Raw genomic sequence first — 288,358 nt, forward strand, 5'->3', positions numbered from 1 at the left:
ACACTGGGTTGTTCCTCCAAAATAATCTTCTGCTTAAAAAAAAATAGTTGAAATCATTTTCAGAATAAATGCTTAAACACAAAAAATAGCGTGACCTAATGGAAAGAGCCCGGGCCTGGGAGTCAGAGGACCTGGGTTCTATTCCCAACTCTGCCACTTGTCTTCTGTGTGACCTGGCACAAGACACTTAACTTTTCTGTGCCTCAGTTCCCTCAGCTGTAAAATGGGGATGATGATGGTGGTGGTATTCGTTAAGTGCTTATTATGTGTCAAGCACTGTTAAGTGCAGGGGTAAATACAAACTAATCATGGACACAGTCCCTGTCCCACATGGGGCTCACAGTCTTAATCCCCGTTAAGACTGAGTTTCCTGAAATCAATAACCTCAGTTCAATTCCCTCAGAGGTGGGACCGAGACTAGACAGCCAAGCCAACAATGGGATTAGATTGCTCATTCACACTGGGAGGCTATGAAGGTAGAGATGCACCCATCAAATCAGCAGGCAAATCCAACCTAGAGGAAGGGAGAGACCTCAGCACCTCAACCTACGGTAAATACCACATGAAGTGGCTCAAAGATCCAGACCCTGAATACACATGAGGTCGGACGGTACCACATTAAGCCAGGGGCGCCATCTCCCTCTTGGTCTGCATTAGTGATGGTTCTGCTTGGTGATTAATGGAGATACCCAGAATGCGAGATAGAGGGGAAAAAAAAGGGGGAAGAAAGAATCTCGGCATGAGGAATGTGGGGGACGAACATTTGCTGCCCTTTTTTCGGAGAGGGACTTAGAAAGAGGGATGGAGGGGAGAGGTCGGACGGTAACACATTAAGCCAGGGGCGCCATCTCCCTCTTGGTCTGCATTAGTGATGGTTCTGCTTGGAGATTAATGGAGATACCCAGAATGCGAGACAGAGCGGGGGAAAAAAAAGGGGGGAAGAAAGAATCTCGGCATGAGGAATGTGGGGGACGAACATTTGCTGCCCTTTTTTGGGAGAGGGACTTAGAAAGAGGGATGGAGGGGAGAGTTTCTACTTCAAAGTCCTAAGTGAAATGAGTGCGATTGACTCAGCTTAGCGATGAGGAGACTGCAAATTGACATCACGCACAGGTTCGACACAAAGCTATTACACGGAATTTGGCACAATTGGCAGCCCCTGCGAGATGAAGGCAGAAGACTGAGTTCACTCCGAATGACTTGCCCCTATGCAAAGGACAATGTCTTCTCTCAGGTGCAGAAATGCCTCCGAGGGGAGGAACAGGAGGAGTCTGAAAGCCTTGCAGTGTGACCTATTTCCCCCACCTCCCACCCAGCAACCAATCAAGGATGAAACGAAGACTCACAGGTCCGACAATGTCCTTCTCTTAATATTCTCCAGCGCCGACTCTACCCGCAATGTAAACAAGACACGTTTTTCTCAAAGTGGTGTGGAGACAGTCCCGCGAGAGCACAGAAAGCCGTGGAGGAAAAGCAATTGCAGACTTGGTGGGGCAAGGGGAAGAGGCCTAGGCTTTAATCGAAGAGGAAAAGGAGAGGCCAAGGGTGAAGGAAGTAAATCGAAGCACCTTTGAAAATAAGATTGCTCACAGTCCTACCAAATGCTCCTGCATGGACTCGGCTCACCAGTTTGGGAGGGTCTCGGCTCTTGAAGATTGCATAGTCAGCAGACTGTGGATGGATCTCCTGGTTTGCTTGCGAACACCTGCAGTTTTTGGTCAGATGGAGTTCTCCAGGAAAGCTTCCCTTGAAGAGGACGGACCGAGGGGAGACTGTCCCTGCTTTCTTGGTTGGAGGATGCTACGCGAGTAGAACCGGCTGTCCAGTGAAACCTTCCGCTCGAACCCGAAAAACAACAGAGAAGGAACTGGAGGTGGCGTGACATCATTTCTTTCCCCAGATGTCACGTGCAGTGATTAATTACAACTTTCTGGCATTTCTTTGCCCCATGTTGCCCCTGTGTGACAGGCTTATCCTCTGCCTGGCAGCCAGAGAGGCCGGAAAGCAGTTGGTCTTTTGTCTCCTGCTCGCGGTACTGTGGATGCCGGTTACCAAAATGGGAGTCCATGGCTGCATGGCTGCCATCATTTCCTTTCTTCCCATGTGCCTGTCGGAGGTCTAACGTGGCCACGGGCTGGGGGTGACGGGGACTAGACCACTGCGTTCGTCACATCCACGGTTTTGCTGTTCTGGGAAGAAGTCATTGCATATTCGGCTCCGCTCGTCCCATTCTCTTCTTTCCTCAGTGGTTTCCTGGGGTGGGCCGTGCATTTAAGTATTGGCAGAGATGGGGTCGGGGTGGGGGGAGGGGGAAAGGGAGGAGGTGGTGGAAGAAAAACAAAATACTGTAATTAGTTATCAACAAAGGCTAAAAATCAGGGCATTTGTAGTGGTGGGAGAGAATTCTCCAGGGTTCAACTTTGTTCTCTTTGTCCTTTTCTGCTCTGGAGTCATTTGCAGAAACCCCTTCCACCTAGGGGGCTTCTTTTAACGACCATAGATTTTCATGGCCCTAAATTCATCGCAGTCACTCCCTTTAAGATCAAGGCAAACCAATGTGGCAATCAAGAGAAAAAGCTCTCTATGGGCCCATTAGATGTAATCCATTTTTTGGTTCCCAAGTTCCCCATCCTACAGGCGCAGTTGTCAGGTTTCAGGCATTACCATCACGCCCAAGGGAGGAAAGAGGAGACAGTACATTGACCCCATAAATCAAACCAACCATAGTGGTGTGTGAATGGCTTAGTGTCTGAAGAGGGAAGCAGCATGGCCTAGTGGATAGAGCATGGGCCTGGGAGTCTGAAGGTACTGGGCTCTAATTCTGACTCTGCCACTTGTTTTCTGGATGACCTTGGGCAAGTTACTTAACTTCTCTGTGCCTCAGTTCCCTTATCTGTAAAATGGGGATTGAGAGTGTGAGCCCTATGTGGGACAGGGACTTTCTCCATCCTGATTATTTGTATCTACCCCAGCACTTAGTTCCTGGCACATAGTAAGTTCTTAACAAATACCGTAATAATTGTTATTATTAATGGCTCTTCATTAGTACCAAGAAGCTTCAGTAAAATGCAGAAACTGGAGGGAAGAAAATTAGTTGTCAGGTTGGTTGGGATGACTGAACTGGAAAGGTTTTCTTCAGCCTTCTGCCCCCCCAGAACCCAGTTTTCCCTTTTCCACTTGGGTTAATTCCTGGCCCTGTTCTCTTGAAGAACGAAGGGCTGGTGTTGGGCACTGGTGGCATTACAGCCCTAGGGGGGCAGGACCAGAACCAGGCTCAGGCAACAGGATTCTGTCCTTGGCTTTGCCACTGTGTCCTTGTAAGACACAGAGCCAGTGATTTCATGACTGTGTCCTCCACTTCCTCCAGCACTTCAGTGGGAAGAGCCATATGTGCACTAGAAAATGGGAGCGGAGATCTTGCCGGACTGGCCTGCCTGACCCTTCAAAGTGAGAGGGGGTGGATGGAAACATTGTGAACTGTAAAATGATAATCATGTGACCTATATCATAGGTTCTACAGGATGATACAAATTCGGCTATGGGGAAAAGGGAAGACTTGGCTCTCTGCCTTGAAAAGCCCTGCAGGTGGCCAGGCTACGGCTCGGTTGGTTCATCTCTGCCTTGGGGCCAGGTGTTAGCAGCTCAGCAAGAATGGAGAGAGCTGGAAATTCAGCTTCTGGTTCTGAACTGCATATTTGGGTCTGGCTACAGGACTGTATGTACCACCAGGAGTATCCTAGGCCCAAGAAAATGACTGAACAGCCAAGCCCAAAGCAGCTGGGAGCTTCCAGATGGCAGCGGAAAGCTCACTTCAACTGGGGTCCTTTCATTTCAAGCCAGTGATCTCTGGTCCCTGGAAATCAAATGAACTTGAGAGCCACAGATCTTTCTCTTCTCTCCTTTTTCATTTCTCCTCATCCTTTCTTTTTCCTTTACCATTTTCCCATCTTTGTTGTGCTTTCTGAATTCTCAGGTCACGCTTCTTATCCATATATCTTTCTGCCTCTTTTCTAGTCATTGACGGTGCCTTGCTTCACCTGGATCCCTCTAACCCTCTTTTCTCCTTGCATTCATCCTGTCCTTTCTCTTCCTTTACACTTTGCTTCTTCTTTGCACTTCTTGTACTTTCTCCTAAATCACATCCTTTTGGTCTCCTCTCCTCTTGCTGCCTTCTATACCATCTATGGGGAATGGCACAAAGGCCCACGTACATTTCTAGTGAGCAAGATTTTCATTAAACTGACGTTGCCTCCTTGACTCCTACCTGACACCATACCTGCATTCCTAACTTCCCCTCAGGGATGTGCATCAGATCTCATTCCTTCACATCTTATAAAAACTCTCATGCCTTTCCTCCTTAAGTACCATCTTCAACCGCTCACTCTCCCATGGCTCTTTCCCCACTGCCTTCAAACATGCCTAAATCTCCCGTTGAAACCACCCTCTCAAAGGTCACAATGACCCACTTGCCAAATCCAACAGCTCCTACTTGATCCTAATCCTCCTCCACCTCTCAGCTGTCTTTGACACAGTGGACCATCCCCTTCTCCTCAATATGTTATCCAACCTGGGCTTCACTGACTCGGCCCTCTCCTGATTCTCCTCATCGCTCTGGCCATTCATTCTCAGTCTCCTTCATGGGTTCCTCCCCCAGTCCCCCCTATCCTCTAACTGTAGGGATCCCTCAAGGTTCAGTTCTTGGTCCCCTTCTATTCTCCATCTACACTCACTCCCTTGGAGATCTCATTCGCTCCCACAGCTTCAACTATCATCTCTATACAGATGACACCCAAATCTACATCTCTTCCCTTGTTCTCTCTCCCTCCCTCCAGACTCTCATCTCCTTCCTGCCTTCAGGACATCTCTACTTGGATGTCCTCCCGCCATGGAAAACTCAACATGTCCAAGACAGAGCTCCTTATCTTCCCTCCCAAGCCCTGTCCTCTCCCTGACTTTACTGTCTGTGGACGGCACAACCATCCTTCCCGTCTCACAAGTCTGCAACCTTGATGTCATCCTTGACTCCACACTCTCATTCACCTCACACATCCAATCTGTCACCAAATCCTGCTGGTCTGACCTTCACAATATCCCCGAAATCTCCCCTTTCCTCTCCAGTCAAACTGCTACCACATTAGAACAATCACTCATCCTATCCTGACTGGATTACTGTATCAGCCTCCTTTCTGCCCTCCCAACCTCTTGTCTCTCCCCACTTCAGTCCATTCTTCACTCTGCTGCCTGGATTATCTTTCTTCAGAAATGTTCTGAGCATGTCACCTCCCTCCTCAAAAATCTCCAGTGGTTGCCTATCAACCTCCATATTAAATAAAATCTCCTCACTACTGGTTTCAAAGCTCTCCTTCACCTTGCCCCTTCTTACCTCATCTCCCTTCTCTCTTTCTACATCCCAGCCCACATACTCTGCTCCTCTGGTGCTAACCTCACAGTGCCTCGTTCTCTCCCGTCCCACCGTCGACCCCTGGCCCATGTCCTACCTCTGGCCTGGAATGCCCTCCCTCCTCAAATCCACCAATCACACTTCCCCCCTTCAAAGACCTACTGAAGTCTCATCTCCTCCAAGAGGCCTTCCCAGACTAAGTCCCCCTGTTCCTCAGCTCCTCCTCCCTTCCTCATTACCTCGACTTGTTCCCATTGCTACTTCCCCTGCCCCACAGCACTTACATATATATGTATGTATCTATAATTCTATTTATTCATATTGATACCTGTTGACTTGTTTTGATGTCTGTCTCCCCGCTTCTAGACTGTAAGCCTGGCGTGGGCGTGGATTGTCTCTCTTTATTGCTGAATTTCTGAACACTTAGTACAGTGCTCTGTGCACAGTAAGCACTCAATAAGATTGAATGAATGAATGAAAAAGCCACAATTATTATTATAATTATTGTTATGGATCTCCCATCCATGAATTTCTCTAATCTTTTTGTATTTAAATATAGTTCATGCAATTTCCTTTGGTTGCATTTATTAAATCAGGATTCTCTCTCAAACTTCCTAATTAATAAACAAATATGACCCTGGGAAGTAGACCCAGCCACTAAACAATGAGCAGACAATTTATCCAGTATAACAAATAGCATTTTACCCCATAGCCTCCAAGGACAGCTAGACTTGTTACTGATGGTAATAAATGAAATATTTTCAAGCTCATTTTGGGGAGCAGTTCTCAAGTGGTCTTCCATGGCAATCTCACTGCTGAGCCCAGAGGCTTTTGGAACACCACCATCTTTTAATTCAATGAGCAAAATTCAGGCACTGCCTTGCCCAGAGTGTGCTCAATTAAATCAAAATGACAGCTTACCAAATGGGATCTTGTAGCATGTGAAGAGCTATTTTCTTTAATGTAGTATTTAAGTGCTTACTATGTGTCAGGCACTGTACAAAGCAATGGGGTAGATACAAGATAATCAGATTGGACATGACCCACATGGAGGTCACAGTCTTAATCCCCAATTTACAGATAAAGGAGCTGAGGCAGAGAGAAGTGAAATGACTTGCCCAAGGTACCACAGCAGACAAGTTACGGAACCAGTATTAGAACCCAGTTCCTTCTGACTCCCAGGCCCGTGCTCCATCCGCTAGGTCATTCTGTGAACACCCTCCCTTTGTCCTCAGATTATGAGAGGAATAGAATTTGCACAGCCTTATCCTTAGTGTTGGATATGTGGAAAAAGCACAGGTCTGGGAATCAGAGGGCATACTTTCTAATGTCAGCTCTGCCATTTGCTCTCTATATGACCTTTGGAGAGTCACTTAACCTCCCTGTGACTCAGTTTCCTCATCTGTAAAATGAGGATTAAATAGCTCTCTCTCCCACATCAACTCTGACTCCCATGTAGGACAGGGACTATATCCAGAATGATTATCTTGTATCTACCCAAGTATTTAACAAATACCCCAATCATTATTATCTACAGAGCAGAACGCAAAAATCTCCGCTATCATCTATTTGTGTTTCTGAGGAGGCAGCAAGGCCCACAGAGTCAGCTTTGTCGGTCACCTGATAAATGACAATCACAAAGGAAAAGGTAGAGCAGATGGAAAATCAAATACACAATGTGTATAAACAGGAACATAAAGCACATTCTGGGCTAATAGCAGTTAATTAGGGCTCTTTGACAGGTTTTTCCCCAAGAACAGCAGTAGATGGTTTACACTAGAAACATGAACAAGAAAATCAAGGCATTCATTTTTTAAGTGTTAAATCCTACCTCTAGTCTTTGGACTGAGGAGACCTTCATTGTTCTGCTGGGGCCAATTTTGGTCACAACACTTTAAAGAGGAAATGGATCCAGGCAAGAGCCACAGACATGACAAAATGGCTAGGCAAAATCCTACAAGAAACTGAAGCAATTGGGTTGGTTCATTCCAACTTTATCAGTCTGCCCATGGCATCGTATGTGTTCCGATGGGCACAGAACACCATGTGATGTTGTCAGGGGGTGTGTCTGTCCCCCCAGGTTAATGCAGAGGCAAAACTGAAATGGAGGGGGTGACCAGTCTGGGAGTGGCAATAGACTTGATACCCAAGTGGCTAAGAGGATAGCAAGGCAGAGGGTAATGATAACAACTATGATACCTGTAAAGTACTTACTATGTGCCAAACACTGTCCTAAGCACTGGGGTAGGTACAAGTTAGGCAGATTGGACACAGTCCCTGTCCCACATGGGGCTCACACTTAATTCCCATTTTCAGACGAGGTCAATGAGGCCCAGAGAAGTTAAGTGACTTGTCCAAAGTCACACAGCAGATACTTGGTGGAGCCAGAATTAGAACCCAGGACCTTCTGATTCCCAGGCCTGTGCTCTATCCATTAAGTCATGCCAACCTGGACCATGCTGCAGAGATGCTCCCAAGGGCCACCCGGTTGTAGTTGTACCAGCTTCACCGCTGGCTCACTACCCATGGCGCTGCTTGCTGCCTGCAAATCCCCCTGGTGCCCCACCAGCAGGGTCTACCAGCCCCTGCCAGCAGCCAAGCTGGTCCCACTGTAGGAGCAGAGACCACCGATTGATTACTTGGCCATTCTTTCCCAGATGGGTGGAGGTCTGTGGGGCCCTGGAGGAGCCAGAACACCTGTTCCAGTGTTCCAGCCAGAAGATTATTCTTCCACCCCTGGCTTATTCCAGAAGAGAACAACCTGCAGAAGGATGATGTCTTCAGTTCTGTGAAGGAACTTTCTTAGGGGGACTGAGGACTGGGTAACTTTGGGCAAGTCACTAAACTTCTCTGTGCCTCAGTAACCTCATCTGTAAAATGGGGATTACAACTGTGAGCCCCATGTGGGACAACCTGATAACCTTGTATCTATCCCAGCACTTAGAACAGTGTTTGGCATATAGTAAGCGCTTAACAAATACCATTATTATTAATATTATTTTCTCTGTGTCTCAGTTCCCTCATCTGTGAAATGGGGATTTAATACCTGTTTTCCCTCCTACTTAGACTCTGAGTCCCAAGAGGACAATGATCGTGTCCGACCTGATTTATCTTATATCTACCCTCATGCTTAATATGGTGCTTCGCACATAGTAAGCACTTAACAAATACCATTATTATTATTATTATTATTATTAAATTACAGGGGAGAGAGTGTGGTAGGACATAAGGAAGAGCTGCTTGGCTATCAGGGTGATGAAGACAAAAACACGGTCCTGAAGGAGGCTGTGGAGATCTCTCCAGAAAGAATGGACAGGCTCTGACCTGGCTGGTCTAATCGGCTCCTTGGAGGAGGGATCATGGGGCCTCCAAGATCCTAAAATATTCTGGGCAGATGGTCTACTTAGAACTTTCCTTTCTCTCCCTTGTGAGAGCAAGAAAGACAGACAAATACCTTCTGAAGGGCCAATAAAAATAAGCTTCCTTTCAATTTATCAAGATTATCAATCAATTTAGACTGGGAGAAAAAAAAAGACACTTAATTGCAAAAGAAACCACTAATCTGATCAAGAGGGTTTGTTAGGGGCAATCAACAAGATCGCTTGCATTCATGGGCAGTGACTGATAATGAAATGAGATTTTGCTTCCACGGTAGACAAATGGCTGAAAAATTGGAATAGAAACACAGAACGTTTCACTGCCTCCATGAGCAAGATTTTTCTTCTCCTCGAGGAGAGCATCTGCTTTTTCCGGGCCTATTAAAGCCTTTCATCGGTTTGTGGAGTGGGTAGCTTGCGGATCACAAGAGGGGCTCCTTGTGATCACCCTTAGAGTAATGATTGGAGCTGAGAGCTTTCCCAGGGCTCAATCCCATTGTGTGCCCTAGTTATGAGGGCTGTAGGGGTCTTTGCAATTAAAAACTGTATCAGACTGGTCTAACCTTGTCTGTCTGTTCTCTGGCATTTGTCGATCTCAGAAGTTCTCTCTTCCCCTGTGGGTTGTCATTACTTGATTTTTCCCTTCTCTATTCCCTTGTCTCTGACCACTGTTAATGCCTTGGATCTCATATGCCAAAAGCAGAAAACTACTGTCATAGGAGGAGTGGAATAGAATGGCAAAGGCACTCCTACTGCTAGGTGGGTAACGTGTCTACCAGATCTGTTGTATTGTACTCTCCCAAGCACTTAGTATGTGCTCCTCACACAGTAAGCACAGTAAATAATATCGATTGACTTACTGATTTCCAGAGCTCAAATGGCCTCTGAACAAAGAATTGTGCTTCAAGGTGATGATGAAATGAAGACTGGATGATCGACAGGGAACAAACTGAGGGCAAACCGAGGCCCCGGGCCCATCCCTTGGTCTTCATTTCAATCAAAAAATGTTTTTTATTGAGTGCTTACTGATTGGAGGGCACTGTACTAAGCTCATTTTTTTTTAAATGGCATTTGTTAAGCACTATGCATCAAACACTGGGGTAAATATAAGGTAATCAGGTTGGACACAGTCCCTGTCCCACCCGAGGCTCACAGACTAAGTAGGAGGGTGAACAGGTATTTAATCCCCATTTCACTGTTGGGAAAACGGTAGCACCGAGAAGTTAAGTGACTTGCCCGAGGTCACACAGCAAGTAATTGGCAGAGCCGGGATGAGAAACCAGGTCCTCTGAATGCCAGACCCGTTCTCTTTCCACTAGTCCATACTGCTTGGACAGGTACAATAGTACAGTATAACATAACATAGTGGGTAAACCCATTTCCCACCCACAAAGAGTCTACAGTCTAGGGGGATCAGTATTATGACTTTAGGACCACATTCAACTGGACTTTCTCAACAGTGTACAAAAAACAAAATTTTGCATTTCCTGCTCTTGAATCTGTTACCTTATCTGAAAAGCAAGATGCCTAAACACACAGTAAGCAATCTGAGGTGCCAAGTGGACAAAGCTGTTGGTTGTTTACATTTAAAAAGTGAATAACCTTGGAAAAAGCATGACGGCAGTGTGGTCAAATGTGAAAAGCATGAAAACTAGTCCTGGATTCTAGTTCTAGGGTTGTCACTTATGTGTGGCCTTTAAGCGAGTCACTTATCCTTACTGGGCCTCAGTTTCTTTATCTTTACAATGGGGAAAGCAACACCTGTCTTTCCCTACTTTCCAGGGGTGTTGGGGACATGAAATGAGAAAAAATTGGAAAGGCTATACAAACAGTAGGAGGCATTAGTGTTAGTATGATTAACACTATCTTTAGAGGGTGCTTTTTCCCCATTCAGGTCCCACAACATTTTCCTCTGTGTTTTTCCTGGAGAGTTGCAGCATCAAAAATTCCAAAAAGTTAGGAGCGCTACCTCTTCTCTGAGTTGGGTCCTCCCACATCAGAAAATAAAGCCTAAAATAAGTATCTTGTGCAAAAAAAAACTCTGCTGCTTCGAGACACCCCCACATGCTCCAGTGAGTGGACTACAACGTTGGAGAGAAGATAATATAATGGTATTTGTTAAGTGCTTACTATGTGCCAAGAATAGATGGGGGGGAGGAGGGGAGGGGAGGGATGGGCTAGGTTTTCTCACTGACACTGGATTTTTCCAACCCAGAAGACAAGTCCTACCTTCCAAGAATATTGAGAAATACTGTAAAGCCAGGAGTCTAGGCTGCTCTAATAGTGCGGAAAAGACTAAATAAAGGGGAAAAAAGCCCTCAAATAATTACAGTCACCCATGAAACTAAAGCATGTTTTATGAATCATTAATGGTGCTACACATCATGTATTATTTAGTTGGCTTGTTCAGGGGCCAGAAATCCGTGATTTCTAAATGTGCTGGATGCTCTTTGGGAGAGCTATTTATAGGAAAATTTCACGGGCTAGACTAGCACGAGGATTGTCAGTTTCCAAAACAAATTTTTCTCCTTCGGGGAGAAGGAATCTCTTGTTGCTCCAATTTTAGCCACATTTGCTACTACAGACACCCCATCATTCGAATCTCTCCTTCTAGTCTGTAAACACCTTGTGGACAAGGAACATGTTTACCAACTCTGTTTTATTGTACTCTCCCAAGAGCTTAATACAGTGCTCTGCATGCAGTAAGCGTTTAAGAAATTTCACTGATTTATTGATTTACGAAGATTCAAAGGGCCTCTCTGTGGAACAACGGCTGTTTGTTCTCCTCCGGCCCATCTCAATCAGTTCTATCTATCGAGCATTTATGGTGTGCAGAGCACTGTATTAAGCACTTGGGAAAGTACAAATCAACAGACTCTCCCTGGCCACAATAAACTTAGTCTAGTGATCTTTCCCCAGGCACTTTCCAACTGTTTGACTTGCCCTCTTCTCAGGGAATGGATATGGGAAGTGGATGGCTAAATGGGTGACACTGGGGATTCAGGAATGCTGCAGGTGGAAGCTTGGACTTTCTAGTCGTCCCCTCCCATCCCCAAGGCCAGTCTGATCCTTTAAAAGAAACCACTGGTGGCTGCACCTGGGTGACTAATAATTACGAATGTGGTCTTTGTTAAATGTTTTCTGGGTGTCAAGCATGCCATTAGAGTCCTGATAAGCAGATTAGACAGCCCCTGGCTCATGTAAGGCTCACAGTCTAAGAAGAAGGGAGGCCAGGTGTTTATTTAATTCCCATTTTCCAGATGAGTTAATTGGAGGCACAGAGAAGTGACTTGCCCAAGGTCATGCAGCTGGCAAGGTGGGATTAGAACCCAGGCCTCCTGACAGCCAGTCCTGTACTCTTTAACACTATGGGGAAGAGGCTGGGACATGAAGGGGGTTTACTCTGGGACTTCCAAAATCAGGCCTTTTCTCAGTCTCCTTCACCAACTCCTCCTACACCTCCCATCTCCTCACTGTGAGTCCTTCAAGGCTCAGTTCAGAATCCTCTTCTATTCTCTATCTACACCCACCACTTTGGAGAATTCATTCACTCTCATGACTTCAATTACCACCTGAATGTGTATGATTCCCAAACCTACCTCTCTGGACCTCATCTCCTCCTCTGCATTCTTGCCTCCTTGGAGTCTGTACTTGGATTTTTTTGTTTGGATTTTTTTTGTATCTGTTAAGTGCTTACTATGTGCTAGGTACTGTACTAACTTCTGGGTTAGACACAAGCTAATCAGGTTGGACACAGTCCAGGACCCACATGGGGCTCACAGAATGAATCCCATTTACAGAAGGTATCCGAGGCACAAGGAATTTAAGGGACTTATCCAAGGTCACAAAGCAGACAAGTGGCAGAGCCAAAATTAGAACCCAGGTCATTTTGACTCCCAGGACCATAATCTATCCACTAGGCCTCCCTGTGTAGACACCTGACCACCACCCCTGCCCACCTCCTCCCGCCCCCCCAGCCAACCCGCCACCTCAAATATAGCATATCCAAAACAGAACTCCTCATCTTTCCACCTTCTCTTCTGTCAACTTTCCCATCACCAGAGACACCACACCTTCCTCTCCATCTAATAAACCTCCATCCTCAGCATTATTCTCAACTCATTTCTCGCATTCAACCCACATATTCAGTCTGTAACCAAATTCTGTCAATCCTACCTGCACATCTTCAGAATCCACCCCTTCCTTTCCATCCTCTGCTCTCATGCTATTCCATGCACTTATCTTCCACTTTGACTACAACAACAGCCTCTCCATTGACCACCCCACCTCTTGTCTCTCCCCTCTCTGTCCAATAACAACTGTTTCTCTGATCATTTTGTGAAAAACCATTCAGTCCACATCTTCCCACTCAGAATCCTCCAAAGCCCATCCATGTCCAAATCAACAAATTCCTTACCATTAGCTTTAAAGCACTCAATCTGTTCTCCCCTTCCTATCTCACTTTGTTCATCTCCCACTGCAATGCAACCTGCACACTTCACTGTTGTCTAACTTGCTGCTCACCCACATCCTGCCTCTGGCCTGGAACTTCTTCCCCCTTCATATCTGGCAGACTACCATTCTCTCCATTTTTAAAACCTAGCAAACCAGGAAGTAGAGCTAGGACTAAACCCAAAATGTTCTGACTCACAGCCTGGCTCGGCCACATTGTCTCACAGACAATATAAAGACAATCTGAAACCTCAAAATAACAAGTGTTTCTGAAATTACCAAAATAAAAAAAAAAGTGGAAAAAAATGCCCGGTCATTTTCTAGCTGAGGCTGATCCCTGCAGCCACATAATGGCCCGACAGAGACTTTGCTTCCTAACGCAGTAATGAATCTTTCAGTGTACTGGAGGGAGTCCTTGATTTATGTCTCAAATGGCTCTACTGATGTTTCTAAATTCACAGCCTGTTTTAGCTTTACAACACTTGCCCCTTTCTGGCACTAGCCTCAAACACTAAGAGGGTTGGGAGAGAAGGAGGACAATGGTAGCAATGAGAAAAGGGAGAAGCAATTTTGAAAGCATCCATGGGCGAAGAATCGGGAATGGAGGGAAGGGGATGGGGGCTACCTGACTGCTATGCAGGGTCGCATGTCCAATTTATCTGTGATGCAATAAAAGTCAGTTACCCTACTGTGTCACCTCTCTGACTCAATGTCAATATACAAATGCAGCCGTAAACTGTAAGCTCTCTATGGGCAGGGAATGGGTCTACCAACTCTTGTGTTTTATTTTCCCAAACACTTAGTACAATGTCAGAGTAAATGCTCCTTAAATCCCACTGATTCACTGATTGATTATTACAGGTGATGGAGATCACAGTTCTGGTCACAATGATACAAATAAGGCACCTGATCTTGGTTCGGGAACTAATGTCCCATTTTCAGCATGATTCCTGGAATAAAATTGGTTCTGACCCAAGTTTCAACTCAAGATGCTATTAAAGTAACAAACTTCCTAAAACTGGAAGCTGTTGTGGGCAGGGAACATGTCTACCAACTCTGCTGTATTGTACTCTCCCAAGCACTTAGTACTGTGCTCTGCATGCAGTAAGCACTCAGTAAATATGATTGAAGTTCGTAATGTAAGTCCAAGGATGTCCTGTAGACCAACTTTCCTTTGTCGAGGTTTTGCTTGTAGTACCTTACTAGACAGATTAGGTAACTCTGGTGTCTAGTGGCCAGTTCAAGATGATTTGACTTCAGTTTCCTTGTCAAAATTCTACAATTGATTTCCTTCAGAGGAGCCAGTTAAATCACTTTTCCTTTCTAGGGTTTACTGGCCTCATATTTCTCACTCAGTGTCATAATGCTATTTATTCCTCCTACCTCTCCCAAACTGAACTTGTGAAGAGAACATGAACTCAACTCAGGCCATTCTTGGGCGGGACAGAGAGGTGGGAGAAGGGGAGGAGGGGAAATTACCTCAGCCAGGCCCTTCCTTAAGCCCCTCAAGCACCCTCTTGCCCTTACAGTCTTTTAAAAGGGGACCCTATGGAGTCTGCCCAAAGGGATTGATGGTGTTTCAATCAATCAATCAGTGCTATTTATTGAGCGCTTACTGGGTGCAGAGTACTGTATTGAGCACTTGGGAGAGTAAACTAGAGTTGGGAGACAAGCTCCCTACCCGGAAATATCTTACAGTCTATAGAGTAAGAGGACAAGGATGTGAAGGGACAAAGTTGTGAGAACTCACAGAACACGGAGTTGTTTGTTCTTGACATCTTGTACCCAATTTGGCAGGACGTTGAATTTAGGAGGAATCACTACTCACTGAGCCTCCAAAAGTCCACAAAGACTTGTCCAGGCTTTACGATTCCAGCATGGGAGGTGAGAGAGTCATGAAAAGCTCTTTGTTTTTTTCATCTTTAGTAAAAGTATTTATTTAGTGCTTATTGTGTGCAGAGCACTGTACTGAGTGCTGGAAAAGAATACACATTTGAGAACTAGATATGGTCCCTGACCCTCAGGGGTTCACAATCTATGATTCTGGAATTGAAAAAATTACCGAGTCTGTGGGTCAGGAAAAGTTGAAATGCAGAAAATAGGGAAAAACATTTTTGTGACAGAAGAGAAACTGATGCAGAGAGGGGGAGAAAGAACAAGTCAATCAGATTTCCCATGAGTCTGCTCAGAGTACTCTCTTTAATCTACTTAGCTATTAGTGAATTACTTTACTGAATTACAGAGCTAGCTTCTGCTCCAAGCTCAACGGTGGCTCAGGGTACTGAAGCTGGCACAGTGGAACGCCGCTCCAATCCTGGTCTGTGATTAACAATGCCAGGCTGAAATTTCATTACTTTAATAAAATACTTTAAAATGGTAACAAATAGGCCTACAGTTGAACTCCAAAAGATAGATAGCCTTGATCAATGCAGCTGGATCCTTGGTGCTGGGTGCATCTTCTTCCCCATCCCCCCAAATTTATTGAGTGCTTACTATATGCAGAGCACTGTACTAAGTGCATGTGAAAGTACAATGCAATAGAGTTGGTAGACATGATCTCTGTCCACAAGGAGCTTACTATTTCTAGGGGAAGACAGACAATGAAATAAATTATCGATAGGGGAAATGCCAGAGTGATGTTACAATAATGTTGGTATTTGTTAAGCGCTTACTATGTGCAGAGCACTGTTCTAAGCGCTGGGGGAGATACAGAGTAATCAGGTCGTCCCAGGTGAGGCTCACAGTTAAGCCCCATTTTACAGATGAGGTAACTGAGGCACAGGGAAGTTAAGTGACTTGCCCACAGTCACACAGCTGACAAGTGGCAGAGCCGGGAGTCGAACTCATGACCTCTGACTCCGAAGCCCAGACTTTTTCCACTGAGCCACACTGCACACAGGTGCTGTCTGAGGACTGGATGGATATCAAATGCTTAAAGGGTTCAGATCTGAGTGGATAGGCAATGCAGAGGGGAGAGAAGGGAGGAGAAATGGGGACTTGATCAAGGAAGGTCTCTTGGAAGAGATGTGATTTCAATAAGCTTTCAAGGTGGAGAGAGTGGTGGTCTGTCAAATAGAGGGGGAGGGAGTTCCAGGACAGAGGGAGGTCATGAGCAAGGGGTAGGGTGCAGGATAGACAAGAACAAAGTACAATGAGTATGCTGGCATTAGAGGAGCAAAGTGTGGGGGCTGGATTGTAGGAAATCAGCAAGGTAACCTGCTTCTAAAGGTTTCAGGGCAACGGGGCATTAAACTAGTGATTCTAGGGGCAAAATGGGCCAGCATGTTTATTTCCCAGTTGGTAGAATGTCACAGAATCTGATTTTTTTGAAAAAAGCACCTGCAGTCTCTGTTGTGGAAGTCTGAATTGCTGGTTCCTGGGTCTGCAATAACCTTCCAGCTCCAAGCGGGAACAAAATTGATGGCAATACTCACCCCTCCTTCATTCAATAGCCTTTATCAGGCAGATCACTGTACTAAGTGCTTAGGAGAGTGCACTTAGCATTCTTGATGTCATCTATCTCACCACCAACCTCTCACCCACATCCTACCTCTGGCCTGGAACGCCCTCCTGCCCCATATCAGACAAGTAATTGCTCTTCCCCATTTCAAAGCCTTATTGAAGACACATCTCCAAGAAGCCTTCCCTGATTAGCTCCTCTTCTCCTCTTCTCCCACTCCTTTCTGTGTTGCTCCCTTCATTCATCCTCCCTCCCATCCCCACAGCACATATGTACAAATCTGTAATTTATTTATTTATTAATGTCTGTCAGCCCCTTCTAGATTGTGAGCTTGTCTGTTGTTTTATTGCACTCTGACAAACACTTAGTACAGTGCTTTGCACAAGGTAAGTGCTCAGTATATACTATTTGATTAATCAATGAAAGGAGAGTACAAAAGAATTAGTAGGCATAATTCCTGTCCTCAAAGAACTTTCAAACATGCAGGGGAGATAGATACTAAAATAAATGTCAGGAAAGGGGAAGCAACCAAGTGTAAAGAGATATACACATAAGTCTGGGGATGGGGAAACCCATCCCCAGAGACCCCCTCCCCAGTAGCTCAAATTTTGCATGAATTCCCCCACATACATGAGAGACTATTTGGAGGAGGATGAACTATGAACAGTAGAAAGTACAGATTATCCATCCAGACTCCAGGCCAACTTCTTCCATTACAAATGTACTCTGTCTTGCTGCTATAATTATCCTCTTTTTTTCTGCTCAGAAACTTTAGTATTTCTCCTTCACTGACCCCAAGGCCCAGCGCCCACCGACTTCTCCACATCTCCAACTTGTTCCTGACCCTCCCAGTCCTCCCACAGCTTCCCTCCTTAAACTCCCCATGGCTTTGCCAACTGCTTTAATGGGAAAATTGAAGCCATCGGTCACGAACGTCTCGAAGTCTAGCCTTTTATGTCCTCTCCACTCTACGGCCTCTTCCTCGTTTTTCTCCTGCTATTCAGTTATTTCTCAAGAGAGTCTCCTGTGCCTGCTCTCTACATTCACCCCGACTACCTGTGCATCCCATCACCACTTTCCTTCCTGCGCTCACGGCTATTTCCAACCTTTTACGCTCTGAAACCTCCTTCCCCTCTGCCTTCAAGCACACTCAAGTCCCCTCTCAGGTTCACAGCTCCTTCCAGCTATGGCCCCATCTTTCAGTGTTATCCAGACTCTTGGAATGGGCTCCTTACCACCCAGGGGAGCTTATGTGCATTTAGAAGGTTAACTGTTTAACCATGGCTAGGCAAAGTACTGAAATCACATCTCCTCCAGGAAGCCTTCCTTGACTAATTTCTCTACAGAGCTTATCCTTCCATTTACCATCTTAGTATTTTTGCCCTATTTGCCTATGCACAACACACAATCACCAGTAGCAGCTCTACACACATCTTCATATGCCCTATTTCTTAAGCATGAATTCACCTAGATATCACCTTTATCTTCTTCCTCCTATCCATAGTTTATTTTATTGTCTCTTTCTCCTGAATAGATTGTAAACTCCTTAATGACAGGGGTGTGCCTGCTAACTCCATTGCCTCTGCCCAAGCACTCAATACAGTGTTCTATACCTAGTAGGCAGTAAATAAATATTACTGGTCGATTGCTTGGTCACGAGTAGAAAAGAATTCGAAAAAAATGAGGATGCTTATTTCATTTTACTGACTTTTAGACTGCTTTAGAGGAAGGAATAAAACCAAGTCAATCCCTCTGACTCTTAAAGAGGAATGTTTGGTGGAAAAACAATCGATCAATGGTATTTATTGAGTGCTTACTAACTGCAGAGTACTGTACTAAGTTCTTGGGTGAATAAAACAGAATTAGTGGATGCATTCCCTGCCCATAATGAGCTTAAAATACTGGCAAAGGTGGATTTAAGATATTTTAATCAAAGCTCCTTGAGGGCAGGGATCATGTCTACCAACTCTTGTATTGCACTCTCCCATGGGCTTAGTATAGTGTACTAGGCGCAGTAGCACTCAACAAATACCATCGATGATGACACTTTCCTAAGCGCTTAGTAAGGTGCTCTGCAAACAGTAAGTGTTCAATAAATACTACCGATTGATTGATTGCTTATGTAATGAACCCTGGACTCTGAAACAGACAATCTAATGCCTGTAGGACCCCTTTTAGTCTGGAATCGATGGTTTGGGTGCCTGCTGATTTCATTCATTCATTCAATCATATTTATTGAGCACTTACTGTGTGCAGAGCACTGTACTAGGCACTTGGATTGTACAATTTGGCAACAGATAGAGAAAATCCCTTCCCAACAACTGGCTCAATCTAAAAGGAGGAGACAGACAGCACAACAATAATTTCAATGGGATGTTTCTAGGCTGACCAAAGGGAAAGAATGCTTTTCCACAGAGATTCATTTTGGACTTCTTTGCCTGAAGTTCCAAGGGCTAAAGTATTTGTTGTAAGAAAACTGATAAAAAATTGGGGCTCTGTTTTTAATAACTGGCTAGATGAACTCTTTCAACAACATTCATCCCTGGCAGCAGTTTTTGAAATCAGATCTTCAAACCCATCTTTTACTCCGCAAGGCATTTTTATCCTCTGTACAATCCCTTGTGGACTGTAAGGTCTTTGTGGACAGAGATCAAGCATCATGGCTTAGTGCATAGAGCACGGGCCTGGGAGTCAGAAGGTTGTGGGTTCTAATCCTGACACCATGACTTGTCTGCTGTGTGACCTTGGGCAAATCACTTTACTTCTGTGGACCTCAGTTACCTCATCTTTAAAATGGGGATTAAGAATGTGAGCCCCATGTGGAACAGGGACGGTGTCCAACCCGATTAACTGGTATCTACCCCAATTCTTAGAACAGTGCTTGGGACAAAGTCAGTACTTAACAAGTGCTGTTATTTTTATTATTCCACCTCGTTGTATTGCATTCTTTCCTAAGCACTTAGTACAGTGCTCTGCAAACAGCAGACACTCAAATAACAATGACTGACTGATTGATTTCTTAGGCCTAAATTTTTTTTTTCCAATAAGCTAGCCTCTTCCTGGGAGCAAGTTAAACACTTTAAGAAGTTGCACTGAGGCCTCACACTTTGGAAGAATCTAATTCAACATGGTACTGGGGTTAGGTGCATTTTTACACAAGCCACTTCATGTAAAAGTCACCCCTACTGAGCCTATAATGTAGATTTACTTACAAGGGGATTCAAGAGCGTTTTTTATTGTGGGTTTATGTTCCACCTAAACATTGTCCACTTTACCTGAAAAACTGAAAGCTAAATTTGCTTGATATGCTCTCTTAGATTATATAACCGTGTCCCTTATGATTATCTCATATTTATCCCCTTGCTGAGGATACAGTGAAAGGCTAATAAATGCCATAATACACACAATGATAATGTACCATAAATTATTTGTAGAACTGGCCAAAATGTTTTGGAGATGTGGACTGGTTTTACAGCCAATATGCTGTAAATTCAAAGTAAGTGGATGGTTGGCAGTTTAATGGAAAAATCAATGCCATAATATGAGGTACTCCTATCACAAAGTTCAAACAACAGGAAGGCTTTGATGACACCCTGGGACCCCTGAGATGGAGAAAGACAGAGACAAAAGGAATGAGAGTAGGGAAGGGGAAGGAAAGCTATCTAATCTTTTCTTGAAAAGGCATCAATTAATCCACAATGATCCTCGGGCTGAGTGTAATCATTTTCCTCAATCAGAAGAGCAGATTGAGCCAATATGTTGTTTCAGCAGGAAAATCTGATGTAGAATTCAGAATTCTGCTCAACTTCAATGCCCAAGAATAGGCGTTCATTAACAAATATAATTTGAAAACAGGATGAATCATTTGTCAACAGACCAGCTAAAGTTTCCAAGTTGGGCTGAGTGTTTTTGTTTACAACACTCCCAGTTTAGATTAGTGATATCTCTCCCTGCAAAATCATCAGTGCTGTCACAGCACTGGACCACTGTCATCCTTCCAGAGAGCCAGGGGGGCAACCCACTAGTGAGGAACAACCCTCCATTCAGGATCGCTAAATGATACCATCAACACCCAGGAAAATGGAACAGTTTCTGTCTCGAAGCATGTCACCAAGTTGAACAATGGCAGACACCACAGGGTCCAACTTACAATAAGGAAATAAAGACCCAGGGGTGGGGAAAGAGAAAGAATATGGCCCAGGTCATCCAGACTGCAAGAGACTAATAATAATAATAATGATAATTATGGTATATGATAAGTGCTTACTATGTGCCTGACACTGTACTAAGCTCTGGGGTGGATACAAGCAAATTAGAATGGGTACAATCCCTGTCCCACTTGGGGCTCACTGTTTCGATCCCCATTTTATAGATGAGATAACTGAGACACAGAGAAGTGAAGTGACTTGCCAAAGGTCAAGCAGTCAAGTTGCAGAGCTGGGATTAAAACCCATGACCTCCCGACTGCCAGGCCCTAGCTCTATCCACTATGCCATGCTGCCTCTTCTCCTCCTCTCCCCTACCCCACAACCTCCTGATATGCTATTTCACCAATCCCTCTGCCTTCCTGGGCTGAGAAGAATTCCTTGAGTGACACTGGAGGATTTGGCCAAAAAGAATGGGTTCTCATGGACTTCATAAAACATGCTCATCTACAGGGTTGTAGCATGTTCTTTTCCCATGGTTCACTGTGGAACCATGGTAAAAGAGCTGGATGATATTATTATACCCTACTGAAGTATGGATGGTAGGGACCTGAAACAGTATTTCCATATGTGGTGCATGTATGAACATTGCATAGACACACACAGATCCAGGTAAATTTAAAGAGAGAAAATTCTCATATTAAGTCACTAAATATTTGGGACCCAATTTATTTCAGATATTTGAAAACTTTGGATAACTGAGAAGGGTGTCAGGGGAATGTCTCTGTCCTCTGTCTTTCCTATAAGTAGAGCCCCGAGAGAGGAACACTGAATAGCGATTACCCAAATATTCAGTTAGAAAATGCATTTGAAAAGCTGAAAATTCAGGTGATTGCACTTTGGGAACTATCTCTGGGTAGCTCCGGGCCACATTTCACTTAGGCTTCTATTGACTTAATGTTGGTATTTGTTAAGCGCTTACTATGTGCAGAGCACTGTTCTAAGCGCTGGGGTAGACACAGGGGAATGAGGTCGTCCCACGTGGGGCTCACAGTCTCATCCCCATTTTACAGATGAGGGAACTGAGGCACCGAGAAGTCAAGTGACTTGCCCACAGTCACACAGCTGACCAGTGGCAGAGCTGGGATACGAACCCATGACCTCTGACTCCAAAGCCCGTGCTCTTTTCCACTGAGCCACGCTGCTTCTCAATAGTAGTAATAGTATTTATTAAATATCTACTGTGTGTGGTTACCCAAGGCTCAAAATCTCAGAATAAGAGGGAGGAGGAGTTGGCAAAAGACACATACAGGAAGGTGAAGGCACGAAAACAATGTAAGAGAGACCATAAGATAGATACAAGAGTGAGAGGGTGCACGTGTGCACATATATGAATCATATACCACAGTTCCTGAAGGGAAGCTATAATCAAAATGATTTAGGAATTTAGACTTGGTGGAGGTTCCTCTATGTGCATTCAACGTCTGTAAAGTGGTAAGTTGTAGAAATGTCATAGAAAACCAGCATGGCGTAATGGAGAGAGCATTTGTCTAGGAGTCAGAGGACCTGGGTTCTAATCCCAGCTCCTCCATTAGTCTGCTGTGGGAACTTGGGCAAGTCACTTGACTTCTCTCTGCCTCAGTTATCTCATCTGTAAATTGGGGATTAAATCCTATCTCAGACTGTGAGCCCCATTTGGGACAGCGAGTGTCCAACCTGATAAACTTTCATTCATTCATTCTGGCATATTTTTTGAGCACTTAGGGTGTGGGGAGCACTGTGTTAAGTTCTTGAGAGAGTACAATATAACAGTAAACAGATACATTCCCTGCTTGTATCTATCTCAGTCTTAGAACAGTGCTTGACACATAGTAAGAGCTTAACAAATACCATAAAAAAACTGTGGCTCTAGGGCCCCAAGAAACAGTCAGACTCTCAGTTACCCTTGCCCTCTCCGACCCATGAACGCATCTCTAGGAAGGGAGGAAAGGAGGTGTGCGAGCAGTCGCTCCTCCTCCTCGTTGATGCCTCAGAGCTCACTGTCCTACCACTACCATTTTCTGTACTACAGCTCCCACCCCTGCCACTCATCCATGGCGTAGTGGATAGAGCATGGGCCTGGGAATCAGAAGGTCATGGGTTCTAATCCCAGCTCCACCACTTCTATGCTGTGTGGCCTTGGTCAAGTCACTTCACTTCTCTGTGCCTCAGTTACTTCATCTGTAAAATGGGGATTAAGACTGGAAGCCCCACACAGGACAGGGACTGGGTTCAACCCAATTTGCTTGTATCGACCCCAGTGCTTAGTACAATGCCTGGAACATAGGAAGCACTTAACAAATACCACAATTATTATTATTATTATTGCTACTGCTCCAGTGGGCCCACTGGCCCTAAAACAGGTCAGTGTGACATCTCCCACCTAAAGCGGCCCACTAGCAGCCCCGGGGCCTCTAGAATCACAGCTGAGGGAAGAGCAGAATGTTCACAGTATGAAATCACGAGCAAGCACCAATCTGCTGTCCACTGCCGACCCAGCCAGGAAGGTCTTTGTCAGCAAACCTTCTGGCAATCAGCTCAGAGTTCTTCATTCTGCACCAGGCTGAGCCAAGATTTCTCTGAGCACAAAACATTACCTCTGTCAATGGGTCATCTGAGAATGTGTACTGGTTGATGTAAACACTCTGCCCACACCTGGGCCCCCAATTCCTTCTAGCTAATGAGTCTTGGAGCTGGAAGAGACCCATTTGTTCTACAGGGGGGCAGATAAATTTTGACCAAGCCCATGGTAAGGACCATTGCCAGTCAGGGAATGTCAGTTCTTCTCCTGGTACTCTGGCCACTGGCTCAATACTTTAGGTATGACCTCAAATACAGTGATGCTGATGCTTTCCCTTGCATAAAAATGCACAGCTTAATTGTGGTATTTATTTAACACTTACTAGGTGCCAGGCACTCTACTAAGTGCTGGGTTAGATACAAGGTGCTTGGGCTGGACCTAGTCCCTGTCCCACATGGGTCTCACAGTCGTAATCCCCATTTTGCAGATGAGGTAACTGAGGCCTGGAGAAGTGAAGTGACTCACCCAAGGTCACCCAGCAGACAAGTGGCAGTGCTAGGATTAGAACTCAGGTCCTTCTGACTCCCAGGCCTGTGTTCTATCCACTGTTCTAAGACTAGGCCACGCTGCTTGAAAACAATGGCGGAGTCAGTTGAAAGGGGCAGAAACAGATGACAGGACCCAGGATGCCTTTCCTCTCACGATTCATCTAGACTTTTACTTAACAACCTCAGTTACTGCATCTTCTTCCTGCCCTTAATTTTATGGGTTTTCTGATGTCCTTAAGTGCCTACCCTAGAGCAGTGCTGCAGTGAGGATTAGAGATGAGAGCTGGCTGATTATATAACAATCTTACATTCCAGTCCCCAGGGTAGAATCAGCAATCCTGAAGAGGACTGGGAGAATTAATAACACATTTCCTGAGTTTTCAGAGTTCATCTGCTTTGGGCTAGTAAGAAAGTGGAAGGAAAGATGATTAGGCTCCTATGAGAAGAAATATTTGGGAAATATTTGAGAATATCTGTGAAGCAGCATGGTCTAGTGGAAAGAGCACAGGGCTGGGAGTAAAAGGACCTGGGTTCTAATCCCTACTATACCAGTTTCCTGCTTAGGAACTTGGGCAAGTCACTTAACTCCTCTGTGTCTCAGTTTCCTCATTGGCAAAATGGGGATTTAACACTACTCCCTCCCTCCTACTTAGACTGTGTGCCCCTTATAGGAAAGGGACCAACCTTATCCACCAACCTGATTATCTTGTATCTACTCCAGTGCTTAGTTCAGTATTTGGCACAAAAAAGTGTTTAATAATAATAATGGTATCTGTTAAGTGCATATTATATACTAAGTACCGTTCTAAGCGCTGGATTTGTTAAGCGCTTACTATGTGCCAAGCATTGTTCTAAGTGTGGGGGTAGATACCAGGTAATCAGATTGTCCCACGTGGGGCTCACTGTCTTAATCCACATTTTACAGATGAGGGAATTGAGGCACAGACAATTTAAGTGACTTACCCAAAGTCACACAGCTGATAAGTGCTGGAGCCAGGATGAGAACCCTTGACCTCTGACTCCCAAACCTGGGCCCTGTCCATTAGGCCATGCTGCTTAACAAGCATTATAAAAAAAAAGTGAAGGGCAGAAAGCTCAAAACAAATCTCCAAATCCCAGCTGGATCCTCCATGGACCAGCTGGTGATAAAGACTGAAGAATTTCTGGGCTGGGTGGGAGGTTGGGAAATTTTTCTCTCAGGGAGAACAGTTGTAGCTCCAGGATCTCCCTTATGGCAGATGGCTATTTGACAGATGATCACTCTCCCCTCCCTTCACAGCCATATTCAAGGCCCATCTCCTCCAAGAGGCCTTCCCTGATTTGGCCCTCATTTCCTCTTCTCCCACTTCCTTCTATGTCACCCTTACACTTGCAGTTGCACCCTTTCTTCACCCCTCCCTCAGCCCCACAGCCCTTATGCACATAGATGTAATTAATTCATTTATATTAATGTCTGTCTCCCCTCTAGAATGTAAACTCCATTTAGGGAGGGAATGTTCCTCCCCAACTCTGTTATATTGTACTCTCCCAAGTGCTTGGTACAGTGCTCTGCATACAATAAGAGCTCAATAAATATGACTGATCCTGATGGTGCTCTCAAATGTGCAAAATGTAGAGAAATCCCACCAGATGATCCCTGCTTAATGAGCAGTTCTTCCAGAAGCAACCGCACCGGGGAGGTACTGGAAAAGGGTCGGGAGGAGGGCTGAGGGCAATAGCCAACCACCATTCCTTCAGCACGCCACTCTGCACAAGTAAACACGGGGAAAGGGTTTTCCACCTTGAGATTCAGCCACAGACCCACCAGAGATTTTAGCAATAAAACTCACTGGCTTCCTCTTCTTAAATAATAACAACAACAACAACAATAATAACATTAAGTGCTTTACTATATATGCAAGCCCTGGGGTCAATACAAGGTAATCATATAGGACACCATCCCTGTCCCACATGAGGATCATTATTTAAGAGGAAGAGAGAGCAGGTATTTTACCCTCATTTTAAAGATGGGGAAACTGAGGTCCAGAGAGGTTCAGGATATATAACCCTCATCAGGTGGGTCCCTCTGAAGGGAAATGCCCACTTTTGCATTCTATCCAGATGGGAAAAGGTCAAGAAGCAGAGAGGAAGCATACTAGGTCATTGTGGATTAGGCCACTTCGATCAGAGGAAAAGTAATCAAATGACCTACACAGACTGTAGATTACTCAGGCTGAGGCTTTCTAGAGCTTAGTGCCCTCCACACCCTAAGCACTCCAAAAATGAGAAAACCTCATCTTCCTTTCACAAAGACAACTGTTAAAAAACAATAATGATATTTAGTGAGCCCCACTTTAGTGTGGAGAAATGTTCTGGGGGGTGAGGGGAAGGACGAAGCTTTGTGCTGACATGAGCTCCCAATTGATGTGGAAAGTCTCCGTGGGGAAATTTGAGGGTCTCATTATCAATCAAGCAAGGGTATTTATTGAGTGCTTAACGTGTGCAGAGCAATGTACTAAGCTCTTGAAAGAGTACAATACAGGCTAGACAAGCAAAGCCACTGCCGATTCCCGAACGCCAGATAAATGGTGATCTAGTATGGTCTTTGGAAAGCAACAAGTAAGACTGAAGCCCACTAAATCCCGCTTTCTCTTTCCTATGTCTGTATTTGCTGTGGATTATCAATCAATGGTATTTATTGAGTGTTCACTGTGTACAGAGCACTGTACTAAGCGTTTGGGAGAATATAATATAATAGTTTTATTTGTTAAGCACTTACTATGACAGGCACTTTACTAAGCTCTGGGAAGGATACACGCAAATCGGGTTGGACACAGTCTCTGTCCCAGGTGGGGCTCACAGTCTCAATCCCCACTTTACAGATGAGGTAACTGAGGCACAGAGAAGTCACTTACCCAAGGTCACACAACAGACAAGTGGCAGAGCCGGGATTAGACCCCAAGTCCTCTGAGTTCCAGGCCGGGGCTCTATCCATTACACCATACTGCTTCTCTATATAGAGTACAATATAACAGAATTGGGAGACAGGTTCCCTACCCACAAGAAGCTTACAGTCTTGAATCCTTTTACAAGTGAAAGATGCACATCCAGCCAACAGGTAGCCATCCAAACCTCCTTCCTGTTGAAGTGTCACCTCACCTGAGCCTGGGGTAGCTATGACACCCAGCTGAACTACTCCCCAGTTTCCCCCGTACGACACCCAGCTGAACTACTCCCCAGTTCCCCCCGTACCCAGCACCCACGAGGGAAGTAGCAACTGGCCTGAACATCAGTCAGCAGTTGCTCTGCCCTAGTGTTATGAATAACACTTGTCTGCTGTGTGATCCCAGGAAAGTCACTTAACTTCTCTGTGGCTCAGTTACCTCACCTGGACAATGGGGATTAGGATTGTGAGCCCCATGTGGGACACGGACTGTGTCCAATCTGATTATCTTGTATCTCCCCCAGTGCTTAGTACAGTGCCTGGCACAAACGGTAAGTGCTTCATAACTACCATTAAAAAACCAATAAACATGTAGGGACAAGCCTTGGAAAAATACTTTCCATGTGAGAGGGTGATGGAGGGGGAGAGAATGGGGACCAAACCCATGGTCTCCCCCAAACCATGTACGGGCCAAGTTGGGCAGGGTCTTTTGGATCCCACCTTACTGAAGGAGGACCACACCATCTTGACTCCATACACTGGGAATCCCACTAGGACATTCTGTCTCCCAGCCAAACTCAGAGCCGGAGGCTCAGAAGTAACCCAGGCATCCTGATACGACTCTCAATTTGGATTCATTTTGTTCGGGCTCTCAGGAGCCACCTCTAGTACCTTTCTGGTGCCGGGTCATTTAAATCCAAAGTGGAGTGATGCAGGGATTCTCTGGCCACAGACTACACTAATGCCCTCTAGACTGGAAGCTCATTGTGGGCAGGGAATGTGTCTACCAACTCTGTTATTTGTATTCTCTTGTACTCTCTCAAGTGCTTAGTACCGTGCTCTGTACAAGTAAGCACTCAATAAATTTGTTTGAATGAAAGTCGAATTCAATTAGCTCAGTGTCAGAATCTATCACATTGAATTAGTGTTTACAATTGGCTGATCACTATGCACTATTTTGGAATGAGCTCGGGCCTGGGACTCAGAGGACCTGAGTTCTAATTCCTTCTCTGTCACTTGCCTGCTGTGTGACCTTGGGCAAGTCACTTAACTTCTTTGAGCCTCAGTTTCCTCATCCATAAAATGGGAATTAAAATCCCACTCCCTCCTACTTAGAAGTGAGCTCCAAGTGGAACAGGGACTGTGCCTGACCTGATTATCTTGTATCTAACTAAGCACTTAGTACAGTGCTTGGCACATAGTATGTGCTTAACAAATACCCCCAAGCATATCCCTGGGAAACATACCCTCCTTGTTCTCCCCCCTCAAAAAAATGTGAAAGACGCAATCCTGCCCTCAAGTAACTTGCAGTACAGAGTTGTTTCACTAGGAGGCTTGTCTGCTTTGATTTATTTCATGTTGGTGACACAGGGAGGGGAAGGAAATAGGGATGGTAGTATTTCTTCAAGAATGCTGAATGAACAGGGTATTGCCTAAATACACCTGCAAAGCAAGATCCTGAAGGCAAACCAGAGTGAATTTTGGAAAGTCTCAGTTTAGCTCTGCATTATTTATTTTCAGGTCTACTCTTTAGAACCCATTTTCCCCAAGACTGTCAATGAAATGGTTCTCAGAAACAGGATGGAGGATAGAAAGGAAAGACTTTTATTAATAATAATAATAATAATGATAAAATGGTATTTGTTAAGCACTTACTATGTGCCAAGCACTGTTTTAAGCACTGGGGTAGATACAAGGTAATCAGGTTGTCCCACGTGGGGCTCACAGTCCTAATCCCCATTTTTACAGATGAGGTAACTGAGGCACAGAGAAGTTAAGTGGCTTATCCAAGGTCACACAGTAAACAAGTGGCAGAGCCGGCATTAGAACCCTTGTCCTCTGACTCCCAAGCCCATGCTCTTTCCACTAAACCACACTGCTTCTCTTTTAGCCACTATAAGATATCTTTTCATCTTTTTTTGGTAGGGGTTAGCAGGTAGATTTGTTAATACCATGAAAACCTCCCAGTACTCTTCAGAAAAAACAAAGTAGATTGCTCCTAATCTTTTATGAACTCTCATCCTTAACTAAGCACTTGTAGCTAAGTATCTGCCAGGAACAAGATCACTCCTGATATGTAATAATAATAATAGTCATAATAATGGTATTTTTAAGCACTTACCATGAGCCAAGCACTCTATTAAGAGCTGGTGCAGAAATACATGAAAGTCACAATTTCCCCTTTGTTTCCTATAACTGTCTTCTCTCTGCCTGCTCCCATCCTCTCCTTCTGAGGCCTAAGAAGGTCAGAGATGGGCATGTCGCATGCTTGGTGACAGAGGGGAAGATGATGGTTTTTCTGGAGCCATGTCATTCATTCATTCATTCATTCATTCAATAGTATTTATTGAGCGCTTACTATGTGCAGAGCACTGTACTAAGCGCTTGGGATGAACAAGTCGGCAACAGATAGAGACAGTCCCTGCCGTTTGACGGGCTTACAGTCTAATCGGGGGAGACGGACAGACAAGAACAATGGCACTAAACAGCGTCAAGGGGAAGAACATCTCGTAAAAACCGATGGCAACTAAATAGAATCGAGGCGATGTACAATTCATTAACAAAATAAATAGGGTAACGAAAATATATACAGTTGAGCGGACGGGTACAGTGCTGTGGGGATGGGGAGGGAGAGGTGGAGGAGCAGAGGGAAAAGGGGAAAATGAGGCTTTAGCTGCGGAGAGGTAAAGGGGGGATGGCAGAGGGAGTAGAGGGGGAAGAGGAGCTCAGTCTGGGAAGGCCTCTTGGAGGAGGTGATTTTTAAGTAAGGTTTTGAAGAGGGAAAGAGAATCAGTTTGGCGGAGGTGAGGAGGGAGGGCGTTCCAGGACCGCGGGAGGACGTGACCCAGGGGTCGACGGCGGGATAGGCGAGACCGAGGGACGGCGAGGAGGTGGGCGGCAGAGGAGCGGAGCATGCGGGGTGGGCGGTAGAAAGAGAGAAGGGAGGAGAGGTAGGAAGGGGCAAGGTGATGGAGAGCCTTGAAGCCTAGAGTGAGGAGTTTTTGTTTGGAGCGGAGGTCGATAGGCAACCACTGGAGTTATTTAAGAAGGGGAGTGACATGCCCAGATCGTTTCTGCAGGAAGATGAGCCGGGCAGCGGAGTGAAGAATAGACTGGAGTGGGGCGAGAGAGGAGGAAGGGAGGTCAGAGAGAAGGCTGACACAGTAGTCTAGCCGGGATATAACGAGAGCCCGTAATAGTAAGGTAGCCGTTTGGGTGGAGAGGAAAGGGCGGATCTTGGCGATATTGTAGAGGTGAAACCGGCAGGTCTTGGTAACGGATAGGATGTGTGGGGTGAACGAGAGGGACGAGTCAACGAGTCAATGTGGCAATGTCACATTGCCAAGACTATTAGTGGTCACTGCCATTTTGAGGGAGAACATCAGTTTCTCTCCCCCAGGGCCTATCGTCATGTGGTCCTCACCCACAGCTTGCCTTTTTTTAAAAATGTGGTTGAGGTGTCTAAAGGTTGGGGAAGGTGGTTTTGGTATATGGGCCATTTCCATAACTCAAACATATCCCTAGGGGCATCCAGTGCTCCCCAAGTAGGCAGGCAGCCCATGGTAGTGGGGTCATGGGTAGGAGAGTTGATCATCATCAGTGGTATTTACTGAGCACTTACTGTCTGCAGAGCCCTGTACTAAGCACTTGAGAGATTAGGTAGGCAGGTTTCCTGCACCTTCAACTTGTAGAGATGCTTAGTTCTCCAAACCCATGGCATGGTAGGGATGAGGAGGGAAATGGTAAAACTGACACAGTGGGTATAGGACATTGGGTGCCCTGGCTCCCCAAACCTTCTAAGGGTTGCAACTGGGATGGAGTAGGAAGGGTGAGGGTTTCTTGCTTAGATTAGTGGCCTCCCCTACAGGTCTTGTGTATGGGATGCCCACGTGTCAGCTCACCATCTGCTCGGACCCTGAGCCTCAAAATGAAAAAGATCCTGATCTGTGACTAGGCATCGAAGAACAACCTCGATCTCACCTATCTTGCCTTTGACCCCTAGCCCGCATCCTGCCTCTGGCCTGTAATGCCCTCCCCCCTCCAATCCGACAGACAATTACTCTCCCCCATTCAAAGCGTTATTGAAGTCACATACCTCCTCCAAGAGGCCTTCCCAGCCTAAGCCCCTCTTTTTCTTTTCTCTCGCTCCCTTCTGCAGCATCCTGATTTGCTCCCTTGGTTCTTCCCCCTTCCCAGCCCCACAGCACTAATGTACATATCTGTAATTTGTTTATTTGCACTGATGTCTGTCTCACTGTCTCTAGGCTGTAAACTAGTTCTGAGCAGGGAATGTGTTTGTTTATTGTTGTACTGTACTCTCCCAAGTGCTAGTACAGTGCTCGGCACACAGTAAGTGTTCAATAAATGTGATTGATTGAATGAATGAATGAACACCTCGGAGTGTGTCTGCACATGTGCACTGCAGTAAAATACCGCCATGCCCATCAAGGACGGACCTTTGCCTTTCCACCCTGGGAAAAAGAATGGAAGTTCCTATCTACAGGGAATGGCTGCACTGCTATAATGGTACTTGTTAAGTGCTTACTATGCACCAAGCACTGGGGTAGATTCAAGTTAATCAAGGTTGGATCCAGTCCCTGTCCCACATTGGGCTCACAATCTTAATCCCAATTTTCCAGATGAGGTAACTGAGGCACAGAGACTCTAAGTGACTTCCCAAGGTCACATAGCAGACATGTGGTGGAGGTGGGATTAGAACCCAGGTCCTTTTGACTCCCAGACTCGTGGTCTATTCACTAAGCAGTGCTGCTTCCCGGTAGCCAAGCTGCTTTCCAATAAAGTCAGTCAATTGTGTTTATTGAACACTTACTGTGTGCAGAGCATTGTATTAAGCACTTGGGAGAGCATAACACAACAGTGTAATCATGTTCCCTGCCCAAAGTGAGCTTTCATTCTAGAGGCCAGACAATGCCTAGTAAGTAAGAAGAAATAGATCAAGGTCCAGGGGAAAAAATATAAGATTAAAGAATAGGTACTCTTACCTTTTTATTGCTTTGTAGCAAATGATGACAATGACAATGAGGAATACTAGTGTGACACAGCATACTGCAATGATTACAACTAGGCCCGGCCACCAGGTTTCTTCAGTAGGGCAAAAGGTAGTTTGGGGAGCTGTAGGGAAAAAGAAAGAGATATGGACAATTTTTTCTCTCAAATATTCAAGGCCTGGAACTTGCCATTCATAGGCTATCCTATGAATGAGAGACAATTACTCTCCCCCTCTTCAAAGCCTTATTGAGGGCACATCTCCTCCAAGAGGCCTTCCCTAAACTCCCCTTTCCTTATCTTCCACTCCCTTCCATGTTACCCTGACTTGCTTCCTCTATTCATTCCCCCTCCCAGTCCCACAGCACTTATGTACAAATCTGTAATTTATTTATTTATATTAATGTCTGTAGTCCTTCCTTTAGACTGTAAGCTCGTTATGGGCAGGGAATATGTCTGTTTATCGTTGTACTGTACACTCCCAATTTCTCTGTACAGTGCTCTGCACCCAGTAAGCGCTCAATAAATACAACTGAATTGAATGAATGAATATCTACTCGCAGTGCTGACTGAGGGCTTTCTGGAGTGTCAAAGAGATTTCCAGGGGCTCTCTTGCCTAGGTGATAAGCCAACCAAAGCTTAGAGTATTAATTATTTGTTTGCATTGCCCATTCTCCTTTCCGCAACCTTCATCGTCTCTCCGGGACCCTATCGGAGCTTAACCCTCAGAATACAATCTCTGTTCTCCCGGTGAGAGCTTCTCCATTCCCAGACCAGATTTTAGTGTGTTGACAACTGGCCTAAATTTGAAGACTCTCCATTCAGATTCAGCGTGGCTTAGTGGAAAGAGCATGGGCCTGGGAGTCAGAGGATGTAGGTTCTAATCCCAGCTCTGCCATATGTCTGCTCTGTGACTTTGGGTAAGTCACTTCACTTCTCTGGGCCTCAGTTACCTCATCTGTAAAGTGGGGATTAGGCTGTGAGCCCCTTGTTGGGCAGGGACTGTGTCCAATCTGATTACCTTTTCCACCCTGGCACTTAGAACAGTTTTTGGCACATAGTGCTTAACAAATACCACAATTGCTATTGTTGTTGTTAACCTCAGTTCATTTAGAGAAGCATCATGGCTTAGCTGCAAGAGCATGGACTTAGAGGACATGGATTCTGATCCCGGCTCTGCCACTTGTCTGCTGTGTGACCTTGGGCAAGTCATTTCACTTCTCTGTACCTGTTATCTCAACTGTAAAAAGGGGTTCAAGGCTGTGAACCCCATGTGCGACAGGGACTGTGCCCAATCTGATTACCTTGTATCAACCCCAGTGCTTAAGCCAGTGCTTAGAACAAGCACATAGTAAGCATGTAACAAATACCATAATTATTACTATTAACAAGAATAAACTGCTTGCCCCACTGAATCTTGAAAGAACAAAAAAAGGAAGCAAGATGGCAGGAGTCAATTAAAGAGCTTGAATGGAAACCTTAATAGGCTTGCACATGTTCTGGGATCTGTTGCACAACAAGTTGTACACTGATCTTGATTTGTATTGGTGATAAAGGGTGGATTCAATCATATTTGTGCCTGACCTCTGGTAGACTTAGTCTTAAAACCAGACAATCACTTTTTATGAGGCTCCTAGCTGTTACATTTTCCCTCAGAAACAATCCATCTTACTGTCTGTCACTGGTTCCTGTTGCTGTGAAATCTGGACATTGCCCTACCTTGGTTACCCTAGTGTGGGTTTTTACTATTACATTTTGCCTAGACTTGCTAGGGAATCGGGGAACATTTGTCTGACTGAGGGAACTGCAACTGCTTGGATATAAGGTGCTGTGGTTTTGGAAAAAATGGTTGTGCGCATATGTGTGGGGAGTCAGGATGGGTGAGTACTACAGGGCTAGATTTCCTATGGGAGGTATTTACATGAATTCCCACATGATAATGAGGATAATAATAATAATAGATAATAATAATAATGCGTGCATTTGTTAAGCACTTACCATAACCCTAATCACTGGAGTACATACAATGCAATCAGATCAGACATAGTCTGAAAGTACAATACAGCAGAGTTAGCAGACCCAGTTTCTGTCTTACAGTCTAGTGGAGGAGCTTACAGGGAATGTGAACTATGCAACTGTCTCTCTAGTTGTTAGGATCCATTTAGTGGGAGGAACGACTGAATTGCTTATTCATTTTTTAAAACACTTTTAGCCCCATGCTTCTTCCCTCCCTAAAAAAAAATTGGTGCTATATACATTGAAGGAATTTCATCTGTGAACCCAGATAGACAGAAGGAAACTTCCACTTGGAGAAACTCAGCTACAGAGTGAGACACACTTTCCTCTAAATTCTGTTGCTGCTTGCTCTTGAGATTCTGAATATTGGAACAAAAATTGATCCTGTATACAATTCTATTCAAGTGGGTCATCTAAGGGATCCTGCAAATATTACTATGCCAGGAAAAAGTAATCCTTATTTGATGCAACTATTTTTACCATGAAGACTGCTGAACTATCAAGGATGCTTTCCAAATGCCTCCACAAGTGATCATTGCACCATGTGCCTAGAGTCTGGCATCTTGGACTGGTCTCTTGCTAAAAACTAGCAGCCACAACACAAATACCCTGAATGTGCTTAAGAATAGGAGGTCACAAACTCCACTGCTACCTAATTCATCCAGGCGTTATTTGGAATGTTACAATGTAAGCCTTGACAGTGAGCTCAGAGGAAACACTGAAGTCAGGAAATCCCAGGTTTCGGTGAAATTTCAAACATCACGCACTCCTCGGGGGGGCGAGCAGATGGAGAAGGAAGGGATTCTTGGCCCAGGACTAAGAGCACCATCTGATGATGGTAAGTACTCAATAAATATGTTTGATTGATTGAGTTTAGCCCAGCATATTCCTTGGAGCCACATGGCGACAGGAATCATACCGGCCTAATGAATCAATTGATCAATCCAAAATGATTAGCTTGTATCTACCCCAGTGTTTAGTAAAGTGCCTGGAACATAGTAAGCACTTGTTATATTGTCCCAAGCACTTAGTACAGTGTTCTGCACAGAGTATAAATAAATAAATCAATAAATATAGTTGACTGACACTTATATACCATAAAAAACATCAAATTGAGTGCTTATTATGTTTAGAGCACTGTATTAAGCCCTTGGGAAGGTACAACATAGGAGAGTTGGTAGATCCATTCTCCACCTGCAGTGAGTTTACAGTCCAGATGAAGAGACAGATATTAAATATCTGTTATAAGCCACATAAATTTTATGTTGCTAATAACAATAAATAATGACATAAATAATATGTCATAAACATAAATAACATAAATAAGTTACAGATATGTACATATGAGCTGTAGGGGACTTCCTCAAGGGGATTCCCTTTTATTCCCAAGCTGAGACACCTCAGCTGATTTTCCAAAGTGTTAACTCTCTAGTTTGGCTTCTCCATATCTGTCTGCAAGAGGTAAGTTGGCACATGACTGATTTCTTTCAACCTGTCAATTTGTCCCAAGATGCCAGACTTGCAAAAGAATAAATACCAATATCTGGTTGTTGCACTGGTCTGAAGGCAAGCCTTGATGCAGATACACTCCAAAGTCGGGGCAGAGTGGGGAGGAAGGTCGATCTATAGGTAGATTTGGTTTGCATCTAAGAATGCACTGAATTTTACATTTTCTTATTTTTTAAATGGTGTGGTCTTTAGAAGACCAAATGACTCGATTTAGATTAGCAAATTTTGGACACATCATTTGGAGGGCTAATTCTCTGGAGAAGTCACTAAACGCTAGGAAAAGTCCAAGGAAAATGTGGAAGAGGCAGACTAGCAACTAGATGGTTAGAAACCATAATGACAAAAACAGAAGATTTGTTAGCAAGGTTATGGACTATGACAGAAGATAGGTCATTCCGGAGAAAATATGCCCGTAAAGTTGCTATGAATTGGAAACTATTCGATGGCAGTGGATGCACATTGTTAAATGCTTACTATGTGCTGTGCACTGTACTAAGCACCAGAGGTAATAGAGGTAAATCATCAGGTTGGACACAGTACATGTGCCATGTGAGGTTCACAGTCTTAATTCCCATTTTGCAATTAAAGTAATTGAGGCACAGAGAAATTAAGTGACTTGCCTAAGGTCACACAGCAGACATATGATGGAGCAGAGATTAGGACCCAGGTAGTCTGACCACCAGACCCATGGTCTTTCCATAGACCATGCTGCTTCTCAACTTGTAACTCTTTTCCAAGATCCCCTTGCAAACCAGCTGCTCCATAAATGGCCTCACAACGGATTGAAATATTATACTCCTAAAGGACAGAGTCAGTAACTGAATATTAGCAGAAGTCTGATCGATGTTGACAATGATGAGGCTCCACGGAAATGTCCTTTTAGCTTCAGTCTTGAAAAACCAAGGGAGACTTGGAAGGTATTCTCTAGGGGAAAACGTTGAGTGACCAGATAACTTAAACATATCATTTTAATGATCCTCCCTCTCCTCTGCCTGCTTGGTTCAGGATCACTGAATCAGATGGGGCACTGGCAATAGTTTCAATGATCTGGTGATGCTTAAATCTCCCTGAGTAAAGGTGGGGTTTTGTTCACCCTCACACATCCTGCTCAGCCCAGCGTTCAGGAGTTCTTCTAACCTCAATTTTAGAATAACTATTTCCAGATGCTCCCAATATTCAACTAGCTACCAGAATGCTAATCCATCAGACTCAGAAAACTTTCTGTCCTATCAGACCACAGCTGACTCTTGAGCAGAATAACTAATTCCCAGGGAATGTGGTTATATTTTCGGCACTGGAGGCCAAGCTTAATTATTTTATTTTGATAACATGACAGAAAACTGTAGGGTGGCCTGCAGTGGCACTTAACCACAACAAAAGAAAAAAAACCAGAGTCCGGCAACTCAAGTCCTCTGGCTCCAGGTCCATGTTCTTTCCACTAGGCTACACTGCTTCTAAATGTTGCTTCTAAGTCTACATACCTGCTGTGGGGCAGAGGGTGGACTATAAACTCATTGTGGGCAGGGAATGTGTCTGTTTATTGTTATATTGTGCTCTCCCAAGAGCTTAGTTCAGTGCTCTGTACACAGTAAGTGCTTAATACGATTGAATGAATGAAAATGTTGTAAAAGAGTATAGATCCAATACAAATACAAAGTATTTTGTCACAGAAACAAAATAGGCTCTACAGATAAATAATTGAACTCTGCTTTTCCCCTTCCTCCTCCTTCTACCATATCTACAAGGAGTTCTTTTGTCTTCTGTGTGGGAGACTATAATATCCATTGATTCCAGGGGCAGGGGTTGCATTCAGGGGACACATGGACAAAAAGGGAGAAGATAGTTCCAGTAACCCTGCAAATTCTATTTCACGCTAGCTTATCCAAACCTTGCATGGGCTAGTGTGTGCTTCCTTCCGTCAAGCAAAAATGTTCTCTGGTCTTACTTTGAGGTCCAATAGGTACTGAATGCTTAAAAATAAAAATGAACCCACAAGAAAAAAAATCAATTTTCATCAAGCAAGTAGAATGGCATCCTCAATATTTAATGACCTTGCTTTCCCAAAATTCATCCTTTCACTCCAGTTCACTCTGTGGTCCTGTCTTAGCATTTTGAAAGTGTGCACACTAAAAAGTAGGGTTGAACTAGGAGAGCAATTCCCTGTGGTTGGACTAACATTCCAATCTGTTTTTAGCAACTTTTCTCTCCCAGAAATAACTCGATAGGCTTAATATGAAGAACTAAATCTGAAGGCAGGAGATTCCAGCTGAAACGGGTTCAGAAGACCCATTAGGAGAAGCAGCATGACCTAGTGGACAGAGCATGGGCCTGGAAGTCAGAAGGACCTGGGTTCTAATCCCTGTTCTTCCCCTTGTTTCTTGTTTGACCTTGGGCAAATCACTTCACTTCTGTGTGCTTCAGTTACCTCATCTGTAACATGGGGATTAAGACTGTAAACCCTATATGGAACAGGAATTTCAATTAATCATATTTACTGAGCACTTACTGTATGTAGAGCACTGTACTAAGCACTTGGGAGTGTACAATACAACAATAAACAGACACATTCCCTGTCCACAATGAGCTTATGGTCTACAAGCAAGGAGAGAAACATAAAAAGAAAAATTACAGATATGTACTTAAGTGTTGTGGGGCTGGGAGTGGGAAGAACAGAGGGAGTGATCTTCCCCAGTGTTTAGTACAATGCCTGAAACATAGTAAGCACTTAAATACCATAAAATACTTATTTTTTGTGGTATTTATTAAGTGCTATGTGTCAAACACTGTTCTAAGCACTGGGGTAGATACAAGTTAATCAGGCCAGAGAAGGCCTATCCCACATGGGGAAATCAAGTAGCGTGGCTCAGTGGAAAGAGCACGGGCTTTGGAGTCAGAGGTCATGGGTTCGAATCCCGACTCGGCCACTGGTCAGCTGTGTGACTTTGGGCAAGTCACTTAACTTCTCGGTGCCTCAGTTACCTCATCTGTAAAATGGGGATTAAGACTGTGAGCCCCACTGGGACAACCTGATTCCCCTGTGTCTACCCCAGCGCTTAGAACAGTGCTCGGCACAGAGTAAGCGCTTAACAAATACCAACATTATTATTATTAAGTAGGAGGGAGAACAGGCAATGAATCCCCATTTTACAGTTGTGGAAACTGAGGAACAGAGAAACTCTTTTCCCAGTGCTTTAAAACACTCAATCACCTTTTCCCCTCCTACTTCACCTCACTACTCTCCTACTACAACCCAACGCATACACTTCACTCCTCTAATGCCAACATAGTTACTGTACCTTGTGCTCATCTATCTCACTGCTGAGCTCTTGCCCACATCCTGCCTCTGGCCTGGAATGCCCTCTTTCTTCATATCCAGCAGACAATAACTTTCCCCACCTTCAAACCTTACTGAAGGCACATCTCTTCCAAGAGGCCTTCCCCGACTAAGCCATTTCCTCTTCTCCCACTCTCTTCTGTGTCGCTCTTACAATTGGATTTGCTCCCTTTATTTGCTCCTCTCTCAGCCCCACAACATTTATGTACATATCCGTAATTAATTTAATGTCTTTCTCCTCCTCTAGACAGTAAGCTTCTTTTGGGCAGGGACTGTGTCTACCAACTTTGTTACAGTGTACTCTCCAAAGTGCTAAATACAGTGTTCTTCCCACAGTAAGCTCTCAATAAATGGCATCGATTGATTGATTGAAAGTGACTTGCCCAAGGTCACACAACAGGCAAGTGGTGGAACCAGGATTAAACCCCAGGTTTTCTGACTCCCAGGCCCATTCTCTTTTCACTAGGATTTTCTCTGTTGCTCATGCTGCTTTCAACAGTCAAAGGAACCTCTGTAGTACGATGCAGTTTTCTGAAAGTAGGTAGAAGGAGGAGGAAGAAGAGGATGTGTTCTGTCCCCTCCCACCTACCCCATGCTGCTTTTGTGGAACAGGAGACACAATGTGGAGTGGAACATCTCCTCCTCATTAGGCTTTTGTTCTCACCTTTTGCCCAAGTCACCTAACCAAAGTTAGGACTTAGAGTAGTGTTTGAGCTCTGGGGGACCATGTAGGGTTCTGGAGCCAGACACGTCTCCCATGCTGCCTCAGGAGACCAAGGAGGGGCCCATTTTGGCACACTACTGGTTATGCTTGGAACCCACAGGCCTCAGATCAAAGCAACTTTTTGGGGTGGGCTGGTGCTCAACACTGCTCTCCTGTGTTTTCCCCACACTTTCCCATTTATCTCAAGTTTTGAATTTAGGATTTTGGTCTGAAATACTATTGTAGGGGTGGGGAGGACTAGCAGGTAAGGAAAACAGTGAGAAGCAAAGATAAGACAAAAGGAGGAAATGATTAGATCATAAGACTTTTAAACATCCACAGTTCTCTGCTCTGTACAGTGGGAGTTATGCAACAGTTTCTTGAATTTTTTTAAATAAATCAAAGCCTAGCTATCTACAGTGACTGCAAGTCCCTAGGTAAACAATGCAATAAAAAGGTACAAATGCCACTTATCAGAAAGCAGGTATTAAGAGCCACCAACTTTATTCTGTCAATGGAGCATTTATTGGTGAGTTCAGAGTTTTTAAATCTCTTCCCATCTGCCTCTTTAGTTCTTTCTATGGCCATCAATAAGTACAGACTTCAGCACAACAGAGAGAAGAGGATCTGACTTCAGAAACATCTTTCGATCACAAACGTTGTAAATATGAAGGGCAGGCACCTATGCAAATTTTACATCACCAGCAAAAAGCCCTGATTGAGTGGTGCACTAACGTAAACACAGTTCCTTCCATGGAATTTACAGTTTCTCACCGTATCCGTTCAGCTCAATTGGTCTTGGCTGGTTAGACCTGAATATTGACCTCAAGCTCATCTCCAGCCTGGCCTTTGGAAATTTCCTTTCAGAAGCTGTCTCCAAGACACAGCACAGGACTCTGCTATAGATTTGGTGTACTTTGAGCCTTTTTGCTTTCCCTTTTTTTCCTGAGCTGTTTTGATTTGATTTATTTTCTCTCAGTTTTCTGGGCAATGAGCCCAGTTTGATTTCCTTGTTTATTTTGCTCAATGCTTCCTGACGAGGCTCTTGAGATGGACATTTTATAAATTCTTAATCATCATTTTAGCATTGCCTTGCTAATTGAAAAAGGAAATTATGAATCTGCATCTCACATATTTACAGTGAATGTCCTCATGATTTTTTCCAGTTTAAAAAGTGAAGGAAGACACTTTGGCTAAAGAAGAGCTTTCTGCCCTCATGGAAGAATGGGGCAAGACCTAGAGAACAAAGGGTCACTGAATGTTACAATTAATTATGCTTCTGACTTGCTAATGCTGGATACATCCAATCTTGTTCTTCATGCTAACATCCTTACAACTCAGGCTCTTTAATGCATTAACCTATTATCCAATGAAATCTACTTCTCAAATATTCTCTTCCCAATCTTTTGCCCTTTCTGTCACCCTAACTCTTGGCTCTGTGATAAAGTGCCTATTTAGGAGCAGAGCCTGCATTACCGTCAGTAGTAAAGGCATCATCTTATTAAATTTCCCCAAATCACTGTAGACCTTCCTCTTTAACTAACCCAAATCAATTGATCAATCACTGATATTCTTGAGCTCTTATTATGTGCAAAGCACTGGTACTAAATTCTCAGAACAGTATAATACAACTGAGTTGGTAGCCCCTTTCTCTTTCTGAAATAAGCTTACAGTTTAGATGACTCCAACGCAGTTGAAGAATGCAATTGATATAACTAAAATAACATTAGGTCTAGAAGTTGGCTTCACTTGTAGCTGATGCAGTATTGCAAGGGTCATGAAAGAGTGATGATATCACATATTGTAGAGGGTTTCAACCAGAGGTTCAGAGACAGAGGCCCGTGGTGAGTCTTGAAAATGTTATAGAGCATATGGCTCTTGGCAGCAAGTGTTGGCATTGCTTGAGGGACTTCTTGCTGAGCTCCGGGGTTTGTTTGTTTTTAATGGGATTTTCTAAGGGCTTCCTATGTGCCAGGCACTATTCTAAGCGCTGGAGTAGCTGCAAGCTGATCAGGTTGGACCTAGCCCCTGTCCCACATGGGGCTCACAATATTAATCCCCATTTTACAAATGAGGTAACTGAGGCACAGAAAAGTGACTTGCCCATGGTCACACAGCAGACAAGTGGCAGAGCTGGGATTAGAACCCAGGTCCTTCGGACTCCGAGACCCGTGCTCTGCCCACTAGGTCTGCTTCTCCTTCCCTGGTAAGGTGAGAACGTCAGAGAAACCAGCAAGAAGTGGAGCAGCCACCATCTTAGCAGGTGAGAAGAGAAACTGCTCTTGCTCGAATCACTAGGGCCCAGAAAGAAGCAGCCCTGCCCAGGAAACATGAAGTGTGGGGAGTTTGGGGCAGCAGCTGGGGCAGGTTTAGACATTCCATCTGCAGGAAATTTTACCCCTCAGCCCTGGGTCCCTTAAGAATTCAAGAGGAGGTGGTGGAGAGGGAAGATGACAAAGAAGGAGGGATGTTGGGGAAAGGAAGCACTTCATGGGAAACCTTAAGACCCTAGGGCTATTCTGTTTCTATAAAAAGGTCGAATACTTTGGGGTTTGTTTTATTCCTCGTTTCTCTGAATGAACTGGGTCAAGAACTCAAGCGTGCTTTCAGAGGAAGGAAATGAGACCCAAGGTGGACATTTTATTGCAGGAGGAGTGGGTACCTTTCTAATGAGAATCTCGAAATGTTCGATAACCAAACATTCCAATGGGTATCAGGGCTGAACTATTGAAGATTCCCTGGAATTTACCCTTTGTGGACAGATAATGAGAACTTCACTTTTGCCTTTTTGTTTCTAATACTTTGGTTTTGAAAATAGGAACTGTCTTTGTAATATAATCATATTTATTAAGCATTTACTATGTGTCAAACACTGTTTTAAGTGCTGGGCATAGATACCAGCTAATCAGGTTGGACTCAGTTCCTGTCCCACATGGGGCTCACAGTCTTAATCCCCATTTTACAGATAAGGTAACTGAGGCTAGGAGAAGTTAAGTAACTTGCTCAAGGTCACACAGCAGACACATGGTAGAGCTAGGATTAGCACCTAGGTCCTCAAGGGGAGTTTCCTTGAGGGGAAACTCAAGAGAGGGACTCAACATAAACATGCACAGAGAAAATTGTGTTTTTATATGTGTCTTAGTAATAGAATCTTCTCTTTTGTGGAAACATTTAATTAGACATCACACATTCCACCTGTAGCCCTCAAATCAATACCCATTGAACTTGGTTACTTTTGGTTTCTAGTTAGGGTCCTGCCACCTAATTCCCTTTTCTGTGTAACCTCCCCCTCCTCCCCATTCCCTTCCCTTCCTCCCATCACCTGGTGTAATCCCTTTAAGGGAGGAGGGAGGCCAGGGGTCTTGACTTCCATTGATAAAGTATAATGTATCACTTGAATGTCTATCACTGTCTAGGGAATCCCCTTGAAGGGGAGGTGACACCTCTCCCTTCATCACCAGGAAAACTCAATTTTCCAATAAAACTACTAACCCCACTTCACACCCTTTGTTTGGGTTTAATTTCCTTAAGTACTTAACTGATTACATCAGCACTTAGATAATCACCTCCCCCACCAACCCCACAGGGCTTAGGTACATGACCATATCCCTAACCTGTAATTTATTTTAATGTCTGTTTCCTGTACCCTTCCCTGCCACTGGCTTTAAAGCATTCAACCAACTTGCCCTCTCTTACCTCACCTCTTTGATCTCCTACTACAACTCAGCCCGCGCACACTGTGCTCTTCTAGCTTGCTCACTGTACCTCAGTCTCGTCTATCTCACTTACATAAACTGCTCTGCTCCTAAAGTGGAAATGTTCTGTTCTAAATGCCCAGAAACAGGACATGGATCCATCAGACCACCTCTCTTGGGTCAACCTTTATCCAGGAGCACTGAGATGACCCCAGGCTCTCAAGGGGGCAGGTGTGAATTTAGAAAGCCAATGGAGATGCTCCTCTCTCTAGCACACATGAATGTTGTAGTTCAAGATCCTGGGGCCACTTTCCAAGCCCCTCCTGCACTTAAGAACCCACAAGATATCATTCAGTCACCTCCCGCACATTCGGGGGCTTGAGTACCTAGTTTGCAGTTGACTAGATCCTGGGATTTTCCTCCTCCTTTGTGTCCACTGTTATAATAATAATAATAATGTTGATATTTGTTAAGCATTTACTTTGTAATAATAATAATAATGTTGGTATTTGTTAAGCGCTTACTATGTGCCGAGCACTGTTCTAAGCGCTGGGGTAGACACAGGGGAATCAGGTTGTCCCACGTGGGGCTCACAGTCTTAATCCCCATTTTACAGATGAGGGAACTGAGGCACAGAGAAGTTAAGTGACTTGCCCACAGTCACACAGCTGACAAGTGGCAGAGCTGGGATTCGAACTCATGAGCCCTGACTCCAAAGCCCGTGCTCTTTCCAATGAGCCACGCTTTGTACCAAGCACTGTTCTAAGCACTGGAGTAGATACAAGGTTATCAGGTTGTCCCATGTGGGGCTCATAGTCTTCATCCTCATTTTACAGATGAAGTCACTGAGGCAAAGAGAAGTTAAGTGACTTGCCCAGGTCACACATCTGACAAGTGGCAGAGCCAGGATTAGAACCCACGAGCTCTGACTCCCAAGCCCGTGCTCTTGCCACTGAACCATGCTGCTTATTTTTACCATTTGTCAGCATTCCCCACCAGAAGGTGGACAAGAGAAAGGAAAAAAGAAGAAATCCCAATCTGCAAATTTAAATTATCAGTCAAGTCCGCGTATGCTGCTGTGCCTGCAGCAGAAGCAGCACGGCCTAGTAGTATAATGTTATACTGTTAGCTTCCAAGAGGTTAGTATAGTGCTCTGCACACAGTAAGCACTCAATTAAAAATGATTGACTAGTAGAAAGAGCACTGGGAGTCAGAGGGTCAGAGTTCTAATTTCAGTTCTACCACTCACCTGCTATGTGACCTTGGACAAGTTACAACTCTGTGTCTCAGCACCCTCATATGCAAAATGGGGATTCAATACCTGTACTCCCTCCTACTTAGACTGTGAGCACCATGTGGGGCTTGATTATCTTGTTTCTACCCAGTGCTTAGTTCAGTGCTTGGCACATAGTAAGCTCTTCAAGAATACCACTATTATTATTAATTATGCATGAATATAACATATATTTTAATATAATATTAGTTAGCTCTGACCCCAGCTAACCCATTCTACTGCAGAACCTCACACGACCAAATCCCCACAATTTCACACTGTAACACCCAGAATGGTATATTCAATGGGGAGCAGAATCATTGAACCTCACCAAGGCCTTCAAATAGCTTATCTAAACCTACTCTCTTCCTCTCCCACAACATAATGGAAGGATTGTTTCCAGGGAAGAAGTCCAAGAAAAGAATGAAGCATGATTTTACCAATCATCTATAATTCTCCTGGCAACAGCTAGAGAGAGTGATAGTTCTTCTCCCTCCACCCCCATTCTCTCTCCAAGCATCTCTGCACACAGACACTAGGAGATTACTCATCCCCAATGAGGGGTATGAAAGGCCAGACATCTCCAGGAAACAGTGACCCCCTAGGTTCCATCTATTGCCCATGGTGTGACATGGATAAAAAATGTTTAGGAGAGAAGGGAATGTACAAAGCTCAAATCATTTGGTGGGGGTGGAGGGAATAAATCAAGGCTGTTTCTTTCTAAGCAGGCTCTTGCCAAAAATCATCATTTCCCCTATTTGGTGGCTTTTATAGATGGCATGCTGAACAGCAGCGAGTTCTTTGGAGGGCCCATTAATCTTCCAGCTACCCCTACTGAACTCTAGAAACAATGATGCAACTCTTTCAAAACAGGGCTGGGATAACGCTGCATTCTCAGGCTTTAGCCCTGCTTCCATTCCCCCCTCCACCCTCGGGCTGCCAGAGGCTTCCCCCGCCAAATGGTACAGAAGTCTCCCAAATGAAAACAAGAACCGAGGTCGGGGTTTTCCTCTAAAGCCCAACGCAAATAATGTTAAACATAACCAGCTCCAGTAGTCTGACGGGGTTTACTCACTCCATGTCGATTCTAGTCTCAAACTGATATTTTCCCCGGAAAAATCCTCTAAGTAAATTCGCTCACTGCATGCTGCAAAATGCCAACTTGTTTGCGATCTACAGAGGGCTGGTCAACCGAATTGATATGCAACATTCGGTCATCGCATGATCCATCTGGTTGAACAAGAATTACATTGGGGATATGGGGTAGCAACGGCTATGGGGCTCTAGACTATAGGGAATCTCCCAATCAGGAAGGGAATTACCACCAACACAGTTATGGGGCCCTTTTCTCGGGCTTCTTCAAGCCCTACGCAAGCAGCAGTGGAGTGACTGATAGTGATAGGTAGAGGCAGGAAGTAGCTGCTGAGAGAAAGTCCATGCAGCGGGGGTAGCAGGTAATGTGAAAACCAGCACCCTGCTTCCCCTTGTCTTTGACCTTCCTCCAATAATAATAATTAATAATAATGATGATTATGGTACTCTTTAATTGCTTACTATGTGCCAAGCACTGTTGCAGATACAGGCTAATCAGGTTGGACACAGTACCTGTCCCACAAGGGGCTCACATTCTTAACCCCATTTTACAGGTGAGGTAACTGAGGCACAGAGAAATGAAATGACTTGCCCAAGGTCCAGCAGAAATGTGGTCAAGCCAGAATTAGAACCCACGTCCCTCTGACTTCCAGGCCCATGCTCAATCCACTAAACCATGCTGTTTCTCAATATCCTGGAGGGTCTGACCGAAAGGGACGAGCCACATAATCAAACTATTCCCCGCGGGGGTCTGGTGCTTGATAGCCATGACCCATTTTGGGAGCCCAAGCCAAACAATTATTTTGGAGGATTGTTGCTGGGCCCATCCACCTCTTAGAGTGCCCAGGATGGTTTTTTGGGTCAAAAGCTTTCACCAGTGATGATAGCATAGCCTCAGAAAGCAGAACTGCCTTCTAAACTGTACGCTCATCCTCTAGACTGTAGGGTAGCTGTGGGCAGGGAACGTGTCTACCAACTCTGTTACACTGTACTCTCCCAAACAGTTAGCACTGTGCTCAGCACACAGTAAGTCCAGGTCTCCTTATTCCCAGAGCAGGGTAGCAGTTTTCTTGCCCCTGGACCAACGGCAGAATTACAAACCAAATGCTGAGTACAGCACCCTGCATACAGTAAGCGCTCAGTAAATACGACTGATTGCTAACCTGGATAGCAGGGGAAACTGAAATCCAGAGATAAAAACCCCAAACCTCAGTTTAGCCAGTAGCTGCAACGTTATCTCTGATCCTGCCCTGCAAATATGTGAATGGAGTTCTAGCAAGGGACCAAATCTATGGAGTTTCTCCTCTCTGTCACTGAATTTCTTCAGGTAAGGGCTTAACAAGAAACCACACAGCCATAAGGCAGGCCATAAGGGGGAACAGCAAGAGTAACAAAAGCCTTAGAGAACACTGTCAAGTTTTGAGTAAACAGAGTTGGCTGAACTTCACTTTTGGAAGGCTAAGGGAAGTTCATTAGTTGTAACAACTCATCCACAGAAACAACCTAACAAGTTTGATCTAGGGAGGATTTTGTTTCAGCCAAATAAAATGCACAGAAGAAAGAAGCAAGTGGATCACATCTTGCTGAAACTTTACAGCTTCATGGAGAGCAGTGAGGCCTAATGGAAAGGGCATGGACCTGGGAGTTGGAAGACCTGGGTTCCAATCCCGGCTCTGCCGCTGACTTGCTGTGTGACTTTGGTCAAATCATGCAACTTCTCTGAGCCTCACTCAGTTCCCTCATCTGCAAAATGGGTATTCAATACCAGGCCTCCCTCCTCAGACTATGAACCCCATGTGGTATCTATCTTCAATCTATCCCAGCATTTAGTCCAGTGCTTGGTACAAAATAAGCACTTTTAACAAATACCACAATTAGTATTATCAGCCTAAATTTAACTTGCTGACATTTTTAGGCCTGTGGGATGGTACTGCTCTGCACTTGTCTGCTAGGTGGTCTTGGGCAAGTCACTTCACTTTTCTGTGCCTCAATTATCTCATCTGTTAAATGAGGTTTAAGATTGGGACCCCTATGTGGCTCACATAGGCCGCATGTGAGCAACCCGATTTGCTTGTATCCGCCCCTGTGCTTAGTACAGTGCCTGGCACACAGTGAGTGCTTAACAAATACCATAATTATTATTAATTATTATTACTGGAGTAGATTGCCAAAAGAAGCCTAGTGAAAGGTGCACGAGCCTGGGAATCAGAAGACTTGGGTTTTAATCCTGTCTCTGTCACTTGCCTTCTGGGTGACCTTGGGCAAGTCATTTTAATGTCTCTGGGGCTCTGCTTCTGCATCTGTAAAATGGGGATTCAATTTCTGTTCTCCCTCCTTCTTAGACTGTGAATTTCATGTGGGCAGGAATTCCATGTGGGACAGGGACTGTGTCTGACCTGATTATCTTCTACCTACTCTAGTGCTTAGTTCAATGCTTGGCACATAGTAAGAACTTAGCTAATACCACAGTTCTCTGCCATTCTATAGTTGATTTAATTATGCGCACAAGAGACCAAAATGGAATACTCGGCGACTAAAATGTGAAAACATCTTTATATACATAGTAGTGTGGACATGGGAAAATCATTTGGTGAATTAATACTGCATCTGAACTGTTAATTTTCTATTCATCCTAGTATTTACAATGCTCGGGACATAGTAAGCATTCAGTGAATTTAACTCACTAATTTGACCAAATGCACTGGGGCCCTCAATCTGTTTTAGTATCGGAATTATCTTTGTTGGCTGTGTGTAATGGATCAGAGTAAGCAAGGAAATGTTAAAATTCCACTCTCGAGTTCCCATTGCCCACATTACGTGTAGAAATTTTATTTGAAGTTTAGCCCTCCAAATCTAAGGTAGCTAAACAGATCACTCCTACTTTGATTCAACTTTAAACTTCTACCACCAATTTTGGCTATCAATGCTTTTCTAAATATATATCACTTCTAAAAGATTTAAAGAATTACCCCCAAGAAAATCTCAATTGCCCAAGAATTTGAAGGCTTGTAGTTGAGATTAAATTTAGTGCTTAGAACAGTGCTTGACATACAGTAAGTGCTTAACTAATGCCATAATTATATTTATCTGGAAAATGATTCATATAGAGTTTTTGCTTTTAATTATTACCACTTCTGAGGCAGAGTTAATGTTTCCAGCATAGCAAATTGACCAGTCAAAGCAAGAATATTGAGAGAAGAAACAAAGGGAAAAAAATGAAACATTGTTCCTTTTCTTCTTCACGAGACCAAATTTTGTTTTACAGTTATTTCAAATAAAAAAGAAAAACAAACTAAAAGGAACTTCAAAAAGATGCTCCAACTTAAAATACTGAGATAACTTGAGGACAAAGTATATCCTTTTTAGTATGAATCCCAGGGACTTTGTGGTGTATCCCTGCCAATAGAGCACTTTGCATTTATTATTACTATTATTAACAATGGCATTATTATAAAGCCTGACCCAGGGGAAAGAGTATGAGCATGATAATCAGAGGACCTGGGTTCTAAATCGTGGCTCTGCCATTTTTCTGCTGAGAGACGTTGTCAGGTGACTTAAGTTCTCAGTGCCTCAGTTTCCTCATCTGTAAAATGGGGATGCAATAGTTGTTCTTCCTCCTACTTAGATTGTGAGCCCCTTGGGGAACAGGGTTTGGGTCACACCCTAATATCTTGTATCCACCTCAGTGCTTAATACAGTGCTTGACACTCAGTAAACACTTAAGAAATACCACAATTATTATCCTCCCGCTGCCAGTGTTAGGGACAAACTACTGGCTTGGATAACTCAATAATGGCATTGCTTATCAACAAATCATATTACGTGAGCACAAACTGTGCTCAGGGCACTGTGCTAAGCACTTGGGAGAATACAGCATGACAGTATAAAAGACACATTTCCATCCCACAATGATCTTATGGTTATTGAAATAACTGAATCACATTATGGGGAAGCCAGAGCAATAGATTTGATGAGCTCCTGATTTCCTAATTCTGCCTAAACCTGAGCCATCTCTAGTGCCATAGAACCAGCCCAAACCACTTTTTGAAAGGGTGGCTTCCAAGACATGATGGAAACATAGTCAACTTTAAAATATCCAAAGTAATAGGAAGTCAACAGGCAAATGAAAATTTTCAATTTTGATTTCCAAAAAAGTCTTAAAGTTGGAGAAAGATAATTTCTCCTTTTGAGATATAATTTAGGCTCACTATCTTCCCATGGGAGAGTCTCAGAAATATTTTTAAATGTCCACTTCTGCTTAAAGTATATTAAAAGGAATGAATATTCATAAATCCAAATGGTCCCTTTTTGTTTTTTGGAGTATCCACAAAGGGATGAAGGCTATGGTTCAATTTGCAGCTTTTTCCTAGAGTTTTGAAAGTTGATTCCTATTAAACTGCATTTGTGCTCATCTACCTTAATATGGTTTAATTGTTATAACCTTTACTAATGCAGTATTATGTAGACCATGCTTGAGAAATTCAAGCAATGTCTCGCCTGATGCAGTTGCCAAAAACTGCTTCATTACTGAACTTCTTTTGGCATATTCACAACATAAATCATTAGTAAATTGGATCCTCTGAGGTTTAAATTCATGCCCTGAAGCTCCAGAGATAAAGAGAATTTCTTCTTGGAAAAACACGTACCCCATCAAAACAGTACAGCGATAGTACAGAGATACAGTTCCCAAAATTATGATGTGATTTACTCTGACTTTTCACTGACTTGTGGGTATTGTAATTTGAACTGAGACCTCCATGTAGACCTTCTCTGAGATCATGCAGCTCTAAAAAGACAACTATATAGGTAGATGTTTATACATGTATATATGTATGTGTATCTATATATATATGCTTCTCTGTTTAGAGAAGCAGCATGGCTCAGTGGAAAGAGCACGGGCTTGGGAGTCAGAGGTCGTGGATTCTAAACCTGGCTCCACCACTTGTCAGTTCTGTGACTTTGGGCAAGTCACTTAATTTCTCTGTGCTTCAGTTACCTCATCTGTAAAATGGGTATTAAGACTTTGAGATCCACATGGGCCAATCTTGATAACCTTGTATCTATCTCAGCTCTTAGAATAGTGATTGGCACATAGTAAGCTTTTAACAAATACCCTCATTATTATTTTTATTATGTAAGGGTCCGATGTCAAATGTGGCCCTATCCTTTTTTCAACTCTCAAGAGGCTGGGTGGTTTACAATGAAATAGGAAGCAGCATGGCCTACTGGAAAGATCATGGACCTGGGAGTCATAGGACTGTCTCCACCACCTGTCTCCTGTGTAACCTTGAGCAAGGCAACTTCTCTATGATTCAGTTACCTCATCTGTAATTTGGGGATTAAGACTATGAGCCCAATATAGAACATGGACTGTGTTCAATCAGATTAGTTTGTAACTACTCCAGTACTTAGCACAGTGCCTGGCACATAGTAGGCCTTTAACAGATGCTCTTCAAAAACATCAAAAATGTAGATGAAGGTGTAGTTACAGGAACTGGAGAAATGGCAAATGGGAGCTCAGCTCATTTGGAGAATTTGGAGGAGCTGCCAATAGGGAAATAATCCACTACAGTTAAAAAAGAGGCTCTTTCTTGTCTCCTGTGGTTTTAAGACAAGGGTTCTCTAGCAACAACTTAGGTTTGGCTAAAGGGCTCAGAGGGGATCATTAGAGTATTTCCATGCACCAAAAAATGCTTTATCCTCAATCTAGGAAAGGAAGAGAGATTCCAGAGAGAGGTTTTTCAGTCAGAGATAGGCAAATCTCCTGTGGACTGGAGAGTCTATTTAAAGAGAGGAAGGATTAAAAAGCAGATGGAAAACTTTCTGAAGTGGATCTAGGAATTTTAGGGGAGTGAACCCTCCTCCTTTCCTCATGGGAGCCGATTAGCCCATCCAAAGCTGGAAAATAATAGGAATGGAGATGAGGTATGGAAAGTGGGCTGGACTTCAAATTCTCCAAATTCATATGTGTAGCAAAGTCTTGGTAGAACTGGGCTCTAATTTAACATAGTTGGGCTATCCAACTTTATCCAAGTACGTGGTCGACTTTCATGCTTAAATAAAGAAAATATCCTCCTGGGTTTTAAATCTGAATGACAGGTAGGGCGTTCTGAAAACAACCTGGAGGGAACTTAGATGGATTCAGTTACCTAAGAGCATTTCCTAGAATGCTAAGATGTTCAAGTGTAAACATTAGTTTGCGAGAATAAGGTATAGATCAAGAATCCATGATGAGGATTTAAAACAGCAGAAGCTGGATTTCAGTCAGGGACAAGTATATCTAGTCAAGATTTCTCCTGAGTCACCTATACATAAAGATTTTCAAGTTTAAGAGTCATATTACCAGTGATTTTATGATGCTTAGAGAAAATAATTCCACTCTCTCCAGGTTACCATTGAGTGACACTTAAAAATCCACCCACCACCATCCTTGTTTGCAAACAAACAGCATCGTGTATCTGTCTTTAATTGTCCGTGCCGGATCCTTTGCTAGCCACAACATAGCTCTGATGGAAAATGGGTGTGTTACCTTGTTTTTAATTTAAGTGACCAAATTCCAGAATCCCAGAGGTGGAAGGGATGTTGAGAGGTCATCAGGTCCAGTCTCCTGCCAACTGACCAGTAAATGACTAAACTATCCAAGACAGGTAGTCCTCTAACTTTTTCTGAATAATAATTGTGGTAGCACTTGTTAAGTGCTTACAAGCTCTGCAGGGTTAGCAATTTCACAATCTCCCTTGGGAGCCTATTTCAGCATTTACTCACTCTATTAGATCTCTATTATGTCCAGCTGACACCTCCCCTTTAAATCAAATCCAATTCGTCATGTATGTTTTTCTGTGGGATGTAGAACAATGGATCAGCATTCTCCTCATACAAAAGTCTTCATATTTCAAATGCCCTTTATTGAATCTTACCCTCATCCTTCTCTTCTTCCAACTAGGTTTGCAATTGGAATTTGCTCTGGGGTTTAACATTTTATGGGAGAGCTAGAATGAAGAAATATTGAGAAGCAGATCAGCCCCCAGTGAGTAACAGGGACTGAGTCTAATTCCCACCCATGTATTCTTTCCCAGTGCTTAGTACAATGTTCTGAACACAGTGCTCTACACTAAATACTATTACTACTACCAGGAACTGGATAGAGTGGTGAAGGGACAATGGTGAATTGGAAAAGCTTGAAGAACAAATAAAGGAACACTGTTTGACTTAGAATTATTTACTGTAACTTCATTTGCATGAATTAATTCTCCTAAAACTGTTGTTTTCACTTTGTCTTTTGCAAGTAACTTGATGGGAGAATTAAGATGCATTCTTCCAAATGTATGCTTCTGTATAACTAGGATCTGAAACCATAGTAGAATAAGCATGTGGTGTCATTCAAGGTTACAGTACAGGACAAATTTTCCTTAATGCAAAGCTACACACTCTTAGCCTAGGTTTGAGGAACTGCCTAGTGTGGAGGTTTTCAGACAGGTATAGACAAACCCTTGAGGGTCTTTCAGAGTATTGTAGTGGCAAGATCATGACAGTGTGGCAGCAGAGGCAGTATCACTATCTTGTGCTGCTGCACTGCTGCTTGCTAAGCATCATGACAACTCCAGGAAGCCAAGCAAGAAGCATACAGTACTAACACTAATCACAGCAAGTGCCGCCACTCCCAGCTGCCCATTTCTCCTCCGGAAGAACCATAAAAGATGGTTCCACAGCCAGGAAGCATGAATTATTGCTCATGCCCTCACTTCTGTCTGTCATTCTCTCCCTTCTTCCATCTGTCAGACCACCAATCTCCCCATCTTCAAAGCCCTTCTGAAGCCACATCTCCTCTAGGAAGTCTTCACCGATTAATCTCTCATCTCTCCACTTTATACATCCCAAACTGTCACTTCAGTATTTCTGCGACCCCTGAGCACTCAGGACATTCATTTGTACTTTATTGTTCCCTCCTCCCTGTCATTTATTTTAGTGTCTGTCTTCCCCCCTAGATTGTAAGCTCCTTTAGGGCAGGAATCATATCTACTAAACATAGAGAAGCAGCGTGGGTCAGTGGAAAGAGCACGGGCTTAGGAGTCAGAGGTCATGGGTTCTAACCCTGGCTCTGCCACCTGTCAGCTGTGTGACTTTGGACAAGTCACTTAACTTCTCGGTGTCTCAGTTACCTCATCTGTAAAATGGAGATTAAGACTGTAAGCCTCATGTGGGACAACGTGATTACCCTGTATCTACCCCAATGCTTAGAACAGTGCTCGGCACATAGTAAGCACTTAAATACCAACATTATCATTATTATTATTATCTTGTACTGTCCTACGTGTTTAGTATAGTTCTCTGCATGCAGGCATTTAATAAATATTACTGATTCATTCTGGGGAGTCAGGAACAGCAGCAGCAAACTTCTCATCTAACCTGCTCCAGCTCTGCTTTGCTTCCTCAGCTCAGGCTCTGCCTGAATTACCTGGCTTCGGTTAGATAGGATTATTAGGAGTGAAGTGGATGGAAGGGGCAGAGAGCATATTTTAGGGGAGGCAGGGAGAGGGTAGCTTGGCAGTGGGAAGGAGTGATATTGCCTACGAAGAGTCATACAAATTCTTCTTGGTAACCTTGGATTTTCCCAAACACAGATATACTTAGAAAAAAATATTAATCCTGGTGATTCTCATGGTGAAGCCACTGAGAAGGCAGATCATAGGTTTTGCATTTGGCAGCTGAATGAGCACATAGAACTAACAATTCACAGCCCCTGTCTTCAAGATAGACCTTATTAGTGATTGTATAAGGGCCCTATGCTCAGTTGTCCTGAATTGGAAAATCAACGTGAATCAGACTCTCGCTACAGTGTTTGGAATTAAACACTGTCATTCTGCCTGTATACAAAGATTCCCCAGATAATCAGGGAGACCAGAAGGAAAATCTCAAGGGAAATAGAAACCTAAATTTTTCTGGCTAAAACTACTTTTCTCCTTTAACAGCAAAATTACAGCATAGAGGATACCAGTAGGTTTTAACTTGCCTTAATAGGCCAAACACAATGATCATGCAGGAAATTCAACCAAATAGAGTTTCCAGTTGCAAACTACACTGAGAAAGAGAAGCCAACTTAAGCAGCAGCATAAATCCAATTTTCCCAAAGAATGATGCAGAGGGAAGGCACCAAACTAGAACAAAATTTTTACTATAATTTCTTTAAAACAAAGAAAGATAGGTCTCCCACTCTCAAAACTCACAGTTTCTTTCTCTTTCACTCTGGCTTCGCTCTACCTCAGCCGCATTCAAGTAGAGAGTCCTACACAATGAAGGCCTCCACAAAAGAGTAGTAGAAGAAAAAAAATCAGAAAAACTAGACCATGTGCCTATAAGAATGTGGAAGGCAAGAAAACGTAGGTGCCTTAAGGGTGATCTGAGGTTAGCAAGAATCAACACCTCTGTTGTTCAATAATGAAGGCATTTATTGAGCACTTACTAAGTGTAGAGCACTGTGCTAAGCACTTGGGAGAGTGCAACAGAGCTGGAAGGTGTGATTTCTGCTTATAGGGAGCTTTACAGTCTACATGGATATAGGCATTAAAATAGATTATGGTAAGAGAAATGGTAGAGTACAAGAACATCTACATAAATACTGTGGGACTGAGGTGAGTATCAAAGTGCTTAAAGGGGTACATAGCAAGTGGAGTTGATGCAGAAGGAAGAGAAGATGGGGGAAATAAAAGGGGTTTAGTCTGGGAAGGCTTTTGGAGGAAATATGATTTTAGGAAGGTTTTGATGGTAGGGAAAATGGTAGATGGTTGGATAAACTCATTGTGGATAGGAAACGTGCCTACCAGCTCTGTTACACTGTACTCTCCCAAGTGCTTAATATGGTGTTGTGCACACAGTAAAAGTTCAATAAATACAACTGATAGATTGATATGAAGTCCCATCCCAAAGCAAAGCAGTAGCACCTATGTTCCACAGCTCCTAGACGATACTCAATTGCAGGGGGAGCTAGACTCTATTCCTCCTCATTGAATCTCAACTTCTCTCAGATCCATAAAACACATTCTAAGGCATCAGGAACTTCACCCAGGACTTGACTGATTGAAGAATCTCAGGTTTCTCTAATGCCAAGTGGGAATGACATTTCATTTCTCCCAACATCTCCCAGCCACTCCTTGAATCTAGCCCAAAGAAGACGCCCAAATTACTACTTTTCACCACCAAATATACCCAGCTTCCTCCAACAACCATCCTTGTATATCATATTTAAGAAACAGGGCAAACCCTGCCAAATTAATTTAAACCTCATTGAAGAGGGTTTGCTATGTTTCATAAAATACTGAAGTATTACAATGACTCAGGATTCAAATAATGGGAAGGTTAAAATCTGACAGATTAATAAGGATTAGGAGCATGAAAGAAGCAGGTATCATCATGGTAATCATAATATTTAATGGCAGCAATAAAGCACTCTAGGCTCAAAGGGCCCTGGACAATAGATGCAATGGATATGATAGATTTTAATCTCTAATGCACCAGATTTTTTTAAAGCATATAAATCACTTTTCCCTCTTTTTAATTAAAGTAATAGTGTGTCACTTAATAAAGCACTTGATCAAAACCTCACTGAAATCAGAGGCTGCTGCTTAATGCTTTTGACTCCGAGATTAAATCAGGTCAAGTCTCAAGCAATCTCTCATTAGGGACATTTTGTTCAGTAGGTTGAGGGAAGGAAAGGCTGGAATGGCACATAGTAAGTGATTAACAAATACCATAATAATAAAATGCTCCCTAGCCAAGAAAGGGAAAGGGGAGTCAACACGCAGAAAGCAACACCCTCTAGGCTGTGATCTTGTTGTGGGCAGGGAATGTGTTTGATGTTATATTGTACTCTCCCAAGCGCTTAGTATACTGCTTTGCACACAGCGCTCATTAAATATGATGATTAATGATAATAGTAACAACAACACTCTCCTCTGCTAAATTCATTTTAGAGAAGCAGTGTGGCCTCGAGGATAGATCATGGGTCTGGGAGTCAGAAGTCTCAGGGTTATAATCCCGGCTCTGCCACTTGTCTGCTGTGTAACCTTGGGCAAGTCACTTCACTTCTCTCTGTCTCATTTACCTCATATGTAAAATGGGGATTAAGATTGTGAGCCCCATGTGAGACAGGGACTGTGTCCAACCTCTAGACTGTAAGCTTGTTGTCAGCAGGGAATTTGTCTGTTTAGTGTTATATTGTACTCTACCAAGCATTTAGTATGGTGCTGTGCACACAATAAGCACTCAGTCAATGCAATTGACTGACAACCCAATTTGCTTGTATCCATCCCAGTGCTTTAATACAATAAATGCAGTGCTTAAATACATAGTAAGTGCTTATCAAATACCAGAATTATTATTACACCTGGTTCTTTAGGTGCTGAGTTCAAGCAGAGTTGCAGTTTAAGATTGGTTCCTATAATCTGGCTGTCATTAAAACAGTTGCAAGGAACTGTCAAAACAGGACTTCTACAAGAAAATGAACTCTCAGTGTCTGACAACTAACCAGAGGTTTCCACCCTCTGAGATGTAATTACAGTACAAGAAATACTAAGCAGAGCCCCACAGTAGCACATTACCTTGGGTTTTAAAAGTGAAATGTCTATGCAGATCCTAATCGCTTCAAATGCCCAAAACCCCTTCTTTGAAACTCACACCATCGTATCTGTTAAAAGATAGTTGAGGTCTGAAACTACAGCTGTAAAATGAATTCAATTTCCAAACCAACAATTTCAACCCCTTGATACTTAGTCTCAGTATGCCACACCAATTACAAAAATCACTAGGGGGTTTCTAAATTTCGAGGAAAGAATATTTACAATCTTGATATTCAGGCCTGACCATCTGTGACCCCTCTGAAGAAGCACTGACCAAAAAGCTTTGAGAATCCAGATGTAAATTCTGCCTCGGGGTATAGACTTCTTGTAAATATAAAGAACTTGTAAATGTCTTTGTTTGGGGCTTCTTGGAAAAGCCACTCTGGCCCTTCAACGTTCATGACTTAAGATGGAAAATGTGTAGTTTGGGCAGCAGAAATTCAGTGACAGAGTGCTCCTCTTTCTGGACGTTTAGACCAAATATACCCAGATCCAATATTTAGCCAGCATAGAAAATATCAGAGGAAGCATGATGCCTGACTTATGTTTAACTCCTGATTCAGATTCCTCAAAACTGTCACAGGGCATAGGAGTAGAACTCTGGGGTTTTAATGCTGACAAACGATAACAATCTCTCTCTAAAATTAAATGAAATTGGACCTTGCCCCCTACTGTGCCTCAATACACACACGCACACTCTCTCTCTCTCTTTCTCTCTCTCCCTCTCTCTCTCCAAACTCTGTAACAACCTCAAATTCATTGGAGAGGGCAAACTCTAAAAACGAAGACATTCAGGATGAGTTTGAAGTCATCCCAGTCAACAGCTTTAGTTCGGGCTTGTTGAAAACCTAAAACTGTAAGGCACATTATTTGTTTTTAATAATGCATTGCACTATGGTTACTAAGCAGCATGGCTTCTTGGAAAGAGCATGGGCCTGGAATCAGAGAATCTGGGTTCTTAACCCAGCTCTACCAATTGCTTGTTCTGTGACCTTGGGCAAGTTACTTCACCCCCTGTGCCTCAGTTCTCTTGTTCTCCCTCCTACCTAGACCATGAGCCCCATATGAGACAGGGACTATGTCCAACCAAATTTATTTGTATCTATGCCAGGGCTTAGAACAGTGTTTGACACATAATAAAAGCTAAACAAATCCCATTAAAAAAAGGTCTTTGAACGTATTGCTTCCCTTAAGTTGGGGCGCCCTAAGAATTACTCTTTAGCCCTTCCATTGAAAACTGATCCTAACAGAACTGAGAAGCAGCTTGACATAGTGGGTAGAGCACAAGCCTGGGAGTCAGAAGGTCATGTGTTCTAATCCTGGCTCTGCCACTTGTCTGCTGTGCGACCTTGGGCAAGCCTCTTGACTTCTCTGAGCCTCAGTTACCTTATCTGTAAAATGGGGATCAAGACTGCGAGCCCCATGTGGAACTGGGACTGTGTTCAACCCGATATGCTTGTATCCATCCCAGCGCTTAGTACAGTGTCTGGCACATTTCTTTTTATTATTATTAACAGGGAAATTCAAGGTGCCCCATCTAAACTGCCCCCTCTAGACAGTAAGCTGGCTGTGGGCAGGGAATGTGTCAGTTCTATTGTGTTGAACTCTCTCAAGCACTTAGGATAGTGCTCTACACACAGTAAGTGCTCAATAAATTAGACCGATTAGACTGTAAGCCCATCAGTGGGCAGGGACTGTCTCTATTTGTTGCCGATTTGTACATTCCAGGCGCTTAGTACAGTGCTCTGCACATAGTAAGCGCTCAGTAAATACTATTGAATGAATAAATATGATTGATGGATTAAACGTTCCCAGTCAGAAGGCTGGACAGCGAGTGCAGTAGTCTTTTTCTTTCACAGATTTGATTCAAACTCTGTCATTCCTCACTCACAGGAGACAGTTATTCCAAGCCCATGGGTTCAGCATTAGCAGTCATAAGGAATTTACTGGTTTAAGAGAATCAGAGCCCGGGGAAAACAGGGATTCATTTTCAGGGTGCTTGTTCTCTCTCTCTCTCTCCCATCCTGCATTGTCTAGACTGTGAGCCCGTTGTGGGCAGGGATTGCCTCTATTTGTTGCTGAATTGTACTTCCCAAGCTCTTAATACAGTGCTCTGCACACAGTAAGCGCTCAGTAAATACAGCTGAATGATTGAATGAAATTCAAAGATGAGAATTCTGACAGGGACCTCCTACCCAGGCATGAGGGTGTGGTTGCATAAGACCTTTAGAGCCAACCCACTCAGGCAATATGCAGGTAAAGGTGGTTACCATTCTACTCTTATCGGCCAGTTGCTATGCCTTTTGCCATTAATTGTTCCCTCTCACTCAGTTGTATTTATTGAGCATGCACTTGTCACAGAACAATATACTTAGGACTTATCACCTTGTCCCCTCCTAAATCGCTGGTCTCCTACTACAACTCAGCCTGCACATTTAGCTCGACTTACGCCAACCTACATACTGAACCTCCATCTCATCTATCTCGCCACTGACCTCTCACCCGCATCCTACCTTTGGCCTGGAACACCCTCCCTCATCATATCTGAAAGATAATTACTTTCCCCACCTTCAAAACCTTATTGAAAGAATATCTCCTCCAAGAAGTCTTCCTCAGCTAAGCCCTCATTTCTTCTTTTTCAGTTCCCTTTTGTGTCTCCTTAATTTGCTCCCTTTATTGACCCCTCCCTCAGTTCTACAGCACTTAACATACATATCCATAATTTATGTTAATATCTGTCTCCCACCTTGACTGTGAGCTTGTAGTGGGCAGGGAGTGTGTTTGCCAAGTCTGTTGTATTATACTCTCCTAAGCAGTTAATACAGTTCTCCGTACACAATAAGCGGTCAATAAATATGATTAATTGAAGAGAGTCCCTATGGCCATAATACCTAGCCAAGGGGCCCAGAGCAAAGGAAATGGGTGGACTGATGGTGCTGTTTTAGCGATGATCAGGCTAGTGGGGCCAACTAGCCAAAGGACTGAGTACACATTCTGTACAGGGATGGATACAGCTTGTCTCCTAAAAGGTAACTATGGGTTTGGAGAATTGTAAGGCTGCATTCCAGATCAGTTTACAAAGTCAAATAGAGGATGGCCTGCTGAGGCTTTGCCACCAGCAGTAAAGGTTTCTCAGCTTGGCCTAGTGGCTAGAGCCTGGGTCTGGGAATCAGAAGGACCTGGGTTCTGATCCCACTTGTCTGCTGTGTGACCTTGGGCAAGTCACTTCACTTCTCTGTATCTCAGTTCCCTCATCTGTAAAATGGGGATTAAGACTGAGAGCCCATATAGGACATGGACTGTGTCCAACCTGATTAGCTTGTACTGACCCTGGTGCTTAGTACCGTGTCTGGCACATAGTAAGTGCTTAGCAAATACCATAAAAAAGAACCTCTTATTGCAACTCGTGCCGTGGGCAGGCCCAGCAGAAACCCCAAAAATAGTTGGCTAATGTTGGCATCGAAGAGCACAGTGGCTACTAAAGGCAACTGGCTGCTGACTTAGGGTGCTATGGCCTGCATTGGTATGACTGGTCACTGGTCATAAATGCATTTTTCTTAGACTGTGAGTTCCATGTGGGCCAGGGACTGATAACCAACTTAATTATCTTGTATCTACCCAAATGTTTACTACAGTGCTTGGCACAGCATAAGCACTTAACAAGTGCCATTATTATTAGTAGTACTAGTATTGGTATTCATTCATTAAAACGTATATATTGAGCACTTACTGTATGCAAAGCACTGTACTGTGCACTTGGTAGAGTACAATATAACAATAAGCAGACACATTCCCTGCCCACAACAGGCTTACAAACTAGAGAGGGTAAACGCTTCCATTCAGAACACTGTTAGATGCATATTCACACATACACTGTGGAGCTTGTCCTCTCACATTTCAAATTTAGCATTTTCCTTTACACCATTTTACAAGATGCTTTTATGATTCACTGACAGGCTTCATGACAGGCTTAATCAATCGGTGTTATTTTTGAGCCCTTACTGTGTGCAAAGCATTGTACTAAATTCTTGGAGAGTACAAAACAATAAGGTTGGAGTACATATTCCCTGTCTACAATGAGCTTACAGTCTGGATGGGGAAGATAGATGTAAATAGAAACAAATTACAGGCATATACATGGGACTAGGAATGGAGTGAATACCAAGTAATAAGAATTATGGTATTTCTTAAGTGCTTACTATGTGCCAGGCACTGTACTAAGCGCTGGGATGGATATAAGCAAAAAGGGTTGGACAAAGTCCTTGTCCTCTGTGGGACTCACAGTCTCAACCCCCATTTTATAGATGAGGCAACTGAGGCACAAAGAAGTGAAGTTGTGAAGAAGTCTGTGTTGCCCAAGGTCACACAGACAAGTGGCGGAGTCAGACTTAGAACCCATGACCTTCTGACTTCCAGGCCTGTTCTCTATCTGCTATGTCCTGGAAAGTCAAATCCTTAACTTATTCTGGAGAGTAAATTGATTCAACTGATCAGTCAACTTGTATGTGGTCAGCAACTATAGCTATTTCCTCCAGCCAGATTTTCTGCTTTGCTGCAACACTTGTGAAATAGGTCATGCAGGAAAGGAGAATTCTTAGCGGTTATATGGTTTGATTTCTCTAATAAACGTGCAAGTTCCAGGTATAGAAAGATGTGTTCTCAGTGATGAAGTTCATAATCCATTACTCAGTGATCAAGTGTAGGTAAGAAAACCAGGCAACATCAGCGAAGCAGCATGGCATAGTGCAGAGCACACGACTGGGAGCCACACGTCACAGGTTCTAGTCCCAACTCTGCCGTTTATCTGTCATGTGGCCTTGGGTAAGTCATTTAGCTTCTCTGTGCCTCAGTAACCTCTTCTGTAAAATAGGGATTGAAACCGTGAGCCCCAAATGGGACAGGGACTGTGTCCACCCCAATTTGTTTGTATCTACCTCCGCACTTAGTGCAGTGCCTGGCATATAGTGAGCACTTAAGAAATACCACAATTATTATTATCATCTCTGCAATTACACATAGATGTCCCTAAATTCTTGCTAGCACTTGGTGTAGATGGCTCCCCTGCCGACCCACTCACTTGTTGCACTCCTCCCCCGACAGAGGGAACATGGCCGAAAGGGGCAAGAGTGGCTAAGTGGTGCTACCCACGTCACTAGCACTAGATTCAATTTCTTCACACAGGTTTTCAGCCGTGAAGCTTCAGAGCCTGGACTGAGGTTTGTCTGTCCTTTATGATGGCACACTCCACCCAACAGCAAAAAAAAATCATGGAGCTGAAGTGAGGGGAACCTGGGGCTGTTGTTCCCCAAATCCCACAACCCAAGTCAGGGGGACACCCACTGAAACATTAAAGTGGCAGATTTTTATTTTAAATGGTATCTGTTAAGTGCTTACTCTGTGCCAGGCACTGTACCAAGTACTGGGGTAACTACAAGATAAAAAGTTCAGACACAGTCCCTGTCCCTAACAGGACTCACAGTTTTAATACCCATTTTACAAATGAGGTAACTGTGTCCCTGAGAATTTAAGTGATTTGCCCAAGGTCACATAGCACACAAGTGGCAGAGCTGGAATTAGAATCCGGGGCCCCTCCCTCCCAGGTCCATGCTCTTTCCACTACACCACACTACTTCTCTGGTTCTAAACCAAAAAAAAAAAAAAAGGAAAAATCTTATTCACACAGCGGACAGGAGGCAGATGGAATTCATGACCCCAGGAATTTTTGCAGGCAGAAACTATAAGTTCCCAAAGGGTTTGGATAAATACATGGATGAGGGGTCCACAGTGGGCTTGATCGAGTTACTTGTCCATGAGATGTTGGAGACTTCCAGGCTGAGAACATACCCTTACTAACAAGAAATTATTCCATCCCTCTAACCAAACACTTATCTGGTTGCTATTTATGTCCAGCTCAGGCCACATCTCTGATGGTAAACTTTTTCCTAATTAGATGCTGGTTTCAGACACTTTTTAGTGGATGACAGGATTAGTTAAAACAGATCTTGACAATGGGGATTGGCAGCAAAATCCTCCCTTGTGGAAACTTCTGGGCTGGTGTAAAGAAACGCTCATTTGAGGGCAAATATCCCTCAGGAATATTCTCCCTTTTTCTTTTTGAATGCTCTTTGGTGCAAACTTTTGCAGAAACACTATTGCTGAAGGAACACATCCTAGGTGTACAAATACACTGTTCCAGTTGAAACCTCACGAGTTTTTGCCATTGTCTGTCAATCCCTCCACAAATATTTGTAGTAGAAAGCCAATCATGAAGCAGTGGGGCCTATTGGAAAGAGCACAGTCCTGTGAGTCAGAGGATCTGGATTCCAAACCATGCTTCGCCTCTTACCTGCAGTGTGATCTTGGGCAATTCATGTAACTTTTCTGCCTCAGTTCCCTCATCTGCAAAATGGGGATTCAATGCCTGTGCTCCCTCCTACTTAGACTGTGAGCCCCATGCGGGATCTGGCTATCTTGTATCTACCCCAGTACTCACAGTGCTTGGCACATAGTAAATGGTTAATACCACAAAGGTATTAAGGAAGGTAGAAGGTCGATGTAGGCTGCTCTTTTTTATCTGTGAGAATAATTCAGAATCCTCTCTACTCTGCTAACCTATAGAAGCTTTATGAGGAAGGAAATGGGGGAGTCAGACCTTAGGTGAATATGCACCCTTGAGCTATTTGTCCCCTCTAGACTGTAAGCTCCTTGTAGTCAAGAGATGTGTCTAGCAGCTCTGTGGTAATGTATTTTCCCAAGCACTTAGCCTAGTGTGCCACACCCAGTAAATCATCAATCAATAACCATTGATTGATTGCCTTGCTTTCCACCTCTGCCATAGGCTAGGGCCACTGATGGAGCCATAAGCCCATTCTTGGTGCTCCCAGGTAATAACACAGATTTATTCGTCAAGGAATTGTGGAAGGACAACATACAAAGACCAACTTTCTCTGAAGGTATTGTAACTCAAAAGCTTGAATGAGATTTTATTTAAGGAGTGGCAGTTGATCAGCGCCGATCAATTCTCATGAGGGACTAATATATGGAAATGATGATGCAAAGTTTCTTCTGAATATTTCTTACCTTTATTAAAGGAGCAAAAAGCCTCTTGCCAGGAAATATGTCCTTCATTTGAGGTTATTTTAGGTATGTGTGGAAGAATTCAACTGAAGAGGCATTTGATTAGGCAGCACCAAATATTAACAAGGACATTTGAAAGGAAGATTGAAGATTTCACTTGGAAAACTTAGCAGGGCCACAGATTTCTCGCTAGCCTTACCAATCACAGACATAAAACAAATGATGGTGCTTATTAAGTGTTTTCTATGAGTCAAGCGCTGGGGTAAATACAAGGAAATCAGATTGCCCATAGTCCCTGCTCACACACTGAGTGAAAACAGGGCTTTCATGTCCATTTTACAGATGAGGAAACTTAGGCATAGGGCAGTTAAGTGATTTTGTATACGGTCTCAGAGTAGGCAAGTGGCAGACTCAGTAAAAGGAAACAGGTCTTCTCACTCTCTATCTCACGCTCTTTCCACTAAAACACATTACTTCTCAATATAACTCAACTCAGGTCTCTCCGGGCAAAGACAAATAGGTTAGGGAATTTTAAGAAATGTGTTTCACATGCATTTTTCCAGTCAGTGGTCTAACTTGGAGGAGTCTTAAATATGAACTAGAAACATGTGTGAACAGGAAATAAATATGAAAAAAAAAGAATTATGAACTAGGTCCAGAGAAGTTACACCCTCTCACTGTCTAGGCTTCTGAAGATTCTTTTCAGAGAGTCATTCATTCAGTAGAATTTAACTTTCCCCCAGTTTGCAGATGAGGAAACATGCTGCTTCATTTTCTAGAAACCTAATGTGGGGTTGAAAAGTGTTTTGCAGAATGTTCCACCATTAAAATTTCACCTTTCTTTCCCTTGTCCTTTTCCACAGGTACACATAAATTTTGACCCCTCTCATTCTTTCATTTTTCATCCACCCATCTGGGAAAACCCCCCCACAAATCTAAAGAGCTAAACAAGTTTTTACTCACGTGGCAACGCGAGCAGCCTGGGAGGTGGAGGTGGAGGGGGAGGCGGAGGTAATGGAGGAGGAGGTCTACACTGGCAGATTTGCTGGCAGCTATCGGTAACTTTTTCCACTACTGCCTTGGAACATGATTTCTGGAGTTCCCCATGAGTGATCTGTAAAGGCACACACAAATGGGCATATATTATCTGCGAATAGAAACACACAAAGCATCAGTTCTCTCCCCAAACTAAAGAGATTCTCACATTATAGACCCCGCTCTTAGTTATGAAACCCCATGCCATTAGTTGCTCCCCATTGTTATAGAGTAGAACTCTGTCCGTTTTTTTCTATCTCTAAAGCAAGAGGAAAAAGTATTAGAAAGCCTTAGAATTCAATCTCTCGTTTCAAGTCAAAAAAAAAAAAAAGATTTGTGTTCAGGGTTTCAGGGATGGTATGAGGGATACTGGATTGATTTACAACTCTTAACCTAATTTCAACTGGGGCCAAAAGCCTTGTACTTTACTGTCTTTCTGTTGTTAAAGTATTGACTGCCTTTCAAATTCTGAAAGACAATCTTATCTTGTGCTGGTAATAGCATGCTCTGAGAAATCCTATGGACATTTTCTTCAATCATTTTGCTAACAAGATCAACTCTGAACTGCTTGACTCTCTTCTCATTTTTTTTTCCCAGATGTTAGATACTGTCACCTTAATTCCCAGGATCCCTTCTGATATGGTTCAGAAAGCTGTTGGGGGTATCCTAAAAATACTTGCTGGGTGGCTAATTGCACCTTCTCTTCTCCTCAATCAAGGCTCTCCACTGAGGGTTTGTAAGTTTAGAGAAATGGGGCATATTTCTGTTCATAGGCTTAATTGTGAGACAGGCCCTGAAGTGGCAAATCTGTCTCCTTTGGCTAGACAGTAACTTGAAGGGAAAAGCCAGGAAGGATATAAATTATTTCTGTGGGAAAACCAAGGGAGAGGTATGACAGAAATTAAAGGAAAATTGAGGCTAAATTTCAAGATAGAATTACATGTAGCAACCAAAGAAAAGCCCTAAAGCTCTCAGCACTTACATATCTGTAATTTATTTATATTAATGTCTGTCTCCTCCTCTAGACCGTAAGCTCATTGTGGGCAGGGAATGTGTCTATTGTTATATTGAACTCTTCCAAACAGTTGGTACAGTGCTCTGTACATAGTAAGCACTCAATGAATATGATTGACTGACTGACCTAAAACTTCTGACCTCATTCATAAAAACCTCTACTGCTACCTTCCCTTGAAATGGTAAATATCAGTTTGACATGAAGACAGCTTAGTAGCACCACCTGGAACTCCTCCTTACCCCATAAGGCATTATCACCTCCTGAATGGCAAGAAGGATCATTATCTGGAGTCCGCTTGTCATTATAATTAATTGTGCATCTGAAGAGAATTCTGCACAGGTCTGCCACATGGATTGGACCTGTGGAATAACTACAAGATGGACATGTTCCATTTCAGGGAGGCTCAACCTGTGCACATCGCTATCCCCAAAGTGCTCTCCCTCCTCATGGGCAAAAGCTGCCCATGTTCCTAAAGTGAGCCTGGACCCTCTTCCCGCTTCATTCATTCAATTGTATTTATTGAATGCTTACTGTGTGAAGAGCACTGCACTAAGCACTTGGAGCAGTACAATACCTCCAGAACTGGTCACTGGACTACCTTTGCCCTCATAAGCATAGCTTACAATTCAGTGGTAATCGGCAGATATCTATTTATAAAGATATGTATATACATACACATATGCACACATGCAAATGCACTGAAAGACTACTGAAAGACTACATGCAAATAACTGTGAATACATAAACAAAAAGAGAAATGCATAGCTCCCTAGGGAGCTGGCAGGTTGGCATAACCAAGAAAATTGGTAGTGGGGGGCAGGGGATGGGATTAGTCAGTAAATACCTCCTGGAGAAGGCAGCTTTCTAGGAGGGCTTTGAAGGAAGGGTGGGACATTGCTGAGAGTGTTTAATAATTCATGATCATGTTCCCTTGAGCTTTTTTTTTTTTCCTGAGTGAAAGATCCCTCTCAGATTGGACTTTCTTTGCCACGCATTTAGCTTCAATTCCACTCCCCATCAGGGGATCCACTTTCGAGCTTTAGATATCCTCATCGAAAATGTTCAGGGAGCTCCTACAACGTGCATAATGCTGTGTATTAGACAACTTCATATTGACAGCAGTGATCCCCCAGCCTATCCTGGAAAGACCTGTTTCTTTAGGCTGCAGAGTGGCTTTAATGGCTTTTCAACATGGAATGGTTGTGAGTCTGGAACCTTCATTTCCTAAGATTGTCTACATTTATCTCTTCCACGTCAAAAGAGCTTGATCTTGGATTCATGCTGACCTTTACTGGAAAGCTAGTAAAAGTAGCCAACGTGATGTCTCATTAGCACCTTAAGAACCTTCCCAAACGCTGCCCAGAACAGATTTTTGCACATTCTCTGCCTTCTGAGTCCAAAACAGCACTTGTGTTGTCGAAGAGAGAGTTGCATTCCCTTTGGTTTGCTGCTGTTTTCAAGGCCCGCTGCTGCTTGCAATGCTGATTTTACTCCAAAGCAGCTCCTTTCCCACAAGGAACTGTCACTGCTGAGTGCTCCATGCCATAGGGTCCCCTCTTTTACCTCTGTTTCCCACCTCTTTAACTCAGGGCCCCATTTGAAATTATTTGGGGCACCTACACACTTTTAATGCCTGTCCTCCTTGCTCAATTGGTGGTGCATATCGAGTGCTTACAATGTGCTGAGCACTTAGCACTTGGAAGAGTACAACAGAGTCAGTAAATATGATCCCAGCCCACAAGGAGCTTACAGTCTAGAGGGGGAGGCAGCTATTAAGATAGGGGAGAGACAGGGAAAACAGCAGAGTAAACGGGTATGTACATAAATGCTATAAGGGGAATATCAAAGTGCTTAAGGGGTATACAACCAAGGGAAGAGGGGAGGGGGAATACGGTGGGGAAATGAGGGGTGAATCAGGGAAGTCCTATAGGATTCAATCAATTGTATGTATTAATGCTTATTACACACAGAGCACTGTACTAAGCATTTGGGAAAGTACGATACAGCAGAATTAGCAGACATGTTCCCTACCCATAACGAGCTTACAGTCTAGAGGGGAGATGAAGACCAGAATGATCCTTCAGCTCTCAGGAGAGAGGGTTATATGCCATCCTTTCCATCAGCACACTTCAACTCACCCTACGTAGAGTATATAGTACCACCATCTGTCCTGTCCCTCAGCCCACCCAAGCCCTTGGGTTTATTTGGGAGATATAGCATGAAGAAGGAACAAGATATATAGGATAGTTCTAATGTTAATTGAGGTGTCTGTCTAGCTCCAAAAGAGATACAATATAATCAGATCAGACATAATCTCTATCCCATCTGTGACTCAAAGTCTAATGAGTATGAGGGGGAGAGAAAATATTCATCCCTCATTTTACAAATGAGGACACAGGCACAGAGAAGATGAGGAACTTGTCCAAGGTCACACAACAGGGAAGTGGCAGTACTATGATTGGAACCCAGGCCGCTGACTCCCATGCCTGTGCTCTTTTTAAAAGACTGGAAAATAATGCTCTTCTAAAGACCTTTAGTTTTAACAGTGATTGGCTGTGGTACTCTGCCAAGTCTGCTCTAGAAGAACATGCTGCCTTCTTTCATTATCAAATTTTCAATTTATTTATCTATCACCCTATAGTTGGACAATAAGGTGCCTGGGTAGCAGAACTCAACTTTTGGTTCAATATGGCTGATTTTTTAAAAAAATATGATAAATCAGCCACATATGGAGTTTCCACGGCAAAGACTGCTCTCTGACCTTGTTCTTTTTTAGGCTTATCCATCCACAGCACTGTATTGACTCTTCCAAAGTAGCCCCGGGAGCTTTGGGGATTGCTAACAGTTTGCCTGAGGTACATCATGCATAATATTACCGCTAACGTTTTATGAGAGGATCCATAAACCAGACTGATTCTTGCACCTTAATTGATGACTAATCTGGAAATATTGTAATTTGATGTGCTGCCCCGTCTTCAATCCTATTAATTTATAAGGTCATCATCCCTTCTTGATTGCAAAGAGTGAGAAATCTCAAAAATTTCTATTAAAATCACTTATATTTCACTTGACTCCTGGGTCTTTGGACCCTAGATAAACCAACAGGCTCTACATCTCCCATCTCCAGGAACCAAAATTCATCTCTGGTCAAGGTGACGGAGACCTCCTTGGATTTATAACACAGAGAGATCCAAACAGTGGGGAAACTGAGATATTCAGCCTTCATTGGCTGGGCAAGTTTGTGTCAGAGCAGGATTAGTACTAGGTGGCTTCATGACATGCTCCTCAGGTGTCGGATTCTCACTTTTGGAGAAAGGATGGGACACTAGACTGACCAAGTAACAGCATAGCTAATATTCATATACATTTATTTGCAATTGCCCCTATTGATTTTAGGTTTGCCCTCTCAATTTCAAGCCCCTAGAGAATTTATTTACTCAGAAATTCATTCATTCAATCTTATTTGAGCGCTTACTGAGTGCTGAGCACTGTACTAAGCACTTGGAAAGTACAGTTCAGCAATAGAGACAATGATCATCAAACAAGATTATAATAAAGGAAAAGAAATAAAGCTTGAAGAAATGTGCCAAGCAAGAATTAACACAATCCCATCACAGGTTCAGCCCTTATTCTGATGAATCCAGATACTGCCCCACAAGAGACAGAGTCTCATAAAGTTATCCATTCCAAAAAGAAGGCATTAAGGACAAGGAGGAGGGTTCATAAAAAGGGGATGTTCATTGTGGCTCTGGTTACCAGTCGCAGCAACCATTATTTCTTATTTTAATTCCAGCTGTTAGTCACTGGTCATTCTGCCTTTCAGGCAGGCCCACGCCACGTTATCATCAGCATTGGAATGGACATTGCTGACTCAGCTTTGGCTCCATTATTACTCGAGGCAGAATTATAGCATGATGTGGATCTTTAATAAAATTAGATTTGTATAGTTACCATATCTACTTCCCCAGTTATTTTGCCCCCAACCCTGTCAATGCCAACACATTAGCAGTCTCCTGAATCTGTTTTGGCAGAGCTGGGTGTATGTGCAAAAACAGTCTCACCTAGGTAGGTCACTTAAATTCTCTGCAGGTGAGTTGAGAGGTAGCTAGGACAAGTTTTCTGTACAAAATTCTCAGACACCATTCTTTTTTTAAAGACAGATGGCTTGAAATCAAGAATGCATATTTATTCAAGCAGGGCAGACCTATGAATACACAGGATTTCTAATCTGCTCACACAGAAAGGTCTCTATAGTTCTCTACAATATAAAGGAAAGGACATCTTGAAACACAATTACCATAAGCCTTGCCAAGAGTCAAATATCCATTGAAAAGAGCATTTTACATTTCTCTAAGTTTTCCTATGCCCACGCTTGATCCCAAAGCTTGGTCATTAGTGCCAAGGTGACTCTAAGACTGAGGCTGCACACCTGGTGCTCAGTCCAGCACTTCAGCCACCCCTGAAAAGTCTGGCTTCCCTTTTTTGAAAAAAAAAGATAAAAGAATAACTACTTCATAGCTCAACATAGGCGCTCAGATTTCTCCCCCCCCCCCCTTACTTTATCCCTCCTGCATCCCGAGGTGGGATGATCATCTCTGGTATTAGCCAGTGGTTTCCATTGAGCATTTAACTGCGTGCGAAGCACTGTACCTAGTGCTTGGGAGAGTATGACAGAGTTAGTAGGGACTTTCCCTGCCCACAGAGAGTTTACCGTCTAGAGAATGATAATGATGGTATTTGTTCAGCGCTTACTATGTGCCAAGCACTATTCTAAGCACCGAGGTAGAGACAAGGTCATCGGGTTGTCCCACGCGGGGCTCCCACTCTTAGTTCATTTTCCAGGTGAGGTCCCTGAGGCCCAGAGAAGTGAAGCGGCTTGCCTAAGGTCACACAGCCGATAAGGGGCGGAGGTGGGATTAGAACCCGGGTCCTTCCGACTTCCAAGCCCGTGTCTTTCATTCCATCTGATTTATAGAGCACTAACTGTGTACAGAGCACTGTGCTAAGCGCTCGGAAAGTACAATTCGTCAAGAGATAGACAAACCCCACCCAACCACGGGCTCACAGTCTTGCCACTAAACCCGGCACGACCTAGTGGAAAGGGCCCGGGCTTGGGAGTCAGAGGTTGTGGGTTCTAATCCCGGCTCCTTAGCGTGGCTCAGTGGAAAGAGCACGGGCTAGGGACTAATACGGTTCTAATACGGGTCCTCCACTTGTCAGCTGTGTGACTTTGGGTAAGTCACTTAACTTCTCTGTGCCTCAGTCACCTCATTTGTAAAATGGGAATTAAAACTGTGAGCCCCACGTGGGACAACCCTGTCACCTTGTATCCCCTCCAGCGCTTAGAACGGTGCTTCGCACGCAGTAAGCCCTTAACGGATGCCATTATAATCATCCCCTCTTAGCAACTGTGTGACTTTGGCCCAATCACTTCTCTGTGCCTCAGTGACCTCCTCTGTAAAATGGGGATGAAGACCGTGAGCCCCGCGTGGGACCCACCTGATGACCCCAGCGCTTAGAAGAGTGCTCGGCACGTAGTAAGTGCTTAAGGAATGTCACCATTACTAAGCCTCGCCGCTTCTGAGAAGGATGGAGAGGGAGAGACGGGGACAAGGCGGGGGAGCGTGGGAATGGGGTGGCGCCCTCCCTCTCCTGGCCAGACAGGATGGTCCCGGGTGGGGGGAGCCGTGTCCTCACCTGGATGGAGCCCCAGAGCGGGTGGAGCGCCCAGTGCAGCAACAGAGAGGGCCAGCAGCGGCGTGGGCGCAGCAGCCAGTCCCGGATCCGCATCCCTGCTCCTCTCCTCTCCTCTCCTCCCGGCCGGGGCCCAGCTGCCCAGCTGCCCAGCTGCCGGGACACGGCGCCCACGTTAGGCTGCTCCCCCCCTTGCCCCCCTCCTAGCCCCTCCACACCTAGGGAGGGCACACAGGCCCGCCCCTCCCGCCCTTCCCCCCCCCCCCCCCAGGGCCAGGGCACCCTGCCAACCCAGGGCGAGCACGCAAAAATCCCCTCCCCAGCCACGCACCTCCCCGCACACTTACACGGGCTCCCCGACCCCCTTGCACACTCCCCGGCACGCACAGACCTGCTCTCTCCCCTCTCCCCCCGCCCCGTTCACACTCACTCTACAGACCCCCACAACCCAGGACTCCCCTACCCCTTCCACACTCAGTGGGCAAACCCACACAACCCAGGAGCCCCCCAAACCCGTTCACACTCAGTGTACAAACCCCACAACCCAGGACTCCCCCCACCCCTTACACACTCCCTGTGCAAACCCACACAGCCCAGGAACCACCACCCCCCCGGTCCACACTCACTGTGCAAAACCCCACAACCCAGGATCCCCTCCCCCAACCCCCTTCTCACTCACTGTGCAGACCCATACAACCCAGGACCCCCTTCCCCCCCGCTCCCCGCCACCCCGTACACACTCTCTGTGCAAACCCATATAACCCAGGACCCCAAACCCATATAACCCAGGACCCCCCTGCCCCGTTCACAGTGTACAAACCCCCACACCCCGGGACCTCCACCCCCCCACCCCATACACACTCACTGTGCAAACCCAGGACACAAATCTCCATCCGACCGGTCCTGACAGCAAGGCGCGCATACACACACACACACACACACACACACACACCCCTATACACACCCACGTACACACACTCACATACCCAGGCTACACCCCCCCCCCATAGCCCCCTAGCCATGCACACCCAGTGACACCCACAGTCGCCTCCCCGTTGCGCCCCTGTCCACGGGCCGTCCCGAGCGCCCGTGGGGATGCCCAGACGAGATGAAGCCCCACGCCCAACTTCTCGACCCCCAACCCCCCTTGCCAACCATCCCTCCTCCCGGGCCGGGGTCTCCCTCCTCACCGTGGGGACGGCCAGGAGGGGGTCCTTCGGAGCCTTCCCCTTTACATTCTGGGGCGGCGGTCAGCTGCAAAAGTTTGGGGGCGGGGGTCGCCCCGGGGCTGGGCTGCCTCTCCCCCGGGGTCTCCCGGCCACCGAGCCGGTAGCCCACCCAGTAGAGACTCTCTCCTCCTAGCCAGAAGAAATCCAAGGGGGAGCAAAGGGGGAAAAAAAAAAACCAAACCCAACCACCCCCAGACAATCAAAGGAAACCCAAGAGCGCTTTGATCCAGGTGGAAAATGCCCCGAGAAGGCCTGGGGGAAGGGGAAAGAGACCCCTCCTTGCAGCCCCCGCGATGGGGCGGGGAGAAAGTGCCTTAAAAGATGCTCCCGAGCTCCACTGGCTTCTGCATCCCCTATCCCGCTTCCCCTCCCTTTAAAGTCGGCTGGGTCGGTGAGTCCCTGCTGGGGGCTGGGGAAGAAGGAGGGGCGAGACGGGGGAGGGGAAGGACGGGTCAGAGCCTCAGCTGTCCAGCCCCCAAAGCCCCACGGAGCGAAGCCACGGAGACGGGGATTGCATTTTACCAACGGCCATGGCCAGCTTTACTGGCCAGACCTACCCCTGGGGCTGCCGCACATGCATTAAACGCACACACCCCTCCCTCGCCCCCACCAAAAAGAACAGAAAAAAAAATCGACGTGAGCAAAGCCAGAGACTTGTCTCCCGCCTGTGACTGATCTTTCCCTTCCCGTAGCAGCGGTTGCTGCTGCAGTGATTTTTCATCTCCATCTAACGAGTCTATTGTGTATCTGGCTTTGGCTCTGACTCCGAGCTTTTTTTTTTTCCTTCTTTTGGATCCTTCCAACTAGAGATGATGATACACACCATCTCCCCCTCAACTTGGGCGGCTCAGGTATTTCCCGCTTCCCTCTGTAAACTTACCAGGGGAGGTTGGGAATCCAACTGTTTCTTTTTCCTTCTTTCTCCTGGCCCCCACAATCTCCTGTCACTGCTCTTCCTCCCCTGCCCTGCTTCACCGTCCCTCCTCCTCAAGTCTCTGGTCCAAAGCAGGGCTGAGTATAACAGATGATTTGTGGTCCAAATCTCAAGGCAAGGGGCTAGGGAATCCAACTGTCAACTCCACACTGTGAGGATGGTCCTGAAAGTTAAGGAGGGTTAAAACTTCCTCCTTGTCATGCTGAAGTCTCTCTTCCAAGGCTCCGGAGTTCATGCTTTAGACCCCGTTCAGCCCTAGGGGGTCACCTTCCAGGCACCAGATTCTTAGAAAAATGAATGGAGATCCCAGTCCAATTTTCAAGGATCTGGCAGCTCTCTAGGATCTCCAGGTGGAAGGGAGCACTACTCCTGTCAGACCCCCATCATCACTTTCTAAGGCAAAGCTGACCGTACTTCAGTGCTCATGTCTTCCCAATAATCTTGTTTACTTCCCAACAGCCTACAAGATGCTCTCCCCATCTGTCCCAAGCATTAGATAACATTCCCTCACCTGCTGCTGTCCATACCTACAGGTAAATACATTTAGTATACATATATCTTCAAATGGAAGGGTAACGCCATAAAACAAGAATTTACGAGATACATATCCAGCTGGCCTAGACTTTAAGCTCATCTGGGGCAGGAAATGTGTCTGCTGAGTCTGTTGTACTTTCCCAAGTGAAAAGTGAAGTGCTCTGCACATAGTTAACACTCGATAGTTAACTGCCACTGATAGTGGTCTCCTTCACATTTTTAGCCCACTTGAGCCAAGTCTTTGGGTATTGTGGTCAAAACCTATGATGTTCTGAATGCTCAGGACTTCAGTGAGCTTATTATAATAGAATTTTTTTGTGCTACTAATAAAAGCGGATGCACTGCATCATGGTAAACTTACTTCCCTCTTTCATTTCTCTTAGTTGGAGGCTTTCTTTTGAACACCAGACTTCAGTCCATTAAATAATAGTATTTATTGAGGTCCTATGGTGTTCAAAACACCAGTCTGGGCTGCTCATTCAAGATTTTATTGTGCTTTCTTTGGCTTCACTGGAGAAAAACTGCAGGTGGGGAAAGTTTCAAGAATCTGGAGGTCATTGACTAGAGAACCTCATTGAAGATAAAATTTTGAAAAGAGTGCTATCATCAGAAGAGGACTTTTTAGTAAAATACAAAGGAAGACAACCCTGGAATGGTTTTCAAAATAAATACCCCAAGTCTTTTTGGCCTGAAGCCTTCGTTTTAGGTAGCGTGTATCCAGATTGAGTGAAATGGAGATTCAAAACAAAGATTAAGATTTAGTACAGTGCTTTGTCCTCAGTAAGCATTCAATAAATATGATTGAATGAATATGGGTATTCCAAGTCTTAAATTCTGTTAATGTAGGGGAAAAATAGGGCCTAGGCAATCCAGAGTGTGCATAGTCCAAATTTCCTTGATATTAGGAATTCTTCATTTCATTTTGGGTGGTATAGACTCAGCCAGAGAATGTTTTCAGTAGCCAGGTTATGGGAGGCAAGCCTGTCTAAACAACCCAACCCCAAGGCCTGCAATGTAAACGCAGGGTTTGCTTAACTGTACTTGCCCTAATGATGAAATGATCTGCTGCTGGGATTGGAACTCGTGGCAAGAATGCCCTGGCAGCAGCGTGGTTTGGAGTCAATGACTTTAAAAGCAAACACTAACACATCAGGAAAGGTGAAGAGAATGGAGTGGAAGGAGGAAGCTGAGATAAAGAGAGACGGGAGGTATGAATCCGCAGTGTTTCTTGTGTATGTAACATTGCATACACAATGTTTGTGGCACCCGCCTCCCCCCCGCCATCCAAGGGAGAACTGAGGAAGGGGAAGGAAGATGGGGAAGGGTAAAAAGAAGAAGAGGAGAGAAAAGAGCTTAGAAAGTGGGAGGGGGCAAGAAGAGAGGGGAGAAGGCCCATTTCCCCTGCACTTATGTAATCCATCCCTTTCTCTCCTGCCTATGCAACCTGCCTTCTCAACTCTCAAGTGAGGAGTCATTGGCAGGGGCAGAGGGTATTGGCAGCATCTCATCCATGTGTCTTTTTTAAAAATGTATTTGTTAAGTGCTTTCTAGGTGCCAAATACTGCACTAAATGCTGAGGTAGGTATAAAATAATGGGTTGGACACAGTCCCTCTCCCACATAGAGCTCATAGTCTTCATCCCCATTTTACAGATGAGGAACTGAGGCAAAGGGAAATTAAATAACTTGCCCAGAGTCACACAGCACTCAGGCAGCAGAGCTGAGATTAGATAAGTCAGATCCTCTGACTCCCAGGCCCATGCTCTATCCACTAAGCTACACTGCTTCCCCTTCTCATGTCCTTCTCATCTTTGAATTCTAGAGCTTTCGTGCCTGCCATTATCTCCCCAGTGTACCCTGCCTTCTTCTTCTCTCCCTTGGAACTAGTCTGAGTATTTATTGAACACCCACTACTGTACACTGTATTAGGCATGTGGGAAGTACAGAAGAAAGACGTGTATCTTACTATTTCAGGGAAAGACAGACTTCAAATGATTTCTCTCCCAGTACCTGTAAAGACTTGGCCATTCTTCTTCTTATTGTAATATTTGTTAAGCACCAGGGTAGATACTACGTAATCAGATCCATTTAAGTCCCTGTCCCACATGGGGCTCAGAGTCAAGAGGAGAAGGAGAACAGGTATTCAATCCCCATTTTACAGATGAGGAACAGAGAAACTGAGGAACAGGTCACACAACAGGCAAGTGACAGATGGAATTAGAACCCAGTCACTGCAACCTCAGACCTGTGCTTTTCCCCTTAGGCCATGGTTAGGATTTGATAATGGATAAATGTCTAGAGCCGTCATCCTCTTCCCCTCTTTAATGATATTTTCATTAGTGGCAGATGTGGCACCGACCTAGAGGGGAAAGGTTTTTGGGGGTGAACCACAAATTGGTGTGTTCCTCCCTGACCGTCCTAGGAACACAGGAATGGAGGTGGACATGGGGAAGTTAAAGTGGGTGAGGCAAAGGTAGGGTGGTAGCAGAAGGAGGGAGTTTACAAGAGGGAGCAATAGTGGGCCAGATCCAAGTCACACCAGCGAGCACTGATGCGGCTGCTTCTTGGATCCAGGATGGACAGTCCAAGAAAAGCAGCATCTCCCCCCCAACTCAGCAGAGGGCAGGCTCGCCCTTCACCTGACTAGCAGGGGGTTAGGTAAATTGGTTGTGATGAATTGGTTACTCCGTGCCAGGCACTGTGCTAAGTGCTAGCCTGAACACAAGATAAGCAGTTCATCCCCCATCCCGATCTTACCATCTTGATGGAGGAAGGCAGATTCATAGAAGGGATAAAGAGGTTATGGACCTCAGGAGCATTTAAAAATACAAGAAACAAAAATGAAGGGCAAAATGGATAAAATGGACATTTCTAGGAAGGAGAGGATAATCGCACCTGAAGCAGCAGAGGCTAATGGAAAGAGTGTGGGATCCAGTAGGCAGAGAACCTGAATTCTGATCTCAGCTCTGCGTCTTGCCTGCTGTATGACTTTGGCTCAGTCGATTAACTTCTCTGTGCCTTGGATTTGCACTCTTTATTCAGTCCACCCTGTGCCAAAGCATTTATGCACTTATGTCTTCCAAGTGCATAATACAACGTTATACACACAGCAGGTGCTTAATAAATGTTATAGATTGATTGATTGACTTAATTTCCTCATCTGTAAAATGGGGATTAAAAACTTCCTACTCGACTATGAGCCTCGTCTGGACAGGGAATGTGTTTGACCTGATTATCTTGTATCTCCCCAGCGTTTAGTATAGTCCTTGGCACATAGTAAGCATATAACAAATACTATGTTTACAAGGAGATGGCAGAGTCCTACAGCTGTGGAGTCTGTGCTGAGGACAAAAGAAGCAGCAGCAGTGCTGGCAGAGGACAACTACGACAAAGTGAGTGGCTCTTCCAAACATTTCAGGGAGAAGGAGGAGTGGAGTTGTGGGGAGGACTAGAGACCAGCCTCTGAGGATCCTGAGAGCAGGTCCTAATCAATCAATCGATCAATAGCATGTATTGAGCACTTACTATGTGCAGAGCACTGTACTAAACGCTTATAAGAGTACAGTACAACAGAATTAGCAGAGATGTTCCCTGCCCATAACGATCCCAAACTGATTCCTAATTTGGACTTTGCTTGCGTGAAGAAAATCAAGCCAGGATTGGGTTCACCTGGAAACCTCTCCAACTACAAATATTTTCCTGTCAGAAGAGCCACACTGTGCTGGTTGTATGGCTTCATATCCCTTCCCCTCCCCAAGCTGGATGACAGTCATTCTGAGGAGCCGATTTTAAAGGGGAAGTTTTGTTACGAGCCTTGGAAGTGAATCGTGTTGGAGTACTTATTTTGTCTGGGGAAGAACTCCTTCAATTTCTTCTTTTCTAGTTCAAAATCCTTTTTTCTTGGGACACAATCAGGAGTTGGAGTCTTAAGGCAATTACCCAATTAATTCAGGCCAGAAAACAGCTTGCACTGGAAAAATCCAGTCCAGTGTGGCTATGAGATGGCTTTAGCAACAGTGACTATGGAATGTCCTCTTCCCTCTCATTCAACACTATGGGAATAGGTGGTCTGTTCTCCCACCAGAGCAAATACGTGGGGTGAAGTTGGCCATGCGAGCCAGTATTCCCTAAACCACTGGGGATCGAAGGGACCCCTGGAGATAGATGGAGAGCCAGGATTCCTGATACTGAGAAGTGGGAAATCACATCAAATTAGCCTGGCCTTCTTAAGGGACCTTCAGCTTCTCTAGGGCAGTATTAAATTTCTCAGTCATTCTCAATAGCCTGGTCACCAGACTGATTCAGGTTAGATCTCCTGAACTTTTTAGGGTTTTTTTTTTTCTTAATATTTGTTAAAGAGTTACTATATGCCAGACACTGTACTAAGCATGGGAGTAGATATAAGCTAATCAGGGTGGACACAGTCCCTGTCCCACTTAGGGCTTAACCCCCATTTTACAGATGCAAAAACTGATGCACAAAGAAGTTAAGGATTATGCCCAAGGTCATACAGCAGACAAGTGGAAGAGTCTGGATTAGAATTCAGGTCTTTCTGATTCCCAGCTCTGTGCTCTATCCACTAGATCACTTTTTTAAAAATAGTATTTATTAAGCACTTATTATGTGCTGGGCATTGTACTAAGCACTGGAGTAAATGCAAGCTAATCAGGTTAGACACAGTCCACGACCCATGTTGGAGGGGTCACAGTCTTAATCCCCATTTTACAGATGAAGTAATTGAAACACAGTAAAGTTAAGTGCTTAGAACAGTGCTTGGCACAAAGTAAGTGCTTAACAAATACTATCATTATTACTAAGCGATTTGCCCAGGGTCACCCAGCAAGTTCATGGCAAAACCAGAATTAGAACTGGCTTCCAGTTCAGTTCCAGTTCTTCTGACTTCCAGGCCCCCCCCCCCCGCTCTTTCCACTAGCCCAAGCTGGGTGGTACTGTTTTTTAGGCAATAGGGTAAGAGGCTCCACCCTCTGGGGTCAGAGTTGAACTTTGGAGAGCGCTGAGCAGAAGCTTGGTCTTTTGGAACTGGCCAAGTGAGAAACAGCAGTCCTAGCTCCCTGTCTGTGGAGACCTAGCCAGGACCGTTGGGTATGGTAAGTTATTTCTCTCTTTCCAAGCAGCTTCTAGAAAAAATAAAGACAGCTAGTTTAGGTTAATTCCACCAGGAGTATAATTAGCCAGTGATTTTAGCTGAAGCCATTTCTTTGGATTCACCACTCAAGCCTGGCTCTAGGAACTGTGAATCATGCTTCAAGCCATTCAGGTGTTATAAAGAGCAGATTTGAAAATTTCTCCTTCACCATTCTGGGTTAGGGCCTCTCAATCTGTATTACTTATTAAATTCTGACTGTAATCTTTTCCTGATATGGAAGTATGCATCAGTCATGGCCATTGGGGTATAAATGGTCTTATCCTTTGGTTGCTGGTGGAAATTCTGAATTCTTTATCTGCCTTGGTTGGTGTTGAATTTAGTCAGGTGACTATACCCAATTTGAAGGTATATAGGATAGCAGCCCCAAAATTCAATTCCAAGAGATGAACCCTACTTCCATGGATTCAACAACACTTTGCTTTGTCTTTCTAAATATGGCATGGCTTTTCTGAGTGTTGAAGTAGTTTCCTGTAAGATTCTTGAGGGGAAGGATCATTTCTAATTCTGTTTAACTCACCCTGGCTCTTAATATGGTGTTCTGCAAACAATAAGTGCTCAAATACTACTAACTGATTGCCCATTTAGATGGTAAAAGCCATGAGATGAGGAACTGTGTCCATTAAAATTTTTCGATGTATTTTTCCTGGGCCTAGTATAGGGTAACCTTTGTGTGTGCTAAATCACAGTCATAGGCTCATTTCTGATATGGGAAATTTATGTTTCATATATGTTTCCTAGGATATAAGGAAAGACTCACCATACTCATATTTCAACTGTGGAGAGCTGCGGACTTGGTTGTAAAACTTTTTTCTTGAAAGATTAGAAGCAGATAAAACCTTAACTTCCCATATTAATCCATATGTTTTCTGTAGCATTCTTTTGTTCCTGATTGAGGGTTTAATTCAAAGCCTACATTTTTCATTCTTGTCTCTAGACTTAATGAAGAGGGGAAATCTTCAGCCTTGCAGTTAGTGTTCTCTCTAGCCATTTCAATGAAGCAATTCAGGACTTTTCACTCTTTCTAGAGCTTAAGATTTCAAACTCAGATCTTAGTTCATATTTACAGGCAGATCTGCATGACCTCTACTTGTTCCTAAATGAGGGATTTTACCTAGGATCACATCTCTAAACTCTGTTGTATTGTACTTTCCCAAACACAATGCTCTGCACTCAGTAAGTGTTCAATAAATGTCATTGGCTGATTGGTGGATGGTCTTTGGAGTATTCTGATGATGATAGTATTCATTAAACACTTACCGTGTGCTGAGTTATGTGCTAAACTCAGGGAAAATCCAGATAAATGGTTCAGATCCAACCCCTGACCCAGAGGCTTCTAATCCAATGGGTGAGGGTGGATGCAGAAAAAGTTCTCAAAAATAGGAGCTGGTAGGACTGGCAGAATTCAGACATTAATTAAGATTATTACATTGGAGAACAATTGTAGGGAGGAGCGGGGCGGCAGATACACAGGAGCAGTTCAGACCTCTGTATTGTCCATGAATGAGAAGTCTGTGATGTGGACCTGGGAGTCAGAAGAGCCTGGGTTCTAATCCTGATCCACCACTTGTTTGCTCTGTGACCTTGGGTAAGTCACTTCACTTCTCTGTGCCTCAGTTACCTCATCTATAAAACGGGGATTAAGACTGTGAGCTCCATATGGGACATGGACTGTGTCTGATCTGATTATCTAATATCTGCCCCAGTGCTTAGTACAGTGGGCCTGGCACATAGTAAGCATTTCACAGATACCATAAAAAACCATTTAACACCATTTAGATTGAAGTTGATAAGATAAGGAAACATTCATTATAAGAGTTTCTCAATCCACTCATTAAGATTGAGAAATAGAACTCACGGATCAGAGAAAAAAATTATTTTTCAACTGTGTGTCGTAATGAACAGAACTCCAGGAGACCATATGTAAGAGGTTCAGCAAACTGCTAAAATTAAGTTTATTGAATGTCAAGAGTCTAATAAATATTATTTAAAGAAATAACAGACCACCATTGTATTTTAGTTTAATGGGTTCTGTTTAAAACTGGAGCCCCAAATATACAACTAATATCAAAGAGTTTTGAAAATAAATTTGTCAATCCTCTTCAATTTCTAGCATTTGTAAACTCTATTCAATTAACAAAAATAATATCAGTACTAATAGGTGTATGTTTAAGTGCTTATTTTGTATTAAGAACAGAGGTACATAGAGACTATTCAGGTCCCAAAAACTGCCTCTGAGCCCAAAACATGAGTGAATATTTTATCCTGGATTTTTGTCTGTTTTTCTCATTAGACTTTTCAATTCAAACCCCATTTTAGAAATACTTAAAGAAGGTGAAAAACTAAAGGGCCCATGAAAAGCACTGTGGCCTAGTGGACAGAGCATGAGCATGGGAGTCAGAGGACCTGAGTTCTAATCCCTAGTGTACCATGATTCTGCTGTGTGATCATGGGAAAGTCAGTGAAGTTCTCTGTACTTTGGTAACCTCATCTGTAAAATAGGGATTAAAACTGTGAGCCCCATGTGGGACATTGACTGTGTCTAACCTAGTTATCTTATATCTATTCCAGTGCTTAAGTACAGTTACTGGCACATATTAAATGCTTGGTAAATATCACAGACAAAAAAGTCACTCTGGTAGGTGCCTAAACTTCCATTGGCTGCTCAATTTCTCCTCTCCTTTTTCACACCTGCCCCGGGCTTGTAGGGGGAAACAATTTCCCTTAGGTAGCCTATGTACGGACAATGAAGGGACAAAAGAGAACCAAACCAGAAAAAACTGGGATAGATTTGGGGGATGTGCTTCTCCCCTCTGAAAAGCCCCACTATCAAAGTCTGCATTTGTGCTCACTGAAAATCAGCCCACAGGAGCATGTTTGGAATGGCAAGCAAATTCCTGGGGAAAGATGGACTTCAATTCAGCTACCTGGAAGTATCCGGGACATGGGGGATAGATAGATGGATGGTGGGAGAGATGTCTCCCTTGGGCATCCTTCCTGCCAGGTTCTAAGGGGAAAATCATACTTAATAAGCCACAGCCTCAAAAGATAAATGCTTTACCATCCCAGTGAAAAGTCTTACCTATGTGAGAAGGAAGTATGATTGCAAGGACAATCTGTAATAATTCCATAATAAACAAGGTTGAAATATTGATGGAGAAACAAGTAGACCTTATCTCCTCTTCCATGAGGCTTTATTTCAACAAACAGTGGATAATGTGGCATGCTTGTTCAGTTATAGTTCTTCAGAACCGGAGTCACGGGAGACTGCAAGGTATTCAAGCTTTCCCTGATAGTATTGTAGCCGCTGGTCTCAGTACAGAAAAAAAACAAATGATACCATCTGTGTACATTTTCCAAGCTTTTGAAAGAATGGCCAAATGTACCCCAGAAATGTACACCCAAATAAGAAATATCTCCAGTTAACTGGGCAAAACTCTCCATTATTTTCTTAGTTATTGTTAATGAAGTTTTTTCTTGAATTATTTAATTAGTAAGGATTAAGTGCTTAGTATGGGTCCAAGTACTGCGTTAAAAGTTATCTTGTCTTGTCTTATGCTGTGGGATCATCTCCAACCCGTAGCAACACAATGGACACATCTCTCCCAGAATGCCCCACCTCCAGCCGCAATCGTTCTGGTAGTGTAGCCATAGAGGTTTCTTGATAAAAATACCAAAGTGTCTTACCATTGCCTCCTTCCGTGCAGTAAACTTGAGTCTCCACCCTTGACTCTCTCCCATGCCGCTGCTGCCCAGGTCAGGTGAGTTTTGACTTGTAGCAGATTGTCTTCCACTCGCTAGCCACTGACCAAGCTAGGAATAGAATGGGTCTGCCTCTGCTTGACTTTCTCTTCTGTAGTCGAGACTGGTAGAGTACTGGAAACTCTCCAGGTGCGACCCTGAGAGGGGAGTTAAATTGATTCAATCGTATTTATTGACCACTTACTATGTACAGAGCACCATACTAAGTGCTTGATGTAATAGATATGAAATAAATGAGATGTGGTCCGTGTTCCACTGGAGACTATCATAAAAGGAGACTATCACACTAAGAGGTAGAGAGAACTGGTATCTAATCCCCATTTCACAAATGAGGAAACAGATATAGAAAAGTTAGGTGACTTGCCCAAGACCATAGCGCAAGCCAAAGGTAGAGCTGGGATGACTGAATCTCAAACTCATGCTCTTTTCATTAGTCCACACTACCTCTCTAATATTTGGTCATATATTTGGCAACATATTTCTCCTTCTGCATTTGTTGTATTTGTTAAGCACTTATTATGTGTCAAGTACTGTTCTAAGCACTTGAGTAGCTACGAGTTCATCAGGTGAGACACAGTTACTGGCCCACATGGGGCTCACAGTTAAGTAGGATGAAGAACAGGTATCGAAATCACCTACTTTACAGTGGAGGAAACTGAGGTACAGAGAATTTAAGTGACTTGCCCTAGGTCACACAGCAGACCTGTGATGGAGCTACATTTAGAACCCAGGGCCTCCTACTCCCAGGCCCATACTCTTTCTACTAGACCAAGCTGCATTCTCTCTTACTTTCTTCTTAGCAAATGGACTTGAAGCCAATTTATAACCAACATTATTTTCTTTTTTATCGATTAGGTGAAAGACAATTTAAGACCCCCAAAATTTAAACACTGTGGGGTAGTGTCACTTGTAAGCTGTTTATATTATTGCTCTTCAAAGTAGACGTCGAAATATCACAGCGAGCTTAAACTATGAGCGGTGTTAAGTATTGGTCTGGCTATTGTTCGTGAGTCAACCAGTGTTAAAATTGTCACCAAACTTTCCAGACAGCTTCACATTATTGTTATGGTTCTAATTAGTAATAATAATAATAATAAAAATAACAATTATGGTGCTAGATAACGCCTATCATAATAAGCACTGTAGTGAGCAGCAGGAGAGATACAAGATAATCAGAGCATACACAGTCCCTATCCCAAATGAGGACTGCAGTGTAAGTGGGAGGAAGAACAGGTATTAAATCCTATTTTATAGTTGAGGGAACTGAGGCACAGAAAAGTTAAGTGACTTGCCCAAATCACACAGCAGGTAAGTGGAGTAACCGGGATTAGAACCAGGTCCTCTGACTCTCAGACCCATATGTGCTCCACAAGGCCATGCTGCTCCTATTGAACTGTTATAGGAAATTTCAGTATTTTTCTAGTTACGTGGGACATGCTAAAAAAATCCAGACCGGCCCTGGAGAATTAAGGAAACTTTGGAAAAACTTTGGGACAGCACAGCTAATTTATCAAAGCAGGGGACCCCCAGCTGCTATTTCACTGAATAGCGATTTCATAATTCATCTAATCAGGAGAGCATTGTTAGCCAACACCATCAGGACTGGTGTAATGCAAGGGGTGGGGGAATCTAAGAATCAAGTGCCTCACCATCAATGGTATTTACTGAGCACTAACTGTGTGCAAAGCACTATGCTAGTGTTTGGGAGGGCATAATACAACAGAGTCAGCAGACATATTCCCTACCTGTAATGAACCAAGGAATCAGTGATTTCTCCTGGTGCTATCAAAAAAGGCTGCCCACTGGAATCTGAATTGTGATGTGCAGATCTTTCTGAGGAAGCCATCAGGCTGTTAGTGGGTTAAAACTTCCAGATCTGAAAGTGTATCTGCCAAGATCTTCAAGTAGGTTTGTGAACAAAAAGGGTAGAGAGACCTCAGAGAAGGTGTTTTGCCCATGTCACTTAGCACAGTTCTTGGCAGATACATTTACACACTCTGTTATTCTTTTTGTTTAATATATTTTTGTTAATGAGATAGTTTTGGAGATAGTCTTCTTCCCCTTGTTGAATGATTGTCAGTTATCCAATTCATTTTTCCGTATATCATCCTGATTTGGGGAAAGCAATTTTCATAATTCAGTGTCTCAATTTCCTTTCCTGGAATTTTTTAATTTAGTGGAAAAAAAATCTTTCACTTCTTTACCAGGTCTGTCTAAAACAACCTTCACTCTAAATTACTGTTTGGTAGTAATAGAAGCAGCGTGGCTCACTGGAAAGAGCACGGGCTTTGGAGTCAGAGGTCATGGGTTCGAACCCCGGCTCTACCACTTGTCAGCTATGTGACTTTGGGCAAGTCACTTAACTTCTCGGTGCCTCAGTTACCTCATCTGTAAAATGGGGATTAAGACTGTGAGCCCCACGTGGGACAACCTGATTCCCCTGTGTCTACCCCAGCGCTTAGAACAGTGCTCGGCACATAGTAAGCGCTTAACAAATACCAACATTATTATTATTATTATTATTATTAGTAGAGTAGTATGGAAAAGATTAACAGTGTTCCAATTTAGTGATTAAATATTGGACTTGTGGTGAATCATCATTATCTGGCTGCTTGTAGATCAGCTTACTTGTAAGAAAGGAAACCTGATGATAAAATTGCCTGACATTATTGATATAGCTAAAAATGAGAACTATTTATCAGCATCAACCTATATAGCTGCATCCTGGTGAACCCTAGGTGAATTTACTTAATTGGTTAAGAACAATATAATAATCTGTCTGAGGAAGAAGCCACACTAACCTGTAAGCTCTCTGCGGACAGGAGTCATGTCTACCAAATCTATCGTGCTTTCCAAGTGCTGATGACAGTGCTGTGCACACAGTAAGCACTCAATAAATACCACTGATTGGTTGATTGACTGTAGACATGCACTGAAGTCCTCCTGAGAAGCATTATAGCCTAATGGAAAGAGCATGGTCCTAGGAGTCAGAGGACCTGGGTTCTATCTAATCCCAGCTCTGCCAAATGCTTGCTGTTTGACCGTGGGCAAGTCACTTAACTTCTCTGTGCCTCAGTTTTCTTGTTCTTCCTGCTACTTATCCTGTGAGTCCCACGTGAAACAGGGACTGGATCCAACCCAATTAACTTGTATCTACCCCAGAGCTTAGAAAATATTTGAGACATAGTAAGTGCTTAACAAATATCATAAAAGAGGATAGACTAAGCTCTTAGCTAGAGTTTAAATCAAAAGAAATTAAGGTAGCCACGTTTCAAGGGCAATCTGCTATCCATTATAGCCCCAAAGCTGTCACTTCAGATTCTATGAATTATTAATGACATTTCTGGATACATTTAGTGAAATTAAAAGTTAAGGCATTGGAGTTTTTCCTCATTTTTTTTTCCAAAATCAAATTATCTAGTCTTCCACTCTCAGGATTGCTTAAAAACAATGAAGCATTTAACTGAAATATGAAGGGGGATATGAATGTGATTAGAAACAGATAGGAATTTGACCCTGATGGATAATGCTTTCACATGGAGGGGGACTATCATCTTTCATCACAACTCTAAAGTTTGTTTGACCTTGGCTATTTTCCTCATTGCATTTCTTAGACCCATATTCCCCACTATTAATGATGTCTGAACATTCATATTTTCAGTGAGATCACTGTGACTGCTGCATCTACTTGAACTGCATTTGTTTGAGGTTTGCACTAGTTCCTTTGATAGCAATTAGCATGGCCAAGTGGATAGAGCACGGGCCTAGGGGTCAGAAGGACCTGGGTTCTAGTTCCAGCTCCTCCACTTGTCTGCTGTGTGACCTTGGCCAAGTCACTTAACTTCTCTATGCCTCAGTTACCTCATCTGTAAAATGGGGATTATTAATACAGTATTAATCCTATGAGCCCCATTTAGGACATGGACTGTGTCCAACCTGATTTCCTTGTATCTACCCCAGAACTTAGAACAGTGCTTGGCACATAGGCACTTGTAAAATACCACTAAAAAATAAAAAATAAGTTATTTTCTACTAACAAAATGGGCTCCATTTTCTCCATCAAGTCCAAGTCCTTCCCTCAGTATCCTTCCCCGCCCCCCACCTTCTAGAGAGGGGAGGATAGTTGAATTGCACCCTGTGCTTTCAGACTGGATGATTGAGATAAGGTCGGTGGGCTTTCTTTTCCCCTGCTTATCCCTTGCCTCACCCCCTTTTGGGATTCTTCAGCCCAAGGCAAAGTCAGGCCACTTAAGTCTCCATGTCAGAGACAAAACCAGAAACAATCCAGTTTTCTGACTTTCTCCCAACCCCATCCACTATCCCTCTGCATCTTCTCTAGATGGGCTGCTACACAACCCTTTCCTTCCTGGGATCAGTAAAAAGATCTGGGGATTAGTTTTTTATTTTCAGACATAATACTCCTTTACTTTTCTGGGTCATCCCCAGGAGAGCACATAATATGCAATGTATTTAAACATGAGTTTTATCTTAAAAGTCTAGTATTTATGAAAGAGAAAATGGAAGTTGGAAAAATGGGCAGATCAAGCACTCATAATTAAAAGGAGCAGCGCCTTCTGGGTGAAGGCACCACAGAAACAATGTTGCTGTGTGGGTGGAAAATAACAAACAGTTTCTATGAGGATCATATTCATTTGTATTTGTCCACTTGAATTTGGAAATGATTTACTTTGTTAAGTGTCCCAGAAAATCAGGATTGTAGCTAATAATAATAATTATGGTATTTGTTAAGCACTTAGTATGTGCCAGGCACTGTACTAAGCACTGGGATGGATACAGGCAAATTGGGTTGGACACAGTCCCGTGTCTCAAGCAAGGCTCACAAGCTTAATCTCCATGTAGGACTCACAATCTCAATCTCCATTTTATAGATAAAGCAATTGAGGCACAGAGAAGTGAAGTGACTTGCCCAAAGTCACACAGCAGCTGCATGGTGGAGTCAGGATTAGAACCCATGACCTTCTGACTTCCAGTCCCGGGCCATATCCACTATGCCATATTGTTAATGCCTTCCTCTCCACAACTATACTTAATAATACTCTCATTTTCTCAATTTCGGGCTTTCGAGCTAAGCAACAGGGTTTTTTTTTGAGATTTAATGATTTTAAAAAGTAATGAATGAGAAAAAATAATAAGTACTTATCACTAGAGACATAAAATGCAAAAGAACAGGACTGCAAAATTTTCAAACTAAAGAATTTGTAAAGAATTCTAATTCTGCCACTTTGCTGTGTGACCTTGGGCAACTCACAACTTCTCTGTGCCTCAGTCACTTCACCTGTAAAATGGGGATTAAAACTGTGAACCCTATTAAGAACATGGACTGTGTCCAACCTGATTATCTTGTATCTATTCCAGCGCTTAGTACAGTGCCGGACACACAGTAAGCACTAAAATTCTATTTAAAAAAATCCCTTTCAGTGTTTACACAATACACACTCACAACTATCTACTCATGCCTAGACAAATTCACACATACCAACCCATATGCAAGATATAGCCGATTACCCCAATGCTTAATAGAGGGCTTGGCACAGAGTTAGCATTTACCAATTATTATTGATGATGATGATGATAATTATTATTATTATTAACACTGACAGTTGTTGTTCAGTCCCAAGATGCCACTGTCTTTCAGGAGTTGGCATCCATGAGTGAGTGTCTTTGAGAGACTCTTTTGCACACATGCAGATTTCATCCAAGAAAATTCAGTAATGTCCATTTTTTGGTCCCTTGCCAAGAGGCGAACAGTGCCTTTATGAGCCAGAAATGTGCTTGGGTTGTATTTGAAGTAGGAGTGATAAATTGATGCAGCCTGTGGTCATAGAACAGGTTATCTTTGGCACCAACTGGAGTCCCCAACCACTTGGTAAACCATCACTTAGTATCAGAGTGCCTTGGGATTTATTTACATAGGATTCAGTAAAACAACGTAGAGAAGAAGTATGGTCTGGTGCATAGAACTTGGGCCTGCAAGTCAGAAGGTTCTGGGTTCTAATCCTAGCTCTGCCACTTGTCTGCCGTGTAACCATGGGCAAGCCACTTCATATCTCTGTGCTTCGATTACCTCGTGTAGATGGGGGATTATGACTGTGAGCCCCATGTGGAACAGGAAGCTCCACAAGTTGAGAAGCAGCGTGGCTCAGTGGAAAGAGCACGGGCTTTGGAGTCAGGGCTCATGAGTTCGAATCCCAGCTCTGCCACTTGTCGGCTGTGTGACTGTGGGCAAGTCACTTAACTTCTCTGCGCCTCAGTTCCCTCATCTGTAAAATGGGGATTAAGACTGTGAGCCCCACGTGGGGCAACCTGATTCCCCTATGTCTACCCCAGCGCTTAGAACAGTGCTCGGCACATAGTAAGCGCTTAACAAATACCAACATTATTATTATTATTATTATTATTAACAGGAACTGGCTCCAAGCTGCTTAGCTTGTATCTATCCCAGCGCTTAGTACGGTTCCTGGTACAAAGTAAGCACTTAGTAAATACCATAGAAAAAAATGTAGTAGAATGACTGATTCTTCTACTTAAGAGTCTTTGATACCTAGGTGGTAGGGAAATATTGAATAATTTATTAAATTCAATAATTAATAAAAGTCAACTGAAAATACTCAAATGCAATACATGCAGCCCTGTAAACATTACCTTAGCTGTGTGTGTGCATGTGGAATAGCTTAAACTGGTGAAAAGACATGGTAAAACCACACATTTTATATCCATTTTTTAAAACATCATTCACAGATTTGGCTCAGGTTTAAATCCAGTAGTGGTTTGGGATATTGCGCATTCCTTTTCAGGAAATTGATGACCTAAAATAACTGTTGTTTCCTATATGGTGATGAGTTTCAAACTGTGAAGCTACCATTTCTTTTTTCCCAATGAAGATTTTTACATGTAGATGGACCTCGAGAATGACAATCATTTGCAACTTAGTATGTGAATTTGGATGTTATCAACATCAAACTGTGAGTGATTTATGCTTGGGGCAATTACATAGTTTTTGTTTTTCATTAGAAAAGCTCATTTAAGTCCATCAACTTGATTTGAGCAGGGATAGTGTCATGCAGGACACATGCAGGTGAGATGGATGAAGCCACCCAGAAACACGGATCTTGTCACATGTCTCAGACTTTTCCTTCCCCAAGATCAACTTCTCCCACCCACCTGATGCCTTGAGTAACTTTAGAACAGGCCCAGAGATGCAGGGTAGAGTGAGGGGTGAATTCCAGTTAGCAGGGTTTCTCAAAACCGCAATCCAGTGCCAAAATTTCATCTGCATGACCTTTAGTTGGAGTTTTCCAGTCCTACTGTAATGAATTGCTACAGAGAAGTAACGTGGCCTAGTGGAAAGAGCACAGCCTGAAAGTCAGAGAACCTGGGTTCTAATCCCAACTCCACCATATATCTGCTGTGTAACCTTGGGCAAATCACTTAACCTCTCTGGGCTTCAGTTTCTCGTCTGCCAAATGGGGATACCATATCTGTTCTCCCTCCTACTCAGGCTGAGAACCCATGAGAGATCTGATTATCTTGTATCTATCCCATAGTTTAGTACAGTGCTTGACACAGAGTAAGTGCTTAATAAATAATGTTGGTATTTGTTAAGTGCTTCTATGTGCTGAGCACTGTTCTAAGCGCTGGGGTAGACATAGGGGAATCAGGTTGTCCCACGTGGGCCTCACAGTCTTAATCCCCCTTTTACAGATGAGGTAACTGAGGCACCAAGAAGTGAAGTGACTTGCCCAAAGTCACACAGCTGACAAGTGGCCGAGCCGGAATTCAAACCCATGACCTCTGACTCCAAAGCCCGTGCTCTTTCCACTGAGCCACGCTGCTTCTCAAATACCACAATTATAATTATTATTAGAAAGTACTCATGTGAAAACCTAAAAAATACATTGGGAAATAGGCAAATACATCATTTATAATGAGGAAATGAAATAAAAATTACTACATGGACTACTTTTGTTGACAACCATATTTTAGCAAATAATATTTTTTCATTTCAATGATTGTGCCTTGGAGAAGAAAAATTATCCCCAAATGAGGGGAAAATAATAAATTTTAAGATTAAATCTATAAGAAAAGGATGAGGGAGATTAAAAAAAAACAAATTTCGTCTCTCCTTAACACCTGGAGTTCTTTCTTTTTTCCTGTAGAGAGCAACTGGATGAATTACTTTAATTATTCCCTTACAGAACCTGAACAGAAAAGACCAAAAGTGTATCATTCCATTTTTCTGATTTTTTTCCCCCAAGTGCTTAACCTAGTGCTCTACCTAAAGTTCGTATTCAGTCAGCAGGACTGGTTCATAGTTTTTTCACTTTGAGCACCTTGGGACCTAGTAGAAAGAGCCTGGGACTGGAATTTTTTTTACTGGTATTTGTTAAGCACTTAATATGTTCCAGGCACTGTACTAAGCACTGGGGTATCTACAAAATAATCAGGTTGTACACAGTCCATGTCCCACATGGGGCTCACAATCTTAATCCCCATTTTACAGATGAAGTAATTGAGGCACAGAGAAATCAAGTGACTTTCCCAAGGTCACACAACAGACAAGTAAGTGGTGGATCTGGGATTAGAATGCTGCTTTTCTGATCTGGGTTCTAATCCCAGCTCTGGCTCATTGAGTGACTTTGGGCCTCAGTTTTTTTAGTTTGAAACGAGGATGTGATTCCTTTTATATTGTGAACCCCAAGGAGGAGAGGCTGTATTTGATCTGATTATTTCGTGCTTAACCCAGCACAGAGAGCTTTGGCACATAGTAAATGCTAAATAAATATTAAAGTTCTCATTGTTATGAACTTCCCTGTGAAGAACAGATAAAGAGCTGTCCAGGGCTAAATATTTGAGGCACACTCCATCTGAAGGAACACAGAGAGACCCACAAATAGGTATTGATAATCCTTTTTCCCTGTGGCTCAAGAGGGGATGCAGAGCCAAGGAATGTGAGATTATAAATGATGAAAGAGGGCCTGCAACATAATGTTTACAAGTGGCAATCTGTATTATGGAATGATACATCTATCGTATACAGTGGGGCATGGGGACAAGTAAATATTTTTCATCTTTAGTGATAACGGACCAAATAAAGTAGCAAAGAGAAGAAAGCGTATTTTCCATATCCATTTTTCACCATGAGTAGGTATTAAGGAAGGTCATCAGTCAGAGTAGAAAAATAGTTGCATAACATTCTGCAGTCTTCTCCTGTCAGGATAAAACCCAAACCTTCCCCTAAAAATCAAGTTCTGCTCTCAATATTAAGTTACCCTGGGGATGCTCTATCCTCACAGGAGGTCAATTCCAGGATATGAAGATGGGGCGTGTCTAAACTCGGTAAGGAGTTTGGGGTAAAAAATAGGTCCATGTGACCACAGTCCTGAAATTTCTGGGATTCTGTGGGGAAGCTATTCCATGACCATGGGAAGAGAAGTCAACCAAGAGTTTTGAAATGATCAGTCAACCAATTAATGGTATTTATTAAGCAAGACCATCGGATTTGGTAAGAAGGAGGTCATTGTTTAGTGCAACCAATAATAATTATAATAATAATAATTATGGTATTTGTTAAGCTCTTACTATGAGCCAAACACTGTTCTCAGCGCTGGAATAGATACAAGGTAATCAGGTTGTCCCATGTGGAGCTCACAGTCTTAATCCCCATTTTACAGATGAGGTAACTGAGGCACAGAGAAGTTAAGTGGCTTGCCCAAGGTCACACAGCAGACAAGTGGCGGATCCGGGAACAGAACCCATGTCCTCTGACTCTCAAGCCTGTGCCTTTTCCATGGAGTGAAGGAAAGGGAGGCCAGATTGCTGGGGGTTGAGGAGAGGATTAGAGGAGAGGAAGTGGGTGTAGATAACTTGCTCAAGGAGTTTGTAAGGAAATGGATAGGAGAGAGATGGGGTGATAAGTGGAAGGTTTCGGGGTTTGAGGAAGGCTTTTTTAGGATAGAGGGTAAATGGGCATGTTTGAAAGCAGTGGAGAAGGAGCTAATGCAGATTGAGCAGGTATAAATTGTGGTTAGGAGGGAAGAAGGAAGAGGTCAAGTGTTTTGATAAGGTGCAAAGGGATGGGGTTGGAGGCGCAGGTGGAGGGGATAGATTTTAGGAGGAGGTGGGAGATCTCTTGAGATTCTACTGGGAAGGATAGGAGAGATGAAAAGGGGGTAGGTGGAGGGTGGGACTGGAGAGGTACAGGGGAGAGTTGGGGAGATCACACCTGATGGTGTAAGTTTTATTAACAAAGCATGTGGGCTGTTCATTAAGGGCAAGAGATGGGATATGAGAGGGGAAGAAGAGGTTAGAGAAGTGATATGAAAGTCTGAATCCGCTAGTATGGGCAATGGGCAAAGGGATCAAGAATGGAGAAGAATTGCTGACGGTGGAGAGGGCAGAGTTAGAGCAGGTGAGAATGAGTTTGGTAATCAATCAGCAGTCTGTATTAGGCACTTACTATGTGCAGAGCACTGAACTAAGCACTTGGAAGAGTACAATAGAGTAAGTAGGCAGGGCACCTGGCCTTAAAGATTTTATAATCTGATTACCAAAGAAGTTGATCTCTAGTATCAATGTTTTTAGTTTATTATGGTATTTGTAAAGTGCTTATTATACATCAGGCATTGTACTGTGGACTGAGGTAGTTACAAGATATGAGAAGCAGCATGACCTAGTTGGATGAAGCACGGACCTAGGAGTCAGAAAGACCTTGGTTCTAATCCTGGCTCTGCCACTCCTCTGCTGTGTGATCTTGGCCAAGTCATTTCACTTCTCTGTGCCTTGGTTCCCTCACCTGTAAAGTGGGGATTAAGACTGTCAGCTCCACGTGGGACATGGATTATGTTCAACCTGCTAAGTACACAGTGCTAAGTACACTGCTAAGTACAGTGCCTGGCACATAATAAGCACTTAACAAATACCACAAAAAAAGGATTTAGCATTGGACACTTCCCTGTCCCACACAGGGATCACAGTCTTAATTCCCATTCTACAGATGACTGAGGCACAGAGAAGCTAAGTGACTTGCCCTAGGTCACACAGCAGATATGAGGCAGAATCGGAATTAGAACTCAGGTCCTCTGACTCCCAGGTCTGTATTCTTTCCACTGGGCCTGCTTCTCTGTTATGCTATGCTTTCGACATAGCTCCAGTTGAAAAGATTTCTGTGGTGCTTTGGTCTCTCTCACCATTGTTTTTACTTAGATTTCTTCAATCTGATCAGGAGTTTGCGGGCAAATTGCTTTGCTTACAGAAATTGCCAGTGCTGTCCAGGCTCAAATGAAGTTTAATACTCCTGTAACACTGATTACAGTACATACATAATTCATTCATAGATCCTTGATGCTATCTGTGGTGAGGGAGGATGAAGCAAATAATCTTTGGGATACTCAAAAATAATTTCAGTTCCATGAGGCTATTAGCTCCTTAGAGAGATACAATCTGGCAAATGCCTTTTTTCTAAAACATTTAATGGCCTGCAGGTAAAGGCACTCCAGGACACTTAGGGCTCCCCAGGACACTTCAATATGAGTTAGTCCTTCCAGAGAATGTGTTCACTGTGTTTCCTTCAAATAGATTTCTTGGGAAAACTAAACTTAATAGAAAATGGAATATCTCATTAAACCAATTTGTACTGAAGAGGCAAAAGAACAGATAAAATCTCTGATTTTATAAAAATGTGTCAACTATAGTTCTAAATATTCTTTGCCTTCAAGAATTTCTAATAAGTTGTTAGTAGAAGAGCAGCATAGCTTAGTGGAAAGAGCTTGGGGCTGGGAGTCAGGGGATCTGGCTTCTACTCCCACCTCTGCCTTGTGGCTGTTGTGTGACCGAGGGCAAATCACTTAATTTCTCTGCGCCTCAGTTACCTCATCTGTAAAATGGAGATTCAGTACCTCTTCCCACTTCTACTTAAATTGTGAGCCCTCTCAAACAGGGACTATATGTGACCTCATTATCTTGTATCTCCCACAATGCTTAGAATAATTTTTGTCCCATAGTAAAGCACCTACAAATATCACAGTTATTATTTTTCAACTTCTACAAAGTATCAAAATTGCAGTTATCTCAGAACAGCAATATCTGCCTCCTCAAATTGAACTTCTCATTGATTCATGTTTGAAAAGCTCTCTTCTCAAATAGTAAATAAGCAAAATGGTTGCAATCTTTCTGTGCCTCAGTTTCCTTATCTATAAACAGGGATTCAGTGCCTGTTTTCCCCCTACCTTAGACTGTGAGCCCCATGTGTGACATGGACTGTGTCCGACCTGATTATCTTATATATATGCCAGTAACTTAGTATAGTGTTTGGCACACAGTAAGCACTTAACGAATACCACAGTTGTCAATCAATCAGTGGTAATTATTGAGCAGTTACTATGTGCAGAGCACTGTACTAAGTGATTGGGAAGTACAAGATACCAGATTTGGTAGACACCGTCCCTGCCCAAAGAATTTGCAGTCTATGAACATCAAAGAGGCTTCTTTTTAACATTCAGTGGGAACAAAACTCGGTATAATATTTAAAAATCATTTCATCTCTTGGAAGATGATTATTTGGGAATCAAAAGCTAGCCTTTTTTTTTTTTTTTGCTTTTAAAAGCCATGGTGGGGGATACCACCAACATGTCAGATCGTGATCACTTAAGATTGTTCTCTGGAGCATGAAGGCCCTCATGGAAACATCCCCCAGATGGTATCATGGCAACTCGTTGCTACGAGAAGCAAACTTCCTGGACTCTACTCAGTCACTGTTTTCCTGGGCAACATTGACTTTAGTGCTGAAATGTACTTAGCTCCTTTGCTGGGAAATGAAGGAATGGTGGCAGAGTTTGAAAGGATTCACATAAAGGAAAAGAATCCTGTTCCCAGTTGGGAAAGAATAAAATAATTAAAATTCACAGGGAATTTAAAGGAATCTGATTATACCTTGTATCCATCCTAACACTTTTCACAGTGCATTGGTATAAAGCAAACATTTGATCAATACCCTTATGATTATTTGGAACCCACAAAAGGAAAATGTGGACTTTTGCAGGAATGAACCAGGGATTGAAACCAATGATTCATATATTATTGCTATTAGGATGGATTAACAAATTTGTGATTTGTGGCCTGAAGAGCCAATGTCTCTATGAATGGGATTCCTACCTGGATGTCCTGGGGCTGGATACGCAGGCCCCACCAGAGCTGTCACCCCACAGCCCACCTTACATATGCTCAGCAGCATGGCCTAGAGGATAGAGTATGGGCCGGGGACTCAGAAGGACCTGAGTTCTAATCCCAGCTCTGCCATTTGTCTGCTGTATAACCTTGGGCAAATTATTTAACTTCTCTGTTCTTCAGTTACCTCATCTGCAAAGTGACTGTGAGCCCTAGGTGGGGAAAGGACTGTTTCCAACCTGCTTATCTTGTACCTACCCCAACACTTAATACAGTACCTGGCACTTGGTATGTGTTTAACAAATACCTCTATTATTATTATTTTTATTACCACAATTATTGTGCTCAGCATCACCTTCTTCATGAGCCTGAACCTCCACAAGAACCGTCTCCCACTGGTCAGTGAGGAGCCAGCACCCAGGCCCCCAAACCTGGACATCTACATCCTCCGAATCCACTTCTATAACCACTTCTTCAAGAACCAAGGAGAGACGTCTCCTGTCCTCCTGTAGGTGTGACTTGGGGGTCCCTCAGAGTTAGGATGACAACACCTGGCAGTGAATCCTTGGGCCACCAGAAATAGACAATTGGATAGAAAACTCCAAAAAGCCAGGATGACTCCAAAGCTGCAGGTCTTGGAAGAGCAGGAGGTGAAAACACACACAACCACCCAAAGAGCTCTTGATGATGATGATGATAATAATAATAGTGATATTCATTAAGCATTTACTTTGTGCCAGGCACTGTACTAAACACTGGGATGGGTATAAGCAAATTGGGTAGGACATAGTCCCTGTCCCAGATGGGGCTCACAGTCTCAATCCCCATTTTACAGATGCGGTAACTGAGACCCAAAGAAATGAAGTGACTTGCCCAACACTACACAGGAGACAAGTGGTGGAGCTGGGACTAGAACCCATGACCTTCTGACTTTCGGACCCATGCTCTATCCACTATGCCACGCTGCTTTTGTACAGGTGGCTATACACACTCTACTATTTAAGTACATATTTATTCATCTGTCAATAATAATAAAAACAATGATACTAATTATTAGTACAATTTTAGTTCCTTGTTGACTGTAAACTCCCTGTGGGCAGGGATATGTCTACCAAGGCTGTTTTACTGTACTTTCTCAAGCATTTAGTCCAGTGCTGTGCATATAGTGAGTGAGCAGTAAATACCATTGATTGATTGTTTAATTGAGAAACCAAAGACCTTGTCAGCACTTCCACAATCTTTAGCAGCTAATAGAGTGATTGGGTAATAATTAAAAGGGAAAAACATTCACAAAAGCAAGCATCTCAAAGAGTTCCAGGTATTGGTTGAAAATAGTGAACTCTCAAAGCAGAGAGCTATTTCCCATTACCATAATGAGGGGGACACAAACATATATTGTTCATGTAAATTAAGATTTACAAATCATCATTCAAACACTCAAAGACATTCATTGAAGCTGCCAGCATTTTATTTGAAAATATAATTCACTTTCAACCCAAGGCCATGGAGACAAAAATATCACCTGCAAACGATGAAGCATAGGCAAAGGAGAAATAATTGCCAGAAAATTCTACATGTGGACTTTGTCCTATTAGTCATGATTGAAGCACAAACCCAGAAGAAAAGAAAAGGTGATATTTCTCAAATTCACAACTTGAAAAATCAATGTGTCATGATCACATATTCAAAAACAAAGAAAGGATTATGCAGAACTAATATAATTATAAATGATAATTTCTGTAGTTGCTAAGTGCTTACCATGAGCTAAGCATGGGGTAGAAACAGGATAGTCAGGGAGACACAATCCCTTCCCTCATGGGGCTCACAGTCCAAATGAGTAAGTGAACAGCCATTTTACCCCTATTTTGCAGTTGAGGAAACTGAGGCAAGCAGCAGTTAAGTGACTTGCTCAAGTGTACACATCAGGCTAGTAGCAGAGCTGGTCTTCTGACTCCCAGGCCTATGGTTTTTCCACTAGATCTAGCCCCATTTCTCTAACCCCTCCCTAAAGTAGAAGCAGCCCATGGTAAATCAATAATTTTCATTGTCTTCAGAAATGTGACCAAGTAAGGAAAGGGAATATTTGCTTCTTCTTCCCATTCACAAGATGTCATCACTTTCTGCTGCACATGTTCTCAGTTTATTCTATAGGACATCACCACTTCACACTTCATGGCCACAGCAGAACAGTGATATCATGTAGAAGTTTGATTGACTCCCAAAATTTAGAGCATTTTTCCAGAGGTGCTTTGACTCAGCCCATTTTTCCAGATCTTTTGTGTTACTCCCACCTGCTTCATATATGACAGACCTTCATGCTGGTCACTTTCAAAGCCCTCCTAAAATCACTTCTCCTCCAAGAGGTCTTCTTCATTCATTCAGTCACATTTAATTCCTCTAAGCCTTCATTTCCCCTACATGCCCTCACCCAGCATCACCTTTGCACTTGGAGCTGTACCCATTAAGCAGTTGATATTCACCTTATCTTCAGCCCATAGCACTTATGTACATACCTTATACTCTGTCATGTCCCCTAGCTGTAATTTATTTTGATATCTGTCTCCCCCTCTAGACTATAACGTCCTTGTGGGCAGAGATTGTGTCCACCAACTACACAATATTATTATTATGGTATTTTGTTAAGTACTTACTATGTACCAGATACTGTACTAAGCATTGGGGTGGATACAAGCAAATTGAGTTCGACACAGTCCCTGTCCCAAGTGGGGCTCACAGTCTCGATCCCCATTTTACAGATGAAGTAACTAAGGTACAGAGAAGTTAGGTAACTTGCCCAAGGTCACACAGCAGTCAAGTGGCGGATCAGGGATTAGAATCCATGACCTTCTGACTCCCACTCCCATGCTCCACTATACCATGCTGCTTCTAATATTCTAACACAATATTGTACTTTCCCAAGCACTTAGTACCTTCTCTGTACAACATAATCAATCAGTGGCATTTATTGAGCACCTATTATTCAACAGTATTTATTGAGCGCTTACTATGTGCAGAGCACTGTACTAAGAGCTTGGAATGAACAAGTCGGCAACAGATAGAGACAGTCCCTGCCGTTTGACGGGCTTACAGTCTAATCGGGGGAGACAGACAAGAACAATGGCGATAAATAGAGTCAAGGGGAAGAACATCTCGTAAAAACAATGGCAACTAAATAGAATCAAGGCGATGTACATTTCATTAACAAAATAAATAGGGTAATGAAAATATATACATTCAAGCAGACGAGTACAGTGCCGAGGGGATGGGAAGGTAGAGGGGGAGGAGCAGAGGGAAATGGGGGGAAAAGAGGGTTAAACTGCAGAGAGGTGAAGGGGGGCGGTGGAGGGAGTAGAGGGAGAAGGGGAGCTCAGTCTGGGAAGGCCTCTTGGAGGAGGTGAGTTTTAAGTAGGGTTTTGAAGAGGGGAAGAGAATTAGTTTGGCAGAGGTGAGGAGGGACGGCATTCCAGGACCGCGGGAGGACGTGGCCCAGGGGTCGACGGCGAGATAGGTGAGACCGAAGGACGGTGAGGAGGTGGGCGGCGGAGGAGCAGAGCGTGCGGGGTGGGTGGTAGAAAGAGAGAAGGGAGGAGAGGTAGGAAGGGGCAAGGTGATGGAGAGCCTTGAAGCCTAGAGTGAGGTGTTTTTGTTTGGAGCGGAGGTTGATGGGCAACCATTGGAGGTGTTTAAGAAGGGGAGTGACATGCCCAGATCGTTTCTGCAGGAAGATGAGCCGGGCAGCAGAGTGAAGAATAGACTGGAGCAGGGCGAGAGAAGAGGAAGGGAGATCAGAGAGAAGGCCGACACAGTAGTCTAGCCAGGATATAACGAGAGCTTGTAGCAGTAAGGTAGCCATTTGGGTGGAGGGGAAAGGTGGATCTTGGCGATATTGTAAAGGTGAAACCAGCAGGTCTTGGTAACGGATAGGATGTGTGGGTATTATATGCAGAGCACTGTATTAAGCACTTAGAAGGATACAACAGAGTTCGTTGACATGTTCCCTGCAGCTTGCAGTCTAGAGGAGAGAAGGTGATATCAAGTGCTTAAAGGGTACAGATTCAAGTGTGTAGGTAACACAGAAGGGAGAGGGAGTAGGGGAGCTGAGGGCTTAGTTGGGAAAGGCCTTTTGGAGGAGATGTGATTTTAGTAAGGCTTTGAAGGAGAGAATAATAATAATGGAATTTAAGCCCTTACTATGTGCCAAACAATGACTGATGATCTGTAGAATAGGTAGGGGGAGGGAGTTCCAAGCAAGAGGGAGACATGGGAAAGAGGTTGGTGGTAAGACAGAAGAGATTGAGGTACAGTGAAAAAGTTGGTGTTTAATTTGAGGGGGCAGATGTTGCTGTTCTGAGATCCTAACTGCAATTTTGTTACTTTGTAAAGGTCAGAAAATAATTATTGTTATATTTGTTAGGTGTTTGCTATGTGCCAAGTGCTCTTAGACTCTGGAGGATACAAGATAATGAGGTTGGACATAGTCCCTGTCTCACAAAGGGCTCACAGGCTGAGTAGGAGACGAAAGAGGTATTGAATCCCCATTTTACAGGTGAGGTAACTGAGACACAGAGAAGTTAAATGGCATGTCCACAGTCACACAACAGGCACAAAGAAGAGGTGGGAGTAGAGCCCAGATAAACAGCATGGCATAGTGGAAAGAGCACAAGCACTAGGAGTCAGAAGGTCAGATGCAATGGTGAGATCGCATCTTTCACTGTGGGTCTTTGAGAGACAATCACTTGCACATTGGCTCCCTGAAAGGACTATAGCGCATCTTTTCTTGCCTCTTGCCTCTTGCCATGTGGGTCAACATTGCTTAGATATCAATGGTTGAAGGGAAAGGCATGTTCCGCTGCCAGCAGGATATGCACTTGCATGGTTTTTGCAATAATGGTGATTGTTTACACTGAGCCTTCCAAACACTCTTGCCCAACACCCTGTGCCCAGTAGCATACATTAACAATATGGGTAACAATAATAATTGTAATGATAATATAAATAATAAATACCTAATAAAATAAATACATAAACATAAAAATAAATATGGTATTCAAGCATTTACTGTGTGCAAAGGACCTAAGTGCTGGGTTGATAGGACATAAACCTATCAGACACAGCCTCTGTCCTACATGAGGCTCACATTCTAAGAAGGAGGGAGAACAGGTGTTGTGAATCTCCACTTTACAAATAAAGAACTTAGGCTTGGAGAAGTTAAGTGGCTCACCCAAGGCTGCACAGAGGGCATGTGGTGGAGATGGGATAAAAACCCAGGTCCTCTGATTCTCAGGTCTGTGCTCTATCTACAAGTTAACACTGCTTCTCAACAGGTGCCATCTGTGGCTACAGAAAAGAGAATCTCCAAGTCTTCTACAGCAGCAGTCATGGGTAGTCCCTCACTGAGTATCATACTTAGAAGAGAAGAGCTTTGTAAGAGCTAGAAGGAGTCTTTGCCACTTTTAGATTAGGTAGAAGGGGTCTATTATTCTGTTGCTTTGACCTACTCCACTGGAAGTCATTAACTCTGCATTCATGATGTTCAGGTTCACTTGATGGTTGGGTTGGGGCCATTTTCAAGCAGATTTGAGGAATAGTAATAATAATGATCCTTGTGATATGTGCTAATCAGTGGAATTTATTAAGCACTTACTGTGTGCAGAACACTGTACTAAGTTTGTGGGAGTACAGTGAGACTGTTAAGCATTTCCTATTTGTCAAGTACTGTTCTAGGCCCTCGAGTAGAGGCAAAATAATCAGGTTAGACACAGTCCTTGTCCCTCATTGGGCTCACAGTCTAGGGGAGTGTAATCTCCTAGGCTTGTGTTTATGGCAGGAGCTCAAGTTTTCAGCAACAGTGGCTTATCAGCTCCCCCGATCCCACTTTACCTCCCTGATTTCCTACTGCAACACAGTTCTCACGCTTGGTTCCTCCAGAACCAACCAACTCTACTTCGATCTCATCCATCTCGATGCCCATCCCTTGCCCACCTCCTCTCAGTGGTCTGGAACTTCCTTCCCCTTCAAATATTACAGTCCACCAAACTCCACACCTTCAAAGCCTTACTAAAATAAGCGTGGCTCAGTGGAAAGAGCCCAGGCTTGGGAGTCAGAGATCATGGGTTCAAATCCCAATCTGCCACTTGTCAGCTGTGTGACTGTGGGCAAGTCACAACTTCTCTGTGCCTCAGTTACCTCATCTGGAAAATGGGGATGAAGACTGTGAGCCTCATGTGGGACAACCTGATTATCCTGTATCTACCCCAGCACTTAGAACAGTGCTTTGCACATAGTAAGTGCTTAATAAATACCAATATTATTATTATTATCTCCTCCAACAGGCCTTCCCTGCCTAAGCCTTCATCTCCCTCACTCCCTCCCTGATTTGCACCACCTATAAACTTGGATCTGTACCCATTAAGCCCTTGATATTAATCCCACTCTCAGCCCCACAGCACTTTATGTCCATATCCATAATTTATTCTACTGTCTGTCTTCCTCTGTAGATCATAACCTCCTGGTGGACAGGGCACATATCTACCAACTCTGTTGTTCTGTGCTCTCCCAAGCAGTTAGGACAGTGCATTGCACACAGTCAGTGCAAAATAAATGCAGTGGATTGATTGATAAATCATCTGCATGATCCAGGTCAAAAGCCTTGGGTCACAGTGAATTTTTGGGTTGAAATATCTGGGTAATTTTCAGGTGTCAGCCCATCAGTATTTTTTAGGGCACTTAAAAGTATCATTTATTTTGATGTTTCCAATGAACAAGACTCTGTGGCATTCAGATCAAAATAATATGTTTTCTGGTCTTTCTCTGTAGTAGTTTGTTCTCCTAATTAATTTTTTAAAACTGAAGGATTTATTGATCATTTTCTTTACCTGCAGGGTATGTTGGAGAACTGTAAGACCTGCAATTTCCTAAATTCATCTCATTTCCCTTCTTGAATATGGATAATAATAATAGTAATGTTGGTATTTGTTAAACGCTTACTATGTGCAGAGCACTGTTCTAAGCGCTGGGGTAGATACAGGGTAATCAGGTTGTCCCATGTGAGGCTCACAGTTAATCCCATTTTTCAGATGAGGTAACTGAGGCACAGAGAAGTTAAGTAACTTGCCCACGGTCACACAGCTGGCAAGTGGCAGAGCCGGGATTCGAACCCATGACCTCTGACTCTGAAGCCCAGGCTCTTTCCACTGAGCCATGCTGCTTCCCATATGGATGACACATTGCTGCGTACCTTTAGCATCTGGTGTAATCACTAATGCTTAACAAATCTCCCAGCATTCCATAAGGGCTTTTCCCCTCCAGGATTCTCAATCAACACCATTGAGTTGAAGGGATGCAAACCATGTGATTGTAGCTCCACCTCAAAATTAATGATTGATGTAATGTTAACATATTAGAATCCTAGCTAAGTGTCAATTTCTATTGGAAAATTCAATCGGATATGACTAGTGCAAACACCACAAAAGTTATCTGAGGAATTTGGTATACGGAATTGGGCTCGAACCTAGCTTAACCCAGCATTTTGTATCCAAAGCCCATGCAACCTAAACAACAACAGTTTCTCTCCCACTGAAATGCACAGCCAAGGACAACAGATTAATGGTAGACTTTTTCTTTCCAAGTGTTTTAAGGAATTTTCCAAATTTTATTAAAGAATAGCAGTCGAAAACATCTCATGGGCAGACAAATTGCTCACTGAGACTATTTCAGTACTTGGATTTTAATTAGACTATTTTTGAGCAGAAGACAATTATGTGATTCTAAAGAAATAAAACTGAGTGGTTATTTGGATTTTGTATTTCTAAAAAAATTTTTCATCACCACCTTTAGACACCATGATTTTAGTCATCAACATAATTTTATCTTATTAACACAGCTGGAAGGTTTTGGGGAGACTCCGTCAGTCACAGCCACTCAGGGCCTTACTGCTGTAGGAACCTCATGAATCTCCCAGAGGACTCAGTAAGACTCCCTAGGTATTTAACCAACTTCAGGGTAACGAAACCGGCACTGGTGAGAAGCATGCACAAACTCCCACTCTCCCTTTTTCCCCTCCTCTCACCTCCTTTCTCTTCTCCCTCTTCTTCCTTCCTCTCCTTCCTCCTCTTCCTCCTCTCCCTTCCATTCCCTCCCCCTTCCTCTCCCTCCCCTCTACTTCTCTCTCTCCACTACTCTCTCTACTTCACCTCCTTTCCCCTCTCCTCCTTGTGTCTAGAACATTATATTGTTATTTAGTTAGGAAGTATACACAAATATGAGACAGGGAATGTGTCTATTAACTCTATTGTATTGTTCTTTCCTAAGCACTTAGCATGTGCTCTGCACATAGTAAGCATTCAATAAATACCATTGGATTGATAGATTGATTCATGAGACATGATTCCTGCCTTCAAAGAATTTAAAATCTGGTGTTGAAAAGCAAACACATGGAAATTGACAAATAGATGGTCATTAAAAATGTGAACAGGTAGAAATGAATAAATCCATGATAAAAATAAAAGCCTCAGGGTGGATGATTCATAGGTGCTGTGGTAGCTGAAACAGTGGTATAGCCAGGGGGGTGAAGCATGAGGAAAATGCCTCATAGAGAAGTCGCAGAGCCTGAGAAGCAGCATGGTCTACTGGATAGATCATGGTCCTGGAAGTCAGAAGGTCATGGGTTCTAATTTTGCCTCCACCACTTGTCTGCTGTGTGACCTTGGACAAGACACTTCATTTCTCTGAGCCACAGTTACCTCAAATGGGGATTGAGACTGTGACCCACATAGGATAGGGACTGTATCCAGGAGAAGCAGCATGGCACAGTGGAAAGAGCCCGGGTTTGGGAGTCAGAGGTCATGGGTTCGAATCCCGGCTCTGCCACTTGTCAGCTGTGTAACTTTGGGCAAATCACTTAACTTCTCTGGGCCTCAGTTACCTCATCTGTAAAATGGGGATTAACTGTGAGCCTCACATGAGACAACCTGATTACCCTGTATCTACCCTAGCGCTTAGAACAGTGCTATGCACATAGTAAGCGCTTAACAAATACCAACATTATTATCCAACCCAATTTGCTTGTATCCACCTCAGCGCTTAGGTACAGTGCCTGGCACATAGTAAGTGCTTAACAAATACCACAATAATAATGAATTCATTCATTCATTCTTATTTATGAGGCACTTACTGTGTGCAGAGCACTGTTCTAAGCACTTGGGAGAGTACATTATAACAGTAAACTGACACATTCCCTTCTCATGACAAGCTTACAGCCTAGAGGGACAGCTTATAGTCTAGACCATATAGTCTGCAAAGACAAATATATTTTTAGAATCTTCTCTTTCCCCTCTTTCTATCTTCCCTCTTCCACCAATTCATCCTGTGGCTATTTTCCTGACGCGTACCCAGGTGGCATCAGAAAGACCCTTGTGTTTATATTATCTGGGCTGATCTTATAGATATTGTCACTGGCTTTAGCCAAAGACCCATAAACAACTAAAATTATTTCCTTAGGCTTCCACTGTAATTTTTCTCTTTCAACTTCATATCCTCAAGATTTTCACCTTGAAAAATACTCTCAGTCCAAGCCAGAAGACTGCACTGTGAGTTCTCGGGAAACAGTGGAAAATACCAAGGAAAACATAATTTTCAAACCGAAGTGAACAGTGAGACAAGTCACTATTTCCCCTTTATGTTTCTCTGAAAATGACAATTACAAGTTGTAGCTCAAAGGGATCAAGAGTGAAATATTTGAGGAAGAGGTTATCCTAGGAATCTAAGCCAAGTGTTTTATCCTTTTCCTTAGACATCCGAAAGGCATTAAGCTCTTTGTTATTCTTTTGCTTCAGTGAATTTGCACTGATGGAAAGCTCTAATTTTTCAGCTGTGGAACCAGAGATTCTGCCAGACACTGTCTGGGAATTTACAGATAGCATGAAGCAGCACCAGGGCAAAGCTTCCTCTCCTTACAGGACCCTTAAAAGTTGACTAAGGAGAAGTGGTCTGAAAGCCAAGAATTTGACCGAAGTAGACCCCATTCCAAAGGACCACGTTCTAAATTTAAAAACCTATTCAAACATGCACGTGTATTCAAATAAGAGTAAGTTTGGAGAAACTGTATTGTTTTACAGGTATTTCTATAGGAGGACTTAACTATATTTACTGAGACTGTGGAATGAGTGTCAGGACCCCTGATTTCTAGTTGTGGTCCAGTTACATATCCTCAGACAGTTACTTTCTCTTTTAAGGCCTCAGATTTTAAATCTTTAAAATGTAATGTCTGCCCCTTCATATCGCACCGAGATGTTCGAAGAATAATAGTTGTGAAAGGACTTAGAGTTCTAGGGGAGATTGTTTCTCTTTGTCAGAAGACCATATCAAAGTTTAATATTTTAAGCCCTAAATTTTATTAGTGTAAGCGCTTGTGGGCAGGGAAAGTTATCTACTCTTATGGTGTATTTATTGTATTCTCCCAAGCACTAGTACAATCATCACAGTAAGCACTCAGTACAGCTAATTGACTGATTGGTGTGTGTGACTGTAGCAGAATGACAATCCCTTCCACAATGTGTACACATAAAGATTGTCCCTGGTTATACTGTTGCATTTACAAACCTGAGTCTGTGGAACAGCAATATCCACAACTATGGCCCGTCACCTGAGATTTTGTTTCATTCTATCTTTAAACCATTTCTTTCACCCTCCCTGGCTTCCTTATTTCACTTCATCATTCCAAAGCTTTTGGGGTATCATGGTGACATCCATGCCTCACACATATCCCTCCCAGAAAAGATTGACAAGCATTGCCTCTATGTTGGTGTGTTGACTGTATTCTAGGGCCTCGTTGTCTATGATACTGTTTGCCACTTAGTGCTAAATATGGCACGTAGGTGGCATTGTTGGAATTTCTCCACAAGCCAGCTGGGGAATCTGTGGTAAATTCAGGCCTCATAGCCATACTGAAGGTTGGGCCTTACAATCTGTGTATAGACTGTTCGTTTGGTCTGATGTTTGAGGACCCAGTGATCTCTCAAAGACCATAGTAGCCTTCTTGACTTGATTTCCTTTGGGGAGCATGTAAATGCACCAATAAAATAGTATAACTGAAATATAAATATCTTGAAACCTTGTAATTTGTCTCTATGTTTAAGTATCACTGATTTGTTGAGGAAAAGTCAGTATTTTAAATGGGGAAACACAGATATATAGAAGTGAAAGACTTTCTTGAAGGTCTCCATTTAGCAAACAAGGAGAACTTGACATAGGACTCATGAATATTAATTCTGGCTCCTAATAGAGATCACAGCCTTTTCTTTGACCAGATCACATGGAAAGGGATCAAAATACCAAAATTGAGTAAAATGGGCATAACCGCAAAGGTACTTGTTGTGCCTGGGAAGCCAAAGCTTCAATTTTAAGAAGTCAGGTCTCAGGATGATCTGTTGGACTGGGATTGAATATTTAGTTCTGGATAGTGCATGTAGAATTCCTGTATCCTTTAATGCTATATGTTTTGTAGTTGTTTGAGATGAATATCTAATTGATGATGCAGATTTCTTGTTCCTCTCAAGTAAGTTATAGGGTCATGTACAGGTTTGATTTCTTTTTAAGATGATCAAAACAGAGTCCCCTTTGCCATAGGAACTAGGGATGAGGATGGCGATAGTGAAGATCAACTAAAATCAAGGGTGAATCCCACTGTGATGTGCAACCTGATTAAGTCCAAACCCATAATTGAATTTACCAGATAAAGCTTTGTTTTAAACTTCCTGAAATGACAGGGACCTTCTGGGAGAAGACTTGTGACTTGCTGAAGCTTTTCAGACCTGCCTGGTAGGGTGCTTACATAAACAGACAAAGCAGAGCTCATTAAAGAAACTTATGTGAACAGACATTAGTGCTGGATCCATAGTTACATTAATTTCAATTTTCAGAGAGTTGATGGATAAGCAAGACCAAAGCTGAATTTTTAAAAGGTTTCCAACTTAATGATTGTGCTATTTGTTAATTGCTTACTATATACCAAACACTGTAGTGAGCTCTGAGGTAGATATAAAACACTCAAGTCAGCCTAAGTCTCTGTCCCCTTTGGGACTCACATGCAAAGTGCAGAGGAAAACAGGTATTTAAGCTCCATTTTAAAGATGAGGAAGTTGGGACACAGAGAAATTAAGTAACTTGCCAAGGTCACACAGCAGGTAAGTGGCAGAACTGAGATTAGATCCCAGGTCATCTGACTCCCAGATCTGTGCTCTTTTCACTTTTGTTCCTGTTATCGGCTGGGTCCTCATGGACAAAATGAAGAGATGGGATGAATGATTTCCTGAATCGAATCAAAATGAAAATCTGGTCCCAAAAAATAGGGCTTTCCCCTCCAAAAAAGCCTTATATTTACACTTTGCTTTTCCAGCTCAATCAAAGCATAGTGAGATTTTATGCTATATTGCTCCCACCCTCCCTTTCCAAAGATGCTGGGTATTTTTTCCCCAAGAGAAAAGCAGCAACATATTATAAATAAGAATTCTTGCTTGACCTAGTCATTGGTGACCTTGGTGAAATATAGCTTCAGGTACTTTGTCATCTCTTTTCCTTTCAGATCATAAAAGACCTTTCAAAATGTCAAAATTAATGGTAAATAATGATTAAACCTCAGGGTAACTTCAATTCCATATTGTCGCCTTGTTTCTCCAACAGTTGCTTGCAGTGATGGCATCCTGTAAATTGATTAATTTTGTTGCCTCAAACCTCCAAAAAGCATTGCTTCTGATGGGACCATGCTCTGAGGAGATGAAAATGGGCCAGTGGATGGGCCTGAATAAACAGTTAAAGAAGAGACCCTGAGGGAGACACAAACAGATGAGAAAGAGAAAGGAAAAGACAGAGATTGATGGGGAATCAGAAGTTTACTGATTCAAATCCTAGACTCTTGAGTTGGGGGTCCAGGTGCAGAGAAGAGAGTTGGGGAAGAGGGAGATAAAGAGGCAGAAGGAGAGAAGGGCAGAGGAAGAGAAGGAACTGCAGATAGTGGGGATCCTCAAACCCCTGAACCTGCATTAGGCCCAGACATCAGGGTGGCTCCCTAGAAATGGAGCCTCCAGTGTCCTGCATTTAAGTGGCCAAGGCCTCCCCTCTCTCCTCTTCCCTGCCCCACCCCATTCCCGTTCAATCCCCTCCTTCTGTGACTCCCATCCCCCTAGTTAAGGTGTGCATGTAACTCACTCCTTTAGATTTTCTGTGGTACAATCCCGGCCCAAGTAATCTAAAGCCAGAGTTGGGACAAACTCCCAGAGTTTGGGGTCATCCTGCCTCAATCACCTTCTTTTATGTCTTCATTTTGGCTGTTAATGTATTTGCAACAGACTTAGAAGGATACGTCTTGGGTAATTTCAGATGGAACTGAAATCACCTGGGCTTTAAATTTCTCGGTGAAGTTGAACTTCTTTAGATTCCAATGTTGTCTTTTCAACAAATTAACAACTTAATTTTTTAGTGTTCATTGTACTGATCCTTATAGCTCCCTAACCTCTTCAAGGTTTTATTTTAGAACAACACCGTAAGAAACAGCATTGTCCTCCTAGGCAATTTGGGCCTTCAGAAAGGCTAAAGAGCTTAGAGGTAGAAAGCTGAAACATTTCTCATCAGTTTGGAGGTTTGTAGGATTCACAAGCAAGGTGGAAGGCTGAGAGAAGTTTTCCACTGTAAGGGTTTGTGAGTCAAAGTTTTCCACTGTAAGGGTTTGTGAGTCAGTAAGTCAAAACAACTGCTGCACTCAAATGTTCTTCTGAGACTTGGAAGGAGGGAATGGAGAGTGATTTTGTTAAATGCTTGAATTTATAATTGGTAGCATTGATTAGAGCCAGGAGGGAATCTGCTTATTGCCGGGGAATCCAGGCAGAAAAATCAACAGCTTAGGAAGGCTTAGAGCTGGAACCTCCTTCATTTAAGTCAAATCAAAATACCCTTTAAAGGTAGAAATGGAGAGTACTGTGAGCTCATTTTGGGCAGGGAATGTGTTTTCCAATTCTGTTATATATATTTATGTAGTCCTCTACCCGTTACTTAGTGCAGTAAACACTCAATAAATACAAATGATTGAGTAGGATCCACTTTCAGATAAGTTCCCTATTCCTCTAGACTTCAAGCTTGCTCTGGGCAGGGAATGTCTGATTATTGCTATATTGGACTCTTCCAGAGCTTATTACAGAGTTTTGCACAAAGTGCTCAATAAATATGATTGACTGACTGACTAGTGTCTCCATATTTCTTACCCAGACTTACCCTTGTCTCTGCTACCTTTCCTCTTCCCCTCCCTGATCCACATCTGCTCCCACATCCTGACCCATTAGCTGGCTTTACAGGTTATATAGGGGTCAGGGTCCTGGATAAGGGAGAAAAATTATGAATGAATGAGGAAATCATGCTCATCTGATGGTGAACAGGCTGTCCGTGCAGAGCACGTGGCTCAGTGCGAAGCAGCGTGGCTCAGTGGAAAGAGCATGGGCTTTGGAGTCAGAGGTCATAAGTTCAAATCCCAGCTCTGCCACTTGTCAGCTGTGTGACTGTGGGCAAGTCACTTCACTTCTCTGTGCCTCAGTTACCTCATCTGTAAAATGGGGATTAAGATTGTGAGCCCCACGTGGGACAACCTGATTCCCCTGTGTCAACCCCAGCGCTTAGAACAGTGCTCTGCACATAGTAAGCGCTTAACAAATACCAACATTATTATTATTATTATTAGCTAGCTGGGGTCTAATTGGGCCTAAAGCAGCCATCTTGTAACTTCTCTGCATGGGGTGCTATGCTAGGCATCATACAAGGCAAGCTAAACCCACATGGTCCCTGTCCACCTGGAATTTATAATCTAGGGTTCACTCTCCGGGACATATCCATACTGCTGGACCCATCTTATCCTTGGTGTGTCTTGAGTCTAAGCCAACTGCTTAGCAGCAGCACCAGGGAAGGAAATAAAAACTGTGACTAATTCTTGTCTTGTATCATATAAATCATGCCTCTTTTTTCACAATAAGATGCCAATAAAAGCATCGGCCTCTGTCGCTTTACAGACAGATTGAGAAGGGGTGGAGGAGTTCTCTCAATAGCTTCAACATAGTTTTTGTGCATTTCAAAAATTGCACATCTTGATAAAGCAGGGGTGCTAAGTGAAGCCAGAGGGGAGCTGGATTTCCCCAGGTCCTTTGAGTTTAAGGCTCCTTCTATTTCCCATCTTCTCCCTCCCTCTCTTCCCTACCCAAATCCTCCCAGGATACCATATCTGCAGGGATGGGGGAGACCAGCACAGGCTTCAGATTCTTCCCCTTCATCTACCCAGTGTCCCTGCTTAGAAAACGGCATTATTTAAATTAAGTAGACTGTAGACCGTAAGCCCCTTATGGGCAGTGATCATGTCTGCCACCTCTGTTGCACTGTGCTGTGCCAAGCTCTTAACTGAGTACTCCACACACAGTAAGTGCTCAATAAATGCCATCAAATGACTAAGTGAAGAGATAATCTATCCTTTTTGGACCTTGTTATCACAACATTCTTGAAAGTGCTGCAATCATGATGTGGGCAAGGCTGCTGCTGAGGTTTGCCCATGGGTAATGATACACAGAATCGGGCAACAGGATAGGCCTTCCTCAGAAACAGTCAGGAATGAACACCTCACTAGGCAAAATGGCTTGGGAAGAGATGCTAGACACTGTGCCTTACGTCTCATTGAAGTCACATCTCTTCCAAGAGGTCTTCCTCGAGTAAACCCTCTTTTCCTTTGCTCCCTTTCCCTTCTGTGTCGTCTATGCACTTGGATCTGCAACCTTTGGGCAGTTGATATTCTCCCTACCCTCAGTGCCACAGCATTTATGTCCATATCTATGAATTACATATTATCAACTATTGATATTAATGTCTGTCTCCCCCTCTAAACTGTAAGCTTGTTGTGGTCAGGGAATATGTCTACCAACACTGCTATATTAGATTGTCCCAGTTGCTTAGTACAGTGTTCTGCAAGTAGTAAGCATTCAATAAATGCCATTGATGATGAAATAATGATGATGATGATGATTACATCAAGCATGGGTTTCTTTGTTTTAGAGGCCCTCTTGGAGCCTGTTCCACTCTCCAGTGACTGGTTAACTTAAGGACTAGTAGATGAGACCTTTGCTCGTGAGGAGCTCTGGGTGGGCCAGAGTGCAGCCTAACAGGAGGAATCTACTGAATGGTGTTCACCAAGGTACTGTGCTTACCTACTACAGTATTGCCAGTTGTGAATTTTATGGGGCAAAATTTTACAGGGAGTTATGCAGACTGGGCCATGGGTCCTGAGTGGGCTTTGGGCCAGCTCCATGTCAGTTAATAGACTAAAATAATTCGGTTAGAATATAAGTTAAATTAAGAACGGGCTCTTTCAATACAGCATGGCCTAACAAAAAGAGAACGGGCCTGGGAGTTAAAAGACCTGGGTTCTAATTCCAGCTCCACCGTTTGCCTGCTGTGTGATCTCGGGGAAGTCACTTAGCTTCTCTGTGCTTCAGTTATTTTATCTGTAAAATGGGGATTCGATGTATGTGTTGGGAAAGTCACTTAACTTTTTGATGCCTGAGTTACTTCATCTTTAGAGAAGCAGCGTGGCTCAGTGGAAAGAGCGTGGGCTTGGGAGTCAGAGGTCACGGGTTCTAATGCCGGCTCTGCCGCTAGTCAGTTGTGTGACCTTGGGCAAGTCTCTTCACTTCTCTGTGCCTCAGTTACCTCATCTGTCAAATGGGAATTAAAAAAACTGTGAGCCCCACGTGGGACAACCTGATCACCTTGTATCCCCCAGCGCTTAGAACAGTGCTTGGAACAGAGTAAGCGCTTAACAAATACCACCATTATTATTTTTATTATTATTGTTCTCCATTTTAAAAAACAAATAAATAAATTGTGGTATTTGTTAAGCGCTTACTCTGTTCCAAGCACTGTTCTAATCGCTGGGGTAGATACAAGGTAATCAGGTTGTCCCACATGGGGCTCACAGTCTTAATCCTCATTTTACAGATGAGGGAATTGAGGCACAGAGGAAGTGAAGTGACTTGCCCAAGGTCACACAGCAGACAAGTGGCGAAGTGGGGTTTAGATCCCATGGTATCTGACTCCCAAGCTGGGGCTCTTTTCACTGAGCCACGCTGAATAAGGCTATGAACCTCATGTGGGACATGGACTGTGTCCAACCTGATTAACTTGCATCTTCTCTAGCGCTTAGAACAGGGTTTGACACATAGTAAGCACTTAAGAAATGCCACTTTAAAAATGCTAGATCTATGACAATTTAATGAAATCTAATTGCTGCCTTTCCTGAAGATTGCTGAGAGTATTCAGACTATGTGACTGTGGAGAGTGCCTTCTGCAGTAACCCAGCACCTTTTGACTGCACCTTATCCTGCCCAGAATTGCACAAAAATTCTGATTTCCAACTTCTTGTTCTTTCAGGTGCAAATATTCTCTGGTCTCCAAAGCCAGACAAGTAATAAATCCCAACATGCAGTTTCTATCACTAGATGGGTAAAGAATTCAGCTAAGAGGAGCACACAGGCTTGTTTAAAGTTAATTCGGTTTTAAAAGAAAAATTTTCATTAATGCAGAAAGCTGTCAAATGCTATACCCCATTTTTTCAAAAGGCAAGGTCATGTCTGTAAATGAACACTAATTTAAGGGAATACGTATTCCCCCCAGGACTTAGAATAGTGACAGGCACGTAGCACCTTAAAATGCCATTATTATTATTAATATCATTATAATTATTATTATTAAGGGCTAGAAGCAGGATCTGTGGAGGAAGTGGGGAAGTCCCCACCAGACTATGCATCTGATTGGTGGGCTGGTATTCCCAGCCAAAATGTGTGGAGAGGGGGTTGGGGGGTGTTTTTGAGAGAGAAAGAGAGATAGAGAGAGGGAAGGTGATTGAGTGATGGCATGCATGTGGACATGGCTCCTTCCTTTCTTACCCCTCTTTCTCCTGCTTCCCTCCAATACTGAGCATATGATGGTCTGCCCATATTTTGATAAGGAGAAATCAGGCTTTCCAAATAAATTTGTGCTTAATTAAGTCCTCTTTTCCCTGGCTCTCTCTCCCTTCTGCGTCAGCTATCTCCTAACTCCTCATATCTCCTCCTGCCATCAGGACATCTCCACCTGGATGTCCGCCCACCACCTAAAACTCAACATGTATAAGACTGAGCTCCTTATCTTCCCTCCCAAACCCTGCCCTCTCCCTGACTTCCCCATCACTGTGGACGGCACTACCATCTTTCCCATCTCACAAGCCTTGGTGTCATCCCTGACTCTGCTCTCTCATTCACTCCACACATACTATCCATTACCAGAACCTGCCAGATTCATCTTTACAACATCGCCAGAGTATGTATGTATCTATTTATACACAGATGTGTATATATCTATGATTCTATTCATCTATTTTGATGGTATTGATGCATGGCTACTTGTTTTGTTTTGCTGTCTCTCTCACCCTTCTAGACTGTGAGCCTGATGTTGGGTAGGGATTGTCTCTATCTGTTGCCGAACTGTACTTTCCAAGTGCTTAGTACAGTGCTCTGCACACAGTAAGTGCTCAATAAATGCGATTGAATGAATGAATGATTGGATGACTCTCTGCATTTGGATCTATGAATTTGGGGCTTTGGATAGTCACCCCACCCTTAATCTCATAGCAGTTAAGTGCATATTTCTAAATTGTATTTTATAAATTATTTATATTAATGTCAGTCTACCCTCCTAGATTGTAAGCTTGATGTGGTTAAGGAATGTATCTGCCAACTTTGTTGCATTGTACTCTCCCAAGTACTTAGAGCAGTGCTTTGCACATAGTAAGCACTTAACAAATGCCATCATTATTATTGTAGTAGTTTAAGTACATCACACAGTAAGTGCTCAGTAAATACTATTGATTGATTTGATAGATATCTCTGATCCAGGATATCATGCCTTCCACTAAATTTGGGCCCCTTAGTATATTTATCTGTTTCCCCTCTTGGGAGCTGATACATTAAAAACACAGGAAGCAGCATGGTCTAGTGGAAAGAGCATGGGCCTGGGAGTCAGAAAACCTGGGTTCTAACCTGCTCTGCTGCTTGTCTGCTGTGTGACCTTGGATAAGTCACTTAACTTCTCTATGGCTCAGTTTCCTCATCTGTAAAATGGGGATTAAGACAGTGATCCCCATGTGGGACGGGGACTGTGTTCGAATCCCAGCTCTGCCACTTGTCGGCTGTGTGACTGTGGTCAAGTCACTTAACTTCTCTTTTCCTCAGTTCCCTCAACTGTAAAATGGGGATTAAGACTGTGAGCCCCACGTGGGACAACCTGATTCCCCTATGTCTACCCCAGCGCTTAGAAGAGTGCTCGGCACATAGTAAGCGCTTAACAAATACCAACATTATTAACCTGGTTTGCTTTTATCCACCCCAGTGCTTAGTACAGTGCCTGGCACCTAATAAATGCCATTATTATTATTATGTAGTAAGTGCCTAACAAATATCACAATTATCATTAAAAGATCTTGCCTTGGAAGGCTCTGGTGAGTTGTGGCATCTGCTCTTCTCCCCAGAAGTGACTTGGGAATCTTATCTTAGAAAACACGCCTGGACCACAGTGGATATTCCATGCTCAGCAATGCTTGGCATCTCAGCCACCACTGAGTCATCTGCGACTTTTTCCACTATGGCTTCTGTTCATTGCATTTGTTCTTAGAAAAGGGTTTTCACTCGAAAGTTCTTTCCGAATTTGGAAAAGCAGCAGGCAACATTATTATTGGACTCCGCACCTGTTCCTTCGGCATGATTGATGGGGTCTTTCCAAGCTCAAGGTGCTTTCTCTCGGGTCATTGCGACCCAAGAATGACAACTGGTGCTGCCAAATCGCTGAGAACCATTCTGTCCCTTCAGGCACCGGTCACTTAATTTGGCAGATTGCAAAACTGTCAGCCAATTTTCTGACTTACTGAAACTTTGGGCTCATCATCTCTCTGGCTTGGTTGCCCTCTTTCAAAATGATAATCATACTGCATTTCCCAGAGTGGGGGATGGGGGTGTCAAAGGTTGTCAACTGCCTTCAGAGCCACCCAAGAAAGAGAATTTACAAAGGAAGATGTCTTCGGCTATATGAATTATAATGCCATGCTTCCAATTACAGACCCAGAGCCAGGGACCCATAACTTCAGACTACATGATGGAGCTGTAGGCCTGTTTTAAAAATATAATTTATGGGTAGAGAATGGAAAACAATAAAAACATTAGGCCAGAGGACTTGTTTTTTTGAACCTTCTAACCCAAGACAATATGTAGTACCAGAATTTTTTTTAGTGTCCCGGGAGCCTTGAATGTCTAGTTTTTGCTCCATTTCAATCAAATGGATGACATTCTTACTATAAATGTGGCTAATCATATCAGTTGCAGGTTCACATCTGTAAACCAGATCAAAATTATCCAGATTTACAGATTGAATGCAACCTGCTTAAAACACCAGAGCTTCCTAACTGACCAGACATGGGTTTCCTTACATTCTTTTCCCTCTACAATTTACAGCCACTCCTGTGGAAGCAGTGTAGTCTAGTGGAAATAGCCCAGTCAGTAAGTCAGTTAGTCAATCCTTTTTATTAATAATAATAATTTTGGTATTTGTTAAGCGCTTACTATGTGCTGAGCAGTGTTCTAAGCACTGGGGTAGATATAAGGTGATCATGTTGTCCCACGTGGGGCTCACAGTCTTAATCCCCATTTTACAGATGAGGTAACTGAAGCACCGAGAAGTTAAGGGCCTTGCCCAGGGTCACACAGCTGACAAGTGGTAGAGCCGGGTTTAGAACCCACGACCTCTGATTCCTAAGATCATGCTCTTTCCACTGAGCCATGCTGCTTAATGTATGCAGAGCACTGTACTAAGCGCTTGGGAGAGTACAATGTAACACTATAACAGACACATTCCCTGCCCACAACCAGTTTACAGTCTAGAGGAGCTAACAGCCTGGGAGTCAGGTGACAGGGGTTCTAATCCTGACTCTACCACTTGACTGCTGTGCAGCTTTGGGGAAGTCATTTAACTTCTCTGAGTCTTAGTTTCCTCAACTGTAAAATGGAGATTAACTACTTGTCCTCTCTCCTACTTCCTACTTAGACTGCGAGCTCTACCTGATAAAGGGTCTGTGTCAGACTTGATTATCTTGATCTACCCCATGGCTTAGTACAGTGTTTGGCACATAATAAGTACTTAAATAATAATAATTATCATCATCATTGTCATCATTATTTTTTGTTATCCCCACATGTGCAAAAGCAAATGAAATGCAGGTCCTACTGAAGGTAATATATCTTTTCTTCTCTCTCTCTCCCTCTCCTCTTTTTTGCTCCCTAGCCCCCATTAATTTCCTCCCCCATTAATTAAAATCTAATGTAACCTAGGAAGACCCTTTCTAGTCACTTGCTGAAGGAGAGACAGCAGTGCCATTTGACAACCTTCTTTGTATCCAACAGCTCTCCTTAGGGGTGCAATGCTGATTCATTTGGACAACAGGAAAGGAAAGGGGCTCTAATATATTTTCATAGGCTCAGTGTACAAGAGATTCTCACCAACACCCACATTCATGGATGCATTGTCACCATCAGCAGTGTAATCATCAGATGCCGATGTGTGGGTCTTTGTGTATGTGTGTGTGTGAACAGATTTGTCAAGTCAGACTTCAGCAACGGTGTTTATTGAAAATCCCCCGAAAGGGTGGCCCTGTACTAGTCAAGGGCTGGAAATAACCTCTGGGTTCTCCTGGCTTTCTCTCTCCACCCCCTCTTCTTTGCTTCTTTCAGCACCAGCTGTTCTTTCATAATAGGGATCCCAACTCCAGGAAGCCCCCCCACCCCCAACCCCTCAAAGGCTTTGCCTGCCCTGAAACTCAAGAGCAGGCCTCTTTAGAGAGACAGAATCTCTGCCTTGGCACAGAGCCTGTTTGGTGATAATGTCCTCTGAATTAAATACCAAATGAAGGACTCAGAAAAGAGCCAGGCTAAAGTTAATTTGCCACCAATTCTTCCATTGTGAAAACGCTCAAGGAGGCTGTAAACTTAGTTTCCTTTTGGCAATTGGTGTTTTTCATCTCATCCTCCTGCAGAGGGATTGCCCAAATGGGCCTTCTGCATTTCCTCCTGGGCTATCTGAAGCATCATCACTAATGTCCATGTTGGCAGGGTGAGTCTGACTCTCTGGCCCTCACAGCTGTGACTGAAGCACGCCCACAGGTTCAAGTGGATCTCTGGGATGTTTAGGGCTTTTAAAAATTACCAGCAACAAGATGTCACTAATTTTTTCTGAATTTAGAACTTAACAAAATTTTCTAAATGGGGAAGAGTAGGTCCTGGCAAAAGAAGGTCAAGATAATCTGAAGGCAGACCTGTTATTCATTCTATGGCATCAGGCTCTCTGCTCAGCTCCATTTGGCAGAAAAGTGAGGAAGGAAAGAGATCCCTCAAGGAAAAGTGGGATTTATCATAGTCCTGCTGCAGGAAAAGAATCAGCAGGAGGAAGTCCATACACTAATTTATTTTAATGCAGCATTAAAGTTGCCTTAAAAAGAAGCAACATGGTGCAGTGGATAGAGCACTGGCTTAGAGAGAAAGAGAGAAGGTCATGGGTTCTAATCCCAGCTCTGCCACTTGTCTGCTGTGTTAGCTTGGGCAAGTCACTTTACTTCTCTGGGCCTCAGTTATCTCATCTGTAAACTGGGGATCGAGACTCAGAGCCCCATATAGAACAGGGACTGCGTCCAACCCAATTTTCTTCTATCCACCCCAGTGCTTAAGTTCAGTGCCCGGCACACAGTAAGCGCTTACCCAATACCAAAATAATAGTTATTATGATCATTATTATTTATAAGCCTTGCCCCTTGACAGTAGCTTAGTGTAACAGCATGAAGGAAAAGGAGAGCTTGGGCCTCTGTAGCTGATTGGTCATACATTGTTAGACTTGCATGATCTTACTATTGTCAAAGCTATTATCAAAGAATACCTGGGAGCTTCCAGAACTCAGCCCAGTGTTGCACTTGAGTGTTAGGTGCTAACCACCCCCCATCACCAAGACAAAAGAAAGTCAAAGCTTACTTCCAAAAGTTCCCTGAGTTATTTTGTTGGGGATTTTTTTGTTATTTACAGTGTTATGATTTGCACTTTGCAGGGGCTCTGGAGTGTTCAGTGAGTTTGGGGCAAAATATAAATTAGTGGTCTTCTTCAATCTTTTGCAAAGTAGAGAACTGTGAGTGGTGAGGAAATAGCAGAGAGCCCTGGGTGCAGCATGAACCCTATTGAACATGGTGGAAAAACTTCAATTGCTGTTTTTGGTTCTGCCTGCCTGAGTGGAGGTGTGTGTTGAGGGGTGTTTGGGGCTGAACTCATATACTAGCAGCCTAGTATGGAGGCTGCAAATCCCAGCACATTCCTCATCTCCCACTCCCTTCTGCGTTGCCCTGACTTCGTCCCTAAATTCTCCCCCCTCCCTGGCTCACAGCACTTACATTCCTATCAGTAATTTTATTTGTTTGTATTGATGTCTTTGTCCCCCACTCTAGACTGTAAGATCATTGTGGGAAGAGAATGTTACTCTTTATTGTATTGTACTCTCCCAAGTGCTTAGTACAGTGCTCTGAACACAGTTAGTGCTCAATAAATACGATTGAATGAATGAATGAAATAAAAATATTACCCCCTCTGCAGCTCCTATGCGCGTTTAAGGCAGCTGGCTCCTTCTCTGTAACAGTACAGCAGATCCGATTCATCCCATGGACTCTTGCATAAGATAAATGGTAGGGAAAATAGGAGTAAATAAAGGGTAGAGTTTTTCATTCATTCATTCGGTCATATTTATTGAGCACTTACTGTGTGCAAAGCACTGTACTAAGTGCTTGGAGAGTACTATGTAGCAATAAACAGACACATTCTCTGCCCACAGTGAGCTTACAGTCTAGAGACGACAGCTGTGCAGACTATAAGTTTGTGTCTAGATTGTAAGCTTGTTGTTGCTCATCTCTAGACTGTAAGCTCTTCTCTAGACTGTTAGTTGGTTGTGGGTAGGGAATGTGTCTGTTTACTGTTAAATTGTACTCTCCCAAGCACTTAGTACAGTGCTTTGCACACAGTAAGCACTCAATAAATACAAATGAATGAATGAAATTTGTAAAGAACGGCGAGAGGCCTGAGCCAGAGGAGGTATGGGAAGAAACTGGGCCTATGGGAACCAGGAGAAGAGACCAGCCTTTAGGGGGGATACCCAGCCTCTGTAGTTCAGTCTTTTCTTATGGTTCCCATAAGCCCCGTTTCTTCCCATACCATATATCCCTGACAATTTATGGTTCTCTTGCCAAAAGGAAGAACGTGTCTTCATGGTGTTGGCCAAACTTATTGGGAATGAAATCTTCAAGGAAAACCTGCAGCATGTTTCTCCCTGGAAAAGCTGGTTGTACTTGTTTAATTTCTGTGGTTAAAATGCATGTGTATATATTGAGCATGACATTTGCGTATACATTGACTACAATAGGAATTGATTGTCTTGATGTAGCAAAACAACTTCTACTAGATCATAGTTCTGCTTTCTCATGAGTGAAAAGTTCCAGATCTGTCCCAGGATGAATACAGCACTTTAGAGATGGTCCCTTAGGGTGAGCCCCTTGACCCCAGCCTGACTCCTCGCTCCTCCCCCCTGCCACCCTGCCTCCTTCTTTTGCATTTGCATTCCACCAGGGGTTCACTTGCCTCCTTGAAATAAAGATGTTTATTGTGCTTCGTGCTCACTCCCACATTGAAATGCTCCCAAGCACTTTATTTTCAACCACTAAGGCTTAAAATTGTGACAGGATTCAGAGTAATCACCCCCCTGCAGGGACCACAAGGGCATCAGAGCTCTTGAATGTGGCCTGGCCCCTGTAGGGTCCTTAACCAGAGAGAGACTCGCTCTGGGGGATTGTCTCAAAGCAACTGCGAAAAGCCTCTTTTATAGGTAAATAAATCATTGGAATAGATTATTCTGATCACTGAGAACAGCCAGAGGCTCCTCAAATCTTTTAAATGAATGCTTTGTTGGGATAAGTTTCTTAAGCATCTTCTATCCAGTTTGGTGCTGTTTGCCTGTCATCTGGCTGTTATTTTTCTTTGTGCTAACTTGGTTTTGTTGAGGAGCAAAAGCAAAACCCCATATCTCTCCAGATTTGGGTTAAAGATCATTCTATCTGCTTTGCTATCATTCCAGTATATCTCTCCTTCCCTCCCTCCTTCTCTCCCTTCCCCTCTCTTCCCCTTTCCTCCTTTTTCCTTTCCCTCCTTCTTCTTTACTCTTCCCAGGTACCAGACAGCTACTTACATATCAAATGAAACAGCTCCATTCAATTAATCTTTCTCACTGGTCACTTAAATTTGCTCCATTGCCATGGTACTTCTTTTACCCCTCTCTCCTCAACAACTCCTTTCTGCTGCTCTCTCCATAGTCACTTCTCCCTTCTCTTTCCTCCCTTCTCTCTCTCCCTCTCTCACCATGTCTCTCCTTCTCTTGCCCTGCTATTATTCTGGCCCTTTTCAAAGCTCAGCACCCAGGGTGACAGAGCTGAAAAAAATGCTTCATACATCTTATACCCGAAGTACCCCTTTTTCTGTAACCCTAACGAAAACAATAATAATAATAATAATGATAATGGTCTTTGTTAAATGCTTACCATGTGCTAAGCACTGTAGATATAGGGTAATCAGATCAGATAGAATCCCTGTACCAGACAGGGTTCACAGAGTAAGGGCAAGGGAAAACAGGTATTTAATCCATATTTTAAAGATGAGGAAATTGGTGTACACAAAAGTTAGGTGAGTTGCCCAAGCTCATGCAGCAGGCAAGGGTAGAGTCTGGGACTACAACCCACATCTCCTGATGCCAGGTCATAGTCTCTTTCAACTAGGTCCCATTGCTTCCAACTCCAGGTGGAGATGGTCTTTCATCAGTATTCTGTGTGGAATTGATCATGATTCTTAGCTCTGTTTCATCCTTACCTCTACTATCTATATTTCTACTTCCCTTGGTGGCATCTAAATTGCTTGTTTGAGTGGAAGATTATGTTTGGTTTCCATTAAAACAAACATTTCAGGTGTCCAGGTTTTTGAGTAACCAGGGGAAAAATGCAGGGGAAAAATCAGAATGCCATATTTTATTTGAGATCATGTAGGAAGACATTTAGATTAATCAAATATTGATAACCTCACCGCTGTGTGAATGTCTGAGGAGCATGGATTTATAGTTTCAGTTTTTCTCTACCCTTTCTAGATCTCATTTCTCACCCCTCTCCATTATGTTGGGAGCCAGAGAAAGCAAAAATGCTTTGGGGATCTCTAGGCTGAGAGCAAAAAAAAATATTTTTCTGAGTGCTAGAGAAGAAATTCAACATCGGCTGAATTGCACGATTCATCATTCTGCTCTCAGCTCTGGGGAGGAGCAGTGGAGTGGTGAGCCTAGATTCATGGGAGGGAGAAATTCACAGCTCAGAGCTCAAAACTCAAATCAGGCCCAAAGGTTTTGCTTTTTCTATTTGGGATGTAGATGGTCGATACTCCGACAGAATTGCATCCCCACTAGACCTGCATTTCAGCATATGAGGCTGGCTCTGATCTGTTTTTCCATCAAATCAGCCACTTTGGCCAGCGTATCTCACTCTGCTTTGGCAAAATCTACATGAGCTGCAGCTAGAAATATTGATTCCAAAGAGGAGTGTTCTGGAATATTTTCTTAATTTTAAAGAGAAAGCTAAGCCAGTCCTTGAAACCCCATCCCTTCCCTGAGAAATCAAGCAATGGTTTTAAAAAAAACTCTATTATATTGTACTCTCCCAAGAGCTTAGTACAGTGCTCTGCATACAGTAAGTACTCAGTAAATATTATTTATTAAGAAAGGCCCTGGCAGATCCTACAGAACTGTCAGATTGACCACCCCCTTGATTGATCAGTGGTATTCACTGTGTGCTTTACTGTGTGCAGATCTCTGTACTTAGCCCTTGGGAAGATGCCAATAGAATAAGTACACACAATCCCTCTCCTTAAGGTTGATAATTCTCCTTAGGAATCCAGCTAAAGTCAAAAGCTGAGGGGATTGTTCCAGTATGAGCAGTGGTCAGATCTTGGTGAGCAGGGATCAAAGGATTTGGGAGAAAAGTAAAAATGAGTTTGTTATCCCTCCTTATTCTTTGTGTGGTTCATCTCCAAGGAAGAGGGTGACATTCCTATCAATCAGTGGCATTTATTGAGTGTTTACTGTGCACAGAGCATGGCACTAAGCATTTGAGAGAGTACAGTGCATCCGAGTTGGTAGCCATGTTCCCTGCCCACGGTGAGTTTACAATCTAGAGGACAAGTCAATCAGTCAATCATATTTATCGTGTGCTTATTGTTTTGCACTGTACTAAGCACTTGGGAGAGTAGAACATAACAATAGAACAGACACATTCCATGCCCACAAAGAGCTTACAGTCTAGTTTACAGTCTTAGGATCTTATAATAATAATGTTGGTATTTGTTAAGTGCTTACTATGTGCAGAGCACTGTTCTAAGTGCTGGGGTAGATACCGGGTAATCAGGTTGTCCCACATGAGCCTCACAGTTAATCCCCATTTTACAGATGAGGTGACTGAGGCCCAGAGAAGTGAAGTGACTTGCCCACAGTCACACAGCTGACAAGTGGCAGAGCCAGGAGTCGAACTCATGACCTCTGACTCCAAAGCCCAGGCTCTTTTCACTGAGTCACGCTGCTTCCCACGCTGCTTATGATCTCCTAAAGAGCAATGTGACACCCAGCTGCAATATTTTAGCACTGTTCCTGCTCCGAGTGTCAGATTTGATTCGATAGGTCATTTTAGTTCTAGCTTGCCAGGCTGGTGCTTTGGGACCAAAAACAGAGAAGGTTGGATAGATTCAGATCCAACTAGACTTCGTTTTGGCCAGGACTGAACAACCATATTCAAGGATGGGATGTTCTTAATAATATGTTCCCCTTAACACATGGTCCCTGCCTTTGTTCCACTCTAGACCCAGTAGGAAACTGAAAGATGGGACTAGAGAAAAGATGGGGAATTTGGTGGAAAAAGTGTCTATCAGTTCTCGAGGTAGCCTGGTGACTAGGTTTCTCCCAGGTTGTTTCAGTGGCAATTCAGCCCTGATTCTAGATGAAACCAAGGATCCTTTTGAGAAAGAGATTTCCAATCTGGTGTACAGAGTCTCATTTAGACACTCTCAGTGACTGCTGATGGCCCTGGTAGTTGGACTTCATTTGAGCATGGGCCTCACAGGACTTTCTGGAGAATTGATTTTAGCTGGTGAGAATGTTTTATGCATTGATGAGCGGAGAGGGATAGTCTCCTGGCAGTGACTCTGACTCACTGAGTGGCCTCAGGTTGGTTCTTGGACCGATCCTATGAGCAGGCTTGGGTTCAGCTTCAGCCACACATGACTAAGGTAAAGCGGGGCTTCTATGCCCTTCAAGGAGCCTCACAGACACCTTGTTTTGAGCCACGTAGTTTGAGAGGCTCAGTAGATGCGGTTCTTCATGTGTTGTGTGACTGTTCTCCCAAATGTGAGCTCTCCACTCCTTTCTGGGCACCTTGGAACAAGGCTAAACTTGGTTTCCACCATCACTTTGTCCAGGCCTAGAAGAGGAGGCCATGTGGGTAGCCCTCTGTCGGGTACATTGTCTAATCTCACTGGGCCTCAGTTTAACCTCTGAAAAACCACGGTAAAGTTTTCTGCTGCCCTCCTGGGGTTCTGGCTGAAATGACAGTCTGTAGAACACTTTGAGGCGACATTAATCTATTTCTGGATTCACAGATGGGTGTCCCCTGGTGAAAGATTAGGAAAGTATGTTTGGCCTCATGAAGCTAGATTGGGCATGTGATATTTGAGTGCCACGTTGGCTAGTCTGTTAGAAAAGTCAACTTAATTTTTGACAAGCTTAAGAAAGTTTAAGGAATGATGCTTCATTTTAGCTTCACTTGAAGAGCTCCTCCATAACTATTGAATAATTAATAATGTTGGTATTTGTTAAGCGCTTGCTACGTGTAGAGCACTGTTCTAAGCGCTGGGGTAGATACAGGGTAATCGGGTTGTCCCACGTGAGGCTCACAGTTAATCCCCATTTTACAGATGAGGTAGCTGAGACTCAGAGAAGTTAAGTGACTTGCCCACAGTCACACAGCTAAGTGGCAGAAGAGGGATTCAAACCCATGACCTCTGACTCCCAAGCCCAGGCTCTTTCCACTGAGCCATGCTGCTTCTCCGTAATTGAGAGATGGAGGATAAGAAAAAAGGATTGATTCCCACTTTTTAAAATCCACTACAGATTCACGAATTTATGTTGTGTCTTCCTTTTCAACAGTAAGTTCCCGGAGGGCAGGGATCACATTTTATATTTTTATTTGTTTCCCTGGTGCCTAGTACTTGTTCTACCTACAACAGAGGCTTAATCAATACTACTGATACCAATTCTCTGCTGTTAGCAGGGCAGATTGCAGAAGAAGGATATTTTCACAGGTGAATGAAATGTCATTTCCTGGTGTGTCCTTAACTTGAAATATAACCTGACATAGATTTATCTTTTAAAGAAGCCAACACATGCAGCCTAGTTGAAATTCAGTTGGTGAAAGAGACTTCTTTCCCTTTCCAAATCAACATCATGAAAAATGAAAGGGAGATGGACTGTGGGTCTATTTGTGACAAAGATGAACTTTTTTTTCAGAATTGTAAAATCAATTTTACAAGCTTTCCATGTAAATAGAAGACACGATCCCTGCCCTCTGAGGTCATGGCTTCTAATCCCGGTACTCCCACTTGTCTGCTGTGTGACCTTTCATTCAATAGTATTTATTGAGCGATTACTATGTGCAGAGCACTGTCACCTTGGGGAATCACTTCACTTCTCTTTGCCTCAGTTTCCTCATCTGAAAATTGGGGATTAAATTGTGAGCCCCAAGTGTGACAGGGATCGTGTTCAACCCGATTTGCTTGTATCCACCTCAGTGCTTAGTACAGGGCCTGACACACTGTGACCATTTAATAAATACCAGAATTATTATTATTATTATTATATTATTATAGTGCCTATCGATGATGAGAGAGAGTGTGTGTCCAAGTTAGTGAGCATGTGAGGTGGGGTGGAGCGGGAGGTCACTGGAGTTGAGGAGTGAGAGGAAGTGGACGGTGGAAGGATCATCAGGGACAAACACATGGATATTTAAGTCCCCAAAGATCAAGGTAGGGATGATGGGAAAAGAGAGAAGGAATGTGAGAAAGGGATCAAAATGTTTCAGAAAGTTGCAGGAGAAGCTTGGATGGGTGAGGAGCACATCTCTAAGAGGATTTCCCGACTAAGCCCTCTTTTCCTTTTCTTCAACTCCCTTCTGAGTGGACCTGAATGTCTCCCTTTATTCATCCCCCTCCCCGTCCCACAGCACTTATTTGCATATCTGTAATTTGCTTATATTAATGTCTGTCTCCCTGCCTAGACTGTAAGCTCATTGTGGGCAGGGAATGTATCTGTTATATTGTTATATTGTACTCTTCCAAGCGCTGAGTACAGTAAGTGCTCAATAAATGTGATTGACTGGCTGACTGACTAGATGACTGTGAAAAATAACTGAAGAGGCAGAAGATATGAGCTTCAAAGGAAGGAAGGAGAGATGGGGGAGGTGGGATGATGTGAAAGCGGCACTGGGGAGAAAAAAGGAAGCCGACCGCTCCCCCTTTCCAGTGAGTCTTGGGGAGCGGAACAAAGTGAGGCCCCCTATGGCAAGAGTGGCAGTGGAGACAATGACATCTGAGGAGAGTTGGGTTTTAGTAATGGCGAGGAAGAGCAGTGACTAAGTGAGGAGCAGGTCGAGGATGAAGAAAAGCTTTCCCGTGATGGAGCGGATGTTCCACAGGCCGCACTTGGCTAAGGCTTTCATTGGAGGGTCTGGGTCTGGATAGAGGGGATTGGGTGAGAGTGAGCTGATGGGGGCCAGAAGATGGGGGAGGGAGATGAGGGGCATGTGATGGGAATGGATGACAAGGATGGGGCTCAGGAGGAGAGTGGGTGCAGTGTGACGGGTGTTGGGGGAGGTTGGATAGAAGTGAGCTGAGGGGGCTGGCATGTGAAGAGGGAGATGAAGGGGGTGATGGGCAAGAGGGGCAGGGGCAGGGCGACTAGAGAGAGGGACTGAGTGGACATGAAGGGGCTACGGCATTCATGAGAAGCAGCATGGCCTAGCAAATAGAGCATGTGCCTGGGAGTCAGAAAGACCTAGGTTCTAATTCCGGCTTCACTACTTGTCTGCTGTGTGACCTTGGGCAAGTCACTTCACTTCTCTCTGCCTTAGTTACCTTACCTGTAAAATGGGGATTAAAGACTGTGAGCCCCATGTGGGACAGGGCCTGTGTCCAACCTGATTATCTTGTACCTACCACAGCACTTAGAATAGTGCTTGACACATAGTAAGCACTTAAATACCATCATCACTATTACTATTATTCAGGGAAAATAATCCAGAACTGCAGCAGCCTATATGAAGCCCCCACAGATGAATGCAGTGGTTGGGGGCCCAGCATTCCCCAGCTTGGGGGGATCCCCAGAGGGAATAGCTTGCAGAAAGGGAGCTGAGGGGATGGCATCCCTTCCTGCTGCCGCAGTTCCAAGCCTCTGTTTTGGGGTTGGGGCTGGAACACAAACAAGAGGCTCAAGTCCTTTCATCCCTTTTCTATCTTTGCTCGGATGAAATTCTGCAGTATCCCATCCAGTATGTTTTTGTGTTCACCAGGCATTTGAAGATGTGGCAAATTAAAATATAATTGAAAAATGAGTCTGTTACTGAGGAATAAAGGGTAACAGTGATCCAGGTCTGTTGACTTAATAGGGTAGCTTAATGTAATTATATCTACATTAATAACAAGACCAGTCAACCATTAGTAAGAAAAGTTCATTCATGGTGTCTCTGACACTTTCCAGTCTACTTTTTTCATAGTAAATGAATGCTGTTTGGGCTCATTTTCCATTCAGCTAATTCCCACTGTGAATATAAACATATGGTGAAAGATATGATTTTTCTTCTTCTACCTAAAAGTCCTTAGGAGACTACAGTGGAGAATGGCACCAATCAGTTAGTATACATTAACAGAGGCTTACTGAGTGGGCTTTTCCTAGGCTTTTCCTGGAGATACAAAGATCAAATGATCCACACAGATCAAATGATCCACACCCTTCTTGTTATGAGCTTATCTTCAGTTTGCCCTCTTAACTTTTCCGTTGCTTTTTTCACAGCAGTATTCTCATTTTTCCTCTCACCAATATTCTCATTTTTCATCTCACCTTCCCTCTCTCAGGGAGGTAAGGGGGGGGGCAACTCTTTATCTTTCTCCCAGCCCATTTTATATTATAGTGGAATTGTTACCGCCCTGAGATTAGCTAGCAAAACACTGGCAGATTTAGAACAAATTAATTCATTCATTCATTCATGTAATCATATTTATAATAATAATAATGTTGGTATTTGTTAAGCGCTTACTACGTGCAGAACACTGTTCTAAGCGCTGGGGTAGACACAGGGGAATCAGGTTGTCCCACGTGGGGCTCACAGTCTTAATCCCCATTTTATAGATGAGAGAACTGAGGCACAGAGAAGTTAAGTGACTTGCCCACAGTCACACAGCTGACAAGTGGCAGAGCCGGGGTTCGAGCCCATGATCCCTGACTTCAAAACCCGTGCTCTTTCCACTGAGCCACGCTGCTTCTCTTATTGAAAACTTACTGTGTGCAGAGCACTGTACTAAGCACTTGAGAGAGTACAGTACAATAAACTGACACATTGCCTACCCATTAAGAGCTCACCATCTAGAGGGGGAAGACAGACATTAATATAAATAAATAAATTACAGACATATACATAAGTGCTGTGGGGCTGGGAAGGGGGAAGAGCCCAGGCTGGCTGCACTGGGGCCCTAATGGGAAGGGAGGAGTGGTGCTGGTTGTGTGTGTGTGTGTGTGTGTGTGTGTGTGTTTCTCTGTGTGTATGATATTTACCTATGTAGAAGAGGGAACAGAGTGGGATGTGAACCTACTGTGGGCAAGGATTGTACAATGCAATGTTGCTGCATTGTACTTCCTAAGCGCTTAATACAGTGTTCTGCACACAATAAACTCTCAATAAATACAATTGAATGAATGAATGAGTGAATGTACCATGGGAGCAAGTCAGGGTGATGCAGAAGGGAGTGGGAAAAGAGGAAAGGGGGGCTTAGTCTGGGAAGACCTTTTGGAGGAGATGTGCCTTCAATAAGACTTGGGGGGTGGGGTGGTAATTGTCGGATTTGAGGAAGGAGGGCATTCCAGGACAGAAGTCGGTGGTGAGATAGGCGATATCAAGGCACAGTGAGAAGGTTACCATTAGAGGAGCTAAGAATATGGGCTGGGTTGTAGTAGGGGAGTAGCAAGGTGTGAGGTAGGAGGGGGCAAGGAGGTGGAGTGCTTTAAAGCCAATAGTGAGGAGTTTTTGTTTGATGTGGAGGAGGATGGGTAACCACTGGAGTCTTTTGAAGAGTGGGGTGACATTTCCTAAACGTTTTTGCAGAAAAATGATCCAGGCAGCAGAGTGAAATACGGACTGGAGTGGGGAGAAAGAAGAGGCTGGGCGGTCAACAAGGAGGCTCATGCAGTAATCTAGGCAGGGTAGGATGAGAGATTATATTAATATGGTAGCAGTTTGGATTGAGAGGAAAGGGTGGATTTTAGTGATGTTGTGAAGGTGAGACTGACAAGACTTAGTGATGGATTGAATATGTGGGTTGAATGAGAGAGAGGAGTCAAGGATAATGCCAAGGTTATGGGCTTGTGAGACAGGACAGATGTTGTGCTGTAAGCAGCGTGGCTCAGTGGAAAGAGCACGGGCTTTGGAGTCAGAGGTCATGGGTTCAAATCCCAGCTCAGCCACTTCATTCATTCATTCAATAGTATTTATTGAGCGCTTACTATGTGCAGAGCACTGTACTAAGCACTTGGAATGTACAAGTCGGCAACAGAGACAGTCCCTGTCTTTTGACGGGCTTACAGTCTAATCGGGGGAGACAGGCAGACAAGAACAATGGCAATAAATAGAGTCCAGGGGAAGAACACCTCATAAAAACAATGGCAAATAAATAGAATCAGGGTGATGTACATCTCATTAAACAAAATAAACAAAATAAATAGGGTGATGAAGGTATATATAGTTGAGCGGACGAGTACAGTGCTGAGGGAGTGGGACGGGAGAGGGGGAGGAGGAGAGGGAAAGGGGGGAGAAGAGGGTTTAGCTGCGGAGAGGTGAAGGGGGGGTAGAGGGAGCAGAGGGAAAAAGGGGGGCGCTCAGTCTGGGAAGGCCTCTTGGAGGAGGTGAGCTTTAAGTAGGGATTTGAAGAGGGGAAGAGAATTAGATTGTCGGAGGTGAGGAGGGAGGGCATTCCAGGACCGCGGGAGGACGTGGCCCGGGGGTCGACGGCAGGATAGGTGAGACCGAGGGACAGTGAAGAGGTGGGCAGCAGAGGAGCGGAGCGTGCGGGGTGGGCGGTAGAAAGAGAGAAGGGAGGAGAGGTAGGACGGGGCAAGGTAATGGAGAGCCTTGAAGCCTAGAGTGAAGAGTTTTTGTTTGGAGCGGAGGTTGATAGGCAACTATTGGAGGTGTTTAAGAAGGGGAGTGACATGCCCAGAACGTTTTTGCAGGAAGATGAGCCGGGCAGCGGAGTGAAGAATAGACTGGAGCAGGGCGAGAGAGGAGGAAGGGAGGTCAGAGAGAAGGCTGACACAGTAGTCTAGCCAGAATATAACAAGAGCTCGTAGCAGTAAGGTAGGTGTTTGGGTGGAGAGGAAAGGGTGGATCTTGGTGATATTGTAAGGGTGAGACCGGCAGATCTGGGTAACGGATCGGATGTGTGGGGTGAACGAGAGAGACGAGTCAAAGATGACACTGAGGTTGCGGGCCTGTGAGACGGGAAGGATGGTCGTACCATCCACGGTGATAGGGAAGTCTGGGAGAGGATGTGACTTTGGGCAAGTCACTTAACTTCTCGGTGCCTCATTTACCTCATCTGTAAAATGGGGATTAAGACTGTGAGCCCCACGTGGGACAACCTGATTCCCCTGTGTCTACCCCAGCGTTTAGAACAGTGCTCGGCACATAGTAAGCGCTTAAATACCAACATTATTATCATTATTATTATTATTACAGTGATGGGAAATTCAGGGGGAGGACAGGGTTTAGGTGGAAAAATAAGGAGTTCTGTTTTGGACATGTTAACCTTGAGATGACAGGAGAACATCATAATAGAGATGTTTTGAAGGCAAAAGGAATTACAAGAGGGAGAGAGATCAGTGCTGGAGGTGTGGATTTGGGTATCATCCACATAGAGGTGTAGTTGAAGCCATGGGAGCAAATGAGCTCTCCGAAGGAGTGGGTGTAGATGGAGAATAGAAGGGGACCCAGAAATGGACCTTGAAGGAACCCCACAGTTAGGGGATGGGAGGAGCCTGTGAAAGAGATTGAGAATGAATGTCCAGAGAGATAAGAAGAGAACCAGGAGAGGCCAGTGTCAGTGAAGCCAAGACTGGATAACATTTTCAGGAGAAGGGGATGGTCCACAGGGCAGAAGGTAGACGAGAGGTCGAGGAGGATTAGTATTTATCGAATGTGTAGTGCAAAGCACCGCACTAACTGTATGAGTGAATACAACACAGGTTGTAGACACATTCCCTGCCCACATTGAGCATATCGGACTACAACCAGAAATCAAGTCTTCCGAATCCCCTCATTCCCTTTGGTTACTTTGCTTTCCTATATCCAGAAATGGTACTCTAGATGTTGTGTTCTTTCAGGAAGCATTTACTAGTAATAGTAGTAGTAATATTTGTTAAGGGTTGGCGAAGGGCACGTAAGGGAAGATGAAATGCTAAAAAACACAAAAGCAGCATAAAATATAAGAATAATGATAAATAGAAAAGGAAAAATGGAGTGCTGTGGCCTGGGGAGCAGAGTCGGAGTCATAGGCTCCTCGCTACTCGATCCAACGTCGACAACAGTCACAGTTGTGGGTAAGTTGTGCACAGACGTGGGTGAGTTGTGCACACAGATGTGTGGTGAGGTAGCATGGCCTAGTGGAAAAGAGCACGGGCTAGGGAGTCAGAGGTCATGGGTTCAAATCCCGGATCCGCCACTTGTCAGCTGTGTGACTGTGGGCAAGTCACTTAATTTATCTGTGCCTCAGTTACCTCATCTGTAAAATGGGGATTAAGACTGTGAGCCTCATGTGGAACAACCTGATTTCCCTGTATCTACCCCAGCGCTTAGAACAGTGCTCGGCACATACTAAGCACTTAACAAATACCAACAATATAATAGTGGGTAGAGCACAGATCTGGTAATCAGAAGGACCGGGGTTCTAATCCTGGCTCCACCCCTCATCTGCTCTGTGACCTTGGGCAAATCACTTAACTTCTCTGTGCCTCAGTTTTCTCATCTGTAAAATGGGGATAAAGATTGTGAACTCCATGTGGGACATGGACTTTGTGCAACCTGACTGGCTTGTATCTACCCTACTGATTAGGAAAGGGCCTGGCACAAAGTAGGCGCTTAATAAGTACCATAAAAAAATATGGCAGTGGGAGCTCTTGGTGAGATCAAGGCTTGAATGGCTTTGTGGGAAAAGTAAATGTTGTGCAGTCTTTAATTGGAGAAGGAAATGTCATTCATTCATTCATTCATTCATTCATTCATTCATTCATTCGTATTTATTGAGCACTTACAGTGTGCAGAGCAATGCACTAAGTACTTGGGAAAGTACAATACAACAATAAACGGACACATTCCATGCCTACAATGAGCTTACAGTCTAGAGAGAGTTGGGGGTGGGGGACAGACATCAATACAAAAAATAAATTACAGATATGTAAATGTAAATTACAGATCTGCCTTGTGGAGCTCGAAAACTTGTGTGGGACACGGGTGTCTTGGACCTAAGAGCAGAAGCTGGGGTCCAGCACCCAAAGAGGTCAGTTAGGCAAAGCAGGGGAGTGAGAGAGAGCAACTTGGTAGAGAGTCTTAAAAGCTATGATCCAGAACACGGGGGTTGGGTGGAGTCTGTGAGTCCTTGGGCTTAGTGCATCTGACAGCTCTGATAAACAGCAAGAGGAGGTGAGTCACCTGCCTTGATCCGCCATGTGTAGTTTGTTTGGAATGAACAGATATTCTTACTGGCAGGGTCAGGGAGAAATTGGCTCCCAACCAGACCTAAGATGGAAGTGAAAACAAAAATGTCCTCAGTAAAGAAACTATAAATAGCCACCATGACTCATAACCTAAGGTATAAATACATTGGAGCCCTAGCAAAACATATGACCGCATCGTGTTAACCCCTTTTGAGAGCATGATGGCAGGGAATAGAACACCGAGACCTTGGGTTTCGGTTGTAGTTGTGCTGGTGGAACTGTGATAAATTACGGAGTCGCAACTCTGTCGGGAAGGGGCCTAAGGGAGAGGAGGGGAGGCCACGGCTAAGGCTAGGATTCTATGATTGCTAGAAAATTCCCAGATAATTGGGTAATTCAGAGAACACTGCCATCTATCATGGTATTTGTTAAATTATTTTGATATTTAAGTTATTATGATGTTAGTTTAGACTTATGTGCCAAGCTCTGAACTAAGTGCTGGGATAGATACAAGCTAATCAGGTCAGACACAATCCTTGTCCCACATGGGGCTCATGGTTTTACAAAGGAGTAGGATTGAATCCCTATTTTACAGGTGAGAAAGCTGAGACCCAAATAAACAAAGGGACATGCGCAAGGTCACCCTGCAAGCCAGTGGCAAAATCAGGATTAGAACCCAGGTCCTCTGACTCCAAGGCTGTGCTCTTTTTACTAAGCCATGCTGCTTCCCAGTCACAGTTTATCAGGTGTCTCCTGGGTGGGCTGTTCTTGTGGGTCGAGTTTTCTGGGCTCATGATGGGCAGCTAATGGCCTCTTCTCATCAGGAGGAGAGCACTATGGAAAAACCTTCTGGTTGTCAAAGGATGACCAAAGTCTGCTGGTCAGAAAGAGTCTTGCTTTCCTAACCTCTCTGCTTGGGAGGTGTTTTAGAGGGAGGCAGGACATGGTTTAGTGCTCAGCTTCAGTTTCCTTTTCATTATTCTAAAGATTAGATTGTGACACAATACTGAGGTTCATCAAACCTACTCGGGTTGCTACTTGGACTGGTCCAAGGAATTTAAAGTCTAATTGCTGTGCCTCTATTTGTTATATTGTAACACAATATTCTGACGTTCGTCAAAGCAACTCGGGTTGCTACTTGGACTAGTCCAAGGAATCAGAAGTTCAAGGACAGTGCCCTATTTAGTAAATTCAAGTGTCTCCAGAGAGGTCAGTATTGACTTAGTATCTCGGTTCCAATCATACCTGAATGTGCGGTCCTCTCCTCTTCCCAAGATTGTATCTTCAAAGGGGCATTTAGTATTTTTGAAGTGCCTTCAGTGGCCCCTCTTGTTCTGAACCTGGTTCTGGTTCTAGAAGCATCATGGTGTAGTGGATAGAGCACAAGTCTCAGACTCAAAAGGTTATGGGTTCTAATCCTGCCCCCGCCACTCATTTGCTGTGTGACCTTGAGCAAGTCACTTCACTTCTCTGTACTTCAGTTTCCTCATCTGTAAAATGAGGATTGAGACTGTGAGCTCCACATGGGACAGGGACTGTGTCCAACCCAATTTGCTTGTGTCCACACCAGTGTTTAGTAGAGTACCTGGCACATAGTAAGTGGTTAACAAATATTATTATTATTCTGGGGAAGTGTGCCAATCTTATCACTGGGTAGCCAGTAAGGGGCACTTTGTAATACTGACAATGCTCCTGGAGTACTGAAACATGGCAACACTATGAGAAATGGAAAGGGAAGAGTTGCAGGAGTCCGGAACTACTCTTTGGGATTAAAAAACAATCCAAACTGTGTCTAGGGATAGGAGGCGAGTCTCCTTTGGGTAGGTGGGACTATACTGAGCTATGCTGTTTCCCTCTAGACTGTAAGCTAGAGGGAATGTCACTGTTCATTGTTATACTGTACTTTCCCAAAGGCTTAATACAGTGCTGTGCAACCAGTAAGCTCTCAATAAATATTATTGAGTGAATGAATGAATGAACTGGGCTTTTGGGAACAACTGAAACATGTTAGAAATGGGAGCTTTTGAGTAAAGGCTATTAACCAATAAAAAGTATTTATTTAGTACCTAAGCACTTAGTACAGTGTTTTGTACATAGTAAGTGCCCAATAAATATAATAATAATAATAATGATAGTATTTAAGTGCTTACGATGTGCCAAGCACTGTGCTTATCATTATTATTATTAATGGATGGTGTTATATTTTTAAAATTTATATACTTGTCTCCTTTAGTTCTTATCATTTGCAAATATACTCTTACTCTCTTGATTATTTAATGCTTCCAAATTTTGTTTGCTTGTATCCTCTATTAGATTTAAGCTCTTCAAGGGCAGGGACTAAATCTGTTACTTCTATTGAATGATCCAAAATACCCATATAATGCTCTGTACAAAGAAACTACCCAATAAATGATGTTGATAGTGATGTTAGACAATGAGATGAACCAGAAAATTCATGGCTAAAATATCTGTGCAGTAATCAGAAAATGCACTTTAGCTCCAAAGTCCCATATAAATCAACCAGGATCAATGGAGATTTCTAGTGTTTCACAAAGATAAAACCTTAGTCAATGAAATGGGCTGAAATGCTTAATGCCCCTGCTATTTCTCAAGATTAGATTGATGTCTTGTCCTGACAGTACATTTGCAGATTTCAGGATTAGTTGAAGTGACTCAAACACAGAGGCAGGCCTGTCTATTTAAAAACATGATTTTTGCAGCACCTGCACAAAATTGTATAGCTGTGGATATTAGTACATTTTTGGTTGATCACGATCATGAAATGTTTAACTTCTTCCTCAAACCCACCGCTCCCCACCACCAACTCCCGGCTCATCTCTTGCCCCTAATGACTTGGCCATATATTTTATTGAGAAAATTGAAACCATAAGGTGTCATCTCCCTAAAATCTCCCCTGCTTCTTTCCAGGCCCTCCTCCTCCTGCATCTTCTTCTACTCACCCATCTTTCTCAGAGGTATCTCAATAGATCTTCTCGTCTCAAAATCCACTGCATTCAAACATGCTCATATATCCCCTATACCACAAAAACCTCTCCTTGACCCCACGACTCCCTCCAGTTATTGTTCCATTTTCCTCAAACATTTTTCTTTGAACTCTTTGTGTGTGTTGCCTACACCCACTGTCTCTACTTCCTCTCCTCCAATTCTCTCCTTGAATGTTCCCAGTTTATATTCTGCCTCTTTTGTTTCACTAAAACAGCACTCTGTAAGGTAACAAATGATCTTCTTCTTGCCAAATCCAGTGGCCTTTACGTCAACAACAAATCCTCCTCCACCTCTCAACTGCCTTCAAAACTGTATAACAACCCTTTCTCCTGGAAACATTATCCAATCTTGGTTTCACTGACGCTGTCCTCTTCTGGTTCTTCTATCTATCTCTCTGCTTGCTCTTTCTTGGTCTCATCCTCTGCATCTCAATCCCTAACTGTGGGAGTCCCTCAGGGTTCATTTCTGGGTCCCTTTCTATTCTCTATAACCACACCCTTGGAGAATCTATTCACTCCCATGGCTTCAACTATCACCTCCAAGTGGAAGATTCCCAAATCTATAACTCCAGCCCTGATCTCTCTCCTTTTCTGAAGTCTTACATTTTCTCCTGCAACTCTACTTGGATGTCCCACCAAAATCTCAAATTTAACATGTCCAAAACAGAACTTCTCTTCCTATACAAACCCTCTCTTCCCCTGAGTTTTCTGTCACTGTAGACAGCACCATCACTTTTCCTGTCATATAGGCCTGTAACCTTGGTGTTATCTTCAATTCATCTCTCTCATTCAACCCACATATTCAATCTGCATCAAATCTTGACAGGTCATTCTTCACAACATCACTGAAATCACCCTTCCTCAATCCAAACTGCTACCATGTTAATCCAAGCACTTATCCTATCCCACCTTGATTACTCCATCAGGCTCCTTGTTGACTTCCCTGCCTTCTGCCTTTCCCCACTTCAGCCTATTCTTCACTTTGCTGCCCAAATCATTTTTCTGTAAAACAATTTAGTCCATGTTTCCCCACTCCTAAGAACCTCCAGTGGTTGTCCATCTAATTCCACATCAAACAGAGACTTCTTATCATAGGCTTTAAAACACTCAACCCTTTACCTTATCTCCCTGATTTCCTGCTATAACCCAGTCAGTACATTTCAATCCCCTAATGCCGACCTATTCACTGTATCTCTATCTTCCATCTCACCACAGACCTCTCCCCAACATCTTGCCTCTGAACCGGTGAAGGTTCTGGTGAAGGCCTCTTTACTGATTTTCTTTCTTCTATTCCACTCTCTTTGGATAACTATGCAAAGGCATGGAGTCACCCAGATTTAAGGGGTCACTCTTACCAGTTAGAATTTAAGGGAGACTCATTTTGTTATGCTGGAAAACTAGATTCCAGTTGGTTTATCTACTCTCTTTCTCATGGTGTCTCTCTATTTCTACATTCTGAAATCTAACTCAGTGGGGTCAGTAGGTCCACCCCAACAGAAAGAAGAGATGCTGAAAGAAAAAAAAAATAAACCTTTTGCCTTAGATCCATCAAAGAAGGTTTCACCAGGAGGTTTCATGTAAACCTGTAACCTGTTACATAAACCTATTCCCAATATCTCTGCTTGGATTATGGCATTTTATTTCTCTGTAAATCTGTAGAAACACAAAGGAAAAGACAGAAGCTTTCTCCCCTATTCTTCTACTGGGAGACATGCATAAATTAAGATTGCTAATGTGTTATTTAAGTAGGTCAGCTGAGTCAAAATGCTCATTCCTGGGAAGGATTATTGCATCACAACTGTGTTGGAGGACAGCCAGCAATGCCCTACGGATCCCAGCATGGCTGCTTTTTGCAATGGATCAGGGTGAACCAGCCAACAAGGAAACAGCAAAAATTTTCCAACAATCACTACATGCAGACCTGGGAGGAAAGAGCAGTTGAACATAGAAGACACTACATCTGATTGATGCAAGCTGCGATGTGAGTAGACCAACCTGCTTTTTCCAACTTGTATTGGATTTAAATACCAGGATTGGGTTTCAGCTGTAGCTTAAAATCTCCTTGCCTTTTAGAATTGTGAGAGTATTAAAAAGTCATTTGATCCCTGGGGAATGGCTATATTTTTTGCAATTCACAACTTTTAAAATTGCCCAAGCAGAGCTCTGTGGTTATGGTTCATTAGAGCACAGGGACTGAACAGGGTCTCATCATCAACAGCAGGAAGCAGTGTGACAAAGCAATCAAGCACTGGTCTAGAAGCAGGGGGACCTAGGTTCGAGTCCAAATTGTGCTGCTAGCCTGCCGTGTGACTGGATGAATCATTTAATTTCCCTGTACCTCAGTTTCCCCATCTGTAGAATGGGGATAATAATACCTTCCTTGTCTCCCTACCTCACAGGGTTGTTGTGAGGGCTGAAATGAACTAATTAATGTGAGAATGCTTTGGTAATAAAAGTGCTATAAAATACTAGAGTGGTAGCATGGCCTAGTGGATAGAACATGGGCCTGGGAGTTAGAAGGACCTAGATTCTAGTCCCAGCTCCATTACTTGTCTGCTGTGGGACCACCGATTGTCTGCTGTATGACCTTGGATAAGTCACTTGATTTCTCTGTGCCTCAGTTATCTAATCTGTAAAATGGGGATTAAGACTGTGAGCTTCATGTGGGACAAGGATTGTGCCCAACCTGATTAGATTATATCTGCCCCAGTGCTTAGGACAGTGCTTGACACATAGTAAGTGCTTAATACTATCATTATTATATCAAGCGCTTCCTAACACCATGGTATCACCATAAAGTGGCCTAGTGAATAGAGCTTGAGCCTGGAAGCCAGAAGGCCCCAGTTCTAAACCTGGCTTCACCACTTGTCTGCTGTGTGACCTTGGACAAGTCACTTAACTTCTCTATACCTCAGTTTCCTCACCTGTAAAATGGGGATTAAGACTGTAAGACTGTAGGACAGGGAGTGTGTTCAACTTGATTAGTTTGTACCTAACCTAGTGCTTATTACAGTGCCTGGCCCATAATAAGTGCTTAACAAATACCATAAAAAAATCCACCATCATCATCATCTTCATCATACCAAAAATATTTCCTGACCATCGGTATCAGGCTGTGCAGTTGGTCCAGGGGAAAGGAGACTGCTTTGGGAATCAGGAGACTTGGGTTCAAGACGCAGTTCTCCAACTGTCTGGAGGTTTCTGAACAATGCACCATCGGAGGGCCAGCAGGAGTCACGAAAAATAGCTGGACAGTGTGGGTGGCAAAGATCCAGAGGCAACCAACTGCCTTTCTGTTCACGGCCCGGAGGCACAGCCTCGACACTAGTAGGCTTGGACCACTTGTCCTGTATGTGGATGTAACCTGTCTGAGGTGCTGGACTGTGCCCTTGCCTGCCCACTATGTTGGTTGGGAATGTGGCTGGCAGCACAGGGCTGGGGTGAGTGGCGCTGCAAAGTCACTAGTCACCAAATTAAAATTAATTTGTTAGTACAGATTTTGACTCCTGAATCAGTTTATCAACCCATCAATCAGTGGTATTTATTGAGCGCTTACTGTGTGCAGAACACTGTACTAAGCACTAGGGAGAGTACAATGCAACAATAAACAGACACATTCCCTGCCCACGACGAGCCTACAGTCTAGGGATGGGGAGACAAACACTAATATAAATTGATAAATTGCTGATATGTACATAAGTGCTGTGGGGTTGGGAGGCCTTGAAGCGTGGGGGAGAGTAATTGTCTGCTGAATTTGAGGAGAGAGGACATTCCAGACTAGAGGCAGGACATGGGTGAGGGGTCGGTGGCAAGAAAGGGCATGTCCTAAGTGCTTGGAAGTGTTGGAGAATCAGCATGGCCTAGTGGATAGAGCATGTGTCAGGGAGTCATAAGGACCTGGTTTCTAATCCCAGCTCTGCCACTTGTCTGCTGTGTGACCTTGGCCAAGTCACTTCATTTCTCTGTGGCTCAATTACCTCATTTGTAAAATGAGGATTAAGACCGTGAGCCCCATATGCGACAGGGACTAGGTTCAACCTGATTATCTTGAACCTACCCAGCACTTATTACAGTGCCTGGCACATAGGAAGCGCTTAACAACTACCATTAAAAAACAAATCAAACAACAAAAAAAGCAACAGAGATGAGAGACATGTTCCATGCCCACAAGAAGTTTATAATCTAGAGGGGAAGACAGACAGGAAAATGAGTTACAGGTATATATATATATATGTGCTCTGGGGCTGAGGGAGAAGTGAATATTAATTTACTTGCAATTAATAAGGGTAATAATAGTGGAGTGTGAAGCGCTTACTATGTGCTAAGCACTGTATTATGAACTAGGGTAGATACAAGCTAAACAGATCAATTGGAGGCCCTGTCCCAAGTGGCGTTCCTAGTCTAATGGGGAGGAGAATGGATATTTAAACCCCACTTTACAGGTGAGGAAACTGAGGCACTGAGGAGTTAAGTTACTTGTCCAAGGTCACGCAGTGGGCAAGTAGCAGATCCAGGACTAAAACCCAGGTTCTCCAAGTTACAGGTAGATAGATAGATTCCATTCCAGAACCAGGAACGTGTCTACGTGTCTACCAGGAAGGTGTCTACTGCCACCACGTTTAAGGAAAATTAGGCTGTAAACTCTACTCCACACCCCTTGCTCCCTACCATCATTCAGCTCACTCACACCTAACCAGATCCTATTCCCAGAGGCTTTTCTGCCGTTTCCCCACACCCTGAGCTTGACCCTCATCTGAATCCCAGTCTCCCTCCCATTTCTCGCATTCAGGACTTTTTTTTCCTTTTTAAAAATGAATTACCTCAAACATGGCCACTACTGCTGTCCCCTCTTCCCCCTTCTTCTAGCCCCAGCTAGAGCTGCAGGAATGGGGAGAGAGACAGAGGGTGTTGGACAGCAGTAGCAGAGTGAAAGGGACTGAGCTGTCCCCTAATTCCTCCCCTAGTCCCACTTCAATCCATCCTGTCTCAGTCTGTCCCTTTCCCTATTCCTGTGACTTTGGCTGGGGTAGGAAGGCATAATAATAATAACAATAACAATTATGGTACTTGTTAAGCACTTAATAATAATGTTGGTATTTGTTAAGCGCTTACTATATGTAGAGCACTATTCTAAGCGCTGGGGTAGAGACAGGGGAATCAGGTTGTCCCATGTGGGGCTCACAGTCTTAATCCCCATTTTACAGATGAGGTAACTGAAGTACAGAGAAATTAAGTGACTTGCCCACAGTCACACAGCTGACAAGTGGCAGAGCTGGGATTTGAACCCATGACCTCTGACTCCCACGCCCAGGCTCTTTCCGCTGAGCCATGCTGCTTCCCTACTTCCTATGTCCTAAGCACTGTTCAAAGCAGTGGAGTAATAATAATAATAATAATAATTTTGGTATTTGTTAAGCACTTACTATTTGCTATGTGTATGTAGATACAGGGAAATCACATTGTCCCATTTGAGGCTCACAGGCTTAATCCCCATTTTACAGATGAGGTAATTAACTGAGAAGTTAAGTGACTTGTCTGAAGTCACACAGCTAACAGCAGAGCCAGGATTAAAACCCATGACCTCTGACTCCTAAACCCGTGCTCTTTCCACTGAGCCACGCTGTTTAGATACAAGTTAATCAGTTTGGACACAGTCCCTGTCCCACACGGGGTTTATAATCTTAATCCCCATTTTACAGATATGGTAACTGAGGTCCAGAGAAGTTTAGTGACTTGCCCAAGGTTACCCAGCAGACATGTGGCAGAACCAGGATTAGAACCCAGATCCTTCTGACTACCAGGCCTGTGGTCTATCCACTTAGCCACATTGCTTTGCTTAACTACAAGCCAGAGGGAGAAGGGGGCTGATAGTCACGCAACATTGGCTGCAGTAGCTGCCCACATTACTTAGGGTGGAGTAAATTATTAAAATAAAACCAAAGCAGTGTGGCTCAGTGGAAGGAGCCTGGGCTTGGGAGTCAGAGGTCATGGGTTCGAATGCCAGCTCCACCGCTTGTCAGCTGTGTGACTGTGGGCAAGTCACTTAACTCCTCTGTGCCTCAGTTACCTCAACTGTAAAATGGGGATGAAGACTGTGAGCCTCATGTGGGACAACCTGATTACCCTGTATCTCCCCCAGCGCTTAGAACAGTGCTCTGCACATAGTAAGCACTTAACAAATACCAACATTAAAATAAAACCAAAAAAAGAAAAATACAGGGGGAACAGGGAAAGGTTAAGTCGAGTTTGGGATAGGGAGGGCAGGAAAGCGGTTGGGAATGGGGTTGAGGGGAAGGGAATGGAGTGAGGGGAGGAATTTATTGAGCACTTGCTGTGAGTGGAGCACTGCACTAAATTTTGAGAGAATGCAACAGAAAAGAGTTGGTAGAGACATTCCCTGCTCATAAGGAGGTTACGGCCAGACATTAAAACAGATAATAAGAGAAATCAATAAATGACCGATATGACATACTGTGCTGCTGAGGGAGGGGTGAAAAAAATCCAAGTGTTAGGGTGACGCAGAAGGGAGTGGGAGAAGAGGAAATGAGGTAATGAAGGGGCTAGCTTCAGTATGTTTGGGTCAGTCAGTAAATAGTGCCAAACTTGTCCCTGGATTGCATGAGTTGTAGAGGAATGGAGACCCAATGTACAACTGAAGATGTAATTATTACAAGGGGCCGCGTATACACAATTCCTAAGAGTGCATATGTACATGACACTTGAGGAAAGAAATGGCACTGTCCTTGAACGTGGTCCTGCTCTGAGGGAGTTCATATTCTGAGGTGTCATGGCTGCATATCACAAATGTGGAGTATGTGTGTCTACGTTTGCATATAAGCCCTTCCAGAAATTACTTTAAAACAGGGTGAGCATTGGTGTACCACACTGCAGTCCACTGTCCAATTTCTGATGGGGTAACTCTTGAATTAGAACCCTGTTTTAGACCAGCCTTAGTTTCAAAGCCATTTTTTTTTTTGTCAGAGTACAAATTCAGATGATACAGTGGACAATAGCCCCGTCTGGACGTTTTTATTTTGCACACAAAGGCTGCGAGAGAGAATTGGAGTAAGTTTTTGAAACAAAGATGAAAAGGAAGAATGTGGGTTAAGCCAGATGCTTGGATCTAGCACGGTGAGGGAAAAGGAATCCAGGCCACTTTGATGCAACTTAGCAGCATTTCCATGGAGGATGGGCTAAGCTAAATATTGAGTTAAGCTTAATTTTAAAATGAACTTCCTGACTAGAAATCCATTGCCAAGGGAGATTGTAGTTTCTTCACTGGAGATTTTTTTTTTTTAAGGAAAAAGATATATAGACGGCTGTTTTATCTGGGATACTACAAAGGCTGTCCCAATGGAGAAAGATCTCTTGAAGATAATAATAGTAACAATAGCAATAATAATACGTGTTAAGCGTGGCAAGTACTATGAGGGAAGCAGCGTGTCCTAATGGAAAGAGCTTGGGCCTGGGAGTCATCAGGTCCCCCACGAGGTTCACAGTCTAAGTAGGAAGGTGAAGCTCGCAGTCTAAATAGGAAGGCGGACAGCTATTGAATCCCCATTTTGCTGATGAGTGAACGGAAGCCCAGAGAAGTTGCCCATGGTCTCGACAGCAGAGCTGGGATAAGAAATCAGATTCTCTGACCCCACGGCCAATCCTCTTTCCACTAGGCCATTTTGCTTCTCTTCTGGCCCTGTGATTGAAGGAGTTTGTTCTGTCTTGCCAGTGGACTCCAGTACCATGTTGACTTTTTGTTTTACTAATGGGGCAGCAGTGCTGACTCATATTTGGCTCAAGTCCACATGATCCTTCTGCTTCCCCCAAGGTTTTTTTCTGCTGCCTTTGTGCCTAGCCAGTCTGTCCTAGCAGTGTGGCTCAGTGGCGAGAGTATGGGCCTGGGACTAATAATAATGTTGGTATTTGTTAAGCGCTTACTATGTGCAGAGCACTGTTACAAAGACCTGGGTTCTAAACCCAGCTCTGCCATGTTTATGCTGACAGCTTGGGCAAGTCAATTAACTTCTCTGTGCCTCAGTTACCACATCTGTGAGCTCTATATGGGACAGGGTCTGTGTCCCACCTGATTAACCTGTATTTACCCCAGGGCCTGGCACATAGTGATTGGCACATAGTGTTTGGCATATAGTAAGCATTTAAGAAAAACCACAATACTTATTATTATTACTTTGCCTTTGTCTCTAATGAACATCACTCTGTTTTGGTCAAACACATTTTCACTCTTGAAACTTGGCTATGGAAAAAAGATATTTGGGAATATGGACTTTCTGAAGCCATCCTCTCCCTAGCCTGGTGATTCCCTGCTGGTCGTATAGTCCCTGGAGAGGGAATTTGAATTCCTACTGACAGATTAGAAATTCTGAATTCTTAAAAAAGGATTTAGTCCTTGGGCATGGCTATTTTCAAACTAAAACTCTCAGGTGAGAGAAAGGACTGGATTTATTACAAAGGATACAATGGAAAAAAATGGATATCGTAAAGTGGGACTGGTTCCATGGACCAAAAAGAAGAGAAAACGCAGGCAAAAGATATAATGCACTTTTACGTTTATAGCAGTAATAACAGTAGTAGTACTAGTTCAGAGTGAAGTAATCCATGTGTCATTTGCTGCCCAGATGATTTTTCTTAAAAACGTTCAGCCTGTATCTTCCTACATCTCAAAAGGGGATTGTCTCTACCAACTCTATTGTATTCCTAAATGCTTCCTACTGTGCTCTGCACACAGTAAATGCTCAATAAATACCACTGATTTGATTGTTAAAACTGATCTCCCCACTATACCTCCTTCTTTGCTCCCTTGTTCCCATCCTGCCTTCTGGCCTGCAGCTCCCTCCCTCTTCTTATCAATAGACCATCACTCACCCCACCTTCAAAGCCCTACTAAAATCAAGTCACCCAAGAGGCCTTCTAACCCTTCATTTCCCCACACTATTCCTCCTCCTTTCTGTGTCACCTATGCACTTGGCTGCTTACCCCTTAATTACTTTGATCCTCATCCAGCCCCACAGCATTTGTGCACATATCCACTCCCCATGATAACCTCCTTTAATGTCTGTTCTTCTAGACTGTTCTTCCTTGTGGGCAGCAATCATATCTACCCATCATACTGAATCATACTGTCACAAGAGCTTAGTACAGTGCTCTGTACACAGTTAGCACTCCAAAAATACTATTGATTGATTGAGGGTAGTGGTAGTGATGGTGATGTTGGTAAAGGTATTTATTGAAAACTCCCTGGATACCATCAGTGTGCTTTAATAATAATAATAATAATGGTATTTATTAAGCACTTATTATGTTCCAGTCACTGTTTCAGTGTTTGGGAAAGTACAACAGAAGCAGGAGGCAAACAGTAGTACAGTGCTTTGCTCACAGTAAGCACTCAGTAATTAAGATTGATTGAAAACCACTAGGAGTTGGGTTTCTTCTGCCTCAATCCAACCTCTGCTTCCCTTTTCCCTCTGAATAGAGAGGGCAGGGTTTCTTAAAAGAACCACAGTCGTACTCCAAGATAAATACATAAGTGAAGCCATGACTGGATCAGACCAGCAGTCTATCTCACCCATTGCCTTCATCAGTGGCAGTGGGATGCTTAGAGGAACAGAGTGGTGGTTCCTACCTACCACAACTATAATTTATCAAGATAATTTTGGATCTGGTTCTTGTATTCCTCGTGACAGCCACTTTGTCCAATATTGTACCATCTGCCAAAGTGAGGAGCAGTTTGTACATCTGGCCAACCCCAAAGCAGGAAAATATATTTGACCCGTGCAGATAGATCTCTCTGTGGTGCAAAGGCTATTCCACATTTCTAAGCTTCGACATGTGAATTTTTAAGAATTCTTTTATTTTGAGACGGTCTCTTTGCTTCCCATGTGCCATCGAAGGGTTGAGGTCCAAAAGGAAGCACTAGAGCAGTGCTTTTCTGATTTGGCCCCTGATCACTTGGGAACTACCCCTGACAAAATGCTCAAACTGTAAAATAATCACTGTTATCATTGCAATTTTCACCATTCGTTTACTTTACTACATCCTTACTGGCCTGGACTAATTTGAAAAAGATGGGTACTGTAGTTGGGGCTGTGTCTTCGAGAATGTCACAGGAGTGGAACAAAATTCCACATAATATTGGGTCCCTCTTTCTGCTTGTCTTGACATGCAGTGGCTTAACTTGTCCCAAACAATTCGCTTTCAGTGTCGCTGAGCCTTCAGTTGAGGTCAGTGTTGGTAAAAACCAGTGTTTTTGTTATAACTTGAAGAGCACCGTCTTTAACAAAACAAAAGATAATCTCAAGGAATGCATTCAAAAATCCACAAATGAGAAATTCGTTTAATTCTGTTTTCAACATTCCCACTCTCCAGCAGTTGCAATTTTTTAGTAGATGAGATGTGGATTCCATTGAAAAAATAAATCAGTGTCTGTAAAAGCTGCAGAAGCAGAACTGTGATGTGCCTGGAAAGGGAAAAAGTAAGAGCAGAAAGCGCCCTCTACTGTCTTAGAACCGGGTCCAAAGCATGAACGAGGAAAACTCTGGAAAAAATATTTTCCTAAATGAGAATTTGGAGAGGGAAGTACTGGATCAGCAACAGGGTGGCTTATTTGATAACTTGGCTCTCTGTGTAGAAATGGTGTGGCCAAGTGAAATGCTACCAAACTTTGTTCAGGCTGCACAGCTCTTTCATCAGGTGGGCAAGGTACGACTTCTCGGTCCCAGTTTGGTTTTGCTTGTAATATGGCATTTGTTAAATGCTTACTAGGTGGCGGACACTGTACTAAGCATGGAAGTTGATACAGGATAATCGGGTTTGACACATACAGTGCCTGCCCTGCATAGGGCTCACAGTGTTAATCCCCATTTGCAAATGAGGGAACTGAGGCACAGAGAAATTGTCACACAGCAGAAAAGTGGTGAAGGCAGGATTAGAACCCAGGTCCACGATCATTCCATTAGGCCATGATTCGTCTCAGTTATTTCATTTATAAAATGGGGATTAAGACTGTAAGCACCATGTGATACCTGATTATCAGAGTTCATGGGTTTGAATCCTGGCTCTGCCACTTGTCAGCTGTGTGACTGTGGGCAAGTCACTTAACTTCTCTGTGCCTCAGTTCCCTCATCTGTAAAATGGGGATCAACTGTGAGTCTCACGTGGGACAACCTGATTACCCTGTATCTACCCCAGCGCTTAGAACAGTGCTCTGCACATAGTAAGCGCTTAACAAATACCAACATTATTGTTTTTATTATCTTCTATCTACCCCAGTGCTTATTAGAATACTAGGCACTTTGTAAGCACTTAACAAATACTATTAAGATAAAAAAGTATTACTGCTAAGGAAGACTGCATTCATCAATATGGTCCAGGTTGTGGTTGATGGTGCCCAAAAGGAGCACCAAAAAATAGCTCTGGGCTGAATTTGTGGGCTCGTTTTCTTTAGTTTCCAAGGCTGAGGTAGTTGTTTTTCTTCTGTAACAGCCACAGCCTGGCCGAAAGCTCACATCCTTGAAAACAAGCTGGAAGTCGATGATGTGAACCTCCACACATGACCTACCATAGCAGTTTAAAGTGATGTTTCGTGCAAACCAAAAGACCTAGCTACCAAGGGGGGATCATCAACGTTGTGGACAGGGAACATCTACCAACTCTGTTGCACTGTACTCACCCAAGTGCTTAGTACAGTGCTCTGGACACAGAAAGCGCTCAATAAATACCATTGATTGAGTGATCAAATGCTGAGGGCAGGGTGGGCACACAGCACACAGATGCATTTGATGCCCCATGTGTAACGATGGTCACACCGCATCATGTGATAATATCGTATGTGTCATTTCTCCAGAGGCTAACCAGGTGGCTCACTGGTTAGCACTTCTGGAGGATGTCCAACTCCTCCATCTGCCCTAGCTCCTTTGTGGGTTTTAATTTTTTTTATGGCATCTGTTAAGCACTGTCCTAAGTGCTGGAGTAGATATAAGGTAATCAGGTCATGAACTGTGTCCAACACCCATGTGGGGCTCACAGTCTTAAGCCCCGTGGGCTAGTGGGTAGCCTGGGAGTCAGAAGGTCTTGGGTTCTAATCCTGATTCAGTCACTTGTCTGCTCTGTGACCTTGGATAAGTCACTTGACTACTCTGTGCCTCATTTACCTCATCTGTAAAATGGCAGTAAGACTGTGAGCCCTATGTGGCACAGGGAATGTGTCCAACCTCATTTGCTTGTATTCACTCCAGCTTTTAGTACAGTGACTGACACATTGAAAGCATTTAACAAATTCCATAATGTTATTATTGCAGATGAGGTAACTGAGGCACAGAGAAGTGAAATGACTTGCCCAAGGTCACAGCGGTCAAGTGGCGGAGCAGGGACTAGAACCCAGGTCTTTTTGACTCCTAGGCCCATGCTCTATCCACTAGGCCACACTGCTTCCCCTGTGTTCCCATCCTGGGTTCCATATAGAACTTGGCATCACTTCCGAGTCACAGGCCTTGGTGGCAGGAGCTGGGGCAGAATAAAGGAAAACTGAACCATAAATGTATCTGGACGATATCTGCTCCTGCCAGGGGACAGAACTGAAAACTGGCCGAGCGATCGCCCCGACTGAGGGACAGAAGCCTTATTGCTAAAAGAAAGGAGCGGGGCTCGCTGGCTGTGAAGAGGTGGGGAAACCGGATGGGCAGATTGATGTGAGGTTGGGAAATACTGGATGTGAGGAGGAAAAGGGGGGAAAATGCAGTCCAAGGTTCAGGAGAGATCCCTGGTGAAAAATATGACACAGTAACGAAGTTAGAATCTAGAACTCACAGTGTCCTCTAGTGGAAATGTATTGTCACGGTCGCTGAAAGCTCAACGAGGGGAAAGCTTGAACGTGGGTGGCTTTTTTAAAAAATGGTATTTGTTAAGCGCTTCCTGTGTGCCTGGCACTGTGCCAAACTCTGGGGTAGATACTCGGTTGTCAGTTTGAACACAGTCCCTGTCCTGTATGGGGCTCACAGTCTTAATCCCCATTTTACAGATGAAGCAACTGAGGCACAAAGAAGTGACGTGATTTGTGCAAGGTCATATATTCATTCATTCATTTAATAGTATTTATTGAGCGCTTACTATGTGCAGAGCACTGTACTAAGCACTTGGAATGGACAAATCGGTAACAGATAGAGACACAGCAGACAAGGGGCAGAGTGGGATTAGAACCCAGGTCCTTCTGACTCCCAGCCCCATGCTCTATCCACTAGGGCATGCTGCTTCTCGGTGTGTGGGGGATGTTGTGGGAATTCCAAGATGAACAAAGAAAGAACAGTGAAGGAGGATGGCACCTAAGCATCTAACGTTGTGTCGGTCTTGCTTCCAGAATCACTCCTGCTCTAATACAGAGATTTTCAGCCATTTTTATTACCTTTTACAAAGCTCTTTCACCTCACACCCCTAAGAAAATTACGGTGTTGCCTAATGAATAGAGCAGGGGCCTAGGATTCAGAAGGTCAAAGATTCCAATTCTGGCTCTGACACCTGTCTGCTGTGTGACCTTGAGTAAGTCACTTCATTTCTCTGTGCCTCAATTACCTCATCTGTAAAATGGGATTGAGATTGTGAGTCCCATGTGGGACAGGGACTGTGTCCAACCTGATTACCTTTTATCTAAACCAGTGCTTCGAACAGTGCTTGGCACATAGTATGCATTTAGCAAATACCATAATCCAAAAGTTACAGAGGATTTGCACTCCTTGAATCTTCCACATTTTACAAATATTTGCTCTTTACCCTTAAAATATGCTCTTTGCACACAATTTTTGTTTCTTAAACCCAGATTCTAGTCCCTTGGCATATTATTTTAAGTACAATATGAAGAAAAAATGCCTCAAATTCAATATTTAATGGGAAAAAAAACAAGCAATACATTTAGTCAATATGTGCTGTGGATCTACTCTGATACAGATATACTAGGTTTAATTACCTTTGTCTCCCATTTCAGAAGGAAAGATATATAATACAAGGGAAAAGACATGATTCTGTGCCTTCAAATTCTACAAATATCATAGTTTTTTAGTGACTACTACCCTGCCTGTAACAAATTTCAGAAATCTGGGCCACTTGAATCAGTCTCTATAAGATATTGTTTAATAAAGGATGCCAAGTTCAGAATGACTGTGGCAAAGTGAAGTGGAAAAGTTGAATCAATTTTCCAGATAATTCAAGCAAAAAGCCCCACTTTGTCTCAATGTTGCTCTGACCCCGGGACCTCCAGAATTCATCATTTTTCCAGCAGGGGGAATGATATGGTACAGAAAGCTTCAGTAGATCCTCAGAATAGGAAAAATGGAACAGCAGGAGCATTTAAGCACTGGGACTCCCAAATTGTGGAACTGTGCATGAAAGTCACCCCACTTAGGAAGTGACCTGGGAGGATTAATAGGCCTGTGAAATTATAGTAGTAGGAATGAGTAAATCCACCCCCTTTTTTTTTCAGGGACCAGCACTTTTGTAAGTATGGGTTGCTCTAGAAATATGTAGGGGCATAAATGCCACCATCCAGACATTTGGTCTGAATGCTGATTTACCAATTGCTCTGTATTTGGAGGTGTGTATTTCTGTGTAGGGGGGTGTGTGTGTGTGTTTGTGTGTGCTGACTGTGTGTGTGTCTATTGCTTGCTGGTATTCTCACATCCCCGTGGTACTCTTTTTCCCCTATTCTGAAAAGTAAAGCATGGTTAAACTGCAAACCAGACCAAATCTTGGTTAAAGATAAATGTCAGGCCCAGGGTCAGTGGCACACTGGGTCTTGACCCTCCAAGCCACCATAGCTCCAGGATTAAACAGATATAAATATCAGAGTCACCTAGGAATGGGAGGTGGCAAGCCAGGCTGGACTGGATAGAGGGAGTGAGGAGGAGAAAGTGACAAGGAATAGTGGATGAGAGAGACACAGACCACTTTCTTAGAAACATCCCCTTCTTTTTGTTTCCTTCCCTTTTTCATATTATTTGTTAAGTGCTTAATATGTGCCAGGCCTTGAACTAAGTGCTGGGGTAGATATAAGATAATAACATCTTGTTTTGGACATGCTAAGTTTGAGGTGTCAGCAGGACATCCAAGGAGAGGTGTCCTGAAAGCAGAAGGAAATGAAAAACTACAGAGAGAGAGAGAGAGAGAGAGAGAGAGAGAGAGAGAGATCAGGGCTAGAGATGTAGATTTGGGAATCATCTGCATACAGATAGTAGTTGAAGCCATGAGAGTGAATGAGTTCTCCAAGGGAATGGATGCAGCTGGAGAATAGAAGGGAACTCAGAAATGAACGTTGAGGGACTCCTCCGTTAGGGAGTGGGAGGCAGAGGAGGAGCCCATGAAAGAGACTGAGACTGAGTGGCTAGAGAGAAAGGAGGAGAACAAGCAGAGGACAGTGTCAGTGAAGCCAGGGTTCAATAATATTTCCAAGAGAAAGGGGTGGTTGACTGTGTGGAAGGCAGCTGAGAGGTCAAGGAGGATTAAGTTGGAGTAGAGGCCGTTGCATTTTGCAAGAAGGAGATCTTTGGTGACTTTTGAGAGGGCTGTTTCTATGGAGCGAAGGGGAAAGACAGATTGGAAGGGGTCGAAAAGAGGAACTTGAGACACTGGGAATAGACAACTCACTCCAGGAATTTGGAGAGGAATGGTAGGAGGAAGATGGGATGATAACTGAAGGTAGCTGTGGGGGTCAAGGTCCCATCCTTATCTCCACCATCCCAAGCAGGGCAGGTTTGGGGTTTGGGGGCTGGGGACCATAGTGATGGGAGAGGGGCAGGGAGGGAGATGGGAAAGAAGGGGGCCAGGGGAGCCATGGGGATTGAGGCACAAGGAGGATGGAGGGGGGTAGTCAAGGAAAAAAATAATCACCTTAGCAGGGTGGCAGCTGGGAGTGGCAGGATGGTTTGTGCTGCCGTGGCCCATGTCAGTTAGCCAGAACATCTAGTTACGTGAATTCCTGGCCATATTTATTCATACCTCAGAAAACTCAGGAGCCCTGAGCCTCCACCTGATTCTGAGCCCTGCTGACCCACTGCCCCATCGCCCCAGTGCCAGGTCAGCTAGGCGGCAGTGGAACTAACTCAAGGGGGAACCAGTTGAGATGAGGAACACTGGGAAATCTCTCCTTTGGTGGCTCTTGACACCTGTGGGCACTGGGCTGGAAACCAGAGTTCTCTCTCTATGCTAGGAACCACAAAAATAAGGCTATTCTCTGATCTCATTCTAGCCCCTAGAAAGAAGCTTGAAGGCACCCTGCTCTGAGGGAGGCATTCTCGCTAATCCTGTCCAAAAGCCACCAGGCTTGTCACAGGCCGTTGGGCACTCAGAACTAGCAGAAGTTAATAATAATAATGTCGGTATTTGTTAAGCACTTACTATGTGCAGAGCACTGTTCTAAGCACTGGGGTAGATACAGGGTAATCAGGTTGTCCCACGTGAAGCTCACAGTAATCCCCATTTTACAGATGAGGTAACTGAGGCACAGAGAAGTTAAGTGACTTGCTCACAGTCCCACAGCTGACAAGTAGCAGAGCGGGGATTTGAACCCATGACCTCTGACTCCCAAGCCCGGGCTCTTTCCACTGAGCCACACCAGTGCTACATTCCCTCCCTGCCTGCCAGCCACCCACCCATCTCCTGCTCCATATTTCTTGGCTACAAGAATCCAAGCTTCAATCTGAAGCAAATGCACCGTCGGCTCCCTGCCAAAACCCAAAGAAAGAGAAAGGCTGGGCAGTGGGCCTTATGTTTCTTTTTGGCTTCCTTGCAGTCCAGCCTGACTTCTTTTAGACCTAGACACAGGTTATTTTTTATCATCGGGTTAGGGGGTCACACTCAGTTTAGGAAATATCATTTTTAACTGTGAGATTCAAAGCGGACATAGGAATGGTCTAGGAATTTTCTATTGGTTTTGGAGCTCAGTGTTAAGTTTCCATTAGTTTTTTCTCTCACTTCACTTCCTGCCAAAAAGACTTCCACCCAAGTCTTAGTTTTTGCCAGAGTCATTTCCTTTCAAACAAAAGTATAGGCAAGGGAGCAAGACATCTTTCTATTGTTTGAGACTGTTGCCAATCAATCAATCGATATTTATTGAGCACTTGCTGTGTACAGAGCACTGTCCTAAGCGATTGGGAAGTATAATGCAACAGACTTGGTAGATGTGTTCCCTGCCCAAAAGAAGCTTACAGTCTATAGAGGAAGACATATTTTAAAATGAATGATAGATAAGTACATAAATGCTGTGGGGCTGAGGGTGGGGTGAATATCAAGTGCCCAAAGGATACAGATCCAATCACTAGGGTGACACAGAAGGGAGCAGGGGAAATGAGGGCTTAGTGAAGACCTCTTGGAGGAGATTTTATTTTAACAAAGGTTAAAGGGTAGGGAGGAAGGTGATGGAGGATGAATGGGGAGGGAGGCCAAAGGGAAGACGTGGGTAAGACGTCAGCAGAGAGATAATAATAATAATAATAATAATAATAATGTTGGTATTTGTTAAGTGCTTACTATGTGCAGAGCACTGTTCCAAGTGCTGAGGGAGATACAGGGTCATCAGGTTGTCCCATGTGAGGCTCACAGTTAATCCCCATTTTACAGATGAGGTAACCGAGGCACAGAGAAGTTAAGTGACTTGCCCACAGTCACACAGCTGACAAGTGGCAGAGCTGGGAGTCGAACCCATGACCTCTGACTCCAAAGCCTAGGCTCTTTCCACTGAGTCACGCTGCTGCTCACCTCCTGGTGAGTTTCCAGGGGATCCCATCGGGTTCACCATTGACCAGGGTGAAGGAGATGAAAGCAGAAGAGCGGTAAGACAAATGGAGGCAAGCACTTCGACCCTGTCCTAAAAATGGGAGCGGTGTGACAAGGCTTTCACCCATCTAGTAGAGATGAAAGATTTATTTGACCCAGTGCTGCTCTGACTTTATGAGCCAGAAGGAGAAGATGAATTTCAGCATCCTCCCCAGACTGTTTCTAAAGCGAGGTGAAATGATTTGGGAAATTTTTCAAGGTCCTAGAGTTGGGGATTCCCACCTGCAGCGGTGAAGCATAACTGGACTTTGCTCAGACTTTTGTAGGTCTTGATCTCAATCTTCTCACTCTTAGGAAAATGTATTTTATAGAAAGGTCTTCTGTCCTTTGACAGGGATGGGGTGGTTGGGCATGGGTGTTACCCAGCAGGGTGGGGGCAGGGAGTGTGAGCCCACTGCCACCATCACTGTCACTATCGGTTCCTCTTTTGTGGCTTTTTCCCAGTGTCACTTGCCCAAGATCACACAGCAAGCAAGCGGTGGAGTTGGGATAAGAACCCAGGTCCTCTAGCTCCCAGGCTCATGCTCTTTCTGTGAAGTCACACACTGCTTCTATGTATGTATCTATGTGTGTGTGTATACATATACTTCTTTTGTATGTAAAATTCTTGCTTACGCTTTGCAAAGTATTGCATGTGTACTTACCCACCTCCTGGCTAGTTGCATTCAGCGCTCGCTTGCATTCAGGGAACATGGTTGGGACAAATGACGGTGCGAGTGGTGCTAGGCAAACCATCTGCCCTGTAGCCAATTCCTTTGTTCAATTTGTTGATCCTGAAATCTACGTGACAGGGTACCTTGGGCAAGTCACCTTCTTTGTGGCTCAGTTTCTTCATCTGTAAGATGGGGATTCAATACCTGTCTCCCCCTCCTCTTAAGATTGTGAGTCCCATGTGGGACAGGGACTGTCTCCTACCTGATTTTCATGTTTCTATCCCATCATTTAGTACAGTATTTGACACACAGTAAGCTTTAACTAATATAGTTATTAGGATCCACCACCACCACCATCATCATCATCAGTGGTATTTACTGAGCACATACTGCATGCAGAGAACTGTAATAAACGCTTGGGAAAGTACACAACAGCAGAGTCAGTAGACACATTCCCTACCCACAGCAAGTTCATAGTCTAGAGGGAGATGGAGACATCATCCTCTTCCTCTGCATCTCACTCTTCCCTCCTACTCATTTCCTCATCATTTGATGGATGAAGAAACTAATCAGTGAGTGCCTAAAAAGGAGAAAGAATGGGTATTTTATCCATACTTTACAGATGGAGAACTGAGGCACTAAAAATCTATGTGACTCATCCAAGCTCTCACAGCAGGCAAGGGGAGTTTAAGGACGCACTACAAGTAATGCCTCAACTTACACTGCTTCCTTGTGGACAGGAAACATGTCTACCAACTCTGGTATATTGTACTCTCCCAAGTGCTTAGTACAGTGCTCTGCACACAGTAAGTTCTCACAAATCGATTGCTGGATTGATTGATTGATTTCCAGCTGAAAACTGGGATGAATTGCTGAGGCATGCCACACTGTATTTGAGAAAGGAGTGGCTTTATTTGTGCAAGAACTTCATGACGAATGAGATTTGGGGAGGCAAAAGGGAAGGAGCGTGGCTTAGTGGATACAGCATGGACCTGGGAGTCAAAGGACCTGGGTCCTAATCCCAGCTCCTCCACTTGTCTGCTATGTGACCTTGGGTGAATCACATCACTTCTCTGTAACTCAGTTACCTCATCTGTAAAATGGGGATAAATACTGTGAGCCCCATGTGGCACATGGACTGTGTCCAACCTAATTAGCCTGTCTCCAACCCAGAGCTTAGTACAGTGCTTGGCACATAGTAAGAGCTTAATAAATACCGTACCAAAAAATAAATAAATAAAAGGAAGAACAGGTCCATGCACTGCCGAAGTCAAACTTAATAACACATAGCAAGGGGTACAGACTTTAAATGTGCACAGTATGGCTGGCTGGGGCTGAGTCTCCTTCTTTGGCCTCTTCTCCCGGACACCCCCCCACCCCCCCCCCCAACCCCCTACCCCCACAGGTGTATTTCACTGTCAGTTATGTCTTCTTCGAATACGAAGGACAATGCTATGCATTTCTCCCACGCTTTTTTAGGTGGTTAGAGGGGAGAGGAGGCCTCCTGATTGGAAGCCCAGCCAGCAGACTCAGTGCCTCTTCTGCCAAGGAATTTCCATTAATTAGCATTTAAACATTGCAGCTATTCTTTAGTTGGCCTCCCAGTGCACCAGTGCACCAGAGCACTTGCTCACAGACTCTCATGTAGCCCGGGGTCAAACCCTCACCTACTGCTAGAACAATCAATCAATCAATCAATTGTATTTATTGAGCACTTACTATGTGCAGAGCACCATACTAAGCACTTGGGAGAGTACCGTACAACAGAGTTTAGCAGAGATGTTCTCTGCCCACTATGAGCTACAGATTAGAACAGTGCTCGGCACCTAGTAAGCGCTTAACAAATACCAACATTATTAACATTATTATTATGGTAGCTGTCTACCATCTACAGATGGTTCCAGTTCACAGTCTGGGACCATGGTGCTCCTGTCTGCGTGAGCCATTCCGGGTCATTTCATTCATTCATTCAATAGTATTTATTGAGCGCTTACTATGTGCAGAGCACTGTACTAAGCACTTGGAATATACAAATCGGTTACAGACAGAGACAGTCCCTGCCCTTTGACGGGCTTACAGTCTAATCGGGGGAGACAGACAGACAAGAACAATCATTTGTGGATCCGTGGCCCAAGGACAAGGTAGCTGTGTCTCCTGTCTCAGGTTGGTGTCTAGGCTGAGACGGGGGATTCCTGGCAGTCCCCATCTTCACTAGAGACCCCACTGGGGTCTCCTCTGTATGCTGGGGTCCTGGGATCAGGGGGTCCGGTGAGAGTTGTTTAGGGATGGCTTTATATTTCCAACCCAGATAAACTGCCTGTTGGGGTATTGGTTATAAATATGCAGATTTTGACTTGCCTGGCTGAAGTTTTATCCTTTCATTGAAATGGAAATCCCCAGAAGTATTTAAAACTCATTTTAATCTCCATCCCGATGCTGAAAGAAAATGAGGTCTTGGATATATTCAAACACGCAGAGCTGGGGTGAGGAAAACCGTATTTGCTGACATTCTCTGGGCTCTGCTTGTTCTGGGAAGAGGGAATCAGATCTTGGCGGAGCGGGGGAGGGAAATTAGAGGGAGAACTGTCTGTCCTGTAACTTTAAGGGCACAGTTTTATTTCCAGGCATCTTTGAAATGAGGTTGGCAGCAATAGGGAAGGATGTATTTTTCAGGAAGGTATGCCACGTGCACAGAGAAGTAAGGCAGCCCCTGTGACACGGTCTTTTATCAGCACTCAAATCTGGCGACGGGTTTCTCTCCGATCAAGGACCAAACAAAATAAAATATTGCTGAAGGAACAGCTGTGTCCTGCTCACAGCCTGCAGAAGAATGGCATTAGTCACGTGCTGGCCAACACGTAGCCCTGTTGTAAAGTTCTCTCTATGAGACTGACAGCAGCTATTCACACTCAATCGTTCCACCATCTGCCTGAATGGCAGGCTCCTGTGTAGCAACCACCCCCTCCTCTCGCCACTCACAGCCCCAGCATTTAGTAAATAGTCAGCGTCCAAAACGCGGAGAACAGTCGATGGGACGGGGACAAACAGGGAAGAGAAGGGGGAAGATCCTGTTTGAACTGCAACCAAATCGTTTAAGAGAAAGTTCCCCCGGGAGCTTGAACCAGAGGGGACAAGATTTTCGACAGAACATGGAAATTCCTATTGAAGGGATTGGAGCTGAGACTTTAAGAAAGCACATTCATGACCTGTGTTCACCTCATGCTCAAGTGAGACCCGTTTCTGCCGATGAAAGATGCATTTATTTTGAAACTTCGGAACTGAAAAATGTGAAATGGATGCTAAGAGCCATAGCAGTCAGGGAACTATTTGAACGGTAGCTTCCTGCATTTGGAGAAAGAGGGGCCTCTCGGGCCCCTGGCTGCATTTTTGGAAGGGGGCTGGGATTTGGTAGTTACAGCTGCTGCAATGAAATGGGAATTGAGGTGAAGGGAGAATCACTGATAAAAAGTGTTGCTTCAGACAAGCTCCGCTGGGGCCAGGACTGAAGAACTAAAATTAGCTGAGGCTCTGGGAAGCTGGACCTTAAATCAGCAGGCCCAGATGGGTTTGAGGGCCAGTCACCAATCAATCCATAGTATTGATTGAGCACTGTGCAGAGCACCGTACTGAGAACTTCATTCAGTAGTATTTATTGAGCGCTTACTATGTGCAGAGCACTGTAGTTAGCGCTTGGAATGTACAAATCGGTAACAGATAGAGACAGTCCCTGCCCTTTGACGGGCTTACAGTCTAATCGGGGGAGACGGACAGACAAGAACAATGGCAATAAATAGAATCAAGGGGAAGAACATCTCATTAAAACAATAGCAAATAAATAGAATCAAGGTGATGTACATCTCATTAACAAAATAAATAGGGTAATGAAGATATACAGTTGATCGGACGAGTACAGTGCTGAGGGGATGGGACGGGAGAGGGGAGGAGCAGAGGGAAAGGGGGGAGAAGAGGGTTTAGCTGCGGAGAGGTGAAGGGGGGTGGGTAGAGGAAGCAGAGGGAAAGGGGGAGCTCAGTCTGGGAAGGCCTATTGGGAGAGTACATCAGAATTAGGAGACATTTTTTTAATGGAATCTGTTAAGTGCTTACTGTGTGCCAGGCAGCATACTAAGCACTGAGGTAGATACAAGTTAAATCCAGTTGGTAACAATCTATATCCCTCTTGGGGCTCATGGGAAGCAGCATGGTATAGTGGATAGAGCATGGGCCTGGGAGTCAGAAGGTCATGGGCTCTAATCCCTGCCACTCTTCTGCTGTGTGACCCTGTTGGTCAAGTTACTTAACTTCCCTGTGCCTCAGTTACCTCATCTGTATCATGGGGATTAAGCCTGTGAGCCCCATGTGGGACATGGGCTGTGTCCAACCTGATTTGCTTGTATCTACTCCAGCACTTAGTACAGTGCCTGGCACATAGTAAATACTTAACAAATACCATAATTATTATTAATTCCTGTGTTACAGGTGAGGGAACTGAGGCACAGAGAAGTTAAGTGACTTGCCCAGCAGGGTCACACAGCAGAAGAGTGGCAGTGGCAGGATTAGAACCCAGGTCTTCTGACTCCCAGGCCTGTGCTCTTTCAATTAGCCATGCCATTTTTCACTAGGTCACATTGCTTCCCACAAGGGCACACTGGTTCTCACTAGGGCACGCTGCCTCTCATGATCATGGAACTTACAGCACAGGATGCCATAGTGCTTCTGGGGAAGTAGATAGGAATGATTTTAAGATGATAGCCTAGCCTTGCTCTTGTCTTTCTCGCTGCCCACCCCGGCCCACATCCTTACTCTGACCTGGAACACCCTATCTCCTCAAATCCAACAGACAATCACCCTCTCCTTCTTCAAAGCCTTACTGATGGCACATCTCCTCCAAGAGGCTTTCCCATACTAGGCCCCTCCTTTCCTCTTCTCCCACTCCCTTCTGCGTCTCCCTGATTTGCTCCATTTGTTCCCCCGTCCTCCTACCCCCACAACACTTATGTACATATCTGTAATTTAGTTATGTGTATTGACGTCTGTCTCCCCCCTTAAAATTGAACACTCATTGTGGGCAGAGAATATGGCTATTTATTGTTGTATTGTACTCTTCCAATGCTTAGTATAGTGCTCTGCGCACAGTAAGTGCTCAATAAATACAACTGAACGAGTGAATAAATGAATGAATGAAACAGTGATGGACAATCCATAGTTGACTGGAAAGTTCCCTATCTCTTCACCATCCCCTCACCATCCCTGGCAATTGGAGACTAAGCCAAGGAAATTGTTTTGGCGGGTCTCCTGACCCTCAGTGGGCTTCATTCTAGGCTCTCCACCTCCTACCCCTCACTCAAGTCTATTTCCCCACCTGCAATGTCTGGATTTTTCTGCCTGGAATAGACAACTGGTCTCCACATCTTCAAAGCCCTCCTGAAATTATCAATAATAATAATACTAATTGTAGTAGTTGTTAACTTCTTTCTATATGCCAGGCACTGTTCTAAGCTCTGGGATAGGTACAAGATAATCAGGTTGGACACAGTCCCTGTCCCACATGGGGCTCACAGTCTTAATCCCCATTTTACAGATGAGGTAACTGAGGCACAGAGAAGTGAAGTGATTTACCCAAGGTCACACAACAGACAAGTAGCAGAGCTGGGATTAGAAGCCAGGTATTTCTGATTCCCAGGCCCCTCTACTTCCTTAATGAAGCTTTCCCCTATCGATCAATCAATTGTATTTATTGAGTGCTTATGGTATGCACAGGACTGTACCGAGCACTTGGGAATATACAGTATAAAGGAGTTGGTTGACATATAACCCTGTGAGAAGAAGCATGGCTTAGTGGGTAAAACACAAACCTGAGATTCAGAAGATCATGGATTCTAATCCCGGCTCCGTGACTTGTCTGCTGTGTGATCTTGGACAAGTCACTTCACTTCTCTGTGCCTCAGTTCCTTCATCTGTAAAAAGGGGAAAGAAACTCTAAGCCCCACGTAGGACAGGGACTCCGTCCAACCCAATTTGCTTGTATTCACCCCAGCATTTAGTGCAGTGCCAGACACTGTACTAAGTCCTTAACAAATGCTATTATTAATTATTATTGTAATTTTTACAAGGATCCTACAGTCTAGAGGGGGAAACAAACATTAAAATAAATTATGGATATAGACATAAGGGTTTTTCCTCTCCCCAAGTCACAACCTCCCATCAGTCAGCTTAGCCCTTCTGCTTTTACCATCACCAGTCCTATTTTTGTATTCAAAATACAAAAGCATTTATATGCTTTACTATTTAACCACTTGCCTATCCATAATTTCATCTTTCCAATCCCCTCTTCCTCCTATCTAACAAAGTTTCTAAACAGTTTTTACTTACTGACCTGTAGGAAGTCTTTGACGAAGCTCACTGTCTCAGCACTCTCCTGACTTTGTTTTAGACTTTTTTCCCCCAAATCATTATTTTATCTAAAAGATATCTGAAACTCACTGAACCTGCCTGTAAGATACTGTAAAATACATAAATCTCAAATGGAATCAACCCGTGTGGAATGAAGACGCCATATTGAAAGGTGTGGTTTGTACCCCCCCAATAACTACTGTCTCCTGTTGAAGATGATAAACTGATAATATTGCTCCTGAAGCGAAACCAGTGTTTCTGGCTACTAATAGGATCACCATACAGGGAAACCTGAGAGAGTCAGCTTCTACAAACTTTTAAATTAATTAATGGCAGCCATAATGAAGGTGACTTAATTAGGGGTGTCAACTCTTTTTATTTTGAGTGTGGGAGTGAACGGCAAAATTAGAGGTAGTATCAAACAGCATAGTTTGATTCTTGCCCCTGCCCCATAGCCATTATATTCATATCCTTTTATTCTACTATTTTCCCTATTGATTTTAATGTGTGTCTTCCACTGAAGACAGTAAGCTCCTTGTAGGCAGGGATTGTGTCTACCAATTCCATTGTATTGCAGTCTTCCAAGTGCTTATTACTCTGTTCTGCACACAGTAAGCGTTCAGTATAAATACTTTAGATTGATTGCATGGCAGGATTTTACTAGGAGAATGCAGTGGCAGTGAGAGAGAGAAAAAAAAGTGAAAAAGTGATTGGGAGGAAAGAAGGGAGGAAAAAGGAGAGAGAGAACAATGAATTTCTTTTTGCCTCATATACCTCATCTGTAAAATGGGGGTTAAGACTGAGAGCTCTATGTGAAACAGGTACTATGTCAATTTTTTTTCTTAATGGCATTTGTTAAGCGCTTACTATGTGCCAGCTACTGTACTAAGCGCTAGGGTAAGTATAAGATAATCAGGTTAGACATAGTCCCTAACCTGATTATCTTATACTTACCCTAGCGCTTAGTACAGTAGCTGGCACATAGTAAGCGCTTAACAAATGCCATTAAAAAAAAATCCTTCCATTCTCAGGCAAACCTGAAAGGAACTGCTTTGTCCTTTAAGGAGAAATCCATGTATTTATATGTGGACTACATAGAGTGTTTTAGATGACTGTCTGTGAACATTTCTGCAGGTTAAATGATTGGGTATTAGACCTTCCATAGATTTAAAATATCTCTTAAAGCATTAGGAGTTTTGTCTGTGGTTTACCATTACAGCTTCTGTAAATTGAACAATGAATTCACATGTTATTATCAGCAATTACTGTGTTAGAGAGATGCTGAGAAGTTTTCCCTTCTCCAGTCTTTCATCCATGATTCAACTAAGGGTCGAAATTTTGCTATTTTCTCAATTGTGTCAGTGGTTCAAGAGTTACTTCCACTTTGTCTCTGGGATAACGGAAGCTCTGCCCAACCTTCTGTCTCAGTTTGTTGTAAAGGTGGTTGGAAAAATTCCCTAAAGGAGGCTGAGCTCCTTGAAACATAATCACGATAGTATGAGACTGTGTGCATTTAGTGTGTGTACATGTGTGTATATTCATGCATGTGGCTTCAGGTGTATCACCTTCAGCAGCTTAGTCGCTCGTCCCTTCACTTTGTCATCTGCACTTGTCTGTACTGTCTGTGCACTTGTCTGCACTTGGACTTGCACCCTTTATTCACGTCTTCCTTAGCCTCACAGCACTTACGTATATATTTATTTATATTAATGTCTGTCTCCCCCTTTTAGGCTGTACGCACACTGTGGGCAGGGCACATGTCTGCCAACTGTTGTACTCTCCCAACTTCTTAGTACAGTGCTCTGCACACCTTAAGCACTCAATAAATACACTGATTGAATTGTACTTCTGGTTTGGAACATCTCTGCAAGTCCTTGACTCAGTCATCCAAGGACTCAAGGCTCTTGCAGTGAGTTCACCAAAAGAGAACATAACAGCTGCATCAGCCATCCCCCCTTTACCTCTCCGCAGCTAAACCCTCTTTTTCCCCTTTTCCCTCTGCTCCTCCACCTCTCCCTTCCCATCCCCACAGCACTGTACTCGTCCGCTCAACTGTATATATTTTCATTACCCTATTTATTTTGTTAATGAATTGTACATCGCCTTGATTCTATTTAGTTGCCATTGTTTTTACGAGATGTTCTTCCCCTTGACTCTATTTATTGCCATTGCTCTTGTCTGTCGTCTCCCCCGATTAGACTGTAAGCCCGTCAGACGGCAGGGACTGTCTCTATCTGTTGCCGACTTGTTCATCCCAAGCGCTTAGTACAGTGCTCTGCACATAGTAAGCGCTCAATAAATACTATTGAATGAATGAATCATGATGAGCTAAGTGGGGAGACAGACACAGACACTGTATCCTCTCCAGGGACCCACCACCTCAAACTGCACAGATTGCCATAGGCTGCTGGGAGACCACAGCAGAGAGCAGACCAGCATGGCATGCTGTGATCTGGAATGGAGTGGGTTTTTTTTTTAGAGAAGATACTTCAGGGAAGGCTGGGCCATAGAGGTGGAACTGAATACCCAGGGCAGAACTAGAACCAAATGCAGTGATATCAGGACAATCTTTTTGAATATGTGGCAGGTACTGTTGGTCACAGTGCAGCTTTGAAATGTCGATCTCTTAAAATATTTTCCAAACAGACCTCTCCTTCAGAGAGCAGAGGCAGCAGGAGGGCATAACGTGGTTGGGAGGGGAGTTGTGGAGGGGGCTTGAGATCAGTCCCCAACCAAAAGGGAAAAAGCCTGTATCACTCGCACAGGACCCCAAGTTGGGGGGCGCTTAGCTCATTATGATGCAGCTGTTGTGTTCTCTTTCGGTCAACCAAGCTCACTACAAGAGCCTTCAGTCCTTGGATGACTGAGCCAAGGACTTGCGGAGATGTTCCAAACCAGAAGGTTCCTGAATCGTTTTATTGAGCTCTTACTGTGGGCGGGGGACTTTACTGAGCACCCGGGAGAGCACGAGAAAGCAGAATAGAGTACAATTCAATCAGTGGTATTTATTGAGCGCTTAATGTATTCAGAGTGCTGTACTAAGCACTTGAGAGAGTTCAACATAGCAGTTGGTAGACATGTTCCCAGGCCACAGCAAGCTTACAGCTTAGAGGGGCACAGACAATAATATGGATAAATATGTACATGTGAGGTTGAGGGAGAAATGAATAAAGGAGGCAAGTCCAAATGCAGACCAGTATAGACAAGTGCAGATGACAAAGTGACGTCTAGAAATATATTCCAATCCCAGTTTCCTAGACCTTTGTAGGAGCCTGAAGCATGGCTGTGTAGGAGAGGTTGAGTAAGACTGAACCTAATAGACTTCCTTGCTTCGCTCAATTGCCGACAGAGGGAATGTATTGGACCAAACCCATCAGTCTTGACACAACTGGCCGTTCCTTCGTGGCAATTATTGATGAACTACTTATTGTTGAGAAGTCCCAAGTCCAGAAGGAAAACCGCCACCAAATCCAAAGACCCTACTGGAGAAATGTCAATAGAGGGAATGAATAGAGGTTTGCCAAGACTCAACCGATTGTGGAAATTTTAAGTAATTAGATTCAGCAACAGCATGCTCTGAGGAGCTATTTTCGCAACAACGCTTCACTAGATGCCTGATCTGGCCTAAGCAGAAGATGGGAAGCAGCATTTTGTGAGAAACCTAAATCATCTCTCCTACCCTTTCTTTTGGAAAGAGGGGTAAAGGCTTAAGCTGTTAACTTTGTCAAATGTGACTTTGAAAAGCTAATCATTCCTCTCCATTAAAGGCACTAGCGTTTTACTCCGGGGCTATGGGGCATGATTGATGCTTGCTTGTCTGTCAGCCACACCTCCGATTTTGTTGAGTGACTCAGGAAAGATTGATCGTGGTGGGAGGTGGAAATGTCACTCCAACCTGCCAGCGTCTTTCAGATGGAGCAGCAGTTACATTGCTTGGAACCGGTCTTGTGCCGGGATGGCAATTATTCAGTCCGGCGAGCAAGGTCCAGGAGCTTTTACTTTTGTGTTTACCTCTTGCCAAGCTTCCTCAGTGGGCAAGTGGGGGGTCTGGAAGGGGAAGCAGCTTCCCCTAAACCTGGCATCGTAGACTTTTCCAGGAAGCCAGCTGTCAGAGGGTGACGTGTCAGATGCGGAGTGCCTCTCCAGCTGGTCTCTATCTTCATGCTGGGAAGTCATGCAGAGCCAGGTTTTCAGTTGCCGTACTGTCTTGACAGGTTCACAGTGGAAGATGATGTATCATTCCTGGGCCTTTCCTCAGTGGACACTTGAAAGAGCATTAGAGGGGATTGAGGGCCTTATTGTCCATGTTCCTTTCACATGTACATTGGGATGAACATGACTAGGGCAGAGAGGAACAAACGGCCTCCATTGACTTCTCAGAGATGACCTGGCGGGGAGACAACCTGGGTCTGACCTTGAGAGGGATTTTTCCCTTGAGAGGGAAGCGGTGTGGCTTGATGGAAAGAGAACGGGCCTGGGAGACAGAAGACCTGGGTTCTAATTTTGGCTCCACCACTGATCTGCTGTGTGACCCTAGACAAGTCACTTCACTTTTCTTATGCCTCACTTCCCTCATCCACACAATGGGGATTCGATGCCCATTCTCCCTTCCACTTAGACGACGAGCCCTGTGTGGGACCCGATTGTCTTGTATCCAACACCAGCTGTCGATACAGTGCTTGACACATAGTAAGTGCTTATCAAATACCCCAATTATAATTATTCTTTCGACCCCTCCTCTCATGCTCTATTTCTTCTGGATCTCCTGGTGTCCAAGGTCCTCCTAGGAGAAACTTATCTGCTTCCCCAAAATGAATCCTACCTGCGGGGAGGCATTGAGAGGGCAGAATCACCAGTGTCTGCTGCCTCAGGGTTTTAAATGAGGGACCTCATACAGAGGCTGAGTCTCAGGACCTACTTATGTGTTGGCTTCGATTTGATGGACGCCACCCTTGGTGGGCATCTATGTTACCATTGTTACCTCATTCCTTTCTTTCTGACAGGATTTGCACATTCTCTAAACAGCTATATGTATTTTCCTTCTTTTATAAATATGTTTACAGATATGAGGGCACATCACGCTAATATTTGTTATGTGTTTATTATATGCCCAGCACTGTACAATAATATCAGATCAACCCCTGTCCCATCTGGCATTCGCGGGTAGTTAATCCTGAATTTATAGATGAGAAAATTGAGGCACACTGGGCAGGCAAGTGACAGAACCAGGATTAGAACCCAGGTCTTCTGATTCCCAGCCTTGAGCTTTTTCCACTAGATCCCACTGCTTTTCACTGTAGGTGAAAGTTTCCCTGATGTCCCTGAAAGTAAAGCAAAATTGCAATGGCTCCCAAGGTGTGGGCTTGGGCACATTATTGTTAGTACCTGGCAGTCAGAGTTTGTATTCTTTGGGTAGGAAAAATGTTAATGCATCAATGTTAGCACCATTACTCAGTGGTTCCCCATTTGTGTTCACCGATTCCACAGGGACCCCAGAATGGGGGAAAAACAGGGAGTATTGCAGATGTCCCCTCCTCCTATGAGAAGCAGTGTGGCCTAGTGGAAAGAAGCAAAGAAGCAGCGTGGTTTAGCGGAACGAGCCCGGGCTTGGGAGTCAGAGGATGTGGGTTCTAATCCTTGCTCCGTGACCTGTCCGCTGTGTGACCTTGGGCAAGCCACTTAACTTCTCTGTGCTTCAGTTACCTCATCTGGAAAATGGGGATTAAGACTGTGAGCCCCACGTGGAACAATGTGATTACCTGAAATCCATCTCAGCTCTTAGAACAGTGCTTGCCACATAGTGTTTAACATATACCATAATTATTATAGAGTACGGGCCGGGAGACAGAAGGATATGGGTTCTAATTCTGCCTCTGTCATCTGTCGGCTGTGCAACCTTGGATGTCACTTCACTTCCTTGTGACTCAGTTTACCTCATCTGTAAAATGGAGATTAAGCCTCTGACCCCTATGAGGTCCCTATGAGGGACAGGAACTGTGACCAACATAATTACCTTCTATTTTCCCCAGTACTTAGTAATAATAATAATAACTTTGACATTTTTTAATAATAATAATAATAATAATAATGTTGGTATTTGTTAAGCGCTTACTATGTGCAGAGCACTGTTCTAAGCACTGAGGTAGACATAGGGGAATCAGGTTGTCCTACGTGGGGCTCACAGCCTTAATCCCCATTTTACAGATGAGGTAACTGAGTCACAGAGAAGTGAAGTGACTTGCCCACAGTCACACAGCTGACAAGTGGAAGAGCCGGGCTTCGAACCCATGACCTCTGACTCCAAAGCCCGGGCTCTTTCCACTGAGCCACTTACTATGTGCCAAGCACTGTTCCAAGCGCTGGGGTAGATACAAGTCCGTGTCCCACGTGGGGCTCACAATCTCAATCCCCATTTTACAGATGAGGTAACTGAGGCACAGAGAAGTTAAGTGGCTTGTCCAAGGTCACAAAGCAGACGAATGGCGGAGTCAGAATTAGAACCCATGACCTCTGACTCACAAGCCCGTGCTCTTGCCACTAGGCCATGCTGCTTCTCTTAGTACAGTGCCTGACGTGTAGTCATCACTTAAATACTATTATTATCATTATTATTATTATTATTGTTATCCATGACCTCTTCCCCAGCTCTACCACATGGAGTCCCTCCTCCTAGTGTTTCCGTGTGGCTGAGGGATAGGAATCCATTCCCAGGGCTGTGAAGGGCTGTGAAGGAATGGGGAATGCTAGGGGCACTATGACTGAGGCAAAGGGATTCCCTGGATTTTAGTCCTAATTTGGGTTGCCCAGATAAATACATAAATAGAGGAATCTTCTGAAACTTCAGGATTCATGAGAGGCCAGAGATGCCCCGGATCTCCCAGGATGGAGTGGCATTTTGTGTTGGAACAGCACTGCAGCTCTTACAGGAACTCCTGTACATCTTACTCCTTACATCTATCACCTTTGAGTCCTCTAAAAAGGGTTAGCAAGGTAGGGGGCAAATTCTATTTTAATGTTTTCATAGTACAGAGACAAGAGAGGTGGGTGGCTTGCCAAATTTAATTCAGCAAGTCAGGAACAGAGTTAGGATTACATCCCAGGAATCTGACCTCCTAGTCCAGGGGTACTATATAAGGCATCTGACTGGAATTTAACCCAGTCATCTAGTAATACCTCCCAAAGACAGCACAATAGAGCCTGGTGGGTTGGGCTCCTTAAATGGAATTGGATTGAGAAAAGGGTTTCGTTATGCAGATGTGGGAGATAATCATCTTCATCAGTGGTATTTATTGAGCAGTTCCTTCCGGGCACACAGTATTATACTAAGCATTTGTGAGAGTAGTCGGTAGGTCGTATTAATTGAGCCTTATTGTGTGCAGATCACTATACTAAGTGCCTGAGAGAGTACAGTATAACAAGACAGAGCTGGTAAATATGTGCCCTGCCTACAACGAGTTTACAGTCTAGGGGGATGTGTTGGGTTAACCTCTGCATGTCTCATCCTCTCTACTTAGATGGCCTAAAGTGACTCAGTTATGGTGGTTTTGGAGGGAGTTGTGAACCATGAATTTATTGGCAACTTAGCCTCATTTTCTGACCCAGACTAAGCCTTACCTTAATTCTAGTCCTTCCTAGTTAGAGCTGTAATTGCAGCTCACCTCTATGTGGCTATAAACACGGTCTTTCCTCTAAATGAAATAGGATTACAGTGAGTTGATTTCCTAAGGGAGGACTGTGAAGAGCATCCAGGTGACTGGCTGGTTTCTGACTCCCTAGCCTCCTTCTCCTCTTGCCGTTGCCATCCACCAATTCCAGAACCCAAGTGCTTTCTTGTAGGGTTCAAACCATTGAGAAGTGCTGTAGTTGCACATCTGATTTGGATGGTCCCTGAAACCAAACTTTACACTAGTAAATGAAGCCTATAGAATGTCTCTGTAGTCCTGCCTATTTTCCCTCAATATGGTAGGTTTAGGGCTATGCTCAACATGGCACACAAAAGTCATTCTTTTTTGTATGGTATTTGTTAAACGCTTACTATGTGTCAAGCACTGTATTAGGTACTGGGGTATATGCACATTAATCAGGCCAAATTCAGTCCCTGTTCCACATGGAGCTCACAATCTAAGCAGAAGGGAGACGAGGTATTGAATTCCCATTTTACATTTGAGAACAGGAGGCTGAGGCACAAAGAAGTTAAGTGACTTGTCCACAGTATAAATTTGGTGTAGGCAGGGATTATCTTTATTGCTGAATTAGGTTAGTACAGTGCTCTAAACACAGTAAGTGTTCAATAAATATGATTAATTGAATGAATGAATGAATGAATAGGCAAGTGGCAGAGGTGGGATTAAACCCAGGTCCTCTGTCTCCCAGATCTGTGCTATTTTCACTAGGCCTTGCAGAGAAGCCTTGAAGGGCTGGAGGAGTCCAATATCACCGACTCAGATCCTTCATATGAGGAATTTGGAGTCCATTTAAGAATAGTTCATCAGCACTGGTCCTGGCCAGTGGTCCATCCACTCTGATGGTGGCAAAGGGATGCTTAGTAAACCATGTGGTGGATGCCCTCCTTTGTTTGGAAGGGACATTAAAAAGTATCAATACTGCCACCATCTTGCATCTATTTGTTTCCTGTTGGTCCTCTAATATTGTTTCATGAAGTACATGTCCACTAATTTCTTACAACCTTTCTTGAACATACTGATATATTCAGTCTGTACAACTTCCCGTGGTGAGGAAAACTACACAAGTACCCATCAGGGGAATAAATGTCTCCTCTTTGTTTTTTATAAACACACCACCTTAGAGTTTCTATGCTGTCCTTAAGCCCCAGGTGAGAAAAATGCCCCTTGGTTTGATTGAAAGCCGAGTCCATTCTTCCACCCCGTGTCTTCCATCTTTTCCATATCTCTGGACTTTTTCCACAAAGTTCCCACCCTTCTATTTCCACTGAAACCTTCCTGTGTTTTGTATTTTTCTCTCCCTCTTTCTGTCTCGAATAGAAAATTTGCTTTCTTGTTGATAAGCTTTCTCTAGCAACCCTTCCTCCCTGGGGTAAGGCCCTGGAGCCCGAGTCTCTTGTTGGCAGGCTTTCGATTCAGGGGAATAATTCCTTCCAGGATCCCAGTCTCTGACCGCTTATCCATCTATTCAGCTGAGGCCCAAAGCCACCCCTCCGCTCCTCTGCTGAATTGATCTCACTCATTTGTCTCAAAGAAAGCGTTTTTTCCAGCCAGGCAACTGAGTGAATAGCTGTGGAGCTGCCTATGAATTTCAGGGTAACTTGATCAACATCCAAGTGGGATATATGATAGCGCTGGAAGGCTCAACCTTCAAGATATCCAGGCAGCGTAACTAGCTGTAGTAACTGTCCAGTAAGATTATGTCCCTGCCCCATTCCTCATGAGAAGAGGATGTCATGAGAAAGACTGGACGTACAGTGGAAAGACCATGGGCTTGGGAGTCAGAGGTCATGGGTTCTAATCCCAGCTCTGCCAACTGGTAGGCTGTGTGACTTAGGGCAAGTCACTTGACTTCTCTGTGCCTCAGTTCCCTCATCTGGAAAATGGAGATTAAGACCGTGAGCCCCACGTGGGACAACCTGATTATCCTGTATCTACCCCAGTGCTTAGAACAGTGCGCTTAACAGATACCATCATCATCATCATCAACAACAAGTCAAGAGGCTGTTGGTTGCAATTGTACCAATCACTTGTAGCTCACTTTATGCTGTTGATAAGAAAAGGTGGGTGGGATCCAAGGAAAAGATTTAAGTGGGTCTGGGATCCCCATGGGGTCAGTTGGGTCATGGGCCCAGGGCCCTGGGATCGCAAAACTCATTTGAGGTACTGGAGGGGCCTGGTCCTTCTACAGTTCTGCCCCAGAATATCGGCACATTTCCACAACAGCTATAGATATGGAGGAATCAATTGTATATTTACTTCAATCAGTTATATTTATTGAGCACTTACTGTGTGCAGAGCACCATATTAAGCACTTGGGAAGAGTCTGATAATGACAAAATAGCAGACACATTCTGTTATATAATAGAACAATTCTGGAAACTCCTGGGCTTCCAGATTCAGAGTTGGCAACATCCTCAAGGGCAGAGAACGTATCTACCAACTCGGTCATATCATTATATTGTTCTCTCCTAAGTGCACACAGTAAGCACTCAATAAATGTAATTGGTTGATTGATTAAATGAGCATTGGAAATGCCAAATTGACTTCTTTTTTTAAACAAATAAAAATTATTTTATATTTTATTATTTATATTTATATTATTACAATTTTATTTTAATTTAAAAATAAAAACAAAAACACGCTGGGTCCCCAACCTCGACCTTGTACAATGCAAAGTGCTTAGTACAGTGCCCTGCACACAGTAAGTGCTTAATAAATACCATGTTTGATGGAGCTGAGGCAGGACCTGGAATTCAAACTCTGCTCCGGGACTCTCAGGTTGTTCCACCTCGGAGCTTCAGATACATTATCTCAACAGATACGAAATCCATGTGCCGACCGCTGGGAGCTAGAATGGAATAATGTGAACCTGGGCAGGACTAGAGTGGACACATTAATTGAATTACTGACTAAAGCTTAAAAGGAATTTTAGGAAACCAGAGCCAGTGAAATTTAATTGTGTCTGTTTCTGATGAACTCCTCTGTAGAAAAGAGGCATCCAAGGATCAGACAGTTTTCTATGCTCCCACTCCCTGGACCTTCTTCCCCCTGTACTGAAGATAAGGCAGAGCTAATCTTCAGTACAGAGTGGCCACACAGAAACAATAATAATAATAATAATAATAACAATAATGGTATCTGTTAGGGCTTATTAAGGGCCAACCACTGTTCTAGGCACTGAGTTAGATAGAAAGTTATCAGGCTGAACACAGTACCTGTCCCCCACGGGGCTCACAATCTTAATGCCCATTTTACAGATGAGGTAACTGAGGCACAAAGAAATAAAGTGACTTGTCTGAGATCACATAGCAGACGAGTGCCAGAACCAGGATTAGAATCCACATCCTCTGACTCCCAAACCCAAGCTCTTGACACTAGGCCATGCTGCTTCTCATATACCATGCTGTTTTTCATGGAAAGGAAGGAAGCAGTATGGCCTAGTGGATAGAGCATGGGCTGGGAGCCAGAAGGATCTGGGTTCTAATCCCTACTCCACCACTTGTGTGACCTTAGGCAAGTTATTTAAATTATCTGTACCTCAGAGAAGGTATTAAGTCTTAATGGGGATTAAGACTGTGAGTACCAAGTGGGACATGGACTGTGTCCAAACTTGATTAGCTTTTATCTACCCCAGCAACTAGTACAGTGTCTGGCACATAGTAAGTGTTTAACAGATAACCGTAAAAAAAAGGCTTCCCTCCAGGGGTTTCTCGTTAATGCCTTTGTTTAAATTATTTTCAGCATTAATTTGACTTTTTAACCAACCATTAGCTGGTTTATGTGGCACCTCAGGGAAGCAGTCCAGTCTTATGGGTGTATTTTCTAATCTGACTCTATGCTTCAGTATTCGGATACCTAAGGGCCTGAGGTGAGATAGCGTCAGGTTAGAATGACTGAAAAGAGGGAGGGGAAGAGAGATTGTTGTTTTCTTCTGCCTCTCTCCTCCAAATGCCATAATAGGTTTAGGGCTGTAGTGGAAATCCAAGGCCTGGACTCTCCCTCCAACATACCCAGGCTTCCCTGAGGGTCTGCGAGAGCCCCCATCCACAGCTCTTTTGATGGGGCAGAAACAGCTGCCACTTCCATCCACTTCCCTCCAGCCCACTCCCAAACCCATGTTCTTACTCTCTCCACCTTCCCCCTCATGTCCAGAGGTGGGCAGATGTGGATGTGCATCTGCCCCCCAGCTCTCCCCTCCCATTGCTCAGAATTGCCCAGTCAATCAGTGGTATTTATTGAACATCTCATGAGTGCAAAGCACCGTACTAAGTGTTTGGGGAGGGGGGGGGAACCACAAAAGAAGACACATGTTCCCTGCTCTCATGGAGTTTGCAATCTACTGGGGAAAACACAGAGACACAAGCATTTAGCAGCCTTTTTCAAAAAAAAGCCTAATGATGACATCCACAGTAAACTGGTTTCTTTGCAACACAGTCATGCGCAGAGAAACTTGAAGTGGGTAAAAGGGCAAACCATTTCATTTGGGATTGTCCTCCCAAAATCCGGACAGGCGCCGGCAGGATGTTCAACAGAAGGCCATGAGGTGAAGTTGCAGTTTCCGTCCTGTCACACCTTCTTTTAAGAATATGAAACCTGGCATAGAACAGCCTCTGACTTGCGTAGTTTTTGCTGCTATAAGTCTCTCTGTGTACTCAAGCCATCTTTAAAATACTTATAAGTAGAAGGGAACAAAACATACCTGTTATCCTTTGAGCACTGCAAGAGTTCACTTTGCTTTGCTTGATAAAATAAGGCCTCTGCTTCCCTCAATTTGGTCACTGTCATAGCAGTGGCCTGCACAGAGTTGAATTAGGCACTGGTGACTATAGAAATAATTTAAAACAGCAGAATAGCTCTTTGCAGACAAAGTACGTAGGAGGAGTGCCGGAAAAAAAAATAACTCCCCTACCCTCAAAGAACTTACGATGTAAGAGCAAAACTCTCCTTCCTAAAATGTCGAGTCATCCTTTGGAACTCACCTTTCTTTTCCTGAGAGGAAAACTTAATTTAGGCATTTTATCCCACTATATTTATCATATATGCATTGACAGCTGTCAATAATAACACAGTGATATCCTACTGGTTTTTTTTTAGCATTATCTCACTGATATTTTTTAAGCATGGTTTGAGCTCAGGACTACTTGAATCAAACAATCAGTGGTATTAAGCATCTACTGAGCACAGAGCATTGGACTAAACACTTAGAAGGGTACAATGTAATAGAATTGGTAGACACATTCCCAGTTTAAGAGGGAGGGAGGAGAGGTAACTAATCCCCCTTTTACAGATGAGGAAGCTGAGGCACAGTGAAGTTAAGTGACTTGCCCAAGGTCACAAAGCTGAGAAGCAGCAAGGCCTAATGGATAGAGCACAGGACTGGGAGTCAGAAGGACCTGGGTTCTAATCCCAGCTCTGCCACTTGGATGCTGTGTGACCTTGGGCAAATCACTTAACTTCTCTGTGCCTCAGTTACCTCATCTGTAAAATGGGAATGAAAACTGTGGGCCCTATGTGGGAAAGGGACTGTGTCCAACCTGACAAACTCATACCTACTCCGGCGCTTAGTACAGTGCCTGTCACATAGAAAGCTCTTAGCAAATACCACAATAAGAAGCGGGAAAGCTGAGATTGGTACCCAGGTGTCATGACTCCCAGTTTTGGGTGCTTGCCACCAGGCCTTACTGAATCTCACCTATGAGGGGGTCTCCCCAAGCTGAGGAGGTGCAGGTGGAGCGGGGAGAGGTCCATATTGCCCCGGGTCTGAGGATGCTGGCTTCCCTTTCGGCAGTCTGTTCTGGCCTGCCTAGAGCCAACCTGAAGTCCAACCTGGACTCTACTACATGGCCTCACTGGTCTCCCACCACCGTTCGCTCTATCATCCTCTTTGGCTGAGGCATGGTAGCGCGGTGAAGCAGGGAAGGCCCGCTCCCTTGGGGTGATCTCCCTGCAAGAGCCTAGACCGGACCCCAGAGTGGCAGCCTTCCTGGAATCCCCTTTGGCTTGCTTCGCTTTCCTCTTTTGGTCCAGCATGGCCACCAGAGAACATCACCAGGGCCCAAACAGCTGAGCAGAGCCTGGTATTTTAAGAGAGCATCAGAAACACTTCAAATCTGCTTTCAGTTCCCAAGGTACAAACCATATACATCTTATCTACCTGTGGTCTCTGACCACTTTGTGAACAGGAGGAAGGTAGTGTTCCAGGCTAACTTTCAGGGTCTGAAAAGAACTTAGCTGTGCCCCAACCGAGGAGCTCACCATCTGGAGGCCTCTGGCCATCTGCCAGAGGGAGGCCTGCTCCAGTAAAATCCAGTAAAGCAGCCCAGTGTGTTTCCCACTGCAGAATCCTGCAGGGGTAGTGTGGCCTGAGAAGTGGCTTGGGAGTCAGAGCACCTGAGATTCATTCATTCATTCATTCATTCATTCATTCAATCTTATTTACTGAGCACTTACTGTGTGCAGAGCACTGTATTAAGCACTTGGAAAGTACAGTTCAGGAGTTAAGAGAGACAATCCCTGCCCTCCAAGGGCTTACAGTCTAGAGGAGGGGGGACAGACATCAAAACAAGTAAACAGCCATCAGTATAAATTAAGAGAATTATAGATATATTCATTTATACATAAGTGATCTGGGGCGGGGAGAAAGGGGAAGAGCAAAAGGAGCAAGACGAGGTGACGTGGAAGGAAGGGGAAGCTGAGGAAAAGGGGAGGCCTCTTGGAGGAGATGAGCCTTCAGTAGGGCTTTGAAGGGAAGAAGAGTGATTATTTCGCAGATTTGAGGAGGGAGGGTGTTCCAGTCCAGTGGTAGGAGATGGGCCAGCAGGCAGCGGCAAGACAGGTGAGATCAAGGCACAGTGAGAAGGTTGGCACCGGAGGAGTGGAGTGTGTGGGCTGTGCTGTAGAAGGAAAGAAGGGAGGTGAGGTAGAAAGGGGCAAGGGGACGGAGAGCTTTGAAGTCAATCGTGAGGAGGTTTTGTTTGATATGGAGGTTGATATCCACTGAAGATTTTTGAGGGAGGGGTGTGACGTTCACTGAACATTTCTGTAGAAAGATAATCCGGGCAGCAAAGTGAAGTATGGACTGAAGTGGAGAGAGGCAGGAGGTTGGGAGGTCAGAAAGGAGGCTGGCGCAGTAATCCTGTCAGGATGGGATGAGTGGGATTACAGTGGGATTTAATCCCGGCTCTGCCACCTGTCTGCTGTGTGTCCTTGAGCAAGTCACTTAACTTCGCTGAGCCTCAGTTACCTCATCTGTAAAGAAGAATAAAGACTATGAATCCCGTATGGGACATGGACTGTGCCCACCTGATTAGCTTGTATCTTCCCCAATACTTACCACAATGCCTGGCACATAATAAGCACTGAACAAATCTCTCAAAAAAAAAAAACCTCAATATGTAAGAAACAAAACTGAGAATTAATTTAAGGGTTCTGCAAACTGTAGGTTTACTCAGTCTTTGCCTGCCTTCCACACCTAACAAATGATGCTTAAAAATTTGTAAGTATATCATAAGAGTTTAACCCAACAGCTCATGGTCATCATCGTCATTATCATCATCATCATCATCATCATCATCATCAGTGGTATTTACTGAGTGCTTAATGTATAGAGAGTACTGTATTAAGTACTTGGGAGATGATACAGTTGGCAGATACACCATGATATATTCATTTTTTTCCTGTCTCACAGGAGGCATTTGAAGGTTGTCTTCAACTGAGCACTGGGGACGGGAATTAGAAAGACACCATCCCTGTCCTCCAGGATGTTTACAAGTGAACTAGGGAATAATGCAAACATAAAGAATGACCAGTGACAACCCTAGAGAACAGATAGGGTAGGGGAAAGGACAGGTTGCCAATGGGTGTAATAAGTAGAGGTCAATGTGGGATTGGGATGAGTTAAAGAGATAAGAATCAAGTACGATGATATCAGGGGTCGGGGGGATGGGTCTGAAAAGGCCCTGGACTTCTGTCCGGTCTCATCTCCTCACAGCTCAAAGAGTGGGACAAGATTCTTGACATTTTTCCCTTATCCCGGAAGTTGTTAGGTCTCTGGTCAGTTGCCACGAGGAATCCCAAACCTATTGGATTGGGGTGAGGGCATGGTGGGGAGGGAATTATTTTTTCAATAAATTGAAATGGACCAGCAGGAGGTACCTCTGTCTGGGGTCCCTCCTCATATAGAGGCGTTTGGTGCAAAGTGAAATGAAAATCTTGTTTGAAGCTCTTCTCTCCTCTCCCCCACCCCCTCCCCTCATAACCTCTCCCCAGCTCCCAGGCCAGAGTAAGCTGCCTTAACGAATCGCCGGCATTTCTGAAGTTCACCCGGTCGGGACTTCTCCCCTCCTTTCCGTGGCCAGATCCTCCAAGGGGCTCAACCTGCCGTGCTGGAATCCCGGGTTTCCTGGTGTATTAAGTTATTGCCACCCCTCAGGATAACCCCTGCAAGACAGACCGAGGGGACTTGCATAACTCTCGATCAATAAAGGAAGCAGCCCAATTAGCATTTCACACGCTTTTCTTCCCCCGCTCCTTACCTTCCCTGCAGTGGGCATGCCTGCTCCTTAAAGGATTGTCCTGTTTCTGCTCCTTGCCAGCGTTGGCAGGGTGACAGTAGCCAAGTGTGCAAACTTGTGCTATTGTCCCCAGACCAGGGGGAGCCGTGGAGACCCGCTAATATGACCCAGGAAAATGTTTGCTGATGGCAATTCTATGGGCTTTGTCTCCCTCTTTCTCCATCATGACGACTCGATTTAAGTCTCTAACTGTTTGACTACAAATGCAAGAGCACTATCCAACTCTATCCCTTTGTCCGGGCAGTTTGAATGGGTAATTCAGCTTTTGTGCGCCTCAATTGAGGAGGCAAACATAAAGACAAGATTCTTGAGCTCTCAAGCTCCCTTTCCATGGATATCTACGCATCTCTTTAGCGATTTGTTCCTTTCCTACCTTTTCTGACATCATCCACCGCCTCCCCCCCACCATTAAAAAAAAAAATGATCAAGAACAGCTAAAAAGTAGACTAGCCTGAACTTACCCCAAAGTGGCATATTGTGCGGCAGCAGTGAAGCGTGGCCGTCCCCTGTCTCCAGGCGGCTTTGGGTTATTTTCAAGCAAAAAGGAGGAGAAAGTTTCTTTGCCCCTCTTCAGCATAGCGTGTATTATTGTCATTTCACATGAAAAAGGCCCGAGGGAGGAGGAAAGGGGAAGAGGGAGAATGGTAGAAATTGCCGGGAAATGATCATATTTATTAGCTGTCTTTTTGTGACGTCCCCATGGCGACAATTTGTGATGGCAAAGAATGTGGGAACAGGGAGACTAATGCCTGATTGGGATGCTTTGTATTTGCGAAGTGGCTTCTGATTGGTCCGAGAAGCCCCCTAACTAGAAGGAGTCGATAGTCATTCAGCTTCCTCAAGTGCTGCTAAACCGCTTCTAAACAATCACGGGCTCCAGTCGCTCCTCTAAAGGTTGGTAGTGTATAACCTGTATAACGAGATTAACCGGGACCTAGTTCCCATATCAGGGATACAGTAATCATCAATGTCTGTAAGTCTGCTCTGGTGTGTGTTTGTGTGTGTGTATGTACGCGCGCGCGTGTTAGATGCAGGGTGTTGGGAAGGCGTGACATTGTGGCAGGTATTTCTGCTGGTGATTTCACCGTTACCCATGAAACAAGATTAGGTACGAACTGACTCTTCAGAAGGGACTCAGGAGTGATTATCTGTGAAGTGTTTGCAGGGGGCTGTGTGCGTGTGTGTGTGTGTGTTTGTGCGTGTGTCCGGATTTGCGCACGAGCGGGCGGGAAGGAGCGATTTGCTTTTGAGGTTACAAGTGGGTTTTTCCGAATTTCTGCCAACAGAGTGGAGTTTGCTGGCAAGAATTCAAAGTGACAGGCGACTCTGCAAACTGAGAGGTTGACGATCCGTCGTCTCGGCGTCTTGGGTGGCGACGCGGCCTTTACTTGATTGATTGGATCGTGTTCTGAAAGGCATATCGTGCGCCCGTTCGACCATCCTAGGTCCGCTCCTTGAGGTCCCCGAAGCCGCGGGACGGGAATTAGAAGCTCTTCATGGAAATCTCCGTGCGGCTCTCCCAATGAGATGGCATCAGACAGCGAGGTGAAGATGCTACTGAATTTTGTCAACCTGGCCTCAAGCGACATCAAAGCGGCACTGGACAAATCCGCCCCTTGCCGCCGCTCGGTGGATCACAGGAAATACCTGCAGAAACAGCTCAAGCGTTTCTCTCAGAAATACTCCCGGAACCCGAGATGCCACCCTGGCAAGACGGCGGAGCCCCACCCCAAAAAGGCGGCGGAGGAGGGGCGGCCCCGCGGCGCCCCCGCGGACGGTGTGGACCACCGGAGAGGCTGCGGCGAGAAGGCATCTGGAAAATCGGAAACGCCGGAGCAATCCACCCAGGCCCGGGCGCTGAGGGACCAGAGCCCTGGGGCTGCCCGGCCGGACCACGTTCCCATGCGCAAAAGACAGCTTCCCGCTTCCTTCTGGGAAGAGCCTCGCCCAGCTCAGAGTTTCCCGGCGGGGCCGGATGGGCTTCTGGCTCCCGGGGAAGGGAAGAAGAGTAAAAAGGACCTTGAAGGTGCAGGGCCAGAGAGCGCGTCTGTGGCCGGGGCCCCGAGGGGAGAGAAAGAGTCCTCTAAAATCCCAGGGGCGCCCCTCTCCAGTCGGGCCAATACCTGGAGTTGCTGTCCATTTCAGTACCATGGACAACCCGTCTTCCAAGGTCCAGGAGCCCTGCCTCAGTCTCCTGCCCCTGCCCCGGGCCTGGGGCCGTGGAGGAAGAGTTCAGCTGCCCCAGGGGACCTCATGCCCTTCTGCAAGGAGTCGTCCGGTGCCACCCAGAAAGTTTACAGACCGGTGGTTTTGAAACCCATCCCAACCAAGCCCGCGGTTCCACCTCCGATTTTTAACGTGTTTGGATATATATAGCCTGGAACCGGTGGCTCTGGGAAAAGAACGATTATCCCACCAGCCGCCGCAGCCCACGGGACCTGGGAACCCACCCCGGCCACCCCGGGCCCTCCCCGCACTTTCCTTTGGAGGGACGGTCGGTCGCGAGGTGGGGGAGTTCTGTCTGGAGAGGTGCGGGGGCGCCGGAGTAGGGGAGTGTGGTGGTTTTGGTACACTCGTTCTTTTTCCTCAAAAACGCAGTCATCGACACGGGTGGTCTTGGTGTGGAGGAGGCCCTAGGCCATTTGTGATTTAGCACTTGAACCCGTGGGACATCCTCGCTTCCCCCCCGCCGGCAGACGGAACTTCTCGAACCGGTGGAGTGGCGGACGGCTCCGTCTGAATCGATAGCACGTTCTAGGGCAGCGGTTGTTGAGTTTGGTGGCTTCCTTTGGCTTGAAAGCGGCTCAGGGGGTGATATTTAATTCAGAACATTTTCCATTGGCAAACAGATGTGTAAACTGAAGGTGGAAAGAATAAAGAAATTAATTTTTGTGGGGGAGATTTTTTTCCCTTCTCTGATCTCCTTAGGTTACCTGGATCTTCTGGCCTTTCTGCAGGCTTGCCAAACTCAGGTTGCACCTGAGGTTGTTTCATGATTTTGATGTCTCACAATGACAAGGGGATGCTAAAATTCTAGAACTGAGCTCTAAGACTCCCTCCCCCTCTAGACAGTAAACTCACTGTGGGCAGAAAATGTGTCTGCCAACAATATTGTACTGCAGTCTCCCAAGCACTTAGTACAGCAGACTGCACACAGTAAGTGCTCAATAAATACTGTTGATTAATTGATTAAGAGTCAGGAGGAGTGTAGATGTTGACTGAAGTTGGGGTGTGGGTGGGAAGGAAGTGAGACTAGGCTGGTGTGTTTGCACAAGCTGAACGTATTGCCCCAGACCACATCACAGTACCACAGGAGGAAGAAGTCGATGAGGTGAGTATGGTTTGTTGGAATATCTGCTTCCAGTGAAACAGCGTTATGTCTACATTTGCTCTATGAAACAAAGTTTTGAAAACACCAAAGAATATACAGACATTCCTTCCCCAGATGTAACCTCACTTTGGGCAGGAAACGTGTCTACCAACACCGTTGTATTGTACTCTCCCCAGCATTTAGTACAGTGCTCAGCACCCAGTAAATGCTCAATAAATATACCTTTGATCGATTGTATGGAAATACAGTGGGTAACTTTCCCAAAAAACAGGTGTGGGAGGCTGAAGATCGGTGGTTTTACAAACCGTCCCTCAGTTTGGGATTGAAAGTTCTACATCCTCTAGAGATACTGCTAATGATTCACTTCAGTTTGCCAGAGTTGAACCGATCTGAGGGCAGTAAACACTGCCCTTAAATTCAGGCAGTCAAGGTAGAGAAAGAAGGGTCTCACCTGGATCTCAATGCTAAGTGGAAAGTTGAAGGTTTCCCCCAATACCTGGGGAATATAGTTTTCTTTTTCTACTGCAAGTTGGACAAATTTGTAATTTTTTTAAAAGGCAGGGAATGTATCTGTTATATTGTTAATGCTGTACTTTTCTAAATGCTTAGTAAGGTGCTCTACACACAGTAAGAGCTCAATAAATACAATTGGCTGACTGACTGACTAAAGCATTTAAGTTTGTTTGAAATCTGCCAGGACTAGATCCAGAATATTAGGACAATTGACAGACCCTCGATCTGCAAATCTTGATGTGGCGAGCTGTGGTGAAACTTTTCCCTGGCCTGAGATACTGTGTGTCTGCCAGGAGCATGCCTGTTCAGAGCCCTGAATGAGTGAAGGGAACTCGCTGATGGTTCTGGAGAACCGTTGCGAGGGACGATGGCTCTGCTGAGGGATGATGGCTTTTTCCAGATACCTCGCAGTTGGCATGATAGAGCCATTGTCTGCGTGGTTAAATGGCCATCGGAAAGGAGCTTGGGCCATGGTGGATCAGCGGGGGTCATGGCCGATGCTCACTGAAGAGTCAAGTGCCCTGGATTCCCCTCACCCAACTGCCTTCACTCGGGGATAAAGTGGGGGGAATTGAGATCGTTATCCAAATGATCCAATTTGAAACAACAACTTTGTCTGAAATATACAAATGATAGAGGAAGAAGGAGTGTTTTTGAGCATGAGTCATGTGGATCATGGTCTCAACTCCCAACTGAACTCTGTGGTTCCGCCTCCACAAATTAAGTGAAACGGAGTGAATTTGATGGGCACAGACGGCCCATCTGCACTGTGCAAGTCAAAACCCCCATCTTTGCTTCGGCCAGGTTTTCTCGGAGATGAATCTGGGAAACTGCTAATGCACGATTGCGGTTCAGGTGAGAGTGTTCTCTAGTAGCCTGTTTCTGTGGTCTGAATTCTGTGGCTAATTTGTTTGGGCAGACCTGGTCTCAAGAGCAGGCTGCTTTTCCCCCTCCTCTATTAGAGAATTTCTTCAAATCTTGTAGAAAACTGCTAGGCCAATACACTAAAGACAGGCAAAAACCTGATGGCCCAGTTCAACAAAGCAACTCTCTTATTTATAAGAACAGGACCTAGAAAAGTCTGCACATTCTCAGACGAAAATAATTTCTGCCATGCTTCATAAAATTGTCCGCAATATCAAATACTACAAATGGAAATAATTATTGTGGCATTTAAGTGCTTACTATGTACCAAGGACTGTACATAGTAAGTGTGGGGTAGATACAAGATCATCAGGCCCGAGCCAGTCCCTGTCCCATATGGGACTCATAATCTAAGTAGGTGGGAGAACAGATATTGAATCCCCACTTTGCAGATGAGGTAACTGAGGACCAGAGTAGTTAAAGGATTTGCCCAAGGTCACAAAGCAGACAAATGCCAGAGCTGGGATTAGAACCCAGGTCCTTGGATTCCCAAGCCCATGTTCTTTCCATTAGATCATGATGCTTCTCTATCTTTGGTTGTAAGCTTTCGTTCTTTGTCCAGATCAAAACTGTATCCTGGCTCTGACTTTCTAAGGGAACAGCTTTATCATCAATTAAGGGAAATCTAAGAGACGTAAACCGTAATTCTGAGCAAACCCATTTACTAAAACTTAATGCAAATGAACAGTGTGACACCACATAACTTTTATAAATAAAGCAGAAGAAACTTATGAAACATGATTTTAAAAGCTTTGATACAAAAACCCCCAAACACCCCAAAGGTAAAAGTGCACAAATGCCCCAATAAAGGTGAGTTGCATATGTTAATATAAAAAATGCACAGTAATCCTACTGAGATCTAACTGTCCTACACCTATTCCAAACAGTATTTAAAATGACTATGATTACTCAAATGCTTTGTATTATACATTGGAATAGCTCTACTGCTTTGTCCTTTTTCTTTCCCTTTTTTTCTCTTCAAATAGCCTTAAAGCTACTCTAACGGTATTGGAAAGGAAAGCCTCATTTCTAATAACAAAATAATTGTTTAGGCAGCTTCCTGGATCTCAGTGCAAATCAGTGTAAACGAGGTTGTGGGAGAGATGCAGGCAGCGGTGGAGGTCCAGGAACAGATGTTGAGAAGCTCACCTGACCCTCTCCCCTCTGTGTTCTATTCTTCCCTCCTGACTGTATGCCAGTATTCTACTGAGAAGTGAAACTCTTGGGATCACAGTTGGCGACTCGAGCAATAATCAGCCTTTGTAGTGCCTAATTTAAAAACACGCAGACACCTCCCCTTCTGAAATTAGTTTTTATCATGTCCAATCCCACAGTTTTGAATAGCTCGCATGGTTCAGCCCCGACCTATCGGGGTGCTTAGAGGAGACCCCAAATGGCCCCAGTTCTCTTTGTAGTTGATAAGATACCACCTGGCCCTTGAAATCGACTTGGACGGTCCATCAGAGAGAGAGATTTTTCCACTCAGTGCTCTTTCCATGGAACGATTCATCGTATATATCTGATAGACTGTTTCCTCACAAAGCACTGTATGCTCGGGTATCTCAGAGGTGTAACCATGGGTGGGTCTGTCCATATCTCCCTGCCACCAAGCTGTTACCATACAGATTGATTTTGACTTCCGGTTCCACAGAGGTCTTTATCTCAAGCGACAGGGACTGATAGAAGTTTGTGTCTTTCATCCCTAGAAAGGATGCTGTTTTGGATTTCAGAATGAGGTAGTCCACTGTGCACTGGACTTCTACTTCCTTTTAGCACATTAGCATGGAAATAACTGAGATAATAAGGACCAACTCTCCCTTCCAATATTTTCGACCAAAGGGTGGGGACGGAGACACGTCCAGGGCTCAGGGGAGCAGCAGCTCCCCTCTTAGTGCAGAGCTGCGTCATCTTGGTGTGGAAGGGAGGGGCGATGATGGTCAGGGGTAACCATTAGTATGGGAGACTCCAAAGATCAGCCCTGAGAAGACGGGTTCACCCCTCTAACTTCATTGAGAAGGGAATCGGGCAGCGAGGCGTGCCCAGGTTTAGCACAGTCATCTCCAAACCCACAGAGATGCAGGAAAAGTTCCATCATTGCTCAGGTCTCAAACTACTGCGCAAATTTGGGGTCAAATATACAATTTTCAGTGATTAGACATTAGTAGAAGAACAGGTGCCTGGGCATGAGAACTGTGTCTATGTAAACATACGGTTCAGCTGTGAAAGCCTAGCCAAGGTGACAGTGTTGTGATGGAACTTTGCGACCAATTTCCATACGCCTGAAACTTGGGAAAAACACACAAGATCATTCTGGAGAATAGAGGAAAATATTTTCCTCCGGTCGTTCAATCCTGAGGCTTTTGTGTTTTACTAAGGGATTCCTGGGTCACTCCAAACAGACGCCCAGCATCCAGCACTTCTGTGTTTTATTCGAGAGCATCATTCATCCTCCAGTAAGGTTGCTCTCCAGCAGAAGTGAGGTGTTGTGAAAGATGCTTAGAGAAACTGTAACATTACAAGAGTTTGAAGGGCGCTTCTCCAAAAAGGTCTCCAGGTAATTCTTATGTATCACCCATAAAGTGTTTACTGTACTAATTTAGCAAAATGCCAAAAAAAAAAAAGAAACAAGCCATGGAAGAAAGTTGAGAAGTAAGTGAAAGGTCTAGCATAGAGGAAAGAAAACAAAAGAAACATGCACTAGAATTTGGGTTATCTGAGCCAGGAAGGGTCAACTATTCTAAAATTCAGTCCCTGGCAGGTATTTGGATGTGCTCTACTTTTTGTTTATGCTTAAAGATCTAGAGTTATTTATTCCTGAACCCCTTAAGGTATCCTTTTCTATTCTCGGGACTTAACTGGTTCACATGCTTGCTAGATTTCACTTGCATGGACAGGCCTGAAATCTGCACAACTAGAATTCAGAATATTTGCCTTCTGTTTGGAAATCAAAATCTAGCAGCCTTCTTAACAGTCCCTTCTCTCTCTCTGTCCCTCTCCCTCTCTCTCTTTCACACTCTTCCTCCCTCTCTTTGTTCTCTCTCTGCTGCTCACAGCTTTTCTCCCTCAGTCCATATTCAGTTGCTCACAACAATGATATTTAGCTCTGTTGCATCATTGAAGATGCAGTCAGGAGCCTTTTCCTTGAGAATAGTCAGTCACCCTCATGCCGGGGATACCACTGTCCTCATGTTGAATAGATGAGCTTTGTAAAATGAGATAAGGAAGCCGCTCATTCCTTAGGGTTGCTTGCAGTTACTGGGAATTGTCATGTTGGAGATATCTAATCAATCTGCCCGGAAGGGGTAAGGTATCTATAAGTTTGATGCGGTTCTTCCCGATTGCTTTCCGAACCCTCAGACGGCACAGGTGAGCGAGCGGCCTCGGAGGCTCTGAAAAAAAGAGAAAAGTATCCACAATTAGCCTGGGATTCAAGATATTCACCTGACCCTTTACTGGAGATTTATCAGTATTAACGGTATCAGCAAGGGGGTCCGAGGAATTTTTCAAATCTGAAAAAGCTGACCGTTTCTGGTTCTGGTTGTTATTCTTGTTTCTGGAAGGCAGGTGCACCTCATTACCTTGCATCTACCCCAGGACTTAGAACAGTGCTGACACAAAGTAAGAGCTTAACAATTACCAGAAAAACAAAAAAACCTTGAGAAATTGGTCTTGCGGTCCCTGTTATGAGCAACTCTGATAATCGATAATTGCAATGGGGTAAATGGCTCAGTGACTAGCATTCTTCTAGAAAGTCCTGAGTCCGGGCCTACTGTTCAGAGATAAGAAACACTCAACTCTCCCTTAGAATATTTTTGACAAAGGGGTAGAGCTCTCCCCTTTTAGTGCAGAGCAGCGTCACCTTGGTGTGGAAGGGAAGGGCGATGATGGTCGGGGGCGGCCTTTAATAACTGCCTGTGGGAGACTCCAAAGATCAGCCCAGAGGGGACCAGTTCACCCCTCTAGTGTCAACGAAAAGGGAAATGGGGAGCCAGTCCAAAGATCACACCTCAAACTTCCATGAAAAAGGAACTGGGAAGCTGGTCCACAAGCCCCGGCATTGCTGTTACCGTGATTTGTTATAGGAAAGCTCCCCCTCCCGGCTTCTTTTCTCTCTCCTCCCACTCCCTCTCCCCCCTCTCTCCCTCCCCCCTTCCCGTCCCTCCTCACCTCACTCCATCCTCTCCACACACAGACACACTGGCTCTGCCAACCCCTAACTTGGAAGATAAAGGGAGAGGGCCGTGTTTGAAGTCCACTGCTCTTTGGCAACAGGGGGGACTGATCCAGTGTGATTTAGAGGGGTAAACTGCAACTCTGATTTCATACAGTCCAACGGGGAGGGTTTTGCAGGGAGGGGTTTGTTTTCAAAAGCAGAGGCCCTTGTTTCGGTAATAGGCTTCTTTGAAGCAGACTCTAAAGGAATTCCAGTAAAGTCTGTTAATCCATCAGTGAATGTTTACGGAGCACCTACATAATACTATGTTTGGCTACAGGAGGAGTGCAGATTTAAATACCCTTCTGTCTGATGTTCAAGGAGGCCAGTGCCCTCACCCTAATTTAGAATTAATCTCTTCATATCAAAATCCTTAATAAGACAATTTTCTGAAACGACTCGTAACGAAGGCTTTCTACTGAACAAAATGCCCAAATTGAACACCCCCCACCTCCGCAGCAAGGCATTTTAGTAACTTCTGCTTTGAATTTACTGTGTGGAAGATTATTCATTTTGATCACTTAAATTCCTTCACAGCGAAGAGGCCGGGCTGATTTCTAGGCCATTTCAGTATCTGGGTCATTCAGATCCAAAAGTATACTCACCCTGAGTTCCTAGGTATTTCTGGTGATAGTAATTTTCAGTCTGAAATAAGTGGAATATCAGTCGACTATATGAAGTGATCCAGAAATTGGCTCATGTAAATCTGGCTCAAATTTTCCAACTCTAAAAGTTTCTGACAAGGTTAAATTTGTCTTTTTTCTCATCTTGTGATGGGTGGCCTAAGCTTGTTCCCCGACACTTTGACGGACTGAGTGACCCAGACAGGATATCCAAGTACCGTACCTGCTTTTTCTCTGATGACAGCCCAGTCTTCATAGCTCTCTATGTGCTCCTTTAACCTGGCGCAGAGCTGCACATTCCCCACATAATCCAGGAGAACGTCGATAATTGGCCCAGCCCACCGACTAACCTCGGGGGCAGATATAATTTCACAGAACTGAAATAAAGAACACATATATGAACCCGTGTCCCTTCTGGCTGTCACAATTTCCTTGCAACACATAGGTTTCATGGACCTGTCATTTTTCTCTCGTACTTTATGGTCTGGGACAAAGTTCTAATATTTTCCTATCGGAGGATTTACAATAAGAGCAGTGGTATTAAGTGATCACTAAGTGCCAAACACTGTCTTCTGTGCTGGGGAAGACACAGAACAATCAGGTAGGATACAGCCTCTCTCCCACATGGGGTTCACTGTCTAAGTGGGAGAGAGAACGGGTACCGAATCTCTATTTTACGGATGAGGAAACTGAGGTACAGAGAAGGTAAGTGACTTGTCTGAGGTCATAGTTTAATGGGAAGGGACAACAGGTATTGAATCTCCATTTTGCAGATGAGGTAACTGAGTCACAGAGAAATTAAGTCACTTGTCCAAGGTCACACAGCACAGCAGAGAAGTGGTGAAGCTGCAAATAGAACCTCTGACCCTTAGACCTGTGCTGTTTGCATGGGCCTTGCTGCTTCTCTTAGAATTAGTATTATAACCCAAAAGATTGCACCAGTTATCTGCCACAACAGCCGGAGTGGCTGTTTTCCTCTTGGGCCCATCATTAAAATGTCTGAGATCTGAGTTAGTTCTCTGTGAAGCAAGGAGTTGGAGAAATGAGCTAGATAATTCAGAAGAACAAATCCATTGTTGGAGAGAAAGCCTGGCTCGGAATCCTCTAATGGGTTGTGGACACTGACCTAATTTACCAGATCATTGTTTACTGTTCCACTTTCCTCTACCTGCGGAGCCAGCCTCTAAACCCAAAGTCCAGCCCGAGCCTTGTAGCAAATCCAGTGCTCCTTAAAACGTCTGTTCATTTATCAAACACCCATATCGTGTTATCATCTGTTCATTTTTCTCCTGGAAAAGGAAGTTGGGGAGGGACTACCTTCAGGCTGTTTCTGGAAAAGACTGTTGAAGTTCTGCACGAGCCCAATAAGTGTCTTCGTAGTTCTGCTGTAGTGACTTCTCGAAGAATATGGAGAGCTGAGCTTTATCTTTCAACCCTCTTGGAGAACTCTCCCTGGGATGAGCTGCCTTCCTCAACTTCACTGGCATACTCTCCATGGGCTCTGGGCTCTACACTGTATCACCCGGCACATCTCTCCAACCAGAGAAGACTGAGTGGTTCATTTACTGTGTCTTGTCTATTGACCCGGAGCCAAGGTATCCTGTGTTTGCAGGAGAAGAAAGCCTCCAGCCTCAGCTGGGCTGTTTCAGCAGCACCACTGATGTTACGTTTTCTGCTCTCTGCCATGTAGGGTGGGTCACGGCCTGCCTGGCTCACCGTCCTTTCTGGGTGAGATGTATTTGGAGAAAAGTGTCAGGGAAGCACTTAATTTGGCACTGGGGGAGGATGACTGTGCTCCCCAGAACAGAGCACAGGCCTTGGAGTTAGAGAACCTGGGTTTTAATCTTGGATCTGCTGCTTGCCTTCTGCTTAACCTTGGGCATATCACAACTTCTCTGTGCCTCTGTTTCCTCATCGTTAAATCTTTTTCAAATGCCGTTCTTCCCCTTACTCTGATCGAGAGACCTCTTTGGGGCAGGGACTGTGTCCAACCTGATGATCTTGTATCTACCCCAGCACCTAGTACAGTGTTTGGCACATACTAAGCCCTTAACTAATGCCACAATTATAGTGCCCCGAGGGGCTCCGCGCCCAGGAAAGAAGCCGGCTCAGTTTGGATTGGAAATTAGTTTAGAAGGTGACAGTTTTAGTCTAAGAAATGACGAACGAAAACATGGCGTGAACGAATACCTTCTCTAGACTTCCAGTTCCCTGTCGATTTTTTGCTTCGTCCAGGTTTTGAAATTACCCGAAATGAGATGGTGAAATAATTATATTAACTAAATGGTACTTTAAATGAACACATTAATCTCGGCAGCACACTGAACAATTTTCCAGGTGGTGATTTTCCAGGCTCCAAACCCCCAATCTCATTTTCCAGCCTAAAAGTATCTGATAAAGCTTTTCAGGGCACTGCTCTTTATTTACCAAGCAGGATGGTGGTGTTCATCTAGGGGCAGTGAGGGGGATACCTGGTGTCTGCAGTCCTGCTATTTGGATCAGTGCCCTCATGGAAATGGAAGGAATTCTTCGGTCTCCCCACGTTTCGAACATCGCTCACCCTCAGGGATCTAACGGTCAGTAGTGTCGTTTTCAAAGCGAAGGGCAGTGCTGGATGATTTTGAACGCAACATGAAACTGAAATAGTTTTCTTGCTCTCGGCTGGACAATGGGAAATGTTATGTGGCCGATAAATTATTATTAACCTGGTTTATTCTCATGTCCTTATTTTAAACCTGTGTCATGTAACCTGTAAGCTCACTGTGGGCAGGGAATTGCATTGCATCCAACTTGATGGTATCGTACTCTCTCAAGTGCTTAATACAGTGTTCTGTGCACAATAAGCACTCGATAAATAAACATGATTTTTATGGTATCTGTTAAGTGCTTACTCTGTGCCAGGCACTGTACTAAAGTACTGGGCAGGCACAAGATAATCAGGTTGGATACAGTCCCTGCCCCAAATGGGGCTCACAATTTTAATCCCCATTTTAGAGATGAGGTAGCTCAGAGAAGTAAAGTGACTTGTCCAAGGTCACACAAATGAGTGGTGGTTTTCTGTAACCTCTCCCCTCACAGGGATCCAGAAGAGGGTTTCTACGAGTGCTCAGTCCAGTGCTCTGCACATAGTAAGTGTTCAAGAAATGCCACTGATGGTTACACTTACTTGGACAACAGTGGGCGACTTGTCCAGGGGCATGTCATTAAACCTGTTGGCCGTGGCTTTCGGGATGGGATGAGGACCGTTTCCGTATTGACACTTGAAGCAGGCATGGCCGTCACAGCCGAGATCCATGAGGAACTTCAACAGGGAGAGGCACTTCATGGAGAACATGATGGCCGCCGGGAAGGTGGTGGGGTGGGAGGAGACGTAGGCATCGATGTTGGCCCCGTGGTCCAGGAGCAGCCTTATGGTCTTGAGGCATCCGTGGCGGATGGAGATGAGCAGCGGGTTGATCAAGTCCATGTTGGGGTTGGCTCCGGCTCGCAGGAGCCTCTCGGTGGCATAGACGTTGTTGTTGATGACGGCGAAGTAGAGGGCGGTGGTCCGCCTGTCCTCATAGAGCCGGGATCTCTCCGGGGACAGGACGGCGTTGACTTCATAGCCCGCCTCCAGGAGCTCGTCCAGCACGGCATCGTTGTTCCTCTCAGCCGCCAGGTGCAGGGGGCTGACGCCGCTGCGTTTCACCCGGGTCCGGCTAGTCACTGGAAGTAGCATCTGAACGATCCTTGAGGGACAGTGGGGAGGGAGTGTGGAGAACAATTCGCTCATTTCAGTGTTTCTCTAAATTTTTTCATGGTACTTGTTATTACTACTACTAATAATAATAATGATGGTATTTGTTAAGCGCTTACTATGCACCGAGCACTGTTCTAAGTGCCAGGGAAGATACAAGCCAATCAAGTTGGATGCAATACCAGTCCCACATGGGACTCACAGTTTGAGTCCCCATTTTACAGATGAGGTAACTGAGGAACAGAGAAGTGAAGTCACTTGCCCAAGTTTACAAAGCAGACAAGTAGCGGAGCTGGAATTAGACCCCAGGTCCTTCCGAATCCCAGGCCTGTGCTCTATGCACTAGGCCATGCTACCTGCTAAGTGCTTACATATGTATGGTCTAAGCGTGTACTAGGGGCTGGGGTACATACAAGATAATCAGGTTCCATGTGAAGCTCATGGTCTCGGTAGGAGGGGATAGGATTTACTCTCCATTTTACAGATGAGGAAGCAGAGGCCCAGAGGAGTTAAGTGGCTTCTTCAAGGTCACACAGTAGACAAGTGGTGGAGCGGAGATTACAACCCAAGTCCTCTGACATCTAGGCCCACGCTCTACGGTTTAGATCATGTTGCTTCTCTAAATTCCCTGAGGCTGGTCAAACCCTACAAGTAACACCCTGTCTCCTGCCTGAATGGTCTTCCAGGTGGGGCGGACCGACAGCACCCTGCAAGGAGCAGGGGAGGGGATGGAGGGCAAGTGAGGGGAAGGATGGTTAGTACAGTGCTCTGCACACAGTAAGCGCTCAATAAATATGATTGAATGAATGGTCGGAACCTAGAGGAGCGAGCCACCACCCAGCCCTGGGTTCCCTCTCCATTCTGGTCAAAGGCGTTGGAGTCATACCATCTCACTGCCTTCTCTTGCCGCCCGTAGACAGCCTCCTCCCAAGGATCGCTGTTCCTCGGGTGCCAATTCACCATCCTCCTTGGCAAGACTGTCGTACCCTTCACCTAGTCCAGTAATCTTCTATGCCTGAGTGGAAAGGTCCCAGGACCGGGAGGCGAGAATCCCAGCTCCACCACTGGCCTGCTTTCCAACCTTAGGCAAGACACTTAACCTCTCTGGGCCTCAGTTTCCTCATCTCTGAAATGGAGAGAAGATGGATTGGGATGGAGGGGAGACGGGGACTGTGACTGATCCATTACGTTTGTATCTACTCCAGTGCTTAGCATCTAGAAAGTGCTTAATAAATGCCCACTGTTATCATTTTTAGTATTAGTCTTATGATTGGTGATGAGTTCCATCTGGGGGATACAGAGAGACCACATGGTGGTCCAGGTGGCAAGAGAGGTGGTTCTGACCTGGCTGTTCCCAACAGAACCTGATTTCACAGTGGTGAAGACCTATAAGTGAAATTCCTGCTTCCAGTCCCGCTGAGCACTGGGCTTGATGCTTCCAGAAAAGGAGTTGGAAGTTCCCTTTCATTCATTCAATAGTATTTATTGAGCGCTTACTATGTGCAGAGCACTGTACTAAGCGCTTGGAATGTACAAATCAACGGGCTTACAGTCTAATCGGGGGCTTACAGTTCGTTCCTCTGGTGGCTAAGGGTACCAGGCTGTGACCTGGCATGGTTCATTAATATTTTAGCAGTACTCTGACACCATAAAAGTGGGAAAGCAACTTCCCTTGTCCTGACAGGATCAGGCCTGGGACATTTAAGGTTGTGATTAAGTCTTCTCTAATTGTAACTCTAAGTATATCAAGTGCATCTAGAATGTAAGCTCCTTGTGGGCAGGGATGGTGTCCGCCAACTCTGTTGTACTGTATTCTCTGCACATGGTCAGCACTCAATAAATAATCGATCACTGATTGATTGATCAAGTGGGAACAGCTAGTATGTCGGTACAATTCAGGCTAGGTGGCTGAGAGCATATAGAGGGGTGATTGCACTAAACAAAATTACATCAGTGGAGAAACCTATTCCTTGCCCGCCCCAGAATTTCATGGCAGAGGAAACAGATTTGAATAACATGGGACTTGTGAGAATTTGATCTCTATTTCTTCTGCTTTGAAGGATGTATCTTATCGCCTTATGTGTTCATTCTTTTTGTCGACTATATAATCAGAGAAGCCAGGCTGGATGAAGACGAATGGGGAGTAAAGATTGGAGGAAGGAATATAAACATCCTTATGCTGATGATACTACCCTACTAGCAGAAAGTGAAGAAGATTTGGAGGGCTTTTTATTAAAAGTTAAGGAGCAGAGCAAAAAGATGGGCTTGCATTTGAATGTCAAGAAATTAAAAATCATGACAATTGGCAGTTTTAACACACTTATGGCATAAGGAAGGAAAATTGAAATGCTTGACAATTTTTCACTCCTGGGATGAGTAATCAATAATAAAAGAACTAGTAGTTGAGAAATATGCCGAAGATTAATGTTAGGAAGACTTGCTATGAAGATCCTGGAAAAAGTCATGAAATGCGCTGATGTAACAATTGCCACAAAAATACAAAATTACATATATGTCCACAGAAGCTGTGGGGCTGACAGTGGGGTGAATATCCGCTCTTAAAGTGTACAAATCCTAGTGCAAGGGCAATGCAGTAGGAAGAGGGAGTAGAGAAAATGAGGGTTTTGTCAGAGAAGGCATCTTGGAGGAGATTTGATTTAATAAGGCTCTGAGGTGGGGAGACTACTCTGTCATCCATGAATGAGGCGGGAGTTCTAGACTAGAAGAAGATGGGTAAGGGGTAAGCAGTGGGGATATGAGAGATTAATCATGGAAGGCCCCCTTGATTCAGGTTCAGAGTTTGTCAAATGTCACAAACGATCTGATGGACTGAGCAAAAACCAGAATTGAATTCCTGGGACTGTAGGTGGATTTTTAAGAAATTGCACCATTTCCTGAACATGAAACTCAGATTGTGTGTCTTGTCATCTGGGATAACAGTGGTCTCACGCTGCCCCATCCCCCACCGCCCATAGCTCTTACTTATTTACATCTTTCCACATGAATTGTTTCCTCTTTCCTGAAATTGATTTATTTTAATGTCTGTCTTCCCCACAAAGCTGTGAGTCCCTTGAGATCAGGTATCATACCAACTAATTCTGTTGCCTCCTTTCAAGTGCTCTGCACAGAGTAGGCACTCAGTAAATACTATTGATTATCTCCCTCCTATAATAGCAGTCAAGCCCGGGCTTGTAACAGGTCTTATGAATCTTGCTGCTGTATTTTTTTTAACAGTATTGGTTAATCAATTACTATGTGCCAGGAACTGTGCTAAGTGCTGGGGAAGATACAAGATAATCATTTTGGACAGAGTCCCTGGCCCACATAGGCTCATAGTTTCTATCCCCATTTTAAAGATGAGGTAAATGAGGCGCACAGAAGTGACTTGCCCGAGGTCACACAGCAGAAAATTGGCAGGGTCAGCACTAGAATTCAGGTCCTCTGACTTCCAGGCTTTTGCATTTTCCACTAGGCCATGCTGCTTCCCTAAGCATGAGACCTTTGTCCACAGAAATAACTTATGTCAAATCTGCTTTTCTGAACTAGATTATGCTTATACTTCTTGAGGTCAGGGATTGTACAACTCTGTTGTAGTGTACTCTCCCAAGCATTTAGTACAGAGTTATGCATACAGTAAGAGCTAAATAAATGTATCCACAGGATATCAGTCAGGTGAAAAAAATAAAACAATGATTGGCTTGAATCATCTGGTTGTTCTCCCCTCATGTGCTTTTCTACTGTTTCATGACTTCACCTCAGTTCCTAGTGTTTTAGGGAAAGTTTTGTGTAAGATGTCCCCCTAATGGATTCCTGTCCAATTCCAAGCACTTGGAATTTTCCCTCTGTTGCTGGAAAGCTGATGCATAGAAATTTAGTGAGGTAACAAGTGGAGAATACTTTTGTTTGAGTTATTATTTCCAAAATCAATTTATAAAAGCCACCATGGGACTTCACACACCAAGGGGATGTGATCTCTCTTGAATTTCTGTTGGCCAAAGCCCAGAGGTTGGGCCTCCCAAAGCTGAGCTGATCATCGGATGTTTACTGCTCAGGGCTGTGGAGCTGGACGGGAGCCACCACTAACAATTGCCTCATGGCGGCCGTATCATCCCCGAGAGGGCACCCGGCGGGAACTCGGCCTTCGGCACCGGGTCAGTAAGATTCGCTCCAGGATTGACTCTGTTTCTGTTCAGGTTCGCTGATTGGTTTTGTTATCTGAATCCAGGAGCCAATGGGTCTGAGCCAAATCTCCAAAACCGAACAAAAGGAAAACTACAACTGACCATGTGTTTCGAGTTAATGAGATGAAAAACTCCACAAAACTTTCCCTAGTGACCATTATTATCACCTTTATCATGGTCACTGATGGGATAATTGCCACTTTCTTATAAAGGTAGGTTGTATATTTCGTCTACCTTGCCGCCAACCATCGCCCATATCCTGCCGCTGGATTGGAACGCCCTCTGTCCTCATATCTGACAGATAATTACTCTCCCCTGCTTCAAAACCTTATTGAAGGCACATCTTCTCCAAGAGGTCTTTCCTAATCTCTCCTTTCCTCTCTCCCACTCCTTTCTGCATCTCCCTGACTTGCTCTCTTAATTCATCCCCCCTCCCAGCCCCACAGCACTTATGTTCCTAACTATATTTATATTAATGTCTGTCTCCCCCTCTAGACTGTATTCTCGTTGTGGGCCATGAATGTGTCTGTTTACTTTTATACTGTACTCTCCTAAGTATTTAGTACAGTGCTCTGCACACAGTAGATGCTCAATAAATATGATTGACTGACAGACTGACTATATGTGGGTAAGCTGCTGCATGGACATCAGACCAACAATCGATCATGGTATTTAGAGAGCTCTTACTTTGTGCAGAGCACCGTTCTAAGCACCTGGAAGAGTGCAGTCCATTGGCAGACCCTATTTCCTGCCCTCAAGGAGTTTACAGTCCAATTGGCGAGACAGACATTAAAATCAATTACATAACTGGGAAGCAACCGAGTCTGTGGATATGTACATAAATGCTAGGAATCCTTGCTTTTGTCTGTTCAGATGCTGGCAGGCTTCCAGGTACCATCATGCAGGGGCCAAGAAAAAGCCCAGAAACTTTGAGGCACTGGGGGTTATGGGCTTTTATTGCGCAGTCTGGGAGAACCCTCTCCCTCAGCCCCTCTCCACCCCTTTTCCTCCCAAGAGAAGGCAAATGGGAAGGGGACAAGGTGGGAAGTAAAGCGGAGTAAATTACGGGCCCAGGAGCTCAATGTGCTCCCAGAGGATGACCGAACTTGGTCCTAGAAATGAACACCTGCATGTTTCCCCAGTGCGTGATGGGGAGCAGGTTAGCATCATTGGCCCAGAGGGTCACCCTACCCTCTGGATCCTGGCAGATAATAATAATAATTATAGTACTTGTTAAGTGCTTACTGTGTGCCAAGCACTCTTCTAAGCGCCGGGGTAGATACAAGGTAATCAGGTTGTCCCAAGTGGGGCTCACAGTCTTAATCCCCATTTTACAGATGAGTCACGGAAAAGTTAAGTGACCTGCCCAAAATCACACAGCAGACAAGTGGCGGAGTCGGGATTAGAACCCATATCCTCTCACTCCCAAGCCTGGGCTCTTACCTTTAGGTCATGCTGCTTTTCAGATATGGGAGGGTGGCAAAGGGAACTCCTGTCTTACTTTACACCAGGAGGGGACTTGGCGAGTGCCCCTCAAACTTGAAGGATAAAATATAGACTTTAAAAGGTACTCAAGGTTCCACGAGTGTTTCTGATCAATTGGCCCTGACTCCCGAGTAAAGTATGGAAATGATAACAAGCATTTTTTTTCCAACTGCATTTGTTAAGTACTTACTATGTATTAAGCACTGTTCTAAGCACTGGGGTAGATAATAATAATAATAGCTATTATTATTACTATTGTATTTGTTAAGTGCTTCCTATGTGCCAGGTGCAGTATTAAGTGCTGGGTTGGCCATAAGCAAATTTCATAGTCCCTGTCCTGCATAGGGCTCACGGTCTTAATCCCCATTTTACAGATGAGGTAACTGAGGTACAGGAAAGTGAGTGACTTGCTCAAGGCCACACAGCATACAGGCAATGGAGGCGGGATTATAACCCAAGACTTTCTGATTCCCAGTCCCATGCTCTAACCACTACGAGATAATTTAACCAGGCTGGAAACAGTCCCTAGCCCATATGAGGTTCACAGTTAAGAAAGAGGGAGAACAGGGGTTGAATCTCCATTTTGCAGCTGAGAAAACTGAGGCACAGAGACGTTAAGCAACTTGCTCAAGGTCACGCAGCAGGCAAGTAGTGGAGCTGAAATTAGAATTCAGGTCCTCTGGCTCCAGGGCCCGTGCTTTATCCACTAGGCCAAGCTGCACACTTCCTTGAATCCTTTTTTAATCTGTGATAAGCAGTGGGAATATTACCCTAGCCATGCTATTGGGTGAACCGAAATGAGACCATTGAAAGCCAATCTGTGACTTCCCTAGGAGCACCCTTGATGGTCTGAAAATGAAGTTGTTGGTAATGGAAATGGTGTGGGGAATTCCAGACCAACAGGAGGACTCCTTTCTCAGGAATGTCATTGGTCACTGATGAAAAAAAATCCATAAATCAGTAACAAATGATATCTAAGGAAAGAAAACACCCATCAAATAAAAAGGAACATTTCACTCCGAACCCTATTTAGGGCACTTTTACATTATGGAGCCTTCAGGTTTTGGCAATAAGACCGAATGTAGAATTCTTACTGAATTCATACTGAATTCTACATTAAATCCTCCTGAATCCTTTAAGGGGTCACCATGGAGGGTATTATGATTTCAAATACCAAAGGAATTAATAATGAGTGACCCCTTGGGGTAAGAGTTTGTCATTTGTACAAATATTTGGTGTTGACTGCTGAGAAAAAATTGTGTATTAACCCTTTATTTCACACATATTCAAGCCAACTGCACAAGGCTGTGGGTGAATGAAGGGAAGAGAGGATCTCACTATTCATTTGAAGAGCAAGATGTCTTTCTAAAAAAAAAAGTCTAGTAAACAACACCGAGTCAAGAGGTGTCAGGGAAACTCTAAGGTAACAGGGAGATCTTTGGGGAATCAAAACCAGGGCCATTTATGGACCTAGTTCTAACGTAAGTGACCCGTAGCACTTATGTACACACCTGTAAATTATTTATTTACATTAATGTCCATATCCCCTTCTAGATTGTAAGCTCATTGTGGGCAGAAAATGTCTACCAATTCTGTTGTACCGTACTCTCCCAAGCGCTAAGTACAATGCTCTGCACAGAGTAAGTGTCAATAGCTCTCATTGACTGATGGAATGATTGATTAACATATGCCAATTCTGTTTAAGAGAAAGGGTTTTATCTGCATTTTTACTTGTGATGACATCAGGATCAAACCAGTGAGTCACAGGCTCATAAATTTCCTCTATTTTCTCATCTCCTATGTGAGTTCACTTTGCCGTTCATATCAATTAATATTGCTTCAGCTTGCTTATCCCTGGTTCCATGAAGGCATCAGGATGACTGAGGGCCCAACCAGTGAAAGTGGCCAGGTCTCTCCCTCACTCTTCCCATGTCTCGGGTCCTATCTCGTGGCTCAGTGGGAGAGGTCGTGGGTTCTAATCCCGGCTCTGCTGCTTGCTAGCTGACTTTGGGCAAATCACTTAACTTCTCTGTGCCTCAGTTACCTCATCTCTAAAATGGGGATTAAAACTGTGAGCCCCACGTGGGACAACCTCATCACCTTGTATCCCCCAGCACTTAGAACAGTGCTTTGTACATAGTAAGCGCTTAACAAATACCACCATTTTATCTCATCCCCCAGGCAATTTTCTTCTCAAGCTTGGCACCAGAGGAGAATTCTCACACCTAATCCTGCCAACAAGTGACCCTCTGCTGAGCTCAGCTCCCATACCTCACTGTTCCTCTGTCAATCCCCCACCACCATCAACCCTCAGCACCGGATCAATTCCACAGTACTGTTCTTCTACTCCTGCAGTCCGTCATCATCAGTGGTATTTATTGAGCACTTAACTATGTGCAGAGCACTGTATTATTTGCTTGGGAGGGTACAATATAACAGAGTTGGCAGACATGTTACCTGTCCACCTGGAGTTTAAAATCTAGATAGGGAGATTGCCCCAGACCTTGATGGTGGAAATTCAGGCACCAGATCGACTTCCGCAATCTCAACTGATATAACTTTACTCTTTCCTGTTTGGCATATTTCTTCTCCTACAGTGACTCCCTCCTGAAAACCTCATGGCCCCCCCACTTCATCCTTCTCTCACCCCTGATGATTTTGCCTACCATTTTGTTGTCCATATGGAAATCATCATGTTTGAGCTCCCCCAAATCACTTTCTCACCTCCCCAGCTCTCAACCATTCTCTTTCAACCTTTAGGAAGGCTCTCAAGAGGAGATTGACCATCTGCTTTAAAATCTAGGCCCACCACATGTAACTTCGATCCCATCTCTACTGAAAACACTTGTGCCCACGCTTTTTCCTTCCTTGACTACCATCTTAAAGTGTTCCCTTTCTGAGGGCTCGGTCTTCTCTCCCGTGTCTCCCCAACCTAAAACAGACTTTCCACCTCACCATTCAGCTGTCCCTCCTCTCCCTTCTCCTCCCATTCCTGTCCAAACTCCTCAAACAGGTGGTATCACCATCTGCCTCCAACTTCCTCTCCTCCTACTTCCTCCTTGATCGTCTCCAATTCTCTTTTCACCCCCAACACTCCACTGAGACTGGTCTCTCCAAATATCATCTAGATTCTGAGCTCGCTGTGGGCAGGGAATGTGTCTGATGTTAAATTGTAACTCTCCCAAGTGCTTAGTGCAGTGTTTTGCACACAGTAAGCACTCAATAAATACAATTGAATGAATCATCAGTGACCTTCTTCTAGCCAGATAGAATGGATTCTACTCTGTCCTGATGCTTCTCCACCTCTCAGCTGCCTTTGACGCTGTGGACTGCTCCCTTCTCATGAAAACATGATTTCACCTAGGTTTTTCTGTCACAGTTCTTGCCTCGTCTCTCCTATCTCTCTGGCCATTCTTCCTTTGTCCCTTTCACTGGCTCTTTGAGCTGCATCTCACTCTATAATCACCACTCAATCCTGGGCCCCCTTCGCTTTTCATATACTCCTTTGGGGAGCTCATCTGGTCCCACAACTCCAACTCCTACCTCTTCGTGGATGACGCCCAAATCTAACTCGTGAGGGCCGAACTTTCTCCTCCCCTGGAATCTCACATTCCTTCCTGCTTCCAGGACAGTACTGTAGGAATATACAGCCAGTCTCTCAGCCTCCCCAGATCCCCAACAGAACTCTTCATCTTCCTTCCCAAATTCTCTCCTCTTTGCAACTTTCCCATCACACTTTCATTCATTCAATAGTATTTATTGAACGCTATGTTCAGACCACTGTACTAAGTGCCTGGAATGTACAAATCAGTAACAGATAGAGACAGTCCCTGCCCTTTGATGGGCTTACAGTCTAATTGGGGGAGACAGACAGACAAAAACAATAGCAATAAATAGAATCAAGGGGATGAACATCTCATTTAAACAATAACAGTAAATAGAATCAAGGTGATGTACATCACAACATAATAAATAGGGTAATGAAAATATATACAGTTGAGCAGACAAGCACAGTGCTGAGGGGAGGGGACAACACCTCTGTGTCTCTAGGGCCTATCACCATGGCATTGTTCTTGAATTCTCTCTCTTTCAACTCTCATATTCAGTCCATCACCAAATCCCACCTGGTTTCCTGCCACATTTCCAGAATCCTCCCTTCCTCTCCATCTAAATGCTGATCCAGGAGCTTGCTGAAGCCAAACTGGACTACTGCCTTAGCTTCTTGCTGACTTCTCTGCCTCCAGTCTTTTCCCATTCTAATCCCTGCTTCACTCCTCTGCCCAGATGATTTTTCTAAAACATTACTCCGAGCATGTCTCACCTCTCCTTCAAGACCTTCAGTGGCTGTCCACTCCTCTCCTCATTAAGCAAAAACTCCTGACCATCCATTGTAAGGCTCTCAATCAGCTGTCCCCCTCCTACCTAGCCACTTTCTTATTTCCACTTACACGCCAGATCTCAATCTTTGTCCCTCTCAACTGAACTACTCAATGCCCCTGTCTCATCTTTCCCACACCTATTCACCCCTGCCTGGAACTCCCCTTTTTCATCTGGAAGATCTCCTCTTCCTCCCCATTTTCAAAGCCTTTGTGAAATCATAACTCCTCCAGGAGGTTTTTCACGACTAATCTCTCTTCTTCCCCTGACCCCCACCCCTAAGATATACTCTAGCTGCCACCTCAGAACTTCTGTGATGCTTAAGCACTTGAACTCCTGGGTGCTCTCATTCTCTCATAGCACTTATGTATACATTCTCTAGATTATAAGCTTGTTGTAGTCAGGGAATGTTGTATTGTTGCAACTCTGTTGTACTGTATTTTCACAAATGTTGAGTACAGTTCTCTGCACACAGTAAGCATTCAATAAATACCATTGAGTAATATCTTTATACTCTATTATTTCCTCTTATTCAATCGTATTTATTGAATGCTTATTGTGCGCAAGCCCTGTACTAAATCCTTTTTTTAGTGTCTGTCTTTCCCACCTAATTATAAGCTCTTCGAGGGCCAGGATCATATCTTCCAACTCTACTGTTTTCTCCCAAGTGATTAAGACAGGCCCAGCACACAGTAGTAATATTACTGATTGACTGAAGTCTACAGGGTCAAAGAACTGGGAATTTCTGGGCTTATAGACAAGAACTGGGCTCCTCAGAGGCCTGTATTAAATAGTCTTAAGAGTGAGTTCAATTATGTAAGTTACTATCTACCTCACCCACCTGCCTATGAATTCAGACTGCCAGTCTGGGGAACGTAGGAAACAGGGAGAGAGTCATTTCGGCGGTAAACCCTTGAGTGTACCCAAGAAAAAGAACAGGTCTGTGGCTGCATATCTCTTCCACCTCATAGAACCAAACGTATACAGTGTGTATACTGCAATCCCAATTCCTCCACATTCCATCTACTGTAGACATCAGGCCTCTTAAATACAAGATTATTAGGTCCCATCTGGGGCTCACAATCTAAGCAGGAGGAAGCACAATATTGAATCCCCATTTTGCAGATGAGGGAACTGAGACCAGAGAAGTTAAGAGACTTCCCCAAAGTCACAAAGCAGGAAAGTGGTGGAGATTAGAATCCAGAGCCTCTGACTCCCAGGTCAGTGCCCTTTCCACTAGGCCACCCACTTCTCTTTGAAGACCATGCATTTCCACCTCCCAGAGGAATGATACAACTTACCTCTGATTGCCTCTTCTGGAGGCTATGTGGAGAGGCAGCAGGCCATCTTTATTGGCTTTGTTGGCGTCTGCACCCTGGGCCAAGAGGAACTCGACAATCAGCACATGCTCATTTTTACAGGCTTCAAAAAGAGCGGAGGCTCCATCGCTGGCCTGGGTGTTAAAGTCCGCACCTAGAGAAGAAGGAAAGCCTTCAGTGCTCCCAGTGATTCTGATTACTCATACAGGCTGACCCGCAGCACCTCCCCCTGAGGCATCTTGGGGCCCAGGGTTTCTTGAACCCTCAAAATGATTCCTCGCTCAGCAATTTGGGGATTTATTTGACTTTATTCAAATTTATCTTGGATCTTTACCACTGACTGAGTGAGGGTCTGAGTTCTTTATGTGCAAGGCATGTATCTTCTGCCTCTGTTGTGTTTTCTCAGTGCTCACTACATTATGATGCATTTAGTTAATGCTCAGTAAAGCCAATATTCCAACGTGGCCTAGTCACTAGAGCCCGGCCTGGGAGTCAGAAGGACCCGGGGTTCTAATCCAGACTTTGCACTTGCCTACTGTGTGACCCTGGGCAAGTCACTTCACTGGGCTTCAGTTCCCTCATCTATAAAATGGGGATTAAGCCCAATGTGGGACAGCGCCTGTGTCCAACCTGATGAATGTGTATCTATCCCAGTGCTTAGAACAGTGCTTGGCACATAGTAAGCACTTAAAAAGAACCTTAATAATAATTATTATTAAGTGTTCTTATTAGTACTCAGTTCTGCTACAACATGGTGTAGATAAACCTTCTGTGGTCATTTTTCCTAAACCTGCCCCCATACAATATTAATGTTTTTCTGTTCATTCTGCTGTCAATCAATGACCTCTATTGAGCACTTACTGTGTGCAGTAAATCAATCAATCATATTTATTAAGCACTTACTGAGGTCAGAGCATTGTACTAAGAGCTTGGGAGAGTACAATATAACAGACTTGGTTGACATGTTCCCTGCCCCCAAGATCTTATAGTCTAGAGCAGGAATAATGGTGATAATTGTGAAATGCTTACTGTGTGCTAAGCACTGGGGTAGACAGAAGGTAATCAGCTCGGACACAGACCCTGACCACGTTTGACTCACAGTCTAAGTAGGAGAGAGTAGGATTTAATCCCCATCGCACAGATGAGGAAATTGAGGTATAGAGAGGTGAAGTGACTTGCCTAAGATGACATAGGTGACAAATGGCAGAGCTGCGATTAGTGTGCAGAGCACCGTACTTATTGATTGGCAGCATATAAAACAATAGATTTGGAAGCCATGATCCCTGCTCTCAAGTTTTCTAAAAGACAACTCCTTACTTTCCCACCAAAACCCTGTCCTCCCTCTGACTCTCCCATCTCTTTTGACAGCACCACCATCCTCCCTGTCTCACAAGCCCATAACTTTGGTGTTATCCTTGATTCACCTCTCTCATTCAACCTACATATTCAATCCATGACTAAATCCTATCAGTTTGATCTTCAAGGCATCACTAAAATCCACCCTTTCCTCTGCATCCAAACTGCTCCAAACCCTTATCGTGTCCCACCTTGATTACTACTTTGGGAAAATCCACCCTTTCCTCTGCATCCAAACTGCTCCAAACCCTTATCGTATCCCACCTTGATTACTACATCAGCCTCTCTGCTGACCTCCCAGCTTCCTTTTTCTCCCCACTCCAGTCTATACATCACCCTGCTGCCTGGATCATTTTTCTACAAAAACATTCAGGGTATGTTTCCCTATTTCTCACCAACCTCCAGGGGTTGCCCACACACCTCTGCGTCAAACAGAAACTCTTTCCTCTCACTTTAAAGCACTTAATCACCTCGATCCCTCTCACCTCACCTTGCTGCTCTCCTACTACAACCTAGCCCACATACTTTGTTCCCTAGTGCTAACCTTCTTAACTGTACCTTGATTTCATTTCTCTCTCTGCTGACTCCTCACCCATGTCCTGCTTCTGTCTGGAGAAACTTTCTTCCTCATATCTGACAGACAATTACTTTCCCCCCATTTCAAAGCCTTATTGAGGGCACATCTCCTTCAGGAGGCTTTCCTGGACTAAGCTCTCTTTTCTTCTCTTCCACTCCTTCTGCATCATCCTGACTTGTTCTGTTTATTCATTCCTGCTCCCAGCCCCAAAGAACTTAGGTACATATCTGTAATTCATTTATCTGTGTCTGTCTCCCCTTCTAGACTGTAAGCTTGTTGTGGGAAGGAAATGTAGCTGTCTATTATTATTATAATAATAATATTAATAAAATGATGCTACTTCTTAAGCATTTACTATGTGCCAAGCACTGTTCTAAACACTGGGGTAGATACAAGTTAATAAGGTTGGATATAGTCTCAGTCCCATATGGGGCTCACACTCTTCACACTCTACTCCACATTGTACAGATGAGGTAACCGAAGCCCAGAGAAGTTAAGTGACCTGTCCAAGGACACACAGTAGCCATGAGACGGAGCTGGGATTAGAACCCAGATCCTTCTGAATCCTAGGCTCATGCTCTATCCACTAGTGACGCTGCTTCTTGTACTCTACTAAGTACTTAATACAGTGCTCCGCAAACAGTAAGCACTCAATAAATACGATGAACTGACTGATTACAGTCCCTGTCATCTTCTGCTGTCTCCTCCCCTTCCAGGTCTCTGCTGCCCCTTCCCAGGTCAAAACAAATAATGGCCCAGAAGGTTTAGCTCCCCCGAAACCTGAGGGCAGATTGGCTTCTGGCCCCCAGCCCGGAATTGTGTGTGTTGGGGAGAGGACTGTGGGGAGAAGCAGGCAATTACTTTCTGCACCAAACAGCATTTGGGCAACCACTGGAAATTTTTGAGAAGTAGGGAAAAATAGCCTATTGTAGCACCAGAACTGACTTCTCAGGCAAACTAGGGGTGGCCAATTTCAGGTACTGTTTGCAGTTATGCCTGTGTTTTCCTTTAGTGGTCCAGATTGGTCACCTCAGCAGCAGCAGCAGCAGCGACTCTTGTTATTGATACTACTTAAGGGGAGGAGGAAGAGGATACTGGAAAAATTTTGCCCTTCCTTCGCCTGGGCAAGTCTCTTTATTTCTCTCTGCCTCAGTTTTCTCATCGGTAGAACAGGGATTAAGACTGTGAGCCCTATGAGGGACAGAGACTGTGTCCAACCCCATTTCCTGATATCCACTCCAGTGCTTAATACAATTCCTAGCACACAGTAACCATTTAACAAATATCACAGTTATTATTATTATTATTATTCTCCTTTTTCTCCTCCTTATCTTCCTTCTTCTCCTCCTCCTTCTCCTCTTTGCGATGCCAGCACTGCTCTGGCAGCTAAGGGAGTCTCTCCTCTTCTCCCGGGCCCCAAGTAAGACCCTGATTCACCTTAGTCCTTTTGGAGGCCAGACAGAACCCTCCAAAGCCTGAACTTGAGACATCTGTGTATTCAAATCGAGACATCTGTGTATCTATTCCCGGCTCGCCGCTTTCCTGTCACGTGACCTAGGCAAAGTTACTTGAACTCTTTGTGCCTCCATTTCCAAATCTGTCAAATGGGAATTCATTGTCCGTTCTCTCTCCCTCTTCAACTGTTAGCCCCACGTGGGACCAGGACTAGGTCCAATCCAATTAAATTTGATCTGCCGCAGAGTTTGGCACCAAGTAGGTGCTTAACAGACACCTCTGGTCACCCTGACATGGAGTTTGTGATGACTTGGATTCATTCATCCCTCTCTGGGCCCTTTGTCTCCTGTTAGCCTTAGTGCCATTCCCCCTCCCCTCCACCCTCAAGCTCAGAGTTATTCATTTGTTCTTTCATTCGATCATATTTATTGAGCGCTTACTGTGTGCGAAGGACTGTACTAAGTCCTTGGAAGAGTACAATATAACCATAAACAGACACATTCCCTGACCACAACGAGCTCATCCTGGGCCATTTTACTTGTCCCTTCTTCCCCGGGGTGATCGGGATCTATTTATCTCAATCCGGAAGCTAGCACCACGGCTTTCACTTTCTTAATGCTCCCAAGACACAGGCCGAGCCCGTCGGACGTTTATCCAAGCATGACCATTCCCTTCCAGCTCTAGGGTCTGAGCCGTGTTTGGCCATTTGACAGTGCTCTAACTAGAAACCAGAAGAATTTCAATGAGCCAAGAGACCACATTGAGGAAAAAAAAGAACTGAAATGGGTCTTAGAGGTTTTGGGGGTTTTGGCTACAAAGCATCACTCAGCAGCATAGCTTAGTGGCAAGAGCACAGGCTTGGCAGTCAGAAGATGTGGGTTCTAATCCTGCTCTGCCACTTGTCTTCTGTGTGATTTTGGGAAGCCTCTTAACTTCTCTGTGCCTCAATTACCTTATCTGTAAGATGGGGATTAAGACTGTGAGCCACCACGTGGGACAACCTGATTATCTTGTGTCAACCTCAGCACTTAGAACAGTGCTTGGCACATAGTAAGTGCTTAACAAATACCATAATTCTTATTAGAGGCCCAAATTTGTAAGCCAGGAGCATTTCTCTTCGAGGGATACAGTGGAAGTAGGATGGGACATCTTGGAGAAGCTGTGTGGTCTAGTTGAAAGAGCATGGACCTGGGGCCGGGGAATCCGACCTGAGTTATTATTCTGTCTCTGCCACTTGTCTGTTGTGTGACCTTGAGCAAAACACTTAACACTCTGTGTCTCTAAAATGGGGATCCAATACATTTTTTCCCTCCTACTTAGACTGGGACGCCCGTGTGAGGCAGAGACTGCATCCAACAAGATTATTTTACATTTACCCCAGTGCCTACAACAGTACATGACACATAAGTGTTTGACAGATGCCATAATAATATCAATCAATTGTATTTATTGAGTGCTTACTTTGTGCAAAGCAGTCTACTAAGTGCTTGGGAGAGTGCAGTATAACAGAGTTGGTAGACACATCCCATGCACACAACAAGCTTACAGTCTAGAGGGGGAGACAACATTAATATAAATAAATAATTCATAATATATGTTAAAGGTATGAACATAAGTGCTGTGGTCATGGTGACAATAGGTCATCAAGCTCAATCAATCAATCAGTGATATTTACTGAACACTTATTGTGTTCAGAGCACTGTACTAAGCTCTTGGGGGAGTACAATATAACAGGGTTGGTAGACACATTTTCTAAACTCCATCTCAGGGTGCCCGGAGGTATCTGTTAAGCACCTACTCTGCACCAAGCACTGCGGTAGATACAACTTAATTGGGTTGGACAGGGCCCCGGTCCAACACAGGGCTCACAGTCAAAGGGGGAGGGGAGAACGGATATTTAATTCCCATTTGACACTATAGTAATACTCCCTTCTCTGCCACCCTCTCCCTTCAACGTCACCCTGACTTGCTTCCTTTATGTATCTCCCTCCCAGTCCCACAGCACTATGTGCATATCTGTATTTATTTATATTAACATCTGTCTCTCCCTCTAGACTGTAAGCTCGTTGTGGGCAGGGAATATGTCTGTTATATTGCTATATTGTACTCTCCCAAGCACTTAGTTTAATTCTCTGTATGTAGGAAGTGCTCAATAAATACGATTGACTGGCTGTTGCTTTCTTACCTCAATGGGGAAAATGCCATAAAGCATTGGCATCCCATGTGGAACCCGAGGGCAGCCTAAGCGGATGCCCTATCATAGGGAGAAGGCCTCTCTCCCCAAGGGAGCTCTGACGGTAGTGGTACTCACCGTGTTTCGCCAGGAAGCGCAGTGCCTCTAACTGGCCGCTCTGGGAAGCCACAAATAAAGGGGTGATGCCATATGCGTTCTTGGATTCCACCTTGGCGCCCCCGCTCATCAGGATGTCCATGACTTCCAGGTCGTTGCGGGCCACCGCCTCGTGGAGGGCCGTCCATCCCCGATTGCAGCGATGGTTCGTGTCTGCGTTGTACTGCACCAGCATCCTCACGGCTTCCACGTTCTTGCGCTCACAGGCTGGGTCAAGAAAGTAGCCCCCATCCCCGCCACCACTAGCTTAGATGAGTGACACCATCCCCAGATTGAGTCCTTGTGATGGTATTTTGCTCTAATAAGTGGTCCCGCACCCAGGATCTGGGATATAGTCTCCTATAGGCCAGCTCGCTCCTTTTTTTTGTGGTATTTGTTAAGCACTTACTTTGCAAGTGAGAGGCACTGTACTAAACATTGGGGTAGATGCAAATTGATCAGGTTGGACACAGTCCTTATCCCACCGGGGGGGATCACAGTCTTAATCCCCATTTTATATTTGAGGTAACAGAGGCATAGAGAAGTGAAGTGACTGCCGTGAGGTCACATGGCAGACAAGTGGCAGAGCCAGGATTAGAACCCAGGTCCTTCTGATTTCCAGGGCTGTGTTCTATCCACTAGGCCATGCTGCTTCTCTGCCACGGGTTCACTGAGCGCTATGGTGTAGGTCGGTAGAGGAGAGAGGAGAGGTTGAAGAACGCAGACCCCGTCCTTAATGACCTCTGGGAAAACACCACTGAGAAGTCGGTGATAGTCTCTTGGAAATAGAGGGAGGAATCCTGACATGGAGGTTTTCGGGGGTAAGTTTTACTTTGTCTATTGGGCCATGCTGCTTCTTGGAAAATCTAGGCTCTCAGACTTTCTATCTGAGCAAACTGGCCACAGAATTTGGCTTCTTCTGGGGGTTTCGTCCCTTTCCCCTTTGCCCAAGGATCTCAGCCTATGCATTAACCAGCAGACTGAATCCTGACCCAGAAACCATCCAGTCAGACACTATTCATTCAATAGTATTTATTGAGCGCTTACTACGTGCAGAGCACTGTACTAAGCGTTTGGAATGAACAAGTCGGCAACAGATAGAGACGGTCCCTGCCGTTTGACAGGCTTACAGACACTAGACTCCTGGTGAACCAAACACAAATACCCTGGGCCTTTACGGAGACAGTCCTAGATTTTATTCTCTGTTTGAAAATTATGGATCCTCGGGGATCCATTTTCATGCCGGCAAGGATAGCCTCAACATTTTATATATAGTTGTGGAGTCATAGCTGGGCGGACACTGTGGCTCTCTGTTCCACATGAGGATCCCAATCTAAGGAGGGAGAACAGATATTGGATCCCCATTTTACAGGTAAATAAATTTAGGCACAGAGAAGTTAAGTGATTTGTCCAAGGTGACACACTGCCACTTGTCTGTTGTGTGACCTTGGGCAAGTCACTTTTCTTCTCTGTGCCTCAGCTACCTCATCTGTAAAATGGGGATTAAGACTATGAGCCCCACATGGGACGGGGACTGTGTCCAACCTGATTAGCTTGTACCTACTCCAGTGCTTAGCACAGAATTTGACAGATAGTGAGCGCTTAACAAATACCATTTAAAAAAAAGGCCTTCGTTCCTTCCTTCCGGATTTCCTCCAAGGTTCCTACCTTTGTAAAGTGGAGTCTCCCGGGACTTGTTGGAAATGTCAGGTTCGGCTCCACATTGCAGCAGGGTCAGCGCGCAGTCTAGATTTCCTCTGCAGGTCGCCAGGTACAGTGCTGTTTCCTCCTGAAGGGTACGCTGGTCAATAACCGTGGGGTATGCTATTGAGCAGATGGAACATTTCAGTCAAAAATAAAGGCTCACCTGTTGATTATCCTGTGTGAGGTGATCACGATTCACAGTTCAATAAATTGAACTTTGAGAAGAAAACAGAACTGAAGGTGGGGGACTCAACCCTTAGTGTGCTTTTGCCCCCAAGGGGAAATTTCCGAGGGGTCAGATCCTCTAAATCCCCCTTAGGCTTTGAGGTAAAATCCCTCCCCCTTAGATAGGTCTCTCCTCCTTGAACACCAAGCCCCATGTGGGACAGGGACTGTGTCTGATCTGTTTATATCATACTGTGCCCCAGCGCAAGCACAGTGCTTGGCCCACAGTTAAGTGCTTTACCAATTCCACTGTTGCTACCATTATTGTTATACAACTAAATCAGGAGTTTGACTCACAGGTGGTTTCAGGTTATGCATATTGCCAAATGTAGCCGTGGCGAGAACTTTCATGCCAAATGTCGCACTTACTAACTCCAGTATGTACTCATGCCAACCCAGGGGCAGGTTGGGCCCGACCCACGAATCTGATGAGGGGGGGAAGGGCTGGGGATAAGAGGAGGGCTGGACTTTCAGACACAACCTGATAACTAAAATGGCCCTAAATCCATCCTGATTGCTCAGATGACCATTTTAAAAGCATACTTTATGTGCAGTTCCAGGTACGGCATCTAGGAAACAATAACGTTTAAGGCTGTGAAACTGTCCAACAATGAGACTTTTCAGAGTCAACTCTGAAAGCCACAGAGGTCCACTTTTGGGATGGCTTGGAAACACCCATGCCCCATCCACTTGTTGGTGGCTTGGATAATAACAGTAGTAGCAATCATGGTATTTGTTAAGAGCTTTCTATGTGCCAAGCACTTTTTTAAGTGCTGGAGTAGATACAAGGTAATAAAAATAAATAATAATGATAATGGCATTTGTTAAGCGCTTACTATGTGCCAGGCACTGTACTAAGCGCTGGGGTGGGTATAAACAAATCGGGTTGGCCACAATCCCTGTCCCACATGGTGCTCAAAGTCTCAATCTCCATTTTACAGATGTGGTAACGGACGCACAGAGAAGTTGAGTGACTTTTCCAAGGTCACACAGCAGGCATGTGTTAGAGCTGGGATTAGAACCCACTTCCTCTGACTCCCAGGCCCGTGCTCTTTGCACTAGGCCACGCTGCTCCTCTTGGATAAACTTCCGTAAGTGGCCAGAGACAAACTGTCGGTTAAAGATCCCGGGGTCAGTCATGCCCTGATTTTATGACCCACACACCCACAGTGCCGTCTTCAGCTAAGACATCGGGCTGAAAAGTTCAACTCTCAGTGGCATCTTTCACTAGTTTCCTGGATTTGGCTGGCAAGATGAGTTGCATTTGGACCATGCCACTTTTCACCCGAGCCAGCCTTTTGGCTTTTCTCACCAGGATTTGCCACCCTTCGCTACTTACCTCTATGCAAGATTTTCAGGCAGCCCAGCTGACCATAGTACGCAGCCTCATGCAGCGGGAGCCAGCCGTCTTTGTTAGGTTCCGAAAGGTTTTTCCCTGACTGGATCATGCTGGTGAGTGCATTTTCATCCCCTTCCTTGATGGCTGCCACCACGGGATCGATTACTCTTTAAGAATAACAAGAACAGATTAATGTTTGGTGACCCTTTCTCTATTAGAGACCCCAAAGCAGGTGGGTTGCCTAGAAGCATAATCATCGCAGCCCTTTCAGTGATCAGCGACAATTTCAAAAAGGTCCTTCCTGACATTAGTTTGAGGTCAGGGAGGAGATAAGAGATGGAGGTGGGAAGACAAGACTGAGAGTCAGAATTTCCGATTCTTGTCATTTCTGTCACTGGTTTGCCCGCTGATCTTTTACAGATGGATTCACTTACCTAAGCACATTACTCCCCTGAAAGAGGGATGAAGTCAAAGTTTAATTAATGCTCAGACTGATGCCAGATTTTGTCACACACCCCTACCTTGTGGAATGTTCGATTAGACTGTAAGCCCGTCGAACGGCAGGGACTGTCTCTATCTGTTGCCGACTTGTTCATCCCAAGCGCCTAGTACAGTGCTCTGCACATAGTAAGCGCTCAATAAATACTATTGAATGAATGAATGTGCCATGGTGCTGAGCTGTTGTTCTGGAATCTGAATGGAGATGGGTGTATTATGATGATTATTATTATCATCAGTATTATTCTTATTACATTTGCTAAGTGCTTACTATGTAACAAGCACTGTTCTAAGCACTGGCGTAGATACAAGTTAATCGGTTTGGACACAGTCCAACATGAACCTCTCAGTATATGAAGGAGGGGGAATGGGAATTGATTCCTCATTTTATAGTTTAAGAAACTGAGGCATAGAGAAGTTAAGTGATTTAACCAAGGTCACACAGCAAGTAATTTGCATATCTAGGATTGGAACCCGGGCCCTCTGGTTCCCAGACATGTGCTCTTTTCACTAAGCTACGCTGCTTCTCATGATGCTTCTTCAGGCAAAAATAACCAGAAATTGATTTTTTTAATGCTAAGAACAGGTATTAAATCTTGTGTATGGCTGAAATCGAAGTGAAGCATTGAATTTCTCTCTAAAATTTAGGAATATTTGAAACCCTTGATGTTACTTTGAATTTCCTCTTTTGCACATTGCTTTGCTAGTTTTATTTACTTATTTTTAGGGGGATAAGCTATGCAGTCCATCATGATTTTACCCTTGTTAGGAGGATGAGTACCAGAGCAGTTCATCTCAGCTGCATCACTATACACTGAGATGCCATAATGAGCCCCACTTTGTTGAAAGAGAAACTGAAGCAGGGGGAATGATGACCCAAGGAGCAAACTGAAAGTCAGCAGTTTAGCAAGGATGAGAACTGAGGGTTCCAAGAACTTGTGTCAGGGCAAACCACAAACTGACTTCCTGTAAAAGTGGTGACTTCCCCTTATTTCAACTCCTTGGTGATTTGTACTATTAGACGTGCATTAAATTAAATTCCCCAGAGCAGAGAAAATTGGGTAGGACAAAATAATAAGCGTTCTTTCTTCAATATTCACCTTGACCATTCCCTCTCCTACCCCTCAACCCTAAAAGGGGGCTAAAAGGCTCCCTTGATTTTTTTTTTCTCTATCAGAACGTCTTTGGGAGAGAGTTGGAAAGCAGAAATTCGCCCCCAAAAAGCAGAATAAGGCAGTTCTCACTGTCTCTCCAGTCCTCCCAGAAGCAGAAGGCAGCTGAATTCTCACAGGAAAGTTGCATCCTAGCCCCTGTCTCACCAATGCCCCAAATTCAAACATGGGAGTCCCAAATTCAAACATGGGAGTCCCCAAGATTCTGAATTCATGAGCCTTTTCCATATGGGCTCCTGGATTCCTCAGAGCTTGTGGGAGAATCAGAATGTTCAAGTCTTTCATCTCAGCTCACCCGCTGGATCAGAGGTTGGAGAGGAAAAGAGGGGAGAATGCAAGAAGCTAAAACTCCCTTCCAGATCTCCCTTGCCCTTCCACCTAGGGCATCTTTTCTGCTTCTCTCCCTTCCAACTCTCATCCTAGAGACTGAATTCAGATTGGGTTTGGGCTCTGATTGTTCCCTGTAGCCTTCAGGCTAGAAATGTAGGGGTGGGGAATGTACCAGATTTCCGTTTTAAGCTTAATGAACATTTTGCCACAGGAAAACCAAATCACCCTCTAAGGTAATGCTTCTCCTCTCTGGAGGTTCACAACTCATCATGAAAAAGAAACACTTGAAAAAAAAACACAGAAAGAATAGATGGCAGTGTTTCAGGATTCATTCAGAAGAAATAGTATCAGAGAGTTCCAGAAATTGAAAGTGAAAGCTCAGTGACAATCGCCTTACTGTCTGATGAGTTCAACCTTGCTCAAATGTGACAATCAACAGGTGGATTTCTTTCTAAAGGATGGACATCAGTCGGTATCTCTACACTCTAGGTAGGAACTAAAAATTCAGAGTCCAAAGCCCTCAGGTTGGTTTTTGATGTATGCACCAGAGGGAATTCTGAGTCCATAGCTGTGCCTTAAATCTTGGGTCTTAATCAATCAACCTGTTCCTGAATCAGGAAATTTATTCCAAAACAAGGCTGTCAGGTAAAGCCGCTCCAATCTAGTTGTTCATCTTGATTGTCTGTCCCTTGATGTATAGTTCATTTGTTTTCCAGCATTGGGTTTGCTCCTTAATGCTGCCAGAGTTAAAAATAGCCAGGCCCTGATTCAGTTACAGTTCTGACAAGGGAATTAGACCACGAATGTGCTGTACAAGCAAAGAGCGTCCCGCCTTCCCCCTCCGGGCATTCACCGACTCCTGACTGTGGAGAAGCAGGACTAGTCCAGTCCCAGAGGACTTGAGGGTTCATCGGGAGGGGGATCGCAACATTTAAAAGCCCTGATCTTCTACCTGGTCCCCAGGATCCCACCCTGCTCCGGCCCCCCGCGGACCTCCAGCTGATCTGTGCAGCGAGTGCCCACACAGACCACAGGGTGGCTCCGAGGCTGAGAGAAGGGGAAAGAGAGTCACTTACACAGGTTGGGTGTTGTTGAACAAGCTGCCGTTGTATCTCTGCCTGACCCCTTGGAACAACCCTGCGGTGGAAGGCTGAGATTGGTTCCCGGGAGGTGCTGCTGACCTGGAGGGGCGATGGCATGCGTGGAACAAGGAGAAATACTCAGAGTAAGAGAAGCGGGTCATGTTCGGGGCCCCTTGAAGGCAGGGGCAGAGAGAATGAGAGACCCAGAAAGAGAGAGAGAGAGAGACAGAGAGAGAGAGAGAGAGAGACAGAGTTCGACACTGGGGCTTTGAACAAAAGCAGATGGCCACAGCTCGCTCGGTGCTGGACTCAGCTGTTCTCAGCTCCAGATTATTTTTGGCCCTCAGAGGAAGCATCAGGGGATTTGAATGACCATATAAGACAACAATGAGGTTAACCCCGCCAGACAACCACAAGGAAGGCAGATATGAAGCTAGATGACATTCTTCACCTAAAGGGAAAGAAAGATGTGAGAAGTCAGCCAGTGAGCCTGGGACCTGAAATAGAACCCCAGCTCCAAGGCACCGACCGGGCCAACCCCGAACTGGGTTTGGGCTGAGTGGGAAAGAGATCCACCGGAAGTATCATTTTCCCAAATCTTGAACTTTCTCAATCTTCTCAGCATAATTGTCCTCGCCTCTCTTGTGGTGGTACACTCATGCTGGTTGCGAGCAATTGTGCCTAGACATCATTATGGGTCTGGCCTCTACCTGCTGATCCGGGTCCCGCACTCAACCCGATGCCATCCACCAAGTGATTACAAGTCCTAACGCTGGGCCTCGGTCTCAGACCTCAACCAGGCCCTGGGCACTGTGTTGAGAGTTTGGTTTCACCAAGGGAAAGCTGGAGTGAGAGGCTTGGTGGGCACCCGGCTTCTCCAATGACACTGGCAATGATGGCAGTATAAGACAATGTTGGCACCTAAGCCGGGATTGTGACGGAGGGGAGAGTGCCCTGGAAGAGGAAAGTCAGCTTGGTCGTGGTCCGCTGAGGTAAAAAACTGATGCTTCTTCACATTAGCCAGGCCCAGTGGCAAGAGATTGTTTAACTTGAGTGAAGATTCGCTCTGGTGTGTGTGTGCGTGTGTGTGTGTATATGCGTGCACCCATGCACATCAAAAATAATTTTAGCTTCTTTGGCTCACCAGATTCCATAGGCCTGAATATCATATTTTTCTCCATCATAAAGAGTTTTGCTGGCCCAAGTCCCAGATCATCCTAAATAAGGATCATGGCTATAGTGCTCTATTATATAAATTAAACATCTGCTAATTAAGCATCAAAAGTATTTGTGAATCCCATGTCTCAAACACATGCATATATGCAGATCCACCAGGAAATTTAGCAAAAGGTTGAAAGGAATTGGGATGAGCTGAAGAAAAGCAAGCAGCAGGCAAGCAAGAAATATAATAAAAGGCTGTATGACCACTATCCTATTATCCACCTTTTATAGACTGTTGGTGCTTACTGCAGAAAGAAGGCTCTGTACTTACTAGGATACCCTTAATAGGGAAAGACCTGAGAAACAGCATAGCCTAGTGGAAAGTTCATGGGCCTGGGAGTCAGAGGACATGGGTTCTATTCCCAGTTCTGCCACTTTCAATCATTCATTCATTTATTTATTCATTCATTCAATCATATTTATTGAGTACATACTGTGTGCAGAGTACTGTACTAAGTGCTTAGAAGAGTACAGTATCGCAATAAACAGACACATTCCCTCACCACAACAAGCTTACAGTCAGTTGATGTACATATCAGTGGGTACACGTGTGGATTGACGGGGGGACAAAGGGAGCAAGTCAGGCTGGTGCAGAAAGGAGTGAGAGAAGAGGGAAGGGGGGGCCTAGCCTCTTGTAGGAGATGTGCCTCAGTAAGGCTTTGAAGCAGGAGAGAGTGACTGTCACATATGAGAAGGGAGAGCATTTCAGGCCAGAGGCAGGATGTGGGCAAGAGTTCAGCAGTGAACTAGATGAGATCGAGGTACAGTGAGAAGGTTCGCAGTAGAGTAGTGAAGTTTATGGGCTGGGTTGTAGAAGGAGAGTAGCGGGCTGAGGTATTCATTCATTCAATAGTATTTATTGAGCGCTTAATATGTGCAGAGCACTGTACTAAGCACTTGGAATGGACAATTCGATGACAGATAAGAGGGGGGCAGGTGATTGAGTGCTTTAAAGCCAATGGTGGGGAGTTTTTGTTTGATGCAGAGGTGGATGGGCAGCCACTGGAGTTTTTTGAGGAGTGGGAAACATGTCCTCAACGTTTTTGTAGAAAAATGATCCAGGCAGCAGAGTGAAGTAGAGACTAGAGTGGGGAGAGACAAGAGGCTGGGAGGTCAGAAAGGAGGCTGATGCAGTAATCCAGTCAGGATAGTACAAGTGATTGTATTAACATGGTAGGAGTCTGGATGGAGGGGAAAGAGCAGATTTTAGTGATGTTGTGAAGGTGGGACAGATAGTGATGGATTGAATATGTGGGTTGAATGAGAGAGAGGGGTCGAAGATAACGCCAATGCTTGTGAGACAGGAAGGATGGTGGTGCCTTCTACATTGATGGGAAAGTGAGGGGGATGACAGGTTTTGAGTGCCATGTCACCTTGGACAAGTCACTTGACTTCTCTGTGCCTCATTTACCTTATTTGTAAAATGGGAATTGAGACTGAGAGTCCCATGTGGGGCGTGGACTCTGTCCAACATGATTAGCTTGTACAGTGCTTAATACAGTTCCCGACACATAGTAATTGCTTAACAAATACCATTAAAAAATGCGTAGCCTCAAACAGCAAACTGTCAATATTAATGATGATGTATTTGTATTAATGTCCGTCTCCCCGCCTCTAGACTGTGAGCTCATTTGGGGCAAGGTTTGTCTCTTTATTATTGTATTGTACTTTCCCAAACGCTTAGTACAGTGCTCTGCACACAGTAAGTGCTTAATAAATATGATAGAAGGAATGAATGAATAGTGAAGACTAGAGTATCCACTTTGTGGATTGTCCTCTCAGTGTTTTTATGACTCCCTACCCACTAGGAACCTGTTTCCTTTTGGATCTTTTGCCACGAAGCACCTACAGTTTTCATCAGAAGCACCACTCTCTCTACCTTCCCGTGTTGCTTAGGTGGATTATCTGGGCCACTTTTTTTAAATCCTCCTTGAATCTGGATCATTTAATATGCTCTCTCACCCCCTCCTCCCCCCATCCCTATATCTGTGGAACCTCTTCTTGTGTGTGGGTTGATGTAGACATAAATAGATATGCAGTTTAGAGTTTCTGTGGTCGGGACTTCTTTCTCTCTTTGCTCACTGGGTAAGATCTTTCTGCAGGCCCTTTCCACAAGACTTCTTCTGTTTAAAGCCTCTCTCTCTCTCTCTCCCTCTCTTTCTCCCCACCCCTCTCCCGACTCACCGGGTCCAAGGATAAAAATGAGCTGGTGGTCTGTTTGATCGATTGGATACAGCTGTTTCCCCAGGGGCCGTCACCTGGGATTTCTGGTAGCCGGCAGAAGCCTGCTGACCTGGGGAGCCCTCAGTCAGACTCTGCTCGATGGCCATTTGGATAAGTTCATCTTCACTCATGCTGCTGTACAGGCTGTACTCCTCATGGCCAATGGCCTTCTGGGCACGTGGTGGGGTAACCGCCGTAGCCATGCTTCCCCTTCCTAAGAGAACAGGATGAGAAAGAGTTAGTGGGGGTTAGAATAATAATAATGTTGGTATTTGTTAAGCGCTTACTATGTGTAGAGCACTGTTCTAAGTGCTGGGGGAGATACAGGGTCATCAGGTTGTCCCACGTGAGGCTCACAATTAATCCCCATTTGACAGATGAGGTCACTGAGGCACAGAGAAGTGAAGTGACTTGCCCAGAGTCACACAGCTGACAAGTGGCCGAGCCGGGAGTCGAACCCATGACCTCTGACACCGAAGCACATGCTGCTTCCCTAAATAGTTTTGAAGGTGCTGGAGTCACATTAAAGAGCCTTGAGCCCCAGGGCCTACTCAGTCATTCGTATTTATTGAGCATTTATTGTGTGCAAAACACTGTATTAAGTGCTTGAGAGAGTACAATATAAAAATAAACAGACACATTCCCTGCCCACAGCGAGCTTTCAGTCTAGAGGCATAGCTGCAACACAGTTCGAAGATTAACTAATGGCAGGATTTCATCCAAAGGGAAAGCAACAGCTTCCTTTAGTGATCCATAAAGTCAATATTTAGTAATTCATAAAATCATGTTTGGAGTGTGTTTGTCCTACAAAAATGTCTCAAAAGGAAACTGGCCATGGTGGTGTTTGACATATCTCTTCAGGGAAAAGAAGCCAAAGTAAGTGAGGCTAATGTGCTGTGATTTACCTGCAGCAAAGCAGCATGGTTAAAAGGAGGTTGGGGACAAATAGTGGGAGCAGATTCGGGGGGCTCAGTTTAGCATTCCTGGGCCTGTTGAGGGATCTTGTAGCTACCCCAGCACTTAGTACCCTGCTTGGTGCTTAATAAGCACTTAAAAAATACCACAGTAATAATACCTATTGCAGTATATCTCATGGCAATGTACTTTTTGCTTCAGAACAGTGAAATGCTTTGTGAAAATTAGACAGTCAATCATATTTATTAAACACTTACAGCGTGCAGAGCACTGTACTAAGCATTTGGGAGATTACAACATAACAGAGTTGGTAGATACGTTCCCTGCCTGCAACAAGGTTACAGCCTAGAGATTAATAATAATAATAATAATAGTCATGGTATTTGTTAAACGCTTATTATGTGCCAAGCACTGTTCTAAGCGCTGGGATAGTCACAAGGTAATCAGGTTGTCCCATGTGGGGCTCACAGTCCTCGCCATTTTACAGGTAAGGTAACTGCGGTACGGAGAAGTTAGGTAGCTTGCCAAAGTCACACAGCAGACCAGTGGCAGAGCCAGGATTAGAACTCACGTCTTCTGACTCCCAAGCCTGTGCCCTTTCCACTAAACCGTGCCTTCTCACCAGAACCACGGAGGTAGAATCCAACCCTCCACAACCCTCCGCTCTGGCCTCCATCTTTTTCTCTGGGCCCAGGTGTCTGATGGGAAGCACATGCATATGTGTGTACACATGTGTGTGTTTGTGGGTAGATGGGCTGGGAAGCCTATGTGGTGAGGATGTTGGAGCACAAAAATCCCTGCCCCCACCTCCTCCCTTCACTGGTAACCCTGTCTCCCCATCTCTCAACTACATTGTCGGCCATCCACAGCCTAGTTAGTACCTCCCCTAGTTCATACCGATGAGACTTGGCTTCCTTTGGCACTTGCTCTCCAATCTCCAACAACAGGTAAATAGATAGTTGGAGAATCGGGGACCTGGAGGTCAAGAGAGATCATATAATCCAGCCTCTGCCTCCGGGCAAATGAATGCCTAGAGCAGGTGGATGTCTGTTTATTTTTATAGTTCTCCAGGGATAGACTCCACCACCCCTCCTGGCCAGCCATCCTATCCAACCATGTATTTTCTCCCCTCAACAGTTAAGAAGTTCTTCCTTACAAACAGCCAAAATCCCTTCCACTCTATTTGAAATCCACTTCTTCTTGGACATGAAAGGCAACCGAGCAGCGCAGTGCTTGGCCTGTTGGAACTGCTTAACAAATGCCACAATTATTCATGATTATGAAAACCCTTCTTGGACTTTTAAAACCATTATTAAGTCATCCTTTTAGTCTTCTCTTCAAGCTCAACAACCCCCGTTCTTCCAACCTTTCCTCACACTGTTGGATAAATGAGGTCATAGAAAGGTGAAACTATTTTCCCCCGGCCTAGGAGAGCCACTGCCAAAGCCAGAAAAAGACCGTAAGTGACTTCTTATCACTTCAGCAATCATCACAGATAATAATGTTGGTATTTGTTAAGCGCTTACTATGTGCCAAGCACTGTTCTAAGCGCTGGGGTAGACACAGGGGAATCAGCTTGTCCCACGTGGGCTCACAGTCTTACTCCACATTTTACAGATGAGGTAACTGAGGCACAGAGAAGTTAAGTGACTTGTCCAAAGTCACACAGCTGACAAGTGGCCGAGCCGGGATTCGAACCCATGAACTCCGACTCCAAAGCCCATGCTCTTTCCACGGAGCTATGCTGCTTCTCTTATGTCACCTCTATCTCTCTTCACTTCTTTCTCTCTCTCCCGCTCAGTATCTTAATTCCTTATCTTGAGAAATCTGTGGCCTTGGCTGAAGGCACCTCACCAGGACATTACAGAACTCCACTTTTTTTTTTTTTGGTTGGGGTGGGGAGTGTACATCACTTATGATCATATTAAGGTGAATGACAAATATTTCTCAGTCGATCAGTCGTTCAACAGATCCTCTATCTGCCAAATAAATATCACTGGGAAAGAGAAAGGCACAAGTTGTGTTTTTAAAAATGCATCTTCACAGATGGGATGAGTTTTAGATTGGAACACTTCTTCTTTGCCCAACTAAACAAAGCTAAGGACCTTCTTGCTGAGAAAGTGTGAGTGGCATCATGGGGGGTGGAGGTTGGTGGGTGAGAACTAGCTGCCCCTGAATAGCTTTCTCTCTGGCTGCTTCTTTTGAAATAGTCTGCTTGTGGAGGGACCCCTGCTTTCTCTCCCTCCTTTCTTCCCTTCCTCCCTCCCTCCCTCTCTTCCAGTCAGAAAAGCATTCTGCTGCCAGTGTGAAGTACTTAGCAGCACGGACTGGGCTTTGGCAAGCTGGTAACTGCACATAAGAACTCCATTAAAGCCATGGGAAAGCACATTCCTGACCACAAAAGGACTGACCACACATTCTCAGGCCTGTCCTTTGCCTTTCCTCTTCCTACCTGTGACAGGGTAAAGACATCCCAGAAAGAAGTGGACTGGTTGCTTTCATGTCAAGAAAGAGGGGTGGTGATGCTTGAGTTTTGTGGCAGGTCTGGAGGGGCAAGGTGGGGTGGGGGGAGGGCTCCTATTGCTTTCTCAACAATAATGTTGGTATTTGTTAAGCGCTTACTACGTGCAGAGCACTGTTCTAAGCACTGGGGTAGACACAGGGGAATCAAGTTGTCCCACGTGAGGCTCACAGTCTTAATCCCCATTTTACAGATGAGGAAACTGAAGCACAGAGAAGTGAAGTGACTTGCCTGCAGTCACACAGCTGACAAGTGGCAGAGCCGTAATTCAAACCCATGGCCTCTGACTCCCAAGCCCGGGCTCTTTCCACTGAGCTATGCTGCTTCTCTAATGACCCTCTCAATGACCCTCTGGACTGTAAGCTTATCTTCTAGACTGTAACCATGTTGTGGGCAGGGAACAGGTCTACGAACTCGCTTGTACTGTACTCTCCCAACCGTTTAGTTCAGAGCTCTGCACACAATAAGCACTAAATAAATACCATTGATTGATTGATTGACCAGATCCCATTTTCTTCCCAGCTGGATCTAAGCTCCTGTAAGAACCCGCCACATCAGAACCCTCCTTTTCTTAGGAAACCTGGATAGCAGTGGTCTAATCTGACTGGAACATCATGCACTTGTGGAACACACTCTCCAAGGCTGTTCAGTGGCACCAGATTTGGGGTAGAGGATGTGCACACCTTACGATAAAACAGCCAACTTCGGGATTGGTTAAAAATTAAGGGGAAGTAACCATTTGAGGGGAACAGGAGGGATATTACTAGCACAGGTTAATAACTGTAAAAAGTCTAAATGCACAGGCAAATTTTGATAAGCTAATCCCATTAATACGAGTTATCGTGGACTAATCCCCAGAGCAAGGCTCACTGCCAGTGGAAACACTGCCAGATGTGATCATATTTTCCCTGGCACTTGGAACTGTGTGTCTGGTTTTTTGTTGTTTTTTTAGACTCGCCCTCCATGCCCGGTTGAGACCAAAGCACGTTCAAGTGCCAGCAATCAAGCCATAGTCAGTGACATCGCATTCTGCTCCTGGGCTTCCCTAGAAAAGAATCACATTAGGGGGAGTTGGGGACGTGGATCTGATCAGTGACTGCTGACTGATCATGGAGTGATCTCAGATGGGAAATGCCGCACAGCGCTGGTTGAAACCGAGGACTCGGGCTGGAGAGGAAAATGAGAGACTCCGGGAGTCCTGTGGGGTGTTTTAAAGACTGGTAAATGATTTGTGAGCTGCTGTTCCAGAATGTGTTCTCTCTCCTCAGCCAGTTCACTCTCATGGAGGGAATGAGGGGGTGAGGTGATGCTCAGAGGTTACATTAGATGAGAGCTCACGGGATCAAAGGTGCATCTTTTTTTGTTGGAATTGAGGGAAGGGGTTGAGGAATGTCTCCTCAGAACACTGGCTGCTGCTTGCCTGAAAGCATAGGTGTTTTTGATTATTAAATGTGAGTGTGAATTTTGTTCAACTTCACTAAGATGGTCTAGGTCCTTATTTTTTGACTGTTCCAACCAGCTGTGATTTTTTAGTCATATTGGTGGTCAAAAAATGAAAAGATTTTCAGCACTCTCTGATTATCTAAGGATGATGACAGGGAGAGTCACTGAAATGAAACCCTGGCAGAACTCTGATTCAAGCTTTTGAAAAGTGAACAATGCATGGGGGGGCGGGGGGGAGAGAGAGAGAGATATTGCACTGGATTGTTTGGATTTCATTTTCTCTACTCAAACAGGCGAGTTCGGGAGAAATCAGATCAACTCTTTCACCTGTTGCAGTTCCCATTGCAGAACTGCATTTAGAAGGTGAATGATGACAGTTGGATAATGGCATCAGTCAATCAGTGGCATTTATTGAGTGCTTACTGTGTGCAGAAAACTGGACTCAATGCTTGGGAAAGTACAATACAGCAGATTTGGTAAACTCATTCCCTGCCCACAGCAGCTTACAGTCTAGAGGATGGATTTTGATTTCCACAGACCTCTTTTCACTGTCCTTCACCTTGGACAATCCATAAATGCTATTTCCTAGGCTTATTTAGCATCTAGTACTGCACTAAGCCGTGGGGATAGTACAACAGAAGCAGAATGAATGTTCCTCTCCCACAAGGAACTCGGTTAAGCCTTTAATATATGGGTTAGAGAACCTCAGGGACAAATGATTGGGGGGTAAACTGACTGGCAAACAGATTCCCTTCATCCAACTGCTAAAGAAGCAGTGTGGCTCAGTGGAAAGAGCATGGGTTTGGGAGTCAGAGGTCACGGGTTCTAATCCCGGCTCCACCGCTAGTCAGTTGTGTGACCTTGGGCAAGTCACTTAACTTCTCTGTGCCTCAGTTACCTCATCTTTCAAATGGGGATTAAAAAACTGTGAGCCCCACATGGGACAACCTGATCACCTTGTATCCCCCAGCACTTAGAACAGTGCTTTGTACATAGTAAGCGCTTAACAAATACCACAATTTATTTTTTATTTTATTACCGAGTGATGGCCATGGCTCCCAGATATCTCTGGGAGGCTCAAGTGAAGATCGCAAGTTACTTCAGCACTTAGTATAGTGCCTGGAACATAGAAAGTGCTTAACAAGTGCCATAAAAGAAAGAAAGAAAGAAATGGAGGACATTTTTGTGTTAAACAACGGAGGAAGTAAAGGAGACCCAAAAATCTGAAGCAAATGTTAGGTAGAGGAGGTATGAGCTCTAATACAATGTCTGAATATAATGCGTGCTTAGGATGTGGTCAGGTGATAGTTGTGCTAATTACAGTATTTGTTAAGTGCTTACTATGTGCCAAGCACTTTACTAAACGCTGGGGTAGATCAAGTTATTCAGGTGAGACACAATCCCTATTCCATTCAGGGTTCATATTCTAATTATGAGGGAGAACAGGTATTGAATCCCCATTTTACGGATGTGGGAACTGGGGCTCAGGGAAGTTAAGTAACTTGCCCTAGTTCACACAAGAGGCAAATGGCAGAGCCAGGATTAGAACCCAAGTCAGAGGCCCATGCTCCTTCCACTAGGCCAGTACTTAGTGCAGGGCCAGGCACATAGTAAGCGCTTAAATACCACTAAAAAAAAAAGACTAACCCGCTTGACCACATCAAGCCCTAATCACAGATAAAGCTCTAATCATCTTTTGCTCTAATCATCTTTATCAGAGATAGGCTGTCTCAACCATAGGCTTTCCCTGTTCTAAGCTCTTTGGAAGTGGGAGTTTCCAAAACATGACCAGATACACAGAATCTCTTTCTCTTTCTGTTTTCTCATACTATTTAATCTCTTTGGGTTCAAACATGACTTAGCTCCTGATAAGGTATTTAAACCTTTACCCTGAGTGAGCACTGTCCGGACCAATCCCAGAGAACAGGAGTTTGATGTGTTTAAATGCAGCTCCCAGACCTTTATTACTGGCGGGTGGCTCCCTCAGGACTTGGGATAGTGTCTCTTGGAAACTCCACTCCTTGGTTTCTGATTGGTTCATCGTGTGCTGAGAAAAGGACACTACCTCCAGCTGTCTGTAGAAACAGCTGGCTTTTACAGAACAAACTCTATGTGGTCCCTGACATCAACACACATGTTGATAAGACTTAGCTGGGGGAGGGATGGGAAAAGGAGCCATGTTGGTAAACCGAAGGTGACAAAAAATTAAACAGTGGTCAGCTCGTTCTCAATTCCAAGTTCAACAAGATAGGCTTTCATGGCCCTCAGTGAGTTTTTCAGAAGCAAATCTGGTTATTGATCAGCTTGAAAATGAAAGCCAAGATAACACGCCTAGACAACTCAAATCAGAGGTCAGTCATCTGTAGCGACTGTGCAATAATCACTGGAGAAGTACCATTCACTGGTACGTGAAGCGATATTGGCCCTGATTTACTCAGCCCCTCCTGGTGCAGAGTACTGTGTTAAATATTTGGGGAACCTAATTAATTAATACAAAAATCAATATTTTACCCAGTGCTCAGTACAGTAAGCACTCAACAAATACCATCAATTGATTGATATTGAGTACTAACTGTGCAGAGCACTGTAGTAAGTGTTTGGTAGAGTACAAAATTACAGAGTTAATAGACATGGTTCCTGCCTACCTACAAAGGAAGTAGAGATTCCATTTCTGCCATTAAGGAGCCCCATAATTTTCTTCAGTGGTACAACCTGTGTTCTAATGATCAGCCTCACTACAAGTGCAGGCCTCATTTCCTAGAGTGTCACCTAGATGACACTCTGCCTAAAATCAGCTAGACTAGACTCATTCATTTCACTCTGCCCTTGTGGGCAGGAATCTTGTCTACCAACTCTATTGTAGCATACTCTCAAATGTTTATTATGGTACTCTAATAAAAATAATAATAATAACTGGTATTTGTTAAGGACTTACTGTATGTCAGGCACTGTACTAAGTGCTGGGTTGAATGCAAGCATATTGGGTTGGACTCAGTACCTGTTCCACATGGGGCTCACAGACTTGATCTCCATTTCACAGATGAGGAAACTGAGACACAGAGAGGTGAAGTGACTGGCCCAAGGTCACATAGCGGGCAAGTGGTGGATCTGGGATTAGAACCCACAACCTTCTGATTTGCAGGTACATGCTCTATTCACTATGTTATGCTGTTTCCTACAATAAGCACTCGATAAATGCCATTGATCGTTTGATAGGCTTGGCCAATTCAAAGGGGCTGAAAATAGCTTGAGAGAGGCTGTTTCTTGAGATATTCTTGGTGAGAACAAGAAATTTATGGGAGAGCACTGCCCCGGGAGAATCAATCACTCAATCACTCAATGATATTTATTAAGCACTTACTATGGACAGACCACTATACTAAATACTTGAGAGAGTACAATATAACAGAATAAGTGGACATGTTCCTTGCCCATAATGAGTTTACAGTCTAGAGGGAGAAATTCTCATACATTTCCCCCCAGACCTCGATTGCCCACAATGAGCCACACATGCAGAGCCCTATGTTGTGGCTGGAAGGCTCTCTATGTTGGTCCAGGGGTCAGATGGGGCCTGTGATTTTAGGAAGCATAAGCAATGGTCCATGAATCTGATCGTTCCTGCTTGACTGGCTTTGGCTCAGTAGAAACCCATTCATGGGGAAGGGAGTACTGACAGTTGATCTTTCTTCTCCAGGAGCTAGAAGCAGATCTTTGTTTCCCCAGATGTGAATGGTGGAAGGTCCCAGATGGACTGGATCTCAGCCTGAGTTCAAGGGGAGGCAAATCACCTTTTGCTACTCTTTGAGCGGAGGATAATTGTGGGATAGCTCAGGGACTCAGACTGGGGAAGCTCTTCATAATAATAATGTTGGCATTTGTTAAGCATTTACTATATGCAAAGCACTGTTCTAAGCCCTGGGGAGGATACAAGGTGATCCCCAGCCCGTGCTCTTTCCACGGAGCCATGCTGCTTCTCTAAAATTTGGTATTTGTTAAGTGCTTACTATGTGCAGAGCACTGTTCTAAGCACTGGGGTAGATACAGGATAATCAGGTTGTCCCACATGAGGCTCACAGTCTTAATCCCCATTTTACAGATGAGGGAAGTGAGGCCCAGAGAAGTGAAGTGACTTGCCCCAGGTTACACAGCTAAGGGGCAGAGCAGGGATTCGAACCCATGACCTCTGACTCCCAAGCCCCAGGCTCTTTCCACCGAACCACGCTGCTTCTCTATGAGAGATGGCTTTAGCAACAGTCAGTGAGCAAGGTGGCATCAAGACCCACTTATTAAAGTCATCATTTAGACTGTGAGCCCATTGTTGGGCAGGGATTATCTCTATCTGTTGCCAAATTGTATATTCCAAACACTTAGTACAGTGCTCTGCACACAGTAAGCGCTCAATAAATACGATCGAAAGAATGATTCAAGAGCAATGTTTAAGGAGTTAGGGGAAGGTGATTGAAAGAGAGTAAGATGGAGGAACTGGAGGAGAAACTAAGTTTTTAAAGATAAAACCAGGGGACTGGTGTGGTGGGGAGAGGGAGACTGCTTGAGGGGAGACAACTGAGGATAAGGCGAAAAGAAATGAAATTAACTAGGAAAAATGTGGGATGGAAGGAAAAAAACACCTCTGGGTAGCGAGGAAGATTAAGAAGTGAGAGCAAGATTAAAGAGAGAACAAGTGAGAAAAACAGAAAAAAGCAATGTGAGACTAGGGCAGTTTTGGATGAAGTAAACCCAAGCTTTAAAAATTTGGAGAAGCATAGGAAGAAAACAATTAGTGTACTAAGAAGTTTGAAAGGAGAGAGAGAAACAATAGGATAAAGGGATAAATGAGCAAGAAACATGGAGAGAGAAGCGATTGAATCTAGTAGGGGAAATGTTTCAGTTTATGGAAACTTTGATGCTAATAAATAAGTGGGCACACATAGCTCATTTTTCTCCTAGGTGTAAATTAAACGTCATCGACCTAATGAGAAATAATAATCACATCGAGGGCAACGAACGCTGAACCTTTTGAAATTTTCCATCGTCACTCATTCTGGGCCCTCGCCTAAAAGCTCAGCGTCCCCGGGTAGGGTGGACTGTTTTCAGGTCACCTAGGTACCCCCCACCCCTGCTGACCTCAGGCTAGTTTTAGTCCTAAAATGTCCTCATAATCTCAATCGGACATGTATACCTGAGCCTGAAATCCCAGTCAGAGGACTGGGGTGTACATCGGACATCTGACCCAGTTTCTTCCTTTGCTTTGCCTTGGTTTGATCACTAGCCAAGCACTGTTGTTATTGCAAGGAGCCCAAAAGGTCATCTGGGATAAAAAAGCTGGGCTTTCACAGTTTAGTAGAATTTGTGCTCCTAGAGGGTAATTCACTCCAACAGCTGTTGTGCCCCCCTTCTTCCCCCCAGCCAGAACACTGTTCATAAACGTTAATTTAGCAAAGCTGACACTTTCAGGTTCAGTAAACACATGGATGGAATTAAGTCTTGCTGGGAGAGAGCATGGAAGCGGGGTCAAGGTTAATGGGGAGGTCTAGAAAAGGGTGAGTGAAAAATGCACTGAATTGCAGACTACCCTGCTCCAAAGGGAGGTCAGGGGAGAATTCGGCCACTAAAGCGTAGATCTGTAACAGCAGGAAAAATCAAAGTATAGCAGGCTTACTTTATAGTTTCTCTCAGCCCTGGGATGAACTTAAGGTTTATGATCAGCCCAGACGTTCTTCTCGTGCTCGCTTACGCTCTGTCGAGTTTCTATGATTTATTTTTTCCCTTAATAAATGATCCACTACTCCACCCCTGGCAAGTTTGCAGTGGTTTCAAACCAAACTGGTGATTTTTAACTAGAGTTAAAAAGTGAGAAATCTCAGAGTGCATGCAGTATAATTTAGCAGCATGACTGTGAACCAGCATAATTCTGCAGTAACAGTTGATGCAAAGCTTGAGAAGTCACAGCATGTTGTTGAAGAAAGCATCTATAGGCTTCTAGAGGAGACTGTGCAAGTAAACACATCCCTGCTAGACCCAGCTGTCAGAACACATCCATTGAGTTTTGAAATGTTTGGCACATCTCATCAGGCTGCCAAGTTATGATCTGCAACAAGTTGTTGATTTCAGAGGCAGTGTGGTTATCAAGCTACAGTTTAACCTAAATCCAACAGTGCTCCCAAATGGAGAGCTGACTTAATCTGCACAACTTCTAAAACTCTGCCATATACCTTGAAGGCATTATGGAAAATATTACCCCCATAACACTCTCTCTCTTTCTCTTTCTCTCTCCCTTGCACACACACACATACACACACACATGCAAAATATCAATTCAGTTATCTACCCTGAATGCCTTCCTCAGAGACAATCCTTTGCCTTGGGCACATGGTACTAAAAACTCCAATATTATCATCATTATTATTGTTATTAATAAATGGTAAGTATTTTTGCATTTCTAGTTTTAAAGATGGACATTTCAAATGTGAGTTCTCCTTAGGCACGGAAAACTGAACTCAATATTCACTGCAACAGATTTCAACGAATCAGAATCCAAAGGAAAGAGCATTTTATATTACAAGGAGAACTAGGACCCAGAGATTAAGACAGATCTCAACTCAATATCTGCATCAGATACATCAAGCAAAGCAGCCTTTGATGAGTGCTGAAAAAGGAAGGTGAAAGCATGCAAAGTTGTATTACCTGCTTGGTTCTGAAACCAGAGAATTATGCAAAAAAAGGAATGTCCTTGATTGTGTCTTAATTCAGAACATCCCCCTAAGTTTTCATCTCTCAGCCTTCCCTGGGTGTCTTGATCTACTGCAGTGCAGCTTTGAAATACTCCTCTTTGAAGCCTGGAGTTTATTTCTGGACCTCCGCATGATCGACGATGACAAGCCAAAATATAAGTTGTTATGAATCTCAAATTTCCTGTTTGAAGATTACACTAAAGAAGCTTTTCTCCACCCTTCAGTTCCTCTTTGTTGCATTAATTTGTAGAACTTCACTTCATCAAGAATCCCGGAGTGAAGCGACACAGAATTGACCTTTCTATGTTACATCATCATTTGTGATCCTGGGCATGTAGGCCATATATGGATATGTTTCTGGAACTCCCCAAAAAAAGAGTTGCTGAAAATATGGCTTTGAAATTGACCACGTTAAGGGGATCACTGTTTTGTTTTGATCTTTTTGGGGGGAGAACTGCCAAGCAGAGATGAGTTTTCTGTTTTAATCAGGTGATTTTGTTGTAAATATCTCTTTAAACTAGAAGAGGAGATCAAAATGGGTGGCAAGAACTGGTATTTGGTATTGTTGGCAGGCAGAGCTACAGTGCTGATAATAATAATAGTAGTAGTTGTAATAATAATAATCACTGTGGTATGTGTGAAGCACTTTGTACCAAGCACTGCACTAATCGCTGGGCTGGATTCAAGGTAATCAGGGTGAACATGTCCCTGTCCCACAAGTAAGGGAATAATTGCAGAAGCGTGGCTCCGTGGAAAGAGCACGGGCTTTGGAGTCAGAGGTCATGGGTTTGAATCCCGGCTCGGCCACTTGTCAGCTGTGTGACTTTGGGCAAGTCACTTGACTTCTCGGTGCCTTAGTTACCTCGTCTGTAAAATGGGGATTAAGACTGTGAGCCCCACGTGGGACAACCTGATTCCCCTGTGTCTACCCCAGCGCTTAGAACAGTGCTCGGCACGTAGTAAGCGCTTAACAAATACCAACATCATTATTATTATTATTATTATATAGGAGAGTCTCTGGGGGTGAACAGGACTTAGGGTAGGGCTGATTAGCAGATGAAGCATCATCAAGAAGTGCAGATCATTGATCAGAGGTCTTCAAAAGGTGGAAATATTTGGAGCATCTTTAATAAAGTTTGCCAGTACCCTGAAGAGCCTAGGTTTCCTAAACTTCTGGTTTAAAACAGAGTCGATCCCAAACAGACTGAAAAGAAGTTGGATCTCTCAGAAGGAGGGAAGTAGTGTGGCTTAGTGGATAGAGCTCGGGCCTGGGAGTCAGAAGGACCTGGTTCTAATCCCAGCTCCGCCGCCTGGGCAAATCACTTAACTTCCGTGGGCCTTAGTTACCTCATCTGTAAAATGGGGATTAAGACTGTGAGCCCCAAATGGGATGTGGGCTGTTTCCAACCTCATTAGTTTGTATCTACCCCACGTAGTAGGTAGTACATACTACATAGTAGGTACTTAACGAATACCATTAAAAAAGGAACGCTACCCCACTGCAGTCTCCATTTGGTGTTTGTCCAAAAGACACCAACGTTGTGGAACTCTGACAGGGCAAGTGAAGCCAACCGGAATCATGGTTGGAGCAGACACGAGGTTGCCATAGCACCTGGATGAAGGACAGCCACTGAAGTTTGAAGGTGGCAGGTTTATCTAATAAAGATCATTATGGTACTCGTTTAGAGCTTACTATGTGTCAAGCCCTGTTCTAAGCATTGGGGTAGATACAAGTTAATCAGGTTGGACACAATCCCTGACTCACACGGAGCTCACACTCTTAATCCCCATTTTACAGATGAGGTAACTGAGGCAAAGAGAAGTGTAGTGACTTGCCCAAGATCCCACAGCAGACATGTGGTGGAGCCAGGAGTAGAACCCAGGTCCTTCTAACTCCCAGGCCCGTGCTTTACCCATGCTTCTAACGCCACATCTGACAAAAAGAGGCATGTCTCTGCCAAGGAAGTAGCAAGCAAATGGAGTTCCTAGTCACGAGAGGTAGTACAGAAAAGAACGCTCAATAGATTCCAGGAGGTTTTGGCTCAATTCCTGGAGGAGAGATCCATGATGCTTTCTGAGATGAGGAAGAGGAAAAACACAGGGCTTTAAAAGGGCACAAGAAGAGATGAATTTGATTTCTGAGTGGTAAGTACCTGATGAGTTAATAGAATGAAAACCTGGGGCTGTGAAAAAGTAGTCAGGGAAGGCAGTCACGAAATCCAGTTCTCTTAGAATGTAGGATCGTGTTCTTGTAGAATATTGTGAAAGAAATCCTGTATCATGGTGCACACCCCATTTCCCCACCTACGTGTGAGCCCACAACTCTTTCTTCATTCCCTGCATTGAGCTGAATCCAGATGCATATCATCAAAAGAATGCTCCCAAATCTGGCCAGAACCCATTATGACAACGGGTGTTCTGGCAGAACCGGTTATTTGCTGTTCCTCCACTGGTCAATCAATTATATTTATTGAGCACTATACTTAGCACTTGGGAGAGTACAGTACAACAGAGTCGGTAAATACAATCGGGTACAACAGAGTCGGTGAATGCAATCCCTGCCCACAAGGAGTTTACAGTCTAGAAGGGGAAACAGACCACTCCCAGAGACCGAATTCAGAGCAGAGGGTCAATTGGTCTGATCCAGCTAGGGCTTGAGAGGGCTCTTATGATCTCTGTGGAAATAGGAACCCTAGGTTGGGTTATCAAATCACGTGGTACCAGCGTCCTTTTCTGTAGCACCTGACTCCCCGATGACTCACTAGGAGGGGCCTGGGATGGGGTTGGTGTCTCTTGGCTGAGGAGAAATAAAGTTCTGCCATCCAAACCACAAAATATATTCTGTGGCTTGGGGTTATGTCAGGGTTCACAGGAAAGTCAGTGTTCTTGGCACACGAAGAGGAAGACTAGGAAAAGGAATTCAACAGAGGAGTCAAAAGTCAACCCCATTGGAGGGGTTTAAAGCTGAACTCGGAGGAGGGTTCTCTGAAAAGCATCCAATTGGCTGAAAGCAGCCAAGACAGGGGGTAACCTCACTGAACTATTAGTTTGCCCATTTGGGTTTTTTTCTCTTCTGGATGCTTTTCCTTATTTTCCTTTCTGAAGCTCTCAGGGATTGTTCTGATCTGTAAGAGATTCGATAGACTGTTGGGTTTTGCATACATCAATCGATCATTTTATTTATTGCCTGCTCACTATGTGCAGAGCACTCTACGAAGTGCTTGGGACAGTACAATATAACAGAATCTGTAGACAAGTTCCCTCTCCACAACAAACTTTCTGTGTAGCAGGAGAGACAGACATTAATATAAATACATAAATTATGGATGTGTACTTAATTGATGTAGGGCGGAGGGAGGGGTGAATAAAGGGTGATGCAGAAGGCAGTGGGAGAAGAGAATAAGAGGGTTTAGTTGGGCAAGGCCTCTTGGGGAAGATGTGTGCTTAATAAGGATTTGAAGGTGGAAAGAGTGATCGTCTGTGGGATATAAAAATGGAAGTTGTTCCTGGCCAGAGGCAGGATGTGGGGCGGAGGGAGCGGTGAATAAAGGGTGATGCAGAAGGCAGTGGGAGAAGAGAATATGAGGGTTTAGTTGGGAAGGCCTCTTGGGGAAGATGTGTGTTTAATAAGGATTTGAAGGTGGAAAGAGTGATCGTCTGTGGGATATAAAAATGGAAGTGTTCCTGGCCAGAAGCAGGATATGGGCAAGGGTTTGGAGGTGAGATAAACGAGATCGAGGTAAAGCAAGTAGGTTGGCATTAGAGAACCCAAGTGTGGGAAATGACTAGAAATAATCTAACCTTGCTTTTTGTAGAGTGGGCTTATTTTTCCAGAGCACTTTATCCTCTGAAAATCCCTGCCGTGGAGGGAGAGCCAAATATCGTTACCCCCATTTTACAGAGGAAACTGAGGCCCAGAGAGGGTAAGTGACTTTCCAAAAGTCCCATAGCAGGCCAGGGGCAGTGCCGGGGCCAGGTCCCCTGAATCACCATCTGTGAAGCTCACTTACAAGAAGCAGCAGGGCCTAGTGAAAACAGCCTGAGCCTGGGAGTCAGAGGATCTGGTTCTAATCCCAGCTCTGACACTTGTCTGCTGTGTGACTTTGGGCAAGTCACTTAACTTCTCTATGCCTCAGTTTCCTTATCTATAAAATGGGATTTCAATCCCTGTCTCCATGGGGGGCAGGGACTGTGTCTGACCTGATTAGGGAGGTAGCATTGTGTAGCAGATAGAGCAGGGACCTGGGAGTCAGATGGTCATGGGCTTTAATCCCAGCTCCACCACTTGTCTGCTGTGTGGCCTTGAGCAAGTCAGTTGACTTCTCTGTGCCTCAGTTACCTCCTCTGTAAAATGGAGACAGACTGTGAGCCCTCTGCGGGATAGGCGCTATGTCCAACCCAATTTGCTTGTATCCACCCCAGTGCTTAGTACAGTGCCTGACATGTAATAAGTGCTTCACAAATACCATAATTATTATTATTGTTATTACTAACTGGTATTTACCCCAGTGTTTAACAAATATAATCATAATAACACAATTATACTGTGGCTTCTTTGGAAGCATGTAACAGGATAGTTTGTCCAGCTTCCTATGTTCCATTGAGAAGAAGTGTGGCTCAGTGAGAAGCTGCAGGGCTTAGTGGTTGGAGCGCAGATATGGGAGTCAGACGGACCTGGCTTCTTATTCTGGCTTTGCCATATGTCTGCTGTGTGACCTTGGGCGAGTCGCTTAACATCTCTGGGCCTCAGTTACCTCATCTGAAAAATGAGGATTAAGAGTGTGAGCTCCATGTGGGACAGGACTGTGTCTAATCTGATTAAGTTGTTTCTACCCCAGCGCTTAGAATAGCGTTTAGCACATAGTAAGCACTCAACGAGTACCATTACTACTGTTAGGAGTCCCCTTAATAAGGTGCAGTATTGGCAAAGTGTGGATGAAGCTGCTTAGAGTCCCATAGTGGTTGATTATGGTTTCCCCATTATGGTTTCCCCTAAGAAAGAGAACTTATGCCTCGTGAAGATTTCATTTCTCATCAGCCGGGGTGTCTGGAAGATCCTGGAGGGAATTTATGTCTGGTAACATTGTTTGCAAACTCTCTGGCTGTCCTTCTGGATTGCGGATTCGTGGCAGTTGTGATGAAGGGAAATTAAAAAAGCTGTGAAAATAAGGGAGACCTGCAGGCTCAGGGCTTGAAATAAATCAGACTGGGCTTGTAAGAAATCAAGCAAGCATGTATACTGGAGCAAAAACTATCACCTGCAACCTGCATTTGAGTCCTGTCTCTGAGTTATTTTGGACTGCCCCTTGTCTTCCGACAACCCTGTCCCTCCCGCACTCACCAAACAGTGATATTAGCCATTCACCCGGAGATCTGTCTCTTAGACAACAGCCTTTGGGTTCCATTCTGACAGGTAGGAAATGACACCGTGATCAGGCCTACGGGAGCTTAGGGACTGAGAGGCAGGAAGATTAGCGCCTCCCCCCTTCCATTCCTCCCACTCCTTGGCAGGGACAGCCCCACAGCAGGAGGACACCTAAAAACACTCTCTGGAGCTTGGAGCAGAGTCCAAGCATCTGACGGGCAGAGGCTGCCCTGAAGGGATGAGTATGTGGAGTGTAGGTCAGTGGGGACTGCTTTGCCCGACTCACAGGCTGGCGACCCTCACTGACACTCTGAGTAGAACACTGTCACTTTAGAGGAGAGGTGGGCCATTCCTCTGGATTCCTTCCACGCATCCTGGTTTTCAGCTGGCCCGCCTCCCAGCTGGCCCCGAGATGACACCTCTGCCCGTTGTGTTCGGTTGTAAAATGTCAAGCACTGAGCCTTCCTCCTCTGCAGCTCCTGCTGCCAGATTTCCCAGTTCTGACACAGTCCCGGATCACATATAGATCCGGGATGGGAGATGCGGTGGCTCTGGAGGAAGTATAGAGGTTGGGGATCCCCTTGGAAATACAAAATACTTGGAACAAACTTGGGAGGTCTGTGACAGAGATTAAATTAGCATAAGAGGCGTATTAAGTTGTCTGAGCAGCCTATCAATTCTACCAATCTTGAGGTGAAGGGGTGGAACTATGGTCCAACATGGCCCCACTTCCTCCTCCCTACCTCCAGTTACATCGTCTTGAAGGATTTCACCTAAGTAACATTTCATAGAGCAAAATGTGCCAAAGTGCCATGGAACCAACTTGGAGTTATTTCTGCAAAGGAGTATCCGAGATTTCATCCCTTTATGCTGCGTGTTTGCAAGATGTGTATGACATCCTACCTGTCCTCCCTGTCCAAATTCCTCCCGATCCATCCATTGAGTAAAAATGAGTGACTTTCAAACCTTTAAGTCAACAGATCGGAAGCAGGGAGAGCGGACGATGGGAGAGGGAAGCGACTGTTCACGTAGGTCCAGCCAGTCAGACTCACGACAAACCCGTTCCAAGTGAGATGGAAGATCAGACGGGACCGGCTGGATTCTGGGGATGCCCCCCAGAGTGGGGCCTGAGGAGAGTGGGAGGCATAAGTGGCAAGCGGCGCTAATCTGGGGAAAGAGAGGGAATCAGGGTTGGAAGGACCAGATCAGGCAGGCCCTCCCCGTAGCGGAGAGTCAGAGGAAGGGACCAAGACAGAGGCCGCACTCTTCCAGGATGAGTCCATCAGGTCCTCACAGTACGGGGATCCCCTCTCCCCGGGGGTAACTGAGGCCCAGAGAGAAGGAGGGGTGGGTTCAGAGATCCCCCAAGGGGGCAGAGTGGAGCTGGACGGCAGCAAGGCAGCACTGTGGCTGTGATGACACCCCCAGGAATCCTCCTCCACTGTCCCAGTGCGGTGGCTACCCATACTTACAGACACCCATTTGTCTATGGGCTTTAAGGACATGACCTGCCTGGGCATGCTCCCGTGGACAGTCTGTGACACCCAAGGGACTGTGTGTCAGATCGTGAGGACTTTAGGATACTACTAGTACTTGTAATAGTGATAGAATTAATATTTTCTTGGTATTTGTTGAGCACTTACTATGTGCCAAGTACTGGAGCAAGTGCTGGGGTAGATACGAGATAGGTTGAACAGAGTCCCTATCCCTCACAGGACTCACAGTCTAAGTAGGAGGGAAAATAGGTATTGAAATCCCATTTTAGAGATGAGGAAACTGAGGAAACTAAAGTGACGTGTCAGAGATTGATAATTAATTATGTTGGTATTTGTTAAGCGCTTACTATGTGCAGAGCACTGTTCTAAGCACTGGGGGAGATACAGGGTAATCAGGTTGTCCCACATGAGGCTCACAGTTTTAATCCCCATTTTACAGATGAGGTACCTGAGGCACCGAGAAGTTAAGTGACTTGCCCACAGTCACACAGCTGACAGGTGGCAGAGTCGGGATTCGAACCCATGACCTCTGCCTCCTCAGCCCGTGCTCTTTCCACTGAGCCACGCTGTAATTAGCCACTGGATTGTTGGGGGATCAATGATCTGAGAGGGGCCCAAATCCCAGACATTCAGAACAGGAATCCTGTTGCTGCATTTCAAAATATAAGAGGAGAAAGGGGGGAAAACTCTAGCCAAACTCAAATTACCCCGAAACAATCAAGTTTTTAATATCTTCAGAAGTTTCCCTCACAGGCTGACAATTTCTTATTCTAAGCAGGTTATGATAAAGTATTGTCTATTACGATAAAGTATTATGATAAAGTATTATTAGGGGAAGCAGCATGGCTCAGCGGCAAGAGCCTGGGCTTCGGAGTCAGAGGTCATGGGTTCGACTCCCGGCTCTGCCACTTGTCAGCTGTGTGACTGTGGGCAAGTCACTTCACTTCTCTGGGCTTCAGTTACCTCATCTGTAAAATGGGGATTTACTGTAAGCCCCACGTGAGAGACAACCTGATGACCCTGTATCTACCCCAGCGCTTAGAACAGTGCTCTGCACATAGTAAGCGCTTAACATATACCAACATTATTATTATTATTATTGTCCCATCCAGCAACTGGCTGGCCCAGGCGACAAGAGGGCCCAGCAGTGAATGGCAGGAGATAGGCCGGAGGTGACACTGGGCCAGAGACAGAAACCTCCGAAAGCAACAGGGCAGGTGGAGCAGCCACAAGACAAAGTCACCACCATTTCTGGTGTTTCAAAAGACCATCTGACCAAAATGGCTCCCAATTTCAGAAGCTTCTGGAACTGCAAGCCCTTTGCCTTTTGGAGGTATAGTTCCCTAGGCAAGGTTTTCAGACTTTTAGCTTGGCCTTTAAAGTCTGAGCGTTCTTATAATCAGCCCTGCTAAGACAGGGGTAAGTGTGAGAAAAGATAGGGTGGAATACCTGGCTTTGAGATGCACCCGACACAGTGACAAGCTGCAAAACCTATCATGTCACATCAGCTATTTTGCAAAAGTACAGAGTTCACTCATGGTCTAGTAGGAGGAGCATGGCACTGGGAGTCAGAAGACCTGGGTTATAGTCTGACTCTACCACTCACCTGGTCTGTGGCTTTGGTTGAGCCACTTAACTTCTCTGTGCTTCAGTTTCATCATCTGCAAAATGGAAATAAAAAACCTGTTTTCTCTCCCTCTTATACCATGAGCCCCGTATGAGACAGGAACTGTGTCTGAGCTGATGGTCATGTATCCATCCCAGCGCCTTTGCACAGGGTTTGTTGCATAATTAGCACTTGAGGAAGACCATCATCGTTATTCACTGGAACATAGAGCGTTTCTTTGGGTGCCCCCTGGCACCTAAGATGGCCACTCATCTGGCTTTATACCAGACAGTCTGCTTTCCAGTGCCTCCATTAATAATAATAATAATAATGGTATTTTTAAGTGCTTACTATGTGCCAAGCACTGTTCTCCCCTTTCAGTACCATTATGAAACCAGATGCTTTTTTCTCCATTTTGTTTTGTTTTCAGCGTCGAGTCTCTTCTCCACACAGTTCCTGCAGCCGAGTACCGTAGCTCAGACTTTCACATTGACCTGGGAGGGGAATGTGGAGGCTAAAGAGCAGGTGGGGGAGTTCACATGTCCACTGGAGTAATGCTCTAGGATCGCATGAAATCAGCGGTCTTCCACAGAATGGTGTCTGTGAGGTGTCATGTAACTTCAGGTGCCAAATGAAATCTGTGAAGTCATGGATCTCCTGGTCCAGAATTTGGGGGCGTGACCCCATCTCTCCAGAACCTTTTCGTTCCCTTCCGGGCCCTGCAAGTGTAGAAGTTGCATCCGAGCCATGGAATATGGTGGCAGGATCCATGATGGAAAGGCGCTAGGTGCTGAAAATAAAAATTCCAGCCTCAAAGAAACCCAGTGCCTTATCTGTTAAGGTAAAGGGGATTGTCCTGCCAAAAATCAGATGTACTGATCTAAAATTAAACAAATGGTCCCCTCAGTAGAGATGCTAAAATTTTTGAAGAATGGTTGATTTTCAAGTCTGTTAAGTTGTAATACATACCTGACAGAGCAGCATAAACTTGTCTTGCCCTTGACAAAACAGAAAATTAAATCTGGCCCCTGCCCAGCTGCCTGATAGTTTAGATAAACCCCCAAGAAATCTCATCAAGACTAGTACCTTGAAGAATGGCTTAGGAAGAGATTTTTGTGTGTGATTGAGCAGGTAATCTCATTTAAGCACAGAGCAAGAGGATTGTCTTTGTGAAAATCCTATCAGTGATGGGGAGGGAGGAAAGGAGAGAGAGAACGGAAGGAAGATGGGAAGAATATACATGGGGAAACCAGAAAGACTGTGGAAGAATCTTTGTTTCATGTAGGATTCCGGGACGTTTTCGTAAAAGTGATGGAATGTCACCTGCTAAAATAAATAAACCCCCAGTGTTTATGTTCTGGTCTGTGTTCCTTCTAAGGATCAGATGTTGCCTCATCATTTCTCTCTGGTTTTGTTTCAACAGAAGAAAAGAAATAATGAGCCAGACATCCCAGGGAGTATCTGCCTAAAAGCCATTCCCCAACTCCTGCTGTTGGGATGAACCTCACAGTCATGGAACGCAAAGGGGAGTCCAAACCAAAAAGGGAAGAGAGGGAGACAACATGAAAAGAGAAACTTCGTCTCCCCTTACTCCCCTACCCCCCAAAAAGTAAGTCCCTTGTCATCGGCTTATTTCCCTCCCTCCAATGTAGACTGTGAGCCCCATGTGGGACATTTACTGTGCCTGTCTGACCTGATTAATCCATACCTACCTCAGTGTTTAGAACAGTGCTTGGCAAATAGTAGGTTCTTAACAAATACTATTATTATTATTACCACTGATTTGCTCCAATCAGGGTTTCCACTGGGGGAGTCCATTTCCTGCCTACTTTCCCTTTCACCTTTCCAGGACCGATGCCTTCCAAATGGACTAAGAGTTCAAGTGAATGTTTAAAGAGAATCCTCTTAAGAAAGAGAATTCTTGTCACTTAATAATCTGCAGAGAGCTCCCAAGGAGCTCATCTGGGGATGGATGATCAGCCATTCAATTTTCCAGGTGTTAGGGGCAGATTTGAATTGGGGGCCAGGCCGGGGTGGTCTGTTAGCTGGGACAAAGGGGGTCGATTCCTGAAATGGCCCAAAGTGCAGGGAGGCAGCTGAGTGGGGTGACTGAAGGGAATCGGATTTGGGGAGCCGAGCTGACATCCCAAGTTAACACTTGGAGGCTTCTATCTATTGGAAAGCTCACCTCCTCCAGGAGGCCTTCCCAGACTGAGACCTCCCTTTTCCTCTGCTCCTCCTCCTCTCCTTATCGTCCTGACTCCCTCCCTCTGCTCTACCCCTCTCCCCACCCTGCAGCACTTGTGTATATATGTACATATTTATTATTCTATTTATTTTCGTAATGATGTGTCTATAGCTAGGATTCTATTCATATTTGATGCTATTGAGGCATGTCTACTTGTTTTGTTTTGTTGTCTGTCTCCCCCTTCCAGTCTGTGAGCCTATTGTTAGTTAGGGATTGTCTCTATTTCTTGCCAAATTGTACAGTGCTCTGCACACAGTAAGAACTCAATAAATACTATTGAATGAATGAATGAATTGAAAGTGGCAGAGACTCATTTTTGAAACAGGGGTTGGGATTCCTGTCAGGCATAGGATCACCGTACAGAAAGTGGAATGATTGACTTTTAATGTTCAGGGAACAACCGTCGACAGTAGCTGTCGATCTCCTAACGCGAGATTTGAGAAGAGAATGGTACAGTGACGCTACAGGAGAAAAATGTTAACTATTGCTGAAGGCTTGAGTGGCAGGTACTGATTCTGGGAAAGAGGGAGGCTCTCCAGAGGGGGATGCCAAAGACTAGTCTGAAAGAAAGCAGTGGGGTCCAGTGGCAAGAGCTCAGGGAATCAGAATTCTAATCCTGGCTCTGCCACTCTTCTCCTCTGTGACTTTGGACAAGTCACTTGACTTCACTGTGCCTCAGTTTCCTCCTCTGTCAAATAGGATTAAAATTAAGCATTCTCTCCTCCTAGGCTGTGAGAGCCATGTGGGACAGGGACTGAATTGGATTGTGTTATATCTACTGTGTTAGAAGAAGCGTGGCCTAGTGATAGAACACGGGCCTGGGAGTCAGAAGGTCATGGGTTCTAATCCCTGTTCTACCACTTCTATTGCTGTGTGACCTTGGGCTAGTCACTTCACTTCTCTCTGTCTCAGTTAACTCATCTGTAAATGGGGATTAAGAGTGTGAGCCCCATGTGGGACAGGGACTTTGTCCAACCTGCTTCCCTTGCATCTACTCCAGCATTTAGTACAGTTCCTGGCACGTAATAAGTGCTTAACAAATACCATAATAATTATTACTATTATTATTATTAACTACCCAGTGGTTGACCCATGGAAAACATTGAAAAAAAATCCTATAATCATGATGATGAGGAATGTTATCAATATTAAAGAGCTCAAAAGTAAGTCAAGAAGTGACGACCAGCCCTCTGACTCCAGACACCCCAACCAAACCAAGTGTCTTTAACCTTTCCTCTGAGGGCTTATTATCCATCATTGAAATCATCATTGTACTCCTTTTTTTGAAAGAATGGAGACAAAACTGAACATAAGATTCCTCTGATGAACCAGAAGGAAGAAGAAGGATTGCTTCCTAACTCTGGCATGTCATATTCCCGTTAGCATGTTCCAGGAGGCTTGTACTGCAGTGCTACCTGGATGACTTGGATTTAACATCCGACTGATAATCACTCCCTAGGTTTTTCTACTGGGCCTTCGCCTTACTGGACGTTCTCCAGTCAGAATTTGCCATTAAATGTACCATTTTGCACTTGTCTCTTTAGAATTTCATCCTGCTTGGGAAAGGCCATTTTTTGAGTTGATCAAAGTCGCTTTGAGCTTCATTCTTGTCTTCCAAAGTAAGAATAACGGGGGCCTAATGTCTCATCCCCTGCAGGTTTGAAGAGCCAGCTTGAGATTTCTAACTCAAGCCTGGATAAGAGAGTGAATGGAGCTGGCCTAGGACTGGTCCCTGCGGATGGCCAGGCAACCCTCCCATCCTGTCCTGGCAAAAACCTTTTGAGGTAAAAGTCTTATTAAGGTCCTCGAACAATAACTGTGGTATTTGTTAAGTGCTTACTATGTGCCAAGCAGTGTACTGAGGGCTGGAGCGGATACAAGCAAATTGGGCTGGACACAGTCCCTGTCCCTTGTAGAGCTCACAGTCTCAATCTCCATTTTGCAGATGAGGTAACTGAGGCACAGTGAAATAAAGTGACTTGCCCAAGGTCAAACAGTAGACATGTGGGAGAACTGGGATTTGAACTCATGACATTCTACCTACAAGGCCCATGTTCTATCCACTATCCCATGCGGCTTCTATTGAAATGCTGGAAAGAAAACTGAGGCACTTGAAAGCAATTCCAAAGCACATAACTAGTATGACAAGAGCCTGAATTAAGAGCTGGTGAATCTTGGCAGCCAGGTTCTGAGGTGGGTCCTGGTGCCACTGCTTGCCTTGATGGCTCCAGAGTCTCATGCCAACGCGTGCCATCTTGGGCCCCGACTCCTTGCTCCCCTGTTTCCTTTTTTACACAACTTGAATCAATTAATCAATCAATCGATCATATTTATTGAGTGCTTAGTATATGCAGAGCGTGTTCTAAGAACTTTGGAGAATACAATAAAACAGAGTTGATAGACATGTTCCCCGCCCACAAGGAGCTTACATTCTAGAGGGATGCCGGGAGAAGGTCCTTAGATCCTCAGGACAGTGTCCCAGAACCTGGGCAGTGGCAGGGTTACGGTGAGGCTGGGCGGAAAGTCAAAAGTGACTTTTCCAGCATCAGCAAGGATCACGCCCGCTACCCACAAAGCCCTTCCTCAAATGTTATGGCAGCAGGGAATTTTGCTTAATGGAGGTCCTTCAGCTCTGATTCAGTTTTTTCCAATGAATACAATAAATGGCTCTTTTCCAGTGACCTGCAAAGCACATTCACCTCTCTGTCCTAGCGGGTAGTGTTAGTACCTAGCACCTCTGAAACAGGTTCATGAAGACTCTCTTTCAGTTGCCCATACAGTTTTATGTACCGTCGCAAGAAAGAAACCAGAACATTATAGCAGACTGCTTTTTTATGCTTCTGAGAAACATTCTTAAGCCAGAAACTTTGTTCTCTCGCCAAAGAGTATGTTCCCAGCAGTTCTTAGTTGTGATCAATCAGCTCTTTGAGTGGAAACCAAGGTGTGCTGAAGAGAGTATCTGCAGTGCGCTCTACTCATCACAGGACTAGCTCAATTAAAGATTTCTTATTTAAGGACTCACAAAAATCGGTACTAACTTTTCACCCCTAGCACAGGGAGGGGATGGAGCAGGAAGGAGCCGGGGATTTTAGAGGGAAGGGGTATCGGGAAGCAGTGAAGCCTGATCAGAAGAACCTGGGCCTAGAAGCCAGAGGAGTATGGTAATCAGGAAATGGCAAGAGAAAAATCTCGCTGAAATATTCCAGCCTCTGTGCCCAGATGGTGGTATGTTCTCTAAGACAATGGAGTGGAGAGTTACATGAGATGCAATCGGATCTGGCTCCAGGAACCCCTGGCGTTCAACACTGAGAATGAAGCTGGGCTGTTTGTGTGTGTTTGTGTGTGTGTGAGATTGTGCATGTGCACACATGTTGGTGTTCCTTTTGGCAAACCATTCTCAAAAAGCAGAGGATTGCTCCCAGGGAACTTTTTTAACTATTTTATTATTTTATTAAGCACTTACTCTGTGCCAGACACTGTACTAGGCAGTGGGGTAGATACAAGCTGGTTATGTTGGGCTCAGCTCACGTCTCACATGGGGCTTACAGTCTTAATCCCCATTTGACAGATGAGGTAATGTTACAGAGAGGTTAAGTGACTTGCCCAAGATCACACAGCAGACAAGTGGCGGCAGGATTAGAACCAGATCCTTCTGAAGGCCAGGCCTGTGCTCTCTCTCTACTAGGCCATGCTGTTTCTTGGGTTTGTGTGGCCTTAAGCATTGTGGACCACCACTCATGGCTGGGGGATCAAATGACATGCACAGTTTCCTCTTTAGGTCGTTGGTGGATGGCACTCTGTTTGGGGGACATGTGATATGCTTAGGAAAATGCACACAAGTAAATGAGTTATTTTGTCGGGCCCCTTGCGGTGGATACCGGTTGATGAAGTGATATCCTTGTCAGTCTTAAAGGGAATTCAGGTGTCTAAGCAAAATGCGAGAATTCTTCCCGAGACTCCCCAGTTCCTCTTAAGCGGCAAAATCCAGCACATCTAGTGACTGTGGGCAAGTCACTTCACTTCTCTGTGTCTCAGTTACCTCATCTGTAAAATGGGGATTAACTGTGAGCCTCCTGTGGGACAACCTGATGACCCTGTATCTCCCCCAGATGGGGATTAAGACTGTGAGCCCCACGTGGGACAACCTGATTCCCCTATGTCTACCCCAGAGCTTAGAACAGTGCTCGGCACATAGTAAGCGCTTAACAAATGCCAACATTATTATTATTATTAGAACAGTGCTCTGCACATAGTAAGCGCTTAACAAATACCAACGTTATTGTTATTATTAAGTATCTCCCTCCTATCACTTACGAGAGTAGGTTTCAAACCTCAGGACCAAAACTGAAGATTTAAAATGCAGGCACAGTTGCAGCCAACAATTTAACTGTTTTCTAATATAGTATGTTCAACGTTAAAGAAGACATCAAAAGGCTAACCATTAGAATACTCAGTCATTGAATTACCGGTGGGGAGGGAGGGGTAAAAATCCATAAGCTAAGAAAGATTTGAAAGCATTTATCGTTAGAGAGGGTCGAGATGCCGGCATGAAGGCTTTGGCTGTGGCAATGGGCCAGTCCTCTCTGGATACACAAAGAGGTGTAACATCAAACCCAAGCGACTGATAGTCCCCAGGGTGCATATGGTTACTGTAGCATTATTGTCAGTTGGCTCTGTCAGCCGAAGAAAAGTAATAATAATAATATTAAGAAGAAACACAAAAATAATAATAATAATAGTGGTATTTGTTAAGCATTTACTATGTGTCAAGCACCGCACTAAGCGTTCGGGTAGATACGTGATAATCAGGTCCCAAATGGGGGTCACAGTCTAAGTGTGACCTTAAGAAGTCACTTATATTCTCTGTGCCTCAGTTTCCTCAATTGTAAATTAAGGATTAAATATCTGTTCTCCCTCCTATTAAGACTGTGAGTCCCATGAGGGACAGGGACTGTCTCCAACCTGATTAGCTTGTATCTCTACCCCAGCGCTTAGAACAGTGCTTGACACACAGTAAGCACTTAACAAATGTCATAATCATAATAAGTAGAAGGGGGAACCAGTATTGAATCTCCATTTTGCAGATGAGGCAACTGAGGCACAGAGAAGTTAAATGACTTGTCCAAAGTTGCACAGCAGGTAAATATCAGAGCAGGACTCTGAGACCCAGACTCTTTCCATTAAGCCACACTGCTTCTGTATCATTGTTCTAACATGCTGTTTTAGGAGGACAGGTTTTCCTTCAATTTCAGAAGAAACACAATGCTGCCAACTGAGCTCTTAGTTTACGAATTACTCTGAGAAACATTTTCAGCCAGAATCTTTGTTCTCTCCCCAAAGAGTGTGTTCCCAGGTGTTCTTAGTCATGGTCAACCTGGTCCTTGAGAGGAAGCCAAGATGTGTTTAAGAGAGTCTCTGTGGATGCTCTCTACTCGACACAGGACTAGCTCAGTAAAAGTTTTTGTATTCAAAGACTCTCCAGCACAATAACATCAATATTGACCATGCATCCTGCTGCCAGAACCCAAGCTGCCCATATTTGCCATGTTCCCTGTCCCTTGGGGATTCATAATTTGAAAATAAAAAGGGGGAGAGGGGATTGATGCATAAGAGGGGATGAAACAAAAACCAAGACAACATAAGGGCAAAAAACAAAGATATATAGGGTACTGTGCCAGAGGTACACAAAACACACACACACAACAAGGCCAAAGGGGGCCAAAATGTATATAAAGGTGCATTTGTATGCTATTGATGTGCTAGGGGTAACTACGAGAGGACAGTGTCAGCAAAGCCTTACGTTTCAAGGAGAAGCAGGTAGTCTACAGGCAAATGAGGGGAGGCTTAGAGGCCATTAGATTTGGCAAGAAGTAAATCATCGGAGGCCTTAGAGAAGGCAGTTTCTGTGGAGTGAAGGGACTGGAAGCCAGATTGGAGAGCGTCAAGGAGAGAACTGGAGGAAAGGAAGTGAAGTCGGCAGGTGTAGACAACTCACTCAAAGAGTTTAGAGAGGAATGGTAGGAGAGAGTTGGGGCTATAACTAGGGCACCCGAAAGACATGTTCACAAAATAGTTCTCTGAAAACACAGAACATAAAGCTATCCAGTGTTGTTTCAGTGCTAGACAATCAATCAGTGATATTTATTGAGTGCTTACTGTATGCAGAGCACTGGACTAAGTGCTTGGGGGAGTACAGTATAACAGAGTTGGTGGACATGTTCCCAGGGGAGAGACAGATATTAATATAAATAAATAAATTATAGATATGTACATCAAGGCTGTGGGGCTGGGAGTGGGGTGACTACCAAGTGTTTAAAGGTCGCAGATCCAAGTGTATAGTCAATACGGAAGGGAGAAGAAGTCAGGGAAAGGCGGGCTTAATCAGGGAAGTCTTCTTGGAGGTGATGCAACCTTAATGTGACCACTGAAGGTGGAAAGCGTGATGGTCTGGCATATATGGAGAGGGAGGGAGACAGAACTAAAAACTGGACTTGTCTGACATGAAACTGGACAAATGGCCCACTGGAGTGGAGTGATGCTGACAGCCCCTCCAGCATCCTGCATTCCTACCTCAAGCATGGTCTCCACCCAATCCTCACCTTCCTCACAATCCCCACCTATGTCAAATGAGCAGCGCCTGCTACGTTCACCGTATCTGTGATTCTCTCCTGGAGGCTGTCCCCGGGGATCAATCAATTGTATTTTTTTAGCGTTTACTCTGCGCAGAGTACTGTTCTCAGCGCTTAGGAGAGTACAATATAGCAGTATAACAGACACATTCCCCATCCACAGTGAGTTTACAGTCTAGAAGTAGATACAGAAATTAATAGAAATAAATTACCGATATGTACATAAGTGCTTTGGGGCTGGGAGGGGATGAATAAAGGGCCAATCAGGGTGAAGCAGAAAGGAATGGGAGAAAAGGAAATGAGGACTTAGTCAGGGAAGACCTCTTGGAGGAGAAATGCCTTCAATAAGACTTTGAAGGTGGGGAGAGTTAATCATCTTTTGGATATGAAGAAAGAGGGCGTTCGAGGCCAGAGGCAGGATGTATCTTTTTTTGGTTCGGATACACGTGTCTCCTATCTAAACAAGTCCTGATCCACCAGAGAGGAATGGTAAATAATGTCCAGATTAGAATATGGGAGAGGGATGGCCCTGGGATGTCACAGCTGAAATGCACAGTCACGCCTACTGGCTCACTGCTGAGAAGGTTATTCGGTCAAGGGTAAGGCAGTCTAATATTTGAACAGACCCAAAGTACTCTACTTCTGCAGATACCGCAAGGTTTGCACATAGTCTCATCACTGACTTGAACCCAGGCTAAGTTATCTTTTATTTTTACAGCGAGGAAGAAGGCAGCTAGTTTGACATTTAATTCCTAGCTCTGTGGCAATCAAGCAATCCTATATTTAGCCCAGGTGTCTGGGTAGACTATAACACGACACCAGGGCCCCTCCGTTGCGCAACATGTGAAAGGAAAGAGGAATTTTCACCCCGTTAAAAATAGCCGTCAGGCTAAAGCGACGAGCTCCACGATAACAGCTCTGGAATGATCGATGATGCTACAGTCGTGGAGAATAGTAGCTGTTTAAAAGAAATATGAACAGTGGACATGGTATCTTAAGAGTCCCCTGGGTTTTGAACTTTTTTTTTATCGGTGGCAACATTTTTCTCTCTCTCGGATAAAGACCGAGTTACAGCCTTGGGTTAAGGTGCAGTGACTCGTCCTTTAAAAATGCATTTCAGAGCCTATGGGCCAAATAAAAATAGGGCCAGAGGCTCCTCCAATTGGGCTGGCAATAGACAGTATTTCACTTGAGCCTCAGACTGCTGGGGTCACCCAAATTACAGCAACTTGAGTTACATGAGCAATGGATTTTAGTTTGGCCCGCTGGCAAGGTGACAGTGTGAACTTTGGTTTTCTTGAACTTTGGCACTTGGTTCCTTGACCTCGTCCTTTGGATTGTCCTTGCCCTAACCGTACAAATAGTGCTCATCTATCAAGACTCACCCAGCAGGAGAGGTCACCAAGTATGCTAATGCTGAAGAAACTCAACTGGGAGATTGGCTGGTAATGATAATAACGGTAATTGTGATTTCAGGTAAGTGCTTACCATGTGCCAAGCACTGTACTAATAACTGGAGCGGATTCAAGATGATCAGGTTGAACATGGTCCCTGTCCCACTTGGACCCGAATCCCCATTTGACAGAAGAGGAAACTGACGCGCACAGAAGTTAGTAATGTGCCCAAGGTCACGTAACAGGCAAATAGCAGACCCGGGTGACAACCCAGGTCTCCTGACCCCAAGGCTTGCAGTCTTTCCACGAAGCCACAATGTTTCATTGTTGGTTTTTGGATTAAAAAAAGATCTTAGTAAGAAAGAGGCGGATGCTCCCTGAAGAGAGCATTGCATTCCTATTACACTGGTGTATGGTTTTCGGGTGATTTTATTTGCTGGGGTGGTTTGGGGGGGGTCGAATGGTTTGAATGCTTCTAACAGTGGAGGAGGGAGGCAATACCCAGCCTTTTTTAAATTTTTAGTGGTATTTGCTGAGCACTTACTATGTGCTAGACACTGAACTAAGTGTTAAGGTAGATATAAGATAATCAGGTTGGACACAGTCCACGCCCCACATGGGGCTCACAGTATTAATCTCCATTTTGCAAATGTGGTAACAGAGGCATGGAAAAGTTAAATGATTTGCCCAAGGTCACACAGAAGACAAGTGGCAGAGCCAAGATTTTGTGTCCCCTGATGCAAAGTAGTTACTTGTGCAGTTAATCTTTAATAGGTTTTACTGTACTTGAAACAATCAAATCTAAAATGATAGAATTCTGCCATTCTAGAGCTAGAAGGTCCATTTAGAGGTCACCAGATTAATCAATCAATTAATGGTATTTATTGAGCATTTACTATATGCAGAGCACTGTACCTAAGGTCTTGGGAGAGTAAAATACGGGAGAATTAGCAGACGTTCCCTGACCATAAAGAGTTTACACCAACTCCCTGCTTTCTGACAGGTGAGTGAATAAGCAATGCTAACCTTCCAACGGATAACTTTCGTCTAATGCTAACTTTCTCCCTATACCTCATTCTCATCTATCTCACCCCCGCCTCTGGCTTGGAACACATTCCCTCCTAAAATCCTTCAGACAATTACTCTCCTCCCCTTCAAAGTCTTATTAAAGGCACATCTCCTCCAAGAAACCTTCCCTCACTAAGCCCTCCTTTCCTCTTGTCCCACTGCCTTCTGCATCACCCTGACTTGCTCCCTTTATTCATCCCCCCTCCCAACCCCACAGGATTTATGTACATATCTGTAATCTATTTATTTATTTACATTAATGTCTATCTTCTCTAGGCTGTAAGCTCACTGTGGGCAGAGAATGTGTCTTATTTTGTACTCTTTCAAGCGCTTAGTACAGTGGTCTGCACACAGTAAGTGCTTGATAAATACAATGAATGAATGATTGAATGAAAAACGATGGAGGGCTGTTCTTCAAGGTTTCTAAGGGTGGAGCCCACCAGGCTTGGCCGATCCCGTCTCTCTTCGTGGAGCTTGTTCTTCTGCCTGACAGTGATCTGTCTTGCCTTCTTGTCAAACCAATTCACTTGTCCAGTCATCCAATCATTTATGGCTCTAGGGGTCATTGCCAACACAATTCTCATATAAATCTACCTTTCATTTAAAGACAGTGATCAGACTCCCCCTCAGCCATTTCTCTCAATCCACCGGTCACGTTTACTGAATGCCTACTGTGGCTGAGCACACTGAGCTCTCTCTCCCAGTCAGACGAATCAGATTTTTCCAGGCTTACCTCTAGGGACCTACTTTCCACCCCATTCATTAATTTTATCTGTCTTTCTGCAACACTTCACCTTAGCCCAATGGGGTCCAGGTTTGTCAGAGATGTACGGTCCCTGCAGTCCCCCGTCCCCCCCGTCCCCCCCGTCCCCACCCCGCCGCTCCACCAGAACCTGGAGGTCTTTGGCCTGAGAGAAAAGCTGTCCAGGCCCCACCCCATCTGGACATTTCATCCAACTCTTTTCCAGCTCAGAAAGGGAGAGGAAACAGTGGGAGGGCAAGGCTCCAGCAGAGCCTTTTAGCACCATCCCACTGGAACCTGCTGCCCGGTCCCCACAAGATTGAAATTTCCCATCAATCTCAGCTCCAGAAGCAACATGAGGCCTTCTCAACTTCAAGAATGTTGGGACCCTGCAGTCCCTTAGGGTCCAGGCATGACTTCTCCCCCTTTCCCTCTCCTCCTCCCCCTCTCCCGTCCCACCCCCTCAGCACTGTACTCATCCCCTCAACTGTATATATCTTCATCACCCCATTTATTTTGTTTAATGAGATGTACATCGCCCTGATTCTATTTATTTGCCATTGTTTTTATGAGATGTTCTTCCCCTTGACTCTATTTATCGCCATTGTTCTTGTCTGCCCGTCTCCGCCTATTAGACTGTAAGCTCGTCAAAGGTCAGGGACTGTCTCTATCTGTTGCCGATTTGTACATTCCAAGCGCTCAGTACATAGTAAGCACTCAATAAATACCATTGAATGAATGAATGAATGTTCTCCCCCACTGGTGTCCACCCTCGTGGTGTCCACATCTGGGGCTGCTGTGTCTGTTGGAGGCTGAGCCATCAGAGGTCTGTGCTCCTCTAGCTACAGAGTCCTACTGCTCTGCTTTTGTGTATGGACATCCCTGACTTACATTTTTTTGTGTGCTTTTAGTATCCTTCTGCCCTCTGTTCTTAGGTTGTGAGCCCTGGAAGGCCAGGGGCTATGTCTAATTCTCATTCTTGTCTTTTTTTCCAGATTTTACTTAGATTCTTTTTTTAATGGTATGTGTATAGCACTTACTATATCTTAAAAGCACTGTTTTAAGCACCGGGGTAGATACAAACTAATCAGGTCAGACACAGTACCTGTCCCACAGTGCTTACAGTCTAAGTAATAGGGAGAACAGGAAACCAACTCCGCGCTTTTCAGTCGAGGAAACTGAGACACAGAGAAGTTAAGTGATTTCCCCAAGGTCACACAGCAGGCAAGTGGCAGAGCTAGGATTAGAACCCTGGTCCCCTGACTCCCAGGTGCAGGCTTTTTCCACTAGGCCACTGCTTCTCTAGTTCAGTGATCTGCATGCAGTCGGCATTTAATAAATATTATTATTCCTATTCATGTATTCAGTAGTACTGTTTGATCACTTACCATGAGCAGATCACCGTACAAAGAGCTTGGGAGAGAACAAGAGAGTTAATAGACATGATCCTCCCCTTCACAGAATTTACAATCTTGCAAAGGAGAGGGACAAATAAACAAACTACAGATAGGGAGAAGCAACAGAGTTTAAACATATTAATATAAATGGTGAGGAGAAAGCGGGCAGGGTGAATAGATGAGGGCCAAAGTGTAAAGGAGATGCGATTCTGGAGAGAAATAGGGTGGAGAGATGAGAGATGAATCAGGGAAGGCCTCCTGGAGGAGATTGAGATTTCAGGAGATTTCCGAGTTCATTCATTCGAATGTATCGAGTGCTTACTGGGTGCGGCACACTGAACTAAGTAAACTCTTGGAAAAGTACGGTATATCAATCAAAGGACACATTCCCTGCCCACAATGAACATACTGTCTAGAGGGGGAAGCAGACATTAATGTAAAAAATAAATTAAATATGATATAAATGAATAAATTGCAAATATGATGTAAATAAAATACAGAAAAGAAATAAATGAATAAATTACAGATTTGATATAAATAAACAAAAGACAGATATGAGCAGAGAGAGAATGGCAGTCTGCTGGCTGTGAAGTGTTAGAGAAATCCAGGCAGAAGGGAGGTTGTGGGTGAGAGGTTGGAAGAGAGAAATGAGAACAATAGACAGTTACCACTATGGTTAGTAGTACTTGTGGGGATTTTCCAGGCTGGAAGAAGTCTCTCACGAAGAGCTGAAGAACTGGGTGGGCTGGGAGAGGAGGGGAGAAAAGTAAGAGATAGGAGGGCACGTTCTGGAGGGAAGGAAGTAGGATCTTGAAATAGGATCTGTGAGCTAAAAAGAATGGGCCCCTTGACCGAGTGAAGGTTTGGGGATATTACCTGAGGGGTAGAGGGTAGATTTATGAAACAGAAGCAGTGGCCTAGTGGAAAGAGCTCAGGCCTGAGAGTCAGAGGACTTGGATTCTATTCCCAACTCTGCTAGTTGCCTGCTATGTGGCCTTGGGCGTGTCACTTAACTTCTCTCTGCTCTATTTCCTTCATCTGTAAAATGGGGCTTGAATACCTGTTCTCATCCTACTTGGACTGTGAGCCCCATATAGGATAGGGAATGTGTCCCACCAGATTGACTTGTATCTGCCCCAGCACTTGAAAAAGTGCTTGACACATAGTAAATGCCTAATAAATGTCACACACATGCACACACACACACACACACACACACACAAAGATGAAAAAGATGAAAAAAAGGGTCAGAGGTCATGTGTTCTAATCCCAGGTCTTCCACTTGTCAGCTGTGTGACTGTGGGCAAGTCACTTAACTCCTCTGTGCCTCAGTTACCTCATCTGTTAAATGGGGATTAAAAAACTGTGAGCCTCACGTGGGACAACCTGATCACCCTGTATCTACCCCAGCGCTTAGAACAGTGCTCTGCACATAGTAAGCGTTTAACAAATACCAACATAAAAAAGATCATGGACCTGGGAGTCAGAGGACCTGGGTTCAAATCCCTATTCCTACCCTGATCTACATCTCCAATCTTGATCTCTCTTCTTCTCTGCAATCTCAGATTTCTTCCTGTTTTCAAGACATCTCTACTTGGATGTTCCACCAACACCCCAAACTTATGTCCAAAATAGAACTCCTTATCTTCTCACCCAAACCCTGTCCTACCCGTGATTTTCCTGTCACTTTAGACACCACCACCCTTCCTGGCTCACAAGCTCATAACCTTGGTGTTATCCTCGATTCATTTCTCTCATTCAACACACATAATCAATCTGACACTAAACCCTGTCTATTCTGCCTTCACGGTGTGGCTAAAATCCACCTTTTCCTCTCCTAACTGCCACCATGTTAATCCAATCACTTATCCTATCCTGCCTTGATTACTGTATCAGCCTCCTTGCTGACCTCCCTGCCTCCTGTCTCTCTTCATTCTAGTTCATACTTCACTCTGTTGCCAAGATCATTTTTCTACAAAAACATTCAATCCATGTTTCCCCATTCCTCAAGAACCTCCTGTGGTTGTCCCTCCACCTCCGCATCAAACAGAAACTCCTTACCATTGACTTTAAAGCACTCAATCACCTTACCCGCTCCTACTCTACCTTGCTGCTCTTCTGCTACAACCCACCTCCACATACTTTGCTCCTCTAATCCCAACTACTCATTCTACTTCAATCTTGTTTAAGTCACCGCCATACTCTCACCCACATCCTGCCTCTGGCCTGGAACACCCTTCCTCTTCATATCTTACAATCACTCTCCCCACCTTCAAAACCTTATTGAAGGCACATCTCCTTCAAGATGCCTTCCCTGACTAAGCCCTCATTTCTTTATCTACCACTCCTTTCTGCATCACCCTTGCACTTGGATTTGCTCCCTTTATTCATCCCTCCTCAGTTCCACAGCATTTATGTACATATCCATAATTCATTTACTTATTTAAATATCTGTCTCCCCCTCTAGATTATAAGCTCATTGTGAGTAGGGAATGTGTCTACCAACTCTGTTATATTGTACTCTTCCAAGCACTTAGTATAGCTCTCTGCATATGGTAAGTGTTCCATAAATATGATTGATTGATGGACTGATCACTCCACGAGTTGCTTGCTGGGTGAGCTTGGACAAGTCACTTGTCTCCTCTCTGCCTTGGTTTCCTCAACTGTAAAGTGGGGACTCAATACTTTCCCTCTCTTCCCCTTAGATTGTGGGTCAGGGACTGTGACCCAATTGATTATCTTGTTTTACCCTAGTGCTTAATTCAGTGCTTGGCACATAGGAAGTTCTTAATAAATACCATAATCTTCTTCATTACCATCATCATCATTATCATCCTTGGACCCCAGGTGAGCTCTACCCTTCTAGACTGTAAACTTTTTGTGGTCGGGGAAAGTGTCTACCAACTCTGTTATATTGTACTCTCCCAAGAGCTTAGTACACTGTTCTGCACATAGTAAGCACTTAATAAATGCTATTGATGGATTCTCTGATTGTTCCCCAAGAGAACAGAATGAGAGGAGAGGGTCTAATAGGTCTGCCATCTCCAGCACCAGATTTGTAGAGCCAGAAGGGAAGTTGTTGGGGAGTTGAAGAAAAGGAAGCGATAGAAGTTCCAGAAACTGAAAATTGAATCAACTGTAAATCTCACTGACACCGGCACAGTCCCTCAGGACTGAAATGTTCTGTCCTTTTCATACCGAAGGTACTGGGTGCTGGGAAACCTGGAATTTGGTCCACATAACATGGACAATCCTCTGTGCTCTCAACTTAAAAAATTGAGTTGTTGGATCATGTTGATTTCGGAAAGCCAAGTTCCGTTTAAACAAGAGCTCTCCTTTCTAAAATAAATTATTTCAGCCCGTGTGAGACAAGAAAAAGGATTCTTTTGAACTTCAGAGTTTCCTTAGTCTGTGGCTGGGGTGAAATATTGATGCTTGAAGCAACAATGGGTGGGCCTGAGGCTTTTTCAGCCCTAAGCTGCCCCTGATAAAGCTTGTCTACTCCTAAGCTGTGGGGAGGAATGATAGATAAGTGGGATTGTGAAATTTCCTGAAAATATCAAATAGCTCTAAGAAGTGCCTTCAACACTTAATAAGAGCCAGAAACAGCCGAAGGGCTAGATAAAAAGAGGGAAGGAAATGGCGGTGGTGGTTGTGGGGATGGGCAGGAGCAGGGTTGTAGATAGAGGTGGTGGATAAAGAAATAGGTAGGTTATGCAACTCCCTGCCCCAAAGGCTGTCATTGGGTGAGGTGATACACAGGGTCGTGGCTAAAGGCCATTCTCAAACAACAAAAACCTTTATCCTTCTTCATCAAATCCTACTTTTCCTGGAGTCCTGTTATTATGGATCCACATGATTCATTTAGGTGAGGGATTCGTGACCAGCTGACCAGGGGTTCCTAATGGCCTTGCTGTCACCCCTCAGGAAGAAACCATACCACATTTGGAATTGAAACTTGGGGGAAAGGAAAATGTAGCCCTATGAGAACACTACACTACTCTCCCTCCCCATTCATTCATTCATTCATTCGTATTTATTGAGCACTTACTGTGTGCAGAGCACTGTACTAAGTGCTTGGAATGTACAATTTGGCAACCAATAGAGACAATCTCTGCCCAACAACGGGCTTCCAGTCTCCCACCCTACTTTTATTTCCTGCATTTCAAATCAGTCGGGGATCATTTTCCTGCATTGTTTTATGACCAAAGAATTGTGATCTCTGAATATCGGGTTTCGGTCCAGGTTGACTTTAATGGGGAGTCAGATTGCAAACTCCTAGAAAATGGGCCCCCTCGATGCTATCGGATCCTGTCGCCAAGGTCGTGGGCAGTCCCGGCCGACCTGAGCTCTTTTCTGTTAGAAAAACGGACACAGCCGGACCTGTCCTGCCTCGTGCTTTGCACTCGGTCAGTCCGTCCGTCTCCTAAATGTCCTTTCTTGAACACGGGCCTGGAGGTTACTACAGTAACGCTGCGTCCGCTGGGGGAAAGCCATCTGGACATAAAAGTTGCCCATAGCAACAGTCCTCGGCTTCTTTCTCTTTACCTCCCCGGCCTACGCCCTAGCTCTGCTGGCATTTTCTAGTTCTTAAAGTCAGTGAGGGGAACATTATTACTACAATGAGGTAAGCTGGCCACCAGCCTAAGGAATGTCATTTTAAATGGCAGGGGGAGATGTGGGCTTTTGCGGGGAGGGCAAAGGAAGGGTGGGGAGGGGTCAGTCGAGGGTCTTCCATGACTCTCACTTTTTCTGGCAGTGACTCAGTTCCCTGCCCCTCCTGGTAGTCTAAATTCAAGACATTCAGGGCAAGGAGGAGAAGGGAATCAGCCCGTCTGCTGCAAAATTCATCCGGAGACCCCCATGGAATCTTCCAAGAAGAAAAGCGAACTGGAGAAGAGGGACCGCCTGGAGCTGGAGAACAGGAGGAAAAATGTGTTTGTGACCCAGTTAGGGGAACACAGGTAGGTGATTTTCCCCATTCTGTTACCTGTTTGGTTTGGCCCCCTGAAATTTATATCTGGAATTAAAGAGAAGTGTTCTTACCCTGGCTGCTTAAAGAGCTTTCATATGGTAACCTGGTTTTTCAGCATGTAGAGCCATTGAAATAAAATATCATTTCATAACTAGCTCTAAGGGGAGTTTGTCTTTCACTCCCGCATTAACTTGCTTTTGAAATACATGGGGCATTTGACCAAGTGCTTTTGAAAAGCAAGCGTTGAAACTTGAACCATTTTAATGTTATTTATGAACATTAAGCTAGAGAAATATTCAGCGCATAGGAGATAGCCCTCGGGAAAGAGATGGGTAATGATCCTTTTGTAGTTTGTATCTCGATTTCACCAAGATGAACCACAAACTACCAAAAAGTAATCATCATATATAGAGGCAAAAGCCCAAGACAAGAACATGGTGCTGTTCTGTGAAAAGATCAAAGTGAATAATGGACAGTGAGACTTCAAGACTGTAGCCTGTCACTGGGCAAGGATTGTCTCTATCTGTTGCCAAATTGTACATTCCAAGCGCTTAGTACAGTGCTCTGCACATAGTAAGCGCTCAATAAATGCTATTGAGTGAATGAATGAATAATAATTACTGTGTGCTTAGTGCAAGTTGGAGTGAGCATCGAAAGTTGACAATTACTATGTGCTTAGATTAAGTTGGAGTGAGCATCAGAAGGTGATGAGAGGAAGAGGTGTAGAAATTTTCAACTGAGATTTTCCCAGACTATCCAGGGTAGCCGCTGTTAACAGACAGGCTCTGCTTTGACTAGAAGCTTTCCTGGGATGGCTTATAAGCATATTTAAAATCTAGCAATAATGACAGATGATGTTTCCCAGAATGCACTCTACGACAGCTTTCCAAATAGGACCCTCAAATTGACCAGCCCACCGCACTCTTGTCAATCTGTTCTCTGCTCAAGGTGCTACACAAGTAGAATGATAAGGGAAGGCAGCAGCTCCTTGTTATAAATTGCTCCGCATGAGCATGTGGAAAGCTTTTGACAAGTTTTTTAATAAGCAGTGTATATATATTTATATACTATATATAATCTGTAATTTTATTTATTTTTCTTAATGTCTCTCTCCCACTCTAGCCTGTAAGATCACTGTGGGCAGGGAATGTGTCTATTATATTGTACACTCCCATGTGCTTAGCACAGTGATCTGCACACAGTAAGCACTCAGTAAATACGATTGACCGATTGACTGATTGACTACTTGATTTGTTGCCTCTTGCCCACAGACTAGACATTTCCATGCTGGACTCTGGGGCTGAGCTCTGACCTCAGTGGGGCTGGGTGAGTTCTGTGCCCCCCACCCTCAGCCTTGGCACACGGCTTGTTGGGTGGAGGGGGCCCAGGTGTCAACATGGAGCACCGGACTCAGCGTCTACCATATGATCTCCGTCACCCCCAGGGCTGATCTTCTAAGCCACCAGGCAGCTTCTGAAGTTGGGGTCCCTGGCCTACCCCTTCCCCTGATGCAGCTGGAGTGGCAACAGCCCCGACTTGGCCCTGGGCCGGGAACCGAGGCTACTGATAATGTCAGGGGCAACAGCAACGGCACAGCAGTGGGATGGGGTCAGGGACTGTGTCTGTCACCTCCGTTATAATAAAAATAATAATAATAATAACGATGGTATATGTTAAGCACTTAACTATGTGCCAGACACCGTACTAAGCACTGGGGTGGATACAAACAGATCAGGTTGGACACAGTCCCTGTCCCACGTGGGGCTCACAGTCTCGATCCCCATTTTACAGATGAGGTCACTGAGGCCAGAGAAGTGAAGTGACTTCTTCAAGCTGACAAGCTGAAAAGCTGACGAGTGACGGAGCTGGGACTAGAACCCACAACTTCTGACTCCCAAGCCTGGGCTCTTTCCACTGAGCCATGCCGCTTCTTTTTATACTGAAAAACAGCATGGCCTGGTGGCTAGAACTTGGGCCTGGGAGCCATAGGCCCTGGGTTCTAATTCCAGTTCTGCTCCTTGTCTGCTGTGTGACCTTGGGCAAATCACTTAACTTCTCTGTGCCTCAATTCCCTCATCTCTAAAATGGGGATGAAGACGGTGACCCCTATATGGTACAGAGACTTTTCCAACCCCGATTATCTTGTATCTACTTCAGCTCTTAGAGCAGTGCCTGGAATATCGTAAGAGCTTAATAAACATTATGATGATGATGATTAATAACCCAATTTGCTTGTGTCCACCCCAGCACTTAGTACAGTGCCTGGCACATAGCAGGTATTTAACAAATTCCACAATTATTAATAGTATTATTATTTTTACTCTCCCAAGCACCAGTGGTATTTGTTAAGTTCTTACTATGTGCCAGGCGCTATACTAAATGCTGGGGTAGATACAAGCTAATCAGGTTGGACGCAGTCCATGTCCTACATGGGGCTCACAGTCTAAATCCCCATTTTACAGATGAGATAACTGAGGCCCAGAGAAGTTAAGTGACTTACCCAAGGTCACACAGCAGACAAGTGGCAGAGCCGGCATTAGAACCCAAGTCCTCTGACTCCCAGACCCGTGTTCCACCCATTAGGCCACGCTGCTACATTGTCAAGTGATCCAGAGAGGCAAAATCCTTGATTTCCTTAAGATCATTCGGCTCCTTATTTGACAATAAAAGCCAGAAGCCATCCCTCAGGCTGGTGTTATAGGCAGCGCTCTCTCTCTCTGCGTGAGCTGGTTTGGCTGAGACCTCTGGACATTCCACATCATCGCCCACCAAAGCCCGTCCTTAGATGTGTTAACTCGTTTTCTATTTTCAGTTCCCAGCCCCGCTTTGGATTCTTACTAAAGCCCCTGATTTCAGGAGAGCTGGCTCGATTCCAGTCGGCTCACCCTCACCTAGTCTTCCTGCTGCTCTGCCTCCTATCTTTTTTTTTTTATTTCAGGGAAGAGGAGAAAGAAGACTTGGCCTCCATCCCCATCATTTCAGAGGTTAGTTTCATTTGTCTTTGGATAGCTGATTTTTTTGGGGGGAGTGTGGGATCTGTTCCCTCAATCTCAAGTTGCTACTACTTGCTACTTAGTTACGCCTCCTTAGTCTGTTTATAGCCTCAATGGATTTCTTGGTATCTGGGGACATTGAAAGTCACAAGAGTACCACATTCCTGAAAATCATTTGCTTTGAAGGATCCTGGCAAAATTCTCATGTCAAGTGCCAATACGCTCCAGAGAACTCTGGTCCTGAAGGCACAGGTCGAAGTGCACCACATGAATGAGGCATTGGCCAGCAAAAGGCGGGAATTCCAAAGTCGAATGGAGGCAGTGGCCCAAAGAAGGGCAGAACTGGAGAAGCGCCAACAGGATGTGAGTATCCTTTCCCATCCGGGTAGACATTTGGGAGAAAAGGGACCCAATCTCCCCTGGGGAATTTATGTTCTTGAGATGATTTTCTTTCTTAGCAATATTTATCTTTCAACATCTACCTCCGTAATCCTTCCAACACGTACACACACAAAGACCCCACCTCTGGAAAGGCACTATTTTTCACTGTGACCGTGAAGCATTCCATCAGCACCACTGAGCCTCCTGTTGGGAGTAAAATGGCATTGGTTTCACATCTGAGGAAGACGAAATTCAGGTGGCCTCGCGGTGGCCTAGCGAGCCAGCTCCCAAGGGGAATTCCCATTTGACTGTGCCAGACCAACGTTAAGGTCATTAGCGTCTGCGGTTCTTTGAATGAACAGCCTATTTTTGCACTGGGTCTCGGGAAAATGTTTTATGAACGTGAATAATGATCTCAGAATATCAGGTGTCCAGGTGGGACAGGCACTAATAATAATAATAATGTTGGTATTTGATAAGCGCTTACTATGTGCAGAGCACTGTTCTAAGCATTGAGGTAGACACAGGGGAATCAGGTTGTCCCACGTGAGGCTCACAGTCTTAATCCCCATTTTACAGATGAGGTAACTGAGGCACAGAGAAGTGAAGTGACTCGCCCACAGTCACCCAGCTGACAAGTGGCAGAGCCGGGAGTCGTACCCATGACCTCTGACTCCAAAGCCCGGGCTCTTTCCACTGAGCCACGCTGCTTCCCAATCTGGTTGGATGCAGCCCCTGTCCTACGTGGGGCACATGGGCTAAGTAGAAAGGAGTAAGATTTCATTCCCATTTCACAGATGAGGGCACTGAGGCGCAGAGAAGTCAAGTGACTCGCTCAAGGTCACACGGCAGATAAGTGACAGATCTGGATTAGAACCCAGGCCTTCTGACTCCCAGGCTAAAGCTCTTTCCATTTGGCCACACTGCTTCACTTGTTGGGTGAAAAGGGGTGCGTGTAGGGAAAAAGTTGGTCTAATTCAGTACTATCCTGGCCCATGTAGGACAGTGGCTTTTGGTCCTACTAAAATAATGTGCCTTTCGCAATTGAATTCCATCCATCTCCCCAGCGGGTGACCTCGACCTACCCAATCCTCAAAGACGTTCACTTGTCTTATTAAATATGCCCCCTGTCTGCACCAGAACCAGGAGAGAGCACTTCAAGTGGACAAGCTTCGGAAAGACAGAGACTTGAAAAGGAGCTGGGTCATGCAGAAATGCCAGGCAGAAGCAAGACAAAATGAAATAAAACAGGGGGAGATAGACGAATTGGTTCAAGAACTTGAAAGGCTTCAAGTAAGGTAAGGTATGCCTCTCTCAAAGTTACCTTCCCCAGCACCGACTGAGCCGGGTCCAAGGGGCTTTCCTGAGGCCTGTATTTGAAAGATTAATCGATCAGAGGTATTTACTGGGCACTTACTATGTGCAGAGCACTGTACTAAGTGATTGGGAGAGTACAGTGCAATGGAATCCGTAGCCTGTAAGTAACTTACGGTCCAAAAGGGGAGATAGACATTAAAATAAATTATGGCTTTGTACATAAATGCTGTGGGGCTGAGGGTAGAGTGACTATTAAATGCTTAAACGATATAGATAATAATGTTGGTATTTGTTAAGCGCTTACTATGTGCAGAGCACCGTTCTAAGCGCTGGGGTAGATACAGGGTAATCAGGTTGTCCCACGTGAGGCTCACAGTTAATCCCCATTTTACAGATGAAGTAACTGAGGCACCGAGAAGTTAAGCGACCTGCCCACAGTCACACAGCTGACAAGCAGCAGATCCGGGATCCAAGTGCGTGGGTGACACAGAAGGGAGAGTAAGAGAAATAAGTGATTAGTTGAGGAAGGCCTCTTGGAGGAAATGTGATTTGAGGAGGGTTTTGAAAGTGGGTAGAGTGGTGATCTGTCAGACATGAATTGGAAGTTTTAGGCCAGAGGGAGAACATGAGCCCGGGGTGGGCGGGAAGACTGATGAGACCAAGGTACAGTAAATAAGTTGGCATTAGAGTAAAGTAATGTGGGGGCTAGGTTATAGCATTAATTCAGCAGGAGCTGATTGAGTTCCTTAAAGCCGATGGTAAGGAGTTTCTGTTTAATGCGGAGGTGGATGGGCAACCACTGGATGTTCTTCAGGAATGTGGAGACAGATTAAGGTTGTAGAAACTTGGTTCAGGTGCTGTGCACGTCAAGCTTTTAAGGAAATAATGAATGGCTCACTCTGGTCCGAGACAACCCGGTTCAGGGTTCCAGATGATGGATTAGGAACTCCACTTATCATAGTGGATACAGCCTGGGAGTCAGAAGGTCATGGGTTCTAATCCCAATTCCTCCACTTATCTGCTGTGTGACCTTGGGAAAGTCACTTCACTTCTCTGGGCCTCAGTTACCTCATCCATGCAATGGGAAATGAGATTGTAAGCCCCACATGGGACAGAGACTGTGTCCAACTCGATTTGCTTGTATCCACTGCAGTACTTAGTACAGTGCCTGGCACATAGTAAGTACTTAACAAATACCAGTGGAAAGAGCCCGGGCTTGAGAGTCAGAGGTCATGGGTTCGAATCCCAGCTCCGCCACCTGTCACCTGTGTGACTGTGGGCAAGTCACTCAACTTCTCTGTGCCTCAGTTACCTCATCTGTAAAATGGGGATTAACTGTGAGCCTCACGTGGGACAACCTGATTACCCCGCATTTCCCCCAGCGCTTAGAACGGTGCTCTGCACATAGTAAGCGCTTAACAAATACAAACATTATTATTATTATTATTATTAATAAACAAGAGTTCCATGCAGACTATGGAATAGTCCCCAAATGGGTCTGGTTCTGCTGATTCCCCCAGTGGGCGCAGAGAGACCTAATGGAGAGTTGGGTTGCCCAGGTCCTCCCCACCATGGCCAGGCCTATCCCAAGAGGGCTTGGAGTCACGATGGGCAAAAATGTGCTCGGACAGGGTACTGACAGGCAGGATGAATCAATCAGCTAATAAAACAATTGATTAACTGTAGTCCTAAACCCCTATTCTGCTGCAAGCACAGGGCCGGATGCTGGGGTTAAACAGGATAATCCTACTGCAGGACAATCTTGCCCCACGTGGGGCTCATGGAGACTGAGAGCCTGTTATTGGGCAGGGACTGTCTCTATCTGTTGCCAAAATGTACATTTCAAGAGCTTAGTACAGTGCTCTGCACATAGTAAGAGCTCGATAAATACTACTGAGTGAAAGAATAAGGGGAAGAAAGAGCAGGTGTCTCCTCTCCATTGTGCCAAGCTCAGTCTGTCGGTCAGTCAGTTGTGTTTATTGAGTGCTTACTGTGTGCAGAGCACTGTACTAAACACTTGGGAGAGTACACTGTAACAATATAACAGACATATTTCCTGCCCACAGTGAGGTTACAGTGTAGAGGGGAAGACAGGTCAGGAATGGAGGGGGGAATGGAGGTGTGGAGAAGCTGTCCAAGGCCAGGCAGCAGACCAGTGGCAGAGTGGGGACCAGAGAGTCTCCTGGCTCTCGGTCCCATGTTCTTTCTACAAGACCACGTTGTGAGCCTGGCACAGGAATAATAATAATGATGGTATTTGTTAAGCGCTTACTATGTGCCAAGCACTGTTCTGAGCGCTGGGGTAGATACAAGGTAATCAGGTTGTCCCGCGTGGGGTTCACAGTCTTAATCCCCATTTTACAGATGAGGTAACTGAGGCACCGAGAAGTTAAGTGACTTGCCCAAAGTCACACAGCTGATAAGTGGCGGAGCCGGAATTAGAACCCACGATCTCTGACTCCCAAGCCCGTGCTCTTTCCACTAAGCCACGCTGCTTTGCAGAGGGTGGGCTATGTGGCTTTAAAATGGAGGGCTGCCACCTTTGAGAGTGCATGAAGAGTGCTTAAAGGTATTGCGTATGAGCTGAAACAGAAATCACAGCCTCTGGGTAGCTGTGGTTTAGATAATAATGTCGGTATTTGTTAAGCGCTTACTATGTGCAGAGCACTGTTCTAAGCGCTGGGGTAGATAGAGGGGAATCAGGTTGTCCCACGTGAGGCTCACAGATAATCCCCATTTTCCAGATGAGGTAACGGAGGCACAGAGAAGTTAAGTGACTTGCCCACAGTCACAGAGCTGACAAGTGGCAGATCCGGGAGTCGATTTAGCAGGTGTTCATAGAAACCTTAATAGTGGCTAGCAGATCAATGTTTACGAAGCAATTATCAATTCAGAAAAGATAACTGTATTATATGGAACTCTCCCAAACGCTTAGTATAGTGCTTTGCACACAGTAAGTGCTTAAAAAATAATAATAATAGTAAGGATGGTATTTGTTAGGCACTTACTTTGTGCCAGGCACTGTACTAAGCTCTGGGGTGGAGACAAGCAAATAGAGCTGAGGACAGTCCCTGTCCCTCATGGGGCTCACTGTCTTAATCTCCATTTTACAGATGAGGTCACTGAGGCACGGAGAAGTGAAGTGACTTCCCCAAAGTCCCACGGCAGAGATGAACGAATGAATGACCGGACATTTTGTCATCCATTTGTTATTTCAGGAAGGATATGTCATGTGAACTGAAATGTGCTGGAGGTAAAGAGCAGCAGTGTGGCCTAATGAGAAGAGCCCAGGGGGAGGAATCGTGAGACCTCGAGTCCTGGTTCCACCACCCAACTGCTGTGTGGCTTTGAGCCATTCACTTGACTTCTCTGTGCCTCCATTTCCTCACCAGTAAAAGAGAGATTAAATACCCCTTCCCCCTCCCTCTTAGACTATGAGCCTCTTGGGGGACAGGCACTGTGCCCAACCAGATTATCTTGTGTCTACCTCAGTACCACTTGTCAGCTGTGTGACTTTGGGCAAGTCACTTAACTTCTCGGTGCCTCAGTTACCTCATCTGTAAAATGAGGATTAAGACTGTGAGCCCCACGTGGGACAACCTGATTCCCCTGTGTCTACCCCAGCGCTTAGAACAGTGCTCGGCACATAGTAAGCGCTTAGCAAATACCAACAGTATTATTACTAAGTACAGAACAGCACTTAGTGAGCGCTTAGTAAATATTACAATTACTATTCTTACTTCCTATTATTCCTTTGGTCATTTTTTGGTTTTTAGTCTCCAGATGAAATTTTCCTTTCAGATTTTATCATTACTCTTAGAGTGACAAAGCTCAGATGTATTTCTGCAGGCAGAAGCAGCTGCAGAAAAAGGTAGCCAAAAACAAGATGTTTGAAGATTACCTGATGAAAACCATCAACCAATTGCCCGAAGGTAAGTTCACTCAGTACAGTTTCCAGCCTCTCATGGAGAACTGGCATTCATTAGAGAAGCAGCGTGGCTCAGTGGAAAGAGCATGGGCTTTGGAGTCGTGGGTCATGAGTTCGAATCCCAGCTCTGCCACTTGTCAGCTGTGTGACTGTGGGCAAGTCACTTCACTTCTCTGTGCCTCAGGGACCTCATCTGGAAAATGGGGATTAAGACCGTGAGCCCCACGTGGGACAACCTGATTCCCTTGTGTCTACCCCAGTGCTTAGAACAGTGCTCTGCACATAGTAAGCGCTTAACAAATACCAACATTATTATTTTCACTCGGTGCAATCCGGGAGAGCAGACAATGGCAATTAGCATCGAGTCACGTGATAGGTCTTATCATTAGGATACTTTTGAGGGAGTGCCTGCTTTGGGCACTGGAAAGTGTTAGGGAATCACACACTTTACTCCCTTTCTAATATTGATATGACTCAGTGGGATCACTATAAGACTGCTTGATTGCCAAGCAGGTTAAAATGGACTGCAAAGAACACCTCGGGCCAGGCAAACTGGATTAGGTCAGCACTGAAGCTGGTGGGGGGAACCACCTCCCCACAAAAAATTAGTGGCATAAAAATGGTCTGTATTGTGGCCCTGTAGCCTGACTCCCTCCCCTAACTGAGTTTCCTGGGTCCCACCTCCCTTCTCCCCGGCCCTTGCCAACCTAGAACCAGAGCAGGCCTCATCCTTCCCTAAGAATGCCACAGCAATTCCCCAAACTTCCTCATGCTACACTTCCTTCCAACCCCCCCAAAACAGCCCCTGACCGTCCCTCCACTCTACTTTCTTCTCCTGCCTCAATCTCTCCTTCCCCAGATCCTGTCACTGAAATGTCAGTCCCTCCGCTAGCCATTCTCCTTCACCAGCATCTGTTGAGCACTGTGTCTGTGACACGGTTTAACCAACAACAGACTGTGTGACTCATTACCAACACTATCCTGCTCTCTGGTGTTACTGGGTTAGGTTTCTCCCTTTCAGCGCCTTCTCTAGCAGGTCGCATATTATGACCACCTTCCTTCCCTCGTTCTACACTGGGTTAATGCAGGGTGGGGATGACTTGAGAATGACAAATAACAGAAAGAGAGAGAGAGAGAATATGAATGAGAATATGAAATCGTTCAGGGTGGTGGAATAGGGCCCACGTGGAAGACGGTCCTCAGATTTTTGGTAGCTTCATGATTTTTCCCTTGTTCCCATTTCTTCCATTCCCAGGCATTTATCTCCCTTCCCGACTCTCCATCTTTATCTCACAGATCCTTTGCCAACCAATCCAATAACAGTTCTATCTTGAAATCAAAATCATGAACCCAGTTTCTTCTACTACTCTACATAGTCTTCCACGACTAGGCAAGAGAGGTATTGAACAGCTCCTGCTTCCCTTAATAAGTGCACTTATGTTATTCAGCACAGAAATATTTCTTATATTCTGAACACCATGTGGGACAGGGATTTGGCCTGTTTGATTATCTTGTGACTGCCCAAGGGCTTAACAGTGTGCTTGGCACACAGTATGCATTTAAGAAGCTTCTTGAGAAGCAGCATAGTCTAGTGGATAGAGCACAGGCCTAGGAATCAGAGGAGCTGCATTCTAATCCTGGCTCCGCCACTTGTCTGCTGGGTGATCTTGGGCAAGCAATAATAATAATAAGAATTATTATTATGGTATTTGTTAAGTGCTTAGCCAGACACCGTTCTACGTGCTGGAGTAGATATAAGATAATCCGGTTGCCCAAAGTCCCTGTCCCACATAGGGCCCAAAGTCTTAATTTCCATTTTACAGATAAGGGAACTGAGGTCCAGAGAATAATAGTAATAATAATGTTGGTATTTGTTAAGCGCTTACTACGTGCAGAGCACTGTTCTAAGTGCTGGGGTAGATACAGGGGAATGAGGTTGTCCCACGTGAGGCTCACAGTCTTCATCCCCATTTTACACATGAGGGAACTGAGGCACAGAGAAGTGAAGTGACTTGCCCACAGTCACACAGCTGACAAGGCAGAGAAGTTAAGTGACTTGCTCAACGTCATACAGCAGACAAGTGGCGGAGCCGGGATTAGAACCCACGACGTACTGTCTCCCAAGCCATGCTGTATCCACGAATAATAATAATAATGTTGGTATTTGTTAAGCGCTTACTATGTGCTAGGCTCTGTTCTAAGCACTGGGGTAGAAACAGGGTAATCAGGTTGTCCCACATGGGGCTCACAGTCCTAATCCCCATTTTACAGATGAGGGAACTGAGGCACAGAGAAGTTAAATGACTTGCCCCAAGTCACACAGCTGACATGTGAGGGAGCTGGGATTAGAACCCATGTCCTCTGACTCCCAAGCCCGTGGTTTTACCACTAAGCCATGCTACTAGGCCATGTTTCTTTAGACGCTGCAGATGCTTCAGTCACTCAACTTTTCTGTGTCTCAGTTACCTCACCTGTAGAATGGGGATTAAGACTGTGAACCTCCTGTGGGAGAGGGACTGTAACCAATCTGATTATCTTGTATCTACTCCACTGCTTAGTATAGTGTCTGGAATATAGTAAGAGCCTAACAAATAGAAGCATTGTGGTCTAGTGGATAGAACATGGGCCTGGGAGTCAGAAGGACCTGGGTTCTAATTCTAGTTCTGCCGATTCTCTGCTATGTGACCTCATGCAAGTCACTTTGCTTCTCTGTGCCTCAATTACCCCATCTGTAAATTGGGGATTAAGACTGTGAGCCCTATGTGGGACAGGGGCTGTGTCCAACCTGATTAACTTATATTTACCCCTTTGCTTAGTACAATTACTGGCACAAAGTAAGTGCTTAACAAATACCATTTTTAAAAAATTGATTGAAAAACTATTATTACATTATTATTAGGATAGAAGCACTTTTTCTGTTTTTTGTTGCCCTTACCATTTGCCTAGCTAGGTTAAACTAGATTCTAAGGTCCATGAGGGAAAATACTTGGCTGAGTGTCTTCTCTGTGTTCTGACACCTTCCAGACTTAGTCCATTGCTATCAAGAAGCAGCATGGTCTAGTGGAAAGAGACCCGGGCTGGGAGTCAGAGGACCTGGGTTCTAATCCTGGCTCTGCCATTTGCCTTCTGGGTGGCCCTGGGCAAGTCACTTAACTTCTCTATGCTTCAGTTTCCTCTTCTGTAAAATGTGGATTCAATTCCTATTCTCCCTCCTATTAAGACTGTGAGTCCCCAGTGGGAGAGGGACTGTGTCTCACATAATTAGCTTACATCCACCCCAGTGTTTTGAACAGTGTTCGGCATATAATAAGTGCTTAGCAAATACAATAATTATCATCTAATGCCCTGTGAACACTCAATTGGCATTCAGTGACTGGGACCTCTACCCTCTAGCAGTGCTGCTCATAGTTAGTCTGAGTGAACTCTTCAAGCCGAGCCTCTCATCGGGCCAGGGACTCCCTCTTTGGTCCTACCCTACTTCAGATCCATTGATTTCCATTTCCCCCCCAAGAGACCCTTTGCCTCCTGGACCAAGGTGAGGAATGCCTCTGCCATGGAAAGAATGAAGTCCATTTCACTTTAAACAGGGAATCCAAATCCTCTCGTGGGGAGAATGATTTTCTTTCTTTTCATTCTTTGGGCCCTGCTGCAGAAAACCAGGATGGTGAGAGGAGCTGCCCCATCAAAGCAATCATCCAGCGGCATGAGATCCTTTCCGCTTCCAACAGCGACTTAGCCAGGACCTTGGCCACCCTTTCTGACCTCCACGAGAAAGTCCAGCTCGAACTTGAGGCTTTGCGGCTGGAACATGAAACCCAGAGACTCGTAATGTCTTTTCGAGGGGTAATGGGTGGTACGGTGAAGGGGTGGCTGATACCAAAGAAGTTAGGGTGGGGAGAAAGAGCCCCACCATCTGCCCCTTCCGGCCACAAAACCGACCTTCCCCCAAAGGAGGTCACCCTCCCTGAGGACCCAGGAGTCCAACGGGGAGGCAGGGAGGAGAGGAAGGAGCTGTGCTGACCTGGCAGTCAGAAGGACCTGGGTTCTAATCCCTGCTCTGCCACTTGTCTGAGGGGTCACCTTGGGCAAGTCACTTCACTTCTGTGTGTCTCAGTTACCTCATCTGTAAAGACAGTGAGCCCCACGTGGGATAGGGACTGTGTCCAACCCACTTAGCTTATTCATACCCTGTGCTTAGTACAGTGTCTGACATATAGTAGATACCGTTTAAACGAAAAAAACCTTACTTTGCAAGGGCTGCTCCCAGTTTGGGCTGAACAGAGAATCCTGGGTTCTGATATAAACCTAGAGTAGGAGGCTTAAAGTGGCTAAATTGCTTCGCTTTATTGGTGAGAAGGTGAGGAGCTCTGAATCTAAAGGTTTTACAATGTGAATTCATTCATTCCTCACTTGTATTTTTTGAGCACTAACCGTGTGCACAGCACTGTACTGAGTGCTTGGAAAGTACAATTCAGCGACACATCTGTTAATGTTTAATCTGTAAGTGAAAAGCAGCACGGTCTACTGGAAATAGCACAAATCTGGGAATAAGAAGGAGCTGGGTTCTAATTCCAGCTCAGCCACTTTTCTGCTGTGTGACCTTGGGCAGGTCACTTAATTTCTCATCACTTAACTTCACTGTGCCTCAGCTATCTCATCTGTAAAATGGTGATGAAGATTGTGAGCCCTATGGGGGACATGGACTGTGTCCAACCTGATTATCTTATATCTGCCCTAATGCTTAGTATGGCTCTTGGAACACAGTAAGCATTTAACAAAGGCCATTAAAAAAAGAATAATAATAATCTGTTAGACCCCCAGGGGAGCCACTCTTGCCTGAAAGAGATTGGGCACAAAGTGGAATTGGGACAGGGGATGCAAGTCTGGGGGTGAATAACCAGGCAGTGCCTTCCACTGGATAGGAGTAATAACTGTGGTATTTGTTTAGTGCTTACCGTGTGCAGAGAACTCTACCAAACCCTGGAATCGATATAAAGAGATCATGTCAGACACAATCCCTGCCCCTCATGGGACTCTCATCATTTGAGAGGGAGAAATAACAGGTTTTTATCCCCATTTAAAGGTGAGGAAACTGAGGCACTCAGATAATAAGTGATTTGCCCAGGGTCACCCAGCAGGTAAATGGCAGAGCTGGAGTGAGAACACAAGTTTCCTAACTCCCAAGCCCATGTTCTCTCCATTAGGCTTCGCTGCTTCTTGACTCCAGCTGGTGGGTCCCCCCACCTCAATTTGGAGGGCTGGAAAGGGGTCCAGGCCCACCTATCTCTCTCGCACTCTGGCTCCAGCAAGGCTGGTCAGAGGCAGGGACTCCTGGCTGCCTAGTTGGAGGTCAGAGGAGGTGGAGGGGGAACAGAGGAGAATGGGGATGATGGGTCAGATCAGTACGTAGGTTTGGGAGCCCTAGGGAAGGCTTCCTTAAGATTATTATGATTATTATTATTATTATGAGACTGGACTTAAAAGCCTGACGATGGATTACTGAACTTTAGACGGAGGTCCCACCGTGTGTCTTGGCTGAAGAGACTGCCAACCTGAACCTGGATTCTCTCTACTGTGAAGCTACATCCAGTTGGCAAATTCATTTCTAGAGCATTCAACGAGTAGCCTGGAAGTCATTCCGGTCCTGGAAGAAACTGTATTCCTAAAAACACTGAAATAGTCAGCTTCCTCCTAGGCTAGCTGAGGGTCCCCATGGGGTGGTCAGGAAAATGAAGGTCTAGATGGGTGGAGAAAACTACGAGAAACCAGAAGTCGAACTTTCACTGATTGGTACTGCCCAACCTAGTGATCAAATGCCTGGAAAATGAATATCTTCTCATTTGCTTAACCCAGGTCCTGACTAGTGAACTCTCCCAGCTGCAGAGACAGAGGGACAACATGAAGGAGAAAAACAAGGAGCTGGAGTTGAATATTAATCATAACAAAGGTCACTTCATATTTCAAGTAAGTTCTGGGTGCTGAGTTGCAGCACGGCACAGTGGTAAGAGTCCAGGCTTGGGAGTCACAGATCGTGGGTTCTAATCCCGGTTCCACCACGCGTCAGCTGTGTGACTTTGGGCAAGTCACTTGACTTCTCTGTGCCTCAGTTACCTTATCTGTAAAATAGGGATTAAGACTGTGAGCTCCACGTGGGCCAAGCCGATTTCTTTGACTCTACCCCAGCACTTAGAATAGTTCTCGTCACATAGTAAGCGCTTAACAAATGCCATCACTGTTATTATTTCCTCCTTGAAAAACCAAAAGGAACTCAGCTCAGAGTTCAGCAAGGAAGGGTCTGGGCACTTGGAACAGAAGCCCCCAGTGGATGGATCGTGATTCCAGGAAAGCCCTTCTGAGGTACTTGCATTTTCCCCAGACGTGATCATCTGGGGGAACTTTATAATCTCTCCGTTCCAGAACCCAGTAACCAAAATGGAAGCAACAGGGCCTAACAGAAAGATCACGGGCCTGGGAGTCAGAGGACTGGAATTCTAACCCTGGCTCTACTACTTGTCTATAGCGTGACCTTAGGCAAGTCACTTAACTTATCCGTGCCTCAGTTTCCTCATCAGTAAAATGGGGATTAAATCCTAATCCCTTCTACTTAGACTGGGAGCCCCTATGGGACATGGTCTGGATCCAAACTGATTATTATGTATCTACTCCAGTGCTTAGTACAGTGCTTGGCACATAGTAAACACTTATCAAATGCCATTAAAAAATTTGACCTGAAGACTGCAATTAAATCTTAGAAGCAACATGGCATTCTGGGGAGAGCATGGACCCGGGAATCAGAGGACCTAGGTTCTAATTCTGGCTCTCCACTTACCTGCTGTGTGAGCTTGGACAGTCACTTCACTTTTCTGTACCTCAGTTTACCCATCTGTAAAATAGGGATTCCAAACCTGTTCTCTCTCTCTGCTAGACTATGAGACCCGTGTAGGACAGGGACTGTGTATGATCTGACTTTTATGTACCCTAGTGCTTAGTCCAGTGGCATTTGTTAAGTGCTCACTATGTACCAAGCACTGTTCAAAGCACTGGGGTAGATATAAGGTAATCAGGTTGGATACAGTAGATGTCTCACATGGGGCTGTTTGACTTGCTTGGCACATAGTAAGTGCTTAAAATATACCATAATTAGTAGTAGTATTAGTATTATTCCAGCTGGCTCCTAGGGCTCCTCATCTGTAAAGATGCCACAGGAGGAGTAACTGCCGCTCCCCAGTGTGTTGTAGAGTCCAGTTTCATCACTTTGGATCCATGGACGTCCTCTGGTGGTCCTCTGGACGGAATCAGGGGCTGTCAGTTGGCTCAGTCACATCAATAATGGTCCTGCTGTGATCCCAATTTGGGGCTTCGGCCATTGGTCATGAGGCAGACCAGCCTCCTCGAGCCATGGAGACCTTGGCTGAGTCAGCCTCAGGGCAGGGGACTGGATTAGTTGATCTCCTAAAGTTCTTTCCAGGTTTCTGAATCTAAAATTGTCAGTAAGCCATTCAAAGGTGAGGTTACAACCCACCCTTAATCCTGTGAGCCTGTTGCAGGACGCTTTAGACTAGAGAGGGTAAATTTCTTTACCGAGATACGTATTCGAGCACTGTCGCCACGGCCTAGTGGGAAAAGCATGGGCCTGGGGGGTCAGAGGACTTAGGTTCTAATTCCAGCTCTGCCACTTGCCTGCTGTGTGATCTTGAACCAGTCACTTAATTTCTCTGTGGCTCAGATTCCTTCTCTGTAAAACTGGGATTCAATGCCTCTACTCCTTCCTACTTACACTGTGAGCTCCATGTGGGGTGGGTACCGTGTCCAACCTGATTATCTTGCACCAACCCCAGTGCTTGGCACATAGTTCAGTCTAGTAGGTAAAGCACGGGTCTGCGAGTCAGAAGGTCAAGGTTCTAATCCCTGCTCTCCCACCTGTCTGCTGTGCGAGCTTGAGCAAGTCACTTCACTTCTCTGGGCCTCAGTTAATTTCATCTTTAAAATGGGGATTGAGACTGTGAGGTCTATGTGGGACTGGGACTGTATCCAATCCAATTTGCTTTGTATCCCCCCAGCGCTTAGTACAGTGCCTGGTACTTAGTAAGTGCTTAACAAATAACACAATTATTATTATTATCATCATAGTAAACACTTGACAAATACTACAACTATTCTGTCTAGGCTGTGAGCTCCTTTTTTATGGTATTTGTGAAGCACTTACTATGTGCCAGGAACTTGGATAAATACAAGATAATTGGGATGGATCCAGATCACATGTCTCATGGGGCTCACAGTCTTAGGCCCCATTTTACAGATGAGGTAACTGAGACACAGAGAAGTGAAGTGATTTGCCCAGGGTCACATTAACAGACAAGGTGCAAAGCCAGGATTACAACCCAGATCCTCTGACTACCAAGCCCGTGCACTTTCCACTAGACCTCGCTGTTTCTTCTTGTGGGCAGGGAACATGTCTGCCAACCCTGTTATATTGAACCCTCTAAAGCACTTAGTACAGGCTCCGTGCACAGTAAGCATTCGATATCAATCCATCAATCAACCGTATTTGTTGAGTGCTTACTGCGTGCAGAGCACTGTACTAAGCAGTTGGGAAAGTACACTATAACAGAGTTGGTAAATGCCGTAAATATGGTGGATTAATTGATTGATCAACTCGTGGGCCTCTGTGGCAGAGTACCCATCTACATGCCAGGATCTCCTCCAGAACCCCAAGTCATGTGATTTTCAGAAAGCTTCCCCCAGGTAGCCATCTAAAGGGGTTTTAGAGAAGTGAAGCAATTTCCCCTCAGCTACACATTAGTCAAAGCTGTTATTCTTGTGATTTTTTTAGAGGTTTCTCTATTAGGATGATCTCGGAACGGTCTCTCCCTTGTCAGGCCCCCACCCTTGTGCCGGAGGCGGCCGGGAGCCCTAATGTTCCGCCTCTGCTTTCAGAGTGGGGAGCGAGGCAGCCTGCTGTTAGCCATCGCGGACCTGGCCGAGCGGTGTTACGTGGAGCGCTACGGCCCTCTGCAGGAAATGGGACTGTTCTCCAAACTGGATATGATTCAAGTGAGTGGCCATCGTCACTGAGTACGAGGTTGTGTCAAGATCCTGAGTACAAGGCCTTCCCTCTGGGGAATCTGCACTCGGAGAACTAGGGATTCTGCAAAATATGGTGGCCCACCGAGGGGATGGGGGCTCTCCTTCTGACCAGACCTGACTTAAGTGCTTAGCACAGGGCTCTGCACGCAGCAAGAACTGAATAAATGCCACTGAATGGATGAATGAATGAATACTATTGACTGACTTCTCTCCTCTAATGCTCACCTTCTCACTGTACCTCGATCTATCTCGCCGTCAGTCTCTCGCCCACATCCCGCCTCTGGCCTAGAACATTCTCTCTCCTCATAACCAACGAACAATTACTCTCCTCCATTTCAGAGGCTTACCGAAGGCACCTTCGCCTCTAAGAGGCCTTTCCCGACTAAGCCTTCCTTTCCTCTTCTCCTACTCCCTTCTGCGTCACCCTGACTTGCTCCCTTTATTCATCCCCTCCCAGTTCCACGGTACTTATGTACATATCCGTAATTTATTTATTTATATTTATGTCCTTCTCCCCCTCTAGACTGTAAGATCACTGTGAGCAGGGAATGTCTGTTGTAGTGTTCTACTCTCCCAAAGTGCTCGGCATACCGCAAGTGCTCGATAAATACGGTTCACTGACTGACAGACTGACTTAATCTGGATGAGAGGCCTTAGCTAGGGCTAGGAAAACCTTTGTGGGTGTCAGGTTTCCCCCAGGGCTCCCGTGATCTCTAGCTTTCTCCTTGACTCTGACTGCTGCTGCCCTAGCCCTCTACCTCCACTCCCTCCTCTTAAGCTCCCTCTCCTCATCTCCTCCTGGCTTATTTCCCCACCACCTCCTCCATCTCCTTTGCCTCTCCTCTTGCCTCCCCTCTCCACAGCCCCTAGGACGGCCATACTCTAATCCCGGGCTAGGTCCCCTTTGCCTCCCTTCCGAGTTTCATCCGGCCACGGCCGTAGCATCCTTCAGGGGTAGCTCAGCCACCGCCATCTTTGACCCCGGGGAGCCTGTTGCCTCATCCTGCCACCGGCATTTTCATATCCCAGATATGAGGGCAGAGCCATATCCCGGGACTTCGGCCAGGTTGAGCTCACCCTTGCTGCCATTCTCTGCAGGGCCCGGAAGAGGCCACCAACTGCACATGCCCAGATCTGTGGACATGGAGCACTGTCAGAACTGAAAGATGGGGAAGGGTCATCTGCTTACAGATAAGGCGGCAGAGACCTCGTATCCCTTCCACCAGGTAATAATAATGTTGGTATTTGTCAAGCCCTTACTACGTGCAGAGCACTGTTCTAAGCGCTGGGGTAGATACAGGGTCATCAGGTTGTCCCACGTGAAGCCTCACAGTTAATCCCCATTTTACAGATGAGGTAACTGAGGCACAGAGAAGTTAAGTGACTCGCCCACAGTCACAGAGCTGACAAGTGGCAGAGCCGGCAACTTAGAAGCAGCGTAGCCTAGTGGATAGAGCACAGACCTGGGAGTCAGAGGACCTGGGTTCTAATCCTGGCTCTGCCACCATTCTGCTCTGTGACCTTGGAAAAGTTGCTTAACTTCTCTGGGTCCCAGTTACCTCATCTGTAAAATGGGGATTGAGACTGTAACCCCCATGTGGGACAGGGACTCTGTCCAACCCGATTAGCTTGCCTCTACTTCATCTCTTAGACCAGTGCTTGACACATAGTAAGCGCTTAACAAACACCATAAAAATTTTAAATTATGTTGCCCTGCAAGTACCTGGTGCAGTGCTCGGAACCCAACTGATTAGGTAGCCACTCTCCCCACGAGATTAGATTCAGAAACTACTACCAGCCTGGGGGAAGGTCAGAGAAATAGTGCCTGCTGATGGGTTTGAAATTGTCCTGTAAATCATCCTTAATAATGATAATAATGGTATTTTTTTAAATGCTTACTATGTACCAGGCACTGTACTAAGCGTTGGGGTGGATACAAGCAAATTGAGTGGGACACAGTCCCTGTCCCACGTGGGGCTCACAGTCTCCATCCCCATTTTACAGATGAGGTAACTGAGGCACAAAGAAGTGAAGTGACGTCTTACCTCACGGCTCCCTTGCCTTCCAAATGTGACTCCTCATCTCGTCCTCTATCATTTTACTATCATTTTACTCAGGTTGCTACTATCATTTTACTCTCTCCCTCTTTGTGCCCCCACAACAGTAACACGTCCCTCTCCTTTCTGGGGCTCTTTTACTGTTTCCCTGGGGAATTGAGAGAAGTACGGCTGACAAACCAGAAAACACGTCTACAGTTGTCCTGGAATCTCTGACATTTCATGAGCAGGGGTTGGACGGGAGAGAGTCTTGAAGGTTAGCAGGAAAAATATAATTATTCACCATATGCTGCTGAAAGGACTTAAAGGTTTTCCCCTCAGCTCTCCCCAGGGATCAGTTTGGACATTCTATCTTCCCCTGTTGGGTGGATGACAAGTGATGGTTTGTAGTAAATAAACCAAGGAGCAGAGTGATAGGCTGGAAACAGTAAGTTAGTTTGAAAGTTCTATTTTCTACACTTTTTCAAACTCTTTTTTTAAGAGTTCAGGACAAGGGGGTATTTTGAATGTGGTTCTTAAATCTAGCACAATTAATGTCTATAAATATAGGCAGAAGAAGGAAGAAATGAACCAAGGAGGTGTTTCTTGTTCCTCCTAGGAATTCATGACAGAAAAAATGGAGATTGAAAAATTAACCACTCAGCCCGGGGGATGTAGGACTTCACGACCGAGACCTAGAGGATCACCGAGGAGGCAGAAAGTGGGCCCGGGGAGAGAGAAGCAGCAAAGTGATGGACCCCGCGGACGGAAATCCTCCCCCTTCAAGATGCAGGCTGGCCTCGGGTTTTCCACTCCGCCATCTCCAAATCGACTCGACTGTTGAAAATGGAGGAAACCAGTTGGGACCCTAGATAGAGCATGAGCCTGGGTGTCAGAAGGATCTGGGTTCTAATTCTGGCTCCACCATGTGACTGCTGTGTGACCTTGGGCAAGCCACTTAACTTGTGTTTGCCTCAATTCCCTCATCTGCAAAATGGGGATTAAGATTGCGAGCCCCATGTGGGACAGGGACTGTGTCCCACCTGATTTGCTTGTATCCATCCCAGCACTTAAACAGTGCCTGGAACATATAGTAAGCACTTAACAAACACCGCAATTATTATTATTACCGAAAGCCTCGCCCCTTCTGCCTCTCTCTTCTGTCAATCAGTGGTATCTACTGAGCACTCACTAAAGCTGAGACCATCAGAAGCTCAGCTGTGGTCAACGGGCTAGTGGACGACAGATGGTTGAATAGGATTTAGAAAAGGCAAAATAGGACTGTCCAAGTTAGGCCCAACTATCTCTATCCTACAGTGAAACTCCATCCTCCTCCAATCCCATTTCTTGCATGAAGCCTTCCCAGATCCTGTCACCCTTCCCAGCCCATTCAGCCCTCATGGAAATATCTGCAAAACCGCTCATATATTTCAGGCCGCACACCTAGACTAGACTGTAAGAGTCTAGACTGTGAGCTCATTGTGGCAGGGAATGTGTCTGTTATATTGTTACATTGTGCTCTCTCAAGTGCTTGTACAGTGCTCAGCACACGCAGCATGGCCTAGTGGAAAAAGCATTGGCCTGAGAGTCAGAAGGACCTGGACTCTAATCCCAGCTCTGCCACTTGTCTGCTGTGTGACCTTGGACAAGTCACTTGACTTCTCTGAGCCTCAGTTGCCTCAGTTGCAAAATGGAGATTAAGACTCTGAGCTCCATGTGGTGAAAGGGACTGTGTTCACCTTGATTTGCTTGTATCCACCCCGGCACTAAGTACAGTACCTGGCACACAATAAGTGCTTAACAAATGTCACAATTATCATTATTATTATTATTATTGCAGTAAGTGCTCTGTTTTGCTCTGCTGTCTGTCTCCCCCGTTTAGACTGTGAGCCCATTATTGGGCAGGGATTGTCTCTGTTGCCTAATTGTACACTCCGAGCACTTAGTACAGTGCTCTGTACATAGTAAGCACTCAGTAAATACTACCGAATGAATGAACGAATAAGAAAGATTGACTAACGTCAGTCCCTCTGCCTCCCTCTCCTGCCAAACCATAAACTCTGGGAGGAGAGACACCCAGTTTCAGACTTTTCTCATTGTCCCCGTCAGCTCAGGGGACCGGATGTCGCTCCGAGTAGCGGTTTAATAAATACTTGGACTGGGCTGAAAAATCCCATTGACGAGTGAGCCTTTCCACCAGGACGTCTCACAGTGTGGCCTCCTCGCAAATCCGATCTACCTCCAGAATAGGTATAAGAGTGGAGGCCTACCTGAGCAGAAGCGAAGGGGCAGTGGGCAAATTGTTGCTTCACGATGCTGGATTGCGAGGCCCGGCCGCTCTTATTTCCAGAGACAGCCGGAGCAGGGGCGGCCACGAAGTTTGTTGTCGTTATGGACACCGAGGATGGGGAGGTTGAGATTTTGACAGATGTGTGCAAGATTGGGAATGTCAGATTTGGTCACGGGGATTCCCCTTTTCCGAACCGTATCCAGTGAGAGGCGGCGTCATGAGGTCCTTTTCTCCTCTATTCCACCTACCTTGAATTCTCCTTGCCCTTCCTGAGTTCTCTTTTACTCTCTCTCCCTCCATTCAGCCCCAAAGTCAGCACTAGTTCCGGGACATTCCTTCCGTTTTCTCTCTGCCTTCTCTCCTCTGATATCAATCCCCGAGCGCTGGCTTCCTACACAGTTTAGGGTCTATGGGAACTGAACAGAGAGGGCCCCTCCCAAGGTCAGCCTGCGGCCAGAATGAAGAGTCTGGAAGGCAGCGAAGTTGGAGAGCCACCCTCCTCCTCCTCCTCTTCTGGCCAAAACCTCTCCCAGGGCCACCGTGGACCAATCGGACCCCAGATCTGCTACTCTTAGAGTACGCTTGGACTTGGAGCGTTCGATTTCTCCAGACACAGAACAAGCTGAGAAATCCACCCATCGCTCTGAACTTCCCAAGGATACACCGATTCTCCTGCCAAACTGGGTTGCCAGCTCACTTGCCAAACTCAAAAGCCACTTTTTTTTAGCAATTCCTCCTGATCACTCTCGGGTACCTTTGAGAGTGTTTTCTTCTTGCTCCCAAATAGACACACACCCAACCCGGTGCCTGGTCATTACCTGTGGGGCCATCCCGGGAACTCCTGGTCCAGTGGGATGAGGAATATCGGGCCTCTAAGGAAATTAGGCCCGAGCGGATATCACCGAGGCTTCATCTGGGTTCCGCACTTCCTGACAAATGGAACGGTTTCAGCCTCTACACAACAGAGCAGTTTGGGTAATGAAACTGGTGGGCTGTAACATTTATTAAGCCCTTACTGTGTGCTGAGCTCTGTACTAAGTGCTGGGAGGGAATACCCAGGTGGGAATGAAACTCAGATCGCGAGCCCCATGAGAGACAGGAACCGTGTCGAAGTGAGGAGAACGGATTAGAGGCAGACATTTCAGCAGTGATGAAATATTAAAACACAACACAAATCCACAAAATAGGCTCAGAGCCTCAGTGGGGATGGAGAGCATGAGGGAGCAGCATTTGTCCCCGTCCCTCTGGGCATGGAGGATTCTGGGAGCAGGGAGGGATTCTCGGGGGTGGGACGGAAAGCGGCTGTTAACGCGATGCTCTTCGCAGCAACAGTGGAAGAAAATACTACTGCTGGGCAAGGCGTTCGATCTCTTTTAGTTGCCAAAGTAAAAAAAAACTGGTAGCAGCCTGAGGGCTCCTGAGCCCTGGGCGATTGATCAATTTATTTATTTAGTGGTATTCATTAGCGCTTACTATGTGCCAGGCACTGTACTGAGCACTGGGGTAAAGACGGGATCGGTTGAAACATCCCCATTTTACAGTTGAGGTAATTGAGGTAAAGAGTAGTGAAGTGACTTCCCCAAGGTCACTCAGCAGACAAGTGGCAGAGCCAGCAGTAGAACCCGGGACCTTCTGACTCCCAGGCCCATGCTCTATCCTCTAGGCCACACTGCTTCTCTTGGATTGATTTGGGATTGATTTAGGTCAATCTGGGAGTTGCAGTGGCTCTTACCTTCTCCTCTCCTCCCTGGTGAGGCGGGAGGTTGTTATGAGTGTCAGTGCTGGCCAGGGGCAGAAGCTGACGGTCGGTTCACCCTGTGAACCGGATGGCCGCACATATAATTGAGTCTTTCTCACTGGTCTCTTTAACCAAGATCAGCTCTGCGGCCAGGATGACTTTCTAATCGATCGATCTTATTTATTGAGCCCTTACTGTATGCGGAGCATTGTACTAAGTACTTGGGAGCCACTATCATTTATTATTGTTTATTATAATTATATTAATTAATATATTATTTATTGAGCCACTATAACGGAGTTGGTAAATACATTCCCTGCTCACATCGAGCTTACGGTCTGGAGGGTGTGTGTTCTGCTGGTGACTTTATTCCCCTGGGCTTACAACACAACTTGAAGTCTCTACCTGGAATCTTTTTCATTCTTTTCCATCTGATGGGCTGGATGGTGTTTTTGACATGGGCTATTGATAATAGTAATAACTGTGATTTCTGTTCAGCTCTTACTATGTGGCCTCTCAGGGTCGCACCTGGGGAGTTTCCAGTATTTTACCAGTCTCGACTACGGGAGGAAGAGTCAAGCAGAGGCATATCCATTCCTAGCTTGGGCAGTGGCTGGCGAGTGGAAGGCAATCTGCTACGAGTCAAAACTCACCTGTGCTGGGCAGCAGCGGCGGGGGAGAGAGGTGAGGGCGGAGACTCAGGTTTACTGTGCGGAAGGAGGCAGTGGTAAACCGCCTCTGGATTTTTACCAAGAAAACTCTATGGATACACAACCAGAACAACTGCAGATGGAGGTGGGGCGTTCCGGGAGAGATGTGTCCATGGTGTCGCTATGGGTCGGACCCGACCCGACAGCAAAAGACAACAACAATAACAACTTACTATGTGCCAAGGACTGCTCTAAGCACTGGGATAGGTACAAGAAAATCAGGTTGGACGCGGTCCCCGTCTCATCTGGGGCTCACAGTAAGTACAAGGGAGACTGGGTGTTGAGTCTCCATTTCACAGATGGGAAAACTGAGGCCCAGAGAAGGTCAGTGACTTTTCCAGAGTCAAACAGCACACAACTCTGGTGGATTCAGGATTGGAACTCAGGTCTTCTGACTCCCAGTCCTGTGTTCTCTCTGTTAGGAGCTAAAATAAAGTTAAAGTCTTCTGGCCTGGCAAATGTCCACTGGCTTAATGAATTAGCATCTCCTGGATCCATTAATCGGGAGCTCACTGTGAGCAGGGAATGTCACTGATTATTGTTGTATCGTGCTTTCCCAAGCGCTTAGTACAAGCGCTCTGCCCACAGTAAGCGCTCAATAAATATGATTGAATGAATGAATTGTGCGTATGAGAGATCGTTCCGACTGAGTTTAAACCGTAGGGGGATTTTCTAGAAGGGGACTGATCTCTCAGGATTATGCTTCTTTGATGGCTGCAAAAGAATGGTGTCTCTCCCCATCCAGCAATAATAATGTTGGCATTTGTTCAGCGCTTACTATGTGCAGAGCACTGTTCTAAGCGCTGGGATAGGTGCAGGGTAATCAGGTTGTCCCACATGAGGCTCACAGAGAATCCCCATTTGACAGATGAGGTAACTGAGGCACCGAGAAGTGAAGTGACTTGCCCACAGTCACACAGCCGACAAGTGGCAGAGCTAGGATTTGAACCCATGACCTCTGACTTCAAAGCCCGGGTTCTTTCCACTAAGCCACGCTGCTTCTCTCAATGGCCTTCCCAGGCCCCCAGGAAGATTTATTTGGAAAAGATAGCTATCTCCTCCTCTCCAGTTTTACCATCAGTTCTCCAGGGGCCCCAGGAACCCTTGGGCTGCTGCCCTTTGTTTGCTCTGGCAACTAAAAGAACGTTGTAAAGCAGAAGAGGAAGTTTGAGTTTGAGGCCACGGAGCAATTGAGCCATTTTAAACCAATCTATCCACATCTCCTCCAGGGACCCACACCAAGCCTCCAGAGGCCTTAGAGCAGAAGACTATTCAAAAGAGGACGATGGATGGGACCGGGAATGGAATCGAATCTCTGCAGGATGACCCACTTAAAGGGACTGTATTTAAACCAGGCTCACTTGGGCTGTGCCAGTCCTCAGATCAGTCGGGCAGGGTCAAGCCTGAAGAAACGGAGGGGGTCAGGAGGCCTGACTTCGGATCCAGGCTCCCCACTTTACGTTGGTATTTGTTAAGCGCTTACTATGTGCAGAGCACCGTTCTAAGCGCTGGGGTAGATACAGGGTGATCAGGTTGTCCCACGTGAGGCTCACAGTTAATCCCCATTTGACAGATGAGGTCACTGAGGCACAGAGAAGTGAAGTGACTCGCCCACAGTCACACAGGTGACAAGTGGCAGAGCCGGGAGTCGAACCCATGACCTCTGACTCCGAAGCCCAGGCTCTCTAATAATGTTGGTATCTGTTAAGCGCTTACTACGTGCCGAGCACTTTTCTAAGCGCTGGGCTAGACACAGGGGAATCAGGTTGTCCCAAGTGGGGCTCACAGTCTTAATCCCCATTTTACAGATGAGGTCACTGAGGCACTGAGAAGTGAAGTGACTTGCCCAAAGTCACACAGCTGACAAGTGGCAGAGCCGGGAGTCGAACCCATGACCTCTGACTCCGGAGCCCGGGCTCCTTCCACTGAGCCACGCCGCTTGCCTGTTGAGTGACCTCAATCAAGTCTCTTCATTTCTCTCTTCCTCAGTTTCCTGCTCTGTAAAATGGGGATTCTGTACCTGTTCTCCCTCCCCTCAGACCGTGAGCCAGCAGGTAAAAAAAACAAACAAAACCCCACTGGATCTGTGGCACATCTCAGGCACTATAAAAAATAAATTCAAGAAAAACACAAATGAAAGATAACAGTAGTAATAATCATAACATCTGTTAAGTGTTTACTGTGCGCCAGGCACTGTACTAAGCGCTGGAACGGAAACAAGCGAATCAGGTCGGACACAATCCCTGTCTTGCATGGGGCTCAAAGTCTTAATCCCCATTTTGCAGATCAGGTAACTAAGGCCCAGAGAAGTGAAGTGACTCGCTCAAGGTCACAGAGCAGACAAGCGACAGAGTTGAGATTAGAACCCAGGTCCTTCTGACTCCCAGGCCCATGCCCCATCCATAAGGTCACGCTTCTTCTCGTGGAGCCTGGACCTGGAAACCAAACCCCTCAGTGATTCAAAAGAAGCTGATCAGACTGCTCGTCTCTGTTTCGATTCCTGAAGGGTCCTGGATATTAGAGACAGGTCAGGGAGGAGGAAGGATCTTGGTCAAATAATAGAGAAGCAGCGTGGTTCAGTGGAAGGAGCCCGGGCTTGGGAGTCAGAGGTCATGGGTTCGAATCCCGGCTCTGCCACTTGGCAGCTGTGTGACTGTGGGCGAGTCACTTCACTTCTCTGGGCCTCAGGTACCTCATCTGTCAAATGGGGATTAACTGTGAGCCTCGTGTGGGACAACCTGATTACCCTGTATCTCCCCCAGCGCTTAGAACGGTGCTTGGCACATAGTAAGCGCTCAACAAATACCAACATTATTAACATTATTATATTACCAGAGGGTGCGGACCTCCTCCTCTATGGCCCCCCAGGATCCAGAGCAGTATGGTCACAGTCTATGAGGCAAACCCTCCCCCAACCCCATTCATTCATTCATTCATAATAGTATTTATTGAGCACTTACTATGTGCAGACCACTGCACTAAGCGCTTGCACTGTACAAATCGGCAACAGATAGAGACAGTCCCTGCCCACTGACGGGCTTACAGTCTAATCGGGGGAGACGGACGGACAAAAACAATAGCAATATATAGAGTCAAGGGGATGTACAGCTCATTAAAACGATAGCAATAAATAGAATCAAGAAGATGCACATCTAATTAACAAAATAAATAGGGTAATAAAAATATATACAAATGAGCGGACGAGCACAGTGTTGAGGGGAGGGGAAGGGAGAGGGGGAGGAGCAGAGGGAAAGGGGGGGGGAAGGGGGCTTAGAAACGGGTGGGCAGCTAGAGCTGCACCCCATGACCTCTGGACAATTGATATTTGCAGCACTCTCAACTCCATGGCTCTTATGTATTCATCTTTAAATTAGATACTATAAACTACTTATTAAAAAATCTGTCTCCTCTTTTAAACTGTAAGCTTATTGTGGCCAGGGAACACCACTGCCAATTCTCTTGTACTGTACTTTCAAAAGCACTCAGTACAGTGCTCTGCTCCTTGTAGGCGCTCGATAAATACCGTCGATGATGATGATGGTGACGATGATGAATCACCTGTCGCGTCTTGATGCTCATTAAATAATAATAATAATGTTGGTATTTGAGAAGCAGCGTGGCTCAGTGGAAAGAGCACGGGCTTTGGAGTCAGGGCTCATGAGTTCGAATCCCAGCTCTGCCACTTGTCGGCTGTGTGACCGTGGGCGAGTCACTTAACTTCTCTGTGCCTCAGTTCCCTCATCTGTAAAATGGGGATTAAGACTGTGAGCCCCACGTGGGACAACCTGATTCCCCTATGTCTACCCCAGCGCTTAGAACAGTGCTCGGCACATAGTAAGCGCTTAACAAATACCAACATTATTATTATTAAACGCTTAATATGGGCAGAGCACTGTTCTAAGCGCTGGGGGAGATACAGGATAATCAGCTTGGCCCACGTGAAGCTCACAGTCTTAATCCCCATTTTCCAGATGAGGTAACCGAGGCACAGAGAAATGAAGCGACTTGCCCACGGTCACACAGCTGATAGGGAGAGCCCCATCCCGATTTGAATTGTTTGAATTGAGTTTTGAATTGAATTTTTGAATTGAGAAGGGGAAAGTCTGCCCTTCAGGTCTGCTTCTGCCATAAGACCGGAAGATGGGGTCAGCGTAAAATGGGAAACTTTAGGAGGCTACAGTCGGCTCCCAAAGACTCACCCCTGCAGCGTGGCTCAGTGGAAAGAGCAGGGGCTTCGGAGTCAGGGGTCATGAGTTCGAATCCCAGCTCTGCCACTTGTCAGCTGTGTGACCGTGGGCAAGTCACTTCACTTCTCTGGGCCTCAGTTCCCTCATCTGGAAAATGGGGATGAAGACTGTGAGCCCCACGTGGGACAACCTGATTCCCCCGTGTCTACCCCAGCGCTTAGAACAGTGCTCGGCACAGAGTAAGCGCTTAACAAATACCAATACCAACATTATTAATTGGCAACACTTCCATGTACCGCTACGTATGGATTTGCTCATCTTCAGAGAGGAGCTCTCTCCGCCTCTCCTCAGGTGAGTCATAGATTGGTCCAGACAAGTAGACCACAATCCCGAATTTAATGCTCGAGTTTGTGCCTGCGGAGGAGTCTGGGTGAGTGGTAAGTACCGGTAAGTACCGGGTGCGGTGAGTGCTCACGAGGCCGGATCGAGTAAGGAGGCTAGCGTCTTTGATCATCTTCGGTCAACAGCTCACGCGACTCTTTGTGATGACTAAGTAAGGGCACGGGAGCAGCGTCATAGCATTCTGGGGCCTCCTGGGGCTAAATTTGGAGTCCCTGGACCTTTCCCACTCCCACAGCCAAACCCAGGGGAGTCATTCATTCATTCAATAGCATTTATTGAGCGCTTACTATGTGCAGAGCACCGTGCTAAGCGCCTGGAATGGACAGGTGGGCAACAGGCAGAGACAGTCCCCGCCCTTTGACGGGCTCACGGTCTAATCGGGGGAGACGGGCAGACGAGAACGATGGCGATAAATAGGGTGGAGGGGAAGAACATCTCGTAAAAACAATGGCAACTAAACAGAATCAGGGCGATGTACATCGCGTTAAACAAAATAAAGAGGGTGATGAAGATATAGACAGTTGAGCGGACGAGTACAGTGCTGAGGGGGTGGGACGGGAGAGGAGGAGGAGGAGAGGGAAAGGGCAGTCGCTGCCGTGGAGATGGTTCCCTCTTGATGTCGAGCGTGGTTAGAGCGAAACCCCCTCTGTAGATGATTGAAACAAGCCCATCAATTTCTCTCAGCACTGAACCAAGACTCCCGTCGTAAAGGTCTCCACCAGCTGCCTACCTGCTCTCTCCTCCCACTGCAGTCCAGCTCGCTCTTCACCCCTTCCACGCTGACCCTCTGACTCTACCTCATTCTCAACTCCCGGGGTCTGTCCCGCTGAGCCGGCCCTTCCCCTCCTCTAAGGGCTCCCCCAGTCAAAACCGCCGGATCCCGGGGAAGCAGCCTGGCTCAGTGGAAAGAGCCCGGGCTTCGGAGTCAGAGGTCCTGGGTTCGATTCTCCGCTCTGCCACTTGTCAGCTGTGTGACTGTGGGCCAGTCGCTTCACTTCTCTGGGCCTCAGTGACCTCATCTGTCAAATGGGGATTAACTGGGAGCCTCACGTGGGACGACCCGATTCCCCTGTATCTCCCCCAGCGCTTAGAACGGTGCTCGGCACATAGTAAGCGCTTAACAAATACCCATATTATTATATTCAGCCCAACCTCTGTAGCCAGTTGGCGCAGAGTGATCATCGTGGTATCCCTGAAATACCATGGGCAAAGAGGGGAAATCGGGGGAAACGAAAGCAAGACAATTGTAGGAAAGAGATAAACTGGAAAATAAACCTGGAGTAAATCACCAGGTGGTGATAGTAGTGTCAAGAGAAGGAGCGTTTATTAAGTGCTTAGCGTGTATGGGGCACTGTATTCATTCATTCAATAGTATTTATTGAGCGCTTACTATGTGCAGAGCACTGTACTAAGCGCCTGGAACGAACAAGTCGGCAACAGATAGAGACGGTCCCTGCCGTCTGACGGGCTCACGGTCTAATCGGGGGAGACGGACGGACGAGAACGATGGCGATAAATAGAGTCGAGGGGAAGAACGTCTCGTAAAAACGACGGCGACTAAATAGAATCGAGGCGATGTACAATTCATTAACACTGTAGTAAGCGCTGGGAGAGAATACACAGTTGGGAATTAGATGGAGCCCCTGACCTTTGCAGGTCTCAAAACGAACAGGAAAAGCTATTTGACTCCTCTAGACTGAAAACTCATTGTGGGCCGGGAAAGTGTCTGACAACTCTATGTTTTGTTTTACCATCTGCTGTGTGACCTTGGACAAGTCGCTTAACTTCTCTGGGTCTCAGATGGGGTTTAAGAAGGAGGCCCATGTGGGACAGGGATTGTTTTCAACTCGATTAGCCTGTATCAGTGGAAAGAGCAGGGGCTTGGGAGTCAGCGGTCACGGGTTCGAATCCTGACTCCGCCGCTTGTCAGCTGGGTGACTGTGGGCAAGTCACTTCACTTTATTAATAATAATAGTGATAACGATACTAATAATGGTATTTGTTCAGATCTTACTAGGGGCAGAGCACTGTTCTAAGTGCTGGGTGCGGGGGGAATACAAGGCGATCAGGTTGTCCCATATGGGGCTCACAGTCTTAATCCCCCTTTTCCAGATGAGGGAACTGAGGCACAGAGAAGTTAAGCAACCTGCCCAAAGTCACACAGCTGACAAGTGGCGGAGCGGCATTAGAACCCACGACCTCTGACGCCCAGGCCCCGACTCTTTCCCCTAAG

General features: G+C 44.8%; 4 protein-coding genes and 1 non-coding gene across 10 annotated transcripts; 2 read left to right on the forward strand and 3 right to left on the reverse strand.

The window, feature by feature from the left end:
* Positions 1 to 292: 292 nt before the first annotated feature.
* Positions 293 to 73,731, reverse strand: PRIMA1 (proline rich membrane anchor 1). Its single transcript, XM_029053999.2, has 5 exons — positions 73,338 to 73,731; positions 72,151 to 72,300; positions 65,367 to 65,517; positions 32,089 to 32,218; positions 293 to 2,253 (listed from the first exon to the last, which is right to left on the reverse strand). The coding sequence occupies exons 2-5, from the start codon at positions 72,241 to 72,243 to the stop codon at positions 2,151 to 2,153; spliced, it is 477 nt and encodes a 158-aa protein (XP_028909832.1). The 5' UTR covers positions 72,244 to 72,300; positions 73,338 to 73,731; the 3' UTR covers positions 293 to 2,150.
* Positions 73,732 to 79,862: 6,131 nt separating this feature from the next.
* Positions 79,863 to 181,204, forward strand: FAM181A (family with sequence similarity 181 member A). 2 transcript variants are annotated; one of them, XM_029057581.2, is made up of 2 exons: positions 79,863 to 79,951; positions 179,600 to 181,204. In XM_029057581.2, the coding sequence occupies exon 2, from the start codon at positions 179,841 to 179,843 to the stop codon at positions 180,687 to 180,689; it is 849 nt and encodes a 282-aa protein (XP_028913414.1). In that variant the 5' UTR covers positions 79,863 to 79,951; positions 179,600 to 179,840; the 3' UTR covers positions 180,690 to 181,204. The 2 variants fall into 2 exon arrangements, with proteins under 2 accessions (XP_028913414.1, XP_039767816.1); XM_039911882.1 differs by lacking the exon at positions 79,863 to 79,951 and adding an exon at positions 138,935 to 139,164.
* On the reverse strand, positions 83,779 to 83,916 carry LOC114816829. The gene has a single exon (XR_003764639.1). It is a non-coding gene; the product is annotated as a small nucleolar RNA SNORA7 (small nucleolar RNA).
* Positions 181,205 to 183,726: 2,522 nt separating the features above from the next.
* On the reverse strand, positions 183,727 to 230,393 carry ASB2 (ankyrin repeat and SOCS box containing 2). Of its 4 annotated transcripts, none has more exons than XM_029071563.2 (10): positions 230,090 to 230,393; positions 218,488 to 218,740; positions 215,077 to 215,181; positions 212,001 to 212,167; positions 210,401 to 210,556; positions 208,715 to 208,960; positions 202,998 to 203,169; positions 191,084 to 191,645; positions 188,141 to 188,294; positions 183,727 to 186,470 (listed from the first exon to the last, which is right to left on the reverse strand). In XM_029071563.2, exons 2-10 carry the CDS (start codon positions 218,727 to 218,729, stop codon positions 186,334 to 186,336), a joined length of 1,941 nt encoding a protein of 646 aa, XP_028927396.1. In that variant the 5' UTR covers positions 218,730 to 218,740; positions 230,090 to 230,393; the 3' UTR covers positions 183,727 to 186,333. The 4 variants fall into 4 exon arrangements, with proteins under 4 accessions (XP_028927396.1, XP_039767827.1, XP_028927410.1 ...); XM_039911893.1 differs by lacking the exon at positions 230,090 to 230,393 and adding an exon at positions 229,065 to 229,261; XM_029071577.2 differs by lacking the exon at positions 215,077 to 215,181.
* Positions 230,394 to 256,544: 26,151 nt separating this feature from the next.
* Positions 256,545 to 277,742, forward strand: CCDC197 (coiled-coil domain containing 197). Of its 2 annotated transcripts, XM_039911994.1 has the most exons (10): positions 256,545 to 256,708; positions 256,841 to 257,045; positions 259,995 to 260,040; positions 260,236 to 260,412; positions 261,571 to 261,728; positions 265,597 to 265,679; positions 269,328 to 269,500; positions 271,529 to 271,639; positions 274,613 to 274,729; positions 277,418 to 277,742. In XM_039911994.1, the coding sequence occupies exons 2-10, from the start codon at positions 256,945 to 256,947 to the stop codon at positions 277,640 to 277,642; spliced, it is 1,191 nt and encodes a 396-aa protein (XP_039767928.1). In that variant the 5' UTR covers positions 256,545 to 256,708; positions 256,841 to 256,944; the 3' UTR covers positions 277,643 to 277,742. The 2 variants fall into 2 exon arrangements, with proteins under 2 accessions (XP_039767928.1, XP_039767929.1); XM_039911995.1 differs by lacking the exon at positions 274,613 to 274,729 and having other exon boundaries at positions 256,546 to 256,708.
* The last annotated feature ends 10,616 nt before the right edge of the window (positions 277,743 to 288,358 follow it).

The sequence above is a fragment of the Ornithorhynchus anatinus genome, chromosome 1 (assembly GCF_004115215.2).
Source record: "Ornithorhynchus anatinus isolate Pmale09 chromosome 1, mOrnAna1.pri.v4, whole genome shotgun sequence".
Taxonomy (NCBI): domain Eukaryota; kingdom Metazoa; phylum Chordata; class Mammalia; order Monotremata; family Ornithorhynchidae; genus Ornithorhynchus; species Ornithorhynchus anatinus.

Coding starts and splice junctions, on each gene's coding strand:
- PRIMA1 (XM_029053999.2), bottom strand. CDS start 72,243: ATGCGGATCCGGGACTGGCTGCTGCGCCCACGCCGCTGCTGGCCCTCT. Junction 32,219..65,366: donor CAGGCTGCTCGCGTTGCCAC/GTGAGTAAAAAC, acceptor TTTTCCCTACAG/CTCCCCAAACTACCTTTTGC. Junction 2,254..32,088: donor TGCTACAAAGCAATAAAAAG/GTAAGAGTACCT, acceptor GGCCCACCCCAG/GAAACCACTGAGGAAAGAAG.
- FAM181A (XM_029057581.2), top strand. CDS start 179,841: ATGGCATCAGACAGCGAGGTGAAGATGCTACTGAATTTTGTCAACCTG.
- CCDC197 (XM_039911994.1), top strand. CDS start 256,945: ATGGAATCTTCCAAGAAGAAAAGCGAACTGGAGAAGAGGGACCGCCTG. Junction 269,501..271,528: donor AACATGAAACCCAGAGACTC/GTAATGTCTTTT, acceptor TGCTTAACCCAG/GTCCTGACTAGTGAACTCTC. Junction 271,640..274,612: donor AAGGTCACTTCATATTTCAA/GTAAGTTCTGGG, acceptor CTCTGCTTTCAG/AGTGGGGAGCGAGGCAGCCT.
- ASB2 (XM_029071559.1), bottom strand. CDS start 215,438: ATGCTTCCTCTGAGGGCCAAAAATAATCTGGAGCTGAGAACAGCTGAG. Junction 203,170..208,714: donor GCGCTTCCTGGCGAAACACG/GTGAGTACCACT, acceptor CTTCTTCTCTAG/GTGCGGACTTTAACACCCAG. Junction 186,471..188,140: donor TGTCATCAGAGAAAAAGCAG/GTACGGTACTTG, acceptor TCTTTTTTTCAG/AGCCTCCGAGGCCGCTCGCT.